General features: G+C 39.0%; 3 protein-coding genes across 5 annotated transcripts; 2 read left to right on the top strand and 1 right to left on the bottom strand.

Annotated features, from left to right (window-relative positions):
• Positions 1 to 48997: 48997 nt before the first annotated feature.
• Positions 48998 to 109652, bottom strand: LOC120535391 (matrix metalloproteinase-15-like). The gene is made up of 10 exons (XM_039763209.1): positions 108996 to 109652; positions 82207 to 82355; positions 77481 to 77603; positions 77035 to 77342; positions 70903 to 71064; positions 70219 to 70466; positions 62746 to 62884; positions 59505 to 59655; positions 58147 to 58262; positions 48998 to 54840 (listed from the first exon to the last, which is right to left on the bottom strand). Exons 1-10 carry the CDS (start codon positions 109110 to 109112, stop codon positions 54431 to 54433), a joined length of 1923 nt encoding a protein of 640 aa, XP_039619143.1. The 5' UTR covers positions 109113 to 109652; the 3' UTR covers positions 48998 to 54430.
• Positions 107701 to 205901, top strand: LOC120535392 (adhesion G protein-coupled receptor G3-like). The gene is made up of 14 exons (XM_039763211.1): positions 107701 to 107744; positions 162058 to 162130; positions 166229 to 166255; positions 166596 to 166734; positions 168464 to 168602; positions 173271 to 173399; positions 173532 to 173639; positions 173741 to 173780; positions 176765 to 176859; positions 181062 to 181174; positions 184576 to 184844; positions 185992 to 186100; positions 189677 to 189966; positions 204893 to 205901. Exons 2-14 carry the CDS (start codon positions 162067 to 162069, stop codon positions 204982 to 204984), a joined length of 1614 nt encoding a protein of 537 aa, XP_039619145.1. The 5' UTR covers positions 107701 to 107744; positions 162058 to 162066; the 3' UTR covers positions 204985 to 205901.
• A 24966-nt stretch (positions 205902 to 230867) lies between these two features.
• On the top strand, positions 230868 to 287232 carry LOC120535390 (adhesion G-protein coupled receptor G6-like). Of its 3 annotated transcripts, none has more exons than XM_039763208.1 (14): positions 230868 to 230945; positions 240483 to 240577; positions 249495 to 249773; positions 252799 to 252949; positions 254934 to 255084; positions 267515 to 267625; positions 267835 to 267954; positions 268041 to 268086; positions 275679 to 275773; positions 278692 to 278807; positions 281472 to 281740; positions 283241 to 283340; positions 285627 to 285910; positions 286497 to 287232. In XM_039763208.1, exons 2-14 carry the CDS (start codon positions 240508 to 240510, stop codon positions 286631 to 286633), a joined length of 1929 nt encoding a protein of 642 aa, XP_039619142.1. In that variant the 5' UTR covers positions 230868 to 230945; positions 240483 to 240507; the 3' UTR covers positions 286634 to 287232. The 3 variants fall into 3 exon arrangements, with proteins under 3 accessions (XP_039619142.1, XP_039619140.1, XP_039619141.1); XM_039763206.1 differs by lacking the exon at positions 230868 to 230945 and adding an exon at positions 230968 to 231037; XM_039763207.1 differs by lacking the exon at positions 230868 to 230945 and adding an exon at positions 230975 to 231059.
• The last annotated feature ends 1126 nt before the right edge of the window (positions 287233 to 288358 follow it).

The raw sequence follows: 288358 nt of genomic DNA, 5'->3' as shown, positions 1-288358 counted from the left end.
TCAAGATGGAAAGGGTGAACTTAACACTTACAAGGAGGTAATTAGCATCAATGCATCTCTTCTTCCCGAATTATACGTCACTTTTTAAACATCTCTGCAAACAAAACAAGTAGAAGACCAAGATGATGCCTCAGGCTGCATCGATTATCTTATAACCTGTAAACAGGACGAATTGCCAAATTGGTGTACAGCTTAGGAAAAGAATAAGCGCTGGACATACTTAAAAGATCAAAGACTGAAAGCAAAGTCACTTATCATATGGACAGCCAGCCAATCAAATTTGTGCAATATCATATGTTCCGGAATACTGCATACAATTTTAAAATAAGTATGCATTGTCTTAGAGCAACATCAGAAAACGAAACAGCGATGGCCAGAGAGCAACATCAGGAGATGTTTTTATCTGATAGTCAGCTAAAGCATCCCATGAACAATATTAAATGCTAGATCAAAAACTGCCCAAGGACATTCATATTTGACACTTTTTGTAAGCTTTTACTAAAGACTATATATGTCCAGACTTTGCTATCTACATTTTCTTTTATACTATCCTCCACTGGTATTATTGTTCTTTATTGAATACTGTACTACAGTCAGGTCCACAAATATTTGAGACAACTTTTTTCTAGTTTTGGTTCTGTACATTACCACAATGAATTTTAAATGAAACAACTCAGATGCAGTTGAAGTGCAGACTTTCGGCTTTAATTCAGTGGGGTGAACAAAAGGATTGCATAAAAATGTGAGGCAACTAAAGCATTTTTTAACACAATCCCTTCATTTCAGGGGCTCAAAAGTAATTGGACAATTGACTCAAAGGCTATTTCATGGGCAGGTGTGGGCAAGTCCGTCGTTATGAAATTATCAATTAACCAGATAAAAGGCCTGGAGTTGATTTGAGGTATGGTGCTTGCATGAAGAAGATTTTGCTGTGAACAGACAACATGCAGTCAAAGGAGCTCTCCATGCAGGTGAAAGAAGCCATCCTTAAGCTGCAAAAACAGAAAAAACCCATCCGAGAAAATTGCTACAATATTACGAGTTGCAAAATTTACAGTTTGGTACATCCTGAGAAAGAAAGCAAGCACAAGCAACGCAAAAAGACCTGGACATCCATGGAAGACAACAGTGGTGGATGATCGCAGAATCATTTCCATGGTGAAGAGAAACCCCTTCACAACAGCCAACCAAGTGAGCAACACTCTCCAGGGGTTAGGCGTGTCGATATCCAAGTCTACCATAAAGAGAAGACTGCATGAAAGTAAATACAGAGGGTGCACTGCAAGGTGCAAGTCACTCATAAGCCTCAAGAATAGAAAGGCTAGATTGGACTTTACTAAAGAACATCTAAAAAAGTCAGCACAGTTCTGTAAAAACATTTTTGGACAAATGAAACCAAGATCAACCTCTACCAGAATGATGGCAAGAAAGAAGTATGGAGAAGGCGTGGAACAGCTCATTATCCAAAGCATACCACATCATCTGTAAAACACAGTGGAGGCAGTGTGATGGCTTGGGCGTGCATGGCTTCCAGTGGCACTGGGACACTAGTGTTTATTGATGTTTTGACACAGGACAGAAGTAGGCAAATGAATTCTGAGGTGTTCAGAGACATACTGTCTGCTCAAATCCAACTAAATGCAGTCAAATTGATTGGGTGGCATTTCATGATACAGATGGACAATGACCCAAAACATACAGCCAAAGCAAACCCAGGAGTTTATTAAAGCAAAGAAGTGGAAAATTATTGAATGGCCAAGTCAGTCACCTGATCTTAACCCAATTGAGCATGCATTTCACTTGCTGAAGACTAAACTTCAGACAGAAAGGCCCACAAATAAACAGCAACTGAAAGCCGCTGCAGTAAAGGCCTGGCTGAGCATTAAAAAGGAGGAAACCCAGCATCTGGTGATGTCCATGAGTTCAAGACTTCAGCCTGTCATTGCCAGCAAAGGGTTTTCAACCAGGTATTAGAAATGAATATTCTATTTCCAGTTATTTAATTTGTCCAATTACTTTTGAGCCCCTGAAATAAAGGGATTGTGTTAAAAATGCTTTAAGAAAACTCCAGAAAACTCACTGTAAAAGATAAACAAGAAACACCAAGGAAGTTAATTTTCTTCGTATCCTTATCTATGACAAGGTTTTATTTTGACTTTTGTTTTGGTTTGATGAAAGATTGAATTTATGGTGTAAGAATTTAGCATGTTTCCTGACTTATGCTTCAACTTCTGTTTCTCTCTTTAAACCATTTTTGATATTTTTAGCAGTTCAAGCACAAAAGTAAAGCTGTCTTGGTAGGGATGATGGCCAGTTTATAAGGTGACTCAAGGGAAGTGATGTAATTGGGGCAGGACAGGAAGAATTTCCCGTGTCTGGTCTGTCAAGAGAAAAAAGAGAGATTCGGCACAGAATGTGTTTATCAAACCATCCTGCCTTGTGCCCTGTGTTGGCTGGGATTGGCTCCAGCAGACTCCCATGACCCTGTGTTTGGATTCGGCGGGTTGGAAAATGGATGGATGTTTATCAAACCATCTTTAAAGCCTCTTAAATCTTATAGAGTTCTAGCTGACCACTATATGTGTGACCTATAGCTTATATACTGAGTGTTGAAATATGAAGTTCTATACAGCTGTAACATTTACTGTGGGTGTGTGGACAGATACAGAATGTTATTTTCTATTGGTTGTAATGTTACAACCAGAATAGCATGTGCCATCCCTGTCCTTTGCCTCATCATTGGTGTGTGGAGTTTACATGTTCTGCCCATGACTGCATGGGTTTTCTTCGCACTTCAATACACAGACCTATTAGATTAATTGACAGCTCTAAACTGTGCCCATGTGAGTTAGTGTATGCTATTAAAGCCTTGGACCTTCCCCAGGGAAAAGATTTGAAAATGAATAGAAGGATACAGGATTGGCCACCTTAACTGTGCACCAAGTCCGGTCTCCCAGTTTTTGGATTATTTAAACCAAACAGTTAAGCATAATAATAATCAACTACTGCTAACACCCACTTGGGCTTGTTCTAATATTATAAATGGTCTTCATTTTGCATAAACAATCTAAATTTACTTAGCTGCCAACTGGTCCAATAGAACATACGCTTACCTCAGATGTACTCCAAAATATAGTCAGCCAAATTTGAGGCTGTGGGAACGGAAACAGCCTACAAGGGCCTTACAAGCTGGTCCTGAGGCTTGTCTCTCCCCTTCTCTCTGTCGACATTCCTAATTGTTTCCAGAAATTTTTGCTTCCCAGACCTTGTTGATTAGACTAATCCACATTTAAAAATCTCCAACCAGCTGAGAAGGGAGCAGAGGAGTTGCAAATTTGTTGGGTTCCCACTGTGGAAGTTCAGGGGTACATACTGTTTCAAATAGCCTGACTGTTTAGGATTTGGCTTAAGACAGTATGACTTTGATCATCATCGGCGCATATCAGTTTCTTTCATGAAGAATCTGTAAGCTCCCAAGTTTCTGAGCGCATGTTTCCTTCCGTTATGTTTTCAGATGATGTGCTCAAGACTGATGGCTGTTAGATATGTGGTTATCCATTTCATCACATCTTTGTCTCTTCAAATTTGCTTGATTGATGTGATACACAGAAGCTTTGCTGAGATTATTTTTGCACAGGATTGCCATAAAGACCCTACCATCCATTCTTAGTAGTCACTTTAACTGTTTGATGGTCACAAGGAACTGGACACAGTGATGGTCCATTGGGGGGCACACTCACACTGGCCTAAGCTAGAGTCAACTCTTAAATGAATATGCATGTATTAAAGGGGTAAATACCTGGATAAATCTCTTGCAAATGTGACAAGAATGCACTCTTTAAACTCCTCACAAACTACAAGATCAAGGTGCTTGTTAACTATTATGCCAGCAAAAGTTCCTGAGTATGTTCATGAAGGTGGCATCCAAACTTAGAAGGGTGTCAAGCACTTACTCACTCAACCACACTCACATGGCTAATTCAGAGCCACTTAACCTCCTCCATGTGTCTTGGGGTCACATTATTTGAACCATCTCCCATGATCCCTGTGAAGTTAAACAAGGTCACCACCAGAATTGCAGCATGGTGTTTGCTGTTCTGGATGGTAAGCCTTTTGGCAAACATTCTGGCAGGGATGGTAGGTGTGGAAATGTTGAAAGTTCCCTGGAAATAGCCATTCTGAGATTATGCAATAATAGAGGGCGACTGAGGAATGATTCACAATAACCTAATATTGCATAAATGTGATTGCTTCTACACCTCCCATGTATTTTTGTCTCTTATAAAGGATGTCTGGTACTTATGATATAAGTTGATGTTCAGGATTGCAGGCCATTGGGGCAAACTCTTCATGGCCCCGGAATTTCAAAGGAAATTCCTACCCTCTGAAGCACCCATCCTTATTATTCATGAGCTCTTCCTATCCATACTCATCTGTCCTCTCTGACTCTCATTTATATGTCATGTTTTTTACTGTGACAGTAATGGCCGCACCATCCTGCACACCATACTGAACACCATCAGTAATGCATTGTTTTTCTTTTACTTCTGTCTATTTATTTACTTTATATTTAATTTCTACTAAAACCCAAAGATGTGATGGTATCTTAATTACATTAGAATGTTAAAAGAATTGTGATTGTGATAAGAACAGATCATTGAGCTTACAAACTTGTCTGTCCTATTCAATTAAATTAATGGTTCTTTGCAACCCAGTCTTGCTCTTCTTAGTGTCTTTGAGACCCAATCCATAATGACCATCAAGTGAGGGAGAAGGGGCTGCCCCCCTTCAAAAATTATCAAACCCTTCCCCCTCGGCCAATACTCTATCCCACTCCCCATGGAAGAATCGCCGCCAACAATCCTAACAGAGCCATGCTGAGTTTTTAAACTGTCCACGGCCACCCATCGCGAGAAACCTAGCAAACTGTGTGTAGGCCTTTCACATTGAATACCCTGGTGATTCAAGAATCTATGCAACCCAAAAACTGGTAACCAATGACCCATAATTTAAGATACAATGATTTACATTGATAGTTGATATTTGAATGTCCCTAATGCTCTGCTTTCCACCACACTACTTGGCAATGTATTGCATGTGTCTATGGTACTTTGCGTGAAGTGTGGGCTTTGGTGTTTACAGTGGCCTTGCATCCCTTTTAAGGTTGGTTCCTGTTTTGCAGTCCAGTGCTGCCAGGATAGGTTCCTGTATCCAACTGGGGTGTTTGATCCCTTGTTGGAATGAGTTCTTTTGTAATTGTGGCGTGTTACATACCCCGAAAACTATATAGATACAATATAAAAAGGCAATATCCCTCCCTTAGTGATATGGCAGTAAGAAATCACATAGGAGAAATAACTTAGCTTTCTTTAATGATGGCTTACACTGCATAACAAATGAAGGAAGCCAATGGCAAGAACCCAGTTCGGGAGTGGGGGCCCAGTGTGTAGAGTCTGCTATTTTCACTGCTGCGTAGGAAGGATTTTCAGGATCAGATGACATAATCTCCCATCGGTCCGTTGGCTTCAAAGGTGTGCCAGGCAATGTTCCAAGGCTTTATACTGTTTCTTCATGTGCAGGCCCCCACTTAGGTGAATCATGCCATTCCAAACAAGGCAAAGAGGATACAGTTTCATGCTGAGTTTGACACACAGAAATAGTGTACAATATCCATTTCGCAGTTGTCCCTAACTGTTTTGTCTTATAATGCTTGCCTAGCAGTTCTTATATTGTGAACCCCTGTGCTAAATCTGGCTCTGTGTCAACTGTGATTGTGAGTAGAAAGAAAAGTAGATTTATAAAATATATTTGTACAGAGTACAGTGACATATTAAACTAATACACTTATTACAGTACCCTACAATCTGAACTAGATAAGTGGATAGGAAAATGGGTGGATGGATGAATAATTTCATAGCATTTTGTATTCTTGTTTGTTGTAACAGTTACTCTGTAAAATAAAAGTTGCTTTATCTTGGAGATGCACATCTTTTCGAGATGGAATGTGCACACGACTCAAACTGAACACACCCTTTCAGTGGTCAAAGCACTAATCTTCCCAAATGCAGCCATATGTGACAAATTTACTTAGCATTAGATCTCAAAGTCCAGATGTTACTGCTGCCTTTCATTTACACTGATCCAGCCGAGAGAGTAAAGCCCATGAGAGTTAGGGTTTGATGTAAAAGTGAGAGCTGAAGACATGGCTATATGTGTGACTCCCAGTCTAACAGTCCACATGATGGGTTTCATAACTGCCATTCTTAAACACTTTTCTGGTATCTCTCTCTTCCTGACTGCTGCAACTTTGGATGTGGTACTTACTTCCTCAGTCATAAAGATTGTAACCTTGTTGCTGGGAGGGCAGGTCACTTAAAAAATCTCAACAGTGGTGTATCTTAGGCTGAGTTTATACTTCACACGTTGCGACACGTGCACCTGCAGATGCTAATGTTATGCAAGCTATGTACTGTTTATACTTGCACACGTACTTTAAATAAATCTGGAAGATTCCACCAGGTGGCAGTGCAAAATACCATCACGGTGAGAAAACAACATTCAGCTTCGCTGTGTTTAGAATTGTCGGGAACATCCATTAAATTCCCAGGACACCTTGCCACAAAATCTCTGAAAAGGATGGATGTTTAATGATTACATCCATCAATCCAGGGATGCACCCTTTCCAGCATGCATCAGGCATGAGACAGAAATGATCCCTGGATGGGGCATCAGCTCATTGCAGGGTAATTACAAGCACACACATATACTTGTGTCATGTAAGCATCACCATATCCCCAAACCCCAAACCGAAGCACACAGTAGAAAACCAACAGGAAAACATACAAACTCCAGGCAGGGAACCCCAGGAACATAACTCCCTTTAAGACAGCAGCACTACCGCTTCGCCACTATGCCACCCCTACATGTGTAATTATTAACAATATTCATTATTTAAATGAATTAACAATTTTATCTGTAAAATGTAACATACTGTACATGCTTTAATACCTTTTATCATGATGGTGATATCATGTATAAAGGATTCTAAATGTGCAGAGAGTTGGAATATCACAAATTTAATGTGTTCTGTGTGGCAATCGCTGCCTGCCACTGCTCTGGGTTGCGAGAATCACGTAGGGATTAATAACTGGGTTGGTTTTAAGATGATGTTTATGACATTCTACTTTAATGACAAAATAAACTATGAGATTAAAGTTGAGATTTCCAATTTAATCACGAAATAGACCTTTTTTTTATCACTGCATCCCTAATTTTTTTTTCTGTGCAGTTCAAATGGACTTCCCTACATTCTGATGCTGTTTCAAAGGTGCAAAAATCGCTACCGAATCAAGTACAGAAGATGGTATGTGAGACTTTTCAAATGTATCACGTCATTACAATGGGGAATATGTAACACTTTTATTGCCTATACAAGAAAAGCACCACAAATGCATTTGTAGGTCAGCATTTAAGTTTGATGATTGCTTCACCACATCAAATCATTCATCAAACATCGACGCACGCACATTGATTCATCTGCAAACTAGCTTGCTGTCACATGTTGATAGTAAACAGGGACTTTGACATCACATTCCAACTTGAACACGCTGCACCCCTCTTCCGCCCTACCCCCTTTGATTTTTTGCTGGTACTGCAACTTTCCAAGGACATTCTAAGAGTACGCCTCAAATGGACAATGGGAATGTTTGGCAGCCATGATGCGTGTGCATACGTGTTCTGAGCGTGAAGTATAAACTTACTTGGTTTACATAGCAAGCAGTAAGCCATCAGTCATGCTCATATGGGTGTTCTGAGGTGACATGCCACATAAGCAAGACTTCCTACTCTCCTGATTATTCATATTCTGAAAGTTGGGTCATAAATTGATTTGGTGTTGTGATTTTGGGCAGTGCATGGCACTGTAGCACATTGTATTTTGATAATGCTGCACAGCTCCAGCAGAATAACTTCATATCTCTGCTTTGTCAGTGTTTTTGTTGTCTCCATGTTCTCTAGCATCATAAATACCTGCAGGTTGCATTAATTCTGTGGTGGAGTGAAAATGTCTGATGATAAACTAGTGCCCTGTTTAAGGTTTGTCCCTGCCTTATAGCTGATGCTGTTGGGGCAGGCTGTGGTCCACCTTAACCTTGGATTATAAAGTTTAGAAAACAGATTTTAAGTGGTCTTTATTTTAATGGTATAATTACGTGTATGACTATCATGAACATCACAGGGTCAGAGTCCTCTCCAGAATATGCGAAGGGTATCGCCTATCAATGAATAAACTTCATTACAGGAGTGAATCTCATCACTGCAGAGGTGGTGAACTGTGAAAGATGTTATTTTATGTTATGACAGTTCTGCAACCACTGAGAAAAGGAAACAACTAACAAGTGTCATGATCTGTTACCTGCATGAAGCTATTGTCCTCACTTCTGGAGCATCACATATATTTAATCAAAGAGTAAAAACTGAATTGAAGTTTTTACTCTTCTGCTTTCTGTGACTTGCAGAAACCTCCCACTAAGGCCTGCCATTTGTTAAATTGCTCCAGTTGGCTGGCCCTCTGGATTACATTAATGGTAATGTTTAAAGCAGACATATGCAGACTAATAAAGGCAAAGTCATTAAAAGAGACTTAAACACCAAGGGCAGCTCGAGCTTTAGTAATAATGCAATTTTAATGCTGACATGCACTGTCCTCAGTTGTCCTACTGAGAAGGTACTGGGTGGTGAGAAGTGATGTACACAGACATGTTATGCACTCCTGTTTTCAACAGACGACCTCCAATCTGATGGTACTCCAATCTGGGCTGCTTTTCATTCCTGGAAAATAGAATTTAAGTGGTATGTACAGTAAAAAGGAAGTTTAAGACCCTAACCTAAATGTGCCCAAGTGTCTGCCTGAGCGTGCCCTGCAAGGTACAGGTGCCCTGTCCAGGGTTACTTCCTATGTTCATTGACCCAATTACTTGAATTAGGCCAGTTTAGACAATGGCTAACTAAAGGAGAGGCAGTTATGCTACAGTATATCTGAATAAAATGTTAGGCTATATTGTAAAAACTATTGAGTTGACGTCAAGTAAAGTTCCAGTGTGTATAAAAAGTATTCACTCCTCTTGGAAGTTTTCACATTTTACTATTATAAAACATTGAACTACAGTTGATTTAATTTGGCTTTCTTGAGCTTGATCAATAAAAAAAGAGTCTTTAATGTAAATTATTACAAATATAAACCACAAAATAATGCATTGTATAAATATTCAGTTAGTATTTAACAGCCATTAAAACCTTGATTCTATGTGTGCAGGTCTCTATCAGCTTTGCACATCTGGACACTGCCATTTTTTCCTCAACCTTCTATGCCCATCTAACACCTGGCTGCAGCCAATAGATGGTCATTTCTGGAGGGTGGGAATGGACCACATGTCTGCCTGAGGGACTGCCAACCAGGATCCCAAGATGTTTCATCATGTGGTGGATGCTGCAATGCAATGCAGCAGAACCTGACCTGACCTGCATGGATTGACCAACCTTTTTCAAGTCCAGCCACAATTTCTCAGTTGGACTGAGGTCTGGACTCTGACTCAGCCACTCTGGGACATTAACATTGCTGTTTTTAAGCCACTCCTGTGTAGCTTTAGCTTTGTATTTGGTGTCATTGTCTCGCTAGAAAACAAATCTTCTCCTTAGGTACAGATTTACTGCAGGCTGCATTGTTTTCCCTTTTATTTTTGCTGCATTTATTTTACAGTCACAAGTCTTGTCACAAGAGACGCATTGACACAGCGCAGTACGAGACTGGCACCACTATGTGTCACAGTGGGGAGGGCGCGTTTTTGATGATGTGCGGTGTTTGGTTTATGCCAAACATGATCTTCAGTTTGATGGCCAAAAAGGTCATCTTTAGTCTAGGCAGACTATATAAACCTTTTTCCAAAATCTCCCTTGTGCCTTCTGATATACACTGTGTGTTCTTTTTTTAATTGCAGCTTTCTCTAAGCCTGTCTAACTGTAAAGCAATGACTTTTGAAGCAGCCAGACAACAGTTATTGTATGCATGGTCTCTCCAATCTGAGCACTGCAGCTTGTAACTCCTTCAGAAATTTCATAGGTCTCTTGGCAGCATCCTTCGCTGGTCCTGTTCTTGCACAATTAATTTTTGTGGGTGGCCTGCTCAAGGGAGATTTACAGCTGTGTCATAGTCTTTCCATTTATGGGCTTGTGCAGGCCGTAAGCCTTCCTTTTCAGTATGAGGATGTTATGAGGATGGTGTAATGATAATAAAAATAGGTACTTATAAATACTTTAGAAACAAATTGTTGTAGTTTCTGCAGATTAGAGCAAGTATAGATAAAAATCACAGAAGCTAGCTGGCCAGCTAGCCTGGAGGTATATAGGAGGGCTGAGAAGAAAGGCCATTAACAGGCTGTTAATAAGTTTAGTCTGGACTGGAAGTGATAGGATGAGTTTATGAGCCCGTGGCTTTTAGAAATATATACACAGAGACTAGAATGGGGACTCAATATGCCTGAGCTGATTCATTGGAAAGTATACACATTTCTGTTTGTGCAACAGGGTGTGTCAAAGACCATTAGGATTGGATACATGAGGCTTGCAAAAGCATGTTCCCTCTCTTTCTTTCAGCCATTTTCTGTCCTAAAGGAAAAGTGGAGAGGCCATGCTGCCTATTTCTGCCACTCCTTTCAAAAGTAATGCCAGAGCAAAGACCAAGCTGAACCAGCGACTAAGAAGACAGACAGCCACCTGGCTGTAAGCATATGGACATAACATGAGCTGCTGCTTTGGTTATGATGGTATTTTTGTTACTGTCATTTTACTTTGTTTATTATTTTAGGCATATTATCTGCAGTACATGAACACATTTGAAAGTTTTTCTCCCACCTGTTCAGGTGGACTAGCTTGTTGCATAAAATGTATATGAGGGCTATAGCAGGGATTTGAATATATTTTGATCAGGTTTACATAATAAAGAGCATAAAGCAGAGAATAGGGTCACACTAGAAACCTACCATGAAAAAACAGGTGCAAGGTCGCCTGAAATTTGAGCCCTGGGGCCTCATGTATAAACGGTGCGTACGCACAGAAATGTTGCGTAAGAACTTTTCCACGTTCAAATCGCGATGTATAAAACCTACACTTGGCGTAAAGCCAATTTTTTTACCACGGTACCTCATACCTTGACGTACGCAAGTTCTCCGCTCGGTTTTGCAAACTGGCGGCACCCAGCGTCAAAGCAATGGTACTGTTCTTGTGTGATTACTCATTATTTTCATGACGCGGCTTTATAAATACACAGAAACTAACCGCATATTGTTTATTAGTGTAATGCATCTGATTGTAATTAACTCGTAACAATATAATGGTCCAGGGAACAGCCATAGTATTCCAAATACCATAGCTGTTCTCACTTCTCCTTCTTCTTCTTCGTCTTCTTTCAGCTCCTCCCGTTAGGAGTTGCCACAGCGGATCATCTTTTTCCATATTACTCTCACTGCACGACTCGGAGTATTTATATCACTGTATCTGAGTGTGAATCACAGCAGCAGCTGATCGGAAAGAGAATTATCGGTATACGGCATTAAGCACACGCTGTCTCTGCCACTGCAAAACGCTTTCAAAGCCTTTCCTGTACGGACCTCGCGGTTCAGAAACAGTTTAATCCCAAGAACTTTAAATGCACTCAATCAATTGCACCTTGTAGAATTGTTAGGACTTATAAGTACAATCACCCCACTGTAAACTTGCACTACAGTTATAATATCTCACAACCTGAGCCACTTTATAAAGCGCGTATTTACATATGATGACGATATCATTTTTAAGGTGAAATGCAGCAAAATATGTTTGTTAAATTATACACATAAAACTTTAACTTCATTTAAATAATCTATATTCTTCACTGGGAGTGTCGTGAAGGATAGAATAATTAAACATGTACTACGAAGATATTTCAATGTTCTTAAAGCGTTTTGAAGAATCGGCGCTAAGCTTACAGATGGCTTAACGTCTATTACAGAGCTGATTGTATGGCGATCGGTTACTTGGGGAAAGAAAAGCAAGGACTCTTGGGGCTACGCCAATATATATTGAATATAAAACAGAAAGAGAAAATAACAACACAGCTAAAAACGCAGCGACAAATTTCGACAAAAGATAAATGCTTGTCATGAGCACGAGGCTCATGAAACACATGTTTAATAATGTGCTTTAGCTCCTATCATCATGAAAATGACATCACGTATACATCTCAGTATTTTAGTTATTCAGAGAGCTGTAATATCACAAATGTAATGGACTCTGTGTCCAGTTGGAGGAAGAGAGCCAGTTTAAGAAGCAAGTAGTGATTCACACACATAGATCACATACGAGTAGAAGATCAAATACAAAACAAAGCATTTAACGTGCTACTTTAATTACGATGTGATTTTAGAAACTGGTTAATTAGACGATTTTAAGATGAAGTTTATGATGTTCTACTAAATGACAAAATAAACTACGTGATTAAAGTGGAAATGTCGAGATTAAAGTTGACATTTCGTGCTTTTTCCCCACCGTGTGCCTTTTTCTCTGTACCCTAATAAGCTTTCATATGACACTCAGACAGTGGGCTTACAACTCGGCTTTCCACGGTGACTTTGATATGTGACTTCTTTTTTATTTCCGGCACTGTGCGATTTTGTGAATGTGAGCTTTCAAGTTTCTCCAACACGCTATGCCACTCGATCAACTTCCTTTTGTTGATTATACCACGGTTTATTTGAACAAATAGTATGTTTTTCCTTTGCCTCCACTTGGTATTCGCTGAAATTCTTATATTTTCCCCGTGCTTTTCCCATAGTCTTTTCACAGAAGGCTGCGCTTAAGGGCGATTTATATTGATTTGCATTTTCAAATAGGCGTAATTCTGGGAGGATTTGGGGCGTAACATAATGCGCGTGCACGAGCGTTAGTTTTCGCGCTGGTCGGGATTTATGTAGCAGAAGAACGTGGAAGTTGGAGTACGCACAGATTCCTGCATCTGGATTTTTCTGTGCGTAAGCACATTTCGGCTTTTGTGCTTACGCCATATTATAGTGAGAGTTCTACGCACGGCGTTATACATGAGGCCCCTGTTGTTTTGGTTATGGGTCTCATCACTTTTTGCACCAGTCACCTAGACGTGGCCATCATCGTTAAGGACCTCTCCCTGGAAGTCATGTAATTATCGTGTCAGCAATATTTAAGCCAGTGTCATGAGTCAATCAAAGTCCAATGTTATCACTTTTAAAAGATGTTTTCTGTGTGCTTATTTAATAGATTTTGACTTATGTAAAATTTCTTCAGACTTTGCTTTTGGTTAACGCTTTTGGTTTTGATGCACGATCGCCTGACTTCTGGTTTCGACCCCTGCTTTTATCCTGAAAAATTGTATCTCTTGGTCCTTTTTATTGCCATACAGTAGTTTCAGGTGCAACTACTTTTGTAGGTCAATCTCTAACTTAGTGTTTTGAACACTCTTGGAAGTAACCTTAACATCTTCTCGACTATACAAATTTGATGAAGCTCTCAGCTGAATATTGCCTGCATATTTTAGGGGTTCAGTCCTTGAACTTTAGCTGAACCCCAGTGCAGTGAAAAGTGATTGAAACACCTCTGCAGTGTTGAACCCGGAGAATAGTACCCTGTGTACAATAAAAATGGTGAGGTGAATTATAATTAGATTTTTTCAAAAACATTGAAATTAAGGAAGCTGATGTCTTGATGTTTTCTGCTATGTGCCTGAGGTTATTAAAGATAAACTCAGCTGTGGTTAGGATGAAATACTTATAATAAAGGAACTATAGTGCAATGATTGTTCTGATGAATTATTATTTAATGTGACTATTTTATAATATTAGCTATTGCACTATAATATTGTGTAATCCATTTTCTATCCTACTTAAGTATGCAGTGAGGCCTAATGGCTAAGGCTAATCAACAGGACCGATGAATTAGCTGTCACCTCTGACTCACCATGTGACCCTGAGTCAATATGAAAAATATATATATATACATTATTTGAGGGTCATACAAAAGGTAATGAGCATAATGGAATTACAGAAGATTGCCATTTTGAAACACATGGGAACTATTGTACTTCCATTTGTGGTTTCACACTAGCATGAAAAAATGACATCATCTGCCACAGTCATGTGTTCACAGTTTAATGACAGGAGTGGTTAACAGGAACTATTCACTTTGACACTGGGCAGTGATTGAATTTCTTGTGAAGACAGATAGATAGATAGATAGATAGATAGATAGATAGATAGATAGATAGATAGATAGATAGATAGATAGATAGATAGATAGATACTTTATTAATCCCCAAGGGGAAATTCACATAATCCAGCAGCAGTATACTGATACAAAAAACGATATTAAGTTAAAGAGTAATAAAAATGCAGGTAAAAACAGACAATAACTTTGAATAATGTTAACGTTTACCCTCCCGGGTGGAATTGAAGAGTCGCATAGTGTGGGGGAGGAACGATCTCCTCAGTCTGTCAGTGGAGCAGGACAGTGACAGCAGTCTGTCGCTGAAGCTACTTCTCTGCCTGGAGATGATACTGTTCAGCAGATGCAGTGAATTTTCCATGATTAACTGGAGCCTGCTCAGCGTCCGTCGCTCTACCACGGATGTTAAACTGTCCAGCTTCATTCCTACAATAGATTCTGCCTTCCTCACAAGTTTGTCCAGGCATGAGCCGTCCTTCTTCTTTATTCTGCCTCTCCAGCACACCACCACGTAGAAGAGGGCACTCGCCACAACTGTCCAGTAGAACATCTGCAGTATCTTATTGCAGATGTCAAAGGACGTCAGCCTTCTAAGGAAGTATAGTCGGCTCTGATCTTTCTTACACAAGGCATTAGTATTGGCAGTCCAGTCCAATTTATTATCCTGCTGCACTCCCAGGTATATATAGGTCTGTACCCTCTGCACACAGTCTCCTCTGATGATCACGGAGTCCATGAGGGGCCTGGGCCTCCTAAAAATCCACCATCAGTTCCTTGGTCTTGTTGTTGTTCTGGTGTAAGTGGTTTGAGTCGCACCATTTAACAAAGTCCTTGATTAGCTTCCAATACTCCTCCTCCTGCCCACCTCTGATGCAGCCCACGATAGCAGTGTCATCAGCGAACTTTTGCACGTGACAGGACTCCGAGTTGTATTGGAAGTCTGATGTATATAGGCTGAACAGGACCAGAGAAAGTAGAGTCTCCTGCGGCGCTCCTGTGTTGCTGACCACAATGCCAGACCTGCAGTTCCCGAGACACACATACTGAGGTCTGTCTGTAAGATAGCCCACAATCCATGCTACCAGGAATTAATCTACTCCCATCTCTGTCAGCTTGTCACTAAGGAGCAGAGGTTCAGCACTTGAAGTTGACTACTTGAATAGACGAGTCTCGGTCTGTAAAAATCCATCTCCAAGTAAAGTATAAAGTGACAAGGGAATGAGTGCACATAAAAGAAAGTGGTAGGAGTTAACAGTGAAATAAAGAAAAATAGAGAAAAAGGTGGAAAGATAAAGATAAAGACTTAAAGATAATGTCATACACAGGGCTGCTGGAAAGGCTGTCACTCGGGTCTGCGCCAGTTCATGCGCATGAATAAAGAAATCTAAATAGTTGCCATTCATACATAACTAAAACAAATAAATAGAGATGCCTGCATTGGGCGCTGGACACATCAGAAGATAGATGAAGCCCTGTAAAGTCAGGAACACAGACATTGCCAATCCATTCCCATGTGGTTGTCCTTGAACAGTGATGAGCAAAACATTTTTTTAAATGAATTTGAAGTGAAAGTTACAGTTTTGCTTGAAAATGTTTTCCAGAAGCAAAATTCAAGCCATTAGCCAATAAATTTTAATTTCATCTGTAACCTTTTTGTCAATGTGCAAAAACATGACAACATTTATTCTAGTGCAGAATATGGAAAGCAGGGTGCAGCTAAAGAGCACTCAACTGAAAGAGCTTCAAGGTCACTTCTGTGCTGCTAAAATTCATTGACCTGGGTGAGCCTCTAGAAGTACCTTGGATTGGATCAGCTTACAGAGCACAATTGATGTCACTTCTGATCCAAAATGAGCAGAGCAAGAGAGAACTGGTGGCATGAATGTGCAAGCAGGTAGGGCACAATACAGATGACAGCATGCGGAGTTACATGGAATGAGCCAGGGAAGATGAGGGCAGTGTTGGAGGAAAGCTGAAGAAGGAGACATCAGTTTTGGCTGCAAAATAAACCTTTGAGAGCAAAATCCCTTGCCTTCCACTCCACAAAATATTGAAAAAGGAAATTTGAGTGAGTTTCACACTTTGAAATTGTAAAACAGCAAGCAAAATAAATTTTAGAAACAATTTTGCAAAAGTCTATATGAACTATTTGTCTGTTTTGTGCATTACTACATGTGAACTGAAATTATTGAGACCACCAAGAATAAAATACAAATAAAAATGCTCATATCAGAGAAATGCATGACAGTTAGAGAAATGAGACTGTCCAGGCAGAAGCATAACAGTCTTTACTGACAGTTAGAAGAAAGCAAAACTGCAAAGGGATCTGCACATTTGTAGAACAGTGGAAAAATGCCTTGATTGGATGGGTATTTTGTAGAGAAGTAAACAAAAATATGTTTGATTTATTTATACCATAAGGATGTCTTATTCATATCTTTATTGACTTTTAACATTATAACCCTTGTAGTTCCATACTTACAAAGCACCGATGTAGTATTTTCTATTGAAGGGAACTTTTTTAAATATTCTTTCTTGGTGATACTTTGTTAAACTATTAAGGAACCACCATTCCAGTATACCAAATCATAGGGAATTTGCCAATGCACTTTAATTCAAAGTAATTTACAAGAACAGGAGGCAAAAGTGATCCATAAGAAGAACAAAATGTAACAAAGCAGGAATTAGATTATTCATCCCAAAAAGCAGTGGAGTTGAGCTAGATGGCCAACTTGACCTGGGGAGTCAAAGCTAAAGGAGCTTCATGAATCTGTTAACAGGCAGTTACAGATAGGAGTGCTTTTGGCATTGTTGGAAAGACAGTTATAGCGTGCTTTGGTTTTAGTTTAGGTTTAGTTTTAGTTGAGATATACCACAATTACAACAGAATTGGGGCACTGTGTTTTAAAATGAAAGTCAAGAAGCCTGGAACAGTAAATCATCTCTACAGAATGATATGATTTCTGCAGAGTTCTCTGAATCCAAAACTGCTTTCAAACTGACTGGAGACACAACAGTGAGAAATCTTAGTATCTCAATAAGTCAACCAATAGCAATGGAGACTCAACTCTCAAGAATCTCAGTCAGCTCAGTATCTTCAACTTTGACAATGGGAGCACACCTTTCAGGAATGTGAAATATCTCACTGAATCAGGAATCTGCAATACCCCACCAGCTTCACCAATGACTATGGGGGCACAACTAAAGAATGCTAAAGATCTCACTGACTGCACCAGTAATGATTAAAGTTCATGTTTCAGGATCCAAATCTGTCCAATGACTCCACCTGTGAGGATGGAAGCCCAGCTCTTGGGAATCCGAATTATTCCATCGACTTCACCGATTATGATTGGGCCATAGTCTGAGAAACCTCAATAACCCACAGTCTCCACAAATTAAAAAATGAGGCATAACTATCAGGAATATGAAATATCTCATCAAATCAGTAAGTTGAAGTATACTACTGACTGTTCCGATGATAGTGGGGACATAACTGAAAAAATCCAAACTAGCCCACCAACTCCACTAATGTTGATAGAGGCTCAGCTCTCATGAATAAAAATCTGTTTAATGACTCTAATATCAAATAAACATGTACATGTTGTAAATTTAATGATTTTTTTTTACTTTTTTTTTTTATATTCTTGAACTAGCAAAATACCCGCAGTTCGCAGCGGCAAAGTACTGCCTTCAAATTCTTATTAAGAAGAAAATTAGACCTTTTTAAACTGAGGGAAAATATACCAATAATTATTTGTTAAGGATCTCTTTCTATACCACATTGTCAGTTCGCCCTCCGGTTGTAATATGACCAAGCTGTGCTCTGAGCTTACTCTTGAGCATGCAACGTGCAGTTGGCCATGTGAAAAGTAATCTTGTTGCAAATCTCACAGCTTGGATTGCTGCTGTCATAATCAGTGTGAGTTTCATGGTTTGTTTCAATTACGACAGTATTTGCAGGACTTGTGTTGAAGTGACATTCGGCATCTGTCAAGCATTGTAAGCATACAACCGGTTTCATCGATAACTTCACATCCAGCTTTTGAGAGTTTAAACATTCATAAACATCAAAGTGCCCACTACTGAAATCATCACCTGTGAATCTAAGATGTTTAAGAGGCATTGGCGGTAGTCCAAAGGTGTAAAATATTTGGCCATTTCGGTACACTTGACAGCGACAACCGATCAATTCAGCGGCAGCCATCAACTCGCATGCACAACCATAGGTAAAGGGCTTAAGCATTTCACTCTTATAGTGCTCCTGTGTAGTATAATTATCTCCTGTACCGTCATCAGTCCACACCTTGAACCTGTCCCAGTCATTCAATACATAAGACCCAATGTTCCTCCGGATATCAAGAGTGAGCCTGCAATATGCAACAAAGAGAATGGAAAAGGCAGGTGCCATCTCCGGGCATGGAAACCAGTCGGTAAGTGACAGTTCTTTGATCGATAGCGATCACCTCGATAGACATGTTAATGGGGGTACGGTTGGAATGATAAAGGAAATGGGTACCTGAGCAATGTAAAGTAAGTCTAAAATACCTACACAATAACTATAATCGTAATAAACAAACAATAAAACAGTGGAGAAGCCATGGATTAAATAAAAGACTGTAGTTATCAGCAGGGAGACGTGAATCCCGTGGCGAAGCAAGGAAGGGAATGTAGAGACCGGAGTGACAGACGGCCTTATATAGGCAGGCAGCCAACAACTTGGGAGGCATTGGGATGGGGGACCCAACGCCGCCTCACACGGTGACTGAGCTGCAGGCTATGGACGTATATATATACATAAGTAGGATTCAGTAAGCGTTGGGAACCCGCGTACCAAATTTCTTAAAGATGGGCCCATAAGACTGTTGAAAAGTTCAATATGGAGGATGACAGTGGCAGCTTACCACCGAAATAAGTATACATTGGTTTCGGTTAGCGCAGAGAAGCCACCTACCAAATTTCGTGAAGATGGGGCCATAAATAAGAAAGTTCAACATGGAAGACGTTGTCGACCGTTATGCGTAGAATTTCGAAATGAAACCTGCTTAACTGTTGTAAGTAAGCTGTAAGGAACGAGCCTGCCAAATTTCAGCCTTCTATCTACACGGGAAGTTGGAGAATTAGGGACGTTGGAAAGTTCAATATGGCGGACGACAGTGGCATCATACCACCGAAATAAGTACGTACATCGGTTTCGGTTAGCGCAGGGAAGTCGCCTACCAAATTTCGTGAAGATGGGGTCAGCCTTCTACCCACACGGGAAGTTGGAGAATTAGTGACGTTGGAAAGTTCAATGTTGCGGTTGACAGTGGCTTCATATCACCGAAATAAGTGCATACATCGGTTTCGGTTAGTACAGGGAAGCCGCCTACCAAATTTCGTGAAGATGGGCCATAAATAAGAAAGTTCAACATGGCGGACGTTGTCGACCGTTATGACTGTTACGTGTAGAACTTCGAAATGAAACCTGCTTTTGTAAGTAAGATGTAAGGAATAAGCCTGTCAAATTTCAGCCTTCTACCTACACGGGAAGTTGGAGAATTAGTGATGAGTGAGTCAGTGAGTGAGTGAGTGAGTGAGTCAGTCAGTCAGTCAGTCAGTCAGTCAGTCAGTGAGAGCTTTGCCTTTTATTAGTATAGATAAAAGCTCACGTGTTTATTTGCTATTTGGACTGAAGTGTTCACACATTATATACTTCACGTCATTATTAGTATAACATGGAAAAAGTTTCTGCTTTAGGTATGTGTTGCCTCGCATTTCCTTTCATCGTGCAATTACCCAGAACTTTGTAGACACAGAAGACACATTAAATGCATGTATTTCGAATAACAATATACTGTATTATTTACCCTGTACAACTCCAGGAAGGAACCTCACATGCAGACAAGAAGCCTTGGCTTGAACTAGGAAAACTCTTTACCTGAGCTGAGCTCTTTTACAAAACAAAAGACTCTGATGGAGAGGTGTGAAGGTATTTAAGGTTGGCCGGGATTACAAGTTTTTTGTAGGATTCAGGGATTCTAGGGTTAAAGCAAACCCCAGTTTAAATATTTAATTTAAATTTTTGCTTATTTTTAAATGCTTTTACTACATGACACTGTTGAGAAACATGAAGAGACCTCATCATCACATCTGTGACATCATGATCGTGACTCTCTATATGTGCACCACTTTTGGTATGCATTATCCCACAATGGATAAAAAAAATATTTAATTTTAGCATAGTCAGCTAATTTTCTAAGTAGGCCCTAGTGGTAGGCTTGTTTTTTGGTTTTGACTCATGACTTCATGTTTACATCTTGCCATTTGATTCCAGGTAGCTTGTTTTGACTCACGTTTGTCCTTGAATTCTACTAGAATACCATCTGTCCATCTTTTGATCATTCACAATACATTTTGGACACTGTATGTGTCTCATTACAGGGGCCACCAATCCCCAGTAACCACTAACCCATCAACTACATCAAAGATGATAGTGACATAGCCCTCAAGAATACAAAACAACCCACTGATTAAACCTTTGATAATGGGGCAACAAGTCACAGGAATTCTATGTAGGCCATTAGTAGGCCACATACTCCACCATTGCTAATCAGAAAGGGTTTTTCTCCTGGTGACCATTTAGTTCCCCTGTCTCATTTCTGCTCAGTATAGATAAGTGATGAAGGTTTACGAAGAGAAGAGCAGGAAGCCAGTGTTCTATAGCTATGTGAGGGGTTATGGCTTCCATATTATGAGTTGCTACTGCTAAGATTTTAGCGGTCTTATAAGTGACAGATTTGAGGGCCTTCCATGAAGCAAGCAGGCATTTCATTCCAAAGACGCACAACATCTGCTAACATAGATAACACCAATGCACCAACTGCTACCAGCTGCCACAATGTGAATTGACACCAACATTCATTTTAGTTTAGCTTGAGTGATCCTGAATTTCTCTCATACTGTTGCACTTCTTCTGCATGTATCACAAATTGTCTAGCTGAATCTGAGAAAGAATAAGTTGTACCATTTGTGAAATATTAGGAGCTTTCTTAGAAAAATCCACAAAAAAGACTGCTTTCTAACCAGGAAGTACCTTGCCGTGCCTATTCGTGTTGTTGCCAAACCTGTATTTTTTTGTGATTAGAGTTGTTTTCCCAGGCGATCAGATAGCCTGTCATAAAGTTACAGTCAGAGCTGCACTAATTGCAGATTCTTCGATGGATTTCTGCCAGATTGAGGTTCCGTTCCAGTGCTGTCAGTTGTACCAGAAAATGGGGCAAGTGAAGCTCAGCACGGCCAGGGTCTTGCTCAAGTGTGAAATTCAACACGAAAAACCCTTTTAATAACTCAGCAGGAAAGAAAGTCATAAACAGGTGTATTTTAATTGGAGTTTGAGCTGCAGCTGGCGTCCAAGTTCTCGAGGGAGATGGAGCTGACTTCATTTGTTTAGTAAAGCACAGGTGTTCTTTGCCTTAGGAGCACGAAAAAATGGAAAAGCTATGCTGTGCACCACAGGGCAGCAAGACGTCAAGTTTGAAATGACCCCCTTGGGCACAATGGGCAGACTTAGAGTGGTGAGCACTGGAAATTAACTTTCTTAATCAGGAATGAACACATCACTACAGGTGGCTCTGATTTTCTAGACATGGAAAGAATCAAAGCACCGTAGTGGTAACGGCTTGAGTATCTTTGAATAGCCTAGCGTCTCTCAGGTCTTAAAGTGAAACCGCAAATTCTGACTCAAGTGGTGAAGTGGTTGGAGTTCTGCCTCACAGCTCCAGAGACCTGGAATCAAATCGCAGCCTGTAATATTCACCCTAAGTGTTTTCATGAGCTTATTCTCTGGATTTTTCACACAAAAATGTGTGAGTTATGCTGCAAGGAGTGAGTGAGGGTATCTGTATGACAGTGGCAGCATATTTCAGAACATGGTGAGGCAATATTTTTGATAAGTATAAAGAATGTTATTGTTATTATTCTTAATTATACAATCTTTTAAAAAACATACAGTTTCCAAAATCCACTCGGATTGATTGCAATTTGGGGTGTCATTGTTTTTATTGTTGCATTCAGTTTGAATGATTGTTGTTCATTCTAATTTTAATTCATTTACCAATGGTTTCTTCATAAAAATAAACTGCGTAATCGACAGCATGCAAGGACTGGCATCCCAGCCAGGGTTGAATAGGGATCCTTACCTGGCTAGGAGGCCACTGCAATGGAAGGACTAGGTGAGATGAGGATTGCTGATTATTCTCTCCTCCAATTCACTAAGTGGCAGCCTTCCTGGTTTAGGATTCCCACACAGACACATGCAGGGCATGCTGGGACCTGTAGGCCCGCTGGTCAGCCCTGTTGGGACTTCCAATTGGCCCAGAAGTGCTTCCATCGGCCTATGCCCTGGCACCGGAAATACTTCGGACGAAGCTTGTCTGGAGGAGTGAAAGGAGAGAAGATATAAAGAATGATAAGATTTATATTTGGTTTATGTCACTATTGCAGCCTTTGTGTGTTAATAAATATTTTATTATGCTGGAAGTTATGTCTGGGGTATGAGGAGCTGCAACACCCCTGGTGGTCAAAACTGACTGTTTACCTTTTCATGAATTTCATGTGTGCTCTGTGCTTTCAGTTTCTAAATACTGTACATGAGTGAATCTGTTCTCAATAAACTTAAACCCCTAAATACTGTTGTAGCCCTTCCTAATATGGGTTGGTCATTTATTGGCGTTTGCTGTAATGAGAGTGAATTGCACATGTAAGTAAATTAAGAACTGCCATATTCTGACATGAATAAATAGGTTTTTTGTAATTTAATAAAGTTCACCGCAGATGACTAAAAACAACAAACAAATGGCTGAAATCAACAGTGTGAGAAATAGAAAGGCCACCTGCAAACAGGAGAATGCATGCTGCACATTTGAAACCACACTTCCTTAGAATAAAGCATCAACAGGCTATACTAGTATATTTTGCAAGAAAAAAGCATGTTTTTTGATATCTTGTATTCCATTCGCAGTATCAACATGCTGCAAAAGCTGTTCGGATTTACTCACTTTACTGGAAATGGAAAGCTTTGCCCTGCTGAGTTGCTGCCTCATCCATATTAGACAAATCCATGACATTTGAAGATCTGCGGACAGACTGTTCTTGACTCTTCAGCACACTTAGTAATAGGGTTGCTAACACTTGCTGTTAGGAAGCGCCTGAAAATGTCAATACTAAATTCAGACTCTAGAGGGCTTTGAAATTCAGTTTTTATTGTCTGCATTATGACTGTGTGGTGTTCCTCACTGATTAACTGCTTGCAGGAAAGGGAACCCAGGTGGATGACATGAAGTACGGTGTTCAGTAAAGTGGTTGAGAACACACAGAGGACTGCAATGAGGTATGTGCAAGATGACCTGTGTGTGGTGGAGGGTTTAGTGATTTGCCAGTTCTTTTTGTGAAGTAAAACAATTAATACACGGGGCTGTTTAAGGGCTCACATCAGTTAATCCCATGTCTTGGAAAATGCTGCAAAATTTTAATAGGGGAGATGCATATTAAAATCAATGTATGCAAAGAAGAAAAAAGCTAAGCTACAAAATAGGTAGGTCAATGAGTATAAAGCGTGGACCTAGGCCTGCTCAGGCCAAATTCTGGTTCCATGCCAGGTGGATGGTGCATAGACTATAGTTTAACATTTAACACAATACACCCCTCTAAGCTCATTACCAGCTCAGGGAGCTGCATCTGAGTGCTTCATTGGTTTTCTGCTTCCTGACAAGCAGATCCCAGGTGGTTCGAGTGGATGGCTTCACTTCATCATCCCTCACTCTCAATACAGGCTTTCCAAAAGGCTATATTCTGAGTCCACTGATGAGGTTTCTCTATACATATGACTGCATGGCTTTAAATGAGTCTGACATCATTGTCAAGTCTGCTAAAGACACATACATGATAGGCCTGCTCTCTAACAACTATGAACAGGCTTACTTGGATGAAGTGGAGAGTCTGTCACACTGGTGTCAGGACAACATTCTACTTCTAAATGCCAGAAAGACAAAGGAGTTGATTGTGAACTTTGGGAGAAAACAGCAAAGTGACTATCACCACCTTAGAGTTAACAGGACTCTGTTGGAGAGGTTGGACAGTTTTAGATACCTCGTTGTCCATATCATACAGAACTTGATCCAGTCCAAGCACATTGACACCTTCGTAAAGGAGACATATCAACAATTTTGCCACCTCAGGGATTTTAGGCAGCCGTCCCAGGTGCTAAAGACCTTCTAAGTATCCACCACCACCAGGAAGTATTACAGCCAGGTTTGGTAACAGCATGTAGCAAGGTTCTGCAGTGAGTGGAGCAGTCAGCTGAATGTATCACAGGATGTACACTCATTAACTTCAGGGACATTTATTCCAAATGATGTCAGACCAGGGCAAAGAAAACTGGCTGAGATACTAGCCATCCCACCAACAGCATCTTCTCTCTGCTGCATTCAGGTAAATGCTACCGCCTCTAGAAGACCATCTCAGAGAGACTGAGGTGGAACATCTGTCCACACTCCACTCACTTCCTAAATGAGGACAGTGTCTAGAGCTAAATGACTTTAGGTTTCTGAGATTAAGTCATTTGAGTTTGTTATTATTTTTGATTGTAATTCCCCACCACATCCTAATGACTTTTCTTTTCTTCCCTTTGCAAACTGGAAGACTGATGGCTATAACAACACTGATGTCACTTCTGGTGTCTGTTCACCTGGACCCACCTCTTCTTGCAGGGAGTACTTAAGACCAGAAATTCCGCCATCTTGAGACAGTTCAATTGAAATTGCGCGTCTGGAAAGATGTTTCTGCAGTTATTGCATGTTTTTTTTCTTTCACTTCAGTTATACAGGGTCACCCAACTCGTCATTGTGGTTCGTTCTTTTACAGTTTATTACATATTTTTTATAACTTTATTAATGTATACTATTGCGGATGATTTGTATTAATAAAGTTGTGTATTTTTGTTTATTGGCTTTTATATTCTAATTTATGTACGGCCAAGGAGTTTAGCAAGTAAGCGTTTCCTTGCATATTGTACTGTATGTATAATTGGATGTGACAAATGTGGTAGAAATTTAACATCTTATTAAAGAAAGAAACATCCTCTAACAGAACAAATCAGTTGTCAGGCAGGAGAAAAGCTATTCTTTGTATCTTTTAGCTACTCTTCAGCAAAATGCCTTGGAGGGAGCAATCTTCAGAAGCAGTCCGTTACAGCATGGTCAGAATGATCACAATGGTCTGAGAAATAAAAGATAGAGGTTCATTTTATAAACTACTGAATTTACATACAGTGTCAATCAATGCATACTCTGGTTGGTTCATTGGTTTACACCAAAATATTTATATAACATGAAAGTCTATTATATTATATTCTGGTTCTTTTTATACCTTTGAGTTGCGCCACCACCCTTGAAATTTCTCTGCATATAACAATTGTCCATTCTTGTTTATAGGACATCTGCTGATTTCTTACCATCTCTTAGTCATCCTTCTTTACATTTTGTATATTACATCAACCTTTCTTCTGGTACATTATTTACTTGACCATCTCAGTATTTTCCTAAACCAATTTTTATATTTCAGTGTACATTTTTTTGTTCACTTGACCTTTATCTGGTTTCCTGGTGTGCCTGAACAGGTTTCTGACATTTATTAGGCCTTTATGCTATTTCTTTAAAAATAATACAATGTTACCATAAAATTATTCTTCCACACAAACTAAATTTGATTTGATTTGATTTCGAGTATGAATAGTGATGACACCCATTAAAGACTGCTGAGATAGGCTTCCTGGGCCTCTGAAGTGGTCAATTCATCACTGGATGGACATTCTGACTTTGGTTGACAAAATGCAATGGGATTTTTATTTATGATTTGTCCAGTCTGATGAAAACCATACATGTAGCTTTTCATTCAAAGCAGATTTGAGTTCATGAAGAGGAACACATGCAGTGCTGTTAATGCACTGGCTGTCCCTTCCAACTCCTTGTGACAGCTGTTCCAGATGTGGTTATGTTCTTTATTTTTACTGCTTTGCCAAATATCAAACAACTAGTTAAGATCCATGCATGTGGTGCATGGCAACAGTTTTTCTTTATGTAAAATCATTTAAAAGTAACATAAAATAAAGTTAGCACCTCACAAAATGTGCATGTTATATTTTACAATTCTGCTAGGCACAGTGTGGAACTGATGTAAAACTGACCTAATCTATCTAACACACCTGGGCTCAAGAGCCACTCTAATGACTTTCTGGATGGAATCTTCATCTTCTCCCTTGTCTTCTTGGGAATTTTCTCCATGCAACATGGTCTCTTCCTGAAGATGTGGTGAAAAGGTAATTTGGGTACTCTATCCATAGGAATGCACTATGTTGGTCTGATAACACCTCCAAGGTCAGTAAGTGCTTTGTGTTCAGTTCTGACAGGGAAGGTAGGTTCAGAATGGATGATTAAATAAAAATGAAAACATTTTAATGTCTAAAAATACTTTAAACGTTTAATTATTTGGGATATTTCAAATTTCCATCTGCATTTTTCTATTTTCAATGGTCACCATCCCTGGACAGGGTCTGATTCCTTCTCAGGGCACATGAATTTGCATTGTGCTAATGCAGAATAAACAAACTAAGCACACAGTTAGGGAAAATCAGTGAAAACCCCACTCAGAGAGGGGAAACATGCAAACTCCACAAAAGGTAATGTCACTGCTAAGAGTGGGACACAGGAGCCCAGAACTCAGAAATAGCAGGGAGATCCACCATGCTATATTTTGTTTCTAATTTGACATCAATAATTCATTTCTGACTAGTTTTAATGTCAATATAATTGATAAATCAAAGACTGCGTTTTTTTCCTTTTGCTATACAAAGTACACAAGAAAATAATTTAAAGCAGCAAAATGCAAACAAGATAATTCAAAGGTCAATAAATATCAGAGAAATTAACAAAGGAGCGAACTGACAATAAGAATTGCTAAGTAGCACATTGGAGTCGGCTTTAGTGCACAGTCAGTCAGAGAAGAAAATTAACACACATAGCACAGCATAACATTAATGACAAAAAGGAACATTTGTGACTGGGAAGGGGCCCTCTGCCTACCAGCAAACATGTGCAAACAGTGTTCCATTTCTAAAAATAATTAAAGAGGCTTCATTTAATCCAATTCAATTCAGTTTATTTTTGCATAGATATCTTCACTGAGTGCAGGCCCAGAGCACTTCATTAAGTTCTCAGGCAACATGCAAGTATAAAATGTAAGTATACATTTTAAAAATTGCTAACATTAGTTAACCTAAAGACATTGATTGCTTAAAACACACAGAAAACAAAGTACGAAATGATGAGCATACATGGAAACCAATGAAATCTGCCCATTAATTAATTGTTGAACTATTTAACAGTATTCTCTGCATTGTGCTGGCTAATCATCTTTGTAAATATCAATATTTCCTGCTAAAACTCTAACTACCAGCACACACAATTAAATTTCTCCATAGACTGTATCCTAAGCCCCCAGAGACATCATCTAATGGGACTAGAATCAGATCCCCTATGCCATCGTTGCCCTCTTAAAGTCCTTGGCACCTATCTCCACATCTTCTGGGAATGTCCTCCAATTGTAGCTTTCTGGTGCTATGCGAGTGAATCCCTCTCCCTGATTCTTTCATTCTCCATTCCTTGGTCCCCTCAAGTTCTTCTCCTCCTAGACCTTTTTTTCATTTTTTTCACTTTCCCTTTCTCCCTCAATGGAGGCTTTTAATGACTACCACCATTGCAGCTACGTTTTACCCTCTCATTTGAAATCTCCAGCCTTTGTCTTTCCTGCAATCTGGAAGTCTTCATTTTATAATCTTACCTTTCTTGAACCTTCTGCATCTCAGGTCAATAACTCTTCCAGCTTTACTGTCCACAGCTGGCTTCATGCTGTTCAGTTAGTAAAGAGTTGGTTTGGCGTTGCTCCATGAGGCATTATCTCATATCCACCTTTCCTCAGTCTTATTTTTTCTTTCCTTTGCTGTGTGTTCCCGCATGGTGTGTGTGTGTGTGTGTGTGTCATTTTACCTGTTGATCTCCCTTTATCTTTTTCTTAATGTATTCCTATTTGAATAGCCATCTCAGGTGGGATGGGTGATGTTTTTGTTTCTGTTCTTAAATAGCCCAAAAATCAGTTATTATTGTTGGTTTCTTTTTACTGTATTCTTTTTTTTAATTTTATCAGTAAAGATTTGATCACAAAAACAACTTTTTAACAATATTCAAATGACATTTAGTTTTGTGGCAAATCCTTCCCATGACTTCAGGTTCCAGAATCTTTGTTAAGCCCTGCTCTATAAAATGCTTCTATGCTCTGTTAAATCCCCAGTTTTCACTAGGGGGTCTGCTCCTCTCAGTTCTTGTCCACTAGTCCATGTTAGGGGTTGGGGCTGGGGTTAGGTTCCCTAGTGCTAGGAGGGGTTTTTCTCACTAGTCTGATCTGAAGTGAACTGCCTTTTAGTGTTCCAGCTCCTCCATGATAACTCAGACTTTGATACACTTAACCAGATGTAATTGCAGCATTTGTGGTCTTTTAGAACATTAGAAATATTTTAGACGAGAACAAGCTATTCAACCCAACAAAGCCTTGCCAGATCTATCCACATAATTCAACCAAGATATGGTCTTGCTTGACTTCACTGGGTAGTCCCTCTGGTGTCTATCTGGGATATTCCCTTTCAGTGACATTCTGCAATCATTTCAGGGTCACGGAGAGTCAGATCCATGCTAGCAGCACTGCCCATGGTCCCAAATACTACCGCCCAGCTCCCAGCAGGCCTAACACTCTCCATCTGCTTCATAACTTCACCGAAACAACTAGAAGGTTATCATTTGGTACATTTCATTGTCCATTCTGTTTAAGAAATTCCAATCATGGAAAAAAGAAAAGCATTGACCTTTTAACATAGTAATATTGAGTCTTTAAAAGGTCACTGTACTTAATGCAGAATTCTTTAGATGTACAAAACTGATGGAAGGTTCAGCCTTGTCTTGCGGCCTTTCCCTTCTCATCACCAAGGCTCCCATTTTAGTACATAGTCACAGAAATGGAGGGTTTAGGTCTGTTAAAATGGGAAGAAAGAAAAATAAAGGAAGGAATAAAAAAAACTAAGGTAAGAGTAATGGAAGTAAAAGAAAGCCGGCAAGGGCAGGCATAAAGCCATCTATACATTTCAGCAAAACGCACGCCTTGGCTGGAAGCTTCGATGATTGGCATAAAATGTGTTTAGTCCTCTTGGCAGATGTCAGCAACACATTTTTCTTCCCATTGTGCTTTACAAGGCTCGGCGGTGATTATCTGTGGTGCTGAGATAGCATGATGTACTCCATAAAACAATGCAAAGTAAGCAGACAAAATGCTGTTTCACTCACTTTCTATGACTTTTAGTTATTTGCTGAGTTCATGGCTTTGAAAGTAATTGGAAAAAATAAAGTAAAAGGATAAAACAGCAAAGTATCTTTTATGAAAGACATCCACTTGAAATGTGAGAGGTTTATTAGAGTAGATTAAGAACCATGGGGTGTCTTCTTGATGGTGTCTGCATTATCTCTCTTTACTCTTTTTATTTACAAATATACCGTTGAGTTGACTGATGAGCCTAAATTGTGGCAATGTAAAGGTAGAAGATTGTGACCAGAGATGCAAAGGCAGTTATCTATGCGATCTATTCCTTCTGCTGCTGGAATGGGATCCCACTCTCTTGGAAACGCATAGATAAATAAGTTACTAACTTAATTTCAAATTAATTCTAGGGTTTAATGAGGAGAGGGAGCATCCTTACTGCAGGGGTGTTCAGATACTTTTCAGGGCCTTAAATTATGCCCTACTGGTCCTAAATAGTAAACTGTGCCCTGGTTCTGGACAACACAGTGGCACAATGTTAGCACTCCTGTCTTTCAGTTCTATGTCCTGGGTGCTTCCTCCGTGGAGTTTGTTCTCCCTGTGTTTATGTGAGTTTCCCACAGTCCAAAAAACACAGAGGGTATGAGATTTGGTGTTGCTAAAGTGGGCCATGTGTGTCAGTGTGTTCACCCTGTAATGAGTTGGTGCCCTTTCCAGGAGCTGTTCTTGCCTTGTACTTGAAAATCAGTTGAAGTAGCAATACTCACAAACTCCTTTCAGAAACTGAATGATCTCCAACTCCTGAGCCTTCTCTGATCTTATCCAAAATCCTGACTCATAAAGATTACTTGTTTGTCCTTCTGTTTACACACCAGGGGTTTATGATCATCCTCCCTGTTGTTGGCTTTTGATATATTTTAAGAAATGTATTATGATTTTGTCAGCTCTCCATGTTTAGGGTTCACATCAAAGCGATAATCTGGTTAGTAATGCTTTCAGATGCAGAGTCTCTTGAGATTATTTAAAAAAAAATGGATTGAAAGGTGGAAATGCAAGCCAAAAATTGTTGTATATGACAGGCAGGTGACATTACTGAGAAGAAACAAAGATCAAGCTACCAAAATAAAAATGCTAAACAAAAGTCAAAGTCCAAAATGTGTCAAAGAACCCAGGGCTAGAGCACAATTGAATTTGAATCTATTACTAAGAGCTATCAAAGAACAAAACTGTATACACTGTGATCATGTGATGTAAATGGCATGGTAGCATAGATGCCGCAAAATGATGCACGATGGCTCAGTAGAAATATTCTCCCAATGTAAATCAGGTATGAAACTGTGGTAAGCTCTTCTGATATTTTTGCAATTTTAAGACTCCTTTTAATTTACTGTAATATGAACTAAAGCAAAATGGCATCTTTTATTAGCTAACTGAGTAGATTACAGTATGCAAGCATTCGAGATGGCTCAGGCCCGTTCTTCATGCATGGTGTCATTTGAATTTGCTGAAACATTTTTCTCAGAATTTTTTATTGTGGCTGTACCATTTCTTTGTTCTACTTTTTTCTAGACTTTTTTGCAATTTTGTGCTTATTGTTGGTTACTCCTGAGGAGCTATAAGAATTGATGTTTAGGCAGGCACTCACATCTCTCTACATAAGTAAAGATGAATGAAGAAAATAGCTGCCCCAAGCATTGAAGGGTTCCAAGGCACGTAGACCCAAATACTTCCAAAAATGTCCAGTAGAGGGGGATATCCCAATCAAACCTCAGCTAATAATAAGGGCAACCACAGACGTTTTATAACAGAAAAAGTTTATTCACATCAAATGATCTTCAATAACAAAGAACCTCAAGAAACAAAGGAATTACCTAAAACTAAGAAGCAATCCAATGCAAACAAAGTCCCAATACAGTAATCCAGAAATGTGTTAAACAGATTATGAATGCCAAAATTCCAAAAACACACCAAGGCTCTAGCATAGCAAAAACATAATTAATATATAGACTCCAGAGCACATTCACAATTAACTGCCAGGAACTGTGGATAGATAGACCCTCTAGATTTATAGGGTCAGAGGGCAGATCCTGGCAGTGATTGGTAGGAGGCCCTGCCTCTTGGCGGACCACACATAAACCACATTTTACATAACAAAGACAGCTTATATACATAGACAAAACAACAAATAAGGAAAGATATAATTTTACATAGATCAAAGGTTGCAGGTTGAAAGTCTTTACAATTTAGTTCAGTTTAGTTTAGTGTAGCTTGAATAATAGTATTTTGTTTATCAAGCAATTTTTTATTGTTATGTCATTCTGATGGTGATTTCATAATTCTGAATCTTGTACTCAGTTTACATGAAGCTGTCATATGTTTATTGATTGCTATGCCTGTTGCTGATCGTGCAATACAGAACTGACATGGTTTATGATATAATCTTGATATACAGTAATCTTAATCATAAGTCCATCCGTGAGAACCCTAAATACAAAGAGGACTATTTCATTTATGTGAGGTAGAATGCCCAGATGGGACTAGGTGGTCTCGTAGCCTGGAACCCCTGCAGATTTTATTTTTTTTCCCAGCCGTCTGAAGTTTTTTGTTTTTTTTTTCTGTCCTCCCTGGCCATCGGACCTTATTCTTTTTCTATGTTAACTAATGTTGTCTTATTTTAATTTCTTATTTTGTCTTTTATTTTTCTTCATTATGTAAAGTACTTTGAGCTACTTTTTTGTATGAAAATGTGCTATATAAATAAATGTTGTTGTTGTTTTTGCCAACACCTATATAAGATGATGGCATAGCATGTCTAGTCTCCTGGTTTTTGGATCTGTAAACAAACTTGCCAAATGCTTAAGAATATTGTGTGGTGTTCTGAAAGCAACGGAAATATATTCTTTCAGACATTTGCCCTGCCCGATCACTTGACATGCTATGAAAGACAACAACTTTCAAGATCTGTATGCCACGGATTATTCTGGTTTCATATTTCCTTCATGACTGAGTGAAAGATTATCTGTAGAAATGACAATACAAATATTTCAAAAAGTCTAAATCTGCTGAAAATAATGCCTATAAAGAAAAGGCCTCTGTGGCATTCTATGTAGTGTAGCATAGTACAGAATATTCAAAGATTCTCTCAGACAGGGAGGTATGAGACAGACAAGTGGGTACTCACAGTTTTAGGCAGAGGATCATAAAGCAGATTTATTCAACAGACTAGGATTACAAACCGTAGTACCTATGAGGGCAGTCACATAATGTCACAAAACAGCCTCAATGTCAGTCACGAAACACCCAATGCTTTACACTATGGTTAAGATTAGGGTTGTGGGAGGGTAATCTGACTTGTGGGTATCTTGATTTATTAGCAAAAGCAGAGAATGCAAAATAACAGTACCCTTTGTTTACAGTCTAATTATTAAACAAAAAAGTAATCCTTGAAATATAGATAGATAGATAGATAAATAGATAGATAGATAGATATGAGGGTCAGTATGTTGTGGCAACCCCTAATAGATATTGCTGTAAAATTTCTTTAATTTCTTTAGTGTGAATTCTGTTTCTGACAGAGTGCTAATAAAAGCCAAAGGAGCAAATGACACAGAATGTTTACATTACTTCACAGAGCTTTGAGCATTGTGTGAGGCAGCCTAATCTGTAAAGGAAGAAACATCCTGGATGGAATATTATTACCTAGATGGGATGTCCCCGCAGTTCATTCTTGATGAGGGATTCATGATAAAAGAATGGAATACCCTCAGGTCATTAGTGGGCCGAAGCAGTGCCTCACTATGATGTCTCTACTACACACAATCTTTGGCTTACTCTTTGCATGAGTATGTTTGCGAACATGGCTAACTTGGAAATGCTTCCTGGAGGGCTTCATTGCCCCTGCGCCTTGGTAAGTAGCTTTATAAGGGCCTCTTGCCTCTGGTATGCTTAGAGTTGAGAGAGGAGCAGAGGCCAGTATATTGCGAAATAAGTAGGCTGGAAGGTAGGATGGAATTCAAAAGATACTCTAATTCATTAGTTTGTTGTGTTTAGGCAGATCCACCAGTGACATAGCCTTTGTTGTTCTGCTTGTTTACTTGCATTTGTTAGTTTGGAGTAATACGTTATCCTTCCAACATGGTATTGTACTATGCTGATTTCTTTTCAGGGTAGAGGATCTGCTCCAGAGTGCCCGTTCAGTCACAGTATGAGTAGGACTTCTTCAGAAAAGTATGTACATCAAAATAAATCATACTGTATACAAAGGCAAAGATCACATTAAAGTCAGCTTTGTGAAACATAAGAATGTCAGAACATAAGAAATTTCATAAATGGGAGGAGACTCAGTTCATCAAGCCGGTTCATTTGGGTAATAGCTAAGATGTCACAAAATCTCATTCAGATTTTTCTTAAAGATTGTCAAGGTTTCTGCTTCAAATACATGTCTTGGTAGTTATTCCAGAGTCCCACAACTCTTTAAGTAAAGAAGTGCTTCCTGGCTTCAGTTTCCTCTTAATTTCCACTGATGTCCTCAAGTATGTGATATATTCATCCTTAAGCTGAAAGAATGCTGCTGTATCTACATTATGCCTTTGAGGATTTTAAATACCTGGAAAGAGGTAACACCATTGAATTTCAACACAACACCACTTGTAGGACACTTGATTTTAACATGAAACTCACTCTGAAGGCACCATTATAAGTCTTCAACCTTTACTGTCACTGCAGTTACAAGAAAACACATTTAAAAAAAAAAAAGCTACAGAGTCAGTCAAGAAGTTTTCATCGATGATGTGCAGCACTGAAGCACTTTTTCTCTGACAGCATTTTTTGAAAAAATACAATGAAAATGAAATGTATGTTTATGGCTTATGATCATTTAAAAAATATTTGTGCAAATGAATCATCAGCTTCACACCACCCTGAAATGGCTTGAGAATGCTGTGTAATGTTAGGCCTCAGCTAAACACCTTAAAGAAAACTGATAGATTGATTGATTAATTTTTGTCCCCATAGAGAAATGTGCATTTTTACAGAAGTCCTTTAAATAAATAAACATAAAATCAGTGGGAAATAAGGAGCTTCTTTGAAAGGCTGGCACTTGCAAAGCACCCAGCAGTCATGATGCTGACAACTTCATAAAACTGACACTTGTGACATCTTCAACAAAGTCTGTTTAGACATCTGCACCCGTTATCAGTAATTAATTTGTTCAGTCATTTCTTCCAGAACTTTCTCAGTACAGTTCAGGGTAATGGGAGATGTGAGCCTGTGTCACCTGCATAAGGCATTAATCAAGAATCAGTGCTGGAGGAGGCATCAGTCCATCACATAACAATCACTTATTTAAGCCTTTGAACCCACAAGTTATCAGAGTAAAGGTTCTGACTGAGCCATTCACATGGAGCTGAAGTGATCATAAATATTGTAGCACATGTAGTGCAATGGATTCTTTGCTCTTTTTACATCTCTTATTTGGGTAGCTCACGATCATTAAAAGGACCACTTACTGTAACCGCACTAGATGAAATTAATTTGCAACTTTCTGTTTTTACAGGATCCCCTGCAGCTGACTCTGAAGCTGCTCATTCAGACTACTAGCATCATCCACATTACAATATTCTTTATGGTCTGTTTGACTGGTAAGTTTCACAGTACCTTCTATTAATTTACAAACATTGCTAAATGTTTCTATCCATTCATTTAGTGAATACACTTAAGCCAGTTTTAATATTGTGTGGAACTAGGCCTTACTTCAGGAGCACCATGTGCAAAGTAGGACCAACTTTTGATGGGGTATAAGTCCATCACAAGGCACAGGCACAATATCTGACACTTTGAATCATGAACAAACCTGACCCTCACATCTTTAAGAAACTTGAAACCATGAGCAGTTGGAAAATGGCATACTGGAAGCAACCAGAACAGGAATCAAACCAGGTCTCCTAGAGTTGTAAGACAGCAGCATGGTGCTACTCACTTGGTCAAATACTTATTTTCATTTTTAAGCATTTTTCCCCTTTAAAGATGTATTGACATTTGTACCCTTTCAAATTAATAGAATCTTACATGCCAATTCAGGTGCCGCAGTGGTAGCACCATCTTCTGAGTCTCTTCAAGATGACTTCTCCAGTGAACAGTTCAGCTGGTGGCATGTCTTACTGCATAATAATATCGTACCCAGTTAGTCATTTTCTTAAATTTAGGCTAAATAGATACTTCCTGTACACTTGCAAAAATATAATATGCAGCTTACCCACGGAGGGTGAAAGAGGCTGAGTCCCCATCCACAGTGAATGCAGATTTTCATTTCCTAATTGTTAGTTGACATGGCTAAGTTTTACAAGTAAAGTGTGGCTGTGCTATTTTTATATTTCATTAGACTTCTAAGAATATTGTTTTGAAATTACAAAAAATGATTCTTCATAACTGGTTCCGTCATTTCTGTCTAGAATGAAGTAAATGTTGGAGTTAGGAGTGTGATATGTCCCTCATAAACTGTGAGGTCCTGCCTCAAACATTTCCCAGCACTATCCTCAAAAGATTGTTGCTGGATGCCAATCTGCTCTTGCATCTGCTTTATTTTGGAAAAGATTAAAAAAGAAAAAAACAGCCAGTGTTTGCAAGGAAGTCACCTCCTGGAAAACTGGGTTGTGGGTGTCAAAGTCTGTCAGCAAAGCTCAGGAGACTCTCAGCGGCATGTGAAGAAGACAGAGAGAATTAAGTCTTAACTGAGTCTTTTCAAATGACTTTAGGTCATTAGGTTGGAATGTTTAAAAGCACAAGGACGCTCTTTGGTTATTTTCATGAAATGTCACTTGAATATCGGATGAAATGAGAACTTCAGAGATAGTATTGAAAAACCATCACACTTCCTGGGTCCAAACAGAGGAATTCTCTATAATTTCTAACAAGAAATATTATGGAACAGCACAATAAGGGAGCTCATGAAATTTGTGATGGATGACCAGGGTGCTCTCCTGGCCGGGAGGCCAGTATATGGGAAGGGCTAGATGGCAGTCCCCCAGGTGGCAAGGGCACCAACGGGAGTTCGAGTTTGGCACAGCTCTGTTGGGTTCTGTGGGGGCCGCCGGGGGAGCTGCAGAGCCCTACTTTGGGTTTCTACCACACCTGTGAGTAATTTGAGATGATGCTGATAGGCCTCCTAAAGTGCTTCCAGTTGCAGAATAAAAGGGCTGCCTCAGTTCACTTGAGGAGCCAGAGCCAGGAGGAGGATGAAGCATTCTGGAAGAGGAGGAGGAGGAAGAGCAGAAGGAGAAATTGGAGTGGAAGTGGAAGTGGAAGGAAAAAGAGACAAAGTGCAGCTTTATTGACTGTGCGTATGTTTTATATTGTGCTGTGCAGGTGGGAGACTTGGAAAACGTTTCCCACATCCAAAATAAATGTGTGTTTTGTCAGACTTGTGCCTTTCGTCTGTTATGTCGGATGTTTGGGGAGTTGGCGCGTCCCCTGGTGGTCACAAGTTTTAATTTGAGTTTAGATTAAGAATGGTCCAGTATAGAATCCACATTGCATTTATTTCACCAGAAGTTCTGAGTGGTCATTTATGGGGTAAATGGAAAATCAACAGCCAGACAAAATTTTGACTTTTTGGTGCAATTTGAATATTATGAGCCATGAAATCTTATGACCACAGAATGTGTGAATGTTTAAAAAAAATCATCTGAGAATTTGTGTAGGTGGCAAGTGCTGGTATTGTGCTAGAATTCTGTTGTGTAGAGGGTAAAGAGGAAGGGAGACAGGACGGTGATCCTTTATTACATACCAACATTTTTGGCACACAGTCCTTGAGCCTTACAAATTTCTGTCTGTTGGTGAGATATTCCATTAGCCAGGAGAATGTGGGGGCATCAAGACACATAGCTTTGAGCTTCTTCCTCAGTCAATCAGACAAAATTATGTCAAAGGTGCTGGAAAAATCAAAGAACAATATCCTAACTGTGTTGCTAGCTATGTCCAAGTGGGAATAGGCTCTGTGGAGCAAGTAGATGAGAGCACCATTCACACCTCTATGAGTCAGATGGGCAGAATTAGATTCTAAAAGGTCTTCATCACTTTCAGCACTCTCGTTATTTTATTTGACTCTCATTTTTGGAATTCCATCCTACCCTTTTTCAGGGAGCTTTAGCAATATTTAAAAAGAAGGAAATATGTTATACATTTAAAATTTGTGTAAAGAACAACCTATGTTATACATAAACAGTAAGAAGGCTTAATGAGCAGACCGAAATTATTCTCTGTGTTTCAGAACACTGTAGAATTTCTTTCAATTTAAATCCTGATTGGTTTCATGCCTTGTTATTTTAGTAAAATCTATTTAAAACAAGTTAAAGAATGTATACTTTTTGTAACATCTACAGTCAATGAAAAAGTTTGGGAACCCCTCTCAGCCTGCATAATAATTTACTCTGCTTTCAACAAAAAAGATAACAGTGGAATGTCTTTCATTTCCTAGGAACATCTGAGTACTGGGGTGTTTTCCGAACAAAGCTTTTTTAGTGAAGCAGTATTTAGTTCTATGAAATTAAATCAAATGTGAAAAACTGGCTGTGCAAAAAATGTGAGTCCCCTTGTAATTTTGCTGATTTGAAAGCATGTAACTGCTCAATACTGATTACTTGTAACACCAAATTGGTTGGATTAGCTCGTTAAGCCTTGAACTTCATAGACAGGTGTGTCCAATCATGAGAAAAGGTATTTAAGGTGGTCAGTTACAAGTTGTGCTTCCCTTTGACTCGCCTCTGAAGAGTCACAGCATGTGATCATCAAGTTTTTTGGACTGATGAAACAAAAATTGAGTTATCTGGTAATAACAAAAAGCACTTTGCATGGCAGAAGAAGAACACCACATTCCAAGAAAAACCTACCTACTATCAAATTTGGTGGAGGTTCCATCATGCTGTGGATCTGTGTGGCCAGTTCAGGGACTGGGGCCCTTGTTAAAGTCGAGGGTCAAATGAATTCAACCCAATATCTACAAATTCTTCAGGATGATGTTCATGCATCAGTCACAAAGTTGAAGTTACGCAGGGGTTAGATATTCCAACAAGACAATGACCCAAAACACAGTTCGAAATCTGTAAAGGCATTCATGCAGAGGCAGAAATACAATGTTTTGGAATGGCCGTCACAGTCTCCTGACTTGAATATCATTGCGAATCTATGGGATGATTTGAAGCAGACTGTCCATGCTCGGCAGCCATCAAATTTAACTGAACTGGAGAGATTTTGTATGGAAGAATGGTCAAAAATACCTCTATCCAGAATCCAGACACTCATCAAAGGCTATAGGAGGTGTCAAGAAGCTGTTATATTTGCAAAAGGAGACTCATCAAAGTATTGATGTAATGTCTCTGTTGGGGTGCCCAGATTTATGCACCTGTCTAATTTTGTTATGATGCATATTGCATATTTTCTGTTAATCCAATAAACTTAATGTCACTGCTGAAATACTACTGTTTCTATAAGGCATGTCATATATTAAAAGGAAGTTGCTACTTTGAAAGCTCAGCCAATGATAAACAAAAATCCAAAGAATTAAGAGGGCTTCCCAAACTTTTTCATATGACTGTATGTGCGTTTTGAGACTTAGTTAACCAATTTGAAAGCTGGAGCACTTTAAAATATTCTAATTATTTTTTCAATGAACCACTTTTCATTAATAAAATAGCTTTGGTAAAATGAAGGATATTCATTAATAACGGATAACTGAATACAGTTCTTTAAAAGAGTACAATAAATACATTACTTTTTTAACAGCACTGTCACTGCTGTATCATGTAGTTAAAAGCTGGCCCTAGGAGAATTTAGGCAGTTCCATAGCTTTCATGTACAGCAAAGTCCAACTCAAGAAATACAAAAATGCGATCGATTGATGTGCTATTGTTAGTTGATGGTGGAGGAGGGTCTAATAATAATAGTAATAACTAGACAAATTACACGGTGTATAAATATGTAATGGGAAAACTTTGATATAGAAACTCAGCATGGCTAAACACAACACAAAATTAACAAAAAAAAAATTGCATCCTAGGAATGAAGTTACCCAAACTATTCTATAACATTTCAATAATTATTTACCGCTCTGATGCTGATCTTCCTGATCAAAAAATAGGCCATTACAATAGCAATTGGCACGAATAATTCATAATTAATTGCAGAATTACAGTATTTGAGGGTTCCTCTAGAGTGTTTCTTTAACTTGCACGATTTGGTTCAAAAACTAATTAGCACACTGTCATCTGATTACAGGCTTACGTTTTTGAGTTAGGTATTTTTCCATCTATCTGTTTTAGCTCTAGACCATCCTCAAGAAACTGTGACACACAGACGCACACACACACAGACAGATGCACACCCATCATCGAGATATCGACGTTTTTGATATCAGAGGACCCTAAAATGTCAGGATCTGTTGAAAACGGATAGATAGCAATAATAAAAATCAAATCCTTGGGTACTGTTTAGAACAGTTGCTAAATTAACAAACGGGAATACAGATCTACAGTGCAAAATACAAATAAATATTAGCAGTACAGCCCTTATGAACTTCTTCAATGAGAAAATGAAAAATATAAGATCCCAGATCTCAGCACCACAGTACAACTCGCATACTAACTTAGCAGACCCTGCTTCACATTGCGTTCAGCACTTTAGTAATTTTAATCCTGTACCTGAGCAGGAAGTCTTAACTTTACTTTCTAAAATGAAACCCACTACTTGTTCCTTAGATCCAGAGCCAACAAAACTAGTAAAAAGTGCAATGAATGTTCTTGCAGTGCCTATTCTAAACAGTATCAATAATTCATTATTGCATGGCACAGTACCTGATGCACTAAAAGTGTCAGCCATTAAACCATTACTTAAAAAGTCAGACCTAGACCCACACATACTAAATAATTATAGGCCTATTTCAAATTTACCCTTTCTCTCTAAAATACTAGAAAAAGTAGTTGCCAATCAGCTTCAGTCACACCTTACGGATTACAATTTATTTGAGAAATTCCAGTCTGGTCATAGTACAGAAACGGTACCAACGCGGGTTGTAAATGACATTCTGATATCCTCTGATGAAAGAAACTCCACTTTAATTATGTTGTTAGACTTAAGTGCAGCATTTGACATCATTGACTAGTGTATTTTACTGCACAGGCTAAAAAAAGATTGTTGGCCTTACAGGCACTGTGCTCGCTTGGTTTAGTTCTTATTTATTAAATTGATTCCATTATGTACAGAAATGTGCTGACAGTACTCCATCATTATACACAGAAGTTCAATATGGTGTCCCGCAGGGCTCAGTACTGGGACCTTTACTGTTTTCACTTTACATGCTTCCATTGGGATCTATCATTAGGAAACATAATGTTAATTTTCACTTTTATGCAGATAACACCCAGTTATACCTTTCATTTAGATCAAATGAAGTTTCTTCGATGTTGTCTTTAATTAGTTACGTTAGTGGATTAAAGGAGTGAATAGATGAGAACTACTTGTCTTTAAATACAGATCAAACAGAGATGTTAATTGTTGGAGGGAATGATGCTGATCACAACAACATTTTGTCATTTAACTCAGTTGGAATCACCATTAATTTTACTGAATCAGCCTGCAATCAAAGAGTTATCTTTGACTTTAGCTTGTCATTTAAAGCACATATTACAAAGCTGTCCAAATCATGTTTCTTCCATCTTAAAAATGGTGGGAAATTAAGGCGCTTTCTAAATAAACAGGATTCTGAGAAATTAATTCATGCATTTATTTCTAGTAGGATTCACTAATGCAGTGTTAACTGGATGTTCAAACTGTTCTTTATACAGCCTCCAGTTAATCCAAAATGCTGCTGCAAGAATTATTACAAGAACAAGAAAATATGAACACATAACTTCAGTTCTTAAATCCTTAAACTGGCTCCCAGTTAAGTTTAGGGCAAATTTCAAAATCCTCCTTTTAACATATAAAGCATTAAATGGCCAAGGTCCAGCTTACTTGTCTGAAAGTATCATGACTTACAAACCAGAACACACATTAAGATCTCAAGATGCCAGTCTGCTTATGACTCCAAGGATTAATAAAATAACAGTGGGAGGTCAAGCCTTTAGTTACAGGGCCCCTAAACTGTGGAATGGTCTTCCTGCTACTATAAGAGATGCCCCTTCGGTCTCAGCTTTTAAATCCCGGCTGAAGACTCACTAATTCAGTTTAGCATATCCTGACTTGAGCTGCTGATTAACTGTACAGACTGCATCTCTGTTGTTAGTCTTTAGCGCTAAAACATAAGTAATATGATACTTATAACTTGTTACTAGCCCTCACCTATTCTGTTTCTCTTCTTGGTACTCAAATGTGGCACTTGGTGCCACGGCCCACCTGCCAAGTTGTTTTGTCTGCCTAAGGTAAAGTCATCCATGATGGAGGATCACAGGAATCGTGGGGTAGAGGGGTCCTTTCATCTGATTGGCTGGCTCAGCACTGTTTCAGCTGTGGAATGACCAAATGGGGGAGACAGCTTGATGGCTGAGGTCTCCAGGACTCTAAACAAATCCAAATAATATTATGTGATATCATCTACTGTTAAATTCTACTCTGTACTTGTAAAATTTTTATTTTTATATTGTGTTGAGGATTTGTTCTGTTCTGTGTATTGTATTGTATTGACCCCCTTCTTTTTGACACCCACTACATGTCCAACCTACCTGGAAAGGGGGCTCTATTTGAACTGCCTTTCCCAAGGTTTCTTCCATTTTTTCCCTACAAGAGTTTTTTTGAAAATTTTTCGTTGTCTTCTTAGAGAGTCAAGGCTGGGGGGCTGTCAAGAGGCAGGGCCTGTTAAAGCCCATTGAGGCTTTAAAAAATAAATTGTTTTATATTGTATTGTATTGTAAAACCGGTGATCTACATTTTTGACGAATCTAAAGCTTTCACTCCTCTGCCATAGACCATAGGTTATAGTGGACGAGGGTGCAAAGCAATATGTACTCTTAGACAAAAGCTGTAATACTGCAAAATAATAAAATTGTTATACAAATTAGTTGAGTAGAAAATACAGTACGTACCTGTGGCCTGATGATGACTATTGCCTTGCCACATCCTTAGCACACTCCTGCTGCCTGATAGGAATTGTAGTCCATGTGTCAACACTGGTTTTTGAGTTGACTCCCATCCCTTTACAATCCTTCTTCCCAATACGACATATACTCTACATTTTAAGTAGAAAGGCACATGCAAAATTTCATAAAAATTTGTTCAACATGTACACCTTTTCTGGTGTTTGACTAACTTTTATTGGGAATCTTTTTCAATTAATTCATTAATACAATTTATATGGTGCTAACCTGTCCAAAGTGCTTTACATAGACAGAGGGGAACTAGCAGGACAACCACCAATGTGTAGCATCCACCTGGTTGATGCAACGACAGGTATTTTTGCACCAGTATACTCACCACACATTATCTGTTAGGTGGGGAAGGGGTGAGAGATAATTATCTAATTAGGGACAGGGAAGGATTAAGGAGCAAGAAATACCAGGTTGTGGTGGGCAATTCAGCCAGGATATTGTGAAACACCCTACTCTTTTTGAAACATAACCAGAGATATTTTATGACCACAGAGACTCACTACCTTGATTTTATGTTTTATTGAAAGATGGCAGCAGTTTTTATAGCACAGTTTCCCCCGGTCACTGTTCTGGGGCATTTGGATCCACTCACAGCACTCCCTGCAGTGGTCTCACCAGCACATCTTCCAGCAGCACTCCAAGCTTTTCCTAGATGATCTCCCATCTAAGTCAGGCCCAAAACATGCTTTGCTTGAGGCAGATCACCTTTTCTGAAGTGTAGGTAGTTTGCTATCAGGAACAACTTTTGGGCAAATAAAAGATGAAAATATACTCAATATACAAACTGAAGTAACTGTTCTCAAGGAAAATTTGAAAGAGTAAACTAATCCATAGTTGAAGTTGCACAGAATGTTTCTCTTTTTTAAGATAAAGAAATGTGAGAATTTGCCAATGCTTTTCACTGGGGGATTTACAAATGTAATAATAATAATAATAATATATACTGCTCAAAAGAATTAAAGGAACACTTTTTAATCAGAGTATAGCATAAAGTCAATGAAACTTATGGGATATTAATCTGGTCAGTTAAGTAGCAGAGGGGGTTGTTAATCAGTTTCAGCTGCTGTGGTGTTAATGAAATTAACAACAGATGCACGAGAGGGGCAACAATGAGATGACCCCCAAAACAGGAATGGTTTAACAGGTGAAGGCCACTGACATTTTTCCCTCCTCATCTTTTCTGACTGTTTCTTCACTAGTTTTGCATTTGGCTACAGTCAGTGTCACTACTGGTAGCATGAGGTGATACCTGGACCCTACAGAGGTTGCACAGGTAGTCCAACTTCTCCAGGATGGCACATCAATACGTGTCATTGCCAGAAGGTTTGTGGTGTCTCCCTGCACAGTCTCAAGGGCATGGAGGAGATTCTAGGAGACAAGCAGTTACTCTAGGAGAGCTGGAGAGGGCCATAGAAGGTCCATAACCCATCAGCAGGACCAGTATCTGCTCCTTTGGGCAAGGAGGAACAGGATGAGCACTGCCAGAGCCCTACAAAATGACCTCCAGCAGGCCACTGGTGTGAATGTCTCTGACCAAACAACCAGAAAGACTTCATGAGGGTGACCCAAGGGCCCCATGTCCTGTAATGGGCCCTGAGCTCACTGCCCAGCAGCATGCAGCTCGATTGGCATTCGCCATAGAATACCAGAATTGGCAGATGCACCACTGGTGCCCTGTGCTTTTTACAGATGAGAGCAGGTTCACCCTGAGCACGTGACATAAGTGAAAAGGTCTGGAGAAGCCATGGAGAACATTATGCTGCCTGTAACATCATTCAGCATGAGCAGTTTGGTGGTGGGTTAATGATTGTCTGGGGAGGCATATCCATGGAGGGTCACACAGACCGCTACAGGCTTGACAAAGGCACCTTGGCTGCCATTAGGTATCAGGATGAAATCCTTGGACCCATTGTCAGACCCTATGCTGGTACAGTGGCTCCTGGTGCACGACAATTCCTGGCCTCATGTGATGAGAGTGTGCAGGCAGCTCCTGGAGGATGAAGGAATTGATACCATTGACTGGCCACCACACTTTCCTGACCTAAATCCAATAGAACACCTCTGGGACATTATGTTTTGGTCCATCCAATGCCACCAGGTTGCACCTCAGACTGTCCAGGAGCTCAGTGATGCCCTGGTCCAGATCTGGGAGGAGATCCCCCACAACACCATCTGTCATCTCATTAGAAGCAGGGGCCATACAAAGTGCTGCGTACAATTTTGAGTTGCTGCAATTAAATTTTGGCAAAATGGACTAGCCTGCCACATAATATTTTCACTCTGATTTTTGGGGTGTCTTTGAATTCAGGGCTCTGTAGGTTGATCATTTTCATTTCCATCAAACGATGTGGCATCCTTTCGTTCCTAACACATTACCCAGTCTATATCAGTATAGATATCCAGGAGGATTTCTTTTTCCCATTGAGATCTGATGTGTTTTCAAAGTGTTCCTTTAATTTTTTTGAGCAGTTTATTTTGTTTATATAGCATCTTTCCCTTGCTCAACATTTGTACAGCATGCTGTATTTTAGATATCTCAATGAAGATTGAATTTTCCCAACACATTTCCTTTTTAAAATAAATGAGCCAAATTTCCATACATGTCCACTGAAATCTAAGTAGTTTCATGCGATCAGATAGACAAATATGGCAGTTGCACTATATGCAAATAAAGCAAATATAAATATAGAAGAGGAGTCATTGCTTCTCCATTCTAATAATATGGATTAATAATGCTAATGTTGTTTTGTGTAAAAGAAATATATTTTAATGAGTATGGAATGATAACAGTACATGTTTTTAAGTTGATGATTAAACAAAATACACTGAACATCTGTGAAGCCTTGTCCTAAGTGACAGTACAGTCTGTATCACTTACATCAGAATGAAGTGAGTGAATGTTAAAGCTCAACTAATGCAGACCAGTGTCCCATAAATCAAGCTTCATGTTCTGAAAGCAATGGAAATATATTCTTTCAGACATCTGCCCTGCCCGATCACTTGACATGCTATGAAAGACAACAACTTTCAAGATCTGTAGGCCACGGATTATTCTGGTTTCATATTTCCTTCATGACTGAGTGAAAGATTATCTGTAGAAATGACAATACAAATATTTCAAAAAGTCTAAATCTGCTGAAAATAATGCCTATAAAGAAAAGGCCTCTGTGGCATTCTATGTAGTGTAGCATAGTACAGAATATTCAAAGATTCTCTCAGACAGGGAGGTATGAGACAGACAAGTGGGTACTCGCATTTTTAGGCAGAGGATCATAAAGCAGATTTATTTAACAGAGTAGGATTACAAACCGTAGCACCTATGAGGTCAGTCACATAATGTCACAAAATGGCCTCAATGTCAGTCACGAAACACCCAATGCTTTACACTATGGTTAAGATTAGGGTTGTGGGAGGGTAATCTGACTTGTGGGTATCTTGATTTATTAGCAAAAGCAGAGAATGCAAAATAACTACCCTTTGTTTACAGTCTAATGATTAAACAAAAAAGTAATCCTTGAAATATAGATAGATAGATAGATAGATAGATAGATAGATAGATACTTTATTAATCCCAAGGGGAAATTCACAATAGAAGTTATTATAATAAAAGTGAGACAAACACAAGAAATATTTATACAAAAATCTCACAGAAATAAAGCCTAAGACAAAATTAATGGCTTTAGCACAAGAGCTATATTGCACACAATTACACTATTCTTCTTTATGGAGGAGGGGACCCTCCTCCTCTATAAAATAATAAACTTACTCAACCAATGTCTGAATTCATTACAGTTTAGTATTCTATCGATAAATGTTAGTGGCATTTGCATTCTATGATATATTTAAACACATTGGAAAATCTGTCTGTTTTCTAACCTTCTTCATTCAGTACAAGTGGACAAAAAGATGTTTCTGTGCAGGAGTCCTATGGGCTTCGTCTCACAGATCGGATGAGAACACAGAATGACCTTGGAGCAGAACCACTGCTTCTGTTAAGCATCACAATCCAGTCAAGGGGGTGGGAGAGTGGTCCTCTGATTCCACTGGACATAGTCCACAGAGGACAAGAACAAAAGGCACATGGAGGATACTGGAGGGATTACATTTATATTTACAGTAGTACCTTGGTATACATCCTTTATCCATTCCAGATTCTTTGACTTATACCAAACAGGATGTATACCAAATGAATTTTTTTCCATAAGAAATAAAGGGAAAATGATTAATCCGTTCCCATGAAAAAAAATCCTATTGTTATTGGCATATTATACATTGAAAGGGTTGCATAAAATAATTTAAACACTGCTTAATACTAAAATACATAAATACAAAAGCAATTAGATGAAATTAATGAAGATTTAACCTCACTTTACTTTTTAATGATGTCTTTTCATAATTGTAGATACCGTCGTTCTCGGCATACGGTATGCAGCAGCCAAGTCCCGGATACAAATGTCACCTTCATACTTTTCAACAATCAATTCAAATTTACACGAAAAAACACAAAATCTTGTGAAAATTCACAGAGAGTTATAGCGCAGGTTGTTCACTGAATACTAGCAACTGGCGTACTGACACTCGTGGGCAGTCGTGGCTTTGCCTCGAGAGAGAGGTAAACAAGGGTAGTGCGCAGCGTTCTAGCATGTGAGTCATATTCCAAACAAAGGTCGTATACGAAGTTACATTTTTCACGTCCAAACAGGACGTATACCAAGTTGGACTTATTCCAAAGTGGATGTATAGCGAGGTACCACTGTACTTGCTTAGCAAATGCTGTTGTTCAAAGGGACTTACGAAAGAGATCAACATAATCAAGTAAACCTCTGTCTAGGGAATCACATGGAGACAGGACAGATTACAGGACAAGGTTACAAAATTGATCATCACAAGTGAAGAGCTCTAAATAAAATGCAAGCGAGTTACAACTCTTTTGTTACAAGAACCTGAGAAAGCATTTATCAATTAGACACAAATACATAGTACAAGAGAGTCTTCAAATGCTTCTTAAATACACAGAAGGAGTCAGCAGTCCAAATAGAGGTGGGCAGCTCGTTCTACAACTATGAGCTAAACATGAAAAGAGTCTGAACTGAGAGCTGATGCCACGCAGTTGTGGCATTACCAGACACCATTCATCAGCAATACACTTCTGCAAACTTCTCCTATTGTTTTTATTTTCTTCTTCTCCATTTCCAAATGAACATTTCATCATTCACAAAATTAAGAGCTTATAGTGTGAATATAGTCACACACACAGCATCATTGGGAATGTGACATGGGAGCTGGGATAACGATGGATGGGGGTAAGGTTAAGGATGATTCACAGCCACTTACCTTATGTCCATTGCCTTATTTAGAATGGAGGAGGAACCACTAGGAGACACATTTATGGTTACTTCAACCCCAACACTCCCAAGTCTGCCCCTTCCATTCTCTGCACTAGTTAATCTAATAGCCCACCAGAAGCCAGTATTCAGTCTGGACCCTGTTTGCAGACAGAATGGAGCTCCAGCCTGAAACAAGTAACCTTATTTGGCTTTATGACTGGCACACTATGCTTTTTTTTTTCTTGTTCTTTGGATAACCGGGACATTAAAATTGGAAATTACTATGGACTCTGTCAAGATGTGTCTATTAGTAAATTACAATGGTAATACTTGCATTTACTATCATGTATCCATTTCAGTATGATGCTTTTCATCGAAATGTACACACCTAGCAACAAAATACTACTTACACAACTAAGTACAGTGGATTCAGTAAGTATTCAGACCCCTTCACTTCTGCACAGTCATCGGTGCTGTAGGCTGAATTTCAGATGGACAAACCTGGCATTTCTGCCCATCAATCTATCCTTAGCAGCCCATAATGACAAAATGAAAACATATTTCCAGAAAGGCTTGCATATCTATTATAACTCTCAAGCAGCCGGGGATCATCAGGTATTTACTCAGAAGGAGAAGGAAAAGGTTGACAGAGTTATAGTGGTCTAGTCTGACTAGCCTGGCATGTTTGCACCATCACCCTCACTAGAACAATTAGCTCAGAAGGAGAAGGAAAAAGTTGGCACAGTTATGGTGGTCTAGTCTGACTAGCCTGGCATGTTTGCACCATCACCCTCACTAGAAAAAGTGGAAGGAAAACTAAACATTGAATGAAAATTGCAGTAATACACAGAACAACAAAAGTTTACTTTTTTTTATAGCATTTATTGTGTAATTGTTACACATGTCCAGCATGGATCATTAAACATTCAACTCAAAGTGAACACACAAAAATGTATAAAACGTTTTGTGTCTACATCTAAGGCAGAAACGGAATGTTATTCATTAAAAAAAATGAACCAAACAACAAAGATTTGGCTCTAGAAACACAGATATTTACACTTTAAACACAATGAACTCAAATATATTAAAAAAAGACATGACAAAACAAAAAAAAACAAAACAAAATGTTGCCAAGGAAGATGTTCTTGTAACATTCAAAGTGATATAATAATAAAGACTGAGAAAGTGTAAAGCATACTGCATAAAGGACACTGGTGGCCTGCCCTATGAACAAGTACGCAGATGAGACAGATTAGCTAAAATGGCGTTGGTTCAGGCTGAGAAGAGTAAGGTATAGTCAATAATGCGTGAATGTGGCAGGTCGACTTACTAATCACTGGGCGCACTCCCGATTAAGTGAGTAAGGTGCATGCTGCCCGTTTCCTGCCCGCTCTTTGGCAACCATGGACAGAAGGCATCTGCAGGGAGGTGTTTTGGAGAATTGCTGTGGACGGCAGTGTAAAGCAGGCTTAAGGCGCTTATCGGCAAAGAAAGCTGTGCTGCTGGCTGGCTTAATTAATCCTAGAGGACACTTTCCACTTTCTACCTAAGCTTCCAGGTAACAAGACTTATTAAAGCAGCAGGAGAAGTAGCTTTAATTTAATTTATAATCCCTATTCAAAAGTTACAGTATTTTATGTTAGTTAAGCTGCTATGGTGTGAAACTGTTTCTGTGTATCACATTCAGAGCTTCCAGTTCAGTTCACCAATGATAGTGCGGAGCCTGTAAGTACTGTTTAGAGCTTAATATATCTAAACAATCTAGCCACTTGCAATATTTCACATTTTAGGTAAATGAATCTGAATGATAACATCAAGCTTGTAAACATCCTGTTTAGATTTTGTTTTTTTAATGGAGGACAGATGGGTTGGTGTAAGCCTCTCATATCCTGGTTCAGGGCAGCTCTAGTCCAGGAAATTCTTGAGATCTACACAAGAGCTTTGATTTATTTACAGCTGTGAGTTTAGGAGCATCTCTTCACTTCGAGATGTAGTACCAAAAATGTGTTTAACAATCTAATTTCACTTCAGCCGTGCCTCAACTTGAGGAACAACTCAGAAAATGAAGTCCAGAAACATAGTCAAATCAAAAGCCCCCCACGTGTTATCTTGACCTTTGATTACAGGTGGGAGGTTTGGTGCAGAAATTAGTGGGAGAGACTTGGTGGTAATTAAATGCTGGTCATGTCTTTACTTGTGGAAGAACTACAAAAACTGCTCCCAACAAAAACAGTCTTGCTCTGGGGCCACTTCTGGTTATAGGACTAGGGAGAAGTTCTGGTTCAAAAGGGAGCGTGACAGTAACCTAACTAGATAATGACTATGATTTGAGCTGTGGGACAAGTTTAAAACTGTAGCTGAAAAAAAAACACTTCAAAAAGGAGGCTGGGACATTTTGACTTTGTTTAACAATCCTTGTCAGCAGATTCAGATTTATACTGGTGGCTGAACACAACTGAATTGGCAAGGATGGCCTGTCAATCTTTACATGAACGGTGATGACAGATAATTATTAATAAACAATTTTTTCCTTTTTCCAAAAACGTTATGCAGACATACTGTTTCAAAAATTCTGGGGACTTACAGTTATTTTGTGACTGTGTTTTGCTGCACAAGGCACACCACATGTTAGAGCCATTGGATGGGGCTTTAACATGTCTAGTTTCTAACTAAAATCAGTTGAAAATAATTGAATAATTTTAATTTTCAAGCTTATTATACTAGGAATTAAATTCTGAACAAATAATATATTTCTGTAGTGTTTCTATTAAATTGTTTCTCTACAAATGTCTTAAAATGGAAGCTATTTTAGGGATCTACAGCACTTGTAATTAATTTAGCAAGCACACTACTGCCTAACATTATTCTCATTCAAAGGACAAAATTCTTTATTAAGGAAGGGACCAGCCGAATAATGCACATTTATCAGCTGCTGTAAAAACATTCACTTGATGGCCGTTTATTATTCCATTACAGAGTCATGGGAAGCCTGAATCTACACTAACAGAACAGGTCACAAGGCAGAAACCAAATTTGGATGGAGCAGCAGTCCATCACGGTGCTCACTCAGAGCATACTTGCTTATAAAAGGCCAATTCAAAACTGGAACACCCACAAAACACCCTGACAAACATGTGACAACTCTGCCCGCCGACCATGCAAGGAGCAGAACACAAGATTCATGAAGGTTTGAATGGGCAGAGCTTCTCACAATGCCATAGTTTTCAGCACGGTTTTGATTTGATGACAGTTTAACTGATAACTCCTGAAGCTAAGAAGTAAAAAAAAAAAATACGTTTTGCAATTAGTTTCTTTCTAGATTGCTTTCTATGCTTCATGAGCATCCAGGTAAGAAAATCAGTTAACAGGATTTGTTTCTCCTGCCCTCGTGGCTAACTTTGGCCTAAAGAGAATGCAAATATTCAGCTTGTATGAAGATTTACGTTGTCCACTTAATTGGCTCCATTTACCAAATGTGAAAAAATGCAAACCAGAGAAAAGTGGCCTCAAGTCTGTTTTGACAACTCAGCTACAAGCTCTTGAGCTCAGGAGAGGCGTTAGAGTTAAGCACGCAACAGCTAAGGAGGCTCATGAAGCCCCTTCTCCAAAGATGAGATTAACCAGAAAAATGAGAAATGAGAGCTTTAAGCAACAAGGTAAGACAAAGACCTGTGTACTGCTCAAATGCCATCACTAGGTGGGAGCTCAGGGTCCTAGCCAGAGAGACCTGGAGTGATTCAAAAGCACAAGATGGGGATACAATTGTGCTGCTCTGATGCTGGAGATCTCTCCATGTCAACTTTTAATATGATGTAAGGGCTCTGTCAGTAAGCCCATTTATTATGGAAAACACAGGGAAAGAATTACACTTTTGTCTGTATTTAAGAGAACTGTTGAGAAAATAAAAGTCCAGCTCTCTTCTCCGTCTGTGATTTGTTTATGTCACGTTCCTGACTGCAAAATACCATGAATAGAAGTGTCCCACAGTGCATGGAAACTACTGCACACAAGGGATCATAAGAAGTGCTTTCCACCAGGGCATACATTTTCATCATTAAAGTAATACAAATGACAGAGGTGAAAATGGTAGAGTTATTGAAATGGAAGCGATAACAAAAGGTAAAATGAGAATGAGGATACTGCGGTGGGTTGGCACCCTGCCCGGGGTTTTTTTCCTGCCTTGCACCCTGTGTTGGCTGGGATTGCCTCCATCAGGCCCCCGTGACCCTGTTGTTAGGATATAGCAGGTTGGGTAATGGATGGATAGATGGATAATGGATGGATGGATGGAAAATAAGGATAGGGAACTGGGGTTTTCCATTCATAAAAATGGTTAGAATTCTTAACCTCTAGTTCTTCACACACAAAGTACCATATTAGGGGTTCAGCTTCATGCATCTGTATTGTACAAAGCACTCCAAAGCAGGTTTGAAGAAGCACACATCCTATATCCATAATCATTAAAAGTCTAGAGGCCACACCTTTGCTGTTATTTTCCTCTTTCCTCCAAAAAGGTTATTTTTCTTTATGGTCTTACATAAGCTAGGCTAGGCACTGCCTCCAGGCTGACTCTTAATTGTATTTGTTTTGAAAATGGATAGACATCTTCTTTCAGAGACAGATCCAGTAAACACAATGTACACTCATTGCCTCTGAAAACAGAGACAATAAAAACTACTTGAAGAAGATGTTTGCCTAAGACACTCACTCCCTTCTGAATCTTTCTGAGAAGAACTACTGTAAGCTCTAATTATCTTTAATGTGTATCTCTCTTGGGGGAAGAACAGAGAGGAAAAACACCTCACTTAGCAACTGGATTGAATGAAATCGATCCTCGGCAAAGAGCACAAGACTGACGGGCTTAGCTTCAATGAGCAGTCAATACTGAGAAAGCATCTGTCTTAAACCCCTTAAACCTTTCCATGGCTCAAAATATAATTATTAAAATGAAATGGCACATACACACTTCCTGAAAGCATTAACATTCAATTCTATTCGCCTCTTCAGAATGCCATCCCAAATAGGTTATTGGAGGCCAACATTTCATTAAATAAGAAGATTGAATTTCTTGACACTTAAAATTGGTCATGTGCTGAACATATGGATGTTGCGTTTAGTTTCAGTTTATGGACAAGTGCAAATAGAGCCAAAAGAACAGAGGGATAGAAGCAAAAGTCAGAGGAGTAATACAGTCTAAGCAGTATACACAGCCAGACACAGCCTGGACCTGGCAGCAGCCACCAGAGAGTGCAAAATCATGAGTCCACAGTCTGCAGATTGATTTCTGCTTCTCATTTTTGCCCCTTGGTACTGTTTGCTGTTGCAGGGATAACAATGAATATTAAGAAAAAGGCTTGGCAGGGTTTCCAGCTAGTGAAGGCAGGGTGGGGTGAGCACCGGGTTTTTGAAACTCGCATCCCACACAATATTGAGAGAGAGAGAAAGAGAGAGAGAGAGAAAGACATTTCTCACTGAACTAGCCAACAGCTTGTTTCCGTTCACTCTAAAATATAATAAAGTTCTGTTGTGATGAGTTGTGTGAAAAGTTCATGGGAAAGCACAGTAAGATCCAGTAATGCAAGAGCACAGTCTTTGAGGAAGCATAACCCAAAGGATTCCTCAGGAGAACTGAAAGATACAGGATGCTGTTTTTTCTTTAATGTATTTTCTGCTTGACCCTTGCCCTCTTTCTGTGACTGGTCTTCTGGAGAAGCCTTTCCCAGCACACACATATGCTTATACTTTCCATGTGCAGCCTCATAGAACCGCCAAGTACCTGAGAAGCGTTCCACTAGACAAAATTCACCTGGTTAAAGAACAGGGACATATTAAAGCCACTTCCATACAAGAAGGCATATGATGAGATGTCCATTTTCGCCCAGGCATGCCAGTGTGACTATCAGTCTAGGTTGGTACTTGGCCAGGGTCTGAGGTAAAGCTCTGTTTCTTCATCAGAAGGTCAAGCTTGGAAAGTTTGCAGTCCTTGTGTATCCCTAAGCATTTCAGGCAACACACCTCAGGGAAGCATTAATGAAAGAGCACGTACACTATATTTCAGCATTGATGGTCCATATTATTATTTGATCAGTTTGACCAACTGAATCCAGGTCAGAAATGGCAAACACCAATGCATGAAAGCAGGAAACACGCTGAAAATCATGAAGAAATGATGAATACAAAGAAAGCCAAAGCTTCCCTATTCAAAATGAATGTGCAAACTTTCTGATATAAATATACTAGTCAACAGAACCAATAGCACCAATGGTGAGGATATGATGAGTCAAACCGAAGACATCAAACCCATTCCTGCAGAGACCGCTTGCAGTGGACCAGCAGTCTGGGTGCCCCTTTCCTCTGCATCCGGATAATCACAAAAATCAATCCCAGAATGCACAACACCAGAATCAAAGGCACTATCACCATGATAATATTCATGGTACGAGTATAGTCGTCGATTTTCAGAAGGATGTCTACGTCATTATTTGTCGATTCTTCTTCGGTATCAACGTCATTTGTGCCTGCATTGGGATCAAAAGGAGTCCGGTCCACATCCGGCCATTTAGGTACTACATCTTTGTCCTTTTCCACAATGTCATGGCAGCCCATGAAATCTCGAAGGATGGACTTTGGATATCCAGGCTCATGTTTCATTCTCTGGTTATCAACCTTCCAGTATTTTGATCCTTTGTAGAAGAAGGTGTAGGCTACAAAAGAAAAACACAGAGGTCACTCATTCAGAACTAGGAGTGGACACTTCCAACTTATTAAAGGTTTTTTGAATAACAGACTCGAAGTATTAATTAAACCACAGATATAAGCAGAGAAAAAAGCCTTTTGGGTGATTCATAGGACTACTTACTCAATATTAACCCTAAATTATAAATTGGGGCACATGCAATGCAAGGAGAAATGTTAGCAATACAGACTTTAAGCTACTCTGAAGAGTTCTGTACTTAATCCCAAGTTCCATTACGTTCAAGGCTTTTGCCCACAATAACACAGATGAGAATGACCTTCTGTTGACAATTTTCTGGAGGCACCTGGCAACATCTAACAGGATGAGGTGGTCGGTTCTGTTTCTTACTGATTGTTGTGCTATGGCTTTATGAGTTTTTAAACATGAGTCTTTTCATTCTTAAGCAAATTTATACAAATAATTGATTGAGATTCATGGTTCGCGATGCACTTGAATACTTGATGTACTACAAAAGCAGACTTTACAGCCAAATGTATGCCTAATAATAAGCTTCTTCACCATTTCAGTAAGAACTGTAGGACTCTGAATTTAAAATATGATAATCCCTTTAATAAATATATAGATAAAAAATGAATGGCTACAAAGAAAGCAATTTACAGAAATACATATTATAACAATGACCAACCCTGGATAGCAGAACAATCCATTTCAGTCCACTCATACACATATTCACACTCAAATGGGGAAACATATGGAATCACCAGCTATATGAACCAGCACATCTTTGACAAGTGGGTTGGAAAACCTGGAGAAAAACCCATCGAGTTCTGCACACGGACAGTGACCAGCAGCAGGATTCAAGCACAGGGCAGTGAAATGCATCATCAAAACAACTTTGATTCATTTAATCAAAACAGTTTTCTTGCTGTGTGATCTGTTTTGAGGGAAACAAGCATGCATGTGTCTTTTATGAGGGTTATAATACAATATGATGTTGCAGTGCATTTATTGTTTATGATTAGTTTAGATTGAGTGGTTACCTGTGACTGACTTTAGTTGCTTGAGCAGGATACAAAATTGTGGTAGAAGCATGCATACCATACACAGATTATCTTCTGTTCTCATAATATTATGACTTTCTTTAGGTACATTTAAGTAGTGTCTTTTAGTCTTTGTGAAATTTGAACTCCCAGACACTCTATACAGTATAGATTTGAGGTATCTACTATACAATAAAACACTAAAGTCTGTGTGTCCAGCCCCTCAGAGCTACCTGATTCGTTGGCTTAGCTTTTTTGTGATTGGTCAGCTTGGCATTGGTGACAGAACAAAAGAGGAAGTGCAAGAGTTAGATGAACATGGAGGAGTAAACACATATGAGCCACACTGACAGAGTCGCCTTCAAAGACAGCAAGTATAAAACCGGACAGGAGGGGAGAAAGGTGCCTTGTAAATAATGAAAGAATCTGAAAAGGTTTTAAAGGAACATGCTCAAGTGTGAAGAAACATTCACACATATGCGGATATAGAGGAAAAGCCACTTAAAGTACACAAAGGGCAAGAGATTGCAAATATTTTAAAAAGTTTTCTATTACCTGTCTGCTAAAGGTACTATAGCTAATATTACAATAAAAAACATACACAGAAAGAGCCTTGATGTATATCATAAAATTAACCCTATTGTATGGGTTTATTCTTGTGCATTGTTAGAGGGCCATGTAGAATCCTGAACGCCAATGCCTCAAGGCCACACATTTGCTCAGAATGTAGTTGAAAACATTTAACCTATAGGATTAATAAAGGGTCGGCACGGTGGCGCAGTGGGTAGCGCTGCTGCCTTGCAGTTAGGAGACCTAGGTTCGCTTTCTGGGTCCTCCCTGCGTGGAGTTTGCATGTTCTCCCCGTGTCTGTATGGGTTTCCTCTGGGTACTCTGGTTTCCTCCCACAGTCCAAAGACATGCAGGTTATGTGCACTGGCAATTCTAAATTGTTCCGTGTGTGTGCATGCCCTACAATGGGCTGGCACCCTGCCCAGGGTTTGTTTCCTGCCTTGCGCCCTGTGTTGGCTGGGATTGGCTCCAGCAGACCCCCGTGACCCTGTAGTTAGGATATAGTGGGTTGGATAATGGATGGATGAGTTAATAAAGGTCTGTTGAAAAAATCGAGCCTTATTTAAATGTTGAACACACAATAGCTGCTTAACTCCATATGCTTTGTGAATGTCTACAGCAAGGTAATGAGCCTCAGCCACATTGAAACAATGTACGTTAAGTCACAGAAGAAGTTCTGACCTTTAGTTCAGGATAAAAATCTTCTTGACATACTTGAGCATGGCACATGCATTAGCTGGAAGAGTCCAAAATGTTTCCAGTGGGATACCATGGTGGATTGTGGATATCTCTATTCTGGGACTGTGTATTTATTTATATCTGCCATAAGCAAATACTGTGATACTTAACTTAAAGTGTGGTTCTGATAATGTGTAATTCCGTTCATACACATCATTTTGATTTTGAATCCTGACTGTCATGTATTGAGTTACTTCTTTAAAGGCCTAATTAAATACAAACACAAAAAAGGTAGATCCACAATGTAATTAAAGAATTCTGCATTAGGTGTGACTGCGGATTACATAGTCATACAGTTTAAGGAGCTGCTTGTATGTTTCCCTATTCAGCCCACTCTCTCAAAATGTTGGACATGTTCTACTCACTTAATACTCTGGTGGTCATGTAGGAAAACTGTTTTCTTTCAGCAATGTGCTGAATCCTTGAGCTATTGCACTTTTTGTCATAGCCCAGTAAAAACCCTTTACCCAGCCGTGGACATTTTCCCTTTAGGCCCACGTCAGGAAAACTAGTTGCAGCTTATCCTGCATAAAGCATACTGTAAAAGTACATGACAGCTTTGGCTTGAAGAACTCAAACACATGATGCCAAATTCACATCATACTCTACATTTCTTGGAGCGGAGCACATTTCTAGCTGAAGCTCTATTCATACCATGTAAGATTCTGAGGCTACAGTGACCTAAAGCCACAGAATGAAGTTAAAAACCATTACCAAGTAAGCAAACAAACCAGCAAGCATTATGCCAAAGGATCAAGACTCAATTTTACATGAAGTGCCAGCTGCAGCAGGCTGTGTAAATTAAGTAAGCTTGGAAGAACAACTTGGAACAGAATGGAAATCACAGTTTCGCATGATGTACAGTATAAATGATTAAATCATTTCTTTCCTTTCAATTTCGAATTTCCGTTGCATGCTTTTTTATTTTTTAGCTTTTTGGCACATTTTTCCCTTTATGCTCTCACCTGCATCGTCACTTAGGAATGCGCCTTTGGGAGATGGTGGGATGCTGCCCCACACGTTAATAGATCTTGGATAGTCCTTATCTGCTGCCCGGGATTCCTCATTAAAACGCCAGTACCTGAGGGAAAAGTTAAAATCAGCAAATTGTTAAACAGTGGATCGAGCTGTTTCTAAGACGAATGTTGGCTATGCTGCCTGACTTAGTTTTGCTGTGCATACTTTTATTTAAAAATTTGGTTCCGGTCTCCTAATTGCAAAAATCCCCATTATAGAATATTTTGGCTTGCAGTGCTCTGTCTACAGGTTTGCAGTACTGACTATTTCTATTCCGCACCATTGAGAAGTCCACATTCTCCACTTCACTTTGCATAAATAGGACCTGTGCGGGTCAGCAGCAGTCCCTCCACTACCAATCAAAGTCAGAAGTCTTCAATTCACTTTTTGAACAACTGAATCAAAGTGACTCATGTCAAATTTTCCTTTAGTCAACGAGCCAAACAGAATTTAAAAAGTGGCAGGACCAACCTGGCATTTCGATTGGAAAAATGGCTCATATAACCAGCCTTTTGCTAATGCAACAAATATAATAGTGGCAGACGTTTAGCCTCACACCAATGATGAAGAATTCTCAGAAACTTTACGACTGTTATGAAATAAATAATGATGGAGAAATCTCCTTGTTAGGGGTGCACTTGGGAATTATGAAGAAAATTAATTAGATGGACTCTGCCCTAAAGTAGAGACAATGATGTTTTAAGTAAACAACTTCTGTGATACGAAGATATTCTTCTTTATACACTGTATGTATATTAAGCTAACCATAAGACTCTATAAACTCAGACTACAAATTTAAAATGCCCTTTCAGCCCCCACATATAAACAAAGCATATTAAATATACGTACACCACATGATTTGTGAATGTGATGAGGCAGCTTAGATGCGTGAAAACGGACTGTAGAATATTCCAATCTATTGATCAAATGTCAGCTGGTCGCTGAGTGAATGGATACTAATAATCCATCGCCCCTTCAATTAGCATCAGGGAATCGATTGGTAGTAATGAAGAGTGGAGGAACTTCACCGTAAAATGGAAACAGTCCAAATTTGAATCAATAAATGCATAGAAGCTTCCAAGATTTAAAAAGTCACATGGCAAAATTATGCATACAGTATAAACTGGGACCAAACGTCATCACATTGGTATGTTAACACTATAGCACTATATTTAACTATTTCTAAAACTCTCTCAAGGAAAACAAAATGTCACTGTTTCAATTTCAGCTTATGAAATTTGCTTTTCAATGGTTCTGCAATGCCCCCACAGTGCTGTGTATCCATAACATGATTCCCTCTTCTTACCTGTCTCCGCTGAAGAAGTATGTGTACCCTGTTGGTTCCCACCAGATTGCTGTATCTATCTTGTCATAAGGGATGCCCTGTCCATAATCAACGAGATCTTGAGGATACCCTGGCTCCAGGTTTGCCTCTCGAAACAACCAGTATCTATTTCCTAGAAGATAACAAATTAGCTATTGTCACCTCTGATAGATTACACCTGAACAGAGGTGAACCTGGTAATGAGTGCACACTTTGATCCCACCCAGTATTTTTAATTAGAAACTAACTTAAAACTAATTCTGGTTAGTACCAGAATTGCTCTGCATTTTCCAAGTACTAAACTGCCAGGCTATACCAAGTGGCATTTCATTCTTTTTGTTCTCACTAATGGCCATTAGCTCTGCCTTCTGATAAGGCTTCCCTCTTGCTCCCCAGCCATCAAACACCACATATTGCCATATATATCTTGAGTAAACATAATAATAAATAATTTGTTGGCACACAGCATAAATTGCTTATATATGTTTTCAATCAAAAACAAAAACCTCCAGGGATGCACGGTCACGGGCCAGGAAACTGCTTAAGTATTTCTTTATAAAAAAGCAAAACAACACATTTTAATTAGCTGGGCACACAAAATAATATATGAAGTAGAAAATATTCATGGTGAGACTTTACAAAATTTTAGTTTTGTTTTATTGTGTGTGCATTCTCCAATTTCGCACTGCATCTGGGCACAGGAACTGAAGGGATGCTGTGACATGAATGGCTTTCTTCAATTCAGCATAAAATCAGTATTTATTGAAATTATTTTATTAAGTCATAGCAATATTTTTTACATACAGCAAATACTTTATAAAATTACAGCTTTACTTACATATTTCTTGGCTTATGTTGGTAAATGGCAGGCAGCATAACAAACTGAGTATAAGGCAGTGCACCTTACCAGCCCACTATCAGTTTTGAAATGTCCACTTTCACCACTGTGGAAAGTGATGCAAACATATTGTCCACAGAGGCTTTTCTCACATTTCTTGTGAAAGGCTGACCACATCACGAGCCGCACTGTCTTTCTCTGGTAATTGAGTGCAATCTTCCTCCAAAAAGGTAATAGTATCTAGTATATATATTTGTTACTTGCATCAGCAGTAAAAATTTGATTCCAGACATGGGTTTGTAATGCCCATGCCACAGTTGTGAAAGGGCACAAACATTTCAATAACTACTCATCAACATGTATGTCTGCAGTTCAGCATGAGGTCTGCCAAGCGTCAGATATGCCAGCAAAGCTGTTAGTATGCAAAACGCACAACCAGGTTCAGTTATATGTGAGTAAAGAAGAGCACACAAGATGGCATGTTGTGGACAGGGTGATCTAGGAATGGCTGCAGCTCATTTGCAATATTTTCACAAAAAAACAGTTCTCATGATGTACAAGCATGCAAATACAATAAGTTGTCAATTTTCATTGCATATGTACGCATCTCTCATCAAACACATGTACATAAATCAATACTGTGTGTCTATGTAACTCATTACATACATGCACTATCATCTTAATATAGCTGTACTGCAATCATCCTAAAAGTTTGCATAATTTACAGTCAAGTAACAGCTTACATTGGTTTACCAATTTTCAAAAAGAAATAGCACCATTAATTCTTGCATTTGCATTCATTGTCAGTCTGCAAGTTCTGAACATTTTGCAAGTGAGCCACCATCCTCCACAGCCCTCTTCACTTTTGCTTGCTTTGTCCACTATGTGCCACTTCGCATGTTCTCTCTTCTCCACATAGAATTCATGCTTGCTGTGTACTTAATTTTCAACGGTATATAAAAAACATTGCAATGCCATTTCAAATGTGTTTAATGCAATGTTTTACCTAACTGAAATAACTGGAGCACTGACAATTTTTTAGTTTGTTTTTTATTCCTTCATTGTGTATAGTGAAACCATGTAAAAGTGTGACGTTGATTATTTTCAGAATGCTAAAGACAGAGAGCAATTTACATCAGGGGAAACAATGTTCAGTAACAGCAGTAGGATTTTTGAGGTGAAAAGGACATGCAAATGCAGTCAAGTGTGAGCTGGAGGAGAGAGTCAGTGTTTCACATCATTGTACCAACAATCAGTGTGCATTACTTATCACAGTAATAAAGGGTCTTTCAAGTAAGAAAAATATCAGCAATCATGTTTTCTGAATAGGAATTCAGAGTCGCAATAACATAGGCATTTGAAGTCCAGCAAATTAGGAAAAATCAGGGAAGGACACTGATAAAATAATTAAAGATTTAAAAACACAATGTCAATTAGTGTACAAATTGTAAATGTGCAACTTCAATTGAGGTCTAGGGTAAGGAAATAAGAAACTGACGATAACAGCTTTCTAGGACCTGGGCTGATCAATCCTGTAGAATACCATATTCTTGAATTTGATAAAAAAAATTTATTAGGTTTTTAATTGCATCAGAAAACAGTTCAATTAGGATGCAATTTCTATGCTTCAGTCTTACTGCCACCCTCTTGCAAGATACTAAAGTAATGAATGCTCATGTTAAGCCACAATGAACGGTCTAACAGCAAGGGGGAGTCTAGACAACATCCATCATCCTAAATGGTTACATGTAACCCAGTTTGTTAAGGAACTTGTATTTCTCTACTCAGCATCCTTAAACTACCGGCTGATGCAACAGGCAAAATATGACTGCACCAGATGTTTCTTTCCAAAATTTCAGCTCCCTTTTTCCATGGCTGATTTCCAGCTTTGGGAATGCTTTTATAGTGACATCATTTACTCTTTCTAAAGGAACAGCTGCCTTAAAGATGCATGACTCCATTTCATAAATGCACTTGAGCTGTTTTTGGAACAAACAGAAAGCATTTTTAATGGAGTCTACATTGGACTGTCTGCTCAGCAGATCACATTGTGTTGGCTCATTTCTGAGGTCCAGTCTGTTTTGCATTAGAAATGGGGTATCAGGTGTCTTCTACTGCACCTTGGGAGAGTCAGCATTTAGTTTGGTGAGAACTTTAAGAAACTGGAGTGTCAAGAGAACATTAACCATTAAATAGGATGAATATGATCATATGTGTCACTCGTGGTGTGATACACATTGAAAGTTTCAGATGTTTCACAGCTAATGTGCAGAAATCTCCTTAAATACTTTTGTGAGTTTTTTCCTTTTGAAAGTTTCACTTCATCAGTGAACTTGAAAACTAAATATACTACATGTAATTGAACAAGACCACATGAGCAATTACCTTTGAAGAAAACAAATTTTCCATCATGCCTTTCATAGGCAGCATCCAGGTCTCCAGGGAGCCCTCTCCAAAAATGACCAATCGGCATTGGGTAATTGTCTAGTACACGATTATGCCGAACTCTCCAAAACCATCGTCCCTGAAAGAAATATTTTGGTATTATAAATTTGTAAAAAATACAGAATAAGAGTCTTGCAAAATTATTGAAGTGACACTCCCATTCAATATACAGAATGGCAATAAAGTTAAAATTTCATATTATATTTGTCATGACTGCACACTTGCATGACTTTTGGCAGAGAATCACTTCCATCATTAGCAATGACTGCATGTCTGCAACTTACATTTGTCTCTATATGAATGTCACATTTATTCTTTCTTGATACAAGCATTAATTCATTCATATAGTATTAAAACATCTAGCAAGTCCTCTAAGGGTGGTGACAGTGAGTTCCCATTTTGACAAAATATGTCTTGAGAATTGCCTTTACGTCTATTATGTGTGACTTTTAGCAAAGTTAGGTATTTACAGCATAATGCATTCATAATTGAATAATGTACTTCCCAATCTGATTACTTAACTATCAGGTACACCATAGCAGTTTGCATGGTAGAAATGTAAATCATAGGTTTAGAGCCAAATGTTAACTTTAAAAAAAAAAAAGAATAATAGTTTGCATATTTAGGATTATTTTCAAATTCTGAGCGATGTATTCAAGTCCTTCATGTAAAGTCAGAAAAAACAAGATTTGTAAAGCATGCATTTTTCAAAATAAAAGCACATTTTAACTTTAAAAATATCTAATGAATTAATATGTAAATGAGAGTAAAACCAAATAGGGAGGTTATTAAGAATTTTTCATATAATAAAAGGTGAGTATATTGTACATAATAGCAAATGAATTTCAGACTAAAGTAACTACAGTCCACCTCAGAAATGAAGCCTTTGATTCATCGTAAGAGGAAAGCACTGACAGGAAACGGGACACTCATGACGGGACAATGTTGCATTGTCAGCGGTTGTAATGGAGCTAACAATTGGGATGAGAACTTTAATTCATGACAATTATATCCAAACCACATTTAAACTTCAGAGCTAGCATACTAGTGGCACTGCTAATACATCTATGTGCCTTCATTATTTTAAAAGTGAATATTGACAGAATATTTATATTTGTAAAGGCATAAACATTACCTATCATATACCATGTGCAGTAAAGCAATTATAGAACATAAATTAAAAAGCAAATGTGCAATGATGACTGGATCTTTCTACTGCAATATTCAACATTTTAAAATTTGAAAATTAATTTGCTTTAGATAATATGTTAGTGTAAACATGTGTCTTTTAGATTTTCCATCAATGGCACATCTTTAATAAGGCAGCCTCTCTTTAGTGTCATTTGAGATGAACACGCCAGTCAAATACACAAAGTATGCAGAAATTAAAAATTTTTGGAAAAAAAAGAATCAGCTGCAAAATGGTAGTTTTGATTATGAACTCCTTTGCACTTATGCTGGTGTGAGGTGTATAAATGATTTGTTATACTCAAGTCAAACCAAAGCTTGGATTAAACAAGCTGATTCAACAGCCATATGATAAGCACTTCAGAAGAGGTCATCCACCTAAAGCTAAGTATTTTCAGACCCAGTCAGTAAGCTTGGGTTGCTACAGGAAGAGGTGTTGATGAGGCCAGCAGGGGGCGCTTACCCTGTGATCTGAATGTGGATCCCAACGCCCCAGTGCACTGATGGGGACACTGCTCTATAAAAATGGTTTTGTCCTTCGGATGAGACGTAAAACCGAGATCCTAACTCTCTGTGGTCATAAAAGATCCCAGGGCATCCTTTGAAAACAGTAGGGTGTGTCCCGATGTCTTGGCTAAATTGCTCACCATAGCTTTGTCTTTTGGGCCTCTTAATTGGCTATTTCTCACTCTCACCACATCACAACCTAACAGTTAATGTGTGGTGAGCGTACTGGCACAAAATGGATGCTATTGCATCATCCAGGTGAATGCCCCACATATTAACGGAAGCTGTTGAGGAAAAGAGAATGGTGGCAAAATTGGATGCTATCATGAAATATCCCCACCATCCCCTCCAGTACGTACTCTTTTGTAGCACTTTTAGCCACAGGCTCATTCCTCTAAAGTGTGTTAAGAAGCATCTCTGGGGGTCTTTTCTGCCCACAGCTATGAAGTATTTCCTCCTGACATATCAAACTAATTGCTTATACTCTTTAAGATAATTTTTAAATTTCTGCATACTATACATTATCTATCTATCTATCTATCTATCTATCTATCTATCTATCTATCTATCTATCTATCTATCTATCTATCTATCTATCTATCTATCTATCTATCTATCTACTGATTGTATTATTTGTCTGTTTCTTCTTCTGTATGCACCAAAATTTCCCCTTGGGACTTTTTTCTACAAACGTTTCCATGTTAGTCTACCCAATCAGCATCAGAATGCCAATCCTGCAAAAATGTTACTGGCAATAATTACCATCCCTGTTGTGTCATTATTTTTACCTCTTCTTAATTAGATAATAAGAATGCTGCTTTCATTTTCATTCTGTTGTTTACACAGTTAGTTCTTTAGGTGTTGCATTTCAATAAAATTATCTACTTCCATGTTGGTCAAAACCATTGTCAGAGAAGTATGCACTGTTAGAGGGCTCCTGTGCACACACACACACACACACATTTGTGAATGACATTATGTTGGCCTTTGTATTAATGTGAAGGCCCCTCATTTGGAATTCATCTTAGTTTTATTTAAAGGTCAGGCTAAAATTCAAAAATGAACAAAGAACTTTCTAGCAATTACAATTTTCAAAATGTTAACAGAATACTACAAGTGATGTATGGTCTGTTAACTTTGTTTATAGAATTTGTCTCTATTATAGTTTGCCTAGTATTTCTATTTGTTGTATTGTATGGCCAGACCTATATGGTCACTATAAAAAAGGTCAGTCCCTTTCTCATATTCCCACTAATGCATTTTAGGCCAACTTCCAAAGTTGGAGTCTCCAGGCATTATTAGAACAAACATAAGATGGATATGCACCCACAATTTACACTTGGCAAAAACACCAGGCAAATAATTATGAGATGCAAATCAGTGATGTCTTGTGAGTCAGAGGAAGCTGCGTTAACCTTCTAGAGACATAATTACCAGAAGAAGGTGACCAACTAAAGAGTCAAAGCTGCACTGGGCCATGGCTAAAACCAAAAGGGCAAATGTCAAGAACGGCCAATCGAAGTCCATCCTCTCTGTTCAAGTGAGAAGACGTTGCAGAAGCTCACACACAGCGATATACTGTCTCCTAAAAGATTTCTGAACTCCAATCACATCTAGTATCCTCCTCAAATACTGACTTAAAGGATCAACTACTGTACTTATGGAATCAGCTACACGCACTTATGTTATTTTTAATTATTATTTTTTTTAATTAATACAGTATCTACTTAATATCTGCCGAATATGGCCTGCTTTGGGGAGTTTTTATATTGATGGCAACTAACATTAATGAAATTCAAATAAATAAACATGACCCTATTTCAAAGGAATATAATGTGAAAAAAATCTAAAAATACTGAATAGAGTCACTGGACATAAAAATACATAAGGTATCCATAATTGCCTTTCCAATGAAAATTTTAAGATTGTGCAGTAATTTTACTCAATGATTATGTTTATTTGTCGTTCTGCTCAAAGTTACAAAATTTATTTAGTAAAAAACATGTCTGTCAGCACCTACAATCTCTATATTTGTTTATTAGTCACTGATAAAAGACCCCAAACCATGAGGAATGGTAGACTGTTTATATTTCCATCTGAGATTGGCACTCTTTTCATTCCCTGTCTGGTGGGACTGCTCATGTGAAAAATCAATACATTGTGTCTCCGGATCATTCGAAGCCTCGGGTACCTGCATTAAATTTGCCTGGCCAGTGTACAGACAAGACAAGCTTCCCAAGACATAATCCAGTATCTTTTTTTGCAATATCACCTTAAAACTGTACTAAAAAGCAAAAACTGTTTTCTATTAAAAAAAAAAAAAATTGAGAACAGATTTTGCTCAGCAATTTATAGCTCTACTTCTGGTTGTTAAAACCATTTCTGGATTGTGCTGTTGGCTAAAAAATCACAGTGTCTGAATTATTTTCCACTCTGTGGATTGCAAAGTAAGGACATTCCTCAATGATGTTTTCTTTTGTTTCAGAAGTTGTATTACAATAAAAGTGAAGAAATGTAGAAATTATATCCATGGAATAAATATATTGAATGGAAAAGCACTCATATTTGTTTAAGTAATTCATCTGTAGATTACAAGGTCACAACCTTCGAGTTACACCAAGAGAAGACTTGTCATTTATTGAAATTAAGCAGATGCATCTGCTTATCCAGTTTGTGCGCTCACATTATTTATTACAAGGTCACATGTAGCTTCAACCTTCTCCAGAAGCATGTGGTGCAGGGCAGAATCAGGGCCAATACTTTTATCCATCCATCCAACCTGCCTGGAAAATCCATTGAGAATCACCAGCTATACTAATCGATATGAGTATTGGATGTACAAAAAAAAGCTTGAGCTCTCAAAAAAATCCACAGACATACAGAGAACATGCCAGTTAGACGCAGACATTGGGCAGGCTGGAATCTGACTGAGCCTCCCGGGAGCAGAGAGACAGCATTGTTATCCACTGGACCACAGTGTTGCCAGGTCACTAATATAACATGTGACAGTTTTCAAAAAGCTTCTGAGAAAATATTTCAGTATTTTTAATAACAAAACAAAACATAGATTCTACTTAAGGAGCTCATAAGTGACTCTTCTTTTAGTTATGGACAACTGTTTGGCTGAAGCTGGAAAGAAAGAACTGATATGATAGGAAACAAATAATGCTGTCAGAACTGCTGTATAAACATGGGGCTATAAATAAAATAAATCTTAAAATGGTTACCATGTGAGAAGTCAGATGATATTCCATATAACACCCAAAAACTATCATATGATTTACCACACTTTTGGGAAAAGAGAGCTACAAGAGTAACAGACCTTATGATTGCCCGAAACCTAACATTTTACACCCCAAAGCCTTGTCTTGAATCATCGGAATTACTATATCAACATCAAACTATCTCAATTTATTAAAAACAAAACACTCAAATGCCAAACTTGCTATAGGATTCTTCAAAAAGTCTGTGCAGACATTCATTTTGAATGGCAATTAAACTTATAAAATCATTTTTGGCTTCAAAAAGTAAACAAGGCCTGTTGCATTTTTCTATACTATAAGCAGTTAAAGCCTTCCCAGTAACCTTTACTGGGTAAATATGTTGATGTCCACTAACATTGCTGTGCCTTCCTTCTTTACACCGATCAATGGACAGAAACTTTATGAGTTTCACATAATCATAACGTAACATAACACATTGTTTCAAACCTGCTTATTTCAGTTCAGGACTAAAGAAGGAGCCTGAAGAGGAAAGCTCAACAGACGACATAAAGAGGCAGTGGCAAGGAAACTCAGTATGTCAGTTAGACAAGAAGGGTACCTCCAGGTAGGCTGTAAGACAGTTCATTTCAGCTTGTTACCATTTATATGGTAGTTAAATGGTGCTGGATATACTTTATTTATTTCAATTGAATGTAACTGAACAGTTAACTAAATGAAACTTAAAGCTTAACCACATTAAGTCTCTGCCTCATCTTAGAGAAGCTACCAATGTAATTTTCCAAGGTTCGAATGAAGTAAATGAGGTAGAATGAGTAACAAATACCACTCCAGAAAGCAGGGATAAACCGATGGGAAAACCTATACACCCCTCCTGTGAAGTAGTACTGAGATCAATAGGACAATCAGCTAAACAGCCCTCTTAACAACGCTGTGTTCATAATAATGGGAGAATCGACATGAGTCATAAATTACTGGTGTCTTTATTAGATTGGAGGAGGTGATAAAGTTCTGTTAAGAGTCAGATGACGTGATGTATTAGATAAGGTGATGTAATTAGACAAAAGTTTCAAAGAAGATGAACTGTTTAATTCAGAGCTCCTCATTTTGTGAATAACTCTGTGCCAATAAAGAAATGTTCTGCATTCTTATCTGGACTCTGTAACTGCCTTCTTTAAAGAGATAGAAACGTTTTTTTCCTCAGAGTTAGCCTCACTGATAGCAAGAAGAAGCCCTGAGGTAGTAAATCCAATAGGTATGTTACATGCCCTAGAAGGGCAGTAGATGGGGGCATAATCATGAGAAACGGGGAAGGAATGCCTGATTCTGTCTTCGTGCAGACAGTCAAGTCAATGACAGTTCAGCAAGAACATCTCTTGGCTGTAAAAGGAGGTTTACGAGGATTATGGCGATGACGAATGAACTGGGAGATGATAAATGCTGGACTGTAAAGTCAGGCAAATTCTGAAATTGAGAAATCAAAACAAAACCAGACAAACAGCAATCAAAGGGCAGAGTACAGCATATGTGAATCAAAGATGAAGAGAAGTTACAAGTCAAAGAAACAGTCCTGCTGGTGGTAGGAAAACAGTCCAGAGTATGACAGAGAGAGAGCGAGAGCGAGACAAAAGAGCAAGATATATGAGAAGTGAGGAAAGGACAGATTATTTTGATACTTTTAAGTGGGAAAATACACTAGGGACTCTTACTGGTAGACAGCATTTCTAATTGTGTTTAGAAAAGCCCAGAGGGCCACTAGGTTCTTTATTTTTCTTGTCTATTTTGCACTGCCACTAGTCTGTGGGAAGAATTTCATTGTACTGTTTTCACATGATAATACATTTTACCTTCTTTAATTTTACTCCTTTACATATGCAGTTTATTTTATATTAAATATCACTTTTTTATTGCATTGACTTTTTGGCATTATCTTGTTGAGAGTGTCCCTGTTGTTCTCAATCTATAAAATCTAAAATGTTTCAGCAGGTGCGCCTCCTACTTCTTTTAATTATTTGTTTTTGTGAATATATTTAATTCTGAATTTTATTATATGTGTTATGCATTACAGTAAGAGACAAGGGCTGAAGCTTGTGCAGCCCTCATTGACCAAAATTCCAGAAATTCAAAACAGAATGAGGGAACTTGTGAAATTCACTGCATGCTTTTACCACAGCAGACATTCACATCCTGTCACAGGATATATAGGCAGACACAGGTTTTTTTTTTTTGTCATAAGACTAACCAAGATGTCATCTTGATATGATTTCATGAACCGATTGAACATGTCTCATTTGTCTTGCGGCATGAATAATGATTAATTCCCAAGCAGACGTCTATAATCTGTTAAAATTATGTTAAAGATGCAACCTGCAACATGACTCATTATTTTTGTGGCAAAAATGTTTAAGTTGAAAAGGAAAAAGTATGAAAATGTCATTATATGATTTAACTCTTTTAATTTCAGCAATTACTTTTCTTTAAAAAAAAAAAATCCTACCTTGAAGACAAACATTTCTCCACGCAGAACGGTGACAATGTCAAAGTCTCCATCGCAGATGTTGGGTCCATACTGGTCTGGGCGGTCTGTTGTGCGAGGCTTGTCTGGATCTGGCTTCCTTGGTGTGTCTGGCTTTCCACCTGGAGGGGTCTTTGGAGGTTGAGGTGGTCGAGGTTCAGGTTTAGCAGGTCGCCTTGGGGTTACAGTGGGGAGTAACTTAGTAGGCTTGGGGCTACTGTCAGGTGGTCCTATGAATAGAAGGATAAAGGATAAGACATGTAAGCATCCTAGTTCCATTACGTGGACTTCATTCAATCATCCAGCCTTTTGCTGCACTATCTGCTGTCTGTAAATGCTAAAGGAGTGCAATGAACAATTATGTGACTATTAATAGTTGACTTTTCAATCTAGGTCCATAAAAGAAGAAAGGCCCACAACAAATCAGTGTTATCTAATATAGAAAAAAGACTACATTTCTTGAAAAATAAAGAAAGAGGGTAATGCTCAGAATACCACAGTCTCTGTTAAGATGACATTTTTCTGTTCAATACTATCCCCAATGAAGTACAAATAAATAACAAACTGCAAGATAAATTCCAATATCTCAGATAATTGAATCAATTAATTTAGCTATCCAACAATCTCATATGATCATTTTTGTACCGCATGCTGCTCCATTCGTACCATAGATCTGCTGAATTCCCCTGAGATCATCCTCTGGAAGCTGGAAATTCTCGGTATCCATCCACTGGTAGAAGGGAGCCATGATGGCAGCGGGATTGTTGGAGTGTTCTAACCCGAGGGCATGTCCCAGTTCATGGACAGCAACAAGGAACAAATTATTGCCTTCAATAATAGAAGACATAGGACAAAGAGAAAAACAGAGACAGAGATAAAGATTTAATTTCTTCCTCATGGAATTAGTTCTTTATGGCAAAATACAAACCTCAAGTCTTGATTAACTTACAAAAAACAATTGCACTGCTCTAGAGATTAGAAAAGCAGCTGATCTTATTGGAGACTGACTCACCGCAAAATTATTGAATTTAGGAGATTGTATGCAGATGACAGATTGGCATATGTGATCCTTATAAGTTCTGCACCTAACATCCGTTAATAATATTAGAACAGAACTGGTCACTCAGCTCAACAAAAGCTCATCAGTTACATTCACTGAATTTCTGACAATCTGGAAAGTATTAGTATCGATCCTGCTATTTATTTATTCCATGTATATAAGAGTCTCTGTGTGAAGAAAAACCTTCTGAAGTTTGTGTGACCCTAAATCATTTTAATTCAATGCCTTGTTGCCTTCATAATTTTGAACACTTCAGTCATGTGTTGTTGTAAACTAAGTCCGAGTCCTCAAAGAGAGGTCTCAATGCAATTGATCTTTCTGCCCTTTCCCTTAAATAAATTTTAGCAATGTTCGAGTTATGTAATTAATGTCATTTTAATTCACTTCAAAACACTGGAATTCACAATGCTAACAGTTTCATATTCTTATGTTAAGAACTCAGAAGTTTCATGGTTTCTCTGCAGAAAGGTGATTCATTAAAAACCCATAACAACAGATCTTTCACCAATCAGAATAGCCTTCACATTATTTCAGTTCTTACTGCTAAGACTACCCACATAACTTTATGCATGCGTCTCTGGACTCTACAGCCAAACAACATGACAATTCTATGACTTCTTTAATCAAGAAGTTTCAATTGTAGTCTGAAAATCATGGATAATATCCTATCAGATGAGTAATGATTTAATTCAAGTAAATAAAAACCTAGAGATCATATTATAATATATTGAAATGTATTGCTCAGAAAAGCAACTTAATGCATATACTATGGCTTCCTGAGAACTTCCTTTTACAGCACTTTTGACTGAAAACTAGAGATCCAGCAACAGCTGTCTTTCATTAAGAAAGCAAGGAAACCAAGGTTTGAGAAGTAAGTGCTATTATTGTGACCAACGAAAATGAATCTCATTACAAAAACATTGTATTTTTTGCTTTATTTTTCAGGGTGGAATAAATTGTACTTGGAAATCAGAAACCAAAGCCTTAAGACTAGCAAGGGTCAATTAGCTAGTTGAACTTTTGAGAAAAAACAAGTATTACAATCATGAGAGTTCTTTACTTGGGAACTTGAAATTCCTTTAGAACATTAGAACAGACCAGATGGGAACAGGCCATTCAGCTCAACAAAGCTCACCAGTCCTATCCACTTAAATCTTCCAAAATAACATCAAGTCTAGTTTTGAAGGTCCCTAAAGTCCTACTGTCTACCATACTACCTGGCAATTTATTCCATGTGTCTATGGCTCTCTGTATGAATAAAAACCTCCTAATGTTTGTGCAAAATTTACCCTTAAGTTTCAGATTATCTGCCCATGTTCTTGTGCAACTCATTTTAAAATAATAGTCTCCATCCACTATACTAATTCCCGTCATAATTTTAAACACTTCAATCACATCTCCTTTTAATCTTCCTTTGTTTAAACTGAAAAGGCTCAGCTCTTTTGATCTTTCCTCATAATTCATCCCCTGTAACCTTTGAATCAGCCTAGTCGCTCTTCTCTGGACCTTTTATGTGCTGCTATGTCTTTTTTGTAGCCTGGAGACCAAAACTGCACACAGTACTCCAGATGTGGTCCCACCAGTGCATAACCTCCTTGGACTTGCACCTAACATTCTGTTAGCTTTCATAATGACTAGTGAACACTGTTTGGAAGTTGGTAGTGTCAAGTCCACTACAACTCCGAAATCCTTCTCACAAAGTATACTTTTGATTTTCAGACCTCCCATTGTGTATTAAAACCTAACATTTTTAACTCCTACATGTAAAACTTATATCTACTTACATGAAAATGATATTCTAGGATCTCATGTCTAGCTAGACACACTTACAATGACAAAGGGTTTCTAAGGCTAGCAAATGCTGAATAGTATTATCTCCCATTTTTTCTCCTAACAGGTTGCATCACAAGCATAAAATAGCAGAAATCCCCTTGAGTTTCGTTCTTTGGTTTCACACTCTATTTTCTGTATTGTCAGCAAAATAAATACATACAATAAAATGATTTTTATTTCCACAAACACAAAACAGAGAAGATTAGCTTCCCCAGGCCATCATGTGGTTTGCACTCTCAGATATTTTGCTGAAGGATTCGTTTTCTCAAATCTAATTTTCCCCATCACTGCTTGCCCTCAGACTTCACTTGTTTGGGTGACATCTGTAAAAACCCTTTGCAGAATCAGCCTGCTCACGCAAACCCAATTGGAGAGCCAGTTGTGTTCGGAGACCTCATTCAGTATAAATCAAGGTCTGCATGCACTCGGAAAACATTTCTAAAAATAGAGCTCTGGCAAAGTGTAACAAAGGATTTTCATAAATAACAGATAAACATATGGACTGCAGACTTGTGACATCTGCTTGATATTGTGTCACCACAGAAATGACAATGTACTGTATCAAAGAGGCCACTAAATTCAAACCAGAGCCTTCATCAGTAAATCTCTTTTATTGGCAAACAAATAAGCAAGAAAAGCATGCTGTCAACACATTTTTGGCTTTTTCTTTCTTAATTATTAACTTTATCTGAATAGGCGCTCATAGACAAAGTACATAGGCTACATTGCTGGTTTTCCAATTAACCAGCTAAATGAAGTTCATATTGTATTTGGCATATTATACCAAATGTTCAACATGTAAACTAAACCTGAAGTACAATGAATTTTAAAATGAATACAGAGCTGTTCAAATTTTCTAGATACTGTATGAGAAGTGGGAAGAAAATCCAAGGCCAAGCCAGGCTACCTCAGGGACAGGCATTAGGCATAAAGCGAAAGGTACAGTAGTTGCCTAGAAAACCTTAAGGGCAGATTTTCATTCTGAACTTGAAAACTTCCTCACTTTTAGACAGAATGCTTTGAACCTGCTGACACCATCAAGAGATGTAATGCAATGGCATCTGCCTGTATTGCCATATCAAAGATAATGCAAAAGTCATGTTTCTCCAGGATTCATCAGTTTTCACACATTTATATTAATTTTCATATAAACAGCCTAGGAACTCCAGAGCATGTGTTGGATGTGTTAAAGACCAAAACACTGACCTGAATATAAGCAACTCAAAACTGAATGACAAAATGTCTTTCACATATGTGCTTGTCATCTTTCTTATGGTGTATATCAACAGCACAGGCCTTTTGCTCTTGTAACATCCAAACCAGGTATTAGCCATCAAAGCATGCTTATAATATATATAAGGATTCATTCTAAAGTCACATAACCCAATTTAGGATTACAGGATGCATATAATATAAGATAGATAGATAGATAGATAGATAGATAGATAGATAGATAGATAGATAGATACTTTATTAATCCAGGGGAAATTCAAAAAGACAATACAATAATATAGTATAATATATAATGGCTCCATCTGAGGTTTGAATTTTCTTTTTGTGTTCAGGTGGGTTTTCTCCCTCATTTCAGAAATGTTCACTTCATTCTAAACTGGACCAATGTGTATGAGTGTGCCCGACTGGCACTTCATCCTTGACTGATTTCTGCCTTGCCCCCTCAGGCTCAATGCCACTATGAAATAGAAATAATAGATTTGAAAAAAATTTTTGTTTTACAGATCCAGAGTCATGGGTTCAGACATCAGCCTGGTCAAGGTCTGTATGAAGTTTTTATATTCTCTCTGTCTCTACAAGGGTCTTCTCCACATACTCTGATTTCTTCACATAGTTCACAGCTGCACAAATTATCAAAGCTGACCACCTGGCAGCTCTAAATTGGCAGAGTATGAGAGAGCATTAGCGTGTGCCCATTGCTACTGTGAAAGGTTCAGGTTCAGTAAGGATGGGTTTAAAAATTATTAATATATCATATACACTACTGATGCATGGTCTGGTATCTTTATATTTCTCCTTCTAAAATCAGTTTAATAAAATTAATATTGTGCTGGGTCTTGTGATCTTGTCAACACTATGAACTTAATTGTTCTTTAACTTCTTTTCTGCAAAACAGCAGTTCACAAGTTCAAGGTATTGTACAGCACACATAAAGCATAAGGATCACCAGAGAACTGTAGTCAGAGGTCATTATTTTGAGTAGGGTGATGTTTCATGGATAGCCAGTGACAAGCAGGATCATTGAATTTTAAATTAATATGTAACTTGAAGCTTTCACTATAATAAAAATGTAGGAAGCACAGAAGGTGTTCATTGTAACTTTATGTCCAATATAGTGTTATGGTCTTAACAGTGTTTACTGTGTAGATGCAGATACTCATTCTAATATGATCCTCCTTATGTCATTTCTGAAGCAAAATGCAACAGTCTCATTCAAGGCAGTGCATAACAGCTCCATTATTAAGTTAAATTCTGGCAGACTCTGTGACTCACAGGATGTGCAAGAAGTGGTAAGCAGATCATGATATTAGTGGGCCAGTGATCTGATTCTGCTTTTATTATTTCATTGTTACATACAGTAGAGCTAAATTGAAAAACATGACACAAGATATGTCTGAGATCCATTAAACATTTTTGCTTTTTCTTTAGATTGCAAATTATGGCAGACACATAAACATGACATGGGTAAGATGTCCTGCATGTCAAGTGAATAGTACACTTTATATTACTGTGCAAGACTGTGCACAGGTGGAAACTGGAAGTAGTGTCATCATTTGCAGCTAGGAGCCATCTTAGGAACTGTTGATTGCATTTGCTTTTAATCACAGATATAACTTAAGTACATCTAAGTATGGGTTTGGGTTTAGTAAAACGAAGCTTGGACCCCTGTTAAGCAAAACAAATTCCAGGAGTATGACTTTTGAGTTATTTATTTAATTAAATTATTTAATTTATTAATTACTCAAAAACGCATTCAGGTCCTCCCATCTAGTCATTCATTCACTTCCTGAAGTGTCACACTTAGTCAAACATCACAAGATGTAATTTTAATACCTAAATTTAAAGCTTTAAAATACAGTATAAGCTAAATCTATACTGAAGAATTGATTGCTGTCTCAGGTTATCTTGCCTACTATTTCTTATTATTAATAATAATGAAAATACAGTAGATGGATCAATTAATTTGTATTTAAATATACACAACAATAATAAAGAATGCCGGTTAAGATAATGTTCAGTTAGTTTTTTAAATTTCTGTACATGTCATTATCCTAGTAGTGTTTTGTTCAAAATATATTTCTTTGGTAACAAAACTTCACATTTTTGAACAGTTAGTGTTTGTATGGCTTCTCTTGCACTTTATTAACTTTAGTTTATTTTGGAGGATATTATTAAGGATTGTTTTGGTGTAGGCCGTTTCCCCTTTTGTGCCTGTGTAGGCTGAAGCCTATAGTTTGAGGACAAAGGCTTATTTGTATGTTAGGCCTCAGTTAAGCCTGGGGCTAGATTTGGGAGGCAAGGCCTCATTTGGGTATTTGGAGTTTGAAGCTTGCGGACTGAGAATCTGACATTCCATTTTTGTAGTTTAGACCTCATTTTCCATTTTATTTTTGAGACTTTCAGGTGTAACGATTCACAATACTATCTGAATGAAGATGTTTACGGTAAGACACCATTTTCATTAGGCTGCTCTTTCCATTGGGAAGGGACAACTCTGGCAGCAACAGAGGCAAGACAAAGAATCAGAACATCACAGGACACACACATGCTTAAAATTACTGCACTCACCTGCCCTAATTCACCAAATTAAAAATTAAGAAAGTGAACATTTAAAAATTACATTTAAACAAAACTGCGTAAATCAAATTCAATAAACTTTATGTGAATCTTACCAGTAACGTCAGTGCTACCAACAGTCCAGGGCTCATCGGAATCAAAATGAGTGTCACCACCCATTCCAGATCCAGGAAAGTAGGCATGGGCAAGGAAGCCTCCCTCTCCATCAAAAGGAGAGCTATCACCATGGAAACCCGAGGCAAAAAACACCATGATGTCAGGCTCCTTGCGCCGGCCATATTTAACTTCATGGAAGGGGATCTCTTCAAATCGCATTGGGGTCACCTTCTCCCATACTTTGAATGCCTGCTGAATGGCATAGTGGGACTCATATTCACCAACTTTTGGGGTGTAGTTCTGAATACTGCAGAAAAGGGAACAAAATACTGGTCAGAACACCAATCTACAGATGTCTGTTCAATTATTTAGAGACAATGGTGGCTGAGTTAAATAATAATTTCTGTAATATTAAAAAATACACAACCAAGAGTGGAAGTATTACCTGAACGTAAGGTTGTGTTTATTCCATTTGTGTCCTGTTAAAGCATAGCGTCTCCGACGTACATTTGTTTTGATTTGGGCACCAAACTTATCTGGCACACCACACCGAGGTCTTTTCATTGATCTAGGTAGACAAGTCAAATAAAAGAGAATATTTAGGGTGATGTTCAGAAGTATTACTAGATACTGTGTAACTTGGGGATCTTGTATTTCTGTATTATTTCATCTACTTAAAGTCTTTCAATATGCAAAATAATCAAAATTCAATGGTACAGCCCAGAACAAGCAGTCATTTTTTACAAAAAAGGTTGTGAGAGAGGTAGAATATATCATTAGTAATGAAATATAATTTGCCCAGTGCAAGAATATTTTTAGTCTGAGAAAAATTGCCTAAATGAAAATAAATGTATATTTAGATTAAGGGCAATAACATGAAACCAAGTAAACACTTCTCAGTGGTGGCTTTGAGTTGACACTCAAATGTACTGAATGTAATCCACCTAAACGCAGGAACAAGCTAATGACTGAGCGATTGTGCTGTACAAATATAACTCTGTCATCTTTTGGCATTCATAAACAAAGCCAAAAAGGTTTGCTGTCTGATCTGTTCATGCCTAAGCTTTATCATATCCATAATGAAAAAACATCCAAAAAGTTGGCTTATGATCGGAAGATTGTATGTCTTCATTCATTTATGTAAGGAGAGGTGGAAGACAATAAAAGTAATGGAGCAAAGAACAATTTTTTGACAAGGTCATTGAAAAGAAATTGCAGCAGTCTGAATAGAAAAAACAACAATTCAATGTCACAGGGAGAAGAATCCCTCGTCTCTCAAAACGCTTTCACTTTCAGTAACACAACAACATTAGCAGGACGATGTTTTGACAGTGTTCTCTTAGCTAACATTCCCAGCGTTCCAGTCATTGACTCCTTCACCTAACCGTGATTGATCAGTGGTTGATACACATTGGGAGGAAAAGCAGAGTCCATCTTGTAGCATTTCCTTCATCAATCCCAAGAGACAAAATGCTGACAAAAGGCACAATAAGGTCAATGGTAGACAAGAGAAAGCTGGCAGAAGTCTGATTAACTATCTTTGTTAGAATTGATTAGACTTTGGTGGGTCTTTCCTAATAATAGCTCAAGCCCAACAAACATCCAAAAATGAGAAGCATAATGTGAGCCTACTTGTAGGAATTTAGTGGTAAAGAAGAAGGAAAGAGAAAACAAAATGCAAAGAAATCAGTAGGCTCTCTAACACTGGCCTGGACTATTAGTGACGCTGTATTTATCTTGATGTGCATTGAAAATGATAAAAAAAAAAAACATATCGCAGTCAAACTGTGTACTAACTTGACCTGCTTGCTTTAAAATGTCTAACTGAAATGATTAACATATTAATCTTTCACAACTGTGATGTGGCACATCCATGTAGTATTCTCCTTTAGCTGTGTTTAGCTTGTGTAGACCATATTGATGCTGAACACAATGTTTAAAAATATTGAATACAATTTCAGGCTGTTTACTGGTATCAGAAAGTGTTATCAGCAAAAATGAATTTTCATTATACATTATAAACATTACAAATGATAAAGTGCATGATAAAGCTGCAGTATAGCATTGCTTGGCTTTTCCATAATTTTTAATTTCTTCAGCTTGCATGGGCTAAGAAAAGAGAATGTTAACACAACCTCCACATCCTTTTCAGTGCTTGTTTCCTGTAAGTTAGCATTACTCATCTTTCATTAATAATTAATACACTTTTTACTTGCATGCATATATTTTGCAGGTCTGCTCACTTTTAAATATCGTCTAGCTCTTTGTGAATGCTTGTCATTCGTACAAAGGGATCATTTAGAAAACTGGGAATTGGAACAAAATGCATTTATACACAGTAAATTATTAAAGACAAATAGAGCATAACAATTTTTCACAATCTGAATAAATTTGTATAAACATAACTGAAAACATTTTAAAACCTTTTGCCTCTAGCCTACTCTCCTGTGGCTGTTAAGTCGTGTAGCTGTACTCATGTATCTTTCTGCCCCTTTAATGCTCACTTTCACCTGCACAGGAATTCCAGTGAGCCAGTTCAAGGCTCACATCAGACTTTGAGCTTACTGGTCTTAACTGGGATAGACGTTTAAAATTCCCAAAGACCTTGGCTTATCCATTCATCCATTTTGTATATCTGCTTTTCATATTCACAAGGGGCAAGCCCTCCCAGGAGCTTTGTGTGCCAGCCAAGAAATAAACCTGGATGTGGCACAAGCCCTGCTATAGTTTATATTCTTCTTATTAATATTTAAAATCTGGCAAATTCCTTTACCCAGGGCAACATGCAATACCTGTAGCACCAAGTTAAGGGGCTTTTTTGAGTCAGGGGTTCATATTGAACCAGCAACCCTGTGTTTTAAAATCCAATCTTGAAGCTGTTGCACAGCAAAGCCTGCACTACTATAAACAACAATGTATTGCATACTCTGAAATTCCCAATACACCTTATACACTAATATAAGAAAAGAAAACATGAAATTTTGGAAGAAAGAGAACACTCTTCGGTCTATCATGTGTATTTGATAAGTTCACACCTTATATCTTATTCTCTATTTTTTGAATTAATAAAAACAATTTTCATCTTCATTAAACTGTTTTCTCTGCTCTGTTCAGAAATTCACTTAATTCAATGATTTCAATTCCATCTATGCATCCATATTGCTGAATCAAAATCAGAGCTACAAAGACATCTTCATGTACAAAGCAGTCCATCACAGGGCACACTGACTTCCATACTCATTTAGACCAGCAGTCAGATTTATAAAACTTGCGTATGCACAAAAAGAAGTCCAAAATATATGTTCATAATTTTTCATGTAAATGTTGGAATTTAGAAAAAAAACTTGATGGGAAAATGTGTGTATGTTTGCGGCAACTCTGACAATTTGTCTACGCAACATTTTGGAGAAGTAGGGAAATGTATAACCATGCTGTTATTATAATGAGCTTTGACATGACAAATTTTAAGTCTCAAAAGTCATGAATATGATGTATAGACTCTATTTTTTAAGAGGGCCAATGCTGCGTATTTACTCTGAAGGCCTTTTTTGCTTTTTTTATCAGTTTATACCAGCTACTTGTTATCACTTCTCAGAGAACGGGTCAGGTATATCTTGGCCATGCTTTAGCTCCATCGAGCCCACTTGTGCTGGAAGGCATTAAGCAACTGATGAAATGCTGCCTTCAGTTTCTGTATGGTGTGGGTGTAAATACATGAAAAATAGTATGTTTTTGTCAACATAAAGGTGCAATTTGTGGCAGTGTCGGATTTTCCTAACGTAATCAGGGCAATTGACTGCATTCACATAATGACTGACTAATATTGCAATAAGGCCACCTAGCAAGAATGAAGCTGCTTTTGTTAACTGTTAGCAAAGATTCCATCAACATAGAAGTCATCTGCAATGCCGAGATTAGACTGACAAATGCCTTGGCTTGGTGTCCTATGTTAACCCATAATTCATTTATTTTGAGGCATTCACAGAGAAATTGCCAATGCTGCTGTATGTGATGACTGGCTTTTTGATGGTTGAACCCTCGGTTTTTCATATTTCCTGCACTACTTATTGTAACAGCAGTCATACAATTATATGTGTCAGGTATTAGCAGCTACCCATTCAGACACAAGTACCTTACACATTTCCCTGACCCCTAGAGCGCAGAGGAGAGGTGCTACAATAGAACTCCTCAAATGCAGGTGGTTGTATCTCGATGCATCAGGTGAGAGGATGCTCTACTAACCAATGAAGGTCTGCAGCATTGCTATGCATACAGTATGCATGGAGTTGATTAGCATGATCCATATATGATCGTTTCAGGGTGGCAACCAGGTGGTGTTCAAGGCGCATTCACATACACACATTTACAAGGTGACTGTGATTTATAAAGGTTAAATTGTGTAGAAGTGTGCTTATGCTTTAGATTGTTACTTGGTGTAAGCATTTTTTGTGTTTTTTGGTGTATGCTTACTTCCATGCTAACTTTTATAAACAAATTTATGTTGTATACACTGTGTGAATGAACCCCGGACACAGACAGGCAGACATGTTGCAATTCCACCACCACACGTTTATTTACAATATTTACAGTTGTTAAAGTGCACACAAACCCCTTCAATTCCCCCAAAGTCCAGGCCTCTCTCACTCTCTGCCTTTCTTCAGGCCGCCTCCACTCTCGCTCCTCCTGCTTCGTCCTACTTCCACCCGACTACAGCCTCAAATGAAGGGAGGCGGCCCCTTTTATTCACACCCGGATGTACTCCAGGTGCTTCCCGGCAATCTCCCACTGACACGCCCCCATGTGGCAGAAGTGCCGGCTGTATCCCCGGAAGCACTCCGGGTGTCCCTGCTCCTCTTCCCCTCAGCACTTCCTGGTGTGGCAGAAGTGCTGAGGTCCAGGGCTCCAAAGGCATGGGGGCGCCCCCTGGCGGCGACCATGGGCCCCTACAGGGTGGAGCTTCAAAGCTCTGTACCCGTGGCCCCCAAAGGAACAGGGCATTCGCCCCAGATGGTCTGGGGAAGACGCAAGCCCTCCTCCGGTCCTCCTGGGCGTCCCGGCCGGGTCGCCACCCCAGCCACCTCTGACAACTGCATCTCCATGCCATCTGCTTTGCTTCAGCACAATAAAATGGTCTTACTGTTATGAAATCTAGCATAAATACTCAATCTTACCTTATTGTTTCTTCATCCATTACACCGGTCACTGGAAGGCCATAAAAATTCTGCATTTCTGAAATTGCACTAGACAAGATTTGTGCTGATCTCATAGTGGACATCTGTTTGCTGGCCTGTGGGAGGTAGCCATACATCCGCAGCCATGACTGAACCCAAGAAAAGAAAGCAGAGAAGATCTTAGGGCTGAGTATCAAAATGACCTGAATTGCTCTTTGAGCAGAACTTAATAACACAGCAGCCTTTATTTTTTAAAACAATTAATAGTCTGTTTATTATAATGAATGCTTGGACGCTAAACACATTTTCTGAAACATAGGTGGCTTCGATGAATGATTCTCTTGGTTCAGTGTGGCTGACATGCAAAAATGTCTATGGCAGCTGCAGACCTATTTTACCTCCCTTATTATATAGAAAAGCATTGTAATTGCATTTTCTAACTGTGACATCATCTGCCAGCAGTATTTTACGCTTTTCCTGGATGTTATATCTTCATCATCACTTGCTTTAAATCCTCTGCCACCAGTGCTTGCCTGGCAATTTACTGCCTGCTCGAAAAGTAATTAGACGATAAAACAATAAAGCTGATCACATTCTGCTTTCGCCTTCCTGATTTTCCCCCTTAAAGCACTTTTTGCTTCCATTAAACTCTTTCAATCTGCACACTGCCCCGGCAATTTCATAGCTAACTGCTGATGACCTCAGTTTCTCATTTGAGCCCATCTATCACCATTCTATTATTTTTTTCACTCTGAGTTATAAGGAACAGAGTAGTGGTTTGGGATCTAATTAACTGTATGGACTTTGTTTTAACTGTTTTAATTGTCAAGATTGTTATGTTTCCTTTTAAGATGAACATTATGTGTAAGAACCATTTGCTAGTTATTTAAGTTATATAAATGTTTTCCTAAATATTAGTGCATAATCTATGGGATGTTCCTATAATCCCCATAAATTGAATTGAATTGGTATATTCTAAGTATTTCTAGGCTCTCTGACTAAACATTATTCTCAGTTAGTGATCAGCCGTGCCATGTGTAAGGTGTAGAGGGCACTTGGTTTTAAACCATGCCTTGTGTGTTTTGTGTGCCAGGTAACATAAATGACAAAGCACTTAATTGAAAGTGCCGCGCCGTACATTTAAAATGTACAGAAGAAGAAGTAAAAAATCTTTTAAGTATAGAAACAACTAAAGTTTTACAAGAAAAGCTCAGTTTAGAGAAGATAGCATTTTTTCACATTTTTTGCCTTTTATTCTACATGTATAATATAACCTTTTTTCTTTATTCTTGCATGGATTATTTGCTTTGAATTTTCACTAAATATTATAAAACAAACTTTTGGACTGAGATTTCTTTCGGCACGTGTCTTACATCCCTGTGGCTATACTATGCATACTGAGTTAGGTTCAAGACTACCTCAGTTCTTCACAAAGTATTGTTCAAAATATTACAATGTGTGCTAGCATAAATCGTAAGAAAAAGCCCAAATGAAAATAAAACACAAAGAAGATATGAATGAAAGTAGTCATTAAATTTAATGTAATAACAAAAATGATAAGGAAAACCATAAATCCCACATAATTTTGCCCTTAGTAATGTAATACCACATCTTGCCAGTAACAACAGCTCTCCCTCTCAGTGCTGTGCTAATGACGCTACATTCTCATGCTGCATTTAAACCACACTGGCAGGGAGCAGCTGTTTATACTTCATTATAAAGTTAACTTCACAGGCAGTCTACTAATCACTTCTGGGGAGAGGGAATCCCCTATAAAGCCCCAAGGTCACCAAGATGCAGTACCCCTCTGACAGTCACTACAAGTAACATCACATAACGTTCTCAAACCTGCTTAGCTCAATTTGGAGTCTTAGGTAGCCAGAGGACGTTCCAGAAGCTCTGGCCATAAGGCAGAAAATAGCCCTGGATGGGATGCCAGTCCATCACGGGGCCCACTTACACACACATCCTCACTAACATATGGCTAATCAACTTAGTTAACACCTTCTGGAACACCAACAGAAGTATTGCAAGAACATGCAAACTGCATATGGAAAATATCCAGACACAACTTTCAGACCTTTGATATTGAATGCTGAGGTAGCAGCACTAGCCATGGCGCCACAAGCATATGTGCTTATTGATTTGCCACAACAGGGAGGCAGGCAAGTAATATATATTTAGTGACTGAAGATAAACTTAAATAAAAGCAAAGGGAAAATACTAGTGCGTCTTTCACCTAAATTTGAAACACTAAATTAGAAATCAAAGTAAAAAATACTAGCCAAAACTAAAATAATCTTTTAAGACTTAACATAGCAAACAAAGTGAGTTTTTTTTTTTTTCGTTTATCTTTCTGTAATGTTGGATGCTTTCAGGATTGTGATCCCGTGTATTCAAAATGTCGCACCTCAGAATTTACATGTGATGCATTTCTGGCTACATGAACCAAGCAATGCTTCAACAAAAGAAACAAAATGTTGACATTCATACCCAAAACGAGACGGTGTCCTGTAAGACATGATGATAACTCTGAATTTAGCTATTGCACATGGAGCATTTTTATTAAGGCCCTACAATTTCCCATATTAAAAAACACATAGTGTAAATATATTAATGCTCAAAATAAATAAAAAAAAACAAAAAACATGATCACAACACAGCTTTCTTCAGAATTGAACTGTAAGAATAAAAGTAAAGCAACAGAAGAAAAGCTTCCTTTATATTTATGTACCTGCTTTTTTTTCAACTGAGCCTATCCCTATAATATTAGCACAAGGCAGGAACACACACATTCACACTAGAATTAACTTAAACAGTATGACGTTTTAAAGTAGCACTGGGAGAAAGAAATACACAACCAGAGGAAGCTCTACCATCAGGACATCCTGGGTGCGTGGCCAGGGGCCTTTCAAATCCACTCAAAATTATCCTATGGCTGCATGGCATAATAACCAAGGGGGGCCACACCACCCTTAACCACTCAAAGAAATGACTGAATGTCTGCATATGGAAAGTAAGAGTGGGAATTACCAAACAGCAGTAAATGACCAGGTGCCCTTGGGCTGCATTGTTAAAAGTATGATCAACTCTCTGTTGGGGTGCTCTATTTATTATGTCACCCAGGGATTTGTGAGGGTCTTAATCTGGTCTTGGCCATGGGAAGAATATTCATAGTCCACACAGACAGTGGCTGGATATGAACCCAGCACAACTGAGAGGATATGCTCCATCCCTCTGTAACCCTGAACTGGATTATGCAGATTCAAACATGGGTGGGTTGATGGAAGGATGGTTAGGACAGCCTATTCATAATTTAATTCCCAAGATTCCTTATCAGACCTGCACAAATTTAAATACATCTGAGCAGTACAGTAATACAGTCTCTAGTACAATATACAGTGCATATAGCTGACTCGCAAACTACAGAACACAGCTCAAGCCTTGGCTGTATGTCACCTGTGAGAAGATTTCTCCCCATATTCACTTTTCCCTTGGGACTCTAGGTTCTTCCCACAGTCCTAAGACATGCTATTAGAATAAACTGTCTCTCTGTGTGGCTGACTGTGAATGATCCCCGTCATAGACTAGTGTCTCTTCCAGTGATATTTCCTGTCCTTTTGGAGAAAAACAATGAACACAAAGTGAATGAGAATAAAAATGTACTTGTTAGCTGCAAGCAGTTTCAATAGAATAAACTCCTGAAAACAAGCCATACCTGTCTGTTGATCAACGTTCCTTTAACTCTAATAGATTACTAGTTAACGTGCCTCAACCACCCCAGTATTTTTTATGGAAATATTTTGTGGAGTTTAAAGCATAACATCATGACTGTGAAACTGAAGGCCCAGTAGCAAGTTTTGAGAAGGGCATCTCATTTTACATCTTGCAGCTTGCTTACAATCCCTTGGCACCACATCTCGATTTGCTGAAAGCTGCCCTTGTGACCTGTGACCTTTACATTAACTTTCAGCCTGTGGTTCCTTAGGGAAGGGTTCCTTTCCATTAGCTGTATGTGGGTAATTGGCCCCTCCATGATCTGTTAATCTGTCCGGCCCTCGAGGAGCGGAAGTTGGGGGGATGGTTGACAGCCGCCAGGCTGTTTGAGCACATTCTACCTCCCTTAACCTCAATCACACAAACTCATTTGTACAGTAAAATCCATTTCATTGCAGTGGCTCGGAGATAGTTTTAAACATATTGGTTTGAAAGAAGGTTTGTAACAGCAAAAAAGCAACTAGATGACTGCATGTCGTTCACTGCAGGCAACACCCAACTGTTTTATACCTCTGATCAACTTATTTCCCGCTGCCGCCCACTCATAAACCCACCACAACACAATCTTTGGTGTGCTAAAGTACAGTTTTCAAAACAAAATGGGAATGTTTACACGATTCATACCGGATGTGCAAACACGGCAGACACCTGCTGGCTGAAGCTCAGTGCTTTCATGGAAAGGTGCAAAGTCCATGTGACTGAGCTGACAAAGAAATAATGACTGATAATAAAATAATGAACTCCATGGCATTCCTAGTCTGACATCTGGTAACTGGGGGTTAGAGTGAACAAAGACTCCAAAGTCAGAAAGTTACATTTCTTAGGAGTAGAAGGAGAATAAATAATCTGTGCATTTTAAAAACTTCACAGATTTGCCAGCTAGTTCAAAAACTCATCCATTTTCTAAACCTGCTTCATCTATGTCAAGATTACAGGGATTTAAAAGCTATCTATTAAGTCAGGAAAGAACCAACCCAGGGAGGAACAGCAGATCATCACGCACACCCACACAGGGCCAATTTGGAGCCACCAATTAATCTAACACACATGTTTTTGGGATGTGGGAGGAAAGCAAGAGTACACCCCGAGAAAAACCTGCATGGACACAAGAAGAATGTGAAAACATCCTCAATTAAAGTGATGTATGTGACCAGCTGTGTGAATACTTTAATATACAATCCCTACCCTATAATTACCCAAATTATGGCACTCATCATTACTGTAAAGTTCACACTGCACAGATTAATTAGAGAGGCACATCATATCTAATCAGAAGGATGTTCCCAAAGGAATCTGGATAAAAGTCATTGATGTCTAGAAGTCTGGAAACAGTTACAAAACTGTTTCTAAGGTTTTGAAGCTCCACCAAACCACAGTTAGATATTTTGATTGGGCACTCATTGATGCTGCAAAAAGTTGAACAGCCTTTTAACACTAAGTCCAAATATTTAATCTCAACACCGATTATATACAATAGTGAAGTGCATGAAGTATTCCTGTTGGAGAAGAACTGCCAGCATGAAGGAGCTTGGATATACAGGCCTATTCCTGTACAACGAAAACATTTATGGACCTGCAAGCCTCAGTCACCTTAGCCAATCTCATTAATTATCAACACAAATATTTGCATAAGCAAAATTAAAGAGACAGCAACGAGGATACAACCACTGCTCACTAAGAAGAACATCAATAACACTTGCATCCAGTTTCAGAATAAGCTAATTGATGTTCCATTGAAGGAGAAGTCTGAAGTGAAACTTCTAAGGAATTCACGGCTTTCATTATGTCTGGCAAAAAAAACAAACAAACAATAAATTCCACAGTAAGAACTTTCAACCAGCTTGGGGTAGACTCTTGGTCTGAATATTAAACATAAGACATTTTACAAATAAGAAAATACTATTTAGATTATGAAGTGCTTAAGAGATGATCTGCTGCCTTGAAACCTGAATGATTTGCTACTGCTGAAAGAAACATGAATTTGGCAGTACATCCAGGAATTACAAGACCAACTGTCTGTCAGTTGAAGATCTAATTGTGCATGTTTCTAGCACATGGTTTTCTAAGTTGCTCTGAAAATGGACAGTGGGCGCACACAACAGAAATGCAGATAAGCTAGTAAATCAAAAATGAAGTGAAAAAGATGGCACCACAGCTGTTATGAGTTGCACAGTTTTTTAATTTTTCCTGGATTTAGGCTGCTGGGTAAAATTCAAAATCCTATCATTCTGGGGTTTCTTAATCCAAGGATTTCAATTTTGGTATATGTTTTTAACCAAAATGCTTCTATTAAAAGTTATGGATCTTTTACTGTCATTTTGTTTTCTTAGGGGCATAGTCATGTTGGGCATTGTAGCATGTTGTGTTACTGTGGCAATCTTTCCCATAATTCCATGTGAGTGCGCAATTATTTACATCATTATGTAAGATCACCACTTTCATTTTCAGCCACTTCCAAGATTTGAATAAATAAGCAGCGACAAAGTGCTGTGTTGATTTTAACTCTAATTGAATTCTGCTTGTTCTTTCCAGATCTGATTTTCAGTTTGCATTAATGGCCTTGACAATCTGTTTTTCTCTGATCTCCTGATGTTTGATGCAGCTTTAAAGTTTTGATCACATCTGTTTTCCACCTCTTAAAATTATACTGAATATTCCATCAGTAAAACTGTAAATATTTTCAGTTTTATAAAACAACTGTAAAAGCGTTTTTTTCCTTAAATGTGTTGCAAAGAGTTCAAATTGCAAATAAAAAATTGGGACAACTGCCCTTCATGGAGAAGTTCAGGTATCTCGGGACCTTGTTCAAGAGTGACTGAAGAAGAGAACGTGAGACAAGTGGATTGCAGCAGCAGCCACTATTCTATAGGAGTTGTACCGGTCCATGGGGGTGAAGCAGCAGTTGAGTTTAAAGACAATGCTTGCATTTTATTGGTCAATCTACATACCTCTCCTCTCCTCACCTAAAGTCATGAGTTGTACGTAATAACTGAAAGAATGAGATCACGAGTACAAGCGCAAAAATTAGGTTTCTTTGTAGAACTTCTGGGCTGAAAATTTGTGGTAGGATGAGAAGCTTGGCAGTTCAAGGGAGTCTCAGAGTAAAGTCTCTGCTCCTCTGGATCGAGAAGAGTCCATTGAGGTGATCCAATGGCACACTCAGAACACGCTGGAACGATTATATTGGGTGGCTTGAGAATATCTGGGAATTGAACAAGAAGAACTGGAATTGAGAGCAGAAAGATCTGGGCTGACCTGCTTGGCCTGCTGCTAACTCAGCCCTCAACTGGAAAAGCAGTTTGAAAAGATGAGAAGTGATGATGAAGATTGGATGTTAGTAAAGTTGCTGTAAGGCTTGAGTTTTTATACCTTGTGTGGAGGCCTATGTTTGTGACCTTTAATCCTAAAATTCTGAATTTAGGATGCTAAAACTATTAAAAGAGCTCTGTTTCACCAATGCTATGACTTAGATTCATCATAGTGTCCTTCTCAGCAGCGATGAAGTGTACTGGAAAAGAATGTAGTACATCTCGGGTGTATTTAGCCATTTTTAATATCAACACCTGCAGACAAATGTCCAAATGCTGGCTTAAAATTAAGCAGTTCCCATTAAACTTTACTAGTTGAGAGAGCTTCTTTTCTGTGGTGAAGTGAGCAGGACAGGAGTTTCCATCCGGAGCATGCTGACCAAAATACTGTATATATGCTTGCAGATCTGAGAGCTAATTATTTGAAGAGCAATATTACATCTCTCTGATATTATAATATTTTGTATAGTAATAAGGAAGACACAATTGAAAATGGCCTTTCCATTCATCACAATTCTACCTTTTTCTTGCTGTGTTTCTCTCCGAGAACCTAGGTAATATCAAGAAAAGAATTAACACACCTTACTAAATATCAAGATTACTGATGATTAATCCAAAATGATATTATCCACTGACCGGTGTGGTAGGCCTTAATTTAAGCTCAATGACATGAGCACAGATCATATATGTAACAGACAAGTCAAAACAGAAAAGTCATCTTTATCATAACGTCAACACTTTAGTAGAGAAAATGAAGGAATTCAAATGATTTTATCACTGGTTATGGCTTAATTAGTTTATGGCTCAAGAAGAAACTTGCCTTTATTACTCTGTTATTGCTGAATCCTTACTACAACACTTTTATGCTGAGCCACTACATATTTTACTGAAGCGTATGTACCTGACGTCCTCTATACCACACTGCTCACGGCAGATTTAGCACATCATGTGATACATTTGAGAATCAAAAACAAGTTCTGGTTCATTAGCAACAGATTATTTTCCATGAATTTATGTAAAATGACTGCTTCCTTGGTGTGGCCATTCTCATGGTTCTTCCCAGGATCCTGATGCTTCCTCCCTCATTCCAAAGACATGTATTGGTCTTTCTGTTGACTATAAATTGTTTGTGTGTGCATGCATGTGCTGTGTGAAGGTATGGCACTCTGTCCAGGGTTGGTTTCTACCTTACAAACAACGCAGCCAAGGCAGGATATGCCTGCTATAAAATGGATGGATTAGGGGAAAATGGTATAGATTGTATAGGCCCCCAATATGCTAGGTGGTTCTTGGGCTGGTACATCCATACAAGTATCCACAAGAATATGTTGAGAATTATAGTCCCGCTGGGCAACCTGGCTGAGTGCGATGTGTGCCACTAAGTGGTGCTGTATGGAAGAACCGTCGCTACTTTGAAGTGTTTCCACAGCGCAAAATGGTAGTAGATGTTGTGTTTGGGGTGCTGTTACACCCCCTAGTGGTCACAATATATACATAAGAGCAGTCTGATCATCCATCCATCCATTTTCCAACCTGCTGAATCCAAACACAGGGTCATGGGGGTCTGCTGGAGCCAATCCCAGCCAACACAGGACAGGAACCAACCCACTGCAGGACACACACCAGGGCCAATTTAGAATCACCAATCCACCATGTCTTTGGACAGTGGGAGGAAACCAGAGCGCCCGGAGGAAACCCACGCAGACACAGGGACAACATGCAAACTCCACGCAGGGAGGACCTCGGAAACGAACCCGGGTCTCTTAACTGCGAGGCAGCAGCGCTACCACTGCGCCACCGTGCTGCCCATGCAGTTTGATCACATAAACATATAACAGTCTTTAAAAAGCAAAAAGTCTGAAAAGCCAAATTAGAACTGTAAATTCATCCATGTCCATTTTCCTCCATTATTTTAATTTATTCTAAATAAGAATTTCCAAATTATTAAACATCATACTTGTAACAATAATTACTTGCTGTATAACATGAATGCTTGTTTCACAGATTATATGGCCACGGCATAGGGAACTTTGGAAAGGGGTGAACGAAAATTCTGTGAAAATGTAGGCACAAAGACCTAGAAACAAATTCTTCATCTCTAGCTGATGCTGCAAACATCTCCACTTAACAGCTGCACTTTCTCAAAGCCTTGTTCTCCAAATGATTAAGCAGAATTTAACTCTCCAGCACCCCCCCCCCCCCTTGCAATACCCCCATGCAGCCTTTTTCAAACAAGGTGGTTCATTGTTACTTGTCCCCTGCTTGTGAATTCTCCCCCACCATATTTATCTCTTACATGGAAAGCAGGACACCAGTGAGCTGAATATAAAACAGAGTACTTCAGAGTATGAAAGGGAAAAAGCTACAACACCAGAAATACATTATGTTCTTATTTACTGGGCGAAAATATTTATGAAGAATTTACAAATTAAAAGGCAGTACACATTTTCTGATGTAGCAGGGAATTTTAGAGCTTCCCACTTCTTTTCAGTGACTTGGTTAAGTAATGAATACGATCAGCTAAAACAGTAGCGTCAGAGTGGAGTGTCAGAGTACCACTGGTGGCACTTCAAATATACAGCAATTGTCACTTACTAGTTGATGAGCTCCAGACTAAAAGGCTCTTTTATTGCTCCAGAGAACTAAGCAGAGGAGTGTTATTCCACAAGTACAAGTATAGAGCTGGCAGGCGTCCACATACTGGGTGATCGGAGCTCTAGGTTCTGAATCACAAAACGTTGTACTGTCAAAGATGTTTAATGACAGCACATCAAGGACAACCCCACACACTAACAAATTAAAGTACATCATTAATAATAAATGAGTTTTCAGAACAGACAATTCACAGGATACATAAGGGGCAGGAAATGGAAGAGAAAAATTTATGTTCAACGAATGACTAAATGTGTGCATAGGAGACATAGCAAGTTGTGGACATTCAATATACGAGCATTGGAATCCTTTTATTTATTTCCCAGTAGATGGTCGCAGGAAGCACTGCTAGAGTTAATGCCAAGAGTATAAAACAGGAGGCAAGAAAGTATTCTATGCATGATTATGAACCATTTTAGAAACTGTGAAGCTGTTTTTCTAGAAGAGATGATGGGGATGAATTGACCAAGTGATGTGTAAACTCATAAAGCATTATTAGAGGCAAGGGGGAAATAATAGAAACAATAGTCTGAGCACCAAGGAGTCATGAGGTAACCGTAGTAGCATTATTCTTAAAAATGAAGGTGCCAGAGTGGTTCTTCAGAGCGATGCCATAGGGGAACCATTTGTGGTTCCAAAAAGATCCATCGCCATGAAGGTTTCATAAAGGACCTTTATTAATTTAGATCTGTAACAAGCTCTATACAGTAAATAACCATGAACAGAAGGTAACAAATTTGTAAAATGTCTGGGTCAGCGTCTTAAAAGGACTTTTGATGCATTCAATAACACACATCTCTTTTAGCATCCTGCTAGGTAATCTACGATGTATTAAAAGATTTCAGTATTTTTTTCCATACATTACAAAGATTTTCAAAGCACAAAGAACCAACTTCATATACAAAAAAACAGTCCCAGAATGAAATGGTGCTTTATCAAGCAAAGGTTCAACAAAGAACCACACAACTTAGTAAAGAACAATAGTGTTTGATATTCTTTCTCACTTTTCTTATCTCTCCCAAGTCCACAAAACTATGGTGATAGATTATATCCTTTGGGGCTGTTATTCTATCCTAATTCCACAACCAGTTGGAAGTGGTTTTCCTGGTCACTCTTGACTGGACATTGGGACTCGTAATGTTGAATCCAATAGGGACAGGCCTTCCTAGATAGTACCTTTAAAGAACTATAATTTTTAAGAGTGATTGTAGTGTGCGGCCGGGGCTCTTGCCCATCTGGGACGCCTCCATGCTGAGTAGACCGGGGGAGCAAGTGTAGCAGAGCTTTAGCTCCCCCGGGACACTAGATGGGGTTGCAGTAGTGCCTCAGACTCCCGTAGGGCTGCATGGGAGTTGGAGTGTGGCGCAGCCCTGTTGGAATCCGCAGGCCCAGCCAGGGGGAGCTGCAGCAGGAGCTGCTGAGCCCTTATGAGCAGTTCTTCCACCACACACAAAAGTGCTGCCGGAAACAAGTAATCAAGCACCTGGAGCACTTCTGGGTGCATTATAAAAGGAGCCAGCAGCCACTACTCGGGGAGCCAGAGTTGGGAGGAGGAGTGACGAAGCTTGACCCCGAGGAGTAAAGGTGGAGAAAGATAAAGAGAAGGAAGAAACGTATGGTATTGTGCTGTGCTTGTGCTGGGACTGTGTTATACTTGTGGGGAACGGGGAAGGCGTTTCCCACAAGGGAAAAAGAAAAAATAAAACCTGTGTGGTGTGAACTTGTGCCCTACGTGTGTCTATGTCAGGTTCAGCTGGTGGTGCCAGCTTGGTGGTCCATAGTGATGTTGTTATAATTTAAAGGATTTCTCCACCCAAAAAATTATATTTCTATATATTACTTACCCCATGTAGTTTGTAATGGTGACCAAGAAAAATGTTTAATCACAGGTTTTCAGGGAGAAAGGAGATAACAAAGTTTCTGATAGAACGGAACCCAATGGTGATCTACACTGGACAACAGCCAACAGTAGCAAAATCTCATATTTCTTGTGTTGCATGATTCACAAGTGAAGTCATCCAGTCATAGTTATATTGTTAAAAAATAACTGTGGAAAATTAAAGCAGTCCAGCAACAGGAAGACCCTTCACATGGGGACACACATTTAAATTGAAGACGACTAGGCACCATTCTACCAAAAAAATTTTCCCATAAAAACATGAGATTACATTTTTGGGGGGGCATCACTACCAATTACATAGGGTAAGTAACACATAAAAAAATCTTTTTTGGGTGGAGTATTCTTTTAAAATGCAGAATTCTTACTTTACTAACCATGTGAACTCCTTTAGGGAAAATAAGAGTCTATAACCTGAGAAAATACGTTACTGTCAGGAAGACACAGGAGACGCACAATCAAGCAAAAAGAAGATCATATTGAAGGAAAGACTCACATTAGTACAGTTCTTAAGCAATCAGGCAGAAAAGCCTCCCTGAAGTTTGTAGTTAGGCATGGCATAGCAGCAGCACTTTTATTTGTTTCCTAAGGAGTTGTGCATAGTGTGTCTATTTGCAAAACCTGACCTAACAGAATGTCAATAAGCTACACCTAAAATATATACTACAACAATGTATGACAAACATACAGAACATACACTGCTTCCCTCTCTACCAAATTTACACTCTAAACACAAATTCTTTTTCAAGTTAGTGAAAGCAAACTTGGGTGCCTTGAGGTCTAGGTGTTTTAAAACAAACTGTCTGATAGCTTAAAGTAAGGAATCTTAAATGAAACCCACAGGAGCAAAATCGATAGATAGATAGATAGATAGATAGATAGATAGATAGATAGATAGATAGATAGATAGATAGATAGATAGATAGATAGATAGATAGATAGATAGGGAAATTCCTCTTGCCCATTTGTATATACAGTAAAAAGAACTCTTCTGAATGACAAATTCAATCTATGAAGAAACATATTGTACTTTTACAAAAAATTAGTCTTGGTAAAGTTACGTCACTTTTGAAATCGGTGATCTCATGCTGTGTGTACAGAATTCAGGAGGAAGTTGGCAGCTTCACAGAAGATGAGCTGTGAAAGCTTCCGTTGTGGACGACTGGTCAGTCAAGCCTGCACGTACACATATACACATCCTGCCCCAGGAAATCCACAAATGATCTAATATCCCTTTTCCCAGTGTGCTTTCACACACTTTGCACACTGACAGGATACTGACACCAGTCTCCCCAGAGACCATCTCGTCACCCAAGTCCAACTCATTCTTCATGGCAGCATGGTTGGCTTTCTTCTATAGTTAGACCTGAAGCTGAATGCTCATGAATTGGTCAAATAACATGGACTAAAACATGGCAGTGCAGCAAGGATTGCAATAATGTAGGTCAGCAGGATGTGACATACCAGAGATGACACTAGCGGTAGCTATAAACAGTAGGTTGTAGGTAGCAGACAGATAAAAGAGTTTCTTGCAGTACCCGGAGGTTATATATATACTGCATTTATATAAATAAACGTCTGTGGCTAGCATATTTACAAAAAAGGAAAAAAATCTCACAAATATTTCCTTTCTTTGTATATTCCACTCAGAGGTGCCCAGAAGCCTACAATTTCCTCTTTTTTTATTTCTGCGTCAGGATGTGAATCATAAGACATGGAGAATGTGGGTGATATTGTAATTACTGTTGATGACTGTTAGTACACAAGGCATTTAAAACAAAATAATTAAAAACTAGACTTTTTAAACATCTTAAGCATTTGCTTTTAATCAAAACGAAGTAATTGAAATGAAACTAAAAGAGAGCCACTGTGTTAGCTTTTGACGTAGTTCTTAAATTAAATCTGATCAGCTCACAAGTTGCAGCTCTGATCTTGTCACCTATGCTGACACTCATGACAATCCCATCCTTCTTTCAGCTCAGGCTGGTACTATCGTATTTGTACTGACCACTGGCCATTTACAGTTTACTGGAGTCTAGAAGATAACCCATGGCTCGCCCTCTGTTAATACATAAACCACCTCTAAGAAACAAGCCTAACTAACGCACCACAGTTTCACATTTCAGCTTAGCTACTCTGTCAAACCTGAGCTTTCTAGAGAAAAATGTACTGAGTGCTTGTTATCAAAGGAAACAAAAAAGTTCTTCAGAGAACACTGCCTCCATCTCTATCATATTTACATTCTAAACAGAAATTCTTAATTTTATCTGGGGTTTTATTTATTTCATGATGGATGTAGTAACAAAAACAATATCCCCTGGTTTATTGCAAACAGGAAAACTGCAAAGACAGAGCTAAGTTTTCTGATTACAGCTGTCACTCTGGCCAGAGAAGCCATAATTAAAAAGCAGACAAAAACATGACCATGTGCCGAAAAAGTCAACAATCCCATCACACTCTTAATGTGATTGGTCAAGTCGGATGTACTGTAGGTCAAACTAGAAAGGTCTCTACTCCCAGATATATCTTTGACAGACCATTCAGTCTTCTTATATAATATCCTACCATGTCCATGTCTGTCCAGGATTTTAAATCACCTGTAGCTCGCAAACCGTTTGAACTATTGACCTGAAATTTGGTGCTCATATACTATGTGACATCTACTATCCGCTCTCGGGGTGATGATTAACCTCCAAGGTTATTCCACTTTTTATTTTTATTTTATTTTATTTTCGAAACAACTCTCAGAAGCGGCCAGCAGGGCGGCCATGTCACATGTGTACGGGCGGCGTTCTCATTCCATCCACCTTCACATCCCCTACCTCTTCAAATCTTAAGTCATTCTTGAGGCAGATTGAAGACTGCCAGCTTAAGTGAAAAATTAAGGAAAACGTACTTGCATTGTAAACACTAATTTAATCAGTTTTAATGTGCAAAGATGCCGACGAAAGAAGAGAAGAAGCAGGCCGCTAGGTAGGAGAAAAGAAGAGCTGCTCAGGAAGCAGCTAGCGCATCAATGTCTGAGAAAATGAATGCTAAATGTACAGAGAAAGATTATGAAAACTATGAATACTCAAGTCAAGTGTATTCACTGCACGCTATCGTGCTATGCGCCATTACTGGTATTGTGTATTTTGCAGGAGTAGAAGCAGTGTGACAAAGGAACATCTCCCAGCTACATTTTGGTTATGTCAGCCTACTCACTAACAATACAAACCTAAAAAGAAGACATTCTATGTATAAATCAACTGAATGAGTATATAGTAGCTTAGAAACAGCTTAAATTGGGCAAATAATATCATCTAGTTACAATTTAGCAAGAATGCCATGTTGGTCTCTGGTGAGACACATGCAAGGAAGAGCTTATTAGTAGATATGTGGCCAAAAGAACCAATGACAGGTTTAAGAAACATAAACTTTGCCCAAACTAACCCAGTTTACTTCTGGAAAGAGATGATATACATCTCAGTTGCTTTTCAATTGAATTGGTCTGCTTGGCATTTGGCAGAAGAGGAAATGACTCCTTTATACCTGGACCACATTAACTCTGCTCAACCACAGCCAGAAAATGAAACGCCACCCAGGTATACCTTGGCTAGTGGAGACTGAATGGAACACACTTCCTGTTTATACCTCTTGGCCAATCTGGCCAGCTCCGATAAAGGTGAAAAAGTAAATACTGTCTAAATATGCCTACAACAGACTGTCCAGCTCTCTCAGTGATTGAAATGTAGTGGAAAAGCTTCACAAGTGACAAAACTGTCCATTAACACCCCAGGCAGACACCTTCTGGTTGCATCTCAAGTAGATTTGTCTGCTCCACCCTAGGAATAAAAGGAAACATCCACAGGCTAAACCTTGGCCAAACTAGCTACCTCTAATACATGCAAAGGAAGAGACACCTCTGGAATACAATTAAGACAGATTGGCCTATTTTGCTATTTGCAGGAGCGGAAACACCTCTAATGTACAACTTGGCAAAATAGGCATTGTGATGCATCGTGCCAGGGGTCTGTGGCTGTGCAAGGTTTTTAAAAACAGTGTGGCTCGAGTTTTGTGGTTGTGGATGCATGCTAGCACAAATCCATGGGGCCAGAGAGGGTTTGATGGAGAAATTGGCTGACTGCTTGTTTATATGTGAATCTCACTGATGCTCCATCTGCCACTATTGAAAGCACCTACACTCACAAGGAGAAAAAGGATCTGAGGACCAAGGACACAAAGAGAAAAATGAAAATCAGGTAAGAGAAATCCCAAAAGAGAAAGTTCAGAATGAGATGAACATGTCAGTGCAGAGGGGAGGAGGTGAGGCATTTGAGTGGACTTATGATGGAGCTAATGGAATGGTCCTCCAAGGGCACGTTGATCCTAATGAACATTAGAAGGAACAAGAGCAGCTGAGTGGTCCAAGGGTCATCCCTCAGACAATGACAGATGGTGGCAGGGTGATGGGCTCCAAACATCCCAGTGGTGATTGGCTAAGGAGGCTGAGAGTTAAAGGAGGGAAAAGAATTCAAAGGTGTCTCCAATCCGCTGAGAAGACCTGGGTGAAGAGAGAATTACGAGGGGTGAAAGGCAAAATAAAGAGAGAACCTATTCTGACGTTTAATTATAGACTAGGTTTTTAATTATTTATTTATTGGTTTTAGCTTCACAATTGTACTGTCATGGAGGATTATTTATTGAAAGATCTGAAACACACTACACTTTCTGGACACTCCTGAAGTGTTTGAATTGCTATGAAAAAATACACTTTTTCACCAAAACTTCTTGTTTGCTTTTTCATTCACCCTAGTCCATCTCGGTTATGACTATTGATGTCCCAGGAAATTGAAGACGCCAAGGCTATGGACTTCTAGGGCATCACAGGCCTGCTCTGCTACAGAAAGAAAAATAACGTTTTGTAGCACAATGACCAGACTAACCAATTCTAACATGTAAAGAAGAAGTCTCTGCTTGACAAGTTTTGTCATGAAGGAAATCTCTCCAAAAAAATGAAAAAACACCCCCTTGGTTACACCTTGGGAAATCTAGCATGCTATGCTTCAAGCAGAACAAAAAAGACCTCCAGGTTACTTTTTGAGAGAAACAAGCTAGAACATACCACCCAGTCATCCATCCACACACATACTTTAGATAAATACATATGGATGAATCTTTCAGTACCAGAAGTATCTGATCCAGACATATTAGTAGTCCAAAATGATGACTACACTGGCCAATCTCAGGAAGTGGATACCACTGTAATGTAATAACAAGATGCCAAGTGTGTTTTGCAAGATGCATCAGAACTGGGGCACTGATAGGATAAACAGCATGCAACATTGATTTTGGAAAGTTACTGTAATAAAATGAAATGAACTTAAATAAAAAATGGCAAAATGCATTCAGAGAAAATGTAATAAGTGCAAAAAAAGTGAAAAAAATACCGCCTTCTACATTGATCTAATATAAGCCAGACATTTCTTTTATTTATAAAAGTGAAAATAAGCAAATGAAAGTGCTGGCAAGAACAGTCCCATCATCTTCTCAGGTCCCAGCAGGATTCATTCATGTCTGCCTCTCTCCGCCTTGTAGGCCCGCTTTTGGACTTGAACGTCAGCTATTGTTCAATACCACCAATGACAGGTTATGCCGTCTGTGGTCGCTGCCTTTGCTTGAAATAATTGAAGAGTGCAGCCCAAACCCGAATGAGACAGACGGCCACCACAATGTGCAAATTGACCACTTTTCCTTCATCCTCTGCAGTGCTATAAAGCCCGCTGTTTACAGGGAGAGATGGCAAAAGGTCAGAGTTGCATCTCCAAAAATAATCCTGCCGTCAGGCTTTGAGAGCACTCAGGTTATTGTAAGTCTATTGTTTTTCCGCAAGAGTGAGGAAACTAAAGGAAGACAGCATGTGTCATTTGTTTATTTATTTGTTTGTTTTTCTTCTTTAGCTACATTCCAATTATAGATCTTCTAAAGGAGCAAAATCCTGCTATGGTTAAAAGTAAGAGGAACTGGCTAGGGAAAAATCAGTGCCATATAAAGGTGAGATTCAGGAAAAAACAGCTCAGGAGATGGACTAAGGAGCAAACTTAATACATCATGACTTTAAAAAACTGTGACTGACAAAGGCAAAAACTTTAAAAGGTTGCTTCTGCATTGACATATGTCTACCTAGGACCACATCCAAATAAAACCTGAAGGCACTGACTGCCAGCCCAACTGGCAAACTGATCCAAAAGTCTGAACTGTCAGGAGCAGGAATGTCTGACTCCCTGCTATCCCTCCAAAGCTCATCACTATCAAGCCTCCACTTATGGTTTCAGCCTGGTCATCTATAAATATACAAGGTTGCTGCAGTAGAATGGTGCAGAGACCACTACTGACATTTCAGAGCTCTTGGCTCTGAATGAGAATTTCACTTACACTAACTTGCTTTGCTGTTCTTCCCTTGGATTTCTGCAGGGAATTCAGGTTACCTCTCTAGATCCAAAAATAATAAACTGCCCTCAGGCTCACACACTCTGAGAAGCGGCCCTCCTCTAACACTGGTCTCAATGGCACCACGTTGATTTAATGCACTCGAATAGCAGCACTGCAGATCGAGATGAATGATAGGTATGACAGGATAGTTGTTAAGACCAAGAAGGTGTTAAAAGACAAAATGATATTGATTTTCAGTTATCCAAAAGATATAAGAGGTCAGGCTATGAGAAGGCATGCAAAGCAAAGATAGTGGGATCTAAATGCACTATTCTGAAAATGTTGTTTGGAGCAAAGCTACAGCACTGATAAAATTCAGCACTCTGTTTTAATTTCTTCTCTCTACCACAATAACCTTGGCAGGCATTCTCCCTTGGCCTTGTTCATCTTTTTGTTGCCTAGTGTACTAGTCATTCAGCCGTCACAAACTAAGTCCTCACTGTCTTCCACCCGCAGTTTACTTGCGCCAAGTCGCGATCTTGCAAGGCAGAAAAAAAAATCCTAGAGGCCTATCATGCAGCAGCAAAATGTGTGGCAAAGAGCAATGACAGGTCTGCAATGCCCTTAGATGTCTGGGGCAGCATGAGCACTATGTTGAAAGGATCAACATGTGTAAGGCATGGGTCAGCTGTTGAACCTTATTCATGATGGGGCTACCAATTGCTCCCCATGAATGTGGAACTCCAGTAATAGCTGGTCATAAGATCACACTGATTAAGTGCCTGCCCAGTGTACACACCTCCAGTGGCATACTAGCGATTTGATAATTTAGTGAAATCAGTGAAATCCTTGGATTGGCCCTGCTGTGGTCACTCGTGGCATCTGGTGGAGCCCCTTGAAGATGATCATTCTTGGATCTTCTATAAAGGAAGTAAAAGTTGTAAGAAGACTTCTGTAGGTGAACTTGCAGAAGGATTAGTATCAAACCTTGAGAAACAAGAGACAAGGGACAGCTTATCTGCGCATACTGAAACCTAACCCCATTTTCTCCATAGGGTCAATGCTTCAGTATGCACGATATTTGTATTTGGTTTGGCAACATAACACCTGTGAATAAGAAGAATTGACTGTATATTGAAAATCAAAAACCAGACAAAGTTATCAGAGCTTATCCATGTCAATGAAACCCCCCCAAAGCAAAGCAAAAAGACACAGACAAAATGCAAACAATTATAGGACAAGGTGTTCTTGAAAACTGAGTATCAACTGAAAAGGATAATGAGGAGGTTAAAGGCTAAAAGATGAGAAACCTTTACAAAAGACAACTAAGCATCCTTCATCAGTCGAACTACCCAAAACATAAGGCCAGAACAACAATGTAGTGGCTTACAGATAAAAACGTCAAGGATCAGTAATGCTCCAAACAATGCTTGGACAACAGAAGAACTGATAGTAAATTACATTTCAATTTTGCCAGTTTTCCCATCTATGTACATAAAGAATAATGTCAAATTATAAAGTTTCCAGACATCTAATACAAGTAGAGACCTATCCTAAAACGCTCATCAGCATAATTTGTGTCAAAGATTAATTTTTCCATCTTCTGTATCATTGTGATGAATTCATGGTTGTGGAGAGCTGGAAAATATGCCAGCAGCACTGGAAGCAATGTAGGAACCAAACCTGGATGAGGCACCAATCAAGCACAGGGAACATTCATTAATATACTCTTGGGCAATGTGCATGTGCTATATAAAATATCGATGGTTTTGGAAACAACTACCCAGCTGTCTTTATTTTCTATACCTGCAACATATTGCTTACTGTAGTCCTTCAAGTGCCTTGTATTGTCATTTACTGCTATATATAACACTATAAAAAAGTCTTGACATTTGTATCACTTCCTTTCTCATTTTAATTCCATACTTTTTGCATTACTGTATTCAAAGGCAGTGTACCTGTTAGTTTAACATTACAATTGAAAGTGTCTTACTAACCTCTTTGTGAAACAGGTATAAATGATTGTGTCTATGGGCTTTTCTTACTTTTCATTCTGTACTTTAAATTAAATGAATCTTAAGTGTAATAGGCAATATCTGTATGGACTTCACATCTCTAACTAGATCTCAGACATGTGCCCATTAGGTTGACTGGTATTTCAGATTTGCCCATATGTGAGTGGGTGAGCCTTATGGTAGACTGGCATTCAGTTGGGTTTGGTTCCACGTTTACTATGATGCTGGGATAAGCCCCGCCCCCTGAAGTCTTTAGAGCATTAGAAGAATTTTGACTTGAATAAGCCATTCAGTCCTATCTACCATTCCTCTAAAATAAGTTGAGTATTGAAGGTTCCAAAAAGTCCAACTCAATCCAATTGGAATACGTAGATTTAAGAATGTCATGTTACGTTGTTATGTAATTGTAATAGTTTATAGTGCTCTGGGCAATAAATGGGAGTGCATAAATAGGACTGCAAAACAAACTATATTTATTTTCCTTTGAATTGCAGCATTGAATCTTTTTCTGTATGTGTTACCATGCCATTATAACACAGTACCTCATCTTGTACTGTCATGTAAAATGCATCAGATGGTGTTTTAAGATGGTGTTTTAATTGTACAATTTTGCCAAAGGTTTGTTGACACCTGATCATCACAATTATATGAGTTTGTTGGACACTTCTATTCCAAAACCCTGGGCATTATTATGGATTCCCCCAAAAGCACATGCTGGAACAGATCAGGACCTTCTCCAAACTGTCCCCACAAAGTTTGAAGTGAAAAAATGTCTAAAATATCTTTGTAGGCTGTAGCATTACTAGTACCTTTCACTGGAACCAAGGGGCCTAGTCCAAACCCAGATCAGTATACCGCCTCCATCAAACATTATAGGGGACACTAGGCAGTCTGGAAGGTAGTGTTCTCCTGGCATCCACCAGCCCAGATTTGTCTGTCATAGTGTTTCTTAAACTATGGGTCTAGTGATGTCTGAACTTGGGTTGTTGTGAGAAGTGAATGAGAAAGAGTTGTGAAGGGTTTACGGAAAGTCTTGCAATGGATTCCAAGAGGAAAACAATCCCCCCAGGGGATGATCGACAGAGATTTACCAAGGGGGACCTGGGGGATATATTAGCAGCAGCGCCACAAGATGGATGGATCCCTTGATGACGCTCCAAGGTGATTGCAGGTTTCAAAGACACGCAGAAGGCAAAATTGGATCACGAACAAAAACGTTTAAGAACAACTGGTCTATTAGACTTTCAGATAGTAAAGCATGATTAATTATTTCAGTAAACACAACTCAGCTTCTCCAGAGTCCGATGGTGGTGTGCTTTACTGTACACCACGCTAGCGAATGCTTGGTATTTTGCATAGCAATCTTAGTCTTGTGTGCAGCTGCTTACCATGGAAAACCATTTCATGAAGCTCCTGGCGCACAACTCTTGTGCTCATATTGCTTCCAAAGGCAGTTTGGAACTTTGTTGTGAGTGATGCAGCAGAGGACAGGCCATTTTAAAGTGCTATGTGCTTCAATAGTCGGTGGCCCTGCTTTGTCAGCTTATGTGGTCTGGCACTTAATAATTTAGCTGAGGTTCTTCTTAATAATAATAATAATAATAATAATAATAATAATAATAGATTTTATTTAGATGCTGCCACTTCACAATAATAGCACTTACACCTGACTAGGGCAGATCAAGCAGATCAAGAATTTCACAAATTGTCACAGTATGCAAAGGTGGCATCCTATGACAGGGCCGCGTTTAAAGTCACCAGTACTACCCATTTTACTGCCAATGTTTGCCAAAGGAGATTGCATGGCTATGTGCTTATTTTATGCAATTGAACTCAAATATTTGGAGTGGTGTCTACATGCTTTTGGCCAATTAGAGTATGAAAGGTGTTATATAAAATTAAGACATAGTGAAAAAGCACTAAAATTGAAACATTTAGGCAAAGCAAATTTGCACAGTTATGCTACTTAAAACACATTACCATTCACACTATACTATTCATAATTAAGAAAATCCAACAAACGCATATCATTCAAGTCTTTTTCTAGAAGATATCTTGATGAAGTCCCAGAGTAAGCATAGTGTGGAGGTATATGGACATGGACCATGAAATACATCATTTTATTAAAGGGTGACGTAAAGCATGTTAAACGAGAAAGGATTTCTTGGAAAAATCATTAGCTATGGATTCCTGGCAGTAAAACCTGACAAATAAGAAAGTGCATAGACTTTTGAAACCACATAAACTGGATTCATTTCTGGACATTGTCTCCATGACTAGGAACAGTGCCTACAGCGTACTGGGAATGGCTTGCTCAGGAATGAGTTTCTTGCTCATCACCCAATATACTTGGACTTGTGTCCATGAGAGCAAGCAAAGAAGATGTGCAGCTCATCCCACTCCAAGATGCTCACTAATGTGCTGCATCTATACAGTATGACATGTTTTAGTTAAAAGCCATCTGCTCTCTTTACGTATCTCCAACTTCTGCATAAAAATTTCTTTTTTTTTTCTGGGAATAATAAATATTTTTTAATTTTATGTTGGCAACCCATCAGCATGCTCAGATGAGGGACCCTCATTTGACCTTTAAACAGAAGTGTTGTGGCAGTAAACTCTTCCTCAGCAAAGAGGAGCACAGAGATCATTTCCTCTGTCGATTTCCTTCAGGAGTGGACAGTGGGAGTCTGGAAAAAAGAGCCTGAATCCTTAGCAGCTATTTCTAGTAGGTAGCTGCTGGACCAGCTGATTTCCTGGCACAGCGCCAGGAGCCGGAGGGTCAAATTTCCCTGTTCCAACACACACTTTGCGCTGAGCGGCTCAGATTGCTGTTGAGACAGCTCCAACCTGAACTGTTTGCAAAACAAGCTAAGGCAGGCCAAAGTGGTCACTGAGGAGATCAGCAATCTTTGACCACCCAGGCATCTCTAGGCGTGTCATAATGAAATTCAGAAATTAACATCTGCTTAGTCTGTGGCCACCAGAGGCATCAAACATACATATAAGGTTAATACAAATTTCATAAGCTTCCAATGATGTATCTTTTTTTTTCCCCAAGAGCTTATACAAAAGTGAAATTTCCCCTTGGGATTAATAAAGTATCTATCTATCTATCTATGTATGTATGTATGTATGTATGTATGTATGTATGTATGTATGTATGTATGTATGTATGTATGTATGTATGTATGTATGTATAAGTACCACTGACATCATTTATGATTTATGACTTGTCTCTGCAAAGATTAAATCCAGAGCCTAGAGATATGCAGAAAGGGCTGATAATGATGGGAGCCACAAGCAGCATAACCACCAGCCCAGACACTTGCAGTTCTCATCACTCTAACCCAAATCTGAGAAGGTTATGAGACATGCAGGGTAAATGTAGTAAAGCTAAGCTTTCATGTGGGGTCATCCTTTCACCTTATCAGGCCCCATAGGAAAAGCTTTGCCAAATCGTTTTTACTTCTCTAACAGATCTACTCATATCCATCTATCAATTTTCTGAAGACACTTAATCTTGTTAAGGGGTCACAGGGAGATGACGCTCATTCCAACAGCATCAGAACCTAATCTGGATAGAGTGCTGGTCCTTCCTTTAAACACACTATCTGGAGCTGTGAGGCAGCCATCTTAAGCACGATGGAAACCTGTTTTCTTCTGAAGCAGCACTAATCATATGTATTATTTAAGCACAAAGGCTGCTATATTAAATAAAACTGTGGCAGGTGAAGCAAATAATGTAACTTAAATAACAACTGTGAAAAACGTGTATATATTCCAGCATCCATTCCACCTGCAACTTCAGAACAGGTAATCCATCTAAAGCTAAACATGTTTGTGCCCAGCCACAACTTGGATGGGTGACCATCCAAGAAAAGTTTGGGTTGCTGCGCTGACAGAGGTGCTAATGAAGCCAGCAGGGGGTGCTTACTCTGTGGTCTGCATGTGAATCCTAATGCCCCAGTGCAGTGATCGGGACACTGTGCTGCAAAAATTGCTGCTGTCATTCAGAAGACATAGAAAATGAGTTCCTCACTCTCTGTGGTTATTAAAGATCCTTAGACATCTTTTGAAAAAGAGTAGGGTGTACCCAGGGCTGGTACCACCATTAAGGTGAATTAGGCATTCGCCTAGGGCACAGATCATAAGGGGCGTAAACCCCAGCCGCATGGGTTAGCAACCAAACAGTCAGTTGGCACACTAATAACCTTGGCCTGGGACACAAAAGAACCTAGCACCGGCACTGGGTGTACCCCAATGTCCTGGTTAAATTGCACATCACAGCCTCATCCTTTCTGGCCCCCTAATCAACGCCTGTCTCCTGCTGGCTAAACACCGCTCTTACCCCTTCACCACCTAATAGCTGACATGTGTTGAATGAACAGGTACAAGAATCCAGGTGAGTGCTAAACATTGGAGGTGGTTGCAGTGGCTCCCCACTATCTTTAAAAATTGTTTTGACACTCCAGAAATGTGCTATATACATGTCCATCCACCCATCCATTATCCAACCCGTTATATCCTAATGACAGAGTCACGGGGGTCTGCTGGAGTCAATCCCAGCCAACACAGGGTGCAAGGCAGGAAGCCAGCCCACCACAGTATATAAATGTCATTAATTATTATTATTATTCATTTTGGTCTGATTAATGCTGTCTGTCATTACAGGTCTCACACAAACTCTACAGCAGATGGAATACCCATTAATGACAGCAGCTTCCATTGCTCACGCAGACATAAACTCAAAACACATCACTGTTGCACACTTTCTTCTCGGGCTCTTTTGTTTGGTTCATAAATCAGTCCTAAAACAAAGGAGAAGATTCAGCCAGGCAAGTCTTAAGGATACTCCAAAAGGTGTGTCTGCCTGTGCTTCACCCCTTTACAAGCATGTGGTAACAATCACAAAACAAAATAAAGAAAAAGCCAATCTTATAGGCTTACCCCAAGCTCAGGGAATCAATTTTACACAAAGAATCAGACTTGACATTATTTTATTTGCCTCGCCCTACTTTAGCATGAATCCCGAAACACAGCAAAGCGGAGGAAAATAAACTGACGAAGTGATGATTAACAGGATGTCAGGCCTACTCGTCAGGAGCAGGCACCTAGCTGTCCGACTTGATGTCTTCGTCCTCTCCTCGCTTCTGCGATGCGCACAGGGGCGCGCACGGCGGCGTGCTTCAGCATTTTGGCCGGAGCTGCCTGAACAGAACGGCAGTCTGCCATTGTTAAGGACCAGCTGACCTTGAAAAGCGCTGGCCGCTGTTCAAGACATGCAGCTGCCCTACTTTCCAGCATTTCAAATAGATTGTGCAGATTGTCTGAGGGGGGATGCATGCTCACTATAAAACAAGCCTGCAAGTTTTTTTTGGTTTTTTTTTCACGAAAGCCAAAGCTAGCCAAGTCTGAGGGAGCTCCTTTGGAAGCCTGCAGCCTTTACCTTTGGTGGCAGATAGAGACACGCAGATAACGGTAATTACTGCGAAGATTTACTGCTCTCTCTCTCTTTCTCTCTTGGGCCACAGCTCCCCTACTCAGTCTATCCACCCCGAGACTCCCCTCGGGACTTAGCAGCAACTATGACTGGCTTTCTGAGCTGAACAAACAACAATGTGCGACAAACACCCTCACCCCTGCTGAAAAGTGCAAGAATCAAGTTAGCCAAAGCAAAAATAAGACACCCCTGGGACCTCTCCAGGTCTTTGAGTATTACGTTCGGAGATCAGGGGGTGGGTTTAAAACAAATCGCCTGAGAGCTTCAAATGAGGAGACTTAAATGAAACACGGAGGACCTACTGAAGGATGAATAGGCATATGTAAAAGTCACTACATTATACAGACAGACAGACTGATAGATAGATAGATAGATAGATAGATAGATAGATAGATAGATAGATAGATAGATAGATAGATAGATAGATAGATAGATAGATATGAAAGGCGCTATATAATAGATAGTTGCGTTTCCCTAGCAGATAAGTTACAAACATCTGAAACTTGAAACCCAGTGAATTTGGCATAGGGTGCTGTAAAACAGATGTGGTCACCTACATGAGTATTATATTGGTGCTGTTAATGTTACAGTGCTCACATGTAAATTAATGCAAAAACTAGCCAAAAACACGGCTTGAAAGTTCCAACAGCACCAATGAACTGCAAGATTTTGAACTCGGTAATCCTTGAGGAAACAGTCGTGTTTTGTTACGCTTAAACCTTAAACATGTCATCCCAAAAACACCTTTGGAGAAGCTGACAACCGAAAACATGTCCTTTGTAAAAACGTGTCTACCTCCAATTTATTCATTTAAGAATTTAATTTATTATATGGCATATCCCAAAACGTCTTCTTGTATGTTTAGTCTTAAGAAAAACATGACAGCAAAATGAATTAAAAACTAAGACGAAAATGATTGTTAGTTTAAATGAAATGGTTGTATCTAAAAAAAATCCAGAAAGAAATGTATTGAAGCTTTAGTTAAATTGCCACAATAAGATGAATTTATAAGGAACATGTCACGAGTCTGCATGAGGTATAATAAGAGTGCCAGAGCAGGCACTCCATGAAATTCGAGAGTATAAAGAATCATAAACAGTGGCACAGATTGCACATAAACTGATTTAAAATCATATTAATATACTAAAACACGATGTTCCGTTCAAATGAGAGAAATAAAAATGGAAAAAGTAACCACAAACTATTGAAACATTATGGCTAATAATCACCTCTCCGTTGAACGTGTCCTCCTGGCTCGTCTCTGCCACAGGGCTGCAAACCGCAAGCAAGGCGATCAGTGCAAGCAGCTCCCGCTCCCAGGGAAGCTTCATCTTCAACGCATCCATACTCGCCCAGCTCTGTAAGCGCCGCTGTATATGAGCTACAAACCGAGCTGCAACGAGAAGTCCGGTCGTGTCCGTGCCGTAAAGCCAGTCCTGAGTGTCTGTTGAACGAACGAAATCTGCAGGATGTATGGAACCTGGCAAGTCCTAGAATCGTGGTGGAGTCCGGTTGTCAGCACAGATCCGATCTGCGCTGGATTTCGGGAGCAGTTGAAGGAAACATTGCGCTGCTTTATTCGGAGCGACACCAACACACTGAGGGATGGAAAAGACGGAGGTCCAAAATAGCGGAAAGTGAGCATTCACAATAAGTCTCTCGGAAAAAAAAGACAGAGAGCTCGCAAGACTCGCAGCGTCATCGGCTTTTCATCTACTACTGTAGTTATTATGATGATTGTGACGATTAGGAATCGTCAGGCGGCGTAAGGCTAAAACACGTAAGTGTGCAGCGCGAAACTAAGTTGCAACTATTTAATAAAACGCGGTCTGAGGTGCTCGCTCAGTGTTGAAGAGACGGAGTGCCTCGCGCTCCTCCTCTCCTTACACCGGCGGGCGCAGCCCATAATCTGCTAGTATAAAAGGCGCTTGCAGAGCAAATGCCCTCTGCATCCGAATGAACGGACGCTAAATTTCGCGTTCAAAATTCATACATTGGCGAAATAAACCAGGAAAACATTTGATATTCTACTTAGAATTTCAGCATCATATTATTATTTTTTTCATTTGTGTGCATACAATAAAACAACATAATAACCGGGTCCATTCTTTGGGCCCAGGGTTAAATTGAGGTAGAAGTCTATTTAATGGATGGTGCCTTTCTTAGGATATGACATGTCCCAAGTTGTGTGATCTTCTGTAATTCTTGTATTTTGATGTTACCTGCGACCTGTTGGTTATATTACACCATTCCTTTGTTTATACATCCAAGGGCTTCTCTTGCTATTGGCATTGTAGTTGGCTTTCACACCCCATATTCATTCAATTTCGATTTCAAGGTCTTTATATTTTCACAGTTTTTTGGTTACGTTTACTGAGGTGATTCTTTCAGTCAGGATGGACATATTGATGAGTTGGTAGTTTTTTTCCTTTTTATTCTTAATCACAATGTCTGGTCAGTTGGCCTTTATCTCACGAGCTGTCTGTATTGGCAGGCCCCACAGGACTGTGATGTTATCTTTTCTGTTACTGCTTGGGGCTCATGCTCATACCGCTTTTCTTGTGTCTATGAAGATATTCAGTTTTGGCCAGTTCAGGGCATCCTGACACAATATGGCTAATGGTTTCCTGGAATTTACCACCTATCCTGCACGCTGGGTCTGTGCCATCTTTGAAGATTTTGTTCTGGTAGTAGTTGGTCTTGATGGCCTGGTTTTGGGCAGCAGTGATAAAGCCCCCTATTTCAAGTTTTAGGCCAGCTATTTTCAGCCATTGGTTGGTCATATGTTGGTCTACATGTTATGTTCTCACCTACTTCTTTTGGGTATTGCCTGTGCATTTTGGTTTCTTCCAAGTTTGTTTCCTTTATTCTTGGGTTTGATGCTTTGGTTTTTGTTTCACTTTTCAGGTGTGGATGGTTGGAGCTTCATTTGCAAGTTGTGGTGTTTCAAGGAGGTTGAGTTGTCCTCTGAAGCTTGTGGCCATTATTATTATTATAAGAAGAAGAAGAAGAAGAAGAATGTAAAGTAGCAAAGTAGCAGCAATATCATAATTATTATACTATCACAATATGAACATGGTAGCCTGCACTAATGTTCTTCCTATGTGGTTTTCCTCCAGTTTCAATGGTTATCCTTTGATAGTCTACAAATATGTTTGGCTCATACTGGCAGACAAACCTGTTCCAGGCAGGGCCATCTTAACAGCATCATAGGCCCCCAGGCAAAGTAGTACACTGGGGCCCCTTATTTGATAGCAAAACAGAAATATACATAGGCATCAGAAACATCATGAGCCCCTATGCTTCTGGGACCCACGGCCAGTGCCCATTGTGCCCATATGTTAAGGTGGCCCTGACTCCCAGTGTGGATGTAGGTGTGATTGTGCCCTGTGATGTTTTGGCACTCGGTCCCAGGTTGGTTCATGGATTGTGCTTAGTGGTGCCAGGATCCATACCAACTCTCTCCAAGATCCTAAATGGGCCAGAAAAGGGATCAGTAGTAGGTTTTTTAGGTTTCTTAAAATTAGCTAATAATCATTATATGAGTAGATATAAATCTTTCCTCAAGATCCAGAATCTTTTTTAAAATGATAAAGAAAATAAATGGCTTACTGTAGGAAGAAAAACAAGCAAGAAGAACATTTTTCATCTTAGTGAATTTATTGAATAAATGACACCCGACCTGTTCCTTATGTGTTACACTGGAGTTTCTTTGCTGAAAGCAAGGAAAAGAGATCTGTTAGGCGGAGGTCAAAAATGCTGAATTTTTATGTCCTAATTAATGAACTTGCCAGACCTCCATTAAAGTGGCTGCTGTCTCCAGCTACTCTACTTTTTATCTTGGCTGCTTTATATATACTGAGATAAAAAAAAATAGTTGGCCCCAGAAGCAGTAGTCCAATATATATGAAAACCTTCATACAAAATAAGCAAAACATATGTAAGAAATTATTCCAAAACCAAGGAAAATGGCAGAATTATTGGTGTCTAGAATTAGGTCTCAAGTCTGGGTCATTAGTATTGGTGTAAACCCCCATGTCTGGACATACAAACATCTGTGTGTCGTGGAATTCAGCCCTGGTAGCATCCAGCCAGTTTCAGAATATTACCTGGTGTGCTGATTCTCAGGCCATCTCAGCTTTCTATGAAGGAGTGTAAAGCTTTTGATGAGCAGTACTAAATGTCAGTGTCTTTTGTTGTTTTGAGATGCTGTGTTATTTGTGTCTGAAGTTGATTCTCACCCCATGCTACTGGGATAAGCTCAGTCCCCTGCCACACTGAAATGGAGACAGTTATTTGAACATTTTGAACTGTAGCTGTTTTCACACAAACTTTATGGTAGAGCTTTCATTTATATGATAAAGCTCCTCTGCATTTGTGTTCTGATACAAATAGGGAGCTGTGAATAGCAGTCTTTCAGATGTGTCCACTGTTTCAGAAAATTTTCTGAGGAATAGAGCTCTCCATCCCTCATCTTTACCATCTGCCAGTAGCTTTATTTCACCTTTGAATCATTTTATTCATCTTTATAGCATTACTCATTTTTAGCTTCAGGTGCTCAATACTTTATTTCCATGGCCTATGGATCCTGTGAAAAATCAGCCAAGACCACTCAGCAGCCATAATCAGACAGACTAGCAAGCTAAAGAGAGCAAAGCCTGCCATGGGGATCTCTGCTGCTGATTTATGAAATTTACCTTGAAGTTTATTAAAGGAGTGTTGGCTGGGGTTGGCTCCAGCAGACCTCCGTGACCCCGTGACCCTAGATGTAGCAGGTTAGATAATGGATGAATGGATGTTAGCAGTCTGTAAAAAATGTAAAGGGAAATGAGGAGTCCACTTGTCTCAAAGAAAACCCCTCGCCATAAACTCCTTAGAGTTTAAGGGTATGCATGAGCCTTGTGTGGTGCCAACTTGCATCAGAAAACTGGAGGAAAGCAATGTTACATTGAGGGTGCACGTGGATTTACACCATTGATGTACCTCTCCTGGGTTCAACTGCTAGCCTGTTCACTATCTCTTTGGAGCTTCTCTGTTCTTCCTGTGTCCACATGACATTTATCCAGTGTAAGTATTGTTGGTGGTCGTTGGACATCCCATCCAGATGGAAAGGTAGCCCAGGTTGACAGGAGGGGAGGCCAGAGTAGGACAATGATGGATTGTTGCCCTGACCAGGCTGAGAATTGAGTCCTTAACAGTGCGAGAGGCAAGAATGATGAAGGGATTGGGGGAATTATCCCCTGACATACTAGAGGGTAGTGTTCCTTTGTTGATGCTCCCTTTTTTCAGCCCAAATGCCTGCTGGGAGGTGTAGTCCTATAGAGCAGCTTGTGTAATGCCATGGGTGCCACCAGGGGAGGTACAGGGAGAACCATCCCTGAATTTTAGAAACTTCTGCCTGACCCAGAAGTGCTTCCATCTGAATTTTGGTGGACACTGGAAGTACTCCCAAGATCCAGTTAAAAGGGGGCTGCTCTGCCTTGCCTCAGGGAGTTAGAGTCAGGAGACAGAGGATAACAGTTGTGAAAGAAAGAGGAATAGGGAGAGAGGAAATAAAAGGAAGGATTCAGCATCCAGATACGTACTGTACAGGGTGGTCCAGATCTAATTATGCAGATCTAGATCATCTGGATGACTTTGATTTATGCAGGGATGATCCCAGTTAGGTGCAAAGATGATTCTTCATGTCGTCAGTTCGCACACTTCTCGATGATCTGGGATTTTTTGGGTGATTTTCTATGTAATAAACTTAATAAGTTATAGCGTAATGAAAATTGCATAATTAGATCTGGACCACCCTATATTATACACTATATAAGTTACTTGGAGGAATAAAATCCATTATAACTGAACCTGTGACTGTGTTCATGTCAGTTGTGTCTGGGGTTTGGGACTTCGTGGAGCCCCCTGTCTTCCACACCAGGCACTTTGGTTTCCACCCATATTCCAAAGCTGTGTGTGTTAGGTTGATTTATGACTCTTCGTTGCCCAAGTGTGACTGAATAAGTTAGGTTAGATAGATAGACTTTATTATCCCAGAGGTAAATTTGTTTGCAGCAGGAAAGCACAAAACATAAGACAATGTTACACAAATATAAGAAAATAAGCTAAGACACAGCAACTGACAGCCAGTGTTATCATGTGCACATATACTCAAGGTTAGTACAAAAAAGAATAATTACTTTTAACAGAACACAAAATAATAATTCAGAACTTAGCACCATCCCTACAAGCAAAAAAAATTCAAAATGTTTATCGCTCCGGGCATGGCTACCATCAGGGTATTCTGGGTGTGCACTGAGGTGCCCACGACAAAGGGTCATTTAAATGAGTATCTGCGACCAACGTGGACCCACCCAATGAAAAGACTGAGTATCAGCTAGTTCAAATAACCAATGAGGACAAGCACTCAATGAAACAATAGAGTCTCAAGCTGCTTTAAGTCACCCTGGGGCATGTGGGGGTCTTAATCCAGCCTTGGCTCTAAGAATAAAAGAGTTCTTAAATCAATTAGTCTTTACCCTCAGGAAACTCAATCTGTAGCCTGATGGAAACAGCTAAAATTTAGGGAAAAGAGGATGACTGTTGCCTTCCATCTATCAAGTATGTGATACATCTTAGTGACACAGGTCTGCTGCAAAACAATAATTTTATGTTCATTTTTATGATGCTGTTAAGATATTTTAAGATTAAAATGTGTGGGTGTGAGTCTACCAAGTTCAGAACTGACATTCAGTGCTCATTCCTGATTACCACTTAAGATAAGCCCTAACTCCCTGTGATCCTCTAATCGTAAAGACAGTTTCAGAGGTGTAAATGATGTATTTAAATTTGATAGACTAATGTTTTGTCCATGGCTAGTTCCTAGTCTTAACATAAGTTTCAGATTGACAACAGTTATAAAATGTTCAGCGAGCCCAAGTGATTCATTGTGTTGCATATGGTTGATTGTTAATCCAAAAGGCTGTCTGTTCATTCTCCACCCTTGAGTAAATGTGTGATCCTGAGCAGTTTGTCAAACCTCTGTGCTCCTAATGATGAAGTACATACATGTAAACACTTTTAATGTGTTTAACCTTATAAGGTACCTGCCAAATATACAATGAATAATTTAATATGCATCTTGTACTATCCTGAGCTGGAGTGCTTGGGACTGTTCCATTGATGGCATACAAAGAGTACATCAAATGATAATTGAAAGACTCTTACAAATCATTTTAAAACTTGCAGCCCACTGTTGGTGTGGGTTTTGCACAATTGTCTCATCTTCGTAGTACGGTTTTTCTCTGGGTACTCCAGTCTTGTCTAATTAATGCCAAAAAAAACTGTATGGTCAGAATAATTATTCATAGAAATGATCACTTCTGAGCAATTTGCAGCTCAACTGGTCAGAGAGAGCTGTCAGGTGTGAGGCATGAGGAGAGATACTCAGTTTAGACATTTAGCCTCCACTAGGAAAGCAACAATGATGAAAACTCTTAGAGAGTCCTGCTAGTGTTGCTAGAACAATATGGAGGAAGGAGCAGTAATAAACTCTGCTTATGTATAAAAATAAAAGCCAAGTTAAAAACAAAGTTGTTGAACCTCAACTTGCCTTAATATAACTAATTGCAGCAATAAAATAAATATTCCATGTGGGTTTTTCAAGAAAAGTGTACATGTTTATCCCTAAAAGTTCTGTTTCTTTCTCTTATAATAAAATCTCGACATGTAGGCTGCTTCTAATAAGGTCTTTCCTCTTGAGCTTGTTTTGCTAGGCTAGGTTTTTTTTCAACATCTGCTCCCACTTTCTCGTGTTAATGAGAACTTTAACAGAATCACCCAAGCAGCCAGAACATCCCAGTTATTGATGAATCTTCCAAGTCACAAGGGGGTGCCTGTGGGCAACAGTACTGGCTGTAGTTCCACTGCTGATGAGTCACTGGTAAGTTTAAATAAGCATCCATTCCTTTTTTAAAACCTGCCTATCCTGGGCAGTGTCACAAGGCAGCTGGAGCCTATCTCAGTAATCACTGGGCACAAGGCAGGAATAACTCCTGGACAGGGCGCGAACCCATCACAGAATGAATACATACATAAACACACACTGGGGCCAATATATAGTAGCAATATCAATTCAAATATATCTAATGTAAGAAATAAAAAAAACCTGCTTTGAGGCTCCACATTTAGTATTAGCAGAAGGACTGATAGCATTATCGTGTGTACAGAATACAGTCAAATTTGTACCTGCATGTCTGACCTTCATACAATATGTCACCTCTGTAGTTCGCTAACTCAAGGAAATAGACCAATATGTGATGTAATGGATTTGTATATTGGTTAAGATGTGAGGTTCCATTGCAAGTCAGCAGTGGGGAGGGCATGTTGGTCACAGTGGTCCAAGTTAATGGACAGCTTAATTATATTTAGAAAGTAAATAACACAACTTTTGAGAGGTATGTTGATTTGCTTTGCCACCCATGCCATTGTGTCATGATTGCATACAGCTTATGGCCAAGTGACCCAGTGGTGACACTACTGGAATGGAAACTACAGAACATACCATATTGGATGGCTCAAATCCCTCTGAGTAGAATGGAGAAGTCAGTAAATTTGCTTGTGTATACAGTATATATATATATATATATATATATATATATATATATATATATATATATATATATATATATATGTTGCATAGTTTTACTTTTAAATAATGCAAAGAGTATGCGACACGTGTTTCGCCCTAATTCTGGGCTCATCAGGCATACATACTCACTGCACCCCCTCTCGGGGATCGAACCTCGGACGTCAGCATAGATAACCACCCATACAATATGATTGTGTTTCAGACTACGAATGCCATGAATGTAGTTACCCCAGTCTACATGCTGTCAAATAAATGAACCACACGCCGTGGCACAACGTAAAGAGGCTTCGCCTCTGATGCTGACGTCTGAGGTTCAATCCCCGAGAGGGGGTGCGGTGAGTGTGTACGCCTGATGAGCCCAGAATTAAAGCGAAACACATGTTACATACTCTTTGCATTATTTGACAGTAAAACTATGCAACATTCTATGATCTGCTTCTTGCTACTGAAGAGGGCACCATGGCGAATGTTTGCCGACTTGCAGACCGACCACAAGCGTTAGCTTAACCACCCATACAATCAGATTGTGATTCAGACTACGAATGCCAAGAAAATTATATATATATACTGTACATATATATATATATATATATATATATATATATATATATATATATATGTATATATATATATATATATGTATACAGGTAAAATTCTGTTACAACGAACTGGCAGGGACCTACAAAATATTTTGTTTTAATGAAAATTTTGTGGTAATGATATTCTGTATTTGTCACTATAGTGCCTTCTTTAACTTGCATCCAGGAATTTGCAATCATTTCAGTAGCTTCTTTCATGTTAATTTTAATCTCCTTGTGTCTAGCATTTCCTTGTGATAATACACTTTCAGGATGCGAATAATGCCCAGATCCAATGGCTGAAGCACTGCTGTGCAATTTGGTGGGAGAAATTCAACTCAAACAGTATCTAAATGTGGAAGCATGTTGTGGGCAGCACAGTTATCAATCAGAAGCCGAATCATCTTTTTCTTCTTCTTCATATTGTAATGTTTCCGAACTCTTTTAGGATCAAAACCCCCTCCCCCACCCACACCCCAAACGGGAATGACACGTTGAAGTGTGTCCCGAAGCGTGATTGCTGATTGTCCATTGCAAGGGCAGGGCAACAGCAGGATCACAGTGGTGCAGTGAGGCGCCACAGAAGCAAATCCTAAAAGATTGTGGTTGCGCTATATCTTGTACCCCAAAACATGAGGCTGAGTCTCAGTACTTTAGCAAAACCAGCTTTATTCAGCTTGAAACAGGAACAGCAGGGTTATTTATTGTAACGTGATCTGCCACTCTTCTATAAAAAGACACAGCAGTCAGGCAGGGTTGTGACCAGGTTAATGGCCAAGTAATACCGTTCCCTGCATTTACAATGTTCCTGAAGTGTTACCCATTGCATGGTTGCACTCGGGTCCTAATCTGGATCCTGAGTTGGTTTGTTGTGTTGTGGGTGCAGCAATACGCTCTATCGATGCGTGCTCCTAACCTTCTCCTTCTCCTTGCATCACCCATCGTGATCATTTCTGTTTTCTTTGGTGAAGAGCTGCAGCAGAGCTGTGAGCCTGCTTTTGTACCGGCAATTGGTAAACAGTCTTCCACAGATGCGGTGACTGCACATCAGGACACTCTTCGCCATGTTGTCCAGTTGGGGGAGGTCCCAAGAGAGTTTAGAAACCTCACATTTCCTTGAATGAGTGCCATATTAATAGGAATGTTTCTCAACCGAGCATCACTGAACCACATAAAAACTGCTTTTTCAACGTCTTCAAATGCAGCAGTTTGCATACGTTTGCAACCCAAGATTTTTCTTCTTTTTTTGCTCGGTCTTTCAAGAAAGCTTAAAGTGTCGATGGCAAAATTCCGAATTCACTGGCAACGTCTTTTTTCTTTTTGCCGGGATCGACAGCTGCAAAAATTTTTTTGTGTCTGCCGTTTCTATAGGAGGGTGACAATGAGTTAAATTCCAATAGATGTTTTTCAAATGTTGACGAGCAATAAGCAAAAGGTATCACTGAAAACCACCAAAAACAAAAACGGCAAAAAAACAGTAAAGTAAAGAAGAGTTCGAAGAAAGAAAAAAAATGTACAATGTTTCTATTTGGGGATCATTGTGCACAACTGAGCTGCGAACACAGAACTAACTGCTCTCTGAATGATTCATTCAGGCATTTCAAGGTCTTTTGTATTTCGTAGTAACGAGATTTCTATAGACTCATGTCATATGGGGAAATTGTCGGGACCATAAAAATACTTCGTTGTAATGAAAATTTTGTTGTAAAGATATTAACAGAATTTTCTCTGTATATATATATATATATATATATATGTGTGTGTGTGTGTATATATATATATATATATATATATATATATATATATATATATACTGTATACTGTATATATACAGGGTGGCCCATATTTATGTATATGATGTTTCACAGGCTGTAGCATTTAAACTATTGCACGAAAATTATCGAAAATGGCATCACTATGTAGCCTGAGAATGGGAGTAACATGACTGAACATTGATGACCTGTGGTGGCAGCAAGATGGGGCACCACCACACTATGCCGTAACAGTGTGGCAGTGGTTGAACAAAACATTCCCGCAATGCTGGATCAGCTAGCATGGGCCTATGGAATGGCCAGCTCAGTCTCCCGTTTTGACCCCACCAAACTTTTTCATGTGGGGTTACATAAAAGACAAGGTGTATTGTACCAACATCGCATCCACAATGTGACTGAGCTACATGCAGCTAGCACAGAAGAATTTCAGAGGATACCAGTACAGATGTGCCAAGCCGCTTGTGACAACATTGCTCTTCGTCTTTGGTGTGTATCTATCTGGATGGCGCATTGGTGGACCATGCCATGAACAACAGGGGATGAAAAAACATTTAAGTTCCTTAATGTTCATGTTCCATTATGTTACTTGATAATAACATTGATAGTTTCCTGACAATAACGCCTTTTCAATTATGTACATATATATGGGTCACCCTGTATAATCATAAGTTACGGCTCCATTTTGGATTGGCCATTTCAGCATATTTCAAATTGGTTATATGCTGGTCACAAAGTGTACAGGTTATTGCATCTGAGGCTATGTGGGTCTTGTGTGGGTCACTGGTGTGCATACTTTAACTGCCGATATGGAGTAGCACAAACTGATCATATGCACATCTTGGCGGCCACACACCAGGTCCATGTAAGGCAGTGTCTCTCAGCCACTGGCACATGCCATCAGTGAGGTATGTGTTGTCATCTTTAGTTTGGGTCTCAGTAGGTCACCTAGACAGTGTTTCTCAAAGACCAGGTCATGACCTGGGTTGCTGTCGGGGGGTTATGGTGGATGCAAGAGGGATGTCTAAGTGATCGGCAGCGCTATGTGATGTTTGTTTCACCAAGAGAGACCTCCTAATATACTCATTTTACTAAGAGGACACTTTACAATTGCTGCTGGTAGGTTGTCAATGAATTTAAAAAGGCACAACCAAGTCACGGGACAATCAAGGTTGGGAAGCACTGGGGTAAGGAAAGTGGTACGGGCATAGCACGAATTAGCCACGAGAAGCGGCACCATTCAAAACTATAAAGCACCCTCCAAGACTCAGAAACATATGACACATGCGATACAATAATAATAACAAAAGATTTATTACTGTGACTAGTTTTTGAAGTTTCTACAACAATGTTACTCTATTTTTTCCTATAGACCCTGGCCATAAGTATGAATCACCTCGAAAGGATTGGCTGTATATAAATTAGAAAATAATTAATGAATTTATGTTAGAAGTTGGGTCACACAACACTGCTGCTGACTGGCTCAAATCTCAGTCTGGTCTTTGTTCTGAGTGGATTTGCTTTAAATAATCAACATTTCAAAGATTTGCAGGAACTGTTGGTTGGTGACTTTAAACTGGTCTGGTGAATGTACAGGGTAGATGTGTTCTACAATGGAGAGAGTTAACTTCTGTTTTGTGCTTGAACCTTGTGATAGGCAGAAACAGAAGTGTTTTGGAGGACCCTGATTCAGTAAACGAATCAATGAATGAATGTGTGAAGCTGTGTTGTAGTGATCATTTAAAAATTCTTAAAATTACTTTATCATGAAGTTTGCTAACTAAATGTAAATTGTATATAGAAGTATAGTGGTGCAGTGGTTAGCACTGCTACCTCACTGCTCAAGAAAGATGGGTTCTGCCCCTAGCCTGATTAATATCTTTGTGGAGTTGGCATGATCACTCCATAACCATATGGGCTTTCTTAGTGTAGTCAGGTTTCCTGTGTGGTGGCCGTGGGAAGAAGGGTCAACAAAAATTGGAATAGTTTTTGGGCCAACACAGCCCTCCCTTTACTAACAAAGTCCAAAAACAAAAATAAAACTTGTTGGCATAAAAGAAAAGTGCCACATAGCCAAGTAGCCTCTGATGGTCTGGGCCCTTGGGTCCTTTAAAATGTCTAGGTTGTCTCCGTGGTCAATGATGTCTCCTTCGGGGTGGTTGTCCCTTTGAAGCTAATGGGCTGGAGGGGACAGGGTCAGTTTCCCTCACTGGGCAGTTTTTATAGACTGTGGAGGAAGAAAATGACAAGGCTGTTAGCAGCAACACCTCCTCTTGGCCAGGGATGGTATTGTACACCTGGGAAGAACTTAGATGGTGATATGAGTACACATGACACTTGTCACAGTGTAAAGACAGTTTAGGATTGATTGATGACTTTATATGATTGTGGATGAAAGCAATCTGAGATGGACTGTTGTCCCCAATTAGGGTTCCTCTTAGTTCTTTGCCATAGAGTCCAGGCTCCCAGAACACTATAGATTCTGTATACTTGCTTAGTGTCAAATGCAGATTTTTTTGTACATCCAGGATATTTTTTAATAAGCCAATAGATGTTTCCTAAATCACTGACTCTGTCAAGCCTCAGATCAGTCCTTTAAGTTTTTTTTGGGTTCAGACATTATGAGCCTTAATGTCTCCTCTGAAACAACAGCCTAGGCGGATAACAAACAAGACCAATGGACCCATTCACTAGTTTTAAATAATAAAGCCCACGCATTAGGCTTTTAAGTAACAACCAAGGGCGTCTGGCGCTCTTTGGAAGTCCTCTGTGGTGCAATTATAGTACCCTACATGAGTGCTGCATGTCATATTTCACTCTACACAGATCTTATCTTTTATGGGGGAAAAGAACCCATTCTGTTGCTGCTTCTAAAGGAAATCCTTTCATAGATACACAGAATTTGCACATTGCTCTATGAAAGCCTCGTAAAAATGAATGATGTTTCAGTTGGTAGACGGAAACAAGTCCTAGCAGTAATAATGAAAAGCAAGAAGCATGTATTTGTGTCTTTGGCCAATTTCATTTTAGGAACATTGTCTCCAAATAGTGCTGTTAAAATGACCATCACTACCAAAATGATCTCTCCCTGTTTCCTGTTCCACAATAACCCTAATTCTTAACCACACAACCTCATTCATGGTCTTGCTTAAAGACTGTATTTCTTTAAAATTGTTCAGTTGTTCAGTGTCACCGATCAATGCCATGATGATGTGCCTGCTCTGTTTCATGCTTCATGGGTTCACTTCACTCGAGTCCAAAACTGGAGTTTTAATTGTTGCTCAGATTTGAACTTATACCCCTAAACTATTGATATTTTTACATTTGACACAAATATCAAGGATAAAACTTCCATGCAATTTAATACCTCTCACCGTACAAAATATACACTCCATTCTTTACCAATAAAGCACCCATCCAGTTTAAGCAACTCACATTGGGTAAGTCTTGTGGATTTCAGTCTGACTGACTGGTCACAATTACTCCGCCCAAATAAAATTCATCTGAAAGTAGGCCACAAACATTTACTGTTGTTTACTTAAAAATACACTTAGTTAAAAACACATTTCATAAAGAGCTATTGTCCCAACAATACTAATTCATTGCATTTTTTCCACTCTTTGTCTGTTGTTGATTTGTTTCTTTTGTGTTAAATTATTAAGGGCCACACATTGCCAGGTTTGTAAGCACTTCTGTTCTAAGGTTACATGATGCCACCATGTCCAAGGGTAACTTGCCCTAAACTCCTATTACAGATGTGTTTGTCACTTCTGTCTGTGACCTCAGCCCTTGTGATATTTGCATTAGCATGTCCTACACTGGAATAACAGACTGTCCAGGGATGGTTCCTGCCTTGCGCTTGATGTTTCCATGAAAAGTTATGAGTATCCATGACCCTGGAATATGTGGGCTTTGAAATTTATGGGAAGAATTTAATGTTTATTTTATTACTGTGATACATTGATTTATTTAAAGTGGTACAGTCATTAACACTGGTGCCTTCTAGCTTAAGAGTTCTCAATTCATTTTTCTGGCCTGATTCAGATCACTGCATGAAGTGAGATGGACCTTTGAGGGACTGGTACTCTGGCCCACTGCAAGCCTGAATTGATTTAAGTGAATTCAATAATAGATGTATGAATTTATTTTTAAAAGCATAAGAAAATACATTGAATTTTGGAAGATTACATTGTATGGTGTTACTAAATGTGGTTCTTTTTTCTTTTTATGCCTTATCTGTTTCTTATTTTGGAAGTATTCATGACACAATTGTTTAGTGGCTACTGCTACCTCAGAGCCAGAACACATTAGGTACCAAATAAGGTCTAATTAATGCATCCCTTGCACACCCATGAGACCCTGTTAAGCAGTGCTCATAAGAATGCTCTTTGCTGTCATCTAACCAAATAACCTTCATTACCTATACATTGTTTACTTCAAATAACAAAGGCGTCTCTGCATTCATTGAAAGCCAGAAGTCTACGTGACCATCATCATCAAGTCCTTCCATGAAAACCCTAAATACAAAGAGGACTTTTTGATTTATGTTAGGTAGATTGCCCAGAGGGGACTGGATGGTCTCTTGGTCTGGAATCCCTACAGATTTTATTTTTTTTCTCCAGCCTCTAGAGTTTTTCTTTTGTTTTTTCTGTCCACCCTGGCCATCGGACCTTACTTATTCTATGTTAATTAATGTTGACTTATGTTTATTTTTTATTGTGTCTTCTATTTTTCTATTCTTCATTTTGTAAAGCACTTTGAGCTACATTTTTTTGTATGAAAATGTGCTATATAAATAAATGTTGTTGTTGTTGTTGTTGTTGCAGAACTCAACTTCCTATCTCCCAAAAAAGGGTGCAATTGTGCAAAAATCAAATAAGCAGTTAACTTGTACACAATAACTTAACGTAATGGTTCTTAAACTTTTTTTTCCTTGCGTTCCAATTGTGCCCTTTTTTGTGTCTTCAAGACCCAGAATCACATGTGACAATCATCCTGGGTGGGCCCCCCTTGGAGAATCACAGATGCAGGTCATAGTGAGCAAGGACCTTTTGCTGAAACTGACTATGGCAACCCATAGCAAGTTACTCCTCAAGCCATATTCAAACCTTTCTCACTGAGTACAATTGTGAATCACCAACGCATAATTTAAGAACCATATTGTTAAAATATACATAGGTCTATGCAAATTTCCACTTTTCCATGATTTGCTCAATGCAATTTCTTATCTTGAGAAATATTTCTTTTAGGAGTATGTGAAATGCTCTTTATGTAAGTTGTCGCTAGCCTGTTTTGGACCCTGTAGTATTCTATGCATATCTTTGGTCCTGTGTGCTCATGTGCAACCTGAATTTCCCAGTTCCACCTTAGGACTTGAAGGGCAGTTGATGTTATGTGATGCAATACAACGTGTACATTGTAAGTGCCCCAGAGGACGGATGGGTGTCGTGCCCAAGATGGAAGAGGATTCCTTACCTGGCCAGGATGCTATAACAGAAGTTTGGAACAAGTGGGGGCCATACCCAGCCGGGACACTTTATTGTTCCTGTCCTGATCAGGATGCCCAAAGACTACAGCAAATGGCAGGGGAGCAGTTCATCCCCCACCATTCTAGGTGGCAGTATCCCTCATACAGAGTCCCAGTCTGAACACCCACAGGGCTGCATGGGAGTTGGAGTCCGGAAGTACAACCCTGTTGGGATCCCTGGGGGATGATAGAAGGAGCTCCCTGGCTTGTGTATAACCCAGAAGTTAAAGCAGGCCACGTCACATCACCAGAAGTACTCCCGGGTCCTCTTTAAAAGGGAGCTCGTGGAGTCAGAGTCGGGAGGCAGTGTGCAAAACTGAGCGGAGGTGGAAAAGGAGGATGAATTGTGGAGAATAGAATATTTATTGTATACTTGGGACTTTTTGTTGGGAGAGGAGAGGGGAAAGGTGTCTAGAAGGAGAAGAACGTGTGCTGTTTGGGACTGTCTGGCACCCTTCTGTGGTCACAACATGAACTTTCATATTTCACTATTTTAGAGAAGCTGTCATCATTATCATCAAACATGATTTGACACTTTGCACATGGGACAATAATTGGACATTTATGAATATTTGTTTGCATCTCTACTTTTGGTATTAAGTATTTGATGTTGATATTGAGATATTTGTAAGACATCTTCCAACATCATTGCTGCTAAAATTACCTTTTTTCTGCCGCATTCCCACTCTTCACATTTATGCCACCAACTCTGCCGCACACCACTTACTTGAGGTCAGAGGCAGTACCATCTGCATCCACATTCCCAAACTGATGAAAGCTGGGATTTTTCCTGATTTTTTCCAGCAGCCATGTATACAAGCCAATCAATTTAAGCAGAGGACATTTTAAGTACCTGATCTTCTCTCTCCCTTTTTATTTTTCTCATCCTTTCCATTTTTCTCTCTCTCTCTCACACACACACACATACACACACTCATTCACTCTCTTTTTATGGCTTCTGACAGCACTTTTCTTCCAGGTCCATGTGGCCACACTAGAATTTTCAATGGTAAAAACATCACTGACCTTTAATATGGAGAAGCGCGCTGATGAGTGGTTAGCACTGCCATCAAAAGCTCCAGGGACCTGCTTTCAGATCCTAAGTGGGTCACTGTCTGCGTGAAGATGGACTTTCGCCCACTTTCCTGCGGATTTGCTCCAGCTCCAGGTACTCTGGTTTCCTTCCACATGTGACAGACATGCGGTTTAAGATAATTAGTGTTTCTAAATCGGCTTGTGTGGCCAGATTGGCAATGGTTCCTCGGATTACTGAATAAGAATAAGAAGGCCATGACAATGCATTGATGGATGGAATGACAGATGAGTAATTTTAGGGGTGTATGAGGGAACATCGCGCATGGAGTAACAACCTTCAGGGGCCACTTGCTGCTGTCATGAATTGCCTTTCTTAAGATTACTTCCATTTTTATACCCCTACAAGGTCTTTTCTTGCCTTCTTAGGGAGTCGTGGCTGGGGTGTTGTCAAAAAAAACAGGACTTGTTAAAGCATATTAAGAATTTCCTTGTGTGATTTTGGGCTATACAAAAAATAAATTGTTGTTGTTGTTGTCATAGTGTCTGACTCTGTGTCACTCTATTATAGAAATGAGTGGGTCTGGAAAAGGAAAAAATTAATAAATGAATGATTACTTATCCACCCTTCCACTTTCTCAACAACTGAAATAATTAAGGGACAGATAATTTAAAATAATGGTGTCTGTAGTGTATTAGTGTAATTCCCAGAGCTTGCTCACAGTGCTACTTAGGATAGGCTAGTCACAGGTGGCCATGAACTTTGTTAAGTGTTTGTGAGATTGTTACTTTATGGTGCTGTATGTTATGTTAAAATAATAATTCATAAAAGAGAAACTTTCTACAGAGATTATGTGTAGCACTGTGTGAAAGCAAGCTTTGTTAATATTGTCTTTTGATTCAGTTTATGAGGCCCACACTCTGGTACTTGAATGTGCTAAGAGCAGCCATATTTGACAGACCCAGTTCAGTTTATTCTAATAAAGCGCATTTACCATTACAAGCTCATACAATTTACAAATACAAACTACAGTACATTTAGAAATATACACATACATATTCAGGTACATCTGAAATGCAGTTTTTGTGCTCTAGCTAAGGGTTAGAACTTCTAAATGGCAACAGAAGACAGAAAAATGCAATTCGCTTCCTGATGCCAACTGTGCAAGGTGAGCGAGAAGAGAAAGAAAATAAACAAGACCCAATAACAGCCAGTCTTGACAACTTATGCAAATATTAAAAAGTCAGATGAATACCTGCAGTAGAATCGCTATTTTATATTTAAATTTGGTATATTTACACATACTGTATTTATAATTTTTTTTGTTAATACATTGTTTTCCAATTAATTATTTTGACTGTGCTTGATATAAAAGACACTATATAATAGACATATTATACACAGCCAGAACACATATCACACACAAAATACTACAAATGGTCACAAACCAGCAATAAATAAATAAAACCTAGATCATTGTACTCACAGAATTCCAATTTTGCAGCACATGTTGGCCATGCCAGGATGCGACACCATGGGGCTGGCTGGTTGCAGTGTTTAAAATCGTGCTTTTTGAGTGCAGCAGACATGTCTTTTTTGTTTCCCATGTATCTGTACAGATTCTTTGCACTTTCTTCTTCTATAAGGAAGATAGGAAAATAGTAATAGATCTTTTGGGTTTTGTTTTTATTTCACATCATGGTCTGTGTTTTTTGATGTTGAGGGAGGCTCTTTTAAGGCCTGTTTTGAGATTGTTGCCTGGCACAATGCATAATTAACCATATGGTGCTGCACTGCTAGAACACAAGGGTCAGTACTATAGATTTGGTAGAAGTACTCATAATTCTTCAAGTTTCCTGTTCATTTATTTTAAACGCATGCTGAAATAGAGGCGGTACGGTGGCGCAGTGGTAGTGCTGTTGTCTCGCAGTTAGCAGACCCAGGTTCACTTCCCAGGTCCTCCCTGCGTGGAGTTTGCATGTTCTCCCCATGTCTGTGTGGGTTTCTTCTGGGTGCTCTGGTTTCCTCCCACAGTCCAAAGACATACCGGTTAGGTGGATTGGCGATTCTAAATTGGCCTTTGTGTGTGTCCTGCCGTGGGTTGGCACCCTGCCCAGGATTGGCTCCAGCAGACCCCTGTGTTCAGATACAGCAGGTTGGAAAATAGATGGATGAAATTGAATTTTGGCAGTGTTTCTCGACCTTCACTTTTTAAGTTCACTAATGATGCACATACAGTAATTGAAAAGCCCTGGAAGAAACCAGTGCAGTCAAAGACAAGGCACAGCACTGCCAAATACTTCATGGACAGGGTTGGGTGGGGCAGCTTTAGTTTCAATGCGTCACAGTAGCTGAAATGTTTTTTTTTTATCAATCATTTGCTTGAAATCCCGTGATGGCCATGTCAGCAATAATCTGACAGTAGGCATGCAAGAAAGTTCTGCAGGTGGCTGGTACAACTCTGTGATGTCATGCTTGCCTCAAAAAGCATCATGGGGAGTTTGGAAAAAATGTTCACCTTAGCTGGCCTGCATGGCGAAGTTTTAAGAAAATATTCGGTGAACAAGGTTATCTGCCAACACAACATATCAGGTAGATAATTTCACAGATCAGCACTAAAAGTCAATAAAGAGACAAAAAGATTGTAAAATCACTTTATAAGAGACATAGATAGATAGATAGATAGATAGATAGATAGATAGATAGATAGATAGATAGATAGATAGATAGATAGATAGATAGATAGATAGATAGATAGAACAAACTTTTTTTTTCCTTTAATTTAAACAGGCTCTGTTTCAGTTTGGAGAGCAAGCTTGTTTTAAGTGCAGCAGCTTACATTTTCAATTGGAAAAATGTTTATAATTACACCTCAAGAATTATGACTGTCTAGTTGACAAACTGCCTGAGAGCTTCAAATAAGGAGACTTAAATGAAACACAGTGGGCCTACTGAAGGATGAACAGTAAATATGAAAGTCACTACATTATACAGACAGACAGACACGGAGGACCTACTGAAGGATGAATAGGCATATGTAAAAGTCACTACGATAGATAGATAGATAGATAGATAGATAGATAGATAAGGCATTATATAATAGATAGATAGATAGATAGATAGATAAGGCACTATATGATAGATAGATAGATAGATAGATAGATAGATAGATAGATAGATAGATAGATAGATAGATAGATAGGAAAATTCCTCTTGCCCATTTGTATATACAGTAAAAAGAACAGTTACTGATTAATAGTTTAGCTGTAATGAAAATCAACAGACACTGTGTGAAGCCCAGGGTGATGACACTTTGGTTGAGAAGTGCATATTACCAGACAGGTCCATTTGATGAGGGCTCCATATTGCCCCTAAAGGTGTAACTTGAATAAAGCTACTTCTAGTATTAAACTTAATGCCCAGTGATCAATCTAACGGTCCTCCTAAAAGTGAAACTTGATGGATGCATGATCTCTCTTAGCTCCCTTCCCAGCTTAAGGGTCAAGTGCTGCATGATACCAGCAGTAACTGGTGCTTTCTGAGATTCTGCTGCCCTGCCCAGTAATTATTCCTGCCTTGCAGTGGATGCCTGCTTGGATAGTCTACAGCTGCCACGTGATCCTGCCCTGCATAAGGGGCTTAAAAAGATAGATGGATGAATGGACATATTACATAATAATTTCAAATCTTACTAGTAGTTTATTAATATTATCAAGTTATAATTCTTGTAATGAGTATTTCAGTTTTTAAAATTAACAGCCCTGAAAATGCATTGTCCCCATCAATAGACACAGACACTTTATATTCATGAAATGATGTTGATCATGCCGTGCTACACTCCATGATTTGAAGAAAGACTTTTTGGATTTCTTTTCTCAAATGTGCCTGTAGCAATGCAGTCAGACCACCACACATCTGCTTGATTTGGCACAAATGAATCCCCCGTCCTCAGTCTATGCTGGTGTAATACAAGATGGGCATCGGAGTGTGAGACATGTTAGTGTTTGAGTAAACATTTCTAAATCTGTAAAGCAAGTGATTTGTGACTTGCAAAGCAATCGGCAATGAACGCCCTGGCAGACATGTTACTGATGCAATGTTATTATTAGAAGGTCAGCGTTTCTTTCTGTACCTCACCCAGGTGCAGGGGCCTCTACTATTGGCAGCTTGAACTACAGCCAACAAACTGAACGTGTTTGTACACAGGGTGTTCTACTCTTGGCAAAACAAGGAGCATTAATGCCATTACCACATTTTAAAAGAGTCTAGCTGGCTACTTCCCAAGTTTTGATCATTGACACACAAGCCTTTTAGAGCAAAAATACAACAAAAAATAAAATGAAATCAAAGATTCCAGGATGTATTTCTATAACTAATGCCAAAATTTTAAATGCTAAGTATCTTTAGATGACCACTTTATATTATAAATGTCACATATTTTTAAATTTTGGTATGCAGCCACGGCTCCAGTCACCAAACAACTGAACTCTGGTACTGAAGAAGATCTGACTTTCTATCCATTATCAAGTTAGAGGGAGAATCTCTTATACAGCAAGATGGATTTTTTTAATTGGTGTATCAAAAGTAGATTTTCTTTTATTATATGTAATAAGTTACTTTTAGAAAGTTTATTTTTTATATTAAAAGCCTGGTGAAATATGACGTCCAACCAGTACAGGGTGACAAAGTGCTGCTGATAATCTCGGAAGTGTCAGACACAAGAAATAAACCAACCCTAGATGAGGCATCAGTACATCTTAGCGTATTAAAATGCTGCCAATGTAGGATTATTTTTTAATTAATCAGGCACTGAGTAAAGCACAAGAACTACAGTGAGATAAGTGGACAAAGCAGCTTCTCACATACAAAAACATTCTAGGATGACAGTAAAGCAGTTTATAAAAACTTACATGACAAGAAGTTATTATAGCATTAAAATGCCAAGTGCAGCAGAGAGACTGAACTGTAATAAATTGAACAAAACAAAAATCCATGCATTTTCAGACCTGCTTAATTTAATCTATTTTGTACGGAATGATGCTGAGATCCCCATGACCTTGAACTGTATTAAGCAGGTTCAGGAAATAAATGAATGCATGTTTTTGTTTTACAATGATTGCAATTCACTGACATAGTTTTGGGTTTAAGAATGTGGATTCCTGTCCTGTTCAGTGTTGGTTCCTGCCTTGATAGACCTCAGCCACTAAATGCCTCACACTTGGAATCGATAGGGGGTTAAGCAAATGGGTGGAGGAATAGGTGATAAAGGAGAAATTAATAGAAGCTTGACTTAACTGACAGGAGCCACTCTGGCATTAATGTTTTGCTGTAGAGCTGTGATGTTTCTCACGTGAAATGTACACTTTCTTTAACTTTTCTTTCTCAACAAAGAAACTTATGATAAGTAATGATGAGTCATAAGCCAATTGATGTGCAGTTTTGAGCTGTGAAGCTTACGTATATATTAGATATACAGTCAAGTGTATAAAACACAAGCAACACACACAGACAGAAAGAAAGAAAGAAAGAAAGAAAGAAAGAAAGAAAGAAAGAAAGAAAGAAAGAAAGAAAGAAAAGAGGTGTTTCATCAGTGGCTGCAGGTTTTTGCTCCAACCCAATTGCGTAATAAGAAGCCCTTATTGCTTAAGTAGCACTTCTGTTTCGCTTTAGTGGTCTCGCCCATTAAGATTTTGAACCCTTATTGCTTATTTTAGTCTTAAACAGCTGTATTCTTGGTTTTTAATTGCTCCTAATTAGCAATAACATGCAAATGACAAAAAAGACAATCATTTCTCCATTTCACTTGTTACCATTTACACCTGTGTGTATTTATCATGCACTATTGGGTTTAATTAAATACTTGGAAGGAAAGTAAAGAGAAAAAAGTGAAGGACTGAGAATTACTCGTCCATTTTAGCCTTCAAATCATTTGGATGATATCCTTAGAAAGGGAAAGAAAATCTAGGATATGAGAATTACCTGACATAGCAGAATTAAAACACTAACAAGCTATGAAATTAAATTATTGGCAAGAATTGTTTTATAATTAAGCAACCAGGTTAGAACAAAAACCTGCAGCCACTGTGGCCCTCCAGGACTGTGATTGAGGCCCTCTAATCTATCCGAATAAGCAAATAAAAAAAAACTTCCACTTTGTGATTATAATTGAACAAACCAAAGTAGAAAATAAGCATTCACAAATCAATGATTTGAGCACAGCTACAATTTGTCAGGAAACACTTACTCTGTTATTTATAATTTGCCGCCATCTGGTGGCTACTCTTTGTCACTATATTAAATTTTGTAGCTTCCTTATCTTAAACTAGTCATAAGGCCCTACTGGTCTTTGTTCCAACCAAGGTTATTATAGTTTTGTCTTTTTATATTAGTTTTTATTTCTGACCTCACTTGGAAATTCAGTTTAGTTTTAGTTTTCCTTCATCGTGTATTTTTAGTTTTAGTTTAGTTTTTATTTTACAAAGACATTTCTATTTTATTTTTATATATATTAGTTTCAGTTTTAGTTTTAGTAATTATGGTACTGTTAAAGAGCTACTATGGAGTTTAGTTTTTGTGTCACAATGAGACAGAACTGTACGGATTTGGATATAATAGGAGTTTAATGTTAGTGGAAGCTTACTACACTACACAACTCACTTTACTATTTGGTTTTGTTTTTGTCTGATAAAAACAAGCATAATCAAAACCAGGTACTGAATATGAACAATTTTACACAATTATATAATTTAAAAAATATTTTCTATGTCATTTGTGCTGAACAACTCTGTGCTAACTATTGGCACTTATTTATTTTCAGCTTACGAGAATGTTTTTTTAATAATAGTTTCAGTTTTGATTTTACTTTTCATTAACTATAATAACCTTGGTTCCAACCAGTTTCACAATCAGTGAGTCATCCATTCATCCATTATCCTAGCCCGCTCATCCAGAGTAGGACCATGGGGCAGTCGAAACCTATTCCTGCAAACACTGGGCACAAATCAAGAAGAATACCTGGTGGGCAGATTTATAAAACTTTCATATAAGCTAAAAGAGGCTTGAAATGTGCACACAGAACTTTCCATGCAAACGTCAGGATTTATATGAGAAAACCTGACACGAAAGTAAAATACTTACAGCAACTCTGACCCATCCATGCGCAACATTTCAAGGCAACTGGGAAATAATGACACCTTTAATCAATTAAGGATATGCAGCCAAACCAGTTTCTTGTCATCTCGTATGTATACAGTATTTACATTTCCAAGATGCTATTTTAACATATACTGCTCACAAAAATTAAAGGAACACTATTTTTATTGGGCCTGGCATGAAATCAATAAAACCTGTCTGATAATTTTCTGGTTGGTTAAGCAGCTGAGGTCATTGTTAATCACTTTCAGCTGTATTGGTGTTCATGGACTTAACGACAGGTGCACTAAAGTGGCAACAATTAGAAAACCCTCAAAACAGGACTGGTTTTACATGTGGAGGTCATTTCAAGTTTCTCCCTCTTGATCTTTTTTGGCTGGTTTTCCACTCGTGCTAGTTTTGGCTTGAGTAATCATCTCTACTGGCAGTATGAGGCGATTCCTTAACCCTACAGAAGTTGCACAGGTTGTCCAACTTGTCCAGGATGGCACATCCACACGTGCTGCAGCAAGAAGGTTTAATGTGTCTCCCAGCACAATCTCCAGAACATGGAGGAGATTTCAGGAGACTGGCTGTTATTCTCGGAGAGCTGTACAGGGCCGTAGAAGGTCCTCAACCCATCAGCAGGACCGATACCTGCTCCTTTGTGCAAGGCGGAACAGGCTGAGCACTGCTCATGCCCTACAGAATGACCTCCAGAGGGCCACTGGTGTGAATGTCTCTACCCAAACAATCAGGAACAGACTTCATGAAGATGGCCTGAGGGCCCGACGTCCTGTAGTGGGCCCTGTGCTCACTGCCCAGCACTGTGGAGCTCGACTGGCATTTGCTCAAGAACACCAGAATTGGCAAGTCGTCCACTGGTGCCCTGTACTTTTTACAGACGAGAGCAGGTTCACCCTGAGCAGCTGTGATAGACATGAAAGAGTCTGGAGAAGACAAGGAGAACGATATGCTGCCTGCAACGTCGTTCAACATGACAGGTTTGGTGGTGGGTCAGTGATGGTCTGGGGAGGCATATCCATGGAGGGACGCACAGACATCTACTGCGTAGGAAATGGTGCTCTGACTGCCATAAGGTATCGAGATGAAATCCTTGAACCCATTGTCAGACCCTACTATGGTGCAGTAGGTCCTGGTTTCCTCCTAATGCACGACAATGCCCGGCCTCATGTGGCAAGAGTATGCAGGCAGTACCTGGAGGATGAAGGAATTGAAACAATTGAATGGCCTTCACGATGCCCTAAATTAAACCCAATAGAACATCTGTGGGAAATTATGTTTCGGTCCATTAGGCGCCGCCAGGTTGCTCCTCAAACTGTACAACAGCTCAGGGATGCCCTCATACAGATCTGGGAGGAAATGCCACAAGACACCATCCGTCGTCTCATTAGGAGCATCCCCCAAGTTGTCAAGCATGCATACCAGCTCGTGGGGGCCACACAAGATACTGAAAAGCATTTTGAGTAGCAGAAATTAAGTTTTTGAAAAAATGGACTAGCCTGCCACATCTTCATTTCACTCTGATTTTAGGGTGTCTACACAATTGAGCCCTCTGTAGGCAGAAACCTTTTATTTCCATTAAAAGACTTGGCATCCTTTTGTTCCTAAGACATTGCCCTGTCGTTATTTGTATAGATATCCAACTTCATATTGAGATCTGATGTATCTAATGTGTTTCTTTAAAGTGTTCCTTTAATTTTTGTGAGCAGTGTATGTTGAAGTGACAGAAAAATCAAACCTCAAAAGTGTTGAATATGATATATAGATTCACTTGTAGTTCCATTTTAAGTGGGCCAATCAGTTATATCAGTAACCTGTTGACACTTTTCAGGACTGGAAACCAAAGCACTGTAGAAATACAGCTGTGACTAACTCCCTGCGTACACAAAGCTCTAAATTTCTTGCTCTAGAGCAGTGGTTCTCAAACTGTGGGGTGGGCCCCTAGAGGGGCGCGAAGTAACAAAAAGGGGGACGCGAAGATGTGAAATAAAAAAAACAAAAATCAAAAATATGAAAAATACATCTATTGAAACTAAAATAAATTAACTTAACCCACATTCTGATACTAGAAAAATAAATACAGAGTTAGATAAATGTCAATAAAAGTCAAGTAGGTATAATAAAATATGCATCTATGATATATCATTCATTAAAAAAGAACAAATTGGTATTGGTGGGGTCCTTTCAAAAAAAGTTAGGGGGGCACGATTGAAACTGTTATGAAAACTCAGGTCACAAATACTGCCCTAGAGCCTATTATAGCCTAATGGTTTGACACAACATGGCCTGTTTGGCACTGCTTGAAGACAATGCAAATGGCCATATACAGTATGTAGGGAGTGAGCTGTTTGGGAAAGGTCAGATTTTTAACCAATTTAGACTTTGTGCTTAGTTGGTCTCGGCATTAGAATGACAGACTGCCTACCTGTTCATATGCAGGGTTTCAAAATGGTTGGCTTTCTTGCAAAAGGCACCAACCAGAGGAAACTGGCCTATGGGTCAGGAATACCACAGCCAAGCTTTAACTACATTATGGCTGCCGTGCTGGTTGATGAGGCGTTACATTCAGTTTCCGTATGGTTTGATTGTACAACAACATAAAAATTTAATTTGCAACAGTGTCTAACTTTTCTAACTTAATCGTAGCAAATGACAACACTCATATTTGCAATAAAGACACCTAGTTAGAATGAAGCTGCTTTTAACTATAAGCAGATGACTTGCTGATGATGCTGTAAATGATGGGTGGCTTGTTAGTAAAATAACTGACCGAATCTTCAGTGTTTCATATGGCCTAAACTTCGCATTATAACAGCAATCATGTCAACATGGGCCTGCTGATAGTGGCTACCCACTCAGATGCTGGCACCTTATGCCTTTCCCTCAAACCCAGAGCGCAGAGGAGATCCTCTATAATGGTGTGTGGAGCGTGACATACAAGTCCTTTTGTGCAACTGGTGGTAGCTGAATGAATTGGGGTGAGACTGCTCTACCAGTTGATTAAGAGTCAGTGCATCTTGGTTGCATACAGTATGCATGAGATTCATTAGCACAGTCCATATGGGATTGTTTCAGGGCAGAAATGTGCATATGACAGGATTTGAAAATAAAAAATTGCAAGGTTTGCATTTTGATGTTTTGGCTTAACCATATTTTCAAACTTAATCCATACAAATTTTTACAATTGTGCCCTCTGGACAGGGCACCAGTTCATCACATAGTGAATCCACACACACCCAGACAAACAGACTAGAACCAATTTAGCATTGCTAACTCACTTAACCTGCATGTCTTTGGACTGTCTGAGAAAACTAGAGAATATTCATGTGGACACAGGGAGAACATGCAAACTCCACACAGGGATGCCAACCCCAGTCTCTTTACTGTGAGGCAGCAGCACTACCACTGCACCACAGTGCAGCCCAGATCAATAAGTCATTGTAGCTTAAATTGCTCTCATTGTCTAATCAGTTGGTCTTTTTTCTTTTTCGCTTGTTCTACATTCAGTAAAGCACAGAAGTGTGATTTTTATATTGATAAGTAATATTTTTGCTATATCTTTAAACACACAACTCTCTTTTGTTATTTTCTCATAAATCTGTTTTTTTTTCTGTGCTGTTTGCTCACTTAATTAGTATGGAAACTGCACTGTTTAATTAGTAAATGATTTACGGATTAATGCAGACAGAAGCCACATATGTATTCTTGTACTAGACCTGAGCATGGCATTTGACATTACAGACCACAATATTATAAACAGATCACCTTAGTCAATGGGTGGGCATCTCAGGCAGTGTCATATTTAACAGGTAAAACATTCTTTTGTTAGTCGTGGTGATTGTAGTTCAGAGATCAATGATATTGTATATGGCGTACCACTAGGATCTATTTGGGCCTACTGTTATGTTCAATCTACATGCTTTCATTAGGCCAGATTATTTAAAACACAATGTAAACTAGCACAGCTATGCAGATGGCATGCAGCCTCACCTATCTATAGCACCTGAAGACCCTGACACTCTGGGCTCTCTGACCCAATGTTAGTCTTGTATTTCTGAATGGACAAGTAATAATTTTCTGATTAGAAATAAACTTGATCCTTAAAGAGCATTAAAAGTGAACGTGAAGGTAAAGAATTTAGGTGTAATCGTGGACTCTGACCTAAGCTTTAAATCACGTATTAACCATATTACTAAAACTGTATTTTTCCATTTAAGGTACAGTGTAAAAGTTTTTGTTTTTAGCTGGCTAGATTACTGTAACACACTCCTATCTGGTCTACCTAAGAAAGACATTAATTGTTTGCAGTTAGTTCAGAATGCAAGAATCTAAGCCAGAAAAATAAAATATAAGCACAGCTCACCAGTTTTTGCATCATTACATTGGTAACCTGTTTGGAGTATTTTTCTTAACTATATATCTATCTGGTGTAAGTGTGCATTATTTGTTTTTGCATTTGTATATTCTTCATTTTAATCTGATTTTAATTTGTTTTTCTCTAAAGCACTTTGAGCTATATCACTTGTATGAAGATGTGTTATAGAACTAAATGTTGTTGTTCATTGATCCTTAATAAAGTCAGTTAACAATGAGGAGGTCAGACAGACACCATGGCAAATTATTGCAGCACTAGACCTACTAGACCATCTGGAAAAAGAGAACGGTGATAATGATGATGATGATGGAAATCTTAAAAACCAAGTTAGAAAAACACTAAAGACTCCCCATATAATAAACATAGTGTTCAGTACATTCTAAGAAGAATTTACCAAACTTAGTTTAGTAATTTCTCATAATAAGGAATCTGGGAAATAGCAGCTTATTTAGTTAGGCTAGGAAGCCACTTAAAAACTGGAGCAAAAACTTCTGCAGCCACAGGGGGTCCCCATAGGACTGAATTTCACAACCACTTCTATAGCTGGTAGTTTTCAGAGAAAAGACAACACTTTAAGACAGGGGGTTTTTAGGTTCTGTTCCGGGTCCCCCTGTGGCTGCAGTCCAAAAAACAATTTCTTCTTTAAATTTTAAACTTACCAGTTTTAAACTTGGTATATTAGCACATATTTACAGTTCCTTCTATAATTTTTTGTAGTTCTTTATTTCACCTTATACAATTTCTTACATTAGGAATTTGTTAGTTTTCACATACACCTTGGGGTCAGAGCATAGCATCAGCCGTTGTACAGCAATTGCAGGTTAAGAGCCTTGCTCAAAGAGTCAGCAGAGTAGATCTCCTTTGGCAGTAACGGGGATTCAAACCAGCAACCTTCTGGACACCAGCACAGATCCTTAGCCTCCAAGCCATCACTCCACCCTAATGTTTGAGATAAAGATGCATTTTTTTTTTAAATTACAAATCAGACACTGCAGACTTTCAATTAAAGGCATTTGCATTACATTTTGGTCAGACAATGTAGAAATCAGAACACTTTGATATAAAATATTAACTGCTTACAAATGTAAATCTTACACTACTGGATTCTCCTGACTGTAAAATAAGAGGAAGTAAAAATGTCAGCTAATTAAACAAGGAGATGAGTTAAAGGTAAAAAGGACTTACTGGTGGTGACATTGTTTGGCATGAGAACCTGCAGTCACTGTGGTATCTCAGCTCTGAACGTGAGAACCTCTGGTCTAATAGTTTAAGGCCATGGACTCTCAGACACTTACACATATTTGTTATGCTAAGACGGGACTAGAATTCCACATCTGCAAAGTGAGAGACATAATCTTCTGTTGTTCAAAGGTACAGTGTGTTTTCATTTCTAGGTGGATGAAATGTTAAACTCCTCTCTGAATGAATGAAAACATATGATAATGTTTGATATTTTACCATTTAAATTAAGAAGGGGGCAGCATGGTGGTGCAGTGGGTAGCGCTACTGCCTCGCAGTTAGGAGATCTGGGTTCGCTTCCCGGGTCCTCCCTCCGTGAAGTTTGTATGTTCTCCCTGTGTCTGCGTGGGTTTCCTTCGGGTGCTCCAGTTTCCTCCCACAGTCCAAAGACATGCAGGTTAGGTGCACTAGTGATTCTAAATTGTCCCGTGTGTGTGCGGGTCCTGTCCAGGGTTTGTTTCCTGCCTTGTGTACTGGGATTGGCTCCAGTGTGACCCTGTAGTTATTATGTAGTAGGTTGGATAATGGATGGATGGATAGATTAAGAAGGTATGAAATCTTCAGCCACTGTGAGTCTTGTTTTTCACACTTTTATGATTATCCTCATTTACAATCGCTATTAGAGCCTCAGAACTCTAAATGCTCATTGGTAAAAGTTGTTAAGCTAAACTGAACTAGATATTCAGTAAGTAAAAATATTTACAGAGACAATGACCCAATGTGAGGTTTGGAGCTAGAATATTACATTAATGGAAAAAGTGTTGTGAGTCTTTGTGCAAGGCCACTAGTAGACCCTGACCAGGAGGCTAATTGCGTGTTGGTTAATGATGCAAGAGGGGAAGGAGAGCCCACTTTAAGACAAGCTTTAAGGTCACAAGTGTCTCAGTAAACCGTAAAGCTGGCACTGACACAAGTTTGACAAGTCCGGATGTTGGCCTGGGCTCATTTTTACTCATCAGCCGCATGTTGTTCCAGTATGTCAGTTCCTTCAGAAATAATATTCTACCATCTATCCATTTGTAAAGAACGGGTTTTGTCAACATTGATGGCCCATTTTCCAAAGCCAATATCATCTCAATCATGTATTTATTTCAGTGGTTCTCAACTTGTGGGGCGGGCCCCCTTAGGGGGGCGCGAAGTAACAAAAAGGGGGCTGTGAAGATGTGAAAAAAAGAAAACAAGAATCGAAAATATGAAAAATACAAAACCAAAACAAATTAACTTAAACTACATTCTGATACTAGAAAAATAAATATAGAGTTAGATAAATGTTGATAAAAGTTAAGTGAGTACAATAAAATATGCATCGATGATATATCAGTAATTAAAAAAGAACAAATTGGTATTAGTGGGCTCCTTTCAAAAAACGTTAGGGGGGTGCGATTAAAACTGTTATGAAAACTCAGGTCGCAAATACTTAAAGGTTGAGAAACGCTGATTTATTTGTTGTTACTCAGTTAATACAAATGCTCACATTTATATGTGTGAACAGAAAAATAGTAGAACAGTTAAACAGCTAATAATTTTCTGAATCTACCTACCCAGTTTCAGGGTTACCAGGAGCTAGTTATGGCTGGACAGAGTGCAGGTCAAGAATGAAAATGAACTGTCATATTAAGAAAATGTTATTTATGCCTGTTTAACATGTGTAAGCAATAAACATATTTTTTTCTTCTTCTTCCAAAGCCTGCTTCTAGTTTTATTAATATAAATGATTTCTTCTTTTTTTTCTCGAATTGATTCTCAAGTTAATTTCCTGTATGTGTAAACGGTGGCGCAGTGGTAGCGCTGCTGCCTCGCAGTTAGGAGACTTGGGTTCGCTTCCCGGGTCCTCCCTGCGTGGAGTTTGCATGTTCTCCCCGTGTCTGCAAGGGTTTCCTCCGGGCGCTCCGGTTTCCTCCCACAATCCAAAGACATGCAGGTTAGGTGGATTGGCGATTCTAAATTGGCCCTAGTGTGTGGTGGGTGTGTTTGTGTGTGTCCTGTGGTGGGTTGGCATCCTGCCCTGTGTTGGCTGGGATTGGCTCCAGCAGACCCCTGTATTCGGATTCAGTGGGTTAGAAAATGGATGGATGTATGTGTAAAATACATTTTTGGAGGACCCGGTTACCTTTGGTATTATAACCTTTATTTCTGTCATCCATACATTTTCAGATCCACTTAGTTCAATGTAAGCAGCTATTGTGTGTTTGACAGTACTGGGTGCAAAGCAGGAAAAAGCCATGGATAAGGCACCAGTCCTGTGCTTGGCTGGATGTGCTCACACACATCAACACAAATGCATAACCAAATCATCCTACACACATGTCTACAGGATGTCGAGGTAAGTTTCAGTCTCTGGGCCCTTTCAATTTGATTCTGAAAAAATATTCTTACAAAAATATTCTCCTTGCTCAGTTTTTCTATACTACAACATTTTGCTTCATTTTTTATCATATATTTATTATTTCCTTCCTCTTTTATATCTTGTATTACATCTTAATCTTGCCACTCTTCTCTGCTTCACATTTCCTCCACTCTATCGTAAACATTTCTTCCCCTTTATCTACCCCTTAGTACTTTCTTCCAATTTTTCCTTGCATTTCTTTCACTTTTATTAAATGCTCATGCATGCTTTCTTCCATTTCCCTACACAATTTGCTACTTTCTAAAGGTTATGTAAGACACAACTTACATTAGATGGATGATTTCATTTGCAGCCAGTATGGCCTAGTGGCCAAGGCACTGCGCTATAAAGGTTTTAGATTTGGTCCCCATCTCAGACTTACAATGTCACCTAAACTGGCTATACTTAATTCATGAAAAAAAATGTAAACCATTGTATTACAGCGTTGTGTTTTTATTTGCCATCTTTATATTGGTACATTAGGATAGTGCTAAATAAAATAAAGGCAGCATTTTGGCATTAGTAGCACACTATTTGTGTTTTCCACTTTTCCTGCCTGTAAAAATGACACCTTGATTAAGTAAAGAATGCATTCACTTAGAGTTGTGTTTCCCAAGTTCAGTCCTCAGTGGACCACCATGACTGCATGTTTCTTAATCTGTGTTCTTTCTTTTAATTTCGCTTCTTGTTTACTGAGCTATCTTTTTTATCTTCCATGTAAATAAATGTTTGATGATGTGGTGAAAGATTTGCTATCGAGCTAAGTTCAGATTCTGATTCTACAAACATTGAGAAAAGTTGATTTTAGCATGGCATCTTTATGTGTGTCTGTGGAAATCTTTGTAAGATGATAACTTCCAGAAAGATTGGCTTATCTTTTTTTAAAGAAGTTGCATCGTGGTTGACTTGTCACAGACTCCAGGCCTATTGTTTTTGATCCAGTTTGGTCGAGCACAGAATATGAGAAGGTCAGCACCAGTAAAGCTAAAGAACTGGTGGTGGGTTTAAAAAGATCAGGATCTCCAGTTACTCCGCTGTCTTTTAGGGGTGTGGATGTGAAGATTGGGGTGTACTGTATATGAACAGTAAGCTAGACTGGTCCAAGAACTCACTGGCTGTATATAAAAAGGGTCAAAGTAGGCTGTATTTCCTACAAAGACTCAGATCTTTTAGGGTCTACAACACTATGCTGCGTATGTTTTAGTAATGCATGGTTGCAAGTGCCATTTTTTTCTCTGTGCATTCCTGAGGGGGTGCAGCATGAAAGTGGCAGACATTAAGAGGATAAACAAAGTAATTCAGACGGCTGTCTCTGTGGTAGGAAAGAAACCCAGCAGCTTGGAAACTGTGGCAAAAAAGAGAATGTCCTCTGGACTTCAGTCTATTATTGAAAATACTAATCACCCACTTGATAGTGTTGTGGTTGGACAGAGGAGCATTTTCAGTAGCATAAAGTGCTCCACTGAGCATCACAGGAAATTCTTCTTTTTCCACAGCCATCAGACTCTAATAACTACTCTTCGAGTCAATCATCCACACTATAATCTGTTTCCTTTTTTTCTAATGGATATCCTACTACATTTTCAGCTACTTAGATATGCAATAACTTGTCTGTTCTTCTCAGTTGAAAAACCTTTTGTTCTCAGAATGTGCAATATTTTCACTTAACATGCAATATTATTATTATTAATTATGCTATTACTCTCTAGTATACCATGGATTTTGTAAGATACTCACATGCATAGTATGTATTGTATTTCATTACTGTGTACCTGTAGAGCTTAGTGAATTTTGATTTATTGTTCTTTATTTTGTTATTTATATTCTATTTATATTTTTATTTTACATGCTTATTTTTTATACTTGTTCTTAGTTCTTTAGAACCCTAAATACAAAGAGGACTGTTTCATTTATGTGAGGTAGAATGCCCAGAGAGGACTGGGTGGTCTCATGGTCTTGAATCCCTGCAGATTTTATTTTTTTTCTCTGACCTTCTGGAGTTTTTTTTTTTTTGTTTGTTTTTTCTGTCCACCCTGGCCATCGGATCTTACTCTTATTCTATGTTAATTAATGTTGTCTTATTTTATTTTCTTACTGTGTCTTTTATTTTTCTATTCTTCATTATGTAAAGCACTTTGAGCTATATTTTTTGTATGAAAATGTGCTATATAAATAAATGTTGTTGTTGTTGTAGTAGTGTTACCTGAACCTTTATCTATGTGTACAGTGGTAACATAAATAATTTCCTTTGGGATTAGTAAAGTTTTCTGATTCTGATTTAAAACCAGTTTGACTTACTGTATGTCCAGCAATAGCTGCTGTAGAAATTGTTTAATTTAACCAGAATATTTTCAGTTTACTCCTTTAGCTGTAGAACAAGGCTTATTGATTTGCACATTTTTTGCACACATAACTTTTGAGATTTATAATTTATTTAAATATAGAAAGAAGTATGCACACACAGAAGCACCTGGAGGCACGTACACACTCACACACCCAAATAAATGTATAAGTGGAGATAACTGACAGCCTGTTAGCCCTAAAAGAGCACATAGTGGGAGATAAACAGAAAGAAACAAACACATACACCCATGCGTACACACACACACAGACACACACATACAAATAAATCTGTAAAGGTCGATGTGCACAGAAACATTAAAACACCCCATACCAATCTATCTGTGCAGCTTATTACTTCATTTGACCCAACATCTTTAGTATTAAATTACTGTGCATATTATTAAAGTTGTTATCTTGATCATATTTCCTGTTCATTTTACTCTGCATTTATTTGTGTTTATCAAAAAAATTATATAAGTTAATGTACTTGATTCTATATTTTTGTGCATTGCAATCAGCTGTCCTGTACTGTAAAGTCTTCTGTTGCATGATTTACTGTGATAAGTGTAATTTACAATGAAGAACTTTATGCACCATCCCATACTGATATTTTATTCTCTTACTCTAAGAAATTCGGAAATATTTGTATTTTTACAAATTATCTACAACAGCAACAACATTCATTTATATAGCACATTTTCATACAGATCTGCGGTGAGCTGGCACCCTGCCCGGGGTTTGTTTCCTGCCTTGCACCCTGTGTTGGCTGGGATAGGCTCCAGCAGACCCCCGTGACCCTGTAGTTAGGATATAATGGGTTGGATAATGAATGGATGGATTTTCATACAAATAATGTAGCTCAAAGTGATGAAGAAAGAGAAAAAAGACAAAGTATGAATTAAAATCAGAGAAAACTAATTAACATAGAATAAAAGTAAATTTCGATGGCCAGGGAGGACAGAAAAAACAAAACAAACTCCAGGCGGCTGGAGAAAAAATAAAATCTGCAGGGGTACCAGGCCATGAGAACACCCATTCCCTTATGGGCATTCTACCTAACATAAAAGAAACAGTCCTCTTTGTATTCAAGGTTCTCATGGAAGGACCTGATGATGATGGTCATCTGGAAGTCTGGCCTTTAATCTGTTAATGTAGGAACATCATGTTGCTTTGATTACATGGTGGTGGTGCAGATCACCACCACAGAAAAGTGGGAAAAGAACAGAAGAGAGAGTAGGGGTTAGTACGGATTTTGGAGCCACCATGAATAGTAATGATAATTAATTGAATATGCAGAGCATCAGGATTCATCTAAAATGAAGCTATGAGAAAGCCATGTTAAAGTAATGTGTTTTCAGCAGTGTTTTAAAGTGCTCAGCCATATCAGCCTGGCGAATTCCTATTGGCAGGCTATTCCAGATTTTAGGTGCATAACAACAGAAGGCCGCCTCACCACTTCTTTTAAGCTTTGTTCTTGGAATTCTAAGGAGACACTCATTTGAGGATCTAAGGTTATGATTTGAAATATAAGATGTCAGACACTCCAATATATAAGATGGAGCGAGATTATTTAAGGCTTTGTAAACCATAAGCAGAATTTTAAAGTCAATTCTGAATGACACAGGTAACCAGTGTAGTGACATCAAAACTGGAGAAATGTGTTCGGATTTTCTTTTCCTAGTTAGGATTCTAGCAGCTGCATTCTGCACTAGTTGCAAACGATTTATGTATTTTTTGGTTAGTCCTGAGAGGCGTGCGTTACAGTAATCTAGTCAACTGAAAACAAAAGAGTGAATTAATTTCTCAGCATCTTTCAATGATATAAGAGGTCTAACTTTTGCTGTTTCTTAAGTGAAAAAATGCTGTCCTAGTAATCTGATTAATATGCGATTTAAAATTCAGGTCACCCCTAAATTCTTTACCTCCATCTTGACTTTTAATCCTAATGCATCAAGTTTATTTCTAATAACCTCATTATATCCATTATTGCCAATCACTGAAATTTCAGTTTTTTCTTTATTTAGCTTGAGAAAATTACTATTCATCCATTTAGAAACACAAGTAAGAAATTGTGTTAGTGAAACAACAGAGTTGGGATCATCAGGTGCTATCAATAAATACAGCTGCATGTCATCAGCATAGCTGTGGTAGTTCACGTTATGCCCTGAGATAATCTAATTTACTTTCCCATGTAAATGATGGAAAGCAAACCAATGCTGGAACAGGAGCGAAGGCAGAATGTTTCCTACCTCAACTAAGAGACAGGCAGAAGGTGCCAGCAACATCCTAGAATGCCTGACTGGGAGGCCATTATGAACTATTTGCTCCACTGAAATGCAAGATGGCACCCAGGGCATGCTGGGATCTGTAGTCCAGCAGGGTGCCCTCTTGGGTTTCATGGGTCCCGCCTTAGGTTGCTGCAGGGATCTGTGAACCTCACTTTGTGGGACTTCAAACCTAGAAGTACATCCAATGTAACATGTTCCTAACAGCAGAAGTACTTCTGGTTCCTATATAAAACGAATTGCTCCACCTCACCTCAAGGAGTAAGCGTCGGGAGGCAGAGGACAACACATGCTACTTGAGGAGTAGGACAGAGAAGAAGGTAGACATTTATTCTTAATGTTGAGGTGTGTTCTGCCAAATGATTCCTGAAGGGCCTACAAAGGTCCTAGAAAGAATAGAAGTGATTGTATTTGAACCTGTGACTGTTGTCATGTCAGTTGTGTCGAGGGTTTGGGGGTGCTGCTTTCTTTTTAATTGTCCTTTTTCTACTGAGTTTTCTGAATGCTAAAGGGAGCATCAACTTCAGTGCCATAGTCAATTGTCTGCTCGTTTGTAGGAAATGTTTCTAAATGAGCAGAAAATAACTGAAAATGGCAGTAAATCAGTGTTGTTTTCATTCATGTCTACCATGCCTATGGACAATCATTTAGATACAATTAAGGGAGTAAGTCTATGCAAAGGGTAAATTATAAATAAATGTAAGCCTTTAAACCTTTTGGTTGGACTAAAAGCCTGCAGCCATGGTTTTGTGGGTTGGGGGGTGTCCCTGAATTTGCAAACAAATCATTTACTGTATAAAGTCAAGAAATGTGTTTCCATGCCTCTTTATGCATTCCCTGGAGATGGTAATAACTCCAGCATTTGTATATTTTACATGATAAATATAAACTGGCCGATTGTAAATGAGTGTCGTTTTGTGCCCTCAGAGGCGCCTCTTCCATTTCTGTTTTCTGTCTTACATATAAGCACAGTCCCACAACCCTGCAGACAAAATCAGAATGGAAAGGTGATGAATAGACTCAACACATATCCAGTGGTCTTTTCTTGCTGAATACTGCTAATTCTTTTTTTTTTTCTTATTTTTAAGTTTTTGAAAAATTGCTTTGGACAACATATTTCCTCTGTCATTTGTTTTCTTTATGCAAAAACCTTTTTGCTTAAATTTGACCACATTTTCTAATTTAGATTTTCCGAGTGCAGATTGTTTCACTGTGCCCAGAAGGTACAAGTCTTGCACCTCTAGATTCTTCACTAAACAGCAATACACAAAGCTAGCAAGGCCAATGATGAAAATTTATACCATAGCAGAAAACACCTAAGACAGGTCTATGTTGTGAGTTAATGTTAGCCTAAGAGTGGCACCTACAAGTGATATAATGTTAAATATTTTGCAGAAAACAAATGCTTGTTCATTTGTTCATCAAGGAATCATCACATTGTAGACCTGAGATGAAGATATGCTCCTTTAATCTCTACTGAATCTCTAACCGAGAACTCATTCCAACCCACTGTGTCCTCCTGTTCTTCAGGTATTCCACATAAAACAAGAGACATTTTGTGAAGGACCTTGAAATGGGCTTTCTGCCTTCTGTGTGTGCTGTGTGCACCATATAGACATCAGGCTATGGCAAACTGGATCGAATCAGTTACAAGGAAAAAGCAAAAAAGAGCAATTGAATGGTTTCCTCCATGAATGCTTACAAGTTCTAAAAAACTGACATTTTCTACCTTAAAAGCCCATAACTGCTACAGTTAAGACAGCAACCAGACTAGCGTTGTTCACTGCTTCTCTGAATGATCATCATGAACAATTAAACTAGCTATACCTAGAAATGGTGGTCTGTGCCCAACACGCATTTAGGTGTGAGGAAAACAGAGAGAAATGGTCTTGGTGTACTCATACAGGGACACTGCTAGAGAACAGGCAACCCAGCAGTAAGAAAAAATGCATAACTCTCTAAAAAAAGAGAGGGGAAGATAAGGGAGGAAATGACGGGTGTGGCAACACCTCTAGGCAAAAAGAGAACAAAGAGTCCAGGCAGAAACGTACAGGAATCTGGTGTGTGTCTAATGAACCAGGGTCGGCAAATTGCCACGGACACATGGTGCTATAGTTCAATGAAGGCATAGTGGCACAGGGGCACAAAAGTCTACCATAAAGATCTCTACCCTGGCATCCTTGGAGCAAATGTAGGGTCGTCCTTGACTGAAGTGACCTGATACTGGGATAACAGCAGTGTCAATGCCAGGGGTTACTAGTGTTGAATGTGACTCAGACACACAAGTAAGAATTTCACTCTGCTCTGTACACTTGAAAAGACGACCACCAGTACTGTGTCTACTGAATGAGGAGTTAGGAACTGGGCAGACATTCAGAGAAACAGACAGAGAGGCCAGGATATAAACAGAAAGAGTAAGACAGAAAAAATGTGAGAAAGGTATTGAAGACCGGTATGGTAAGGCACAGCAGGATTGTTGTTTCAGTTCAGTTTTCTCGTACACTGTGCTTTCCCTTTTCCATGTGATTCATTTGATTATGTCTGTTATTGAAGGTGCTATTGTTTTTGTACCCTTGGCATCCTGTGCTGTGGTGTGGGTGCAGAGAGCTGCTTCAGACTCTCCCTTCTATCACATCTTTTACAAATGGATACCATACTGTATCTCCAACTTTCTCCTGAAGTCTTAATCTACTTTATCTGAATATGTATTACAGATGACAATAAAGAGAACAGTAACAAGCAGCAAACTGTTCCTGTGAACCGGTCAGATAGTGGGTACAGGAACGTAGCCATGGTGTTATTTTATTCTGATGTTATAACAGTATATTTGTGCTTGAAGTATTTGTAGGTATTTCAAGCCAAAGTGCTTCGAGTCTGTCACATTTTATTGCGCACATAGTACATGTCAAATTTAGTTTTGAATATCATACCCCATTTCATCATAATATTGAAAAGTCAGGAAGTGGAAGTAGTTATTAGTGTATCAGGTGAGATGACAGTGAGTCACATTATCTATCAAACTGCAGAAATAGGATGTATAACAACATTGCCAAAGCCGTGGGTTAAAGGCTGTGAGTAAGTGAACATCTTGGAGGAGCTTAGAAGACATCAACTGCTGCACAGGACCAAAAGTTAAAAAAAAGGAACGGTCTGAAGCAGGAAACAGTAAAATGTAAGTGCATGAAGAAAATGTAATATTAAAGCGTTCTCAGTTCTATCACAAACTAGAAAATGAAATGAATGCTAATTTTTTAAAATTTATTTTTAAGGGGCTACATATGTTAAGCTAAAAAAAATTATGCAAAATGTATCAGCAAAAAAAGCTTCAAGTTAAATGGAGAATCTGACCTTTTATGATTAACCTACTGACGGCACATATTATACGCCTATTATATTCAGTTAAATATGGAGTAATACTTTTATAATTACACATTATAAAGCAACAGAGCCTATGTTAAAGTGTTTCTTTTAAAGTATATTTACATTGTTTTTTGAATATTTGAAAGAGTGTTAGTAAGCAGTTACTGAAAGAATTTATGATATTGGTGGCACAGTGGCTAACTCCAGAAGTCTGGGTTCAGTTTCTAGCACAGCAGAGTTTGGCACTTTCTTGCCATGTTTGCCTAGCGTTTCTCACCAGGTAGTCTATCTCATTGTATGCATTATGTACACATTATGTTAAAATGGCCTGCTATGACATAATGTGGTGTGTTTCTGGCTATCGACTGACACCACCTACACAGTCGCTTTTCGTTTGCAGTCAGAGAGTCGAATAGATATGTCTGAAATAGTAAAATTAAAAAATGACCATAAGAATATTAACATATAATAATGTATCATCGACCGCGACTCTCAGCACGAAAAGCTGGTGGGAGGATGGGATGAGATAATGTAATATTCCTAAATACACCTAAACCCTGAAGGAAGTCCACTACAGCAGTGCTGGAAACGAGACATAGTGTGCAGGGTCTATTCACACATGGACACACAGTGTCACTTTAGAAATGGTATTAAACCTATCACACACACATTTTTAAAAATTTGGGAAGAAAAACTCAATATCTGTTGCAAAAAAAACAACTTCTATACAGGTCGAGGACACAAACTCAACACTCAACATATAGGCATAGAATTTGAACTCAGGATGCTAGAGTCATGAAGCAGCAGCATTACACCGACAAGATAATGTGATTACTTTAGTAAAAATGTATTATAGCATGCAAATTTAAAGATCACTCACTGGAATACTGCACTAGGAAACTACTACAGTGTTAATAAACTTAGTAACTGACTTTGATGGTATACCTTTAAAAGTACCAGGATATCAAGTATATACTGTTTGTTTCTCATTCTTAGAATCTAGAAAGTGAAGTATATGACTAAAATAGCGGTGAAGGCTTTGGGCTTTGGACTTTAAATCCTGAGGTTGTGGGTTAAGATCCCGCTACTGACACTTTGTGACCATGAGCAAAGTGGAGCTCAGAAAGCATCTAAGGTGGTGTTGGGCCCAATGCACTCATGGGAAAGTGTAGTGGGTGTTATGATGTGGAAGAGTCCCCTGCAGGACATCACCAAAAGCGGTATTCGGTAATATTATAAAGGTGATTTAAAGTTTCATTCAAAGTCAAAAACTGTTGAAAAGCATCAAAACCTAAAAATAGTACTGCATCAGTAAACATCCATCCATCATCCAACCTGCTATATTCTAACTACAGGGTTACAGGGTTCTGCTGGAGCCAATCCCAGCCAACACAGGGCACAAGGCAGGAAACAAACCCCAGGCAGGGCGCCAGCCCACCACAGGACACACGCACACTGTGACGATGTTGGTTTGCCTCCACGCTCCCATCACTGTTTGGAAGCCCTTGAACCCAACACCGTCGGTAATGTCACCAATGAGCTAGTCAGTGAATGCAACAATTAAGCAAGGGGATGGTAAAAAGTGAAAAGGTGCTTTTATTAAAATGAAATCCAAACAAAACAGGTGTTCAAAATAAAGTGCAGTGCTTTCATAAAGTTCAATAAATAATCCATAAAAAGAACGTGGAGGTAAAATTAATAGATAAAAAAAAAATCCTTTAAAACGAGGTTAAAACAACGCTGGAAGCAATCCTTTAAAAACACAAAGTCCGGTGTCTTTTTACCTGGCGGCTCCCCTGCCTCTCCCATTGGGCTTTGCAACAGGAGAGTTGCCATACATGCAGTTGACCTTCTCCTACTCAACTGATCTGGTGGCCTTCCGATTCCTGGCTCCAGTTCAGCTCACCTAGACTGAGATTTGGGCTCCCCAGAAACCAGGACGCTCACACTGGGGCTTCTCTTCCCAATCTCCGACTCCCGCTGCCTGTCTTTGCTGCGGCGAGCCAACCTTCTCTCTGTCACTCCTGCTCCAAACAATCGCTCAGCAGGAGCGACCACTACCCTCGGCCCTCAGGTGTCGGCCAAACACTTCACTTGGGCTCGCCTCTCCCAGCTGCTCGTATACAGAGTGAGCCTGCGCTTGCTCACTCTCCTTCTTTCTCTCAACCGGCTTTCTCACTCCTGCTTCCTGCCTTCTTCTCTGCAACCTCTGTCTTTCTTTTTCTTTTTTCTTCCCCTCCTTAACCAACTCGCACTTCTTTTATCTAGCGAGGGGCCATAGCAGCTGCAGCACATTAGCCACGGGAACAATCACGGATGTGGGCAGTTTCTCACCTATGCACTCGGTGAGAAACGCCCACACCGCAGATCGCCCCGTGGCTTGCTATGGCCCAACGCCCCCTCGCTAAGCCGCCACGAAAGCGGTGATTATTTATTTTAAAAAATGGCCTTTACTAAGTGAGCTGTGGACCCATAACACCACTCACACACACCCACCAGGGACAATTTAGGATCATCTCATGCATGTGCATTGAAATTCACTTTGACTGGGATTTATACAGGGATTTTTTTTGTGTGTACACACATTTCTAGTTTTGTCTGTACGCCATATTTTAGTCTGAATTCTTTGCAAGGTGTTATACATGAAGCCCCAGAAATGTATTTTTTTAATCCAAAAAAAAATAAAAAGGATTTCTCATTACTACTGCAAAGTGACAAGTAAATTCTTGTGAATAAAATGTAAACAGCTGCAGCCTACTCTTTATCTGCTGGTCACAAGGTATTTTCACACCTTTCGCACATTTCAACTTAAGGTTTTTGAATTCTGCCTTGACATACAAGATGAACAAACAAAGCCAGCAGCTCATCATAACTGATATCAGGCCACAGGTTCCGTTATAATTACATCAAACATGCCTTCACATATGAACACACAAAGGAGATCACCTGTATCTGGTGCATATGTCTTTCACCCTGAGGATCTAGTGAACGGCAGATGGAGAATTGGGAATGGGAGATAGGGGATGCTGTCAAACTCTCCCGTGATACCATGCATGACACTATCCCATGCAGTGTGATGATGAGGCAATCGTCTCAGATGGCACTCTGGTCAGGATTGTGTTTTTATACAAGTGTTTTTACTATGAAATAATATTACAAAAAAATGAGAGTTAAGTATGAATACTGAAACTTACAGTATATACATTTCAAGTGCCTTATTTATATACTCCTTTTAAAAATTATAAGAAAAAGTTTCATTTGAACTTGTACTGCTTAACTACAAATGTGTGTTTCGAAGCTACATTACAAATCCATCAACCAACCCGCTATATCCTAACTACAGGAACACGGCCGTCTGCTGAAGCCAATCCCAGCCAATGCAGGGCGCAAGGCAGGAAACAAACCCTGGGTAGGGTGCCAGCCTACCACAGGGCACACACACCCCAAGCACATACTAGGGACAATTTAGGATCGTCAGTGCCAATGCACCTAACTGGTATGTCTTTGGACTGTGGGAGGAAACCCACACAGACACAGGGAGAACATGCAAACTCCACGCAGGGAGGACACGGGAAGTGAACCCAGGTCTCCTAACTGCGAGGCAACAGCACTACCATTGCGCCACCATGCCGCTAAACTGCATTATGCTAGAGTTAATTTTCTTTATTTTTCATACATCATGTTGTGTATATATTAATTGTCATTTTAGAATATTTTGTTAACTTTGTGAATGTTATTCAGATGTCAGTCACAGGTACAATGTCTGTTGAATGGCTCTTAAGTTCGCAACCTACATGTTTAGTTAGAAAGGACAAGTGCCCTGCAGCTTGCAGGACAGAAGTTTGAAACTGCCAAGGAAGGATGATGTGTGCATGCAACTGCTTGTAGATGAGCTATCAAAAAGACAAAGGGGTAAAGAGGACTTGATTGGCCAGTTCAGCCACAGGAATATTTCTTTGAAAAATAAACAAATATATTTTGATTAATTTCAGGGTGCATGTAATTTTTGGTGCCCAGTCCCACCATGAGTATGGTATTAAAGAGTGAATGTTGAGCTCCAAATATAAGAATCAACATTCACACCAGTGCTATTTAACTACCAGAGGCACTTCAAAGCTTAGACCTCACTCCCAACAAATAACTTTTAAGCCAACGACAGAACTAATAAATTAAAACATTCCTAGAACCTGTAGTCACTTGACACATTATTAATGCTATGTTACAAGTAACAGTTTCCAAGAAATCAGAATCATCTTCCTGGAAGTGTGAGGTGTCAGTATTAACCACAGCTTTCACAGTGTTCACAGTAGGCTTATACTTACTGTATTTTGTATATGTTTCTGATAATGTGAAAATTTCTATACTGTTCACAAATCCAAAAACCCTAGGCACAGAACAAAATAAAATGCCTTACACATGATATCCATGAATCTTTTAAAATGAAAAGCTGTTTTGCCAGCATTCCCCACTTTGAATTACACTGACTAAAAGTTTTAACACCATTAATTCAGTGACATTGAAATACATTTAACACTGTACACTGTATTGTCAAAATTAAAATTCAATATATAAGATTGCATCTAAAAAGAGAGTGAGTCTTCCTTTCAGTGGAACATTATTAGCAAAAAAGCTAACAAAGCATCCATTTCACAAGATGTACTTGCTGAAAAAATGATATCTGTGAGGTCGGTCGTAGTTATTTTCAGAGACCATTCAGCGATTTGTTATCTCTCACTCTCTGACATAGTGGAGCAACAAGTGGCAGCCAAGAGGCAGTTCTTTGTTTGTTCCCATGCAGCAAACAACGGGTCACAACTGAACCTGGAAGTGATAGCAGGGCTTTGACAGAGGTGATCCCAGCAGGGGTTTTAAAGGTGCCATAAAACCAAATGCAGCTTTGTTATGAATTTGAGAACACAGTTTGAGGTGACAGCCAAAGTAAACAGAAAAAGAAATTGAATTGGAGCTGCTGGCACTTTGGTGGACAACTGAACAAGCCATCCCTCCTGGAGCTGAAGCCTATCATGGTAGCAGTTGGCTCAATTGATCAATTGAAATGTATGAACTACTGTTCACAAATATATAAGTAAATATCAGTAACACCTACATTCACAATTATTTTTATATATAAAGTGACCTGTAGTGAGCATTGCAGCACCCCAAATCCCAGACACAAGACTCGGGTGCAAACATATGATTTATTGCACAAATACCTTTCCAATACAGGCTTCTCTGTCAAATACCATACAATAAATCTTTTTCTTTCTTTCTTTCTCTCTTTCTTTCTTTCTTTCTTTCCATCCCATCTTCACAGGCAAGGTTTGTCCTTGTTCCACCCAACACGTGTGATGAGAAGTGGCCTCCTCTATACTGGACCCAGGAGTACTTCTGGTGCTACCACATTGCATCCAGGAAGCACTTCTGAGGTCAGGCAGAACCTCCCTAAAATGAGGAAACCTCCTCCCCAGTGTTCCTTCTGGCTACTCCCACAAGACCCCATTCCATTTTTGTGAGTATGGGAGACCCATCAGAGATCTGCTGCCAACCATGTCATACTGGGTGATCACATGGCTGATTACGATATGATTGAACCTTTCTGGCTGAAGGTCCCCCTAGGGATGATATGGGCAGGTTTGAGATTATTGCACTCCCAACATCATCTGGAGCTCTTTTATCAACCAACTGTCAAAATCTTGTCCCTGATCAGAATGTATTCTGAAGAGCAGACCATAATGGACAAAGAACTTTTCCGTGAAAATCTCAAAACAGGAAGGGATTTTTGGTTCTTTGTAGGAAGTGCCTGGGCACAGCCAGTGAAATGATCTGTTACTAATCCCTTTGGAGTCAAGTTCCATTGAAAGGAAATCAATGTAGGCCAGATCTATCACACCACTTGGTTATTGCTGCTTTTTTGCAAGGAGTCTTGCGTGTGACACACTCTGTGCAGTTTTTTACATACTATTCCACATCCCATGCCATTTTGGGAAGTACAACCTACACCTTTAAAGACTGGTTGTCCTTTCTACTCTCAAATGAGCCATATAATCATATAAGTTGTGTAGAACAGCTTCTCTGAATTCAGCTTTATTACCTGCCCTCCTGGAGTTTTTGAGTCATCTGTGCATTGCTATTATCACCCTGTATTTTTAAAGAGATGCACACTGAAAAAAGAAAATAGAAATAAAAAATGAAAGCATGTAAAAGTATTTGAAGAATCACATTTTCTACTGTGCATGCAAATAAAAATAAGACAAACTGATTAAAGGCAGATACATTTAGAGCTGCAGCAGCAGAACCCAGCAGCAAAGCAAACTATCAATTGACCAATTCTAAATTGTCCCTAGTGTATGCTTGGTGTCTGGGTGTGTGTGCCCTGTGGTGGGCTGGCGCCCTGCCCGGGGTTTGTTTCCTGCCTTGTGCTGCAGATCTTATAGATATTTAATCTGCAAAATTACCCTGATGTTTAATAGTCTTGGAATTATTTGAAGATTAGTTTGTAAAATGCAATGGAAAAAAATAAGACTATGCTTAGTTTGACTGAGAAAGAAGTTAAGCCAGTGTGAAGTCCAGGGCACGTACAGCCGCCCTAACCCTGACACAAACAGGCAGGGCACCAATTGTCACACAGCACACAGTTTATTTACACAGTGTTGCCTTCCACAGCACACAAGATGCAGAAGATAACACAGTTCCTCTGCCACCAGTCCTCTTCCTCCGCACTCTGGCCATTGTGGTGGTAACTGGCTCCTTTTATAAGGCACCCAGAAGGACTCCAGCTGCCCAATGAGTTTCTTCTGGCAACACTTCTGGGTGTTGGAAAGGTGCTGCCAAATAGGGCCCTATTAAAGCCCAGGTGCCCGCTGGTGGTAGCCATGGGCCCCAGAAGGGTTGAGCTTCCATGCTCACAACCCGTGGCCTTGGTGCAAGCCAAGTGAGCTGCCCTCTGTCGGTCCGGGGGAGAAAGGGTCTTGCAAATACTCTCTCTCCCGGTCTTTCCATACTTAGAGCGTCCCAGCCGGGTAAGGACACCAACCGTCCACCACACCTGTTTACTGAAAAGATCCATCTATCGATTTACAGAACCAACCAGCCTAACTCAGTTTAAGTTCGCAGTGAGCCAGATCATATGTAAGCAGCATTGGCAGAGCAAGGTGTGAAATACACCTCTGTGGTTACCACCATAGAATGTTTTCACGGCAGAGTTGGGGGATAATGCTATCCGCTACTTCCTGAGGTAAATTAGTGACTATTTATTTTTGAATTCATCTGCTTCACTGTTAAATGTAATATGCTCTGGTAGATCGTTGCATACTGGAGTCAAAGTAGCATCAGCCATCTGTAGACTAACCACATATGCAGCACTCACTGGTGGGTGTAACATTAACAAAACCAGACAGATTGCTCACTTTAGCTGCTATTGTAAAACCAAAATGAGTATGCAAGACTGTTTATTATTTTTTTTAACATTATTATTGTTTGAGGAACATAAAGAAAAGAATCAATAATGAATGTCCCAGGTGACTTTGCAATTTTTCTGTGAACCAAAGCTACTTGACCAAGATTGTGCAATAAGTTTTTCACCCAAACATTGTATGCATAGTGTGAATGAAATGAAAATGTTGTCCACAGTAAAATATATGGCAAAAAATTAATTCAGCATTAAATTTTTATTCTTAAATTTAACTTTATAAAACATATGATTGTTTACATTTTAATAGACAGATTCCCTCCAAAACTTTCATAAATTATCTATTTAGGGGGAACTTATTCAAAGGGATTTATCACTCCATGTTTCACACAATGGGCATGAGATAAGAACTATGTTTAGGTTGAGGTCACCAATCTATCACAGGACCTGTCCACTCTCACACATGTGCTTGTTCATGCCACGTCAGTTTTGAGTTGCCAGTTAACCTAACTCATATCTGTAAGTGTTTCTAATATGAGGAGAATGTCTAAACTCTACACAGATAGCAGCAGGATGGAATTTCATCACAGAGTTCTGGAGCAGTGAGGTAGCAGTGGCAACCATTGTTTCACCAAGTCTGAAATAAGTCAGAATTACTTATGGTCTCCTTCTGAGTTGAGCTTTCCTTATGACCATGCTAAGCATGGATAAACATGCAAATAGAAGAGCTGGACAGATATGAACACATGAAAATGAGAAGGTTAAGTTCAGAGATATGGCTCAGGGTTTCATGGACCTCAACTGGACCTTAACTTTACATGCTCTCCTATTATTATATTATATTATATTATATTATATTATATTATATTATATTATATTATATTATATTATATTATACTTTTGTTTGCTCTCAAATCCTAAAAACATCAGTAAATCTAAACGGACCCAGTATGAGAGTATAAGTGTGTTGTGATAGACTAACTTCTCATTCAGAATTACTTTCTGCCTTATACGAGGTGTGATCAAAAAATATGGTGAATATTTAAATAAAAGAAATTATTATTACAGTAAAAGACACATTGCCGTTAATCTCCCTTAGAATACTCCCTTTCACTTCAACACACTTATCCCATTGTTCTTGCCACTTTCTGAAGCAGTTGTGCAAGTCCTCTTTTGTGAGTGCCTTTAGTTGCGCTGTTGTGGCTGCCTTGATGTTCTGCACTTCAGTCAAGATCCAACATCAAGGTGATGATGATTGTGTTTTTTGACTTTGATGGAATTGCGCACGCTGAGTTTGTACCCAGGATCACTATGGTGAACTCTGAATATTATAAGGGCTTATTAGGGCATTTAAGAAGCAATGTGCATAGAAAATGACCTGAGAAATGGGAAAACGATTTCATCCTCCATCATGACAATGTTTCATGTCACACATTGCTTCTGGTACGGAAATTTCTGTCAAATAAAAATATTACAGTGTGTCCTCATCCACTTTATTTCATTGGATCTGGCATCGTGTGACTTCTGGCTCTTCCCCAAAGTCAAAATGAACAAGGAAAGTAAACGTTTTGAATCAATTCAGGACGTCGAAGCAGCCATAACAGCACAACTAAAGACACTCATGAAACAGGACTTCCAGAACTGCTTCAGAAAGTGGCAACAATGATGAGATATGATTGTTCGAAGAGATGGGAAGTATTTTGCAGGGGATAAATGGCAATGTGTCTTTTACTGTAATGATTTTTCTTTTATTTTAACATTCACTTTTTTTTTTGATCATACCTCATAGATAGATGATCAATCCCTGCTCACAGTGATAATATTTTTAAACTTTATACACTGTTGACAGTATCTCTCAGAGATATTAACTGCTTCATAAGCAGAATATCAGTGACTGCATGGACAAGTTCCATCTCCTCCAGTCTAGCAAGGTTTATTTTTATTTCCCATCCCACTACAAGTCACACCACCATCTTCCAAACCATAACTCATAACTTCATGCTGACAAAAGTAAGACTTTTAAAAGTAAGAATTCTACCTAAACTGTGCACACCCCAAAAAGGCTACTAGTGCTTTGGACTGCTTCAGTGGAGGGTGGGCTCTTGCTACTTTAGATACGTTAAACTTCTTAAAACCACAAGTGTAGTATGGCAGGCAGCAAGACCTTTACAGTTGTGATAGTTTGTCTGACATGTGAATTACACTTCACTTTATTCTTTTTACCCAACTGATTTTCAAATCGTCCATCAGAGTTTATTGGAGTTGTAGATTATAATTGCTGTGGCATCTGGATTAGGGACATTGTCAAAAGTCTTTAGTGAACGTAGTGTTGGGAAAGGCATCTGACCATAAAATCCACACCAAAACCTCTATTGGTAAAGTTTAGTCAAAAAATAGTCACCCCAAATAAAAAGGGGAATAGCTAAGCTCCAGACTGTCATTATTTTAGATGAACAAATTTTACTGGTGGACTGCTAATACATTTTTTGTGTTCATCTTAGAAAGACAGACACTTTGATAGCAGGTTTAGAATAGTCTTCACTTATTACATCATAAAGAAATTGCTTCTTTCTTATACTTTGTAATCCCAAGTGATTTATCATTTTGAGGTACAGTAAGGTAGCAAATTCAGCTGAATTTACTACTGTATTGTACTTTACTGTCATTATTCAATTCACTTCGAATTCTTCTTCTGTAGCTTGGTTGACAATGGCTCAGAAGGATATCCATGCAATTCTGACTACTAACTCAGAAAATTTACAAATGTCTACCTTCACCCTTAATGACTAGTATTCCCCTCCAAAAACTTCTAAAGAAGTATGGTGGGCTTGCAAAAGTGTGTCCCTGCATCGACATCCAGTCAGTTGTCTCACAATGCAGCTCTTTGTGGTTTTTCTGCAATATCCCTTAAAATTTGGTGCTTAGTTCAGTCCTCATCTATATTTACATGCTGACAATAAATACTTAATTTGACAATATGACTACACACACAGGCAGCACAGTGGTGCAGTGGTAGTGCTGCTGCCTCACAGTAAGGAGACCTGGGTTCGCTTCCTGGGTCCTCCCTGCGTGGAGTTTGCATGTTCTCCTCATATCTGCATGAGTTTCTTCTGGGTGCTCCAGTTTCCTCCCACAGTCCAAAGACACGCTGGTTAGGTGCATTGGCAATCCTAAATTGTCCCTAGTGTGTGGGCTGGCACCCTGCCCAGGATTTATTCTTGCCTTGCGCTCTGGGTTGGCTGGGATTGGCTCCTGTGACCCCATGTTAGGGTATAGCAGGTTGGAAAATGTCTGACTGACTGACTATGCACACTACTTGTACATTCTATACGAAAATCACTCTAAAGCTCCAGTCACACTATATGACTTTTCCAGCAATTCGTCTGCCTCAGAGTTCATTTACATAATCTTAGGGAGTCAGGGAAGTCACATTGCACTTTCATGATCAGCAGTTATGTAGTTGGACATCCCCAATGATTCTGTCAGACCAGTATAAGAGTTACCCCAAAACAAATTAACAGATTTGATTTTACCTTAATTTTTAGGGATGGGATTGTGTGCTTAAAAGCTGACAAACAATGAATGCTCACAAAGAAGGACATTGCATACAATGCTGCCATGAGCAAAGAAGGAACATGGGTGTTTTTGGCCTTGCAAACAGAAGAGAGGTTTGTCAGTCTGATGCCTTATGTGTGCTGTGCCTTGAAAAGAAGAATAAAAGGGTTGAGATTGGGGCTGAGCTCACCATATTGGCAAAGCCTTTATTCGAGTACTGGACTATCAGACAACATAGTAATTGGCTGTAGGAGTGCTGCAAGCTTCTGACACTCTGGTAATCTGACGCTGGTTTAAGAGGTGCCCATTTCATCGCTTGATAACACCATGCCATGGATGACTATTGACTTCCTAGATACCGTATGAACATAAAAATTAGAACAGTTATGACAAGAACAGGCCATTCCGCCCATTGGGTTTGATCATCCTATTACCTAGATTCTACAAAAATAACAACATCAAGTTTAGATTTGAAGATCCCTAAATTCCTAATCTCCACCATACTACTTGGTAATTTATTAGATTTGTGATATTTGTGTAAAAATATGCCCTTAAAAAGTTGCCAAGTGTGTACCTGTGTCCCTGTTGCAGAATTTATTTTAAAGTAACAACTGGGATCCACTGTACTAAATCTTGTCATAATTTTAAAACATTCTGTCAAGTAATTATGTCATCTCTTAATCTCCATTTGTTTAAATGGAAAAAGTTTCATGTAATAATAAATATTTTTATACACTTTTTTGAATTTTAACTCAGGTGAATTCAGATGTTTACAAAGTTTACTTTCCTTATCTTCTTTATTTTCTTTATCTTTCATCATTTTGAAGATCACATGACTATAGTCGCTGTGCCAATGACATAACAGAAGTTATTCTGTAAATACGACAGCAGTCACACTATGTGATAAACCTCTTCTAAAACTCTGTGTCAGTTAGCTTTTTTCAGTTATGCTATAAAGGTAGAATTGTGTGTTTTGGTTTCGATTCTGCTTTGTCCCTGACTTTAGAATTTTGCTTTATTCTTTGTTTTTTCTGGTTGCCTGATTTAGCTGGATCTTATGGTTTGACTCTTTTCTGTCTATGACTATATCCTTGTTTTCATTATCATCTCACAGTATTTTAAAGTGCTCATGATAATCCTCGAGGCCTCCAATGTGTCCTTAACAGTTTAGCTCCTACAATGTCTCCTCAAAACTCATACCTCTTAGTCCTATAGTCAGCTTATTTGCTCTCCTCTGGACTCTTTTTAGTGCTACTACTTCCTTTTTGTAATATGGAGTTAAACCCTGAACACAGTACTCCAGGTGAGGCCTCACTAGTGCATTATATCATTTAAACATAACCTTCCTTGTCTTTTTCTCCACACTTCGTGATATGTAACCTAACAATCTATTAGCCTTCTTGATCGCATCTGTACACTGCCTTGATGTAGTTAGTGATGAGCCCACTGTGACTTCTAGATCTTTTCCTCAAGGTGTATTTTAAGATTTAAAGTCTCCCATTGTGTGTTCAATAGCTGCCAAACCACAAAGAATGCATTACCTCTCAGCTGGCTCGACTCCACTGGCTTTCTTTCAAATATTATTTGATTACTTAATTTCATTGCCTCAAATTCTAATACCAGAATATCTGGCTTTCTAAACTAAATATTTGAGCTATTTTAATACCAGCCTTATCTACTCTCTATATATAAAATCCTAAGCCTAAAAGTGCAACGATTTTGTGCAATGATTTTATGTGACATTCTTATGTCACGTTTTTGTCACACTTTAAATCGGGCAAGTTGGCGAGCGAAGCGAAAAGGGGGCAATCCCCCTAGGTACTATTATAAAATTTAAAACTACATAACTCTTAATGAGGGCTTTCTGACTCATCTATTACAGAACTTAATACTGTCTATGAATCCCTTTTAATGTTACTTTTTAAATAGTACCTGAAAACCAAGGATCCCACTATTACATTTTAGATTAGCCATTACATATTTACACCAGCTTAAAATCATTGCCATCATGTTGAATTTGGTGTATGTCTCTCTTTATTCTTAAGAAAAAGGAGTTAACATAGAAGAAAATGTTTAAGACACATTCATAATAATGCTTAAGTGAGTTTTTGATAAAGTATGGTAGTGCAGTGGTAAGCACGCTGACACACAGATTCAAGGCCCTCGGATTGAATCCTGTATCTGATCTTCGCCTGTGTGATGTATGCAGGATCACTGTGTGCCTGAATAGTTTTTCCTTTTGGTTTTTCAGATTTCTTCCCACATCCCCAAAGTTACACAGGTAAGGTTGAGTGAAGATGTTAAGTTGGCCGTGTGTGTGTGGTCCTTGCGATGGAGTAATGACCTGTCCAGGGCTTTTTCCTACCTTGCACTCAGTGCTGGCAGGATAGACTTTAACTTCCTGTAACCCTGATTTGAATTATGCAGGTCTAAATACAGTATGCTCTAATTTTGCTCTTGCTTTGAGTTGATTTATGATACTGTATGTAGCAGTTATTTTTGTTTTTTATGTGTTGGTTTTGGCCATGTATCAGTAATCCTGTAAATAAATACATCTTGAAGCTCACTAAAGTCCTGAACTCAATCCCTTTATCATGCAGCCTGAGAAAATTTTAATGCTATTGTGTTTTATTTTGTTTTTCATAGTTTGAGGAAATGCAAAACACACTGATCTTTCTGCTCATTGTTGCTGAAGGGCTTGGGATGGTCAGCTCAAACTGTAAGTGAAACAGAGGCACTCTTGTCTTAAACATTAGTGAAACATCTTGTCTTTGACTAACATAATGTCACAGTGAGTGGTGTTGTTCTCTTACAGTCAGTCTCATGATGTCGGGTTAATCCAGACAGAGGATGGGGTGTAAGTCTGGAGCCTGCATGTCCTTCCTTCTTAAATTCACTTAAAAACACTTTGTTTTATAGCTAAATTCTTGATGCCATACATCAAATTAGTACTGTGTTCACTGTTTTCCTTTTAATTCTTTAGCTATTTATTGAACTGGCGACCAGAAGAGAAGATGTAACGTGACGTGATGCCTTCTAATTGACCTCCACTATCCCTCATCTCTTGCGCTTTTGCATATTTTTTGGGAGGGTCACATCATAAAATTATGGCTCTTAGTTAACAATGACTATCAAAGGAGATTTTTGGTTAAAGGAAAACCAAAGGGATCTGTGGAAATTCTTAGGATTTTATATGGATACAAATAGCCAAAACACAGTACTACATCCTGACTGTCAGTACGGCAGTAAAACAATTGTTTATGACTACGCTTGACAGAAGGTAGGTCTAAGTTATGGAGGTTCAATAAAAGACAAGCTGAGATGTATATGACAGCTGTCTGAGTCTCCCCCTGTGATTCACAAGAATCCACACAGCCTTGGCATTACTCGTTTCCAATGGCATTGATATTTATGCCTGGGATGGCCTAGTACAATGAAGGCACAAAAGAACAAGGTTGGTGCAACAAAAATATTTAGTGCAGTTTATTCCAACCAATCAAATCAACAGGCAGTGTCCAAAGAAAAAGTGCAGTGCATTTCTTCATTAAATAAATAAATAATCCATGATAAAAGCATGTGCTTTACTGTGGCAGTTAAAATCAGTCAATAAATCGATAAATCCAAACAAGGGTTACAATCATGTACAAAACCAAAGAGTTCAGATTGGGATCTCCTTCTCTGTTCCCTGAGCCTTAGTGCCTTTCATTCCCATCTCTTCCTGGCTTATCCATCAGGTCTTCTAAATGAGGCTGAGACACCAAAATGCATGGTCATCCATTAAAACAGCATTGGGCCCTGTGTCAGCTTAGCTGGGAAGCCAAAGCCCATCACCATCATTTTGGCATCCATAGGACAACCCCCAAAGCCTTTTGGACCTCTAAATGAAGAACAGTACTGACCTGCCCCATAATTCCTGTGGGGCCATCATCCAGCCACCATGCTTCTGTGCTGGCTTGCCCTCCCAATCCCCACTCTGTCGTTCTTCAATATTTCTCCTTCTTGTTTTTATCCTTCTGTTCTCAGTCTTTCTTTTCCATGTTTTTCTTTTACCTTCTCTGTCCTACTCAAGCTTTTATACTTTGTGAGTGCAGGTTCTCACCCACAGGCCTGAGCCACATTGATTTTACTTAAGTTCAACACAGCCATGGGCCCATATTTGCCCACCCCCATTCTCTTTATAACACATAGGCAAAACAAAAACAATATGTAAGTTTTTTAAAACGAAAATATCTTACTCTGGTAATACAACCAACCTCAATGCACATTTAATCAGATACCTCAACAAATAATATGTAAAAGCAAGAAGACAAATTTACCCAGTGATAAGAGAAGCCTTGAACTCACTTAAACCTTGCTAAATGATTCCTCACAGAATGGAAAACAAACAAAATGTGTGGCAAATATCTACCTTGGACATTCTATTCTTTAAAACCATGCTGTCAGAATTCAAGCCAAATGCTTTTTTGCTCATATGTAACTAAACTTGTCTTATATGTAAGTATAAAAAGATTAAATCTGATGTGCAAACACAATCTGAGAATAATAATAATAGTAATAACTTTATTTATATAGCACCTTATCATACATTTACACACATTTCAAAATGCTTTCCACAATTTAAACAAGAAAAACAATAACGGTATACAATAGTTACTTGGATATTATCATTAATCAGTATTATGCTAATTTCTAATAAATGTAAGTATACTAAATAGAAAATCAACCTTGGCATTGCTAAGCAAAATTTAAACACTAAAGGTGAAAACCAAATTAATTCTTATTAGAAACAGGTTCATAATGCTTTGTAATTAAAAACATTATACATAGAGAACAACCAGGTCTAATTTAAATATATATATAAATAAATATATATCACTGTATTTATCTACATTTGACTTAGGCATTTGTACGTGGCAATACATTAAGTAGAAGGAGTTTGACATTATTCACTTTTCAGTGAAAAGCTAACACAGCAAATAAAGCAGTTCTTAGCAGTTTCTGTTGGTTAAGTGTGTAGATGCAGTTCTTGATTCCTGAATGTGATTAGTTGGCCAGCTGACATGGACAAAAGGAACACAAAAAACTCCTAAGAATGGGACAATAGGAGAAAAAAAAATCTCTGGAGGGCCACCGTCAGAAGACAGAGACGAGCAAATCAAATGGTTAAGCCTGATGGTAATCAGTTTCTGCATCACAGAAGTCCTGGGCCAACTGGTCACCCACACTCCAGTAAGATGAAGGTATGGGTTCCACAACAGACACAACAACATCTCATGCTACAGATGACTACGGGCAGAGACAGCAAATCCCACAAACTTATATTTTGAGTTGAACTTTTCGTATTGAAAATTGCTACAATGGGTGCAGTAACAAAACACACAACAATGTCAAGATCCACATCCTATCTAAAGCACAGATAATTCATGTAATATTAAAAAGGAATTAGAGTTGTTAAAGTAGCCATATCACCTGTACTTCAGAACAGGTGATCCACATGGGCCTGGCCAGTACTTAAATGGTAGACCAATCAGATAATGCTGGGGTTGTTGCTGGATAACGTGCTAGTGAGGCCAACAGCCTGTGTGTGGATCAAGATGCTCCAGGGCAGTGATGGGGACACTGTACTGTAAAAATGGACCCATCTTTCAGATGAGATGTAAAACCAAGGTCTGTGTTCATAAAAGATCCCTGAGCTTCCTTCGTAAAGATTAAGGTGAACTAGGATAAATTGTCCACCACTATCTATCTATCTATCTATCTATCTATCTATCTATCTATCTATCTATCTATCTATCTATCTATCTATCTATCTATTTCTGTGGCAGAATCATTGAAAGAGTCTATCCCAGCAGTCAATCCAAATGTTATAACTTCCTACAGGGTTCTGGGATAATTTAAGGTCCTTAGTGAAGTAGCTGTAGTATGCAGAGAAAGTCCACTCTGACACTTAGAGTACAGTAAATGTGCAAAATCCACACAGGTAGAAACCATAATAGGAGTTGAATCTCAAACTCTGGTGCTGTCACACTGCCCTGTTTTAATATGCTTTAAAAATCCTTATTAAACACAACTATATACCTAGGAAACATTATAGGCTAAGGAAGGGCTGCTGATATTCTCACAGGCAATGCACAAACTGAAAACACCAAAGTCACACAATCAACCTATAATTTCACTTTTCCTGCATATATCACACACATAGAGAAAATATTTTGACAGGATCAAAAATGTGTCTTGAAGGGATTTACTAATTTTATGCATTGGTGAAATGAATCTACTTTTAGATTGATGTCTGTCTTCTTTTTCAGAATGTGAGTCTATGAACACTCATCAAAGAACCGAATGACACTGGGCAGTTATTAGCACTGTAAAATGCTAGTAGCTTCTTGACACTGATTAACTTCACTGCAGTAGATTTTGCTCTACAGAACTGATTTTGTATCTTTTTGCACACTTGTGTGTCCCAGATGCTGTACAATGGGGAAATGAGAATATAAATATTTCCAACAACCTATGATTCTTCACTTTTATTTCAGATAATAGCAAACTGGCTTGCAATATTTTATTGATAAAATCACAGCTTAAGTTAAGGGAATGTCATGTGCTGGACCCTTCAGATTTTTTATTTTCTGGTTTATAGTTTATAATAGCCAACATGCCAGCTAATTGTTTAAACTAAGGTTTTAAAAGAAAAAAAGACACTTAGTAGGGATCGCTATGACTTGCAGATTCCCACAGTATCATTACTGTGTTTTGTATACTGTGCTGTTTAAGCTTAATGACCATAAACATCCATTCATCAATTTTGTCATTACAGGTGATAACATGACAGAAGAAAACAAAAGTGAGTAGAATTTTAAACTGTACAGTAGAAAAAGTTACCAACATCAATTGGATTCACTAGTTGCATTGTGTGACTAGATAGATAGATAGATAGATAGATAGATAGATAGATAGATAGATAGATAGATAGATAGATAGATAGATAGATAGATAGATAGATAGATAGATAGATAGATTACTAAAAACAGATGGAAAAGGGCCACCAAAAAATGAGAACCTTTGAAAATGTTTGCAAAGAGAGGAATCATCGGGATGAAATTACGACATGTAAAATGAACTTTGACTTAGGGCTTCCTTATTTCTGGAGCACCTGATTTTTCTTTATTCCTTTTTATCTATAGGTGCATGCGAGGACAATGATAATAACGATATAAATAACAGCAACTTAAATTATGAAAATATAGAATATATTACTCTCTGTTGCTATATCAAGCAAGTAGATTTATATATCAGTGATGTCAACCAAAACTGCAGCAATAAGTAAGTAGCTACATAATTTTAAGAAATTCACTTCTAATAAGCAAGTACAGCATTTTGACTTTTCAAAGAAAGGCTTTTAAACATTTAAAAAGTAGGTTTCCTGTAATATTTTCTACTTCAATGTTTTACATTTCTTCTGGATGAAGTGTGTGTTACAGTTGCTCATGGCTGCAACCTAGTTAAACTTTTAATTGAACTTTTTTAATCAAAGGATTGAATCACTTACAAAGCCTATGTGCTATGTTAACTTATTTTTTTGGGTATATATTGGTTGTATTTTCAAAAAAGCAATATATATTGATTGCATTTTGAAAAAAGTAATTAGTTAATTAGCTCAATTAGTCTACTGTATTTAAATATTATTTCAAAGTAATTCAAAGTAAGTTACACATAATACATAAGTATACAGTAAATATGTTACAAGAATAAGGTAACTGGCCAATGAGTATTATAATAATTAATTGATAGATAAATTGATGTAATTCTGATTTATGACAGGCACTAATCTATTTTCTTTTTTTAAACCTACGTTGTTATTCAATATTATTTGTTCCATTTTGATACCTCCAATCTTCCTCTCAGTTTCTTACAAATAAATAACCTATTTCTAAATTTCTCTATTATATAAAAAAAACTTGGGATGAGACGAAACCTGTTCAGAGAGACAAGACGTGACCTTCTCAGAAAGACACTTTCACATCCCACGAGACTACACTTTGTGCCAAGAGATTTAACCACACTCGGGTCTGGAAAAAGACAAAGAGTAGATGACAAAGTAGAACGTTGTAAAGAATTCAAAATGTTGGCGCAATACACATGCAGTGCAGGTTAAAGATAATGTAAGTAGGAAAATCCAAAAGTCTCAAAAAATGAGAGAAAAGATTACATTAGTATAAACAAACGGAAAATATTACTCGGTGAAATAACGGAACAGCGAAAAGAAATCAAATAGTGTTTTGAGGATGTCTGTGGGAGAAGAGAGACCAGGCAGTGAGACAAAAGGACAGCTGCTGTACAGGCTTAAAAATGTTTGAAGTGCAGCATGAGATGCAGATCACGCGGCACAGCAGCAGAGGCAAGGCAGCAGCTGATCGAGCAAAGAGGAGGTAAAAAAAAAATCTATTTGTTTCCCATTGTATCACTGTTTAAGAGGGGTTTCGGAGGAGCAACCGTATCTCCTTGGGGTGCATTCAGCCCCCCTTTTCACAATGGCACATAGCGCAGGCGGGGGGGGGGTGTTACTGTTGACAAGTAAAGTGAGCAGGGGTCAAGGTCCCCTAGGAATAAATAAATAAATAATGCACTGACTTCTAGAAAATGGATAAAAAGATCAAATGAAACATTGAATAGGAAATAAACATTTATGTCTGATGTCTAAGATGATTTCGAAAAGAAGAGTTGCTATCCAAGAATCGCTGTCATGTACTGTAAAACAGCTGGACGGGCTAAATTAAATAAGCTTTATTTTAACAGGTCTGTTAGTTACATATCCATGCAATCCTGACCCATAGCATCTAGTACCAGGGGTGCACATCCGTTTGATTACATTATATACTTTATAAGATTATATTTTAATGTTTGTCTATGAGTGTACCTTATCTTGCACCTCATCTAGAGTTTCTATGTTTGTTGCACCCTACTTGCTCTCCATGACAGGAAATGGAAGGTTAAATTCTTTTGCTTGAGCTGTAAGACTATTCTTTACATTTTTCTTATACTTTTCTTTCAGAATGATTGAAAACTTTGAACGTATTTTGGAGAATGCACATCTAACAGATGACTTGAGTACCAGCAATAATAATCTGGTTATAAATGTCAAACGGATGAAAGAACTTGAGGATTACCACTTGTATGCAAATTTACACAATGTAAGAAATATCTTCTTGGCAATCAAGAGTGATAAGCATAAAAATGTATATGTAATAATGACACATGCTAAATAATTGAGAACAAATAGATGTACACTAGTTTTTTCATTTTACATCTGAAAGAGAAATGTTTAAATTTTTTGGTTTTGTTTTATAAAGTTAATTTGAGAATCATGACAGCAAAGAGTGGCAACATGTTGCATGTTAATTAGCAAGAATTTCACTGTACTCTACACTCATGACCAGTCCTATAAAAGTAGTCAGAGAGTACAAACTAACAACAACAACATTTTTTATTTATTTATATAGCCAATTTTCATACAAAAGATTTAGCTCAAAGTGCTTTACAGGATGAAAAAAGACAAAATATATCAAAAAATAAAATTAGGCAATACCAATTAACAAAGAATAAAAGTAAGACCCGATGGCCAGGGAGGACAGAACAAAAAAAAAAAAAAAACTCCAAACGGCTGGAGAAAAAAAATAAAACCACAAAATCTGCAGGGGTTCCAGGCCATGAGACCACCCAGCCCCCTCTAGGCATTCAACCTAACATAAATGACCTCAATCAGTCCTTATGCTTTCCAGGGTTCATATGGAAGAATTAGATGATGATGGTCATGTGGACCTCTGGCCTTCAATCCATCAATCTCTTTCTCTCTTTTCTGAATCACCATTTCCATTACATCAGATGTCAGCCTAATTATTTTTTTCCTTCACAACATAGTTGTGTTATTCAAATAAGTAAATTAACTAAGAAAGTTAATAGTTCTCTTGGAGCAATAATAATATTAATAATAATAATTATTTAGCACCTTTCCCGTGCTCAATACAGTGGGTGCTAATCAAAACCGCATCCATCATTATAAGGTATGAAATCAATGATAATTTTGATCAGCATACAAATTATTGCAGTTGAAACACAAAACAAGCTTCAGAAATAGTACCTTAACAGTAGACACATTTACTTATTTGCAAGACAACTTTAGCCAATGCAACTTACATTTGAGATATGTTTGGTTACACTTGTGGCAGTAGTGGGCTCATTGTGGCATTAGTGGGTTTTGAACTGACAACCTCAGGGTCTAACAGTCAAAGCCTCAACCACTACACCACACTGCCTACCTGTGCTTTTGATGTGTACTCTGTGTTTTCTAAAATTAAGTTCTAAACATTACAACATAAATGGACAATAATGAATTTATCTGACCTGTGTCACCTAAAAGTAGTAAATTGTACAAGAAAATTCTACCAAAGGTATGTTCTTGTTACTACTGCAAATTAATTATTTAGAAAAGAACTAAACAAAACATCTATATATGTAATTCACTAAGGCAAGACACCCATGGAAAGTACGCCGGAAGGGGCGTGGATTCACTAAGCCCGACAAGTAAGACACATATGGCGCACGCAGGATGGAGCCACGCCCACCAACTCCAAGACCATTGGATACGACGACAACTCGCAGAGCCACGCCCACCAACTTGGACGCAACGACACAGAAAGAACGGCGTCATTTATATTCGTCTGTCATAGAGGCTACATGCTACTCCGAGCCACGTTGACTGTTCATAGAGGTGTGTTTCTCGCGGAGGTGAATCGCCATATGCAGCGTGTAAAACGGTTTGCGAGGGGTATCCCATGGGATCCTTAAAACAATCCTTTACAACTGAGGTTAAAACACAATGAAGTAAGCAGTCTTTAAAAACCGAGTTTTCGGTTACGACGCACGGCCACTTGCACGATAGCAAACTGTTTTACATGCTACATACAGCAATTCGCATCCGCAACAAACATGCGTCTTCTTAGATGCTCCTGCACTTTGTACAAATCCCCCTCCCACCTCGCTACTACCGTGGTCGGGTGTCTTGGTGGATTATATATAGAAAGGCAGCCAAAACCGCACAGAGCAATGAAAAGTCTACGTGAGTCACAGGTGCATCTGGATTGTGCAAAGACAACAACGATTCAAATGATGAGTTGGAGGTGGGCACATGAGCAGGCAGTGCATATTGGACGAGAAATCAGCAGACTAGCACGATGGAGGGAGCGGAATGGATGTCCTTCCCCTCTCCTCCCGTTCCACCCTCAGCGCCTGAGCGATGCACGGACGATTGTGTGTTGGTTCATTCCGTGCATTGTTACAATGTTGCTTTTCTTGGTGATTTATTACATTACTGATTTTTCAAATGTTTATTTTCTCCCTGTGCTTAAAAATCATTAAAAAACCGGCCTGATTATGCGGCGTATGGTACGCTGCAGGTTGGCTAGTAATAGACTAATCCAAAAATAATTTGGAACTTCTGACATAATACCACTTAATGTGTTCAGTTAGTTGCATAATAATGCAAATACAGCAGTCAGCTTTCTTACCAAATACTAAAGAATCACAACATAGCACTTAGTAAATTATGTTAAATTAAATTAATGACCAAACAGCAAATTTCATAACTGATTTCTAAAACAGAACCTACCACCTGGCTGACAGACCCTGTTCCAAGTAGATCATTCTACAATCCGATTGTGATGGTTACACAACCAGATTAATCTTTATTATTCCTGATTTCATCTAAGTACCCAGTGTTAAAGAAATCAGATACAATATGTACTGTGCTTTGAAGAAGTTCTTGTCTTCCCTTGGATTCCTCATACTTTCCTACATAACAGACTACACTATCACATCGGGTCAGGTTTGGGAGCATGCACTGTCACCACATAACGAAACAGCTTGGGTATCGTGGTTGGCAATCCTTCAGGGTAGACACGAGGTCCAGTCCCACCCCTCCAGATATGACCGTCTATCTGCCATAGCCAGGTGTTACATGGATGCCCACATGGCCTGGTCCAGCCTTTCATGTTCTCAGCAATGAGGATCCTGTGAGCAGGATCACCCTCGGGAAATCGCACCACATGGCCGTAGTGCTATAAGTGATACTCCCTCACAATGCAGGTAATGTGCCTCATTCAGGACTCCGTGAGCAACCTCTCACTCGACACAAAGTCAAACCAGCAGTGCCCAAAGACTTTCTGAAGAGACACAGTACCGAAGGAGTCCAGTCTTCACCTCAGGTCACTGGATAGTGTCCATGTCTCGCAACCATATAGCAAAACAGGAAGCACCAGGATTCCTTTAATGACCTCTTGGGCACAGCCATCAGCAGTGTGTCAACACAAGAAAAAGGACACCGATAAGATTAAGTTAAGGAATAAAATACACAAAAATTCTTGAGGAAAATTTGCTTCCTCAATTTTTTAACATATGTAAATGATTTGGATAGGAATAGAAGTAATAAGCTGGTTAAGTTTGCAGATGATAAGATAATATGGAATCTGTTGAATCATTACAAAGGAACATGGGCAGCATATAGGGTTGGGCAGATTTGTGGGAGATGAAATTTAGAGTCAGTAAATGTAAAGTATTACATGTAGGAACCAAAAAGTTAGGTTTCAATACACAATGGGAAATCTGAAAATTAAAAGTACACCTTATGAGAAGGATTTAGGCATTGTAGTGGACACATCACAGTCAACTTTCAGACAGAGTTCAGAAGCCATTAAGAAGGCTGTGTAGCCCCCTGATATGTATAGAGTACAAGTGCAAGGAGATTCTGCTCAAGCTTTATAACACCCTGGTGAGGCCTCGTCTGGAGAAATTTGTACAGTTTTGATCATCAAGCCACAAAAATGACACATGAGCACTGGAAAAAGTCCAGAGAAGAGTTATTAAAAGAGCTGAGCCAATTCAGTTTGGGCAAATGAAGATTGAGAGCAAACATGATTCACGTTTTTTAAAAGTATGAAGGCAATTAGTACAGTGGATCAAGACTGTTAAATTAAAATGAGGGACATAGCTGGAAACTTGTTAAGAGTAAATTTTACACAAACATTAGGAAGTTTTTCTTTATACAGAGAACCATAGACATTTGGAATATGCCACCAAGTATCATGGTAGACAGTGAGACTTTAGGGATTTTTAAACTCAATGAATGCAGGCAAAGCAACATTAAAAGGGTTTTCAGATAAGAAGGTGAATGTTCTTGGGTGGCTTAGCCAACATTTCAACTTCAACTGCATCTTTGGAGACTTACAGAGGACAGATTTCCAATACTCCAGCACCGCCCTGACAGAGCCCAAGCAAATCTACAAAGAATTGTGGTAGAAAAATCCTACATTGGGCATGCAAAACATAGAATAATATAGAATCAGGTAAGAGTACTCAAACTTACAATTTCTACTGTTACAACTTTGTGCAGTGTTGGGGGATTTCTACTCATTAAAGCACATTGTGTGCTCCTTCCAAAGTTCTGATTAATAAAGATGCAGCAGTGTGGTCCTATTTTTACTGGCAAAGTTTAGTTTAGCAGAAGTGATTATGGTGACATCCTCAAATGACACTCAAGTCTAACCTACACATCTGCATTTATATGACTTTAACAATATTATGTACTTCCCTCATTTTTAGTTCAAACCATTGATTCACTGACTAAAAGCTAAATATTGTCTCCCATGCAACAATTTAATTATCACAGGCATTGTTCCATTTTTGGAAAATATTAAATAAGTGTGAAAGGTTCCTGTTCATAATAAAATAGGAACTGTTAGACTGTGTCCTTTTGTTTTGTCCCTTACAGTAATCCTAATCTGCATGTCTTACCTTGTGCATTTCAGACCTATGACAGTGAAGGCAGTGCTATGAATCACGTGGTTGAGGTGCATTTGCCCAAAGCCTTGATGCAATCTAACAGAACAAGGAAAAATATTGTATTCTGTATGTACAAAAACAAAAAGCCATTCAATGTAAGTTCGTCAAAGTGGTTTACATTGAAGTGATGTAACGTTAAGCCTTTCAAAGTGTTAAGAGTTACATAAAATGTTAGCTGTTATTCATCGATTCTGATTTATGATGGACTAAGATTTTTACTTTTACAGAATGACTCTGTTATGAATGAGATTGTTGTGGGAGTGAGTCTTGGCAGTGAGTCTTTTTCAACTTTGGAGGAGTTCAACATCAGCTTTGTTCACCAGACACAGAATAATGTAAGTTCTCTCCTAGAATTGCTTTTACTGCTTTGTATAGGCACGTATTCTTCAATCCTTAAAGCCACTCATGCAGAATTGTATTTCTCTGTCTATTTCAGATCAAAATGACGCACACTTGCGTGTTCTGGTCTACATCAGGTGAGTTTCTGTCCCATGGTTGATATGTAACTTTACTGATGAGGCAGCATTAGTCTTTCCTTAACTAATGTTTCTCTGATATACAGGATATAACCACAAAGGGAATAAAACAGACAAGCTTAAAATGAAAGCTATATTTACTTTACTGCGCTTTTGGCAAGAACTTCTTTTAGTTAGTATACATCCAACTCTTGGCTGTCCCTGAATTATCTGACATGGTTTTCCTGGCGTAATGAAACATGAATAAAAGTCAAAGTGAAATTTTTACCTCATTAAATTGTATTGCACATTTTGATGGTGTTGCTCTGAAAATTTTATTGGCCTGTGCATCTTATAGTGTTTTGACAGATCCATTCATCCATCCATCCTCTTCCGTTTATCCGAGGTCGGGTCGTGGGGGCAGCAGCTTGAGCAGAGAGGCCCAGACTTCCCTCTCCCCGGGAATACAAGATTGTGAATACAAGCGGCTGAAATGAATTTCCTCCGCAGGGTATCTGGGCTTTCCCTTAAAGATAGGGTGAGAAGCTCAGTCATCCAGGAGGGGCTCAGAGTAGAGCCGCTGCTCCTCCGCATCGAAAGGAGTCTGATGAGGTGGCTCGGGCATCTGATCAGGATGCCTCCTGGACACCTCCCTGGTGAGGTGTTCCGGGCACGTCTAACTGGGAGGAGGCCCTGCGGAAGACCTAGGACACGCTGGAGGGACTATGTCTCCCGGCTGGCCTGGGAACGCCTTGGGATTCTCCCGGAAGACCTAGAAGAAGTGGCCGGGGAGAGGGAAGAAGAAGTTTTGACAGATGCTATATAAAATTAAGGATTAATAAATACTAATTTATTATTTCTGCTTAGATTGCTTCCTCTTTCAAACTAATGAAAGGCCTAGGGCAAAGTTAAGCAGACATGGAACTGGAAGTCACATAACCAGTGGTGAATTGTTGCCTTTTACTCTGTCTGTAAATTCAGCATGACAGCCTTAGTGTTGATGTTTAAAGCAGAAAAAAAGAAGTTAAGGGACACTGGAATTTCTGCATCTAGTTCACTCACTCCATTCATTTGACAGCTTAAGTCTTTGGCTCATATAATTAAATATGTTGAATCCCAGTCTACTGTCATGAACTTGCTGTAAATAATCAAAGTGTCCTTCAGTCCAGCATTCCAGATGATCATCTAGCTCAGATTCAGTGTCATCTGTCTTGTGGCTTTTAGAATATTCTGTATTTACAGAGAGGGATTACGAGAAGAGATCTCTGGAGTGTATGACAATATCATAGTTTGACTCTAATTCTTCCACCTTCTTTAATTTCTTTCACCATGAAAGCTTGTTTCCTCATTCAGAAGTTCACAGTACGCAGCTACATACAATACATACTGATCTGTTCTACACATCAAACTAATTCTATGAATTAAATTGACCGATCTAAACACATCAAATTTTCACATTATCAAAAACAAGCCAATCTGTGACTGAATGTTGAACTTAAAGGTTGATTTTTTTCTTAGGTATCCTAAGGTATGGATTTGGCACAAAGATAAAAAAACAAATTGCTAATCTTAAAACTGTTAGGTGTGTGGCCATCGCTCAGTGTACCACTCGGGACAATATGAGAAATGAGCAAGTCCTTCAATTATGATCTTAGACATAGCTGAACTGCAACCTCAGCTGTTCTCACCGACTTAAGACACTGCTCAGTGTGAAATACAAACAGCTACTGAGCAGAGCACCTACATTTATGTGCTTTGCATATCGTTTTGCTACTTTTTCAACATTCAAGAGCTGCTTCCTGTTTTACTGGGCACTGGGTTTCAGAAGGGGCACACATGAGAACAATGTATACCCACTTAGCCGTATCAACCAAACCAAATCATTTCTTGTTACCTTATGATGACAGCTTTTGCTGGCCTCTGACTTTGAAACAAATCAACACTGTTTGCGATTGTGGACTCAAAGGGCAAAACACAAACTAGAAGACGACCATAATTTACAAAAAAATATTGCCTTGATCCTGATGCTACTGCCTTAAACTGAATTAAACATGATTTGAAATGAATGAATGAACGAATGAATGAAGATTTCCTAATGAATGGCACCCTGGTGCTGTATTTCCTCTTCATCCCAAAGACACACCGTAAATTGTAAATGAGTGTGGACTATGCATGAGAGGGCTCCTAGGATGGCATGTATCTCACACTGCATTGGTTCTTGACCAATCAGATGTTTAAAGAGAATGCTCAAGCTCAGTGTAATTGTCAGTACAAAATGGAAAGATGTATTCTCTTAGTAAATATTGTATACATCATATAATCTTCTTAAATATACATGAAGTACAATATATGCAATCAGACCCATAGTATTGTCATAAACTGAGAATTCATATTTAAATCTGGAATAAAATAGGTTGAAATTGAGGCTTACGTTCACTGCTGCCCTCCAATACCCAGGTTGCCTACTTTTGTCTAAGGGTACTCATTTTTTTAAAGAACACTGGGCATAATGAGCTACCATTCCAATTTGTTTTAAAATTCAGAAGGGTCCCAAGATGCAGCACCCCTCGTTTATTCAACTAAACTTCCTATAGTCATTTATGTTGTCCTTGATCTAGCAGGCCGAGTTCTCTAGTCTTTAGGAGGTGTTTTATGTCCCCTTTTTGTACATGCAGTAGGTGGGTTAGCAAGTTTCCATCAGGCCACACATAAACAGATATGTAAATTAGACCTTTTGTGACTTTAAACCCAAAACTTGGTCATAAAGCTGTATTCCAGCATAGTCCGTTAGTGTAGAACATGACTTCTTTGACTTCTTCTTAATCACAGCTTATGCCTTGGCCATAAAGAGTAAGCTTCATTGTTAGTGAGTAACTGAAAGCAAAATGGAATGATGAATTGTATCAGGTTTGCCAAATAACCCAAGTTCCATGTAAAAGAAACAATGGTGTAGCCTGATAATAGCACTATAAGGCCACTAAACTTATTTTAATGTTGCAATTTAGATAACAAATGGAATTCCTCTGGATGCAACACCATTCTGGAAATGAACAAAACAACTTGCCAGTGCAACCATATGACCTACTTTGCAGTATTATTGGTATGTAGTAAATGCACAAAATTGCGAAAAGAATAATCATTAATAGTCACTTCAGTGTGGAATTAGAAGAAAAATTATGAAAATTCATAAAATGGTGTTTTTTGTAAACCTGAAACATTAAAGGAGAAAGGCATCAAATAAAATAAGCAGACAAAAAAGAACACCTGCCAACTTCCTGGGCTTCCTTATACAGTTTTTGCTTTCCCAGTAAATAGATTAGGGCAGCTTCCCAGTGTTCCCCCCCTCTCAGCACTACACCTCTTATTCTCAATGTCTCTCCCTGTTGTTCTGTTATGGCATCTTTTTTATCTCTGTCAATGAACTTTTGACTAACTCTATTCCAAACCCCAACCTTAACTTTCCATTGGCAAGGAGCTTTTAAATCATACATGGACCATCTGTTGTGAGCAGATGACAGAAGATCTAATTTAACTGTATGTCCAGGGAATGAAGCACTGAAAATGATCAAGGAGAAAAAAATAAATGGAAATGGTGAAAACATAAAAAGATTAATAAATGCCAAAAGTACCAAAGTTCAATATATTGTTTAAAATCAAAGACATTGTTATACACACAAATTCCCCACTAACTAAATGTAACACAAAATCTTTCTCTAATATCCAGAAACAGTGACACTGAAACATAATAACTAGTGTTAAGTGACCAGTGATGGTAATAAAGACAGTATAAAATACAGCTGGGGCCATGGAAAAAAAACAAATAATCCAAATACAAAATGGTGATGTGAAAGCTTTAAAATACGAGGTGTGGCAGAAAAGTAATGAGACTGATTTTTTATTTACCAAAGTTTTTATTTTTTTCAAACATCAATGTTATCTCCTTCAAAGTAGTTCCCTTGGGCAGCTACACACCGATGGAGACGTTGTTCCCATTGTTGGTAGCAGCGCTGGAAGTCTTCAACCGGTATGGTCTTCAGCATGTCCGTTACACTCTTTTGGATGTTTTCTAAAGTCCTGAAATGACGTCCTTTGAGGACATTTTTCAGTTTAGGAAAAAGGAAAAAGTCACACGGACTGAGGTCAGGTGAATAAGGGGGCTGGGGAACCACAGGAATGCGTTTTTTCGATTGTCCTTCTGCTCAATTGTGAGGTTTTTCGGCACCATTTTGGCACAGACCTTTCGCATGTGCAGATGTTCAGTCAAAATTTGATGAACGGTAAATCTGTTCAAATTTAATTGTTCACTCAACATTCTTAATGTTAAACAACGTTCTGATCTCACAAGAGTGTTCACACGTTCGATGTTTTCATTGGTTTTCGAAGTTGAAGTCCTCCCTGAAAAACTTGAGCTCGGGATAAAGAATGTTCCCCATAGGCCTGTTTTAACTTTTCAAACGTCACACTTGCCGATTCTCCAAGCTTAACACAAAATTTAATGGCACAACGTTGCTCCAAATTCCGCTGTTCCATTTTGCGTGCCGCACAACCAAAAACACAACTTCGCTAATAGCAGTCACAAAAATCACATAGTTAATGGAAGGAGTTGAAACTCGCACTGAGCTATGGGAGGGTACTGATACACGTGCTCTATCAAGGACAACAGCGTAGCGCTGCCAGATCGCTTGCAGTGTTTGCCAGTCTCATTACTTTTCTGCCACACCTCGTACATTAGGAACAATTCCTGGCTAAATACAAAAATCACAGGAATTGTATAAACTATAGTGACACCTGTGGGGGCATACCAGCCAGCCAGTCAACCCGACACGACAGACACAAGAGGCATACTTATAAAAGCTCACGCTTTTTCTCAGCACACAGTGCACAAATCACTTCTGTTTCTCTTCTCTTTTGCCATCTCTGCTTCTCCCTTTGCAAGCTCTGTCCTCCACCTTCTGCCTTCCGTTCCCAGAATGGATTGAGGTGGCCTCTTTTATAGTTCACCCAGATGTACTCCAGGTGCTCCTTGACACTCTTCTGCGTGGCAAAAGTGCTGCAGGCCATGGCTCCGGGCCCCAAAAGGGTTAAGCTTCCAAGCTCCAATCCTGTGGCCCCAATGCTAACAGGTGGACTGCCCTCTTGTGTCCAGAGGGAGGTATTACCTCTCTCCTGGTCTTTCCATCTTCCATACATCCTGGCTGGCCAAGAGCCACAGCTGTCTGCCACACTACATATAAAATGATGATTTGCATATACTAAAGCTTCAAAAATTATAACATGATCATGGGTGGATCTGCAAAGTGCTACGGCACTACCCACAGTGCTGTTAGATTGCCCATGATATCAATACCCCCCTGATCATTAACCCACCAAATATTCATGCACTTTCCTGCTTGTCTGTACTTCATTTTTATTCTTCACACTGGTTGCCATCTGCCTGTCCTCTATGGTCTTTCACTCTCTGTTGAAAATGAAGGCACCCTTGATATTTGTTTGTCTGGATGTCAGTAGGTGGCTGAACCCACAATCCTTGTTAAACAGTCCAACTGTAACAAAGGAGATACTGTGGTTGATCAGGACTCATTCTGGAAAACAATTTAATATAATAGGTTTTAGCATCTATGGACAAATCAAAAAAACAAAAACAATCCAGATACGTGTACTTTTTTGTATATTCTAAAAGCCTGTATTAATGAGATGAGGTGACTGTGTCTACTGCCCTGGGCCCAGTTAGTCACATACAAAGGCAAATGACTCAACATAGGACTGCCATGGAAGATGAAAAGATAAAATTGCCATTACTGTGGGGTTAAACACAATTCTTATGTCAAGCGATCTAAGGTTAGGTAAGGTAAGGTTAGTGAATTGTAACGGGGGGTTTTATAATCCACTATACCTAAAATAATGCAAACAGGCTAAAAGTACAAAAAAATGTTCATCTCCTAAATCTAAGGTCAGTTAGTCTTTTGTCTAAAGTCAGCTTTCAATTCCTCTGACAATGTCACTTCAGGTCCAAGAATTGCAATTACTTTTTGGTTAGGAATATCTGCACTTTAGCTATGAGGGCACCAAGCTGAACTTATGCTAGCGCCTCCCAAAACTCTAAGCCTTTCATTGTTTTTAATGAGTAAAGTCATTTAGGTATCTTCTTGCTTCCCTCCCTTTATTTCCACTCCTTTCACTTGGGGACCACTTAATAGATTGGAAGGTTATGACAGACTTTACGCTAGACTTTTCCTGCTAATACTCATAAACGTCTCTCCCTATTTTAACTATAGAGGGTTTAGGTCACAAGTCACAAACTTTTTAACATCCTGGGGGCACACTACCCATTTCCTTCCTGGCTTCACTTTTACATTGATGTTCTTGCCCTTTAATTCTGAGGTACCAAGTACATATAAAGAGACACAATGGTGGCCTTTGTGTCATACAGCAACTTGAGTTTACCCCCCAAATGTCAGTGTGGGTTTTCTTTTCTCTTGCTGAAGGGCAAACTATTGCCTATGCCTGCTCTTCTGCACCCTTTCCTCCCTGATAGTCCTTTCCCCTCAGGTAACCCTCAGTTGATGTACTTTCTTACTTCTTCTATAGTTCTATCACCTATAGATAGCATCAGTGCTATACTTCAGTGTAACTATCAGTGTTTAATGATAATTATTTCATCTTAATATATCAGAGGGGACTGGGCGGTCTCTTGGTCTGGAATCCCTGCAGATTTTATTTTTTTTCTCCAGCCGCCTGGAGTTTTTTTTGTTTTTTGCTTTTTCTGTCCACCCTGGCCATCAGACCTTACTTATTTTATGTTAATTAGTGTTGACTTATTTTTATTTTTATTGTGTCTTCTATTTTTCTTTTCTTCATTTTGTAAAGCACTTTGAGCTACATTTTTTCTTGTATGAAAATGTGCTATATAAATAAATGTTGTTGTTGTTGTTAAAACTTGTGTGAAAAAGGTGTCCATTGTTTGTAAGAAACAGGAATTGCAGAAAACATTACTAAGAAGCAACAGATAATTGCCATTCCCTAAGTGCACTTGCAGTTCATCTTTGACTGAGACGCTCTCTATTCAAAAAATTTGCTATGTTTTGTTGTGAATGAAATTTAACCAAATATGTAGAATTAGCTGGAACTGTTAGTAAGGTAGTAGACAGTTTTTAACTAGAAAACGGCCACTTAATTAAAAACATTTTATGTAAACTATTTGGTAATAACCGATGGGCCACTTGCACAAACAATCAAATGCTTTCCTGAGCTCACAGGTTTTCTGTATGGCATATCACAGATTTTCTGTTCATGTCTTTGCAGAACCCATATACTGAAACCAGAAATCTAATATCTCTAACATACATCACTCAGGTTGGATCAACTATTTCAATCGTTTGTTTAATTCTTACTCTCATCATGTATGTTATTTACAGGTAAGTATTAGTAATGTGTTTTGTTCCTCATTTTATTTAGCAGTCTTCAATAATCATTGACACATTTTTGTTTAGGATTTGACATAAGAATTCGGGTTTCTGGTTCTTTTATACTAGAGTAGTTGACAGGGCAAAGGGTCTTCATTTGATATCAGAGCAAAGCTCACTCAGTGGACAATTAAATTGACTCTCTAATACAAAAAATAACCAGCAGGTGGCAGTTATACATAACATAATTTCAGACTTGCCTGAAGAAGAGGCCTGAGCTCCCTCAAAAGCTTGCATATTGTAATCTTTTTAGTTAGCCAATGAAAGTTGTCTTTTTTCTTGACATCTCATTATATCCACAATGGCTAACACTCTACTACATTGCATTTTGTTGTGTGGTACAGCATGTTGCCGCACCCACCACACAACAAAACAGTTCGGGAACCTAGTTGGCAACCCCCCCAGGCAGACATGCAGTCCAGTCCCACCCTCTGGAAATGACCACTTATCTGCCGCAGAAAGATGTTATGTGGGTGTCCCCTTGGCCTGGTCTAGTCATTCAAGTTCTCAACAATGAGGATCCTGAGAGCCGGATCACCCCTGGGGAATCGCGCCACATGGCCATAGTGTCAGGACTGACGCTCCCTCACAATGCAGGTAATGTGCCTCATTCAGGAGTACATGAACAATCGCTCATTCGACACAAAGTCAAACCAATGGTACCCAAGGATTCCCCGAAAAGACACAGTACCAAAGGAGTCCAGTCTTTTTCTCAGCTCACTGGATATGTCTATGCAATGGGCCTTTTATTATAATTAATAATAATAATATAAAGATATGCAAAATTCAAATATTTCAGAGACAATAACGAAAATCAGCCACCTACCATGGCTCAAAATGAAAGCAAAAGCTACACTTTTGTCAGAAAGTTAGAGCAAGGTAGAGACAGTGGCATCAGACACAGAAAAATAAATGGCAGGAACGCTCATGTTGACTTTATGCCCATCAAAAACTACCACATTCTTTTCAGTACATCAACTTATGTACCAGTGCCAGCTATGTATTTTGCAGCACATTAATAAAATTAGAAAATCTCACTGATGCCGTTCAGCATAAACTGATTTTTTAATCTATAGAAATTGCAGAAAATACCTTGGCCTAATCCTGGTTTATCTTCCTGCAAGAAGTGGGCGGTGATGCTAATCAATGGCTTTAACTTTGGCTGAAGATATTGTAGCATATTTGCATATATATGGTGCATGTCCTTCAGAGTGAGTTATGCATTTGTGGCAGTTTTGCATAGACAGGTTCAGAGATGTACTGGATAACAACCATCCATCCACTATCCAACCCGCTAAATCCTAACGACAGGGTCACGGATAACAGTTTCTGAAAAGTCATAACATAAGGAAATATGCAGGTAATAAGGCTTTCAGTTAAATTAAAATATTTATGAACTGTGCTTCCTTTTCCTTTTTTAAGTTCCACTCTATGTATTTTTAAAAAGCACTCATGGTCTCTTTTAATCTAGGGTGTGAAGCACGATAATAAAATGTATAATTAGGCACCCTTAACTGTACTGTCTTTTCATTGGGCTTGACAAGAAACTGCTTCCTTAGAGCTTTTTGCAGTCAAACACTTGGGTGATCATTCATAGGTTTTAAAATGGGGGACAAAAGTGATGTACTCATCTTATTACAGTTTTTAAGCACTCTCACATGAAAGTGATGTCCCAGTGTAGAACAAACCTTTGGAGAATAGTCTGAGGATTATTCAATGTGCTAACAAAACTAGTAAAGACTAAGGTCTATCTATAGCAGGGGAGGGCAGAGTCAGTCCTGGAGGGCCGCAGTGGCTGCAGGTTTTTGTTCCATCCCAGTTGCTTAATTAAAAACCAGTCACTCATTCAGTTTCGTAGCTTGTTAGTGCTTTAACTCTGCCATATCAAGTAATTCTCATATCCTATACTTATTTTTCCTTTCTAAGGATATCATCCAAATGATTTGAAGTCTAAAACCGATGAGTAATTCTCAGTCCTTCACTTTTTTCTCTTCACTTTCCTTCCAAGTATTTATTTAAACCAAATAGTGCACAATAAATACACACCGGTGTAAATGGCAACAAGCTAAATGGAGAAATGCTGGTCTCTCTTGTTATTTGCATCTTATTGCTAATAAGGAACAATTAAAAACCAAGAGTACGGCTATTTAAGACTAAAATAAGCAATAAGGGTTTGAAATCTTAATGAGCGAGACAAATAAAATGAAGCAGAAGTGTTACTTGAGCAATAAGCACTTCTTTTAAAAGGGTTGTAACAAAAACCTGCAGTCACTGTGGCCCTCTAGGAATGACTTTGCCCACCCCGATCTATAGCACCAAAGGAAACAGTGCCTCACAACTGTAAGCTATTTACAAGTCAGTCCCATACTGGGCTTCGGGGACACTGAAAAATGAATTTATGCTTTTATTGCTTCTTGGCTCGATTATTGCAACTCCTTGCTCTCAACTCTTAGCAAAACAAGTCTGTCTAGGCTGCAAATGGTGCAAACTGCTGCTGGAAGACTCTTCACCAGGTCTAAGTCCTCTGCTCAGTATCACCCCTATTTTAGCCTCATTACATTGGCTGCCATTTAGTTATAGGATCCAGTTTAAGATCCTACTTTTGACCTATAAAGCTCTCAATGGTCTGGCTCCAGTATATGTTAAAGGCATGCTGAATTAGTATTGTACAGGTACTGTAGACCATCATCTGACCAGTTCTTACTTGTTATTTCACGCACTAGATTAACAAAAGGGGACAGAGCCTTCTGTTTTATGGCCCCCAAACTCTGGAACTGTCTCCCCACTTGATATCAGAGCACATTATTCTGTAGCTACATTTGAAACTCGATTAAGTGAGGATCTTTTGAGGAATTTCAGGCCCCTTTTTCAATCAGGCCTCTTCTTCAGGCAAGAACATTATTAGCTTGCATATTGTAATCTTTTTAGTTAGCCAATAGAATTTGTCGTATTGCTTGACTGCTCATTGCATCCATAATGGCTAACACACTACAACACCCTACTACTACTAGCATATTATTTTAGACAGGCATTTCTTTCTTGTTAGGTTGTTTTTATACTATTTATTTATCTATTTCTTTTTTGCTATGAGGGCTTGTTAATTCTTTTTTTTTTTTTGGTGTTGATCCAGTTTTATATGAAATATTGTAATGGTTCTTCAGTATTCCTTTGAACTTTTTTATGTCTTCTTGTTCTGTCGTTGGGAAGCACTTTGTGTATTTCGCTTGAGAAGTGGCCTTTAAATACAATAAATCAAATGAAAAATGAAATGAATAAATGTAATCATGTATTATTTTCATTCTTATTCCTCAATATTTGAACCTATTCAAGTGCAAGTTTGCTTTTTATTTTAGAAAATCATCTGTTGAACATTCTACACAGATTCACAGAAATCTTGCCATAGCCTTACTTCTGTTAAACATAAACTTCCTACTGAATGCGATTCTGGCATCACTGAACAGTGTAATCTTGTGCGTGTTTGCCGCTTCAGCACTGCATTACTTCCTTCTCTGCACATTCACTTGGATGGCGATTGAGGCGTTGCATCTGTACAGACTGCTGTGTAGAGTGTACAACACCTACATGAGACACTACATTCAATGGCTGTGCCTATTGGGCTGGGGTAGGTAAAGAATTAGACGTAAACTCAACCAACACTGCAACAGTGTATTTTGTCTAATAACTTGAAATGTACTTTTATGTGGGTTGTAACAACAAGAAAAGAGACATAAAAAAGGTTTAGGGATTCATCCCTTATATTGTAAGACAAGGTAAAGCAATTGAATAAGTAATCAAAAAAGACTCAGACCCAATAGAACAAAATGGGGAGGAGAGGTGCGGGCTTTTATGTGGTGGAAGTGAGGTCAGTAGAAGGGCGTGGTCTGGCCAGGAACGCAGAAGTCGGTGCTGGTTTAGCTGGGTTTCACTTCTGATGACCTGAAGAAGAGGGAGAGAAGAAGTCAGTGTTCTTCATCAACTCCTGAGCTGACATCTTATCCTTAGTTAAGCCCTTTGAATGCTTCCTATGAGCACGTGTGTGACAGGGTCTAAAAGTAAAACGATAAAAGTAATATCTTTGTGTAAGTGTGGTCTGCTCTTCTCAAATATATCAAATATTACTCATCTTTCTCTTGATCTTTGTGTTGTGCTGCTCCCAAATTTAAATATATGGGTGGCACTATGAAGCAGTGGATAATGCTGCTGTCCCACAGCTCCAGGATTTTGGCTCTGTCAAAGCATGAGTGGAGTTTGAAGGGTCTATGTGAGCTTTCTTCTGGCTATCCCAGTTTTCCTTCCACATCATGAAAGCTTGGAGACTCTGAAATGGCATGCTGGTATGAGTGACTCTGGTTGTGTATTTTGTAAGCCTGCCTCATGATGGACAGGCACGCTGCCCTGGATTGGTGACATCATTCTGCATCATGCTAACTGGCATCACCCCACTGACTCTATAATTCGGGTTCATTAAATGGTTGCATTGGTATGTGGCAGTTTTTCTGTGTTTTACCGAATGATTAGGTTGATCTATATGTAAGCGGACATATCTAAATCTTTGCTAAACCAATTGTAGGACACATTCAATAATTTCTTGATCTATTAAACATGTTAAGCTAAACATTTTCTGCATTTTACATTAAAGTGGGTTAAGGGCAAATCCATATATTATAGATATTTCCCTTTGGTATAAATCAAACCTTTCATACATTTGAATTTTTTAATTATACAGTACTTCATCAGCCTAATTACTAATTCTGTTTGTTTTACTACAGGATTTCCTGGTCTGGTGGTGATTTCTATTTTATTTGCTTCAATAAATCAAAATATTTATGGGCAAAGGGACATCCCATCCAAAGACACAAACTATGTAAATTATAGTATGTAAGTATTTTACAAAATAACTAGCATTCTTCAGTCCAGCTCCTAGCATTAGCACCAATGAATATCTTTTTTATCATTTTTGTAAGCAATTACTATCTCAGGAAACTATTTCCACAGAATCCCTTATTAGATTAAACACTGCCACTAATCTCTGAAGCATCTGTTTTTTTTTTTTATTTATTACTGTACTTTTTATTCTTTGAAGCTCATATTATGCACGCAAACCCCTGACCACAAAATCAGAGTTAAAATTAAACAGCATTTACTGGCACAGCCCTAGCAGAATTTTAAAAATGCTGTCTCTTAACTGGAAATGCCTGCCTGCCTGCCTGCCTGGTCCGACTCTGCCTAACAACTTTCCATGGGGTGCATACACTGCTAAATTAAACTATCATGCTGGTGCGTGCATTGACAAGGGTGTCACAGTTTCATACTCACAGGACGTCCGATCAGTCAGACCTTTAACTCATGTGATTGGAGATTAAGCTAGCAATGAACTGAGTGCAATGTGTATGGTGCGAATTCTGCTTAAGGTAATTGAAAGAAAAATTAGCATTATCTAAAATACAGGACAAATAAAGTTATCTTTAAGAATTAGTCAGGAAACTAATATTATGGCAGATATACTGGACTGTTCTGGGAGATATGGAACATCTGGTCATCCTATGTATAGTAGAATCACTGGGCCTAAAATAGACTTCTGGTTGACCTACATCTCTAGTCACAGATCTTAAACTAATAACAGAAGCAATGATACAGGAGAATTCCTACGGTCAGGTCAATTTGTGTCTGATGAAAAGTTATTATGTAACTCTGTGAGTCTGTCAGATAGAAATTGGTAATGAACAAGCTCCATTTATTAGCAGTGATAAGGGCAGCACAGAATTTGCATTGGTGTCTGAACCTCCCTGACATGGGAACAGTACGTGAAATGGCCAGTGAATCAGAAGTTAAAATTGTTTCTGAAAATGGGCTTGTCCAATTTAAGGCTGTCTGGAGGTATAACATATCCAGATAGCTTCAGGAATAATGCAGGGAAGAGAAATTGCCGGGCACATTTATGCCAACATTCACACTTACTACATGCCAGTATAGAGATGCCAACCTTACACTCATCTTCACAATGTAAAACAAGAATTCTGTTTATGGCAGGCACAAGACATGAACACAAACCTTTTAGATGTACTTGATGTGAGGGTGCAGTTCACTTGGGGGTCTCTTTCCACTGAGAGAACATATTCCATATTGAAAAACAACAGAAATCTTCACTAGGAAGGCAGTGTCATATTGTCACTACTATTCAATTGTATCTCTAAAATTACCAATTGGAATAACCTCAAGTTCCCAACAGAATGTTGATGTGGATGTGTACACACAATAAGAGATGGGAAAACTCATTTTAAATCTAGAATCAGCTATACCATTTCTCAAAAGCCTTGAAAAGCTCTCATTTGCCTTGTGAATTTGTTCTTTTCTGTCTTAAATATAGTGCTCTTACAGATTAAAGTAGTCAATCTTGTCCATTATTGCATGTTGGGAAAAGTATGTGCACAAGTTAATCGTACAGGCGTTACATTCCAGTTTCTTCTGTGCAGTATAAATTGACTTTGTCAAGCTATCAATCATCTGTTTTCATGTTCTTTTACATGAATCAGTCTGCCACACCCAATCAGAATTTCTTCCAAAAGAGATCCAATTTTAATTTCCTATACTACTGGAAAAGCAGTATTTACTGTTTAAATCAACTGCCGCCAAACCTTTTTCAAATTAAGGTTCTAATACTAGTGGATTCTTGAATCTAGCAAAATGATTACATATTTATATACAGTAGCTTGGCCATAATAGCACTCTGTGCTGTCATTCACTGCTTAGATATGTTACTTGTTGCTAATAAATGTATTTTCTTTTCAAAATTGTCAGGTGTGGGAGAGCATTTTGGCTACAGATAGAAATATTGTCTGTGGAAAACCTTTCAAATGTTTTGTACTTTAAAGAGGTTTCCAATAATGCGTCTTCTGATCTCACAGACACAGGGCCAAATGTGCAGTAATTTTAAGGTCACCCAAGTAAGAGTGGTGCTGCAGTATTGGGAGTCCATCGACATAAGGGTCTGCATGGCTGGCGTACAGCAGAGGACCAGGAGTAGGTGGGGGATGAGGCATGACTGTATCACAACATACTTGGTGGAACAAATTGTGTTGGGTCGAGTAGGCCTTGAGAGATTTAAAACAATTCATTGTGATAAGAGCCAAAGCAGAGAGCATTGCTATTTGCCCCGAAAGGAGGCAACAGCTTTGGTGGCGGAGATGTGCTCCAGTAGTGTGGTGGTGATGAAACAGCAGGGTGGTTGGATGAGATGGGAGGAAATTCTGGACCATAAAATCTCTTGGTTTGAGCTATGGAAGAAGCAAATTCCAGATTAGATCTGTCTGTCCTCCCCAGCCCATCTAACCTCTTATGTTGGGGCTGGTCTGAGACCCCAGCATGTTCCCTGTGTGGTAAGAGCACATCCTTGGATGTTACTCTGCAGCACAGAGAGAAGGCAGCTAATGCCATAATGATCAAGTGTTCAAGGCAATAGCTGAGGCCATTTCTGCCATCAACTGCCAAGACAGACACCACCATCACACAAGTCCAACCACACATAAGCTTTGTCAGGCCAGAACAAAGGGTTCATCTGCATGCAATGCAATGGCTCCTCACAAAGGTAGAAGACTGACATTTAGCAGCTGACCTTGGCAGGCAGACTTAGATTCCCTGCATGTATCACTGTTGACCACACTGTGCTGCTGTTGTAAATAACAAGGCAGTTGGAATTTGCTGGTCAGATCCACAGTATGACATTGAATCTAATGGCTATCACACAAGAGGTAGGTTATCTACAATCTGCCCAATAGCAGAGAGGACCTCAAGGTGGCTATGGATCAAGATATGCAATTTGTGGACACATGCTACTTAAACCATCCAGTTCACCTGGGAGAGGGTGAATGATGTTGAAAGACCTGAAAATCACAATCAATATCACATATATCTAAGTGCATAAGCAGATGTATTTTCAATCACACTGTTCAATAGCCAGCGACATACACAGGGGCGATTGAGAGAGCTGCTGTGTAGGGAAAGCTGTGTCACTGGTTAGGTGGCCATATCAGCCACTGCATGAGGGAGATTTCGTTGAGTGCAGTGGTAGAACTGGTGTCCTATAATCTCAACATTGTCAGACTGTGTCCCACCTCTGCTGTCTCAGAGTGGACAGCTCAAGCAGGAGAGTAGGAGCATCAGCCCTGAGCAATTTCTTATCTGTGACGCCAGTTTAATTGACTTTTCCATGATCACACGTTGGGTCAGCATGGGATTTAGAAACTTTCACCTTGAAGAGTTCAGTTCTCCTCTGTAGATAACATTCCATTTTCTTTCACTGTTTTCTTTTCTGCAGCTAAAGCGTAATGCTTGTGGTTGTATGTAAAATGTGTTCTTATGGCATTTGTGCGCCAATTCAAATAAGCTCTATTTAGTTTTCCATCCCTTGTGCTCATGGAATATATTTACAGTGCCTCTGTCATTTCTGTCTTGCAGGTGTTACATAACAGAGAAGTATAAAACAGTGCACTATGTCACAAATCTGGGATACTTTGCTGTCACTTTCATCTTCACCTCCATTATGTTGGGCATCACAGTGTATAAGATTTACAGCCTGAATGCCAACCAAAGACATCAAGACAGCAGGAAAGTATGGAAGGACATGTGCACAGTGCTGGGCCTCGCAAGTCTTTTAGGAACGACTTGGGGGATTATCTTTTTTACTTTTTCTCAGCCAATAGCCTTACCTGCTCTGTATCTCTTCTGCATCTTAAATTCTATGCATGGTAAGTAAAGAAACACTAAGCACATGTTTAGTCAGCTCTTTACTGTATGACTCCAAGTGTCTAAGCTTTATTAGAAAGTCTGAACAAATCTGCACAGGCCTTTACCTACTATACTTAGGTCTGAGTGCACCAGCAATTTCACCATATTTAATATATAGCTTTGATACTTTTTGTTATGTAGTGAAAGCCTGGAAAATAGCGAGTCTTGTATCTAGAATCAGTCAGGCTGCATATTGTCAATTAAAGGACCTTTTGCCTAACGTGGAAACCCCAGGGTGCTGCTGACCTTGGCAGGCTATGAGTGCCAACCAGCAGAAGCCATGGACCGTACAAAATACTGGATACTTGTCACAACAATAAGCCAAGAGCGCCGTTTGGGGGAGGCAAGTGGAGCGACCACTCCAGGCCCCGCGCCTAAGGGGGCCCCGCTTTTGAGGTCCCCGTGTTCCATTTGAGTGGATTTGTCAAGTTATATTCTCCAGTTATATTTTGATAAAGTCATTCTGCATAAATTTAGCTGAATACTGTAATGAAAAAAATCCAGTGAATGTTAACATTATTTTTATGAAATTCACACACAAGTTTATACAGTCCACACTTAACGGTAACAGTCTTTGACATAACCGGCCCCGCGTGTGGTTGGTCAGCCCTAAGCCCCATACACACACCTAAGGCCGCCTTTGCAATAAGCCCTGCTTGGATTTAATGTAAATAGTCATTCTTTACAGGCAATATGGTAAACTATACTGTTAGAAGATGATCACAGTTTGTTTAAGATCACATAGACCATTTATGTTCTCCATCTGTGCAAGCAGAAATCGATCATAATACTTAAAGGGGATTCTGCCTTTCTACAAATAGAGCAATTGGCATCTAATTTAATAGACATTTTTTGAATTTTGAAAGGGAAAACATTATGTTGAAGTAATTACTCCAGAGAATTTAGCTAGCATTACAAAGGGTGATTAAAAATTGTCTTGCAGTGTATATTTATGACTAAGGGAACCTAACTGGTCCATATTACAATACAAAACCTACAAATTCAAAATTTAATTTAATTTTGAATTAAATTAAGTTAAATTAAATTTGCCTGGGCAAACTGGAGAGGAAGGCAGGCTCTGTTGTAGGAACGGTGCTGGACAGTTTAACATCCGCGCCAGAGCGACGGGCACTGAGCAGGCTCCTGTCAATCATGGAGAATCCACTGCATCCACTAAACAGAATCATCTCCAGACAGAGGAGCAGCTTCAGCGACAGACTTCTGTCACTGAACTGCTCCACTGAGAGACTGAGGAGATCGTTTCTCCCTGACACTATGCAACTCTTCAGTTCCACCCGGCGGGGTAAACATTAACCTTATAAAAAGTTATTGTCTATTATACCTGCATTTTTATCACTCTTTAATTTAATATTTTTTTTATTGTCTTTTATCAGTATGCTGCTGCTGGAGTATGTGAATTTCCCCTTGGGGATTAATAAAGTATCTATCTATCTATTTATCTATTAAAACATATTTTCTGAGAAACATTAACACACATCACAAGTGCTGAAACAGAAGAAACACTTCACTGTAATCATAATTGTCTTGCTCAAGAAATCCAATCCAATGTTGCTCAAGAAATCCAATCCAATGCATTTGCTATGGTGTGGGCAACCACTATCACCTGGCACATGTAATGACATTATTGCTGTTACAATGAACAGTATAGGCCATATAAAACACTAAACGTTCATCCCATTACCTTACCAACAAGCCAGCCATCACATACAGCACCATCAGCAAGTCATCAGCCAATGCTACTTTACCTCAAAAAAAGTGAATCATGGCTTGACTCTAGCCACTGAGCAAAGACGTTTGTAAGTTTCATCTTGGCATCACAGATGGCTTGTGTATTAATGCAGTATAACTGCTGTGGCAGCAGAGGCGCTAGTGCTCCCTTGAACCCTCAGGTACCACGCTAGACACTGGATACCAGTCCAAGACTTTTTATTATTTATCAATACTGTGCACAAAGCACACTCCACACTACTCATATATCAAAACCACAATAATATTCTCTCTCCTCCCGCCCAGACACTTCGCCCCTCTACCTCCCAGCTCAGCTCAGAGTCTGGACTGGCCTGTAGTCCTTTTATAGCCCCTGACCCGGAGGTGTTCCTGTCTGATTAGTCCACAGTTCCTTATTACTTCCAGGTCAGGGTAAACAGTCCTTTTCTTCAACCCGGGAGCACGTCGTTCCTTCCTGTCACGTGACTGTGACGTACTCCCGGGTTATAGGGCACACAAGAGCCCACGAGCCCCCTACAGCGACTCCCGGTGGCCCCCAAGGTATCCAGCAGGGCTGTGTAAAAACACTACATAATCCATAAGGCCCTGCTGGAACTTGGGGCACGATCCTGCTGCCGGGAGAGCTCCTCCTGGCGGCCTGGGGGTGAGGGCCGGAACACGAAGCCGGCAGTCCTCCACACTGCTTACAGTTAAAAAATGGAGCTTCTTTCTCACTAGGTGCCCTTATTGCAATGTAAGTGCGGTTACTTCCCTGATTACATCATTAAAAGTACCTTTGTACACCGGCCTGTGCACCCATGCCTTAAGGAAACTGAATATAGTGCCTTGTCAGTCAATAGGTTCCTGTTGCCAGAAAGCCCAACGGTATAAAAACATGGATATGAGCAGGTGTAGCCAAGGCCGTTTCTGGGCATAGGCAGTCTAAGCAAGTGCCTAGGTCTAGTGGTTTGTTTGCATTACTGCAGCCCATTGTAGAGATTCCTAACTTTAATTTTGTTTAGAAACATGTTTATGTTGTGCACCTCAGCAGCATCTGCACTGTCTGCACTATGCATAGCACAATCTGTTGCCCAAAAACAGCCCTGGGCGATGTAACAATTCTTTTAAACAATAAAGACCTATGAACACTTGGACTCAAAGCAAATGTCCGATTACATTGTTTCATATTATTTTTCTCATTCAAGCAATATTCGGCCTTAACGCCTGATGATCTACACAGCCACAACAATAACACAAACAAAAACAAAAAATATTATAATGATGTCAATAATTGGCATAGAAAAGACAGACATGTCGAAATAAAATTAAACAATCAAAATACCAGCAGGACTGTAGTTCTTGAGTGAAATGCTAAAAGCTGATTTAACCCAAACTTTGATCATCTTCCACATGGGCATACATTAAAACTTCTGTTAAAACTTAGCAGATATTGTCTTCTGTTTCTCACCACCATTTGTGAGATTCGCCCTGGGTATACTAAAGCAGTTGTGCTTTTTTTTGGATAGGTGGATTGCAGTATTTGCGTACACGAGCATGTGGTAAATAGGAATTGTGGGTAAAGTTTTCCAATTTAAAGATGATTTTCAGTCTCAGTTTCAGCGAATGTTGTCATTATGCTAAGCTTTCAATTTATTTTATTGACTAGCAAAATACCCGCGTAGTAGAGTAGTGTAGTGTAGAAGTAGTGTGTTAAAGAAGAAATAATAAAATAACGTAACATGATTGTCAATATAATTGTTTTGTCACTGTTATCAGTGCTGCTGTCATATATATATATATATATATATATATATATATATATATATATATATATATATATATATATCTATACTAATAAAAGACAAAGCCCTCACTCACTCACTCACTCACTCACTCATCGTGTGAGTGAGTGTGTTAAAGAACATAGTAGTGTGTTAAAGAAGGAAAGAGAAAGAAAAGGAAACATTTTGAAAATAACGTAACATGATTGTCAATGTAATTGTTTTGTCACTGTTATGAGTGTCGCTGTGATATATATATATAGCAAAATACCCGCGCTTCCAGCGATGTCATGTGTTAAAGAAGTTATGAAAAGAAAAGGAAACATTTTAAAAATAATGTAACATGATTGTCAAAGTAATTGTTTTGTGTATTTGGCGGCAGCGTCACAGAGTTCTTTTCGTCTAGCTGCATCAGAAAATGTACCATGACGTCTGACACGCCTCCTTTTTACTGTTTTCTCACAGCTTGGATTGCATATATATATATACATACCTATCTACATCATATATACACACATACATACATACACACACACAAATTATATGTATGTGTGTATGTATGTATGTATGTATGTATGTATGTATGTATGTATGTGTGTGTGTGTGTATATATATATATATATACACATACATACATATATATACACATATATATACTTGTGTGTATGTTTGTATGTGTCTATATGTGTGTGTATAGGTTTGGTCACTGAGTGCAAGGGAAAAATAATAAAATATAGTCTATAAGTTATTAAACAGTAAAACATTAACGTTTTAAGAAGTACAGGTACATTGAGCCCTACTGGAGTGGTTGCGGGTAAACTACATTTTAAAGACTGTGTAACACAACAGGTAAGTAACTAACAGCAGCTAAAATATATATGGATCATCTCTCGGTAGTAGATCCCTTTTGAAAGGCGCTACACGACGGCTGTGGTATAGAAATTACATTTTCTATGTGAACGTTCAAATTTGTGCCTCTGGTAATGTGCCTTACCGGCATTTAAAGAAAATTAGTTTTGTGTCCTCTGCAGTGTTAAGAGAGAAAGGCTTTGGTTTGGGATAAAAGGAAAAAGGTGTAAAGAAAGGAAAGTTGCCTTTTCTTTTATATAGTATAGAGAGATGTGTTCGCTGACGTTATGATCGCCTTTTGGGGACAGTCGCGGTGGGTCTTGTTTAGACTGGTGAGACATCCCGCCATTAATCGGCTGTGATGGCACTGTCAGTCCTCCACTTGTGTGCGTGTCTTCATAATCCGAGGTGAGGACCTCATAATCGATATCGTGCAAAGAAAGTGTGAATCGCCTTAATATTATTTTGCCGTGGTGTAGAAAAGGGGTCCCGTGTTTGCACTTGTCTGGGCTATAGCGCAGGGGAGGATGAAAAAAATTAAAAGTGCTCACTTTGACTTAAGGCAGAAGCGCAGTCAGCGTCTCAAAGGCCGGCACAGCTATGCACGCGCTGGCTGCTCGACTTTTGCTGGGCAGGAGACCACAGTTTTTGCAGACACGTTCATGATATCAAAAGTCTCAGCGCTCTTTGGAGGTCATTCATATATTATATATATATCAAAATACCCGCTACGCAGGAGAAGTAGTGTGTTAAAGAAGTAATGAAAAGAAAAGGAAACATTTTAATAATAACGTAACATGATTGACATTGTCATGAGTGTTGCTGTCATATATATGCCTGCCTAAATAAGTCACCCTCGCTTTGCTCTTACTTTATTTACCATTCATTTAATCATGGCTAATGGCGGAAAAATTATAAAATGGAAGGAGGATGGCTTTACCAAAACAATTATTGATGGTGAATCGATTATTCATAAAGCTTGAATTGGTGATCTGTTTTTCTGTGTTAACCTCATATTTTTTCATACTTCTTCTCAAACTAAGGTGGTGCGAGGGTAAAATGAATCGGGATGCGCTGATCAATGTAATCGGTGTACCAGGAAATCATGCATTGACAAAAGCTCCCTTTGCTTGTAATGCAAAGTGTGATTAAATGCATTGTTTTTAACGCTTATGGAGCACATGCATCAAGCTTCTCAGCTGTGCTTGTGCTAAGAAAAGGAAAGATTTTAAAAATAACGTAACACGATTGTCAATGTGACCTTTTGTAAGTAGTGCCTGGAGGATTCAGTGTGTAGAAACTCTAGAGACAGCGTGTGTATTAACTTGTGGATTTTTCTGTGAGTATTTGGTGGCAGTCTGACGGTTGCTTCGAAGACGGCGTTAGCTGAGCTCAGCTCAGAGCGAAATAAGATGAATGGGAGGGAGATGATGACGTGACTCCCCCACCCGCCTTAACTGTCAATCCCCACAAACACAGTCTCTCGGAATTTGCATAAGCACACCCCTTCACCTACAATTTTAACTTAGTTACAAAGTGATCAAAACTCTCGTTTATATCCTGCGTCCTCTCATTAAACTTGTATCCCGTATTACCTGTGGGCATGTGAAACGCCAGCGGTAGCCTGTCTATGAACTTAATTTAAAGTTTAGGTTTACACCTTTCTTTCTTTCCGAGGTAGCAGCAGTCATGAATATGGTAGTATATGTCACTCGCTCGCTTCTTATTGTTTCGCTGCCTTCTCAATTATATAATGCATGTTTTCTTAAGCGCTTTTGGAGGTCTTCCTGGTTTTCTACGCACTGCGTTGACAGTCAGTTCACGTGATTACGTGGGAGGCGTGATGATGTCACACGAAACTCCGCCCCCGTCTTTCCAGCTCAACTCTATTACAGTTAATGGAGAAAATACCTTCCAGTTATGACCATTAGGCATAGAATTTCGAAATGAAACCTGCCCAACTTTTGTAAGTAAGCTGTAAGGAATGAGCCTGCCAAATTTCAGCCTTCTACCTACATGGGAAGTTGGAGAATTAGTGATGAGTCAGTGAGTGAGTGAGTGAGTCAGTGAGTGAGTGAGTGAGTGAGTGAGGGCTTTGCCTTTTATTAGTATAGATATATATATATATATATATATATATATACATACATATATATATATATATATATAGTGTGACGGACAGCCGGGTCCCATGCCCGGCCGGGACGCCCCTGCTGCATATGTTCCATGGGAGCCACCATGGACAGCTCAATACCTCCCCCGGGACGCTTGGTGGCAGCCTCCCCCGCCGTTATTCGTTTCCCCGTCTCCCACGTGGCTCCATGGGACATGGAGTCCTCCACAGCCTGGTTGGGAGATGGGGTGGCTGCTAGGGGGTGCTGCCGAGAGCCAACAACCTGGTTGGACGAGTTATCAGCCCCACCCAGGTGCAATCAGGGCCAGCTGGTCAAGCACCTGGAACACTTCCGGGTGGGCTATAAAACAGGCCAGCCTCCCTTCATTTGTGGCCAGAATCGGGAGGAAGAGGTTGCCTGGGAGGAGTGGTGGTGCCTGGAAGGGTTGTTTAGACTGTGTTTTGTGCTTTTGGGACTGTGTGGAAGACGTGCCCCACGGCTGAAAAGAAAAATAAAAACCCTGTTTATTTTACACATGCCTCTGCATAAGTCTGTTCCGGGTCGGGCGCTATATAGCGCCTTTTACAATATAAACATATATATACATATACACATATACATACATATTTACATATATACATATACACACACATATATATATATATACTAGGCTAATCCACCTTTTAAGGCAACCGACTTTTAAGTTGACCACTTCTTAAGGCAATTCAATATGTAGATCAATTTGATATTTTATACAAACTCATTAATTTGGTTATATTGCATTTGAGCGGTATTACTTTAATACTCGTAGTTTCTATTATTTTTGTGATAAAATTTAACCTTTTTTTCTATATTGAGGTCACCCTTTTGAACCCCCCTGATATTTACTACGCGGTGAGGCATTTGTACTCCATCAACATTAATTATTTCCAGAGACATAATTTTGTCTATTTTTCCAGCACATCGCACACAAAAGCAAGGGAACGATGGGAGCACCAGAACTCTGCTCACATCATGTCGCTTCGTACCGCAAGCTGCAAGTAGTAAGTCTGTGATATGCGGAATACTGCTACGCTTTCCACTCACGGGACGGAAGGACAATCCCGACCGCTTTTATATAGTAAGAAAGAAGAAGATATCGCACAGTCTGGAGTAGAAAATCATCTTTTACCTGGACAAACGAAACTACAAATCCCATCGTGCATTGCAAAATGGACGGGGTGTGTGTGAAACTCCACGCCTGCGTAGCACTCACGGGACGGAAGGACAATCCCAACTGCTTTTATATAGAAGGATATATACACACACACACACACATCAACATATATATACACATATATATATTGTGGAGACTGGCCCAGACACAGACAGGCAGACACATTCATGTCACCCACAAACACGTTTATGTACAGTGATATATACAAAAGTGCACCACAAACCCCCAAAGTCCTGGCCACAATGCCTTACTTCCTTCTTCAGGCCGCCTCCTTGCCTCATCCTGTAGGCTCAGTCCACACCACTCCCAACTCTCGCCCTGAATGAAGGGAGGTGACCCCTTTTATTATCACCCGGATGTGCTCCAGGTGGGTTCCGGCAATCACCCGCCAACACGCCCCTGTGTGGTGGAAGAGCCGGCTGCATTCCCGGAAGCACTCCGGGTGTCCCTGCTCTTCTTCCCCCCAGCACTTCCTGGTGTGGCAGAAGTGCTGAGGTCCGGGGCTCCCAAGGCACGGGAATGCCACTTGGCGGCAACCACGGGCCCCTACAGGGTGGAGCTTCCAAGCTCTGTGCCGGTGGCCCCCAAAGCAACCAGGATGGTGGCCCCCACGTTATCCAGGGCACGCGTAGACCCTCCTCCGGTCCCTCAAGGCGTCCTGGACGGGTCGTTGCCCCTTGCATCCCTGACAATACATACACACACATACATATACATATACATACACATACACATATATATATATATATACATACATACATATATACACACACATATATATACATATACACATATACATATATACATATACATACATATCTTTGGAGAATTAGTAACGTTGGAAAGTTCAATATGGCGGCCGACAGTGACGTCATACCACCGAAATAAGTACGTACATCAGTTTCGGTTAGTGCAGGGAAGCCGCCTACCAAACTTCGTGAAGATGGGGCCATAAATAAGAAAGTTCAATATGGCGGACGTTGTTGAACGTTATGACCGTTACATGTAGAATTTCTAAATGAAACCTGCTTAACCTTTGTAAGTAAGCTGTAAGGAATAAGCCTACTAAATTTCAGCCTTCTACCTACATGGGAAGTTGGAGAATTAGTGATGAGTGAGTGAGTGAGTGAGGGCTTTGCCTTTTATTAGTATAGATTTAAACAACATGCATATGTTACAGTAATGTATTAGTTAAAAAAAATATATACTGTATGTACATGGTGGTCCAGATCAAATTATGCAATTTTCATTATGCTATAACTTATTAAGTTTATTACTCTGAGCCTTTATCCAACTGAATGGAGGACAAGTAGGACATTACATGGAAAATCAGTGAATTAATTCAATGTAAGTCCATTTTTGTTTATTACAAGATATTTCCAACAATTTTTTGTCTTGTATTGTTTTCCTGCATTGCATTAAAAGTTAGGGCGGCACGGTGGCACAGTGGACGCGCTGCTGCCTCGCAGTTAGAAGACCCGGGTTCACTTCCCGGGTCCTCCCGGCGTTGAGTTTGCATGTTCTCCCCGTGTCTCCGTGGGTTTCCTCCGGGTGCTCCAGTTTCCTCCCACAGTCCAAAGACATGCCAGTTAGGTGGATTGGCAATTCTAAATTGGCCCTAGTGTGTGTTTGTGTGTGTCCTGTAGTGGGTTGGCACCCTGCCCAGGATTGGTTCCTGCCTTGTGCCCTGTGTTGGCTGGGATTGGCTCCAGCAGACCCCCGTGACCCTGTGTTCGGATTCAGCGGGTTAGAAAATGGATGGATGGATCGCATTAAAAGTTGCATAATTAGATCTGGACCACCCTATTGAATGTCACCATCATCAAAAAGCACACATTTAGCTGGTGGTTTAAATAGTTAAATATAAAAAATAAAGTGCTATTTTGTCAATAGTCTTAGTGTTTCTTAATTGTCTTTAGAGAAACATTAATAGCAATAAATAAAAACCTCTATTATAACCTGATTCCAATTTACTTTCTGAAATGGCACCTCTCAAGAGTATATTTTTCTGAGACAGTCTTGTAAACAGATGTTGCTATAACTCGACATTCTCATATTGTGACTTTGAGGTCCTAAGTATTTCACTGTCCCCAGTCCTGTCTCCAGGTCTCAATGTGCAGGTCTGGCAGTTATGATTCCTCTCAAAGCAAAAGGGGTGGTGGGGCATCATTTACAACTTCACCTAGGGTAGCAAAAATCCTAGAACTGGCCCTGGGTGCAGCTCGATTTCAGGCAGTCTGATTTTCAATTGCCAGGAGCTATTCAGCACACAGGTCCAAAAGAATGGCTGTTATGAGCCTAAGCTGGCTCATAAGACAGTCATCATCAATGGACAAAAAAATCCTGCCAGTCCTTAAAATCTTTTTTCATATGACCATTTGCATACTCTTCAAGTAGCAACAAACAAGCCATGTTGTTCCAGACTATTAGGGTATGAATAGGCGGTAGAGCAAGGCATATACTGTAGAGCTCTGTGTACGCAAAGAGTGAATGCAAACCTGTGGTTTTACTTAATGCAGTGTGGAGCCAACCCGGACACAGACAGGCGGACATGTTGTTAATCACCACCACACGTATTTATTTACAATATTTACAATATTTAAAGGTCACTCAGACCCAGTCTTGTGCACAATTACCCCCAACACACAGTCCTGGCCACACAAATGCCTCTTCTTCGGGCCGCCTCCAATATCTCTGCTCCTGCCTCGTCCTGCTTCCACCCAACTCTAGCCTTGAATGAATGGAGACGGCCCCTTTTATCCTGTCCCAGACAAGCTCCAGGTGGCTCCCGGCATTCCCTCGTTGGCCACGCCCCAGCGTGGCAGAAGTGCCGGCTGTTCTCCCGGCAGCTCTCCGGGTGCCCTTCTAAATCTTCCCCCCAGCACTTCCTGGTGTGGCGGAAGTGCTGAAGGAACAGGTCCCCAAGGCATTGGGGCGCCTCCTGCCGGTGACCACGGGCCCCTACAGGGTGGGGCTTCCATGCCCTGAACCTGTGGCCCCCAAAGCAAACAGGAAGGCAACCCCCACGTGATCCAGGGTGGGCGCAGACCCACATCTGGTCCCTCATGGCCCCTGGCATCCCTGACAGCAGTTATTGACAAGTGATTGTATTGTTTTCTAAACTTGAGACGTGACAAGAGGTTGCAGAAATTAACTAATGAAAACCCATAACAGTTCCTCGTCACAAATACGCAGCAATGGCCCTGTTAAAAGGGAACTAAAATAATGTCTATACATCATATTCATCCTTTTTGGGGTTTAATATGTTGGTCATGTCAACACACATTATAATAGTGGCTTGGTGATGTGAATTATTATAAGCAGCTGAATTGGCAGCATTTCCTCACTTGATCAAGGGTGTCATCATTGCCAAGTTTCCTTGAAATGTTGCATTCCAGTAAATTAGAGTTGTACTAAATATATGCATGCTCTGTCATCAAGTGTTTTTTTAATAAATCCCAACTTTTGCTTGCAAGGTTGTGCCCGCAATTTTCAGGGGTCTTTTTGTCATAGACAAGTTTTATAAGTCTGACCCCTGGATAATATAGTGGCCATTGTATTAACATGAGTTGACTGTTATTGTGCAAGATCTTTTCAGGATGCTCTGTCCCGAAGGCATTGAAAATTATTCTACTGTATAAGGTTATGCTCGATGGGCACATTTTAGCCATGCGAGACCATATCATTTTAAAGACCATTGAGGCATTCTTTTTTTTTTTTTAATTTTATTGATTTTATTGTAATCATCCCATACAAATAGATCAATTTTTACAAAAATATGATTGAAAACAAATCAACCCACAACCCTGAGAAAGAGAGCATGGTCAACAGAGTAAAAACTGAGGCATTTGTTGTGTGATTTTTAGGCTGTACAAAAAAATTTGTTGTATTCAAAAATCCTATGTGACTGTAACATTTGACTACTCAAGTCAAGGTACTTGCAGCCCTCATCATTAATCCACCACTTACAGCCTGTATTTCTGACACACTGCAGGGTTGATCTGTTGGTCATGGGATTTTACCATTATCTGGTACTCTAATCAGCATGAAGCATTTGAAAATGGAATTAATCAAACAAGGTTTTTTTTTTTTATTTTTTAGTATCATGGTGCTGTGTTTCGTAGTCCACTTCAGCCATGTCTGCTTGTTTTTCTCTAACAAAAGAGGAACTAGGATGGGCTGTCAACTTCCATTCTCAAACACAACAAAGTTGTGCTTTGTTCGGCCACTGTTTTCAACTGCTTGTTAGAGGACCATTCTTGATGGTCTTGTCAAACAGCAAAAACCTCAGTAATGTTACTCACATCCAGGTACCCTTTATCCTACAATACTACTTTCAAAGCCACTTAACTATTCAGTCTTGCCAGTTGCCCCCTGACTTGTACACTCACACATGATTCATTGCCATTCTGCTTTGTTTGTGTATGTGATGTGGCCATTGATCAGATAGCCAGTTACAGTGCATCCGGAAAGTATTCTCAGCGCATCACTTTTTCCACATTTTGTTATGTTACAGCCTTATTCCAAAATGGATTAAATTAAATTTTTTTCCTTAGAATTCTACGCACAACACCCCATAATGACAACGTGAAAAAGTTTACTTGAGGTTTTTGCAAATTTATTAAAAATAAAAAAACTGATAAATCACAGGTACATAAGTATTTATCGATGCACCTTTGGCAGCAATTACAGCCTCAAATCTTTTTGAATATGATGCCACAAGCTTGGCACACCTATCCTTGGCCAGTTTCGCCCATTCCTCTTTGCAGCACCTTTCAAGCTTCATCAGGTTGGATGGGAAGCGTCGGTGCACAGCCATTTTAAGATCTCTCCAGAAATGTTCAATCAGATTCAAGTCTGGGCTCTGGCTGGGCCACTCAAGGACATTCACAGAGTTGTTCTGAAGCCACTCCTTTGATATCTTGGCTGTGTGCTTAGGGTCGTTGTCCTGCTGAAAGATGAACCGTCGTCCCAGTCTGAGGTCAAGAGCGCTCTGGAGCAGGTTTTCATCCAGGATGTCTCTGTGCATTGCTGCAGTCATCTTTCCCTTTATCTTGACTAGCCTCCCAGTTCCTGCCTCTGAAAAACATCCCCACAGCATGATGCTACCACCACCATGCTTCACTGTAGGGATGGTATTGCCCTGGTGATGAGCGGTGCCTGGTTTCCTCCAAACGTGACGCCTGGCATTCACACCAAAGAGTTCAATCTTTGTCACATCAGACCAGAGAATTTTGTTTCTCATGGTCTGAGAGTCCTTCAGGTGCCTGGCCACTCTACCATACAGGCCTGATTGGTGGATTGTTGTCCTTCTGGAAGGTTCTCCTCTCTCCACAGAGGACCTCTGAAGCTCTGACAGAGTGACCATCGGGTTCTTGGTCACCTCCCTGACTAAGGCCCTTCTCCCCCGATCGCTCAGTTTAGATGGCCGGCCAGCTCTAAGAAGAGTCCTGGTGGATTCAAACTTCTTCCACTTACGGATGATTGAGGCCACTGTGCTCATTGGGACCTTCAAAGCAGCAGAAATTTTTCTTTAACCTTCCCCAGATTTGTGCCTCGAGACAATCCTGTCTCAGAGGTCTACAGACAATTCCTTTGACTTCATGCTTGGTTTGTGCTCTGACATGAACTGTCAACTGTGGGACCTTATATAGACAGGTGTGTGACTTTCCAAATCATGTCCAATCAACTGACTTTACCACAGGTGGACTCCAATGAAGCTGCAGAAACATCTCAAGGATGATCAGGGGAAACAGGATGCACCTGAGCTCAATTTGGAGCTTCATGGCAAAGGCTGTGAATACTTATGTACATGTGCTTTCTCAATTTTTTTATTTTTAATAAATTTGCAAAAACGTCAAGTAAACTTTTTCACGTTGTCATTATGGGGTGTTGTGTGTAGAATTCTGAGGAAAAAAATGAATTTAATCCATTTTGGAATAAGGCTGTAACATAACAAAATGTGGAAAAAGTGATGTGCTGTGAATACTTTCTGGATGCACTGTATGGCGGAGAAGAGGGTGCACCTTAAAAATAGCTCACTCAATGTAATGCCTTCCATAATGGGCGTCATCAAGTGCTTTGTGAACACAGCCAAAATATGACACAACAGCAGACAAGATAACAAGATAGATTTCAAGAAAATGAAAAATGCAAATACAATGTCAAAGATAAGGCACTGGTAAGAGCATGCAAATCAGATAGCATAAACTTTTAATATAAAACAAAAAACTAAAAGAATATAAAGCTGATTTTCAAAAGCAGTTGATTGACCAGAACAGAGTTAACATCTGTGCAATAAGTGTAAAATAAAAAAAGCATATAAAAAAGGTGAGTTTTGCCACTTGATTTGAATAAGCTGATGACCATTGACTGATATATGGGAATACACCAGAAGTGTTTTTTTTTTATTTTCATACAGTATCTAATTCTGGAAATACAAATGCTCTGCATGACAACAGCAGCACAATAGACAAAGAAAGCTACGTCATTTTGTTCATAATACCATACCTTTGCAGTGTCCACAGAACTACAGTACAGGCCAAAAGTTTGGACACACCTCCTCATTCAATGTGTTTTCTTTATTTTCATGACCATTTACAGCACTTCATCACTCTCCTTCTTGGTCAAATAGCCCTTACACAGCCTGGAGGTGTGTTTGGGGTCATTGTCCTGTTGAAAAATAAATGATCGTCCAACTAACCTGACTTCTGCACAACACAACTGCTGGTCCCAACCCCATTGATAAAGCAAGAAATTCCACTAAATTACCCTGATAAGGCACACCTGTGAAGTGAAAACCATTTCAGGTGACTACCTGTTGAAGCTCATCGAGAGAATGCCAAGAGTGTGCAAAGGGTGGCTATTTTGAAGAAACTAGAATATAAAACATGTTTTCAGTTATTTCACCTTTTTTTGTTAAGTACACAACTCCACATGTGTTCATTCATAGTTTTGATGCCTTCAGTGAGAATCTACCAATGCAAATGGTCATGAAAATAAAGAAAACACATTGAATGAGGAGGTGTGTCCAAACTTTTGGCCTGTACTGTACATGCAGTCCTAGAACAGGTTCTATTCAGGTTTTCTTTACGAAGCATATCTCTTTGCTCCTGCAACCAAAATACTGTATGTTGCCAATTTAATTGGTCAAGGTATTGGTTTTATATCTTTACATTGTATATTTATCTTTTCACAGGCCTTTTCATCTTCCTGTGGTTCTACTGTTCCAAGAAGACAGCAAGTAAAGGCTCAAGTGGAACCAATACCCAAGACAGTAGCCGCTTATGACAAAGTAAAAAAAAAAAAAATCTTGGCCAGTTCTCAAATGACAGTGTTCTGATTGGAGTGTTGGCCCTGGCTCACATTATTTAAATATAGATTAACATTTAAGAACCCTAGCTGTAACACAGAAATACAAATATGAATGCTATAAAGTTAGACATGACATTGGTTGGGATGTATGCAGTTTGAGGACTCTACAGAGGCATAAAGAAGGCCCCATGCAGCAATTTGATGAAAGTGTTACATGAACTGAATACATCCATCCATTCTTTTGTAGAAACTTTTCTATTGCACAGCCACAATGTACAAATGTCTACCTCAGCAATCTCGTACATGATACATGAATCCGCCCTGGAAGGCATGATAGACCATCACAAAGCAGCAGAGATATTTCCACCATTAGCTACCATTAGTAAACTCCCTAAGATCAAGCAACATGGAACCCCCACAAAGAAATTAAATGACAAAGGTCGAAGTTACAAAGGTATTTAAAGATGTTTCACAACCTATGAAACATTTGCTTTTCTTTAAAAGTAGACATTGATTTTTAAAAATTAGAATAAACAACCAAAACTTAAAAACTTCTTTAAAATCAAAGGAGAGCAACAGCTTGTGCGTGGCTCCATAAGGAAGCAGACGTTAATGGAGAGCAGTCCCATTTATAACAGTATAGAAAATTTCTAATAAAGTGGAGGAGGACATTACCAGATCATCACAGCCCTGCAGTAGCAAAGATAGAGGTTGAAAGCAGAAGTGACTTTCAATAGAACATGCAGATCATGAACAGATGGACACAGGTTCAGGTACAACAATTGAAGAGTATGCACTTGTGTTACACAAGTTATCTTTATACATAATACACTACCATGGCTGTCCGTTTGTCTGTCCAGGATTTGAAATCACCTGTAGCTCACAAACCATTTGACTTATGACCTGAAATTTGGTACACCTATAATATGTGACCTCCACTATCCACTTTCAGGGTGATGATTGACCTCCAATGTTATTCCTCTTCTCATTTTTATTTTATTTTATTATGCAATCAACTCTCGGCAGCGGCCAGCAGGGCGATGCATGCGTATGGGCCATTGCAACAAATAGAAAGGTGTTTAGTCCTGTCTGGTAGCATTTACTGTGCATACAGTGCATCTGCCTTATTACTTAGCATTTATATAAAGATCTGTAGTGAAAAGAGAAATCACCAGACTTATTTCCTGTTAAGTGTAGACATTTTATGAGCCCCCTAGATGTGTTCTGGTAGTGCAATGCCCCCTTTGCCATTTATGATCGCAATCTTGGTGATCATAAGCCCAAAAATGCACTGGAGACAGAAAATAAACTTGATGCTCCTTGGCACATCGAGAATGCATATTCTTAACATTCTCCACAGTAATTAAAAAATATTAAAGGGTGGTTACTAGGTAATGGGCATATGAGGGTGGAGGGGGGCCGATTCCCATGTAGTGAGATTTTCCTGTTAAATCTGAAAATGAAATCTAATGTGCACAGTTCACAGCAGGCTTTTCCAGTGTGTCTTCATGTGGAAGATATGCAGCATGTCACATTTTTGAAAAATGCACTGCAGTCCTTCATGGTTATAAGCATAAACAGAATTGATATTTCTGATGTGTGACAGATTGAAAGCATTAAGGAAGCCACACAAAAGAACACAGGTAAACACAGAAGACTGAATGAGGTTTTAAAAAGCAATGTTCCTACTTTATCACCCCAAACAACCCCCAAAACAGGATTTATTTGTGAGTTTCACATTTCACAATTGCCAGCAAACCAAATTTTAATGTTAGCTTTGCAAAACTTCATCCATCCATCCATTTTCCAGCTCGCTGAATCCAAACACAGGGTCACGGTGGTCTGCTGGAGCCAATCCCAGTCAACACAGGGCACAAGGCAGGAACCAATCCTAGGCAGGGTGCCAACCCACCGCAGGACACACACAAACACACCAAGCACACACTAGGGACAATTTAGAAGTGCCAATGCACCTAACCTGCATGTCTTTGGGCTGTGGGAGGAAGCCAGAGCACCCGGAGGAAACCCACACAGACACGGGGAGAACATGCAAACTCCACGCAGGGAGGACCCGGGAAGCGAACCCGGGTCTCCTAACTACGAGGCAGCAGCGCTACCACTGCACCACCCAGCAAAACTTCACGTGAACTTAAAACTTGACTGTTTCGCTCACATACAGTAAGTGTTTGTGATAGTAATGTAAAGCATATAAGTCTTGAAAAAATTAACTAAACCCAACCAGCCATTTGATCTGGGGTTTAACATAATTGGCCTACTACTCTTTAGATGCCCCCTTGCAAAATGCCCATCCATATCTTCTCCAGCCTGCCTTTTGGTCTTAACGTCATGACTCTTTAGTCCGATTTTTTCTCGGCATTCCTTTACCACTCACATATGTTTCTTTTTACCACAATATTTACCTCAGCCACAAAAATCCTTCTTCTAAGCACATCCTACAGATCATTCCTTGTAATTTTGTAAATAGTGAATAATATTGGATTTTTATCATGTTTCTTTAACACTGTCTGATATATGATAATGCTTAGTGTTGTCTGTTCACATCATGTCATGTAAAATAAAAAAAAAAACTTTGTTAAACGTACTTAAAGATATCTTTGAAATTCTGTCACAATTATTTAATTCCAGCACACAAACTTTAGCATAACCCTGGAATTTTATTCCCAACTGTTAGAACGCCCAGAGTGTACAAAAAACAAATTTTAAAATGCAAAAAAGGCATTACGTCAATGACTTTTTTTACCTTAACTCCCGGCAATGCGTACCTAAATATGTGTAGTGAAGAATATAAAAATTTTGCAGTGAATTAAAACATTATATAAAGGTGCTGTAACATTTAATTAATTACCTGGCAGAGTGGCATAGCCGTGTGTGGAGTTCCACTGCTATGTCTCAGCACTTGGTCTACTTCGGCTTACAGCTTACATGTTGTCCATGTATTTGCTTGGCTTTCTTTGTTGTCCAGTCCAAATACACTCTGTAAAACAGATTGCTGACTATAAATTGTGTTTGTGAATGTGAGTTCCCAGAAGGTTTAGGATGAAATCATATTATTTTTAGTAAATAACTAATCTAATTTCACGCCAACAAATACAGAAAATCCAGCCATTTTTTGACTCCCCTCTCCCCAACCTTTGTGACTGATATTCAGAAAATATTGTAAATATCACTGTGACTGTTTCAAGGCTATAACATTTTTTTAAGATTTTTGACAGTTTCTTATGGTCTTTAGGTTATTTTGGATCCCTGTCTGTGATGGCATGCCATTCCATTTAGAGCTGGATTGACCTCTTCACCTATTCTTGCCAAAAAAGACTTCAAGACCTAGTAACACAAACCAAAAGAAAGCAGATTTAGAAAATAGATAAACAGAGAAAATCCTGTTTAGTTGCTATGTTCTGGCCACACGTACATGAACAAATCTGATGGCAATGTCCTACTCCCATGGAGGCCAGCACTGGCAGGTCAGATGCTAAGCTTAGCAGCATAATGTTTTTTTGTTATGGAAACATACTGTAGATGACAGTCTGAAATTTTTGTTTGCTTTTTTAAACTTAATGTCTACTAAAGGAACATGCAAAGAATTATGGAAACCAGGTGCCCAAAAGAGGACAAAAAGCCCAACTCATAATGCATAAAAACGCAAAAATGCAAAGAACTCCACCTCATGCCCCCAGTGACAGACTCAGACACAATGCAGTATTTAAGACAGAAAGATGTTCATCTTCAAAAATTAAGGTAAAAATAAACAGAGCAGGAAACACATAGAAAAAAAAAACATAAGGTGCAAACAAAAAAGTCCTGTTTGCTTATTGTAGGTCTGACACAACATTAGGAGTAGCAGCTCTCCTATTTCCCTAAAACTCTGACTTTTTCTTTCATAGTCTGTTGTCAACAGAGTTTCGATGTTCTATCTCTTCTTGATCATTGATTATTGTGACCCTATTTCCAAAAAGTTTTAAGGTTGTGTAAAATGTAAATAAAAACAGAATGCAATGATTTGCAAATTATTTAAACCCATATTTTATTGAATATAGGACAAAGACAACATATTAAATGTTGAAACTGAGAAATGTTACTGTTTTATGAAAAGTATGCTCATTTTGAATTTGATTGCAGCAATATATTTCAAAAAGTTGGGACAGGGCAAAAACAGAATGGAAATGTTGCGTAATGCAAAAACGAAAAAAAAAAAACACCTAGTGGTACATCTCACAACTAATTAGGTTAATTAGCAACAATGACATGATTGGGTATAAAAAGAGCATCCTAGAGAGGCTGAGTATCTCAGAAGTAAAGATGGGGAGAGGTACACCACCTCAACATAAGATTACAAAGAATTTGGGGATGTCATCATCTTTGGTACATAATCTCATTGAAAGATTCAGAGAATCCAGAAAAATCTCTGGATGCAAGGGACAAGGCTGGATGATCATGATTTTCAGGCCCTCCGGCAGTGCTGCATTATTGTGAGTCTGTCATGGAAACTACTAGATGGGTGCAGGAACACTTCAAAAAATGATTGTCTGTGAACACAGATCATCACTGTATCCATAAAAGCAAATTAAAACTCAAAGAAGAAACTATGCATAAACATGATCCAGAAACACTGCTGCCTTCTCTAGGCTAAAGTTCACTTAAGATGAACTGAAGTGGAAAACTGCCCTGTGGTCTGATGAATCATAATTTGAAATTCTTTTTGAATGTCATGGACGTCACATTCTCTAGGATAGAGGAAGAGAGAACATCTGGCTTGTTATCAGCTAATTGTTCAAAAGCCAGGCACCCGTGATGGTATGGTGGTGCATTAGTGCACATGGCATGGGTAGGTTGCACATCTAGGAAGACAGAATTAATACTGAGTGACATATAAAGTACAGGTTTAATAATGTACACTGCTATCCATTTTCAAGGAAAGCCTTGCTTATTTCAGCAAGACAAGGCCAAACCATATTATCTACTTAGTACAATAGCACATCTCTGTAGTAAAAAATTCTGGGCGCTAAACTGACCTGCCTGCAGTCCAGACCTGTCACCCATTGGAAACATTTGGCACATTATCAATCTGCTGAAATGCTGTATCAGGCAAGAATGGGACAATATTTCATTTTCAAAACTACAGCAACTGGTCTCGGATCCCAAGCGTTTACAGTGCTTTTAGAAGAAGAGGTGATACAACACAGTGGTAAGCATGCTCCTCTCCCAACTTTTTGAAATGTGTTGCTGGCATCAAATTCAAAATGAGCCTATATTTAAAAAAAATAAATAACATTACTCAAATTCTAAATCTGATATGCTGCCCTTGTGCTATTTTCAGTGGGGCATTTCCATGATTTGTAAATCATCTCATTCTGTTTTTATTTACATTTTACACAGTGATGCAAATTTTTTGGAAACAGGGTTGTAATAACCACAAGTGTTACTCCTCATCCATCACAGCATCCATAGGAGAGTAGTGTTATGTGGCTTCTGAGTCTACAACATTTAAAATTTCGTAACAATATGCCCAAGTTTCCCTTGCGCTGCAACCCTTAACTAAACTGTGCAGGACCCAGATGTGAGGGAGTAGGATGATAGTGCTGAATTCTCAGGAGTTTTTATTAACAAAGTCAGTGAATCTTTATGTCTTCATTGCAAAAACCTCCTCCCTCAAAGGAGGAAAGGTCATCTGTTCTTCATCTGTTCATCTATTTACTTTATCTGCCTTTTCCATTGCAGGTTATTCTGCCTAGGTAGAATACAGATGTAATACAGAAAGGCAAAGTGAGGATGAGGAGATGAATCAAAACATGCAGGGGACAAACCCAGTACATCAAGCTGAAATCTGAAAAGTCTGAAAAGTCACCACAGATAATGCAATGACATTTTAAATAGCAACAGGGCAATTGACCAGATTTCCATCTATCATGATGTGGCAACTGGAATCATTCTTAACATAAGCAATGCACAAAATGGCCGCCCACATAAGCAAAAACAAGAATCAAAATAGCATTGTGAAAATAAATACAATAAAAACTGATAAAATAACAGAGCTCCTAGGATCATTGGGACATGCAAACCCTTCCACCACAATAAGGTGGCGGTTCAAGGAGGGGTCATCATAAAAGGTCTATTTGTCTTATCCCTCACCTAGGACCAGTTTGCCTTGGGTGGCCCTACCAGGGGCATAAAGCCCTACGGTCATGAGCTATGGGTAGTGACCGAAAGAACGAGATCGCGAATACAAGCGGCTGAAATGAGTTTCCTCCACAGGGTGTCTGGGCTTTCCCTTAAAGATAGGGTGAGGGGCTCAGAATAAAGCTGCTGCTCCTCCGCATCGAGAGGCGTCAGATAGGTGGCTCGGGCATCTGATCAGGATGCCTCCCTGGTGAGGTGTTCCGGGCACGTCGAACCAGGAGGAGGCCCCGGGGAAGACCCAGGACACGCTGGCGGGACTATGTCTCTCGACTGGCCTGGGAACACCTTGGGATTCTCCCGGAAGAGGTAGAAGAAGTGGCCGGGGAAAGGGAAGTCTGGGCATTTCTGCTCAAGCTGCTGCCCCCATGACCCGACCTTGGATAAGCGGAAGAGGAAGGATGGATGGATGGATGTATAAAAAAATAATCACAAAGTCTAAGTGAAACGATAAGTCTGGCACTTTTCAAGTCAAAGTTATTTCTTCACAATCACGATATACTGCATGTTAGTTTTCCACATGAAATTGCACTCTAAAGTGATGCATATTTTTAAAATTTAAAAAAATAACTAGCCCACTCTTGTGGTTTATAATAGAGCAAAAGTGTACCGGTGTCCCACTGTCATAAAGAATCTTAAAACTCATTGTCTGTTATTCATGCCAAGTATAATTAAGTTTTGACCAGTGTCTTGAGATTACATGCATATTACAAAACAGAGTACTCATTCATTTTTAAGATGGTGTGACCAGCAGAGGGCAGCACTGAGCCCCTGAACCATCCATCCATCCATTTTCCAACCCGCTGAATCCGAACACAGGGTCACGGGGGTCTGCTGGAGCCAATCCCAGCCAACACAGGGCACAAGGCAGGAACCAATCCCGGGCAGGGTGCCAACCCACCGCAGGACACACACCCGCACACCAAGCACACAAAGGGCCAATTTAGAATCACCAAGAGCCCCTAAACCCCTTGACACAACTACATGGCACTATCCTGGCTTCAAGCAGAAGATATTTCTATTTTACAATACTTTCACAGACATCCAAAACATTTTCCACAACAGTATAAAACAATAAGTTCTCTGGTCTACTCCCTCACCTTAGATGTAGTCTTTTCCACTTTCCTCCTGACTCTGACCACTTGTGCAGGAAACTTGGCTTCTTTTACTGGGACACTGGAAGCACTTTCAGGTCAGGATGGAAGAGAGTGTAACAGTTCTCAGTAGCTCCCCCTGGTGGCACCCAAGATCCCTGACTGGACTGTTCCATGGGGCTGCAATTCCTAGTCTGCCCTGTGGTTATTCAAATGGGAGGACCACCAGTGGGATGCTGCCATCATGTGCATGGGGGAAAGACCTAACTCCTGGGAGCAGCCACTTTCTGTCCTTCCAAACAGGCCTACTGTTCTGGCACCCATCTTAGTTGGGATACTGGACCATCCTTGAGATTTCATTATGGTCTCCTGCCTTGACAAGGAACCTGCCTCCATCCTGGTTGGGATGCCAGTCCATCCAGCATAGCACTCATGAGAGTCAACAATTTTAAAAGGAGACTGGCTGTGCACCTCATTTTGTTAAGTTCCCCTTTCTCCGTGACAGTGCAGCACCCTTCCTCCTCAGGGGTGTGGATTCTCCTTGGAAAGTGACCACCAAGAGTCATTAAAGATATTAATATGAATTGCTGCCTTAGTTCTTTAGAACAACTACTCGTTATTAACTGAAAAGTCGCACAATCGCTTACGTTCTTTCAGTATATGAAAGTTTTGTTTTTTTTTTTTACTTTGCAAATACGCTGCTTGCTGTCACTGGACTGTTAAAGTACACATGTGCTACAAAACATCAAGCAGGCACGCAGTCAGTCCTTGAAATGGACAGCAGAGTACCTGATGTAAATAGTTGTGGCACCTCATTGCACCCTGATTGGGTTTTACATAATTCTAACAGCATGCTCAAAACTAAGAGGGGAACACTCACATGCTCTGAATTATGAAATTGCACAGAATTTGAAATACATCATGAGGGGAACCAAGCCTCCTTCTAAAAAGTGAGTAAAAGAAATGATTTGATTCCATGTCAGTCACTGCAAATAATCAAATGACAAGAACAGAGGAGTTATGGGCATCCATCCCATTTATCCTGGGCAGTGTTCTTGTACAACTGCAACCTATCTCAGCAATCATGGGACAGACGTAAGGTACAAATAACACCTAGACAAGGCACCAGTCCATCATAGTGTACACACACACACACATCCCCTCACACACTATAGTACCAATGCCAATTCAACTAAGTTTAATCATAATAAAGTTTTTTAAATTTTAATATAGGCAGAGTGGATTCATTCCTGTCTCACAGCACCAGTTTCTAAATAGAGTGCATTTTCTAATAGTTATAATAGTAAAGGGTAAGTACCCAATTTAATAAAATAGGTTATGGTCACTTGGTCAGTAAAGAGACTAAACCAACTAAAATTGCAGATGGAATGGATGCTGGAGAACATACGCCTATAGGGATTCCAAAGCCAAACGACCACCCTGCCCTATCTGTGCATTCTACTGTACTCAAGTGAGATAAAGCTATTCATTAATGTCTACATATGATAAAATGTCTTAGAAGATTTGATGCTGCTGATATCATTATATTGGTGATCTCCTTCATTCTTTTCAGCATCCAAAGTGCCAAGTGGCAGTGGCATAGAGTGCCACCATGGAATGCTGGTAAGAGAAAAAATAGTGTTTAGTACATGGAAAAATATATTTGAATATTTACGACTGCCTAATAGTTGAACTCTATGGAAACATCCATATATGCTGCCATGAACAAATGATAATCTTTAAATATGTAATTATACAATGTTAATTTTAATATTTTACAGTTGATGTATTACCAATAAAGTATGAAAAAGCCAAATTAAAAACAATACTAGCATAACATACATCTGTTAGTAAAATAATCCAGATTTTCAATGTATGACACTAAAAGCCACTTCACCAGTATTATATGACAGTGTTATATTACAGCCAGAGTCTGATCCCTGGCTTAAGTATCTCTTTCTCTTTTGTAATTTCTGTTATGTTCAAATTATTGTTTGAATAGGCTTTTGGTTGTTTTGCATTTTTTAATATTATTGAATTTATGTACTATGTATATATTTCTTCAGGTTATTTTCCTTATTATGTTTAAAGGAGTGAAACCTTAAGAGGCAGGGCTACCATGAAATCCCCGCTGAGAGACCGCCCTTAGCCTTTATATTGAAGCCCATTCTTAATATAATATAAGTTCCATTAAGTGTCACTGTAGTGCTGTTGGTTCTTTGTTTTCAGATTTTTGCTTCTGTCTTTGCAGATTCTGATTTCTATGGACTATGCCAGGGGTGGGCAAAGTCAGTCCTGGAGGGACGCAGTGGCTGCAGGCTTTTGTTCCAACCCATTTGCATAATTAAAAACCAATCCTTGCCAATAATTTAATTTCATGGCTTGTTAGTGCATTAACTCTGCCATGTCAGGTCATTCTTATATCCAAGATTTTTTTTTTTCTTTCTAAGGATATCGTCCAAATGATTTGAAGTTTAAAACAGATGAGTAATTCTCAGTCCTTCACTTTTTCTCTTCAAGTATTTAATTAAACCAAACAGTGCACGATAAATACACTGAGGTTTAAATGGAAACAAGCTAAATGAAGAAATGCAGGTTTCTTTTGTCTAAGTGCTAATAACGAGTAATTAAAAACTGAGAATACAGCTGTTTAAGCCTAAAATAAGAAATAAGGGTTCAAAATCTTAACGAGCGAGACAACTAAAATGAAGCAGAAGTGTGACTTGAGCAATAAGTGCTTCTTATTAAGCAATTGGGTTCAAACAAAAACCTGCAGCCACTGCAGCCCTCCAGGAACAACTTTGCCCACCCCTGCACTATACACTGGTCTTGTTAATATTGGGTTGTCTTTATAGGTTGTTTCATTTTTGTTTGCTATTTTTTTCCTTGATTTGTCAAATTTGGGTGCTTCTAAGACAGCCCAGTGAATTCTTAATCTGTTTTTTTTTTAACAGACAGACAAGTTCTTGATTAATGAATGGCACTTTACAACTATAGAGCTAATGTATCAGTGTGCCCTCTTTCAAACTCTGGTGTCCCTTCCATTACCCGTGAGTGGCATTTAAAGATATGGATATGCAAGGCAGTTTCTAAATTAACATCCCTAATATCCCTGACATCTCTACTGAAAACCTTATGCTGTCACCTGCCATCTTTGAGAGCTTATGTGGGATGCTCAGCCAGCTTTCTATGGCCTCCATACTGGCATCAACGTTCAGAATACCATTAACACAAAATGGTCATATCCTTCCTATGTAATCTAAATTCACCTACGCTGTTTAGAGAATTGACTCTGTTGGGCCAAGTCCCTCACATGCAGCAATTTTTAGCATTTTCTGCCCCTGTAACCCCCCACAAAAACAGGTTTATACATATTTCTTATAAGAGTCTTTCTATTACCTATAGAACATGTCATTAAAACCTATACATCTTTCATGGTCAACTTTATTTTCCATGCATTTTAAATTACAAACCAAACATGATTATTCCAGACCTAGTTATCTTCTCCCCAGTAGACTAGTTAGAACATTCGTGGCAGAGTTTCCATCTTGAGCTTGATACAAGTTGGGCTAGAACGTGTGTCACTCCTTCACCATTAGATTGTCAGTGAATATTTGGATATCACAATGTCTGTAATGTGTCTGATACTTGGGTGAAAGCTTCACTCATCTTTGAAAACTGGCACACTCTATATCTATTGTTCATCTATTTTGTTATACTCCATGACATCTGGTTATGTTGTTTCTTGGTTGCTGTATCCTTGTTTTCAGTTATTGCTACAACTTTGTAATCTGTTCTTTTTTAAAAAATTGACAGCATATGACTGATTTTCCATCCCATCAATTACTCAGAATTACAAGTTGCAATAAAACTTCCTGCATAGTAGAAAAGCTGAAAAACTGATATCTATTGAGTGGAATATTATAAAAAAGATTTCAACTAAGTTAGCCTTGTTATTGTTAACAATGTTTATAGAAGCTATAGAAATAAAATTCAACCTGAAACGTTATAACTAATATCAGTTTATGTTTTTCCCAGGGTGAAAAAAAAGCTTACTATAACCTGCATCATTCAGTGTAATTTTTGTCATGAATAATGATATTAAGATATTAGTAAATGTACTACTACTACTACTACTAATAATAATAATAATAATTCTTTATATGTATATAGCACTTTTCTAACTACTCAAAGTGCTTTACATAGTGAGTGGGGAGCCACTTCAACCACCACTAATGTGCAGCATCCACTTGGATAATGCAACAGCAGCCATTTTGCGCTTACACACTTTAGTTGTTAGGTGGTTAAGGGGTGAGAGATAGCCAGTTAGAGACGGGAGATAATTAAGGGGCCAGAATGACTAGGCTGTGGTAGGCAATTTAGTCAGGACATTGGGATGCACCCTTCTTTTTACAAAAGATGCCTAGGTCTCTTTAATGACCACAGAGAGTCAGGACATCACTTTTATGTCTCATCCGAAGGGTAGCACCATTGTCTCCGTCACTGCACAAAGGTATTGGGCTCCACATTCCAATCACAGGGTAAGCGTCCCCTGCTGGCCTCGCCAGTACCTCCTCCAAAAGCAACCCAAGCTTTTCCTGGTTGGTCTCCCAGGCTCAAACATGCTTAGCTTCAGGTGGATGACTTGTTCTAAAGTCTAAGCTAGAAGAACTGAGAATGTGTTCCTCTTAATAATATCTGAAGACCAAACCATATTTATGAAAGACAGATAATTGGTCTCCAGCTTTCTGTACATTTTCAATGTAATGTACTCACCAATAGAATCTGACTCTCCAGAAGTGTTAATATGTTGGATGAAGAAAAAATGCTTCAATAAAGTAGAATGGGGTTATATAGCTACTGCACTATGCAATTTGGGCTTGGCCCTAGTATATCCGCAAGTATTAAATTCATAAATGCTAGTCAAGAGCCCCAGTCCATTTTAATAATATGAAGTCAGATTACTTCAAATTTGAATAATGAACGAGTTACGCTCTGTCACCTGTGCTTTTCGACAATTGCCATCTAACCATTATCACATAAGCAATCATAAATGGTATCATCAGAGAAGGCCCTGAACAGAAAACACCATTGTATGCCAATGATACAGTGCTTTCATCTAAGATGCACTTTCATCTCTCCATTTTAAACTTGATAGAAGTATTTCATAAAATGTATTTGAATACAATGTTTTTTCCAGTGAATTTTCTACACTTAAGAATGAGCTAGAGAACTATTTGTTGATAATATCATAACAGTTTAAATATCTTGGGATATAAGAATCTGCTAGGTCTGCTCCACAGCAGCACTATATATATATATATATATATATATATATATATACAGTATATATATATATATATATATATATATATATATATATATATATATATATATATATATATATATATATATATATATATATATATATATATCTCAACATATTTTCTTTAAGAATGTACATTCATTTATCTTGAAATTATAATGACCATGCATCAAAATCAAGAACCTAAAGAGAACCGAAGCAAAACGTGGCATGGCACTACCTAACTTTCACTTCTCCATCTGGACTGCCTATGGGAAATACTTAGAGATCTCTGCATTGATAATGTATTTGCACATTTGAAAAACTACACTCTGAATGTAAACTTTCAGCTACACACTTTTTTTTTCCTATATACAAATTAGAATCTTTGTTAAAAGCAACTTACCCTATTTTCCATATCTCAATAACTGGCTAGTGTAGATAAGGTGTCAGACAGCTTCTCTATAGTATAAAAATATTTCAAGTGATTTATCCTTTAATGATCATAAGGAATGATGAAAAGGGATTTTTCAATTAAAATTCTCAGAGAAGAAATATAATTCAGCTATTCATAGAAGACCTCTTGTTCAATTTATAACAAGAACAACAAAATTCAACTAAAAAAATCTTCCATTGAGCACATATATCTCTATCAATTATTGTCTAAAATGTACCCAGGGCAAGAACCATCCTTTAGGTATTATCATGTAGTCCCATAATTTTGGGCAAAAAACTTCTGTATATTTCTCAGATAGCCTTAAAATTTAAAATCACAGTAATATGGTTATTTAGTGTACTACCAGATGGCATTAAAGTGTACTGTGAGAGTCTTATTTTGCCTATCTGGAAAATCTCAATCCACCTTTGATAACTCAGTAGAAAAGCCATGTTCTATAGTACATTATCTTACATTGGAAAAAATCTAATTATTTTAAGAGATTTCTTCAAAAATGTTTCAAAACATGGCAAGAATTCTTCAATATAGTTTTAAAATAAACACATCAGGCCAATGATTAACGCTTTTATGCTATTAGCTGTTTTATCATCCATTTTCCAAACCAACTTATTCAGAGCAGGTTCATGGAGAAGCTTGATCCTATCCCAGAAAGCATTAGGAACAAGGTAGAAACAATCTCTGAACAACACAGGGGCTAACTTAGCATCAACAGTCCATCTAATCTGCATTCATTTGGACTGTGGCAGAAAACCTGGGATCTTGTGAATTTCCCCTTGGGGATTAATAAAGTATGTATGTATGTATCTATCTATCTATCTAACCTGAGCACTTGAAGGAAATTCACCCAGACATGAGTAGAATATGCAAACTCCACTCTGGAGGCCCCTAGGACTTGAATCCCAGTATCCATGGCGTAAGGCAGCAACACTACAATTGTTGCATCTGTTATGTTATTCTTATTTGTTTGATTGTGCTGTGTACTATTATAATGTTTTATTTTTTTAAATATGGGAGTAGACTTCAAGCACAAGAAATTAGGAGCCTTTGGACAGCGGCTGAGAAAACCAGAAGCAATAAATTGAGGAACTTTGTAAATCAAGCCTCAAACCTCAACACTGATAACTTGAGTAGGAGAACACAGGATGCACAGATCAGATGGTTTGGGGATGTGCAGTGAATGGTGTCAAATTATAATACATAATGCCCAGTCAGAGCTCAATATATTTCACATGAGCTTTTGCTGAGCACTGCTACTGTGCTGATTGATGTCTTTTTATACATTGTTTGTGCCTTTCCCGAGGAGTTTTGCAGACTTCTATATGGCTGAATTGGGAATTTTTAACATATATAATTGGACTCTAAGGTTGACTTTGAGATATTGTTCTGAGAGACTTTTTGATTGTTATTCCATAATGTTGTAATGTGTTTATAGTTGCCGATATTTTGTAGCTGTTGCAATGACAATCCTTCAACCACTTGGATCTGCGTGATGTATTAGACCATTAGAATAATCTAGATGAAAAGAGGCAATTCAGCCCAACAAACTCGCCAGTCCTATCCACTTAAATCGTTGAAAAAAATATCAAGTCTAGTTTTGAAAGTCTTACTGTCTACCACACTACTTGGAAGCTTATTCCAAGTGTCTATGGTGCTCTGTATAAAGAAAAACTTACTAATGTTTGTGCAAAATGTATCCTTAACAAGTTTCCAACTGCGTCCTCATGTTCTTGATGAACTCATTTTAAAATAACAGGATCAATAGTATGGAGTAATAGGGATTGTGGAAGAGAGATGAAAAAGAATGTGCAGGCAGGGTGGAATGGGTGGAGAAGAGTGTCAGGAGTAATTTTTGAAAGACGGGTATCAGCAAAAGTGAATGGGAAGGTCTACAGGATGGTAGTGAGACCAGCTATGTTAAATAGATTGCAGACGATGGCACTGACCAGAAAACAGGAGACAGAGCTGGAGGTAGAAGAGTTAAAGATGCTAAGATTTGCACTGGGTGTGACGAGGGTGAATAGGATTAGAAATTAGTACATTCAGGGTCAGCTCAAGTTGGACGGTTTGGGAGACAAAGTGAGAGAGGTGAGATTGCATTGGTTTAGACATGTGCAGAGGAGATATGCTGAGTATATTGGGAGAAGGATGCTAAGGATAGAGCTGCCAGGGAAGAGGAAAAGATGAAGGACTAAGCAAAGGTTTATGGATGTGGTGAGAGAGGACATGCAGGTGATGGGTGTAACAGAGCAAGATGCAGAGGATAGAAAGATATGGAAGAAGATGATTGGCTGTGGCAAACCCTAACGGGAGCAGCCGAAAGAAGAAGAAGGTCTCGATCCACTGTACTAATTCCCTTCATAATTTTACACACTTCAATCATGTTTCCCCTTAATCTTCTTTTACTTAAACTGAGAAGGCTCAGCTCTTTAATTCTTTCTTCATAATGTATCCCAAAACTGCACACAGTACTCAAGACAAGGCCTCACCAATACGTTATAAAGCTTGAGCAAAACTTCCTTGGACTTGTACTCCACACATCGTGCTATATAACCTAACATTCTGTTTGCCTTTTTAATGGCTTCTGAACGCTGTCGGGAAGTCGATAGCTTAGAGTCCACTATGACTCCTAAATCCTTTTCATAAGGTGTATTCTCGATTTTCAGACCTCCCTTTGTTTATTCAAATCTAATATTTTTACTTCCTATATGTAATACTTTACATTTACTGATATTAAACTTCATCTGCCTCACGTGGTCTGGTGTCAAAATCTCTCTGTAATAATTGGATGGATTCCAGATTATTTGCCAGTCCACCTAGGTTGGTATCATCTGCAAACTTAAGCAGTTTGTTACTTATATTTCAATCTAAATTATTTATATATTTTAAAAATAGCTGTAGACCTAGCTTTGACCCATGTGGAGCACCACTCTTAACATCGGCCAATTCTGAAGAGGTTCCTCACACCATTACCCTTTGCTTCTTGTGTCTGAGCGAATTCTGCACCCATCTAAAAACATCACCCAGAACTCTCACTTCTTTTAGTTTAATGTCCAACCTCTCTTGTGGCACCTTATCAAATGTTTTCTGAAAGTTCAGATAAATAATATCATAAGCTCCACTTTGATCGTATTCTTTTGTTGCTTCCTCATAGAATTCCAGCATGTTAGTGAAACATTACCTCTCTCTTCTGAACCCATGCTGACTGTTCAGAAAAACTTGTGTACTTGCCATGTGTTGCTGAATTTTTTCCTTAATAATTTCTTTCATTAATTTTCCTGTGATGCATGTTAAGCTTAGTGGTCTGTAGTTGCTTGGATCTGCCTGGTCACTCTTTTATAAAACGGGACAACATTTGCCATTTTCCAGTCCTTCTGAATTTCCCCAGTGTGCAGTGACTTCCTAAAAATATGTGTCAAGGTTTTATATATTGTGAAGGATGGCCGGCTGTTTATCCCGGCCAATACCCCCAAGCCGCCAGGTGGAGCCCTCCTTGCAGCATAGAGGTTCCCAGAAGACCAGCAGGGCATCACGGACAATGGAGTTTTTATGCACCGCCCTGCTGGATGCCATGGGGGCCACGAGAGGGAGCTGCAGGGAGGACCGAAGAGTTCTTTGTGCCCTATGACCCGGAAGTTCGTCATAGGAAGAGCGAAGGGCTTCCAGGTTGAAAAGAAAAGGACTATTTACCCTGACCCGGAAGGAATAAGGACTTGTGGACTGTTGGGCAGGAACACCTCCGGGTCAGGGAGTATAAAAGGACTGTGGGAGCTCCCAGACGGTGAGCTGAGTTGGGAGGCAGGGTGGCTAAGCGTCTGGGAGTGGAGGATTGTGATTTATTGGTTTATTGTTTATTATTGACTATTGTGGAGAGGAGCGTGCTTTGTGCACATAATTATTATAATAAATAATTATTTAGACTTTTATCTGGTGTCTGACGTGTGGTCCGAGGGTACAAGGGTGCGAGAAAACCCGTAATCTGTCACAATTGGCGTAGCTTCGGCAGGATTCTCTGGCCATCAGTTTGGCGGAGGACCTGAATTTAAAAATTTTATTGTGGACAGAATACCCCAAGAAGACAGCGTCAAGACACGCAGAAAAATCGCCAGAAACCTCACCTTTATCAAGTCCGTCATGGGGAAGAAGAAGACAAAGCAGAGCGCCAGCAACAGCGAAGGTCTAGCGCTCGACATTGCCTGCGCTCAAGACGAGCCATGGAGCAGCTACGCGTTTCAGGAGAGATTTCCGGAGGAGGACATCCCCGACGAGGTATGTGCAGGGAATGTACTTTACAATCTTTTTAATTTAACACCTGTTGTCCCGTGTACATACCTCCCAGATGTCCATCCGAAGGCTCTGCGGGAGGCAGAAGATAAACCCGAAGGCGATGGCGCGCTCTCGTTCAGGCAAACGAGTAACCCGAAGGACTTCCGCATTACGGGTGCCGGCGAGGGACATGGGTCGTACCACGAAGGATTCCAGAAAGGTGACGCTCCGTGTCCAGCTGTTTGTGACTTCGCCCAAGAAAAGACGGACTTGATTTTTCCGAAGGGGAAAGGGGAGGTGAGCAAAGCACCGCTCAACCCACAAGAAGTTAAGGAGGGCCGGGAAATGGCTGGTCGATCTGACGACAAATTAATACAGGCAGATCGCAGCCCGCCAAAGATGGCGGCCCGGTCCTCGTCCAAAGAGAAGTCCAAGTCCCAGGCTCCCTTGCGGAATCCGTCAGAGCACGTGCCAGAAGCGGGCGTGCTCATTGGCTCCCGGCAGGCAGAGAAGACAGATGAGGAAGTAAGTCTTATGCCGGTCGAAATAAATAATATTGACTTGCGGGAACTCGAGCGCTTGATCGAGCCCGTAAAGAGTGTTTTACAGGTCCTGACGACCATTGAGAAGATCGTCGGGGAATTGGGAGCGGCAGCCAAAGCGCCGTTGGAGAAGCTGAGGGATTACGTGCAGCGATTTGGTGGGGAGCCTCCCATATATCATGATGTGGCGGTACAGGTATGTGAAACCCGTACCGTATATAAAACAAGAGGGACGCAGTGTAAACCGGGCCCGCTTTTAATAAATAGCGGGTGCCAATACACGGCGTGCCCTACAAGAGAGGCTGGTACGATAACCGAGTGGCCGGCGGAAGGGCTAATCGATCCGGGGCAGCTAGACAGTGCTGACTCCCGGAGCGAGGCAGCCCTAAAGACGCCGCCACCGGTAATTTATAAAGTAAAAGGGGTGCAGACAGTAAAGGGTCTCTCTTCATCTAGTAGAGACTCAGACTGTGGACAAGCCCCAGATCAAGCAGGAGATCCCGAAAATAAAACGGGGGTCTCCTGACAAAGAAAGAGAGAAAGCACCATTAGAGGCGGCAGGGGTTTCACTCCCAGCAAAACAAGGGGCGGACCTAACATTTCCTAATTGTTTTCAGTCCCGCAGGGGGAGAATACCAGGAGGACGGAGGCAGTGCTACGGGTGCCGAAGGTTGGGCCACATTTGGCGATACTGTCCTTGGAGAGAGGGGGACAAGATATCGAATTGGAATAATATTCCCCCTAGGTTCTCCAGGGACCAAGATATTCGGATTAATCAAGGCTCAACCGGAATGTCCTCTTGGAGTAGGACTTCCCTCTCGGGGCAGGCCGCTCCGAATCTTTATAATTCGTCGCTGGGGATACTGTGGAGGATGGCCGGCTGTTTATCCCGGCCAATACCCCCAAGCCGCCAGGTGGAGCCCTCCTTGCAGCATGGAGGTTCCCAGAAGACCAGCAGGGCATCATGGACAATGGAGTTTTTATGCACCGCCCTGCTGGATGCCATGGGGGCCACGAGAGGGAGCTGCAGGGAGGACCGAAGAGTTCTTTGTGCCCTATGACCCGGAAGTTCGTCATAGGAAGAGCGAGGCTTCCGGGTTGAAAAGAAAAGGACTATTTACCCTGACCCGGAAGGAATAAGGACTTGTGGACTGTTGGGCAGGAACACCTCCGGGTCAGGGAGTATAAAAGGACTGTGGGAGCTCCCAGACGGTGAGCTGAGTTGGGAGGCAGGGTGGCTAAGCGTCTGGGAGTAGAGGATTGTGATTTATTGGTTTATTGTTTGTTATTGAGTATTGTGGAGAGGAGCGTGCTTTGTGCACATAATTATTATAATAAATAATTATTTGGACTTTTATCTGGTGTCTGACGTGTGGTCCGAGGGTACAAGGGTGCGAGAAAACCCGTAATCTGTCACAATATGTACTCACTAACCTCATTAAGAACTTGAGGGTAAATATTATCTAGTCCTGGTGATTTCTTTGATTTCAGCCTATTTAATCTGAGCATTACTTCTCCCTCTACAATTTCCAAATCCCTCAGTACCTTCTTGCTAGTCCCATTTACTGCTAAGCAGTTATCTATTTCTAGACTACAGAAAAATGCTAGTTTAGAACATCTGCTATTTCAATGTCTGTATTTTTTAATTCTCCTTTACTATTCCTGATGCACCTCCCCTCCTCCTTGACTGTTCTTTTTCTACTAAAATACTGAAAGAATCTCTTAGGGTCGTATTTCGCCTTATCTTCTATATTCCTCTCCAACTGTCTTTTAACCTCCCTAATATCCATCTTAATGGCTGCCCTCATGTTCTCATACACCTTATAATTCACTTTGGAGTTATTAGTCTTATATGCCTTATACAGCGTTTTTTTTCCTTTGCAGCTTCTTTTTTAACTCTTTAATAACCCACTGTAGAGTTTTTTTTAAAGTTCCTATTAATTCCATATTTAGGTATTGTGACAATGATGGCAATATACCAGTGCTTAACACGACACAGGCAGACACGGGAGGCAAACTTATAAAAACAAAGAGGCCTTTTATTTTTCTTCGCTCATGTGGAACGTCTTCCCCGTCTCCATGAGCCCACAACACAGTACAAAGCACAAATCACCTCTAAACAATACTTCACTTTCTCCTTCCTTCTCCTCCTCTCTTCTCAGGCAAGCTTAGTACCCCTACTCCTGACTCTGGCTCCCGGAGTGGTGGCTGCTGGCTCCTTTTATAGTCCACCTGGAAGTGCTCCAAGTGTTTGATGACCTACAGTATTTCCAGCTTCACTTCCAGGTGTGGTGGAGGAACCGTCCACACAGGCTCAGGAACCACTGCAGCACCCTCTGGTGGCATCCCCGGATCCCAACAGGGTTGTAGAGAACTCCATCTCCAATGGAGCCATGCGGGAATCCGAGGCACCACTGCCACCCATGGGGTCTGCCATCTAGCGTCTCGCGGGATTTACTGTTCTGTCCATGCTTGCTCCCCCTGTCCCCTCAGTGAAGAGGTGTCCCAGCCGGACAAAGACCACAGCCGTCTGTGACAGTATGTACCTGTCCTGCATTACATGTAAAACATATTTAAACCTGTTTCACTGCTCCTCGACTGTCTCTCTCCACAATTAAAGGCTTATCCCAGTCTATCTTCCTTAGACTTTGCCGCATCTCCTCAAAATTTGCCCTACTAAATTTAAACTTAACAGTTTTACAATACAATAAATTTTTATATAGCCCAAATTCACACAAGAAGTGCCACAATGGGCTGTAACAGGCCTTGCCTTTTGACAACCTCCCAGCCTTGAGGCTCTAAGAAGACAAGGAAAAACTTCCAAAATAAACCCTTGTAGGGAAAAAAAAGGAAGAAAACTTGGGAAAGGCGATTCAAAGAGAGACCCCTTCCCGGGTAGGTTGGGTGCGCAGTAGGTGTCAGAAAAAGGGGGTAAACACAATACAATAAACAGAACACAAGTAATCTTCAAGACACTGGTGTAATAGAAATATTATAAATATATAGCAGAATTCGAACGGTAGATTATATCACATAATACAATTTGCATCCACACTCTTACAAAACAATGAGAACTGTATTATATTATGATCATTTGATCCTAATGGTTCAGTCACCCCTACACCTTCAATCCTATCCTGATTACTACAAAACTCTCTTGATTATTATAAAAATGCCTAACATCATCGGTGTGACTGTGTAAAGGCTGGTGTGCATTTCCGCTTTGGATGAAAACAGTGTTTAGTGTGTAGTTCCTTGAGGTAAAACTTTTTCTGGTTTACAAATTTCTTTGTCAATTCGGTCAATGATTATTGATTAACGTTCTTGGTTTGGTGAACGACTGGTTTGACTTTTTGGTGACAAATCCTGCTTGAATTTCTGACCACATTTCATCTGATGCTTTTAATTTTAACGTTTCACTGTCTCATTCTGAGGCAGAAAAGTGACCTTCAGACATACACAGCCAAAAACATGCACACTCCACACACACACACACTGCCAAGAACAACCCATTTCCTTTAACAACTTCTGTCATAAGTATCACTGTATTACAGAGGAGTGCAGGACACTACCGCAGCAAAGGTGTAGAAGGTGTAGCAGTGAGATGTGCCCTAAGGGAATGTAATGAGTCATCTGGAAAGAATGCATTGGAAAGTTCCTGCATGACTATGAAGTTCGGTGGATCCAATCTTCAACTAAGCCCAGAGACACAACTGATTGGAAATCCCTTTGCAAACCCTCTACACTATATGGTATAGGAGGGCTGGATTAACTAGGTAAGCAAATATCTCAGAGTTGATGACTGCACTGTGGCTGTCATTATGGTCTAGTTATAACTGGTGACTTCTTCTTAGAAGCAGCAAATTTATCAGGCAACGGGATTTGGCCATGGAGGGCGGAGAGGCAGAGCTTAGACCTTAGCAGGCTTGTTGTGTTCTTTGTGGATGAGAGGTGAAGTAAAGGACAGTTAAACTGCTGAGTAAATGCCCTTTGTATCCTTCGTGTCTTTTTTACCTCAGATCCCAAGACAGGCAGATGTTACTTTCTCATGTGGCAATGTCTCAAAGGAATCATTGTGATTTGACTGAAATATGCACAACAGGCATTTGTGTGAAAAGCAGAACTAACAGAACAAATGCAGCACTTTAGTCTACTTAATTTCTGATAAAAGCAAGAACATCTGTATGGTTATTGACCCCTTTCTCAAATTTCTTTATCCTCAGTTTACCCATAGATTTTAAGTATGAATGATAGCCTGCCAACAAATGAAGTAACTTACTGATTATTATCCATCCATCCATTTTCCAAATCTGTTATAATCTGAGCAGGGATGCGGGGAAGTTGGAGCATATGGAAATATAATGCACAAAGCAGGAACAATCACACTGGTACACCTGGAGGAAACCCACATGGACACAGGGATAACATGCAAATGCAGGGAGGATCCAGGAAATCAACCCTGGCCTTCTTGCTACAAGTCAGCACTGCTACGACTGCACCACCATCTCATTCTTTTTCATCTTCATCTTTTCCCATTTCTGTGTGTGGCCAATGTGCTTCATCAACCCTCTCCATACAACCTGGTCCTGCACATCCTTGCCAATCAAGCCCTTTTCCTTCAGATCTTCTTTAATTTTATCTTTCCATCCCCACTTTCACCTCCCTCACTCTCGCTTCCCCTGAACTTCTATTCTCATCACTTCTCTTCCCATGTATCCATTGTCGCGCCTCAACATGTACCACCTCAACCTGCTTTCCTGTATCTCTCCCACAATGCCGCCCTGATTATTGTGAAGAAGGATATTCAGTTTTGTGTATAGTATGTACTCATTCATATCACATTAAACATTAAACAAATTTGCTTCAGTTTGTTTTTTAGCATTAAATGGAAATCGTCAACATTTCATGAAAACCAGCCAAAAAAACATAAATGTAAATGCTACACCATTTGTCATTACCACATTACAGAGAGCTGAGTAATGTCTCCACACTTAAAAGCTTATCCCAGTCTATCCTCTTTAGACTTTGCCGCATCTACTCAGAATTTACCCTACCAAAGTTACACTTGACAGTTTTAGTATTTGCATCCGCAGTCTTTACAAAACACTGAGAACTGTATTATATTATGATCATGTGACCTTAATAATAATACCTTAATTATATCCTGATTACCACAAAACTATCTTGATTATTACAAAAATGCATAACATCATCAGAGTGACCATGTAAAGGCTGGTGTGCATTTCAGTTTGGATAAAAACAGCGTTTAATGTGTAGATAAAACTTTTTCTGGATAACAAACTTCATTATCAGTTCGGTCTCTTGATTGACGTTCTTGGTTTGGTGACAGATCGGTTTGACATTTTGGTGACAACTCCTGCTTGTATTTCTGAAAAATATGAAAGGATGTCACAGTTCTATATGGAAAAATAACACTTAGACAAACCCTTGTTTGACAGGGGATTTGGTGAAGTGAAAATGTTTTCTATTTTTATTTTGCGTCCTGCAGGTACACTTCATCTCTTGTGTCTGCTCAAATTAGAGTTAGATAGTTTTTTTGCCTGTGGATTTGCGTTGAAGAGGAAGGCCATTACAGCAAGCAGTGGAAGTAACTTGAAGTAAGACGGCCTACAATTATTTAATCTTTTTTCCTACTACAGTATTTCCTTTCTTGCTCGCCTTTCTATCTGAATGCATAAGAACAAATTCTTGACCCTTGCTTTATCATTTTCCTGCTCCCTCTGTTATCTTATCTCTCTCTGCTATGTCCTTTGTGACCTTTTTTATCCTTCATACTAAAAGTGTTTTTGTAATTGAGGGTGCAAATCATTTTTTACACTGTATTAAAAAAGTACAAACACTTCTGTCTGTGAGGCTGTAACTTGCATAACATGGGAACAAAATGACCTGGACAAATTCAGCTTTCAGGAACGTTTATTTGATTCATTACTAAATTTTTTTCAGTTGCTCTCGAACCAGCAACCTAAGGCTACATCCACGCTATTATGTTTTCATTTAAAAATGGCAGGTAACACTTGTGGTTGGTCGGCCAGTCATCAAACATTCACCACGTCCTCTCAGTTGTGGGAAGCAGATCGTAGATATGTGATACAGTATCTGCCAAATAACAGAAAGAGTACACAACATGTGTTTCACCCTTTTTGGGGCTCGTCAGGTGTATACACTTTGGTATCCCCTTACGGGATCGACCCTCAGATGTCAGTACTGAGGGGAAGCCTCTGACGCCCCACCATGGCAACTGGTTCACTTATTTGGCATTGGGAAGAGCGGAGTATTACGTTCTTTTTAAGTCTGAATCTCAGTCTGATTATTAGGTGGTTACCTACCAGGTAATGTTTGTGGTTGGTCGGCCTTTCGGCAAACATTTGCTACATCCTTTCAGTTGCAAGAAGCAGATCATAGATATGTGACACAGTATCTGCCAAATAATACAAAGAGTACACAACAGTGGTTTCACCCTTATTACACACGTGTGCATAGGGGACAGCAGAAGGCCTCTTGAGACTGTAATTCTACCAGCACACCAGAAGTTGCCACTGTATCTTAACACCTATAGCTCTTCCTCCCTCTTTAGACTGAATGTTTGATGGTAGAACATCTTTGATGTCACATCCTGTGTCTGATCACCAGGCCCCGCCTCTTCCTGCCGGGAGGACTGAAAACCGGAATCTCCATCATTTTTGCCAGTTCTATCCTGAACTCATGTCTGAAAAGACCTCTTAACTATTATTTGACAATTTCTTCTATTCTCTTATTGCAATACAGGGTTACCGGGTTGGTACCCAACTCTTTATTGTTGGCAATACAGGGTTACCAGGTTGGTATCCAACTGTTTATTGTTGGTAATACAGGGTTACCAGGTTGGTACCCAACTCTTTATTGTTGGCAATACAGGGTTACCAGGTTGGTATCCAACTGTTTATTGTTGGTAATACAGGGTTACCAGGTTGGTACCCAACTCTTTATTGTTGGCAATACAGGGTTACCAGGTTGGTATCCAACTGTTTATTGTTGGCAATACAGGGTTACCAGGTTGCTATCCAACTCTTTATTGCTGTCCTTTGATTCTCTTACAACACATTTTCCTTGATTTATCCCTCTGCTCCACAGTTTAAAATAAAAACAATCACAAACATTTCAGATGTGATTAAAGTGCACATTGCAGACTTTAATTTAAGGGTAGTCGCATACGTTTTGTTGACACCATATAGAAATGACAACACGTTTTCTGCACATGCCTCAAATGAACTTCCACACAGTTTCCTTTATACTTGAATGTTATCACTACTTAGCTTTGCTGTTATCTTTTTAATAACTTTCATCATTGGCAATGCCTGACTACTTCATTTCAAGAAAAGAGAATTGCTGTGGTGTCTTATACCAGCATTTGACCCCATCATCACTATCAAAACTGGTGGTGTGGCTAACTGATCTGCAAGTCACATTGGTCACATTGGCACATAACACATGGGACATCCCAACTTTAAGTCCTCTGGTACTGATGTCTGGATTATTATAACTGATTTTATTTAACCCCAAAGAAGCAAAACATCACAGAAAAGGCTTTGGTTTAGAAGCCAATGCATTGGTAGAAGTTTGCCTTATTTGTCTTTGAGAGAATATCACGTGTGGACCTTAATTTTCTATTTCTTTTTTTTTACTGGTGCAACAGAACATCTGTACAGTACGTCAACAAATCTGTTTGAATCAAAGGGCAAATGGGATTAAAAATTGTGAGAAGAGCTAGGGAAGTCATATATGGTGGGTCAAAATTTTGGAAGGCTGATATTTTACCAGCATTTGCATTAAAACAACAAGCTGGTCTATGTGAAAGAGCTGTTTGTTATTTCCAATTGTGATATATTTGCGAATGATGCTGGCTTTCAAACTATGACCTATACCAGTTTTGCATAGGTGTATTTGCAGGATTTATCTCTAAATAATTATCTAGACTCCAAGGAGAAGACAAGCACAATGAAACAAAGAAGATGTCAGTGTACTTCCTCATCTTGAATTTAAATTGCAAATTGGAAAACACGGACAGAGAAAGACAAGTGTTCAAGGTAATAGCTGCTCACTGTTTGTGCATTTGCTGACTTAGAAACAGTTCAATTGGGGAAATTAAAGAATTGTCATTGGGACGTCAACTGCCAAGGTACCAAGGCCTTAAGAACATGGTTTGACAACTTTACTTTCTATGAATTGTGCTTTTATTTGCCATGATGTTTTTTTCTTGGATTTTAACAAATCATTGTGTGTTGTATGGGGATAGAGCTAAAAAGGTTTAAATTACAGTATTTGTTGAAAATCTAAATTAAAAATAATATTCAGCTTTTTCCTGTTGTTCAACATCGCAAAATAATACGCACATATTCTTTTAATGGGTTAATTGTTGAGTTGTGTGCCCTGTGTTGGTTCCTGCAGACCCCTGTGACCCTGTAGTTAGGATATAGCGGGTTGTATAATGGATGGATGGATTGAATTGTTGAGTTGTTCTCTTGTTCAAAAATGTAATTTGTTTTTCACTTCATTTGAATGACAGTTGCACCGGGAAGTATTTTTTAATATATTAGATGGAGAATACCATTATAATCGTCAAATAAACTTTGCAATTAATTGCTTGGCTGCATAGTGGAACAGTAGGTAGTATTGCTGCCTCTCACATCCAAGGATCTGAATTCAAGTTCTGGTAACTGTCTGTACAGAGTTGTGCATTGTCTGTGTCATCATGGATAGACTCTGGGGACTCGGTCTTCTAGGAACCTTTATTTTTGAGGTTCATCAATATGGATGGATAGGTGGATGGCTGGGTGATTAGTTAATGAGCAATATTGTGGTACAGTGATTAGTGCTGCTCCTCATGACTTCAGGAACCTGGAGTGCTTAATCTATATCTTTTTTTGCCCTTGTTGTTCTATGGCTTCTTTTGAGAAATCTTCAGCTTCCTCCAGTTTCACAAAAACACAATTTTAAGATTTTATGTGTCTCTAAATTGCGAGTTTGTTGCAGATGGGCTGAAACCCCAGTCCAGGATTTGTTCTTTTTTGTGATTTGTCGAAAGTTGTCAAGTCTGGCTGGGGCTCTCTGCAGAAATCTAGGGGATAAAGCAGGATATGTAAATGGATGGATGGATAATCATTTGTTGATATTAACTTGATTCTTGTCTAATTACAATACCAGAGTGATTTTTCTCCCTATGAACAAAGAGACACTAAAGTAGTTATTTATTAAAGTAACCTGATTATTCCATTTTAAGGCTACAGGAATATAATGAATCTGTTAAGCAAATGCTTTCTAAATAATTCTTTTAAAATAAATGATATATACATTCTTGATACATGTGAATAGCAAGAATATATAACATTCCAGACCATTGCTATTCTAATTCAGGTTCATTGGAAGCCTGATCACGTGATGGAAATAACTCTGACTGGGGCACACCTAAGCACACATCCACAGTGCTTCATGAGGGCTCATTTTGAATCGTGTTTATACTTTTTATTATTGTCAGTATAACTGCTTTATCTCTTCTCCACTTATGATCTGTATTAAGCATATTTGAATCAATTTATTATTTTTTTAATTTAGCAGACATTTTCGTTCATAGAAACATCCTATAAGCTATAACAACCGTTGACAGCTTTCACAGCATTTTTAAAATGTAGACTCATATCCTATGTGTTATTCCAAAAGTGTACATCCATTGCAACATCCGCCTAGCTTTGAAGTAATATGTAGAACACACTAGATGTTTAAAAAAGTAGCATGAGCATCAGCAAGTAGTGTGATGTCTGCAGTGGGCACTCCCTGTGCTGAAGAACTGCGAAGTAAAGGAATTTAATTAACGTGACTTTGGCTCAACTGCCAAGGCCAGTTGCTGTCAGTGCACATTTTATACTTTGGCCCTAACCCTATTTTATTTGGTACTTTAATTTCTTTTCACATTCTGTTGATCTGTTAACTGGTTATTCTAATTTGGCCAAGTTAGGGTTAATTTTGCAAACAAAAAAAGAAAAACAATGAAAACAGATTCATGGTGCAAAATATAATGCAAACAGGTGCAAGGCCTTGATTCAGTCCTTTGTCACAACATATTACATCCATCTATTCCATTCCATTTTCTTAACCTATTTATCCGAGGCAGCTTTCTTAAAACAAGACAAAACCAACCACTCAGTGCCAATGCCTCATATGTATGAGAGTTGCACATAGAGAGCAGGAACCAAGAGGGCATCAATGTTCATAAGTGGTTTCAGGAATCATTTAAAAAATGTTAGTGGAAATAATACAGGAACAAGAAGATTTAGTAAAAATACAGTAAAATTTTTGACTCCTTTTCTTTCTATAAATAGGAAAACATTAAAAGTCACAATGATGAAAGCACACACAGAAAATTGTGTTTAACTCACAGGCTGGTACGTTTCTCACAATATCACGGACAGGTCACGGCCTTAGCCGCATATTCTGATAGAGGAGAGAGGCCAGTATTGTGCAGAGCAGTTTACATATGCTAAAGAAAATAATAAAATAATATAAAAATGCAATGGCACACACAGTTGTGTTCTATAGTGAAGGAAGCAGAAAAGCTAGTGTTTTATAGAGAAGTACATCAGCAGTACAATACAATTCCCTCGATCCATTCTGCATGTTTCAGACATTGAGAAAGACAGGACATATCACATAGTTAATCAGTTTTTAAGCAGCAAAATGACAAAAAAGCATTATACGTTAAGAATATATTAGCAATCAGCTCTACAATAAAGACAAGAACTAGGTGTGGATTTTTTAAAGAAAAAAAACATACTGTACAATCATGCTCAGAAATTTACATACCCTGGAAGAATTTGTGAAATATTGTCCCATTGTTTGAAAAATACAAGTAATCTTGCGGAAAGCTTTCTTTTATAATTAAGAAGTGTGCTCAAGCGAAGCAATTTATTACCAAATTTTTAAATCATAATGATAACTGAAATCACCCAAATGGAACCGATCAAAACTTTACATACCCTTGAATGTTGGGGCTGATAATATACACACAAGTTGACACACACAGGTTCAAATTAAGGGTAATTAAGGGAGAGTGTCCATGCCTGTAACCTCTTTGACTGGAATCAGTGTGTATAAATAGTCAATTTAAATTCATGCAGAGCTGCACTGACTTTGCTGGATATCGAGCCATGGGGAAAGCAAAAGAACTGTCAACGGGCCTGTGAGAAAAGGTTGTTGAATTCTATAAATCAGGAAAAGTATATAAAAAGATATCCAGAGATCTGAAAATGCCTGTGAGTAGTGTTAAGAAAGTTAGGGCATCTGTTATTACAAAGCCACAGTCAGGTAGACCAACCAGGATTTCAGCCACAACTGCTAGGATTATTTGTTGAGATGCCAAGAAAAACTCACAAGCCTCTTTAGGTGAAATACAATAAGGAGGTACTTGAACGAAATGGGCTGCATGGTTGAGTTGCAAGAAAAAAGCCTTTATTTGTGCCAGCGCCCTAAAGCAGCTCAATATCAATATGCCAAGCAATATCTAGACAAGCCTGAAAAGTTCTGGAACAAAGTCCTTTGGAGTGATGAGACGAAAACTGAACTTTATGGTCATAACCATAAACACTATGTTTGTAGAGGACGCAACAAGGCCCATGACAAAAAAGTACTCCAACCCTACTGTGAAGCAAAGAAGTGGATCTCTGATGTTCTGGGGGTGTGTGATCTGCAGCAGCAGAGGTAACTTAATGAAAATTGATGACAAGATGAATGCAGCATGTCACCGGAAAATATTGGAGGAAAACTTGCATTCATTGGTGCGCATGGGACGCACTTGGATATTCCAACACGACAATGATCCAAAACACAAGACCAGGGTATTTCTTCAGTGACTACAGCAGAATTACGTGAAGGTGCTGGAGTGGCCATCACTGTCTCCTGACCTTAATATTATTGAGTCACTTTGGTGAGATCTCAAACGTGCAGTTCATGCAAGACAACCCAAGAATTTACGGGACCTGGAGACTTTTTGCCAAGAAGAATGGGCAGCTCTGCCACCTGAGAAAATCAAGGGCGTCATCCACAACTATCCCAAAAGACTGCTTGCCATCATTGATGCTAATGGGGGCAATACGCAGTATCAAGAACTAAGGGTATGCAAACTTTTGAACAGGGACCATCTCATTATTTTCCTTATGGCTATTATATGTTTAATGGCTGTGCTCTTCTGTGATGCCTTATAGTTTAATTTGGATTCCATTAAAAGTAAATGAAATGTTTTAAATTTTGAAATGTTTTGCATGATTAGTCATCTTTTATTTAAAGTATGGCATAAATCTTAAAAATTCTGTCAAGGTATGTAAACTTATGAGCACAAATATATGTGATTGCATGCTTATACACTATATACTCAATACACTTATGTACACATACATACTCAACACAGTCAGAGTTAACGTATGCTTGGTCAATTTTTCTTTTCTCCAATTAGCTGTTGCTTATGGCACCTGGGGCACAACTGTTCAATGGGGTAAAGTGTATGGTTATGTAGCTCAATTTTTGAATTAGCCATTCCTTAAACCATTAGAACAATTATATCAGGAATAGACAATTCAACCCAACAGACTCTTCCATCCCGTTCACCTAGATTCTCCAAAAATAACACCAAGCCAAGATCCTAATGTCCTTAAAGTCCAATGGTAAAGGAAATACCCAAATAATTTACTTCTGAAAGGTAAAAATAAACAAGCTAAAATGCACTCTAGTGTCTACTTAAGTAAAAGTAAGAAAGTATTTGCTTGAAAATATCCTAAAAGTAGTAAAGTAAAAGTACTTGTTTATTGTATTCCCTGATTCAGAAATAATATGGAGTGAGGTGTGCCTCCTGATATTACAGGTTGTTGTACCATTGTAATTAAGAAAATGCAGATTGTGCTACAGACAAAGCTGTATTAAGACCTCCATGGACCCCAAGCTCAAAAGGACCCCCCCATTATGAGCACTGAGAAAAAAAAACTCCAAAACTTTGCATCGAACCAATTTGATCCTTTTTTATTCATTACAGTGTCAGCACCCAAATAAATTTAGCAAGTGGGTCATTGGATTTTCATGGGGGCCGGGGATGATGCGTACTTACAGTTCCAATAAAGTCTCTTTGATTCATAGCAGATATGCCTGAGAGTGCATAAGCAACAGGTATAAGGTGTAAGACAGCTGCAAACAGGCCTTTGTCATACAGATTTTAACGCTACAAGTTCACATGGCATCACACATACAGTCTACAGTACTGTAAAATCATGAAATAAAACAAAATAGAAAATATAAAAACAAAATGTTCAGCCTACCACTGCATGATATTATAATAAGCTGTTAATACTTTAGGTACTAATAATACTAATAGGTTGTAAAATGCACCAGGCTGATGCGCGATATGTCTTAGTATAAAGACAGATGTTAAACCACTGAACTTACCTTTTGAAGAGGTGAACTTGAAGAGTCCATAAACTCAACTTCAGCTGAAGCCATATCCTCAAAATCTCTCTTTAAATTTTCCTTTCTTTGTACTACTGGGCTCTGGCTTTGAATGAGACACACACAGTCAGCAAGGGATGGGTGAACAAGTGTATTAAAAACAATCAAAAGCAAAACAGTGTCCAAATAAATAGTGTGGTGTTCAGTTCCAGGTGTATAAATAAATAATCTATTTTAAAAGAGTGCTTCTGTGGAGATTAAAACTATCAATTAATTAAATCCAAAACAAAATCTATAAAAAAATGAGCTGCATAAATCCATAAAAACATGGGCATATAACAAAAATGTAAATGTCTTTCTTTCCCTTCAAGCATAATTTCTCACATGAATATTACTAAAATAGAAAAGTGGGAGACGAATGTTTTGTTAAAACAATCCTCTGTTTATTCATATTCCAAATCTGTTTATTCAGAGCAGGGTCATGGGGAAGTAGTGGGTGGTTTATCACTCTCGGACAAACTTGGATAATTTTACCACAGTTCTGTGGCGACCCATCACAAACATGTCCGCGACTCATAGCTTAGGAAACATTGCTCTAGTGAAAGAGGCTGAGGCATCATGGATTTGTTTTAGCACTCCTGAGCAGCTCTACTGAATCAAATTGTTTGTGCTTATAAATTGATTCAAATGATTCACTGAATAGAGTCCTTTAATAAGAACAAGCCGTTCATGTGACTGTAAAGTGTAACTTATTGCCATGTAAAACAGTAGAAAGTTGAGATGTTTGATATAAAACATAGTCGTGTAAAAGTGTCCACAGCTAAATCTACTTAAGTACAGATAAGTGAAAAATGCAATTGTACTTTGTTCACTTTCCACCACTGTTATTGACCTACTCCATGTGTCTACCTTCTAACATTTGTATGAAAAAGCCTTTAACAAAGTTTCCAACTGTGTCTTTGTGTACTTGCTGAAGACTTTATTTTAAAGTATCAGCTGGAATCCACCATGCTAATTCCTTTCATAATTTTAAACGTTTTGATCTTGTCAAGTTTTAGTCTTGGTTTGCTTAAATTGAAATTGAATTTCTTCTCATCGCTCATACCTCTTTGTCCCAGTATCAGACTAATTGCTCTTTTCTGGACTTTCTCTAGCACTGCTATGTCTTTTCTTGTAAGAATGAAGTCCAAACCTGTGCACAGCACTCCAGGTGATGCCCCACTAGTGCTTTATAGAACTAAATTAGTGTCATAGTATCAAACAAACATGATGTTTATGTTGCAGAACTGGAAGGAAATTCGGATTGTCTCAAATGCATTTTTTGGTTGTCTGTTTACACTTAATTTCTGTGCGACCTACATCCTTAAACTGCATTTACAATGGCAATAAGCTAAACTGACAGGCACACACACACACACACAAATGAACATAAGCCCAGAAAAGTCAGAATTCAAAATCATCCTAAAGTTGCTGGCATGAGAGGTTCTGTGCAAACCTACAAAATACAATTTGTCCTCAGCTTCCTCTCTGGCTTCATTGGGATTTGAATCTTATCATCACCGAGCCCAAGAAAGTTGTGTGCCTTCCAAGACTTAATGTTGGCAGGGCATCTTATTAAAATATTAACTCATCTGTCATCATTTGCTTTCCTAAAGAGGCTGAGTTGTGTTTCATATGCATAAAAATGATGGGGCAAATCATGTCTCTCACCTATACAAAGGCAAGAAATAAACAGCCATCAAGATTTAACATTGGTTGTATCCCACGGTCAATTGAGAGTTATGATGATAATCAATCTGAAGGTGATAATTCACACTTAAAAAAAGTCAAAAAATGCCTAAATACTTCAAAATAGAACTAAGTTCTACACATTTAAAAAAAAGCCCTCAAATCTGAAGAACAGAGAGATTCTTCTTCTTCTTCTTTCCCTTCATCTTCGGTGTGGGATCAGTGCGCTTATTCAACCTTCTCCATATAGCTCGGTCCCGCAGCTCCTCCCCAGTCAAGCCCTCTTCCTTTAAATCTTCTTTTACTTTATCCATTCTCCTCCACTTTAGCCTCCTTTCCTCTTTTTTCTTCCCCTGTATTTCCCATCTTTCTTTTGCCCACATATTCATTGTCTGTCCTCATCACATGTCCATACCATTTCAGCCTTCTTTCCTGTACTTTCTTAGATGTCTCTCCCAATTTTGATAAACTTCTGATGGTCTCTGTCCTTTTTATTTGTTTTTTGGTAACTCCACACATCCATCTCAACATTCTCATTTGGAACTGCCAAAACCCCCTTTTCTAAAATAACAAAAATCTATTATTCATATTTAATTGTAGATATTTCTAAATACAAACAAAATTTGTAAAAAATATCCAGAAATTCAAATGTAAAGAACTCAAAATTTAAAAAAAAAACACACACAAACCTATACTCATAAAAATACTGTATATTATATGTTTATATATTTGTATATCAATGCAAAATAATTCTGAACAGTTCAAAAGATAAATAAACAAGAAATTGGACTAAAGAAAGGCCAAGGTGCACAATCCAAAATACAAAATTAAAGTCAAATTCCAAAAACAAGAAACATCAAATTTAAAAAAAAAAAAAAAACACCAACCAGAAAGAGGGGAACCGCAAGGGGAGCTGAAGCAACACAATGCGAGTTTGCTGGTTTAGTGCTCTCAAATAGGCCGCAGCCAGCAGTCCTGTAAGGTGCACGTCTGGCATTCCTGGCCACAACAAATTATTACAGTTTCAGATTTGTGTTGTAAGAATAATCCTAGTGTATATTTTGCAATTCTTTGTTGAAAACAATATTAGTTTTAACCAATCTTTTGGAGACACCATCCATCCAGCTCCATTTTGGATTTATAAAATTTTGGTGGTACTTTATTCTCATAAATAAGATCTGCAAGAGAGCTTTGTGTGATGCTATCATAGCCACATCTATTTCCGATTAAGATACAGCAGTGGCTAAGTTTTGGATTTAAAAATACACAAATCTCTGTGAACGGAAGTGATTCAAACAACAGACTTTTCTAGATAACCAGTATTGTGCTTGCTTCTTTGACTCCTTATATTTGCCCTACATTTTAAACTTTGATGATCTATTTTCTGTTTCTATTCTGGTTTTCACCACTGCCCATTTCCTGACCTCGTAGTTTTGCCACTAAAGGCTCCATTTCCTACTCACAATAAGAATGAAGGTCCATCTTTTCAGATATGCTTTGTTATAATTTAATTAAATAAAAGAAAGAAACAAACTTTTTTATTATTTCAAAAAATTAAGTCATTTACAAAAAATTGATAAAAATAAAAAAAACTAAAAACAGGAGCAGAGCTCTGGCAAAAACAAAACACTGAAAAAGTACCAGACATTACTACCTGACCAAAATGTATAAAAAAAAAAGTAAAAATCTAATTAATTATATAAAGTTTCTGCTGTGCATCTGAAGCTATTGAAATATGCAGATGAAGGGCTCTAAGAACCCTGTAGTGGAAATGTGGTTTTGGAAAGTGTATGACTGGAAAGACAAAGCAGAATAGACAGACATCCTTTTGTATTCATCATTTGAAAAATGTAAAGAAATCAGTTACTTGAAGAGCCAACAAAAGCTATTATTCCTCCTGAAATTAAGCAGCATCACGAAAGCCTACCAGTAATATTAAGCTATTTGATACTTGCAATCTGAATGTAAGTGTAAAAGGAAAGCAGCTCTCTATTACCCAGTTTTATAACCTGCGTATTTCAGTTCAGTGTTAAGAAGAACCAGAGTCTGTCCAGGCAGCATCAAGACCAAGATATATTCCAACACAGGGCACTCACTTACACATCCACATCTACTCAAACTGGGCCATTTAAGAGTTTATTATTAGTAGTAGTAGCGGTATTTTGTTACAGTGCAGCACCTTGACACCTAATGTGTTTGATTTTAAAAATGTCTCCATTTCTGATTCACTATGTTATCCTGGGCTTGTCACTTAAGATGCCAGTGCTCTATTTGCGAAAAAACAACAATTATAACTATGTCTACTAGTCTAGAACATTGTGATGTTGTTCACTATAGGAAAATGCTATATACCATAAAGGGCCCCTGTATATTATTATCATTACTGCTACTGTTTTATTTGTTTGTCTTCACAGAATTAAACCTAAGAGTTGATTCAGAATGCTTAGGATAAATCTAGTGAAGCTCACCATTATCTTATTCCCTGCCCTCTTTGTGCTGAAAATTGGAGGTAAGGTATTGCTTTCTCTTTGTGTAATAATATATGTGTATTTCTGTCTGGCATAAAACTAAATACCTTTGGTGAAATATATGAAAGGAAGTGTGCATTAAGACTGAAAAGGGGATAACCTGGTTCAATATTTCTTCTAGGTGACAAAAAGGAAAGCTCAAATTTAAGTACTAGACCAGGGCTATTCAATTACAAATTCAGTTGGGCCAGATTGTCAAACTACGAAGGTTAGCTGGAATAGTCATTTTAGCGGCAAAGCAGCTCGTAATGACAAATTTTAAAACCAACATAAACAAATTTATTGAAAAACATAAGGTTTATTCGTTGTTTCTCTTTTAACTTTGGTCAGTTTGCAGAGCAAAAGGTGCATACAAAAAGGGCTGAATTAACAGAATCTGAGGTAGCTCCTATTTTTTCCACTTACAAAAGAAACTGACCTAGGCTACATATCTGACCTATCTGATCACAAAGTGCATAAAACAAAATAGTGCACAGTAGTAGGCTATTAGAAATAACATTGTTTCCTTTTGAAACAAAATAAACAACTTGCACACATTTGACCCAGGAACATCTCAAAGTGCATAAAATAAAAAGTGCACAGTATTCACAACTATAACAACATTGAGGGAACATATTTTAAATCACCATGTGTGATTAGGCATGCCTCTGTTACGCATCCCACATTATATTGATGTATTGTAGGCTACAGTTACCCTGCTGATTTAGTGGGAGAAGTGACATTTTTTGTTTTGAACGAGAGCAGTGACTTTAGGCTCGTAAGTTGTCAATGCAATTCGAAGGCATTGGTGGAGAGTATGGTCAGTCAGGGAGCAACGAGAGTTGCTTTTTATGGAGTTCATGTGTGAAAAACTTGACTCACATGTATATGTTGATCCAAACATACTGAGCATGACGATCGCTACTTTCTTAATGTTAGGGAACTGATGTGCGTTGACATCAGTCCAAAACATTGCAGGCCCGTTAGTGGAAAGCTGCTGTGCCATGGTTACAGATGACTGCATGTCAACAAGTTCGAGTGTTCGTCAATGGGAGGGACCAGTTTCTTAGCTCTGGCGGATAAGTCCCCTTCTATTGCAACAGTGAACGGGTCTCTGACAAAAACGGCCAACTCTGTGGGCAGATCAAGTCCATCCAATCGACCAGCAAAGTTATTTTTCAAAATCGCAATGAAATCTGTCATCACATCCGTGATTTGTTTGGGGGATGAGATGCAGATTTGTGCGGAGTGTCGGAAAATGCAGCATTCGGCCTGTGCTCAAATCATTTGCGAAAAGGTCCAGTTTAACTTGGAATGCGCGCATCTGTTCCACAAGGTCGATGACAGTTTTGTCTCTGCCTTGTAGTCCCAAATTGAGATCGTTCAGGTGTTTGAATATGTCGCTCAGAAAGCAGGCATCGGCCATGAAGTTGTCGTCCAGTATGCGAATCAGGTGCGTTTCTGCCTTTTTTTGCTTGCTGCCGCGTAGGAAAATTATGATCTCTTCTCTGAGACCGCAGAAACGCTCCAGTGCTTTGCCTTTGGACAGCCATCTCACGTCATTATGCAAAAGAAGGTCGTGGTGCTCAGCAGACATTTCTGACAGCAGCATGCGGAATAAGCGGTGTTGGAGGCTTGATGTGGAGCGAATAAAATTAATTATAGCCATAACGCTGTCCATTGTCGTTTTGAGCGCCCCGCTTAGTTTTGCGCACAACACCGCCTGATGCACAATGCAGTGTAAGGAGATCAACTGAGGTGCAACAGCGGACCAACGTGCTGCCAAACCATTCACTTTCCCTGTCATGGACGGAGCCCCATCTGTCACAAGTGTAACAGGTGTCTGGTCACACTTTCAGGTAATCTAACTAGACACCATCCAAATATCCGACTACGCCACCCAGTTTTATTAAGAGACTGGGAACTCCTGAAATTTACCAATGATAGCACACAGGTTTCTTTAAATTGGGCGGTGAGTAAACACACAATGAAAGACACAACAGCAATTTCAGGAAGTAACTTCTATTACACTAGACAATAATAAGTACATGAAAAAGATAAATGAACATAAACCAAATCTAACAGTATCATGAAGAAAATTTCTTATCTTAGAAAGGAAAGCCCCCAGTCCACACTCTAAAAGTCCATTAAAAACATGAATTGGATGATACAACCTGTAGTGGTGCAAAGTCCTCTTTGTTCTCAGTGTTACCCCAACACTTAATTGTTCAACTGTCCACGGATGCACTCTGTTCACCGGACACTTGTTTCCAAGAGAATCGTGGAATCCCTGTTGGTGTCTCTTCGCTGTTCCTTTTTTTGTCCACTCTGGGCTCCTTGTATTGCTGTGAATTAGGCACGCCTTATTTCTTGTCTGCCAGCTTTGCTCGGTCCTTTCATGCGGCTTCCCTCTCTCGCTGGACCCACAACTGGCGTCTCCTTGTAGAGCTGTCTCTTCCTCCCTGGAAGTATTGCCGTCCTTGTGCCTCACGTCGTGCCAGCCACGTACCCTTGTCAGCCTGCGAGCCTCTGTGCTCTGTCCGGGTGTCTTGGCAGCGTTCTCAGTGGACCGTCCCCTCCTCTTGCCTTCTCCTGGCCAGAGCTTAAATCTCCTTCAGTCCCTGCAATTATCAGTTCTGCAAAACCAGATTAAACAAGTGGCACAGCTAAATTTCCTGGGTTTAACAAATAATGAAAACACGAGTTAACAAAATGTATTGTTACCAACCATTAATGAGTACAGATCTGCTGTTTAGAAACCAATATTGTCAAAAATGTTAATTGCCAAGTCAGGTAAATACAGAAATCCTCCAAGGCAAGACTTCAAAGCGGCGACTCCTTTGCAAGACAACTAATACTTACAAAAACAATCCTGACACAACCAGTAACTGGATTATCCAGGAAATTGAAAAACAAGGTCCCCTTCTGACACAAGCATGCACACACGCTTCATTATGGAGGAATATTTCGGACAAAATGAAATAAATAAATAAATAAATAAATGCGTAAATAAATAAAAGTACTGTGAAATGTGAGCATAAATAAATAAATGTGTCATGAAATGACAGCCTTAATAAGTAAATATGTCATGAAATGACAAAAGAGACAAATGAGAAATGATGCTACCTCCAAAATGTCGGACTGATTCTTTCTTCTGTAAAGCCCCATGCCTTTTAAAATTCTTCTCAGTGTACGCATACTTATTACAAAACCATCCACCTTAGTCAGCAGGAGCAGAATCTCTCCATGTCTGACCCCAAGCATAAAGTAGAATTTGATCAAGTCGTGTAAATGAGCCATCTGACCGTTTCATTTGCAGACGTGCACTCCTCACTGGATAACCAAAAAAGTTTCACGTTATAACATGAAACTTTATCACGTAATTACGTGAAATAGTATCACGTTTTAACGTGATACTATTTGTCATTTTAACGTGATGTTTTCACGTTATAATCTTATATTTTCACGTTATCACATGATACGATTTCTCATTTTAACGTGATGTTTTCACGTTATGATGTAATATTTTCACGTTATAACGTGATAGTGAGCATATTTTTTTTATTATGTCGTGGCAGTAATACGCTTCCGTAATTTATGCTCTCATTTCATGACATATTTATTTATTAAGGCTGTCATTTCATGACACATTTATTTATTTATGCTCACATTTCACAGTACTTTTATTTATTTACGCATTTATTTATTTATTTCATTTTGTCCGAAATATTCCTCCATACTTCATATCCAGACCACTGTCTTTAAAAAAGGCGGAAATTTTCCCAAAGACTATATCGCCAGTTGTGTGTCCTTCTAACGGCAGTAGGCCTAGCAGCTCCTCTCGGAAGCATTTGCCTTTAAAAAAACGGACATATATGCACAACTGAGCAGTATCAGTTTTGTCTGTGGACTCATCTACTGCTATAGACATAGTATCAGCTTTCATCGGGTCTCCTAACAGCGTTTCATACACATCTGCAGCAAGAATTTCAACCCTACGAATGTTTGAAGTGTCTGACAGGGGTAGGTTTTTTATAGCAGATACCACGCTCATTTTAATTTGAGCGTCATTTATCACCTCATCCACGACAGCCAGCATACAGTCCTTGACGGTTTCAGAGTCTGTGAATGGCCTTTTCTTTTTTGCCAGTATCCAGGAAACACGAAGGGATGCTGCAGTTAGGGTTACCACTTTTAATACAAAAAAAATAAGGGACGCATACTGCAGCGGGGGCCAAGCGCAATTTCATTCTCAAATACGGGACGATTCCGTATTTTAAAGGACGGGTGGCAACCCTAGCTGCAGTAGCTCTCTCTTGGGCTGTGAATGACCGCACCATGGTAGCACTGCTCCGGTTGTAAGATGCAATCAAACTCTGCACTTTTGCGCCCTCTCTTGAGATCCCTCTGGAAAATTGGTGCGAAAAGTGTGGTGTTTATCAACATGATGCCTCCGCACATTGTAATCTTTAAATACTCCAGCGCAATCATTACAAATTAAACACATCGGTTTGGCGTTTGGATGTGGCGGTAAAATAAACACGTATTTGTCAGTCCAGGCAGGGTTAAACTTACGGTTTTCATTGGCAATTTTACGTTTCAGTGTTGAGAAAGACATATTGATAGTAATCTAAGCTACTATCGGTACGCTCTGCATTGTTTGCGTGTTGCAGGCTACGTAATTTGCGTAGGAATGCGCGTTTTTGGCGGGACCATAGACATAAATACTTTATATTTATATTAATATACTATATATTTATATTAATATAATATATATACTAAATTATATTATATTATAATATATATTATAACAATTTATGAATAATATATATTAATTTATTATCTATGGGTGGAACCACGGGCTGGGCCACTCGGAGGTTGATTTTGGGCCGCATGTGGCCCGCGGGCCGCCAATTGAATAGCCCTGTACTAGACTGTCAACAGTGGCATTGAGCAGATGCTTGGAATTCCTTTTACCAAAAAGACTAGGGACCTCATGTATAAATGGTACAAACGCACAAAAATATTGCATATACCTGTTTCCATGCAAACTTCAAGATGTTTAAAAGCTAAACTTGCTGTAAAGCCACGCATATTCTCACGGCAGCACAATCCATTGTGTACACACGTTTTCTCCTCAGGCTGCACCCAACGTCAAAGCAGTGTTACTGTTCCTGTGCAGTTTCGCTTTCTTTTTTAGATTCACAACCCTGACGTGGCTTTATCAAATACACTGCAATTAATTGCATATTGTTTATAAATTTAAGGCATCTGATTGTACTGATTGTAATCAATCTGTAATAATATAATGGTCCATGGAATGGCCAAACTATTCCAAATACCACAGCTGATTTAGTGTTGTTTCTCTCAGAGCACCACTCAGAGTATTTTAACTCACTGTATCTGAGTGTGAAATCACAGCTGTACAGCAGCTGATCAGAAAGCTCTATGGTGGAGAGGATTATCGGGATACAGCATCTACCATGGAGAACATTTATAACACACGCTGCCTTGGCCATGCACACAGTCTATTTCAACTTCTACCATTCAGCAAATGCTTCAGAGCCTTTTATTTTGGGACATCACAGTTCAGAAACAGTTTTATCCCAAGAGCTCTAAATGTACTCAATCAGTTCATCAAAGTGCTCCTGGTAGAATGGTTTGTACTTGTAAGTTTACTTGACTGTAAATTTGCAAAACAGTTTGTAATATTGTACAACCTGAGCCACTTTATGAACCATTTGCACTATGTATGCTATATGTACACGTATATTGTACTTATGCTTTCATATTGTATATTTTTCATTGTATTATTATTATTTTATCATTTTATAAGAAAATAAGTTAATAATTTTACCATATAATAACAATAAAGTAATTCAATTCAATTCAATTGAATAGAGCATGTATTTACAGATGATGAAAACTGGCTTCTGAGTTGATTTAGATTTCCAAGAGCTATGTTCTTGGAGGTCTTGGTATCATTTTTAAGATGAAATCCATTAAAATTTGTATATTACATTATACAGATACATTTTTAACTTCATTTAAAAATTGTATACTGTTAATAATTAAACATGTAGGCAGGCTGCCACAGTGGTAGCGATGAGCTGGTGCCCCATCCAGGGATTGTTCATGAATCGCGCTGTATTCTTGCTGGGACTGGCACAAACCTGAATGGATAGATAGATGGAATAATTAAACATGTACTACGAAGATATTTCAGCGTTCCTTAAACGTTTTGAAGAATCGGCGTTCTAAGCTTACAGATGGCTTGACATTTATTATTGAGTTTATTATATATAAAAATACTTTTTTGCTGCAATTTTTAAGGAAACGTCACAATTCACCAAGAAAAGTGAAATTTTAATGGGACACATTTTTTTTCATGCAAAGAGGATCACAATTACTGCAACACTGATCATTTTACACACTGTCAATGAACTGTAAAAACTATTAAAAAAAAAAACTACTGCAACAATCTATTATTATATGTACAAGGTGCAACTGACGCCACTGACGAAATTCAGTAAATCACAGAGTCAACTGCACTTGAACTGGCTGCACACAAGCACACAGAGGCCAGCGCTGATGCTTACAGGCTAGTGCAGCGGCTGAATCCCAGGGACAGTGATGCTGCAGGGGGCAGCAGTGGTCTTGAGCTGGCTGCTCAATGAATGTACAGTACTGACTGATCAGTTCCAGAATGCTGGAAAATTACATTGGGAACCGACTATAGCTGGTTCCATTGTTTATGGGTTAATAGTCAGTATTGTAAAAGAGGAGACACAGCCACATTAAAGAGCTGGGGCATCACCTTGGTGATCCCATATAACTGCAAGAGTTGAAAAACAACGAAGCATGCAACAATTTCACATTACGTCTTTTCAGCTGGGAGCTCAGTATATATCTGAAGCAAAATGACTGGTTCTGGGCTATGTGGTGACTTGACACGAAAGGGAGGGTCCAGGAGGGAGGAAAATGATAGTGACATCAGCAGTGGAGTGACTGTCAGTCTTCCATTTTAAAGAAGGAGGAAGAGAGAAGGCATTAGTCCACAGCATCGACTCCTGCTTTGGTGGGCAATTGCCATTACCATACCCCTTATGCTGCCACCCATACCCATGCATGTGACAGTGGTCAAAAATCAGAGAATCCAAAGAAACAGAGAAAACCAAAAGCAGAAATTAAAACACAGTACTTGCTGGTAGCATACCTGAAGCTGATTTCCCCAATTTGCACATGAATTTGATGTTAGCACATTGTTCAGACTGCGACATTGCAACAAATGACTACGCACACATCTAACTCAAATGGTAATTAAAACAATACTACATGCCGAAACCAATTCAGACCTGTTGTAACTGGTCTACAGAAGTGCTGCGCTCCCTTCCACAACAATGTGTGCATAATCTGATCTCTCACTCTCCCACTATATAACATTTCCAGGAACTTTTTGACTGCCCCTTGTATTTAGGTATAGCAATTTTTAAAGACAACTTTCACTTCATCATATTTTCAAAAGGATGTATTTCTTGTATTTATACTTCTAAATTGTTACCTCTGTATAACACCTTTTAACTTATTATATTAAATTGAATAAATCTTATTAGTCTTGCTTTGAAAACATATTTATGGTGTCTTTTGTCTCCACTGATCACTTCATTTTGTTGTCATCTGCAAAGCTCCTGCCTTTTCTCAATGTATCTTACACTTATTTATTATTAGCTTTGCTTTTGTCATTTTTGAACTAATAAAAATCTGTTTCTAAAAGCACAAATAGCTTTATAATTAGAAGATAATAGTGACTGTTCATTTAAATAGCAAAGATTTAATTGTCTGATTGTAGAAAGTCTTAACAACATGCTGTAGGTAAAACATTGGAAACTGAACTTTAGGTTTAGTTGGAGATGAAGAGGTGGATGCCAGCGAGGTGGAGCTGAAGTTGTTTCTTCCTGAGGGCAGGATAAACGTGCAGTATTTAAAGTTTGGTATTTTTCAGGTCAAAGTTATTTTATTCATAGGTATGGTATGTATTAATTTGCCACAAAAAATTTTGTTCTAAAATGAAGCCTTTATTTTTGTACATTTTAAAGAATACCTAGCCCGTTCTTTCATTTTCAAATGGATAATATTTTTTTCTGGTAAGAATATGTTTCCTGTTGGCTTTTCTGCTTACAACGGACTTTGTAAATTGAATGTTGCTTTTTCCACAGACACATTGGTTAGTTGTCCACTGCCTCACTGTAGCTTCACACTGTAACGTTATCCAGTTTTTGTTTCTGCAATTCTTTTAAATTAACATTTGTATTCTGCCATGGCTTTTAACAAATGATGTACTGGACAAGTGTGCCAAATGTCTGGTACAGTGGCAGTGCTGTCAGCAGGCCAGTAAATCATCCGATTTGAGTATGCATCTGCAGTCAAACTGTTGTGACTGTATGCTTGGGACTGTAGGCGATTCAAACTATGCGCCAGTGCCAGTTGCAGATGCATACTCAAATCATATTTTTTTATGCAATGATGGTGCACCCAATGAATTGCAGTGGTTTCACCACAGGTGTGTACTCAAATTATATGATTATTTTTTGCCTAAATGGAGCCTGATATACATTCATGTTCTACATTGCATTTCTAGAGCATTGCTACAATCTCAACCAAAGAAACATCTATTGACTGTCGCACTTTCATACATTGTCAGGTCTATTGTGAGTGTGCAACCATAGCGTTTGTGTTTATATATTTATTTATCTATCTATTTAAGTATTTAAAGAGCTTCTGTAAAAAGCCAAATTTCCCCCTGGAGACAAATAAAGTTCTTTCTGTCTATCTATACACAATATTAGATTATTAAATATTAGATATTTATAAAGTGATTTGATCATTAACACCTTTTCATCCTCTGCATGTTCTATTTAGGAAATGACAAGATGACAATGACACTGGATAAAAATGGGGCATTACTAACAACACTTCATCTAAATCAACATACAGTGAATATCATAGATGATCTTAAAAATACTTTGCCGTCCTGTAAAATGGAATCAAACAATTCACCAGATAACTGCAGTGTGCAATGTTCAGGAGCAGTTAATGTCAAAAACTCAACCGTTTCATTTCCTAATGTAACAGTAAACCTTATGGCTGTGAATTATAATAATTATACCAAATTTGATTTTAATGCAACTTTTACAGAATGTAAGTATCTACAATGTTTTTTTCTGTGTCATTTCTTCAAGCTGCTCATAAAATTAATGTAAAGTGAAGCATGAAAGAATGAGCTAAATATTTTGGTTAGTGGACAAAATGACATTATCACTGGAGGAGCACATATTATTACTGTGTTATGCTGTTTATCTTGTCACCGCATGTTAGGAGTTACAATGTAAGGTTTTATTAGCTTAAGTACCAAGAGAACAGGGATATAAAGCAAAGAGAACAACAGAAGCACAATGCAAAGAAAACCATCATCGATAACATCAAATACTGTGACATTTTTTAGATGTTGCAGAATCTTGAAACAAAATTATACTGCTTCATAACAAGGTTTATTTACTGATCTACCACTTTTGTTAATGGAAATGGTGAAGTTTTCAAATTTAATAACTTGTAGGTGATGTTCTCTATTTTCCTTCATTCTTTTACATTTCCAGGCAGATGTATGTATTTGAGACGAATTTAAAACATTTGTTATTTTGGGCAGCAGGAGTACAATTGTAGACTTACAACACATTGCAAAACTGTTTCATTAAGGCAGTCAGCGTCACGTAGCTTTGCACTTTGCAGATCAGGTTTTTCTAGCTGCTTACGGACTCAGATATCCGATGCGTGTGAGACCACTCAGGTGGACAAAGGACATCAAAATGTGTAGGTTGCATTTATGGTGGATGATGAATGTGAAAAATGGGTTAGAGAGTGTGGAGTTCTAAAATAAACCAGTTTCAAATCAGTGGCAATTAAAATGGAAGGTTTCCAAAAGGGATATCCAGTATCAAGAACGTCTAAAGGAAGCCCATTTCTGGATGAGTGGGCTTTAGAAATGGCAACCCAGGTTTGATAAATCCTGCCTGGTAATAGGAGAACGAATTAAAGGACCTTAAACTCAACTTATCTATTGAGTTTCTGAGGCCACACCTGTACTTCTTACTGTACGCACTACAAAAACAACCCACCAACTCTAGAAACTTGTGACATTTGGGTCAGCTCCATGCTCCCACTCCTATCTTGGGAGCCTCGTGAACCCGACACTGTCAATAACGTAACTGGAGCAGCCAGCAGATGAAGACATGACATGAAGCAAGGGGTGGGTGCACAAATGTGCCAAATGGTTTTAATAAGAACAAACCAAAATCAAAATGTCCAATAGTCATTAGATAAACAACTCATAAAAACAGAACAGCGTCCATGTGGAGGTTAAAACCAATCAAATAAATAATCCTTCAAAAGGATGTTAAAACACGGCAGAAAAATGTCCTTTAAAAACCATGAGCCGGGGTGCACACCTTAAAAAGCTGCCATCTCCTTGGCTTAACCCTGACGGGTCTGTGCCGCCAAGGAGGCGCCTAATCTGCAGTTCAGCCACTCTTCCATGGTGCTCCCTTGTAGCCCTCTCTGGCTCCTGGTGGAGCACCACATCAAACCTCTGACTCCTGCTGCCAGGCTCACTCACCTGCGGTCCATGGCACCACCTGCAGAATGCCTCTCTGAGCCTCTCACACCCCTCTTCAGTGAGTCGCTCCTACCGAGCAGCGCTTCTGCTAATACAGATCCCAGGTCACTGAGCTGGAGTGGCCATCAGCCTTCAAGCACCTTTTGCACACTCCTCTAGGGACTCTGCCTCTTGTTTGCACACTTGCACTGGATCAATAAAATACAATTTATTTTTGTATAGCCCAAACTCACATAAGAAGTGCCACAATGGGCTTTAACAGGCTCTGCCTTTTGACAGCCCCCCAGCCTTGACTCTCTAAGAAGACAAGAAAAAACTCCCAAAAAAAACCCTTGTAGGGAAAAAATGGAAGAAACCTTGGGAAAGGCAGCTCAAAGAGAGACTCCTTTCCAGGTTGGTTGGGTTGGGATCACTCTGCCACTCTGACTCATTTTCCTAAACTCCTTCCTTTTTTTTCATTCTTCCATTTCTCTTTCCAATCCCCTCTTTCATGTGCCCGGCTAATTCTTGTATGTCTGTGTGGGTGCAGCCTCTCAATCGTGCACCGCAGGAAGCCCCTCTGGTTTCCAGCAGTTGTGTGAGCCTGCACACCCACAGAGAACAAGCCAGGGAATTATTTATTTAAAAATGGCCCTCTTTTTCTGAGCCATGGACCCACTATACCACAAAACTGTGTGAAAATGAACAGCCAAGGGCATCTCCTGGGAGTGTAGGGTAAGATGATTAAACTTCTTGAGTCTTTAACAAGTGAGGTACTGTAAGCAAAGACCTAATCTACTGTATGTCTTCAGAAATTTCAATGGGACAACTAAATTTATTGCAGCAAAATTTGTTCAATTATATAATGGATTGCATATACGAAGACACTAGTAAAAATTAGGCAAAAGAATATTTTAAATGAAAAGCTGAAAGCACTTCACAAAAAGGATTTTGTAAGTCGTGTAGCTGAAACAGAGGCCGTGATAGCTCTAAGAAACATCTGACTGAGATATCAAAACATCTAAGAGATTTGCTAGTCAAACAAGCTTCACTGACTGAACAGCCATCCTTATGGTCATACAAATTCTTAAGTTTATATCTTAACTTCTCTGCCCCAAACTCAAAGATAGTGTCATATTTCTTGATGTGATGATTTTAAAGGTCTCAAAACTCAGTCAGGTCACATTTCTTCAGCTTTTATAACGTTGAGGTCTTTAAAAAACCTACAATGCCTAAAGAATTGCTTAAGAAAATTCAAGAACATCTTTAAAAATACAATATAAAGCCAAAAGCAGAGTGAATTTTCATATTAAATGTACTGAGCTCCATTACAAGGATGACACAAATGAACAGTAGGTACAATGTTCTCACCTGCCATTCTGTAAAACACAGTAAATGATGCCTCTTGCCATGCTAACCTCTGCTGACATATTTTGCACCTTGTAGATGATTGCTTCTCCAATACTGAATCTGTTCATTAAGGTCTACATCTTTGGTGTATGAAGTAGTCATAAGCAATTTTCCTCACAAGACAATTTATATCACTTTTAATGAAATTCTTTTTTTTTTTATTAGGGAATGCAAGCTCTAGCTGTGTAATTTTTCACTGTGGTAACATTCGAGAATGGTTTTCTACTTCAAACTGTAGTAATTTCACTGAGAACGATTTCTCGACCCTCAACACGATATGTTCACTGTTGACAAATTATAAGGAAAATTATAATAAGTAAGTATGTGTTCTACAAGTAGCAGATGTGGATTGTATGGTACTGTGATGCAATTAAAAAATCACTCTTGAGTACAATTTTGCCTGGAAATATGTGCACTTTCTTGGATTTATAGTGAAAAAATCTGTACAGAAAAGACTCAGGGTAAAAGAAAATATATAGAAAACCATAATTAATGAAATAAACACACTACACCACACCATACCATTTTCTAAGCCCACTTAATACTGAGCAGGGTCACAGGGGACTGGAGCCCATCCCAGCCACCTCTGAGTGCAAGGCAGGAACAATCCCCTGGACAGGACGCCAGTCAATCACAGGGTGAACACACCACACACACACAAACTCACTAGGCCTAATTTAGTGAATGTGGGAGGAAACCAACATAGACACAGAGAGAGCATGCAAACTCCACGTAGGAAGGACACAGGAGGAGAACACTGCCATGCAGTAAGGAGACCAGGGCTGAGATGAAATAAACAGTATTATTACAACTCTGTGAAATAAATATACAAGTAAAATTCAATAATATGAAAATGGAGTCAAATATCAAACTGAAAGTGACATTGCTAAGTCAGGCAAAATTTGAACACGCAGCACATGCTCTGGAAACTTAAATCAAACACCCCAAAATCTATTCATTCTTCTTCTTTTTACATCACGAAATCCACAAATACAGTTAGTATAATGTCATCTGATTGTAGTTAAGATCTTTTTACATGTACATATCCACATTCATCGCTTCAGAAGAGAATCATATGATGATTGCTCCCTTCCTCCTCCCCTGTACTTCTATTCCCATCGCTCTTTTGCCCACATATTTATTTTCTCTCCTCATCATATGTCTGCACCACTTCAACCTACTTTCCTGTACTTTCTAAGACTTTCTTTTTCCCTATTTTGTTTTACCTTTGTTAGTCTTATTTCTTATTCTATCATTTTTTTCTAACACACACACAACCATCTCATCATTCTCATTTCTGCCACATCCAACCTCTCCTGTGTTCCCTTTATTGCCCATGTCTCAGCTTCATAGATCATTACTGGTCTCACCATTGTCTTCAAAACCTTACATTTGCGTGACAGAAGTTGTGCATCATTACCACCTTTTAAAGAACAAAGTTTATGACTGCCAACAGGGAATACCATTGCCATGAAGGTGTGTATGTGGTCTGCAACAGTTTTTATGCAGGTGGTACGTGTCAAGGTAATGTCCACATGAAAGCCAGGATCCAAGGTTTCCCAGCAGAATGTTGCCCAGAGCATCACACTGCCTCTACTGCCTCCTTCCCATACAGCATAGAGTTCATTCTCCACATATACAGTATCAATGAGCCATGGCCGTCCATGACCCTGTTGCCAGCTCACTGGTTGTCCTTCCTTGCAACATTTTTGGAAGGTACTAACCACTGCAAATTGGGAACACCCTACAAGACCTGTCATTTTGGAGATGCTCTGACCCAGTTGTCTAGCCGTCATAATTTGGCTCTTGTCAAAGTTACTCAGACATGCATGCCATTTTTCTTGCTTCCAAAACATCACATTCAAGAAAATTACTGTTTACTTGCTGTCAAATGTATCCCACCCCTTGACAGGTGCCATCGTATTTTTAAACTCAATGTTATTTACTTCAGCTATTAGTGATTTTAATGTGGCTGATTTGTATAAACCTGTATATTTAAAAAAAAATATTTTAGACAATGCTGGCTTAAACAATTAAGTCTGCAACATGTTTAAAGTCCATATAACTAAGCATTCATGTACAAATTGTGTTTCCTTTATACTGCAGAATCATTTAGCAATTCATACTGACAAGTTTGTTCAGTACAACTTAATCAGGAATTCCTAATCTCAAGATCTTGAAATGATGTCAGTTTGTGTTATACCGTGCATAGCATCAGGTGGCTAAAGAGGAAAACCAAGATGCTAATATTGCTGGAAGGATAATGCAAACGGTCTAATTTGCATTTTTTTGTCTTACAGGTGGCAAGAATGTTTTAAAAACAAAAAACTGAATGAGCCTTTTAATGGAACGACTAAGTATATTACCGGAGACAATTACAAATCTTTTCTGAAAAAAATCAGTCCAGAAGAATTGATTTTATCTGTAACAATAACAGTTTCTATACCAGAGGTAAAAGTTACATTTTGCTGGACTGACATTTCTGCCATGATGTGTTCTAGATTTTTTATCACTAGTGATGCTGCTCTGTTTCTAAAAAACATTTTATAAAAGCATTGCTGACTTTATCACTGCTGTAACGAGTTTGACTTTCATTGGCATCAAATTCATTTTTGATCATTTTCATGTTTTCTGACTTTGTATTATTATTGTCGTTATTTCAATGACAACATAATGGTGCTAGAGTGTACTTTATAGCATCTGTCACAAACCTCTGAAGGTTGCTGAGGGCTGTGTTAGTGATACTGGTGTTCCCAGAAGGAGGTGTTTCATCTTGCAGTGCACCCTGGATATCATTGAGAGGAGTTGCAACTTTGGTCTGTAGCTGGAACTAAAAAGAACAGCTGCAAGGGCTCTGAGGGCAGATAAGGAGGTGTTTGTTAAAATAATCTGTGAGCAAGTGACATACCATTTATGGTCTAGTGACACATGTCCTGCTTACAAAAGAATCGAAGAATTATGCACATCCAAATCTGTTCCTTGGAGTGTCACAGTCAGGGAGGGTGATGGAACGATCCTTATGGATGACGCTGCAGTTGTGATCCGCTGGGCTGGCTATTTTGAGCAGCTGTTTAAGGCTGATTCTTCGGCTAGGACGTTGAACATCTCTGGGTCCACAGTCCTTGAGGCTGATCCTCCAATTAGCTGTGAACCATCCAATCTCACTGAGATTGTACAGGTGGTGAAACAGCTGAGGGTAGGGAAGGCTGCAGGAATCTGTGTTATCCTGGGTGAACTTCTACAAGCTGGTGGTAAGGCTGTCTTCCTGGCATTGCAAGCAATCTGTGTCCATCTGGGAGACGGGTGTCAACCCACCTGACTGGAAAACGGGACTTGTTGTTCCTATTGGGAAATGGGAAGGGTGACTGCCTGAACTGTGGCAACTAAGAGGGGATAATACTGCTCTCGGTGCTAGGTAAGGTCCTTGCTAGGGTCATCTTTAATAGGATTGGTGATCACTTTCTCACCTCCCAGTGACTGGAACATCTGGTTTTATATCTAAGAAGTCTACCATCAACCACATCCTAGCACTGAGGGTTCACATTGAGCGCAAACACAAATATCCGCAGAGGTTCTTTGCAGCCTTTGTTGATTTTCATAAAGCATTCGACTCAGTTGATCATGCTGCCCTGTAGAACATCATGAGACTTTGCATTTCCCCCTGAAGTTGCTTGATATCAAGACCAGCCTTTACACTGATACTGTGAGAGCTGTGCAGAGTGGAGGCAGAACCTCTGCATTTTTTCTCCTTTTGATTGTGGGGTTCATCAGGGATGTTTTGTTGCTCCTACTCTGAGAGAGCATGGGGGGTTCATGAGATCACTGGACAGGGGTGTGTGGTGCTCCCGAAATCTTTGCAAAAAGACTAAGTCTTTAGAGTTGTGGTGCTCCCTGTTTTGCTATATGGTTGTGAGATATGGACACTATCCAATGACCTGCGACAAAGGCTGGACTCTTTCAGTTCTGTCTCTTTGGAGAATCCTTGAGTACCACTTATTTAACTTTGTGTCAAATGAGCGGTTGCTCATGGAGTCCCGAATGAGTCACATTAACTGCATTGTGAGGGAGTATTAGTTATGGCACTACAACCATGTAGCATGATTCCCTGAGGGTAATTCGGCTCTCAAGACCCTCATTATTGAGAACCTGAATGACTAGACCATGCCAAGGGGATGCCCACATAACACCAGGCTGTAGCGGATAGATGGTCATCTACAGAGGATGGGACTAGACCAGTGTTCTTCAACCTTTGTGCACCTGCGGACCGGTGAAAATAGGATGAATATTTTGCGGACAGGCTGAAAGCTAAGACACAAATAAAAACCAATATAGATAGTATTTTATTATTATATAGGTATATGTTATACAGTTATACAATTACAATTGTTTAGTGCAACATCTGCTACTGCTTCTTTGTTAGAAAATTTGATATACGTGGCTGCAGAGTTGTTTCTGAGAGACAAAGCGCTGCATTAGCATCCATTCAATTTCTCTGTTTGGTTTTTTTTATTGACATGGCTGAAAAAGTCTTTTCGCACAAATAGGAAATCAAAAAAATGACCAATAATTTGATAGATTTATAACTCAAAGCTGAATATTCATTTTCTAGTGATTTCCAAAATTGAGACAATGATTGCATTTTATGTCTGGACACCAGAGTGACATCAGAAGACAACTCGATCAGCTTTTCTTTTTCATGAGGCTCAAGTGCACATGACTTTATATCCAGTGCTTTTCCTCATCAACCACACACTACTTCTTTTTGGCAGGACACAATATTAATTAACCCTAACCCCTATCACCTCTAGGGAGGTGCCCGGAGCCCTCAGAAAGCGCTTTCCTTCAAGACTCCACTCCAACATTGTTCTCCTTTCCCACAGCCCATGCAGTAGCAAGACACATCACAATATAGACCTCCAGTTACTTGCCAGACGGGAACAGGCAGAAAATTGGGCGGAGTGGTGGCTGTGAGGCTAAGGATCGGTGCTTGTATCCGAAGATTGCCGATTTGAATTCCCATCACTTCCAAAAGAGATCCTACTCTTCTGGGCCCTTGAGTAAGGCCCTTAACCTTCAATTGCTCCAGGGGTGTTGTACAATTGCTGTCCCTGCGCTCTGACCCCAAGGGGTATGCGAAAACTAACAAATTCCTAATACAAGAAAGTGTATAAGGTGAAATAAAGAACAAAAAAAAATACAATCAGTAGTGGATAACAAATTACTTTCTTTAAAACTTGATGTATTACAAATAAAACCCATTCGTTACATAAATATGATGTTATATCAGTAGTAGAAACTTGTCCCAATCCAACAGATGAGAAAGAGTGTAATGTAAATGGATACACATCATTTGAAAAGACAACCAACATCAGTAATGCAAAGAAGTGGTCATAAGGAGCTTGACTGGTTTAAACAGGAGATGAGTAACACCTTAGTTAGGATATGTAGACAGGACTAGAAAGCTGCACAGCCTGATATTGAGAGTGTGGTATAGATACCCAAAAGCAGAAACCAGTACCAATTAAAATTATAAAAATATCAAATTGAGATGCTTTAAAAACGGGGGACTTAAATTTCTGAAATATATACTGAGAAACGACAACAATTAGCAAAGCACAGACAGAAGTAATAAAATATGAAGAAATTATCAACATAATGTGTCATAATACCAATATGAGAAGAAGCCTACTGTTTCTTAGTATACTTACTTTTCTATAGTAATCAGGATAAAACTCAGGTAAAATACTTCTACACAAGTAACTGAGTCAATAAGATCTAGTGATTTGTTACAAACCTTTTTCTTTTTCTCTTTTTTTTTGTAAAACTTGCGTTATGTGCATGGAGTTTTATTTGATTTTTAAAAAATCAATAAAATTAAAATGCAAAAAAAAATAAAAACCAAGATCTATTGATCCAAGGACTAAAATTATAAAAGAAAATAAGAATTCCAAAGAGACAGGGATAGCGCCACATTGTGGGCCTTCAGCCAATAGTTGTACCATGCAGATAGCCAAAACTATTCATTGATGATGAAGAGTCACCGCCGGTAATGTTTCCGAGGAATGAGCCGGGCAAATAAGATCACTCATACAAAGCAAGGGGATGGTAAAAAGGTGTCATAGTACTTTTATTAAAACTAATCAAATCAAAAGTGTCCAAAAGTACAGTGCAAAGGTCAATAAATAATTAGTACAATAAGAGACAGATTAAAATTCAAATAAATAGACCCATTAAAAAATGAGGTTAAAAACCATCAGGCAGGAAACTGTGATTTTCTATTAGCTTGGTGCATCTTTCTTTAAACTGACATCTACTCTGCTGATCCTAGGGGCTCAGCATGCTTCCATGTGTCTGGGTCCCTGCCATTCCATGGCTATAGTAAGGCTCCCACTACGGACCTAGGCTTGGGTCCCCAAAGGCCATGGCTTTCACATTGGGGCTCTCATTCCAAGCCTCATCAACCCACACTGCCTTCCTTGCCTTCTGTGGCAAGTCATTCACACTCCTGGTCACTCCTGCTTCTCATACTTGCTCAGCCGTAGTAACCCATTTCAACCACCCCGAGCATCGGCCACAAACTCCTCTCCAGGGGCTCTCCTTCCAGCTGCCTGCCTTCTCTCTCGAGCCCACTCTCTTCAGCTTCCTTACTCCTGCATCGGCGCTCTCTTTCCCTCACATCTTCTTGGCCTTTCTTCTTTCATTAGCCTCCACTCTGATGCCTGTGTGTTTCCCCTTTTTTTGTGTTTTTTCCCCCATTCCTTGCACTCCCTTTTTATGTGCTAGGGAGCAGTTGCAGGTGCAATCAGCTGATAATGAGACAATCCGACATGGCAATGCATGGACGGCTGACCACCTTGCACCAACCCAGAAACAAGTCAACTTCTCAGTAGATAGCTCGCACCTGTTCCACTGCCCAGTGGGAGTATGTCAAATTTTTTATTTAAAATGACCAGTATTTCTGAGCCACAGACCCTCTATACCACAAGAGTGTCCAACAAGGATGAGTTATAAAAAGAGGAATTGGCAGAAAAGGAATCAAAGGATATCCAGTAAGATACATACAGCAACTGGTCAGGAATGGTTCCTAAAGAGAAAAGCTTCTAATGCACAGACGTAAGGGGTAGTGCAAAAAAAAAAAAATTCAGACGTGAGTGTCAGTTGGCTTTGTGCCCTAGGAACCAAGTTGCCCAAACATTTCTATAACATTTCAGCAATTATTCACCGCTCTGATGCTGTTCTATCCAATCATAAAAACAGATCATTATGATAGCAATTGATGAGAAGAATTCATAATTAATTGCAGAATTACAGTATTTGAGGGTTCCTCTAGAGAGCCTCTTTAACTTGCATGATTTGGTTCAAAACCTTATCAGTACATTGTCACCTCATAACAGACTTAAGTTTTGAGTTTGGTATTTTTCCATCAAGCTGTTTTAGCTTTAGACAGTCCCCAAGAAACTGTGACACACATACATACACACACACAGACAGATACATACCCATCATCGAGATATCGATGTTTTACGGTATCAGGGGACCCTAAAACATGAGATCTAATGAAAACCAGAGATTGGAATTTTTGACGAATCTAAAGCTTTCACTCCTCCTCCATAGACAATAGGTTATGGTGGGGAAGGTGCAAAGCAAAAAAAGTCCAAAAGGAGGAAAACACAGATGAAATGGAGATTATCAATAGAATGGATTGAGGAAGGATTATCAGGTGCAAAGAAATAATTAATTTTTACATATGGAGACAATTAAGGTGCCAAGGAATAGCTTCAAAGGTATACTTCACACAATGTAATGTGAAAATACATTTTCAGTGAGTGAGAAAATAATCAAGAAAGAAATTACAGTACAGAGGAGACAGCAGCAGAATGATATGTTCAGATGAAAGGACACCAGCAAACTACCACTGAGCTTATGAACACAAAAGAATTTTAAAAACTTCAAAAAGTTAGCTAGAGCAGAGAATCTTTCACTGTGTTAGCGTTAGGAAAATACTCAAGATGAAGGTGAAGCGCCTTAATAATAGGCAGGAGAAATACACTGCTGAGAGGATGAAAAATCAGTGATCATCTCTTTATACATTTGGAGCTTCCTGCTGTCAGAAAGTCAACAATATTCCATTAGATACCGAACATATTAATGAAATACCAAATTATTTGGAGATTACAGAGATGTGCTAACAGTAAAAAGCTAACTTGAAATAATTGCCAAAACCAAACTGCATTTAATCTTGGAAGCTAGTAATCCACCTAATTAAAGATAAAGTGTCTGAATGTGTGTCTGTCTGGTGGCTGTGTCTGTGTTATATGCCATTTGGTATGGGATTCATAAAAGCAGTGCTAATGTTTGTGATGCACCATCTATTGTAATAAAAAAAAACAATGCATTTTATTACTATAAATGTTTATGATGTGCCATTTGTTGGAATGGAAAACACAGTGCATTTTATTACTACATGCAGTACAAAATACATTCCAATAGATGGTGTGCTGCAAACGTTAACCCTGAATATGTTGATGATTTAGATTTCAACTTGTCTTAAATATGTAGCAAAGCTAGTTACACCTATAAAGTCTTAAATCCTTGATTTTGTTAAAGAATCAATATTGGTGAAAAACTTAAAGACTTCGTTAAAATTAAAAACTTACTGTGCAGAGCAAAGAAACATTGGTTTAAACACAGAAAACAAAGGATTACTTTGCTTGGAACTTTCTCTAAATGTTAATGTTAAAAACTGGGGCTCTGAGATGTCATGCTAGAGCCATTAATCTTTTTAATTATTTAATGATCAGGCTAATAAAGTAACAAGCAAGCCTTACAATGACAATGACAGGGCTCAGCACACTATTTACAGACACAGCTCAGGTGAATTTGGGTATGTATTTGATTTGATATACTATGTTTAAGCCCAAGGGGAAATTGTCTTTTTGAATGACCTTTGGTCGTCAGAGCATAGAGTCAGCCATTGTACAGCACAGGCCCGCACCTAGGAAATTCTGGGCCCCAGGCAGCTGACAGAGTTCGGGCCCCTTTCATGTTTCAAATATGTGCGTATATTTTAAAACGCCACTTATTTTCGAAAAACGGCGGGCCCCTATCTAGCTCAGGCCCCTGACAAGTGTCATGGTTGTCCTCCCCCCTAGGTGTGGGCCTGTACAGCACCCCTGGAGCAATTTTCAGGTTAAAGGCCCAGTGGAGTTGGGTCCCTTCTGGCAGTGATAGGATTTGAACTGGCAATCTTCCAGATACCAGCAGAGATCCTAAACTACGGAGCTGCCACTCCGCCCTGTGTGTTAGATGAATGAAATGAATTTCAGGCTTTACACATATAGTGGTTAGTATGTGTAAAGCCTGAAATTCATTTCATTCATCTACCACACAGGGCGGAGTGGCAGCTCCATAGCTAAGGATCTCCGCTGGTATCTGGGAGGTTGCCAGTTCAAATCCCATTGACGTGTTATGTGTCAGAGGATTATTATGAGAAAGTAAAGGTTTAATCAGGAGATGGTTAACAAAGACAACGACCTAGTCAGGCAAGGCCAAGTGAAGATTTTTATTGGGCACTGTAAAGGGCCAAATCACTTTTGGGCATAGAAACTTTCACAATTTTAAAAAAAAGATAGACTCATTTGTTAAACAGCAGTTGAGTTTTGCATATCCCAACATGGGGCAGAAATTGAACTTAGCACTGTTTGGTTTTGGGTGTGCTTTCAGGGTCATTGCAATATCACAGAAAAACCTAACGGCTGAAACTTCTGCAAATGTACTTATCATTGGAGAATGGTGCTTACAAATATTTTCGACACTGATATGCAGCTAAATTCACTTCTCAAAGATCATTGTAGATGCCTATAGGTAACGTATCATTGCAATCCTAAATGATTTATACTCCACTGACAAAGGTTCTAATGTGCAGTGGTGGAAGATTCAACATATTATATTGCATTTGGCTTTAACTAGCATCTTAATTAATATAAACGCTAAGGTTAGGCATATTTTTTTTCACATATGATATGTGAAGGCAATTTTTGAGGCAACTTACTATTAGTAATACCTGATGATGTCTAAATGGCTGTCAGTTATGTCCTTATTTGTAAAAATATACAATTGAAAAAGGGTATACTAATTTTTGTATGTAACTGTACATGCCATGTGGTAGTATGTGTGATGACATGTTTCATTTGGTCCATATACGTGCATCTAGCTGGGCAAACCTCAGTTACTTCATATTTTAACAAAGAAATCTGTCTTGTCACAAAACTATGAAAATTAACACTGCCCAATGTGATCTAACCCTTTACATATCACATTAAATGAATGGTAAAGCCCGTTCATTAGATATTGGCATGCAAATACATTGTCAGTCAATCTGATCCACATACCTACATTGGGCCAGTAAACAAACAGCTGCCATTTAACAAAGGCATCTCTCTTAAGGTGATCCAATGTAATGTAACTCATTTGTACCTGTGCAGGTCCAAAATAAGGAATACTAGGAGGTTTTGTCCCCTACTCGCTTCGCTCGCCCACCCCCCAACCCCTGTCTCCAGGGGCGCGCTTCACGCTTACCACTTTGCGTCTCTGCCACTCGCGTTGTAAAGTGGGGGCTGAACGAGCGCTAAGGAGATTCAGACGAATCAGCTGCTGGTTTACAGCTGTTGCTACCGAGCTGCGTCATCTCCATTTCGCGCTGTGCGATGATCATTTAAAAGCCTGTATAGGGTGGTCCATATCTAATTATGCAGATCCAGATTGTCTGGATGACTTTGATTTATGCGGGGACGATTCCAGTTCGGCGCGAAGACGATTCTTCATGTCGTCAGTTCGCACACTTCTCAATGGTCTGGGATTTTTCGGGTGATTTTCTATGTAATAAACTTAATAAGTTATAGCATAGTGAAAATTGCATAATTAGATCTGGATCACCCTATACAGCAGCTGTCCTTTTGTCTAACTTCCTTGTCTCCCAGGGCATTAAAGTGTCTCGGAGAAATTGTTTGTAAGTAGGGCATGACGTGCAAGTAGTCTCGCAGGACTTCAAAGTGTTTTCCCGAGATTATCACGTATCGACCCACATTTTTTTTATATAATAGATAGATGTAATTTTTTCAAATAATGGATCAATTTTTAATGATGGCAATGAAAATGTGGTCGTCCGAGAGAATGTGCTTCTCGACTAAATAAGTGTTGGGGTCCCTGTTTACAAGCGCTTGATGGTGTCAAAACAGAACACAACAAAAGCTTTCAGTTAACATGGGGCAGACTAATTCCTCAGGCTATAGAAAAGATCTTTCTTTCTGGTCACTTGGTTGTAAAGTGATGCCTCATTCAAGATGGTCATGCTTTTATGGCCCAGGGACCAGATATGGAGGAGTCATTTGCCTTCACTGGGTGGTTTATCAGTACTGTGGATGAAAAGGAAGACACAGTTAGTGGCAGTGGCCACTCTCTTAGTCTGGAGTGGAACTGCACACCTGGGAGGAACCCAGTGGGTGACCCCCTGATGCACATGCATTACAATATGTTTCTCATGTAGGGTCTTATGGTGGCCCTGTTTATATTCTTTATTGTGTAGACTTAACCAAAATGCCTCAGATCCCATACACTTATCACTCTGTGGTCAGAGGTTGAATATTTCAATTCAGCGCTTTCTCCCCACTTCACTTTTTTTTAGCTGTAACTTCAGGCAATTAGACAAAGTGAAAAAAACAGGCAAGAGAGAGAGCTACACTTTTAACTATGTATGATAGGTAATACATTTTGTTATAACTAGAGCCATACAAGCAAATAGAATGTGGCTTTGTAATCCAAGACCGTACAACCTGATAATGCTAGATGTGTCACTTCAGGTGGCATAATATCTTTTAGTTGCCTTTACTTCTTCCAGGTTATCTCATCATCTGTGCAGGCCCAGGAAGCCAGCTTTCTTCAGGTGATCGTCTGGTCTGCTTTCGTCAGGCTGCAACCTGGCAGATAGAGAGCATGCCTTTTCAAGCCTCTCTCTTTATTGCCCCTGTGTAGCTCAAGACAAACACACTGTCTTGGGCCATTCACCAATGCAATAGCTCAGGCAGGCCCGAATGCAGCCCTTAACAGAACAGTCAAGAAAAGGAAGGGGAAGTCATTGAGCAATAAGATTTGCCCTCTCTGTCACAGGTGGCCAGCAATTCAGTCTTAAAAACCAGCACTCCTAAAGCTTTGATTTGTTAATTTTCCTTGCTCTTTAAACATTATAACAAGTAAAATGCTAATTCTACAAATTAAACTATGGAAACTTTGTATGAGTTTATATGCAGCATATAACACCATCACAATATACATTGTACATTAGATTTAGATTAGATTATTAATTTATAAAAGCACATTTAAAACAACAGAGGTTGCTGTACAAAGAAGCATTAAAATAAACACAATGTAAACTATCATGCAGAAGCAGATTAATAGAACAACCAGTTATAACATCCACCACAATCCCATTACACATAGTGAAAGGTGGACGAAAACAAGTAGGACTTAAGCCGACTTTTAAAAACCTTGATAGAGGATTGTTGTGATGTGAAATTTTGCATACAAGTTGATAAATATTTTGCATGTTTTTACTTGTAACTTAGACAAAGCAATGTAATATTAGTGTTAAATTATAGATAATAACAGCAATAGTTTGATGGTTTAAGAATCCCTTCTCCCCTTTTAGGACTGAGTCTCTTTGTAATTTTACGACAGGGTTGGGGGAAGTGCCTCATACAAGTTTGGCCTATTTTTCTCTGCTAAAGTCTCTCAGTCAACCTCCACAGGAAAGCCAGGCTGCCTATCTGCCAAGCTTTACCTTAACATGTGGTTTGAGGGGCAGGTGTGAGGGTATTCTGTCCCCCCATTGGTCTGAAGTATGGCTGTTTGAAATTGGCTTGTATCAAAAGGTTTTAAGTACTATGATGCCCTATTGGCTGTAGGGGTTGGACAGAAAACCTATAAATTTGCTTGCTTTACCCAGCTCTCTTTATCTTACCAAACTGATGAAAGACCATCACACACACCATGAACTGAAAAGGACAACACAATGAAGAGCACAGCTTGGCAGCCATATTGAGAAAGGCATGCGGCATGTTCTGAAGAAAGCTGACCACAAATGATGCCTTAACTAGAGACATTTTAAGTAACTAACAAGTCTGTGTGCCGACTGAAACTACACATCACCATTTATCAGGTTGTGTGGTTGCCAATATTTAAATGTACTTTCCATATTGTTAGTATTTATAAATATTAGTAAAACTAATAATATTATATCAGTAATACATTATTTAAAGTGTAACTTAACTCCTGCTTGTCTTTTACTACACCTAATTGTCTGAGGTTATACATGTAGAAGGGAAAGTGGGGAGAAGTTATATGGTACAGTATCTTATAAACAGTGGCAAGTCTGGGAGATTTGAGGCATTCTGACAAAGGCTATATATTAATAATACAAAAGGGTAAAGTTCAGTAAAATATTACTCTACCAAGACAAAACAAGGACGAAGACCTGAAGTGAAAAGTCAAGTCATTCCAAAGCCTAGAAGCAACAAATGAGAAAGCTCTGTGTCCCCTAAACTTTAAACGAGATTTTAGAATATGTTATTCCATTTTTGTTATAATAGTGTTCACTTTAGGCTTAAGGACCAATACTATTACTCAGTAATGCTTACCACAATGCCCTTTCACAAACTTGTTTCAAGTTAAAGAAAATATTCAGCTGTTTTAACTTCTGCCTCCTGCATGTTCGTCTTAACTCTCAGAAATGGCCATATCAGGCCTTGGGTTCTTGCTTCTCTTATTACCACTCAGAATCACATGAACAACCAACTTGGTTTGCACACAGAACCGGCATAGTTTACAAAGAAAATGATGAAAGGAAGAGTATCTAATGCTAGTATGTTTCACACAAGAATCCAACATGGTATACTTATAAAAGCAACATGTAACACTCAGAAAACCCTCATAGTCCCCATATAAAGTTAGTACAAGACTCACATCTAATCAATCTAGTGTATATATAAAACCAGTATAAGACAAACCTGAAACCAGTACACGAACGAGAAACACACGACCATTATTATGTAAGCAGACCTTTGGTATATGAACACAAGCCGATATACAGTAGTTCATACACAAACTGATAGCATACGAGTACAAACCAATACAGTTCATTCACAAACCAAGAATAAACCAGTGATTTACAAGTTCATATGCAAACCAGTAGTATGTAATAACTTACTTTTTTATTTATTTTACACAACAACTGCTGGAGCTACAGTATGCCCCACTGGACTGTAATGCAGAAATCTCACTGATCTAAACAACGTTCAGGATGCATTAGCTCACCGCAACTCATGATGGGAAAAAATGCTTTCCTCACTTTCCACTTTCAACATTAGTCATGATGTTGGCAAATATAAATGTTTAGTCCTGTCATTTTTTACTGTAGACACAGCAGAGTGAAGAGGATTGGCCAAAGTGATGAGAACTGATGTCTGAAATCATTTCACATTTATATTTCAATGTATTTCTCTCTATTATAAAATCTCAGAGACACTTTCACGTCCTATGAGACGAGTCTTCATGCCAAGCAATGTAACCACACCAGGGGCCGGAAGCCGGTTGACTGCGTCTACTTGGGGTGCATTCAGCCCCCCTCTTCACAACACGATCGGCAGAGACGCAAAGTGATTGGCCCATAGTGCACACGGTGGAGGAAGGGGGGGAGGGGTGGAAAAGCAGAGCAAGCAGGGGCAGAGCCCCTATGAAAAAAATGTCAAAGGAAAATATGACAACATGTATGTTGCAGTCTCAGTCGGAATATTCTTCTTAACCTTATTTTGTTTGTTGTTTTATAAAGGCGGAGAACTCAGTTATGACTCCAAGAATCTCATTGCCAGTTGAAGCGTTAGCTGGGGTGAACAATACAGTGATTGCTGCAACTGTGTACACTGATCCGTCTCAATTCATAGTAAGCCTTCACTCATGCCTTCTTTATTCTTCTAAATTAATTTTACTTAAACTCACTTTTGTGCATGTTTTGTTGTTTATAAATATAGATCCTTACAGTATGCTATTCCTAAAATGAGTGAAAGAAAGAAAAGTCCCAGGAAAAAAAAATGTCAAGACAAATGTATCCTAATTGAATGGACTTTTCTTTGAATTTTTGTCTTATAACAGATGAACAACAAAACAAACATAGTGAGCACAGTAATCTCCTTGGATATCATTGGAGTACAAAATGTTTCTGAACTAAAAACTCCATTGGTATTGGTATTTCCAATTAATCAAACTGCAGATGTGAGTATATACGTGTGTAGAAAATACATTCATAAAAGATGCATCTTCAATTTATTAAATTTGTCTTATATTGCTCTCTTTTTTAGCAATCCAACAAAGTTTTCCAATGTTCATTTTACGAACATAATAAAGGTAATAATCTTAATTTGTGTTTTAAAGTCTTTCCAATTATAGTTAATCTGTGTTTTGGCAGTACCTACACATTTTGGATCTTATTGGTCATTTTATTCTTTATTTTTTATCTTTCTAACAGTGATCACTGTCATTTTGATGCCTGGTGGTTGTTTCTATCAGCATCATTTGTCATGTGACAAAAAAGTATCCAAGGATCAAATCAATTTCCTCCTATTTACAAACATTTCTCTTTACTGTGGTTGAAGCTAAATGGCAGCTCCATGTGACTTGATTTGCCTTTCGGTTTCATTGGCTTTCCTGTCTTTCTGACACTTGTCTGTCCATTCACTATAATACTACTAGCTCTGCATAAGCTCCTTGTCATTTCCTAAAGCTCTTTATTACCATTGATCACCTGTTCATCTATCATGAGTTTATAATACTAATAAAGCTTAATCTACATCTTGTAAATATTTATATTGAAGAGCCAATAAGAAAAAATGTAAAAAGTATTGAAAGGATTGCTAACTTCTAATTAGTAGGAAGTCCCGTGTTACAAAAAGAATTGGAGGGCTAATTTCTGCAGCTCATTCAGCCAAAATTGAGAATTCTTTTTTCAAATGAAATAAAAACTCATGCTTTTAATATTGTGATATGAGGGGGCCACTCTTAGCATCCCCCTCTGCCTAGCAATTCATTTTAATGTGAGGTGAAGTTGGGAGCATGCGCTTATAACGCATTGCCACACCCACCACATGACGAATAAGATGGCCATGTAAAATGCTATTATGATTAAAAACAAAAAGTACATGTTCAGGAATGAACATATGGAGAGCACAAACAAATATTAAATAATCTCTTGGTCTGTCTCCACAGGAGTTGACCCCTGGATACCAGGTTGGGTACTGTAAATCACTCCCATTTGATACCTTTTTATCTTATACCATTCTCAAAATCCTGGCCTAATATTTGCACATTACTGAACTATTCTCTCAACTGGCTAATCCCAAAATATCTCCTGGAGGTCATGTGTAAATGTACTGTATAAAGTCTCAAGGCTGCTATGACACAGTTCACCATAGTAACCACTGAGAACTTTGCCCACCTTAGCCTTACATATCTTTTTAAAGGCCAGGGGTCTCATTCATAATGGCGTGCAAAGAATTCACACTATAACATGGCATATGGACAAAAGCGGAAATGTGTGTACGCACAAAAAAATCCAGATGCATAAATCTGTGCGAACACCAACTTCCACATTCTTCCACTAAATAAATTTCGGTCAGCGTGAAAAGTAACGCACGTGCACGCACCTGCTGTTCCACCCTGTCTTCTCCCAGAATTACGCCTCTTTGAATATGCAAATCAATATGAATAGTCCTTAAGCTCAGCATTCTTTGAAAAGGAAATGGCAAAAGAACAGGGGAAAATAGAAGAATTTCAGCGAATACCAAGTGGAAGAAAGCAAAAACTTACTATTTGTTGGTTTAAACAGTGGTATAAACAACAAAAGAAAGTTGATTGAGTGACATAGAGTGTTGGAGAAACTCGAAATCTCAGGTTCACAAAGTCGCACAGCACCTGAAATAAAAAAGTTGTCAGATATCAAAGCCGTCGTGAAAAGGCAAGCCGTAGCCCACCATCTGAGTGTCATATGAAAGCTTATTAGGGTACAGAGAAATGAAAATAGGCACACAGTGGGGAAAAAAGCATGAATTGTTAACTTTAATAACGTAGTTTATTTTGTCATTAAAGTAGAAAATCATAAACTTCAACTAAAAATTGTTTAATTTACTAGTTTCTCAAATCCCATCATAACTAAAGTAACATGTTAAATGCTTTGTTTTGTATTTGATCTTCTATGTGCTCTATGTGTGTGAATCACTATGTGCTTCTTAAACAGGCTTTCACTTCCTCCGACAGGACACAGAATCCATAACATTCATGATGTTACAGCTCTCTGAATAATTAAAATACTGTGATATCCAGTATACTTGATATCATTTTCATGATGATAGAAGTTAAAGTATGTTATTAAACATGGGAACACGGTGGCACAGTGATTGTTCCTGCCTCGTGCAAGATGCTTGCTGCACTTTGTGTGTGACCTTCGATGATATAATTTATTGCAGCAGTACGGTCTCTTTCAAACATACTAACCTCCAATTCCTGCCCTTCCTTTTCTTTCTCCAAGTAACCAATCACCACACAATGAGCTCTGAAATAGACGTTAAGCCATCTCTAAGCTTAGAATGCCGATTCTTCAAAACTTTTAAGGAACATTGAAATATCTTCATAGTACATGTTTAATTATTCCATCCATCTATCCTTCCCTTGTCACACCAGCCCCACCAAGAATACAGCACGAGGCAGGAACAATCCCTGAATGTAGTGCCAGCTCCTCGCTAGCAAGGCAGCAACTTGTCCTCACATGTTTAATTATTAGCAATATAAATTATTTAAATGAATTAAAGTTTTATCTGTATAATAAACATATTTTGCTGCATTTCATCTTAAAAATTATATTGTCATCATATGTTCAGGTTGTGCAATATTATAACTGTATCGCAAGTTTACAGTGAGGTAATTGTACTTATAAGTACAAACAGTTCTACAAGGAGCAATTAATTAACTGATTCAGTGAGTTTATAGTTCTTGGGATGAAACTGTTTCTGAACCGCGAGGAAAGGCTCTGAAGCATTTGCAATATGAGAGCAATTCAATAGGCAGCATGGTTGAGGCAGCGTGGGCTAGATGCTGTATACCGATAGTAAGAGTAATATGGAAAAAGATGACCTGCTGTGGCAACCCCTAACAGGAGCAGCTGAAAGAAGAAGAAGAAGGTACAGTGAGAGTACCAATGCTAAAGCAGCTATGGTATTTAGAATAGTTTGACCATTCTGTGGACCATTAGATTGTTACAGGTTAATTACAATCAGATGCATTAAACTAATAAACAGTATGTAGTTAATTTCAGTGTATTTCTAAAGCCACATCAGGGATGTGGATCTAAAAAAAGAAAGGGAAACCATGCTGAAACAGTAACACTGCTTTGACGCTTGGTGCCGATAGTGTGCAAAACTGAGCGGAGAACTTGCGTATGCCAGGGTTGGAGCTACCATAAAAATGTGTGTGGTTTTACGCCAAGTTTAGGTTTTATACAACACGATTTGAATGTGTATTTGAACATGGAAACGTTCGTACGCAACATTTTTGTGCATACGCACCGTTTATACATGAAGCCCCAAGTCTCTTAGTTCAATTCTAAACTGCTTAGAAAGGAAAGACAGTTCCATTTCATCCTCTTGGGGACAATGTAATATCACCTTGAAGAGATAAGGAGGGCAAGAACTAGTCTTGTGCTACTCCTCCTCAACCCTGCCTTGAATGAATAGCATGGTTCAACCTTTGCACTGAGCCCATATGCTGTCTTCTATGAAGTGTGAGGTGTTCTGACCTCCTGCCAAACTTCCACAGCCTGATTGTCTTTCTAATTCCAGGCAGTTCTTCATCTTTTATGTCACTTTGCCTATAGAGTACTGGTAGAAAATTAGATGTTTGCACTTAAGCTGCCACTCTTTTTCCTTCCATGGCCTTACTGCATGTTGCCCTTTTGGGACACTTAGTAGTTTTATAGACCTAGGTAGGACCTTTTTCATAATGGCATTTCTGCATATGCCCCTTCTGCCAGTGTACATTTTCCTCTCTTCTTTAGAACCCTACTGGCCACTGTTCCTGATCTTGCTAAACTGTCCTGTCTGGCAAAGCCTTGCACTCATAATATGTTTATTCAGTAAAAAATATGACCATTCAATTCCACAGCTAAACACTGTATGTAAAGTACGTAAAGATCTAAAACTCAGTCAAACAGACTCCATTGTTAATTTTTCTGTATTTCATACATTGAGAAAAATCAGCTTTGGGTTTTCAGAAAAACATGTTTTGGTGTCTCTAAAACATGTTTTGAGCACCAGCTCCGCAACACCCGACAGAACAGACACAGGCACAAGTCCAGCACACATAAGGTTTTTATTAAAGTGTGGGAAATACTTCCTTTTTGTTTCTCACCTGCAGCACAGTACAAAGCACAACTACTGTTAATAAGCACAGCACACCGCACTTTGCCTTTTCTCTGTCTCCACACCTCTTCCAACAAGCTTTGTCTTCCAAATCCCCCAACTCTGGCTCCCCACGTGGAGCGAGGTGACTCCTTTTATAGAGCACCCAGATGTGCTCCAGGTGTCCTGTGATCTCCTTCCGGGCATACATCTGGGTGGGGTGGCAGTCCTACAGAGAAGGGCTCTGCCATCCCCCATGCGCCCCCTGGTGGTGATCATAGGCCGCAACAGGGTTGAGCTTCAATGCTCCAAACCTGTGGCACGGTAACAAGCCAGGGGGACTGCCCTCTGTTGTCCTGGGGGAGGTACTGCCCTGTGCAAGCTCTTTCCCTCGGTCCTTCAATTGTGAAGGATTCCCGGCCAGCTGTCCACTACATTGGATTCCTATGAAATTTTGTGGACAACATGCACTTATTAGTCTTAGGTTTTGAATGAATCACAATTATTTACAGTTCAAAGTTTTTAAAGCTGGTACTTACAACAACCAAAGCACTGCTCAGGAGTTTAAAAATATAGCATACTCATTAAGATCTTTGAAAGAAAGTCTTAGGAAATTTGAGTTTAATCCAAAGCTTAAGCTTAAATCTTCAGCTAAATCAGTTCATCTCACGAGGGTTTAGTATTATGCCAAATATATGACTATGACATATCTCCACTACTGAATGAAGTGAAAATGCAAAATTGCTCTAGTTTGCATTGCTTAATGAATATTAACTCATATGGGCTGCAGTACTGCTTTAATTTCCAAGGTTGCAGTGCACTTTTTCGGGTGACTTATAAATAAGACATTAAGGTTTGAATAAGAGTTGCTGTGGATGTTAATGCACCCTTCAATGGATAGGTTAGTTTCTACCTTGCCCCTGATGCTGTCAAGATAGGACCCACGTCTTGTGTCCCTAAATTGCATTAAGCAGGATAAACAATGGGTTTATGATTTTTGTTTCAGATTCAGCTGTATTTATTGTATGTGACAAATATAAAGAATTCTAGCTGACATATGTCATCTTAGCAAGTATGACATTTGAGTATGACTCCAACACCAGAGTAAGAGAATGAGTTATTAAGAGAAAATGGAAATATACCTGAAGTTATTTAGTGCTGGGCTAAATCACCATTGTTGTGGCATGGAGTCAAAGGTGCCCAACAGGTTCCAATTGTAAATTTAAATGAGTTTCGTGAAACAGACCCTTTAGGAATGCAATGCTTCATAGGGACTATGCAACCTGCCATAGTTAGTACATATCCTAGAATGTCACAAAGATGCTTTTTATCTGAATCAAGGAATGTTGAATATATTTTGTCACAATTCCCAGTATGTCATTGTCCTGTACACCAACCCTACTAAAACAACACCTCATGATGGGTGTCTGAATCTGCTAGTCATGTTGTTGTACAATTAAACTGTACCTGAAAATCGGCAGCCACTGTTTTAGGGAGTGGTGTCCCACACCATGACACCAATGATACTGGGTATGTTCTCTCTGTTATGTCCACGCAGGGATCAGGTGATCATCAGCCTCAAGACACAAGCAGAATTCCTTTCTGAAAAACTGACTGTAGCTTCTTCACAACTATAAAGTTCTGGGTTCAAATCCCCAGCTCCGGCACTGTCTGTGTGGAGTTTGCAAATTCTCAATGTCTGCATTGTTTTAAAGCTAAAAGTCTACTGTAGTGGCTGATAAATTGATCTTGAAATCACAAGGCTACTGGTTCAGCTCTCGTGACACACTCTGTACATCTTCACTTTACTTCACTTGTCTGTGCTCCAGCTGGGAAAATTAAATAACTACTGTATAGTATGTGTGCATTTGAAAAATTGCTTGCAATGGATGTATACATAATAAGGCTATTTGTTTCATACTCAAAAAGAGAAATATGTAAATAGATGATTCTTAGATTTAAGATATAATTCTAATAGTCCAAAAATTTCTCCTGAAGACTTTTGTCGTCTTGACTGTGACTAATGGAACTAAAATTATACAAGTAGTTCCACTTGGATCACTGCATGGGTGAGGAGATGGAGAATTTCTTACACACATCACATCAAGAAGCAATTTGACTTCTACTGTTTAAGGCAAACAGGTAATCTGAAGTGTGGAAATTAATCAGTAGGAGAGTTTTGAATGTAATACAATATTCATTACATTTGATCCTTGGAAGTGTTTTGCTGGCCTCATTTTGAAACAGGTAAAACTGGTTGATGGATATAAAAAGGGGCGGTACGGTGGTGCAGTGGGTAGCACTGCCGCCTCACAGGAGGCCCAGGTTCACTTCCCAGGTCCTCCCTGTGTGGAGTTTGCATGTTCTTCCCGTGTCTGCGTGGGTTTCCTTCCACAGTCCAAAGACATGCAGGTTAGGTGAATTGGTGATTCTAAATTGTGCTTGGTGTGTGGGTGTGTGTGTTTGCCCGCCCAGGGTTTGTTTCCTGCCTTGCGCCCTATGTTGGCTGGGATTGGCTCCAACAGACCCCCGTGACCCTGTAGTTAGGATATAGCAGGTTGGATGATGGATGGATATAAAAAAAATAAGGAACATCAGGTACAGCAGAATCATTATTCCGAGTCCTTGGGAAAGGGCAACGATTGTGGAACAATCTTAAAAACGTTGAAAACATCCAAACCCCTTTTCTTTACAACTAGGCTTACACAGAGATTTTAGTGATATCTCTTCAAGTCAATACAAACATGGCTTCTATTGTTGTCATTCAGTCATTTTCCAACCTGCTGTATCCTAACACAGGGTCACGGGGGTCTGATGCCAAGGTGTCAGCCAACACACGGTGCAAGGTAGGAACAAATCCCTGGGCAGGGCGCCAGCCCACCGCAGGGTACACACACACACCCACACACAAAGCACACACTAGGGACAATTTTAGGATTGCCAATGCACCTTATTCTATTGTTGTATTCATTCTGTCAGAAGATATGTCTGCCCACCATTAATTGTTTAGTCACTTCTATTGCCATTTTACATAAATAATATTTTGAAAATAATGTATGGATAATGGATATGTATGGCGTATGGCACTGTAACATTAAAATGCAGCCATTTATTAGTAGTAATAGCAGGAGGAAGAGGAGGAGGAATATTTATCTGCCTGCCAACCTGGTTGTCCAGTTCTTATTTAGCAGAGACTTAGGCAACATAGCAGAATACATGGAATACATTGAAGGACCTATCAAGAAAGTGTTAATAATCAGTCAGCTAAAATAACAGAGCGAATACTTACCAAGGTAGAAATTGCACAACATATCACATGTTTAAATGATCGTTAGAAATACACCCAATACTTGCATGTTTTAATATTTATATACGCTACCCAGTGACTGGTACGAAGAAACAGGCAGTCCGCATCTCAGGACTCCATGCATTTTAGCAATTTAAATAAGTGGGTATTTGATTGCTATACATCTTTTTAAGACATTAAAAGAAAAAATGGAAGATGCAGAAGTAATGGCGAATGATTCATATGTTCTTGTGTCCTTTTAACAGGTACCTGGTCCGACGCAGGCTGCCACAGCTCCAGTTCATCTAACAGCAGCGTCACTTGTTCATGTAACCACCTGACTATTTTTGCTGTGTTAATGGTAGGTTCACATTATTTATTGACTATTTTCATTCTTCATCCTGTAACGGAGATATCTTTAAGACATAATTTAAAAAAAAAACGACAATTTTAAAAAAAACAAACATACAATTATAGATTGTTGGTCACATTAGACAGCTTTTTAATATCTAATCGTGTCAGAATTGTATCTCAGACAACTTCCACTCTCTACCTCCACCACAAACCACTAACTTTTGGTGGAATATCCTGGAGGTAGTCAAGATATTGGTCAATGTGGACACAAGCCCACATAGAATGCTTCAAAGAAGCATTTGTTTCCGTATGGCGTTATTTCAGTGCCACTATTCTGAGCACACGTAAAAATATTGGCGACGTAAAAAGATTGCAAGTGCAAGTGTTGCATTTTGAAGAGAAATTTATTTTGAGCGTACAAAAGCTGAATTTGAGTGAACAAAATTCATTGCTGCGTGCAAAAAATGTATTTCAGTGTTTGCGCTTATCCATATACACACACACAATAGCACCCCTCTCGCTCAGTTTTTCATTTGCGCTTGCTGCAATGTGTTGCTTGCGCTCACAACATTCTCTGCTGCGAGCGCTCAACTCTCTGTACACCGTTATAAGTGTGCCACAAAACCAACCAATCACAGACTTGGTTTCAAAAATTCTGATTGGCTCTTACGGTCTCCAATCAGCTCGCTAGCTGCTGCATTCCGGAAACAGTCAGTTGGCATGGTTGTATAATGCAACTACATTATACTACACCAACGATAGTCTTAACAAATAATATATTTTAAAATAAAATAATTAAAGATATTATCCGCAAATTGGGGTTTAATTGAGTTTAGCTGGATTTAGCTACATTTCGGACTGTTTCCGGAATGCAGCAGCTAGCGAGCTGATCGGAGACCGTAAGAGCCAATCAGAATTTTTGAAACCAAGTCTGTGATTGGTTGGTTTTGTGGCACACTTATAACGGTGTACAGAGAGTTGAGCGCTTGCAGCAGAGAATGTTGTGAGCGCAAGCAACACATTGCGAGCAAGCGCAAATGAAAAAACTGAGCGAGAGGGGGTGCTATTGTGTGTGTGTATATGGATAAGCAAACACTGAAATACATTTTTGCACGCAGCAATGAATTTTGTTCACTCAAATTCAGCTTTTGTACGCTCAAAATAAATTTCTCCTCAAAATGCAACACTTGCACTTGCAATATTTTTTTACGTGCGCTCAGAATAGTGGCACTGAAATAACGCCATATTTCCGGTTTCAGCTCATGCGTTGCAAGGGAAGCTCGTTTGTCAGACATTACTGTTCTGAATTCTTGTTTCAAACACTCACTTTAGCGGTTTACAATTTTTTTTCATCTTTGAAAATGCTTACTTTTTTGCAAAAAAGACTAATGTGTTCTTTTCTTAAGACAAGGTGCAAAACTTTGAAATATCAATCCATGTCAAAGCTCAACATATAGATGGCTCAGCTTTAAACACTTAGATAGAGCAATGAGCACTGACTTGGTTACTTCACACCTACAGTGCTCTTCAGAACAAAGACAGCATCAGTAGTTTGCTTTTGATGCAATCAATGTACACTGAACACTTTCTGCAGAGCTCTTGAAAAAGGAAATACCTGGGACTGGCAGACATCCTCACTCTCCTTCCTTGGTATGGTTATGAGCATTACTGGATCACAAAATTTCAGACACATTGCACTAGTAACATTTACTCAAAACCACTTAATTTTTCTCTTTTTTTTCATATAAACAAAGTCGTACCATCATAGAAGGTTGGAATTTGTCTGGAATACATTGTTAATTACTTATGTTTGTTGTTCCCTTTTATTTTTCGCTTGTTTAAACTTGTTAGTGTTATTCAAATTATGTTATTTTGTTGTCATTTTGTGTATTTGTTTGCATGGGCACCGCTACAATCTTACATGGGTGCTAGTCACATTCGCCTTCTGACTCACAACACTATGGAGGCCAACAGCATCAGTTTGTTCAAGACCTTGAAGTTGATTTAAGGAAATTTTTTAGATTAGATTTTGTTTTGCTTCAAATTAAAGCACCCTGTACTGAAACATGCAGATTTAGAAATTACAGTAAAAGCAGAAATGCTGTACACTTTAAAAAGCTCTCCTGTCCACAAACCTTATCGTGTAATTGCATTAATACCCGTTTTTAACAAAACGGTACTTATCTGACCCAGGCATACAAATTTTATGAGCTATACCAGGGGTGGGCAACGTCGGTCCTGGAGGGCTGCAGTGGCTGCAGACTTTTGTCCCAACCCAACTGCTTAATTAGAAACCAATTCTTGCCAGTCTCAGACCTTATTTAATTTTATAGGTTGTTAGTCTGCAATGTTTGATTCTTATATCGTAGATTTTTTCCTTTCCAAAGATATCCTCCAAATCATTTGAAGCCTAAAACATAATTTTCAGTAGTTCAGATTTTCTGTTAAGTGTTTTATTAAATCAAACAGCGCATGATGAACACACACAGATGTAATTGGAAACAAGTTAGATGGAGAACTGCTGGCTGCTTTGGCATTCACATCTTATTGCTAATAAGGAGCCATTAAAACAGTAAATGCAGCGGTTTAAGATTGAAATAAGCAATTAAGGGTGGGGAAACTTAACAAGTGAGACCAGGAAGCATCAAAATGTCACTTAAGCAATAAGTACTTTATTAGCAATAATTGTCTTCTCATTAAGAAACAGAGTGGAACAAAAACGCAGCCACTGCAGCTCTCCAGGACCGACACTGCCCACCCCTGAGCTATATCATAAATATCAAAAAAAGTTGTTTAAGTAGCCAGCATACTCATAGCTCCTCAAGTTTGTGTACCTTTAACCAGTATGTGTTCATTCTGGTCATTTTCTTAAATATCCAGGTGAGCAATAGAAAATCTACAACTGAAGTACATTTTTATTGATAGGTGGATCCACAAGTAGATGCGAAGAACTGGCAGATCCTCACAGTTATTTCTTATGTGGGCTGCGGACTATCAGCTGCTTTCACTGCAGTCACTGTTTTAACATACCTTGTATCCAGGTAATCATTTTATCATTTCATTTTCTCATAAACTTATTTCTTAGAAGTTGATTCTGAAAGCAGGGTTTTCTGGATGGCTTTGATACATTATGGGATTTTCATGTTACCATTTCTTCTATTATAATCAGACGGTTTCTTTTGTGGACCACAGGGGTGAGTACAGCCACACTCATCCGAAACAGGCAGGCAGAGACACGAGTTCAGCACAGCATGTGTTTATTTTCATCTAGGGAAAAGCTTCTTCTTTGCTCCCCAAAGCACAGCACGTATATACAGCACCGCAACACAATTCACAGTCCTTCCTTTCCTTCCAATTCACAGTCCTTCCGCCTCCACTCCTCCCTATCACACACTTCGTCCTCTTCCTCCCGACTCTAGCTCTCTGAAAGGACTGAGGTGGCTCCGTTTATGCCGGCCCTGGGAGTGTTCCAGGTACCTCATTAATCGGAAAAAAGCCCAATGTAGGGCTTTGCAGCTCCCCCTGGTGGCGCCCACGGAACACTGCAGGGCTGTGCCAAACACTCCAACTCCCAGTGTGCCCTGTGGAAATTCATGGTGTCACAGCCGCCCAGGAGGACTACCATTTAACGTCCCAGGGGAGGTAGTGCCTTGCTGATGCCCTTTCCTCCAGGTCCTTCCATTCAGCTGGCAATCCTGATCAGGTAATGGCCATGGCCACCCGTCACACTTTCTTAACCTTTGAATTGATCCATTCATCTAAATGAATCTTACTTTTGACTTCAAATGGCAGCTGAGGGATCTGTCTTCTATTTAAAAACAAAACTCTTACTCTGTTGCTTATTTTTGCTTTTGCTCAACTTGCTGCATTTGGCATTTTTATCTATTTCCTTTTGTTGCTTCTTCCAGGAAGGGCATATGGGAATGATAAGGATGTGGTTGGTTGAAGCATTTGTATTTAAAGCATTTCAGACAAAAATAAGCAGTGTTCCAATTTGCATTGATGATCAGAGGGCCTAGTTGTTTAATTAGTACCTTTCTAGGTCCCTTATGCCAATAACTACCACTACAGGCTTCTGATCTAGTTAGCCACAAAAATTTAATTTTGAGGCCACTAAATCAGGCACTTTGAGGAACAAAAGTTATGACACTTTGATGCTAGTTAAATCTGCTACTAATTTCCAAAGCATGGTCTAAAACAAGTAAAGATGTGCTTAAGTGAACTACTATGCACTGATGGAGAAAACAGTATTCATAATTAGAGGTACAGCTAAAGTCAAAACCAACATTTTATAACTAAAAACAGATTCTTCATATTAACCCATCAATCCTTTCAAATTACCAGTCAAAAATCTTTATTCATTTCCACACCTGATGTCCTTTTAATTGTTTCTATTCTCTTTTTCTTCCTTGATAATAAGCACCCCCACATGTTTCCAAACTTCACATTGCCGAGAATGTCCTTGCATCAGTTAGTCAGTCAGTCATTTTCTAGCCTGCTTAGTCGTGAACAGAGGTGGGGATGGAGCCTATCCCAGATAGCAAAGGGCCCAAGACAGGAACAAACCCTGGACTGTCAGTCCATCACAGGGTGAACACACACACCAAACTCACACTAGGGCCAATTTAGTATCGCCAATCCACCTAAACTGCATGTCTTTGGACTGTGCGAGGAAACCCACGAGGAGAACATACAAAATCCACACAGGAAGGTGACCTGAGATGTGGAACCCTATCCTTACATCACATGCTCAATTTTCCCCCAGTTTTGCACACTCAGATGTTAAGCACCAACTGTCAAGAAGACCTGTCCAGGCGGAGAGTAACGTTTTGATAAATATTTATAAGTTAAAGAGTATCTTTTAATGAAATTATTTGCTTTATTACTTTTCTAAAACATATTTTATTGCTTTTCAAGCCATTATTTTGTAATAAAGCCCAGTGCTGTTTATGGGAGATGTCGTTTCTAGCAGCACCCTGCAGCTATTAGGGTTAACACCGCCAGGGTCTTTCACTTCCTAGACACTCAGTTCTAATTCAGATAATTCTCAGCTCTAATAGCCACCATGTGCAGCCCCATTCTGGAGCCAAAAATTATCCTTTTACTCACATACTGTTCCCCCTACTCTATGCCAGTTTTCATGTAAATTGGACCACAGATGATGAGCGTTACAATATTTTTTGGCACAGGGCATTATTAATTTTAAAACAATGTAAGAGGTGCTAATTATACCTTTAACACAGGACAAATTCCTCAGATGTGAATATTTCTGGTTCACTAACCAGCGGACACTTGAGCGCCGTCTTCATCTTTCCAGCTAAGCATCTCCTTTACGCTTCAAGAAGTTCCCCTTATCCGTATACTGAACTATCTTATTCCAAAAATAAGGAATCTTTCACAAAGCATAACCTTCATTATTATATTTTATCAGTGTTTACATGAAGTGCAAAAAACTGCGAAAAAAATTAGAGAGCTTTATTCTGAATCCATTCACATTTTGAAGCACTCTAACACAAACAGTGAAATCTGTTTACTAGGAAGGCATCATCATGCAAACATTTTGAGCAGCTCCTTTCTATTTCTTATATCACCTTTCAAAGTGGGAGTACAATATATACAGTACAATTATGGCAAGCAAGTGAGAAGAAGCTGAACTGCTTGAGCTGGTGTTTTTGCCTCTTGTCATTCTCTGTTCTTACACACAGGAAGTCCAGGCGGGACCACACTAACACAATCCATGTGTGCCTCAGTGCTGCCCTCTACTTGCTCAATATGACCTTCCTGCTGACAGAGTGGGTGGCCAGCTTGAACCTTAACACCCTCTGCACCATCATCGCAATCCTCATGCATTATGCCCTTCTTAGCAGCTTCAGCTGGATGTTTGTGGAGGCCATCCACCTGTATCTCCTCATGGTGAGGGTCTTCAACACCTACATTAAAAAATACATCACCAAGCTGTCTGCCTTCGCCTGGGGTAAGTGTGTTTCTTGGAAGCTGCAGATAGGAAGTATTGTACATGATGTAGTGAAGTGAGTGAAAATGTGACCTGTCAGCACTTAGTATTGCATAAACCTTAAAATCTATGCCTACTTGTTTACTTATGTCTCCAGTGGAGCAACAGTTAAAATAATAAAAAAAATCTATTTTCAGTGCACATAATCTCTATTCTTTTATGGTCTGTACTCCTGTTAAAACCTAATGATCTCAATAAAACTTCTGTAAAATTACTGTCACTCAAGAAATCACTTTATAATTTTGTAAAGCATTATGAAACATTAGTAGTCCATGGCTTACCTAACTGGTTTCTCTTCATATGGGTATATTGGATGCAAAATAGGCTCTTCACCTCCATGCATATAGCAGAAAGCATCATCTCAGCCAGTGGACCCAAAGAAGAACTCTGGGAGCCCAAGTGACTAATCCAGCTTTTGACTACAAGAATGTCCTTTCTCAGCAGCAGCATGGTTTGTTTTGTGCTCTGCTGAACACATAAGTGACGGCACGATGACGCAGTGGTTGTGCTGCTGCCTCGCAGTTAGGAGACCCGGGTTCGCTTCCTGGGTCCTCCCTGTGTGGAGTTTGCATGTTCTCCCCGTGTCTGCGTGGGTTTCCTCTGGGTGCTCCGATTTCCTCCCACAGTCCAAAGACATGCAGGTTAGGTGCATTGTGATCCTGAAATTGTCCCTAGTGTGTGTGTGTGCATGTGTGTGTTTGTGTGCGCACCCTGCGGTGGGCTGGTGCCCTGCCCAAGGTTTGTTTCCTGCCTTGCACCCTGTGTTGGCTGGAACTGACTCCAGCAGACCCCTGTAAGTTAGGGTATAGTGGGTTGGATAATGGATGGATGAACACATAATAATAAAATTCACATTAGGAACCAATTTTCATTACAAAAGTAGCACTAGTAATTCTTGCAAACATACACAGCAGAAATGTCTGCAGCAACATGTAAAGTTTAACTGTTGACCTTCTAAATTTGTGAAAATATCTCACTTCATCATATCGATTTGCATTAAACTACTTCCTGTAGGTACTGTATATGACAGGGATGTTCCTGGAATAGTTTACAACATATGATTTTGGTGGTGTTAAGGAACATGAACTATCCCATTAACTGGCTGGAAGGCCAATATGACTGAACAATTAAAGGAGGCTCAGTGTCAGAAATATATGACTCCCAAAACCGCTAGATAGCAGCATAGCTGGGCTTCAAGAACCATTCCCATAACTGCAAGGCATCATGGGATTTGTAGCGCCATAAGGCAACCCTGCTGTGGTCTGTGGGTGCCACCAGAGGGGACTACAGATAGTTATATTCCTTACTTTAGAGAACATCTGAACAAAGCAGTGGAAAGTCTATTCTGACAGCATCAGATTTATCATATAAACCAGTAATAGAAAGGAGCCTAGCAAACTATATATTTCTGTTTATCTTCCCTTTCTTTCTTTCTTTGAAATGATTATTTTCTAATTGCAGGTATACCTGCCATAATTGTTGGCATAGTTGCTTCTGTGCGTCAAGATTATTATGGACCCACACCGATAAAGATTGGAAATTCATCATACACAAATAATATGTAAGTGCTGAGATCAGCATCGTCTGATCTGTACAGAAACAGCAGGACTCCACTTGGGTACACGTTGGCTTCTAGTTTGAAATGAAGAGTTAAAAATAAAATTATAAACAGAGAAACTACATAGCAGAGACAGAGAATTAAAGCAATTTATTCATTCTCTTTCTTTTTTTAGAAGCAAGCTCTTCACCTTTGCAGGTGAATTTAAAAGATGGCTTCAGTTAGGATGACACATTTTGTATTCTCTGCAAGTCATATTGTGTCCTCCATAATGTTTGGGACAAAGACAGGTTTCCTTGATTTACCCCTTGGCTCCACAGTTTAAAATTACAAAATCAAACCATTCTTATGTAATTGCAGACTTTCATTTAAAGGGTATTTGCATACATTTCGGTCACACCGTGTAGAAATGACAACACCTTTTCTACATGGTCCCCCCTATTTCAGTGCATCATAATGTTGGGGACACAGCAATGGTAATTATATTAAACCAGTCAATAGCACTTTATAGTAACTTTCATTAATAAAGCATTAACAAGCAATATGTAATGTTTAACAGATCATGAGTTCATGTTCATTCAAATAATTATAAATGTTAGTAATTGATAATTCATACATTAGGTAACTTACTTTTAAACATTTAAATATGATTTAACAAAAGGCTAGTAAGGCATTTTTTTACCATTTGTTAACACATTGCTCATGTTGACACTGTATTCACTAATGTCTAGCTGATTGGGGACAAATATCTTTAAATATTAGTTGCACATCCTTTATTGATCACATGCAGGTGTGTGTACAATCTGTAAAACTGGTTAAGTTCTGGCCTGCTTGTAACACTGTAAGAATTTTTGCCAGCTTTCACACTTTGCACGTTTTCAAATCAGTTATTCATAAATTGTAGATGTTTTAAACAATTTCTCAATTGTAATCATTTGTGCATTTTTATAAACCATTTATCCATTAGTTGTAAATGTTTTCGCAGTAACTCTTTATGCATTATACAGGTTTTCACAGGTTTATGAACCATTTATTCATTAGTTGTGGAGGTTTTTGCAGTACCCAAATTTAAAGTTGCAACTATTCATGCATTATAAAGGTGTATAAATGGGTAATTAATACATTAATAGGCACTGGGCTAAAACATGACCAAGTCTGTGCCCTGCTGAAGAAAGCAACATGATGTAAGGAGTAGTTTGTTGAACAGTTTAGTTTTATCCTTGTAACAGAAATTAACGTCAGGAACAACTCCGTTTGAATCAACATATTGTGACATCCTGTCAAATAAAACACACTCGGGAGCAGCTTGTCCAGGGGAGTCTTCCAAATGTAGACTGGATTTTTGTTTGTAATTTTAAACTGTGGATCAGAAGGGTACATGAAGGGAAAATGTGTATTTGTCCCAAACATTATGGAGGCCATTGTAACTCCTTGGTGATTGTATAACCCATAGTTGAAAGTGTATAAAAGAACTTCTTCCATGTTATTCTTCTGATTGAATTTATCTTTATGTTATACCCTGTCATTAACAGCATAGATCATCACAAGGCTCTATTCAGAAAATAAGAGTATTAAAGTGCATTTGAAACAGAAAAAAATACAAAATCCATCTGGAATCAAGTGTTTGTCATCTATTCAATCCCTTTAAAAAAAACTTAGAAGTCATTCAGGTTAGGAAATAACTGATTGTCCAGTGAGCCTCTTTCAACTAGCCATTTCTCCCAGAGAGACTCAAATCTGCTCAACACCACTTCCTACCAGATGGTATGTGCGTAATGCAAACCCCATCAGTGGGACTCACCCAACACGGACATGAGCCAGAGACAAGCACCAGCACGGTCCCAGCTATTAGAAGTCTATTGCACCATACCGACCCATTACAGTTCTGTCATATGAAATGCCTTTTAATGTTGTTTTGTATTGTATTTGAAGTAATCACCTTTAGACTAGCTGAACCTTTTGAGCTGACTTTTGTTTTAGTTAGAAGTATCAAATAAAGCTCTTCAGAGGTTATTTTTTTTGTATTTAATGTAAAGAGTGGAAAAATTGCTTACCCACGTTTAATGCATCCAAGATGAGCTCCTATTAGGTAAGCACAGCTGAATAAATCAGGTCAATAAAAACTGAACAAATCAGAATGTTCAGCCAATCATGCTTGTTGTAGCTCTTTTCCAGTTGTTCAATCACCATTGGTCTTCTTTAAACCAGTGGATTTGTCAGACATATTGTAAAGTTACACAAAGGCTGAGATCATGGTCTGATTTTTGTTTTCTTCTTTTCAATTTCTAGTTGCTGGATCAGCAATAAAACCTATTTTTATGCCTTAAACATCTCCTACTTCACAATTGTATTCATTTTTAATTGTGGAATACTGATAGCAGTGACAACAAAGATTGTGTATTTCCAAAGATTTGCCAAGGATCCATTAAAAACTAGAAGCTTCTGCAAAGATTGCAGCACTGTCCTGATTCTGACCTGCCTGCTCGGGACCACTTGGGGCCTAGCATACTTGGGGTATGGACTCTACACTCTGCCTGTGCTCTACCTGTTCACCATTTTTAATTCATTCCAAGGTAAGTGCCACTCGGTCTTAGTAGTCTATAACAAACTGTAGACATACAACAAGGAAATGCACTTGTTTAATAATGAGGTACATGAGATCAGTGCTTTAAAATAAATAGGAAACATCCAATGACTGTGCTGGCCCCAAAGGGCAACAATACGTAAAAAACACAACATAAATGAGTAAACGCAGGGAAGTGGAGAAAAAAGTTGTGATTTCTTTCTCTATATGATTTCAGGAGCCTTTGGCTGGCTTTATTATTCAAGGTGATTGCTCCAAACATCTTTACAGGGTTAACACGATTAGGGGTGAAAGCAAAAGATATAAACCCACCATGAAACCACAATATTATTTATACAGAGTGAAAGGTTTCACTGGAAAATAAATTCACATGAGCACAAAAATGATTCTGAACTTATTAAGTAGACATTTAAATTGCCTTAAATCAGTAGTTGTTACATTTGCAAAAATAAAGTGTAAATTACACACGTACTGCAAAAAATTAATTCTGCATACAGCTTACTAAAAGTGGGTTCTGTGATGTCTGAATAAAGTGAAGGAAGAATCTGATTAATTTATTTGGCTTATTTTTGCAGGGCTTTTCATATTTTTCTGGATTTGTGCTGCACAGAGGAAAAATAAAACACAGTCAGATGAGAGGCAATGTGCTACTAATACCGATACAAAGGAGGAGAGTTTGTTCCCTGGCATTAAAATTAATCCAGACAACTAGCTGGGTGTTTTGTGTGAATAATGTGTTATGGTAAATTCTGAGAAACAAAGTAAGAAATATTTTTGATGCATACGAGTATAATATTTAAAGACTTTACACTTCTGAAATTGTCTAATGCTTTTTACACAGAGCTTTTGTTAGCCTTAAAATATTTGTAAGACATGTTAATGGGATACACTGTCTGCTCAAATTAAATGTAAATATTATGAAGTAGGTGGTATGGTAAGCATCTACTTGAATAAACTGGGTCCAAATCCCGACCTGGACATTATCTCTATGGAGTCTGCACATCATCCCCAACCCAAAGAGGTGAATGTTGGGTGTACTTGTGGATCATTTTTGAATGAGTTTGGATTTGTGCATGAATGCCCTGTGATGGATTAACACCCTGTCCTGGGTTTTTGCTGCCCTGTGCCCAATGATGCTGGGAAAGTTCCAACCCTTCCATAGCCCTAAACTTGATTATGCGCAAGTTGATGGATGGTGCAGTCCAAGTGCTCTTGGATGTGAAAGCATTCCATCTAGAATTACTGTAGTGGAGAAAAAAGGCATTTTATGTAGTTGATGGAAATTAAAGGTTATGTGAATTCTTAACCAAAGAAAAGGGAAAAAAGAATGCAAATTGTTTCTCTAGATGTTATTCATATCTTAAAGAAAAAAGGAAAGCATCGAGAATGTAACAAATGTCTGAATCTAACTATATTGCCTAATGACACAATCACAAAAGATAAATTTGAGAGTGCTTTCTCTGCTTCCTACTATATATATATATATATAAATAAATAAATATAACATTTATTAAGAAGGGAATTTATTCTTACATAACTTTTATTAAAGTTTTGTTTTATTTCATGCATGCTTGTATATTTGTTAGTACATATTATTTGTTTCAAAGTATTTGAGTCTACATATAAAGAGACTAAATAATGATTTCTCTGGCTCTGTAAATTTCATATGTTGATTTAAAACTCACAAATTTGTCAAACTGTATGTTTCTTGCAAACAATAAACTCAGAGGTAGAAAGTTAATGTTCCTTAAATTACAAACATTACTTATTACAGTACACACATATACACATACACACACACACACACACACACACACACATATATATATATATATATATATATAGTGTATATGAAATTCATTTCCATCCACTCCATCACCTCATCAGCTAATATTTAACATCTCAATCCTAACATCACACTTGAGAGAAACTCAGTATAAAGTCTATATTACATGCTTTTGTATGTACATGTTTTTAAATTTTTTTTCCCTTTGTTAAAGCAAAAACCATAATGCTGATTAATCATACCAACTCTAAAGTAAAATTAATAGAAGCATTAATTTTCAAAACTGCTCTTTGCAAACAACCAGAACACTTTCAATTTCAAATGTTTTTGCCAATGTATTCTATAGTGAAGATCAATGTATCAAAGATACTCAATCCTGTAAAGTTTTAGTGTTTCATTAAAGTAAAGAACTCAGTTAAGGAGCTAGAGCAAAATTTCCACTGCATTCTCCTTTCTTGCTTTTGATAGAAACAAAATATATTTCACTCCCTTGCCCAGTCACTTTCCTATTTCTTTATAATAAATGCTGTTGGCTTTATCATCTCTTATGCTCTGCAGACATGATGAGGAATTGAGAAGTTGATGGATCCACTGCCAAGTAGCCACCAACCACTTACTTCTCTGTTTCATAGCTTAGCCCTGAATATTTGT

Source organism: Polypterus senegalus, chromosome 9 (assembly GCF_016835505.1).
Source record: "Polypterus senegalus isolate Bchr_013 chromosome 9, ASM1683550v1, whole genome shotgun sequence".
NCBI lineage: Eukaryota > Metazoa > Chordata > Cladistia > Polypteriformes > Polypteridae > Polypterus > Polypterus senegalus.
Note: the sequence above shows the minus strand (reverse complement) of the source record. Positions and strands in the feature narration are given on the sequence as shown.

What these genes read in the sequence shown, in the direction of transcription:
- LOC120535391 (XM_039763209.1), bottom strand. Translation starts at nt 109,112, where the DNA reads ATGGATGCGTTGAAGATGAAGCTTCCCTGGGAGCGGGAGCTGCTTGCA. An exon ending in GGGAATTCAGCAGATCTATG is followed by an intron (nt 70,467 to 70,902) that starts GTACGAATGGAG and finishes TTCTATTCATAG; the next exon opens with GACCACCTGACAGTAGCCCC. An exon ending in GAGAAATGTTTGTCTTCAAG is followed by an intron (nt 62,885 to 70,218) that starts GTAGGATTTTTT and finishes TATTTCTTTCAG; the next exon opens with GGACGATGGTTTTGGAGAGT.
- LOC120535390 (XM_039763208.1), top strand. Translation starts at nt 240,508, where the DNA reads ATGCTTAGGATAAATCTAGTGAAGCTCACCATTATCTTATTCCCTGCC. An exon ending in TATAAGGAAAATTATAATAA is followed by an intron (nt 252,950 to 254,933) that starts GTAAGTATGTGT and finishes TTTGTCTTACAG; the next exon opens with GTGGCAAGAATGTTTTAAAA. An exon ending in CATTTTTAATTCATTCCAAG is followed by an intron (nt 285,911 to 286,496) that starts GTAAGTGCCACT and finishes TTATTTTTGCAG; the next exon opens with GGCTTTTCATATTTTTCTGG.
- LOC120535392 (XM_039763211.1), top strand. Translation starts at nt 162,067, where the DNA reads ATGCAAAACACACTGATCTTTCTGCTCATTGTTGCTGAAGGGCTTGGG. An exon ending in AAAACAAAAAGCCATTCAAT is followed by an intron (nt 173,400 to 173,531) that starts GTAAGTTCGTCA and finishes TTACTTTTACAG; the next exon opens with AATGACTCTGTTATGAATGA. An exon ending in CATCTTAAATTCTATGCATG is followed by an intron (nt 189,967 to 204,892) that starts GTAAGTAAAGAA and finishes ATCTTTTCACAG; the next exon opens with GCCTTTTCATCTTCCTGTGG.